This window comes from Panthera onca, chromosome B2 (assembly GCF_046562875.1).
Source record: "Panthera onca isolate mPanOnc1 chromosome B2, mPanOnc1 haplotype 2, whole genome shotgun sequence".
Taxonomy (NCBI): Eukaryota; Metazoa; Chordata; class Mammalia; order Carnivora; family Felidae; genus Panthera; species Panthera onca.
The window spans coordinates 95,072,962-95,331,277 of NC_138343.1; the positions used below are offsets into that span (position 1 = coordinate 95,072,962).

General features: G+C 41.5%; 1 protein-coding gene and 2 long non-coding RNA genes across 7 annotated transcripts; 2 read left to right on the forward strand and 1 right to left on the reverse strand.

Moving 5' to 3' along the window:
* Positions 1-75,336: 75,336 nt before the first annotated feature.
* Positions 75,337-80,990, forward strand: LOC132667449 (uncharacterized). The gene is made up of 3 exons (XR_009605162.2): positions 75,337-75,740; positions 79,243-79,445; positions 80,499-80,990. It is a non-coding gene; the product is annotated as an uncharacterized LOC132667449 (long non-coding RNA).
* LOC132667448 (uncharacterized) lies at positions 75,701-78,985 on the reverse strand. Its single transcript, XR_009605161.3, has 3 exons — positions 78,706-78,985; positions 76,746-76,893; positions 75,701-76,126 (listed from the first exon to the last, which is right to left on the reverse strand). It is a non-coding gene; the product is annotated as an uncharacterized LOC132667448 (long non-coding RNA).
* Positions 80,991-86,840: 5,850 nt separating the features above from the next.
* On the forward strand, positions 86,841-194,109 carry PRDM1 (PR/SET domain 1). 5 transcript variants are annotated; one of them, XM_078447176.2, is made up of 7 exons: positions 86,841-87,113; positions 172,740-172,979; positions 179,419-179,538; positions 183,371-183,623; positions 189,037-190,136; positions 190,605-190,733; positions 191,109-194,109. In XM_078447176.2, the coding sequence occupies exons 2-7, from the start codon at positions 172,797-172,799 to the stop codon at positions 191,679-191,681; spliced, it is 2,358 nt and encodes a 785-aa protein (XP_078303302.1). In that variant the 5' UTR covers positions 86,841-87,113; positions 172,740-172,796; the 3' UTR covers positions 191,682-194,109. The 5 variants fall into 5 exon arrangements, with proteins under 5 accessions (XP_078303302.1, XP_060472269.1, XP_060472271.1 ...); XM_060616286.3 differs by lacking the exon at positions 86,841-87,113 and adding an exon at positions 170,953-171,111; XM_060616288.3 differs by lacking the exon at positions 86,841-87,113 and adding an exon at positions 171,336-172,454.
* Positions 194,110-258,316: the final 64,207 nt, after the last annotated feature.

Consider the following 258,316-nt stretch of genomic DNA (forward strand, 5'->3'; position numbering starts at 1 on the left):
ACTACAGTCCTCCTTAGCTTCTCTAGCCAGAAACCTATCTTAGAGCATAAAGTGGAAAAGAGAAACAGACATGATATGGTTTCTCTTGCAATTATTTTTCTCACTACACCACACACACACACACACACACACACAGGAAAAAGACCATCCACAAACTTAACCATATTAAATGTTTGTTCTCCATCTCAACCTCCCTGAGGTTCATCCCCATCCTACACTCATTTGACCAATTTTGTGGTAGAAGGTAGGAAGGGGAGAGAAAAGAAATAGGAGATATGGGGGCAGGGCATCAGTAGAAGGGAGCAGCTATACCCACTCAAAATTCAAGGAACTAGAATGAGAGCTAAGACAAGAATAGGAGCCCTCACACCTTGTACCTCATGCTCACAGCCCTGCTTTTCCTTTCTCCACTCTTCCTGAGGCTAATCCTATCATCTCCAGAAACCTTCTCACAATCTCAGACCTCCAGTCCAGTCTTTCAGTCTTGAAGCCTTTTCTCTGCATGTGCAGGCACACTAGAACGTCAATCTGCTTTCTCCTTAAACTCCCATTTCCTTTATATTTACAATAGAAAGTTATCCCATTCCTGCTTCAAAGTCTTTTTGTTGATCATTTCATTATGCTTCTCTATACAATGTTCCTATAATATGTTCCTGCTATATATATATGTACATAGATAATATGTCCCAGCTCCATTTAGATAGAGAGATATAGATTATAGATAGAGATAGAAATGTTTACAACTTTCCTATGGCCATGATGTTCTGTTAAAATATATATATAATATATAAATATTTATATATTATAAATAACTGTAATTAATTAATATAATTAATTAATATATATTAAAATATATACAATATATAAATGTATATATACACTTATTACAAATGTAAGTTGGTCAATATATATAATATATATTATATGGCTCTTTCCCATCTTGCAAGATGGCAGGTGAAAAGGCTGAGAAACCAGATATGAAGGAGAAGAAACCTGAAGCCAAGAAGGCTGAAGGAAAGTTAAAAAGTGTAACTTCAAGGCCAAAACACTCAACAGGGTAAGCCTCAGTGCAACCAAAATCCCATCCTAGTCAAAGGAATTGGCAAATATTCCTGATCTGCTATGTATAAGAGGAAATAGCAGCTAAATTCAGGATTGAAAAAAAAAAGGAGAATGTTCTTGCTACTGTCACAAAACCAGCTGGTGGTAACAAGAATGGTGGTACCAACTAGTTAAACTTCACAAAGTGCCCAGACACAATCCTACTGAAGATGTTCCTCAAAAGCTGTTGAGCCACAGCAAAAACCCCTCAGACAGCAGGTGAAAAAACTGAGCTACAATCACTCCCGGGACCATTCTGATCATCCTCTCTCAGCACCACAGAAGTAAGAGGGTGATTTTCTCAAGGCATCTGAGCAGGGGCTTGCCACTTGTGACTGGACCTTTGATCCCCAATCCAGTTCTCTACATAGAACACAAAAGAAATTTGTCATCACCACCCCCACCAAAACTGATGTCAGTGGTGTGAAATCTCAAAACATCTCACTGATGACTTCTTGAAGTCAGCATCTCAGTGAGCCCAGACACCAGGAAGGTGAAATCTTTGACAGAGAAAGACAAGCTCATAGAGCAAAGTGATTCAGCGGTGGACACCCAAATTCTGCCAAAAATCAAAGCTGTTCCTCAACTCCAGGGCTACCTCCATTCTGTGTTTTCTCTCGCAAATGTAGTTTATCTTCATGGTGTTCTAAATCACTTCCAAAGAATCTATAACTGATTCTTATCAGCATAAATAACTGATACATTTTTCAAATTATTCTGGTTGGTGTTAGTATAAGATTTATTTCAAATGTAAGCTGGTCGGGGCGCCTGGGTGGCACAGTCGGTTAAGCGTCCGACTTCAGCTCAGGTCACGATCTCGCGGTCTGTGAGTTCGAGCCCCGCGTCAGGCTCTGGCCTGATGGCTCAGAGCCTGGAGCCTGCTTCCGATTCTGTGTCTCCTTCTCTCTCTGCCCCTCCCCCCTTCATGCTCTGCCTCTCTCTGTCTCAAAAATAAATAAATGTTAAAAACAAATTTAAAAAAAAAAGTATTATACAAATGTAAGCTGGTCAACATGACAATAAGTATATATAAATCTTAGAGATAATTATTAAATATGTAGATACATCGTATTGGAAATGAATCTCTTAATGAATTCAATGACACTGGGTTTTATCCCACTTCAGGTATCTATGATTTGTTGTTACTTAATGCTACACTGTGGCAGTTTTCAGAATCCCTTCTTTTCCCAATTTTTCATTTCCAGAGAGGTCAACACTAAAAAAGTGCTTGTTTCATCTACCTAAATATATAGAGGAAATAAAAGATTTCTTACAGTGTTGACCCTAAATACAGGGTGTCCTTCCTAGTTACATATCAAAACGACAAAGTGGTCCATCATCAAAAATCATTTTTAAAGCCCTAACTGCTGACTGGATATTTAGGGCCTCCTTCAATTTTGTGGAAAACCAAGAACTGGAGACCAATTGCCTTGAGAATAGATTTGGGGTTTACTTCCATGATAAGAGTTACTCATTTTTTCCACACCATCGTCAAGCTTTTGAGTTATTCCTTATTTCACCTCCCACATGATTTTACACTCTAGGACAAGGCACCCTAGCAAGATCCACTAGGAAATAAATATGACTTTATTCAGAAAGAGATAGGAAAGGTAAATGAGGCCTTTGGGTAGATCTATTTTAGGAGAGCATTTAAAGATGATTCTCTTAGAACTATATGTGCCTGCACACCCTTAGAATTTCTTCACGCACCCCAGGAATATGCATATCCCAATGTGAATGCCACTAGGCTAAAGACCCTGTATGATCTAGCCCCCACCTGCTTTCCAATCTCCTTTCAAACCCTTCTTTCCTCCATGTTTTCAGTTCCTCTGGGTCCTTGAGCACATAGGTCCTGCTGCCTAAACATCACTATCTCAGAGACACCTTCTCTGACCATCCAACACAAAATAGGTTTCCAGGGCATTCTCTCTTGAAGTTCTCCAACTTCTTCTCCTTCCTAACACTTATCACAACTTGCCATCATGCATTCATTGGTATTTATTTTAGTGTCTAATGTGGTCCCCTACCAGCACCTTTAGCATCAATTAAGAACTTGTTAGAAAAGCAAATTCCCAGGCCCTACCCCACACCTGCTCAACAGATCTCTGAATGAAGGTCTAAAGCAATCTGTGTTTTATTAAGCCTTCTAGGTGTTTCTGATGCCACGATCATCTGAAAACCTGTACTGACTCATATTCTCCATGAAAGTAAAGACTGTGTCGGCTTTTTTCAACACTTTACCTCAGGACTTCACCTAGTGGCCAGCATATAAGAGATGCTCCATAGATACAGGTTGTTGACTAAGACAAAAGTTTGCCCATAGTAAGAAATACATTTATATAGTGACCCATTATATATATGGGAATTGATACATATATAATAAAAGTTTCACAAAATAATATCCTTACTACATACCATACACTGCAAACATTCCCCATCTTATTCTATTTGTTCTATTTCTTTCCTTTTCTTTTTGCCTTTCTTTTTCTTTCTTTCTTTCTTTCTTTCTTTCTTTCTTTCTTTCTTTCTTTTTTCTTTCTTTCCTTTTCTTCTTTTTTTTCTGCTGATAAGAGGACCACTAAATTTATTTCACACTGCACTGATGAGTTTTATGTGCAGTATGAAAAACCCTAGTCATTGAGGCTGTGCTAAAGATATTCATTCCCATGCATGGCGGGAATTCTGTTATTCTTGTAATCTGGAATCCTCTTACCCACCACATATCCTCATACCCAAATCCTACTGATTCTTTAAAGCCCACCTCTCATAGTAGATTTTTCTGTTATGAAAGTAATGTTTCCCTCTTCTGAATTCCCACATTTTCTCTGTACCTACCTTATAATTTGTCTTGCTTTCTCTCTCTTTTTTTAATGTTTTTTTTTAATTTTTATTTTTAAGACAGAGAGAGACAGAGCTTGAGTGGGGAAGGGGCAGAGAGAGAGAGGGGGAGACACAGAATCCAAAGCAGGCTCCAAGCTCTGAGCTGTTAGCACAGAGCCCTATGAGGGGCTCGAACTCACGGACCACAAGATCATGACCTGAGCCAAACTGGGATGCTTAACCAACTGAGCCACCCAGGTGCCCCTTGCTTTCTTTTTTTAATATAGTGTTTATTAACTTTTCCTATTAAACTTAATCCTTGATAGCAGAATTCATATCCGATTCATCTTTGTACCCTTCACAGCATTCCGTGTATAAGCAAATAATGTTTCCTAAGTAAATTAAATATTCAAGGAGGGAGCTGTTAGTTTCATTTACAGTTCTGTGGAAAAATATTTGAAAGGGAAGTAGGGTTTCAATGGGGGGCTGAGAGAGGGAGGGCATGTGAGGAATAGGGAACTGTGTGGACAGTGCCCAAAACAGAAAAGCACAGGGACCATTCAGGCAATGGTATATGTGTAGTAGAGAAAAGGCTTGAAAGGCAGATGGGGTCAGAGGGCAGAGCACCTAAGACTTTATTCTTCAAGTAAAGGGGAAGTATCACAGGTCTATGGCTGCTTTTCTGTTTTCAAAAATAATGATGAAAGAAAGATGAAAAAAAGCAAGATGAAAGAAATATAATAGTGAGGTGGCCATGAAAACGCACACTCAGATCTCTTGCAGCAGGCAGCATATTCACTGACCACTCAAGCCACTGCTCCTGTGGATCCACCACCATGTTCGGGCTGGGGACACACTTTTTTGGCTGCCCCCAACCAATGACTGGGGGTACATGCACTGACCTGCTCCTATGGAACGACTGGACTCCTCCAATTTTGGCTCAAGGACTCCCAGTTCACCTGGCCACAATTTTATTAGAATTGCAGTGCAGTCTGAGCTTTCGTATGCAACTCTCCTCCTTTCCTCCAGTCAGATCTGTAATGCAGTGTGAAGGTTCCCCTGACACTCCTGCCTCATCACCTTAACCCTTCCCAGGCATTTCCCTTAAAAAATCTCTCATACTTCTAAACTTGTCTTGGCATCTGCTTCTCTGGGGATGTGAACCAACTGCAGAGAAGGAGATAAGACCCAGAAAGGAGGTAAGGGCAAAGAGGTGAATAAAATGACCATGTATTAAAATACACAGATGCCTGAAAACATACACATGCATTTATTCATGTATCCATATGGATGTTGGATACGGCACTCCAACTTACTAAAGTTATCAAAACCGAAGGAAGGAAGAGTTCACTTAGGAAGCCAGTATGTAGGAAGGAATACAGATCATTCATCAAACTGCTTTTCTCAGTAGGCATAAATCCAACTAAGGTCAGATAACACAAGGCAATCTTTTACAAAACGTGAGATGCCGGGCTGACCAGAACACTCTCTCCATATCACGTGCCCCCCGAGAAGCTTGGACCACAAAATACAAGCAGATGTCAACACTTTCACCTTCCACTTTCTAAATATCGCTGATTGGGCCAAGTTTCATTTCACTTATTGGGCCACTTTCCATGTTGAGGGAGAAGGTTGAGGAAGGGCGGAAGAAAGTGTTAGGATTCAAGTTTCATATCTGCTAAAGTAAACTGATGTTGCTTACTGCTAGGTTTCAAGAGAAAAGCTTCCCCAAATCAGCCAACAGTTGCTCAAAGGAACATACAGACTAGGGGTAGGCAAATATTTCATGTAAAGGGTCAGATAGTAATTATTTTCACCTTTATGGGTCATACAGTTCTGCCACAACTGCTCGATTCTGCTGTTACAGTACAGAAGCAGCCATCAACAATAAAGAAATCAATGTGTGACTGCATTCCAATAAAATCTTATTTATGAATACAGACAGTGGGCCAGATTTGGCCCCTGCACCATCATTTTGCAACCCCTGATATAGAGCCCTAAGAATTTTCCCCCAAATTCTCTCTTCTGGTTTTGATGTGGATGCTCGACCTGCTTTCTAATCTCTTATCTACTTAATACAAAAATGTACAACTAAAGTCTAGTTGAAAATAATTTACATTGAACACCATTGTTGGGGCACCTGGGTGGCTCAGCTGGTTAAGCGTCTCACTTCAGTTCAGGTCATGATCTCACGGCTCGTTGAGTTCGAGCCCCACGTCGGGCTCTGTGCTGACAGCTCAGAGCCTGGAGCCTGCTTCAGATTATGTCTTCATCTTTCTGCCCCTCCCCTGCTCGCACGCTGTCTCTCTCTCAAATATAAACATTGAAAAATAAATAAAAAATAAAACACCATTGTTAACAGGGGAAATAGCCATGAAACTAGCTCTGGCCCTGAGAAAAGAAGCTAAAATAGTCATCAGACTTCAATCTGAAATTACTTTCGTCTGCTAGACCAGCAATTCTCAACATGTGGTCCTTGGACCAGCACATCAGCCGCACCAGGGAAACTGCTGGAAATAAATACTTGTTAGCCCTGTCCCAGACCTACTGAATCAGAATATGTAGGAATGGGGCCCAGTGTTTTGACAAGCCCTCCAAGTGATTCCAATGCAAGGTTAAGTTTGAGAACCACTAAGCTAGGCTATGTCTGAAGTTGCTAATGCCTCAAAGTCTCCAGCAACAAAGTAAATGCTGGAGTCTTGTTATTGTCCCCTATCACTAAGGTCTCAAAAAGATTGCCAAGACTGGGCTGATACACACTTAAGGTGGTTCACTTACCTGAAGACTATTAACGTTTAAGTCAAAATACATGTTCTCTTTTTTCTTTGAATTTGTATCATCTGCACTTAGAAGAAAAGATTATTTTGTTCTAAATCAAATATATATTTATAAATATTTTCTTCAGCTTTACTTGTAGAATTATGAATGGAGTCCTTAGGACTAGAAATAAGATATGTAACTTGTAATGGGGGTCAGAACCCAACTGGGCCAGAGCCAGGATTTGTATATCACTGCTGTGTGGCACTAGGCAATACCCAACCCCCACCCAAGCCTCTATCTGCATCCCTGATTTGCATGGGGACCAAGGAAAACCCTGGGGAAAATCTCAAACTGTATCTATGGCTAGGATGCAGATATTTGAGACACATCTGAGAGACTTGAAAGGATGCGGGGAGATGGAAATGAAGAATGAGAGGGGAACAGAGCCAGATTTCAAGTCTCCCTCTCCTGTGCACACACACGCACACCAAAATAAAATGTACCAGAAAGAAAAGTTATCTAACAAACCAGACTTGACCAGCTACAATGTCCTTTGGAGCCTGAGCACCTGAGCAGAGTCAGGTTCTGGGTATAGAATAGCAGCTGGCATAAGTCTGAGCCATTTCCCTCCAGCTCTCTTAACAGGCACATGAGCACCTTGGGGATACACAGTGGCTGGATCACTGGGTTTATACTTGGAAAAAGTAGGCTCACTAAGTTCAGTAATGTTCCATGGGTCCAAGCCTCTTTCCTGAGTCATCCTTCCCGCTTTGCTAAGAGATTGTTAAACTTTTGAAAAAGAAGAATAAAGGTCACCAGCTCTGGAGTCAGATGGGGAACTGGCAGCACAGCACAGGCCAGGAGTTTTATACTCAGGAGCACCACATGTACTTGTATTAGGCACCTTTTGGAGATTTCCTCAACACTTGGGGAAATCCATGCAAAGTCCTGGTGTTCCCATGTGAGCCCGCTGGAGTCAGGATACAGCAAGATTCTGGTAACTGTGTTAATGTAATTTTACCATATCCCTAAGGTGATGTTGGGGGATGTGTCTGATACCCCTGGTGCTATCAGATTCTCTCTGCCTCACCTTTTATTTGTTCCCAGAAGCTGTATCTCCTCAAGCAAGCCTCTTGCCTCCTACCTCATGGCTTCTCCGTTGAGACTGGGGAGAGGGGCAGTTATACCCATGGAGTAGAACTTTGACTAATGCAGATAAGAAGTGATTAATGAAGGCTTCCATTTTCTTCCCACCATGGCCAATGAATGGAAAATTCTGAAACCCATTTCATTCAGTTCTTCAGAGGGACCTCAGGGATCAAGGAAACAGTTGCCCACAGTTGTGGTTGACTCAGTATTGCATACTGTCTTCGGATGTCTCTCCTTCCCTGCTTTGCGACCCTATGTGTCACGAGTAACTCCTGGATATCACTCTCCCATGAATACTTGCACTTAAAACTTTGGTTCAGGTTCTGCTTTCTGAGGAGTCCAGGTCAAGACAGGAGTGTTTAGGTTTCACATGACTTAGAAGCAATAAATCATCTGTGGTCAATATAGGACTTGCACATCTTTCAAGACAAGCAAATGGTACTCTTTTCTATTTTATATGATTTATATACAGTGTAATAGTTCTACTACATGACTCCAGCAAAGATGTAATAATCTTCATCATTTCCTTCAATTCCTAACCTTGCCCTTCAACATACAAATAACTCTAGATTTTCTAAGAATTTATTAAACAATACTCTACAGATCCAAAACACTAATATCAAACAAGTTGTGAAATAGACTCAAGACAGACGATGAGAGATAATACAAGCAGAAAGAAGACACAGAACTACAGTGTATATCAACAAAGAGAATGAACAACTGAAGACTTCCCTTCTATAGCTATAATGATAAATCATCATTCTCTAAAACCTGGGAGTGGGGGAAAGGGAATGTCTTAACTTGTATTTAATTTCCCATCCTCTTCTGTCCCTTCTCCCATCACCCCCTTCCTCCCACTAAGGATTTTTGCTTTTCTGAACTGGTGGTTGCTGCTTTTTTTCTGTTCGTGTTTGAGGCTTTAGTATAAAATTCCAAAGATCCTTCAGATGTTAGGTAAAATTCAAGAAGAATACTTTTATTAAGGGAAAGAAAATAAGACAAATTCATGTAAGATTTTCCAAACAATCTATAAACTAAAACACTTTAATTCTTAATGCCAAAAAACACAAATTCTTTAAGTATAAAAGGTTGAAGATAGGGAAAAATACCCATTTCAGATACCCTTTAATCTTCCACTCCAAAAGAGAAAAGGACCGTGGTATGGATTTTTTTATTCATGGTAGCCATTTTAATTTCTTGGACATAAACATAAAAATGAGCTTTCCTCTTTGTTACACATGGCACATGGGCCACTTTTCAGATCTCCTCAAACATCCCTAATCATGCTGGCCACTCTGTATCATCTACGTTTACCACTCCGCACAATACCTCCCAGGTGTGAATCATTTTTGATTCCAGAAAATAAAGCTTCTTCTTCAAAAACAAAGCCTTTAAATGCTATTTAAAGGACTCCTCAGGACTTTTGTTATCATTAGACCAATTTCTCAACCCACGGGCTTCTCAGAAATTGTGTTCCTAAGGGTCATGTAGGCTGGTCATCTAGTCCTTTGGTCTTGAACCACCCTGTTTTGATGATATTATGTTTTGATCAAAGTGATATGATCATCCTATAAACAATATTTCAACATTACTTCAATATGGGGATCAATTAATTTACTGGGCAAACAGTTTTATTTAACTCAAGTTACATGAAAATGTATTCAGATGCAACTTGTGTGCCCTTACAAATGTCTCTAATAGTAATCCAAGACCCACACAACTATGCTAGGGCAAGAAACCTCAGCTCATTTGATTTTTTTTCCAACAAAATGAAATGGCTAAAATAAATAAACCACCTAAAGGGATATATAATACTATATATTTCTCAGCCTCTCAAATGTGGCTATATTCTGACTAATAAACTGTAAGCATTATAAATGTATCAATTGTTCCCAAGTTCATCTATAATATGATCCCTATAATATTCCTTCAGTTTTTTTGTTTGTTTGTTTCTGGAGCCAAACAAGTTGATTATACAATTATTGGTTCCTCTGGGATAAGTCCTTAGAAGAGACCTTTGTCCCCTTCCTCCTTCCTACTGTTATGCAAAGGACCAGAGCTCTAGCAGTATCAGGCCATGAGAGATCTTGCAGATGAATGTCAAATGCTATGATGGTAGTCCAGAAAGATAGAAAGAGTTTAAGCCACAGATGGTATAACCAACATTGAACTCCTACCTTCAGCCTCCATTTACCACAGAAAATAAATGCTTTTTAAACACATTAAGCTACTCTGGTTTTTTGTTAACTTTAGCTGAACCTAGTCCTAACAGATGCAATCAACCACTGGCCAAGTGGCCAGATGGTATTACCCATGATTCAAAATGAGCACATCTCTTCTGATATCTGCAACTCACTTTGAAATGTATATCCCTCAAAATAAAAATAATATAGAATGACAAATGGATAGAGGTGGATAGGTATATGATAAAATAAATTTTTTTTTTCCAACGTTTTTTATTTATTTTTGGGACAGAGAGAGACAGAGCATGAACGGGGGAGGGGCAGAGAGAGAGGGAGACACAGAATCGGAAACAGGCTCCAGGCTCCGAGCCATCAGCCCAGAGCCTGACGCGGGGCTCGAACTCACAGACCGCGAGATCGTGACCTGGCTGAAGTCGGACGCTTAACCGACTGAGCCACCCAGGCGCCCTGGTATATGATAAAATAAATACAACAAAACACTAACTGTAAAATATACATGGTGGGTCTATGAACACTCATATATAATTCCTTCAATATTTCTTAATAAGATATTAAAAATCCTACGGACAAACCATCATTACCATTTATTATGTTTGTAAAAGATGATTCTAGTAATGAGTTTTGTAGCTTCTTTTCTCTCACTAAAAGGGTCACTTCTTTTCCTGTTCTATAAACACTATTGTGCGCTTAAAGTCTTAAAAAATAGAACTGGAAGTACTGCCAATGAGACAAACTGGGTGCAAGTAAAAATTTTAAAGGCTTGTATAAACAGAAATCCATCTGGAAAGATGTTTTCTCCATCAGCACAGTAAAAGCTAGAATAGAATTTCCTGATATAGATGTACTGTTTGACTCTTTGCAAATCCCACTGGGTATAAGAGAGAGGCATCTTGCTCTTTAATTTAAAAGTAGCTTTTACCCGCAAAATGAGGCTAGGAATTGTTAGAATTTCAACTAAGCTGAGCTCAGCACTAAGCATCGTTTTCTTCCCCTGTTAAGATTCCCTTCTCCTTCCTTATCAATACGGGGACACTTTTAAGGAGATAAAATTTCTGTTTGGTCTTCTGATAAACTTGAAGTATTTCTATTGAGATACTGAGTAACTATTGCGGTGTTGGGTCTTTTCCCATGGGTCTGCATTCCAAGCAAAACAGAATTGGAAATGACTGCTAAACAATTACTGTCAAGAATGCTAAAGTTTGCAGAAGCCTTGTCTGCAAACTGCCAATACAGAAGAAAAAGTCTTTTCTTATTTTCTGAGATGCAATAAGAATGTAAATTGGCATTTCTAAAAACAATGTCAAAACACTGATTTGAACTACTGTGTCTCCTTTTTTAAAGCATCATTGAGAATCAAATGCCTTCACAAAATTGTGCAAATTTAATTCTGAAGAATTTAACTCTGAATTCATCCATCAAGATCTATTTATTATATTTATTGAAGGGCTGGAGGAGCAGACTCTGAGCCAACTGAAGAACATGCATGCACATTATGATCCAGTAGAGTCAATTTCTTATAACTTACTGAAAAGTTCTGCTTCTGAATCAACATTTTCCAAATTTGAGCTCATCTCAGAAAGAATGTTCTTACAAAGCTTGGAGAAAACATCTTCAGCTGTGTTTAAATTACTCAAGGATGAAAAACAGATGAAAAAAGAATACAATTTACATATATATTGAATTTAGGTAGAAAATCACCCACTATATATGGAGTTCTATAGCATTGTCTTCTGGCAGAGAAGTAAAGAATGGAGAAGACTAAACATTATAGACATCGTTAGCATCAGACAAAATGTTAAGCACTTTACATGCATTATCATCACTCACGATCCTCACAGAAGCCTGTCTTAGGGATTATCATTTTCCTCCTTTTATAAATGAAGAAACAGAGGCTTAAAGATGTTTGCCCAAGAAATGTTTGTCACTTGCCAGTAGTGGTACGGCCAACACTGGGACCCAAGTCTGCCTGGCACCAGAGTCTGGTCTTTTAACCACCATCCGATACTATTCTGATCTTTGAGAGCCAACTGCCACACAGAACACTCAGTAAGAAAACAAGAGAGAGGAGGAGGAACAAAGGACAGAAGGAGAGATGAAGAAAGAGAAAGACTTGTCTAACATAAAGGTTGGAAATATTGTAAAAGAAGCATATGGAGGTTACAGATATGAAGCACTGCACATCAAATCTGGATTACTTCTTTGTTTCTTGCTTACTTTTTTCATCCCTTTTCTTCTATGTTTTATTTCGTCTGGTAAATTAAAAAAAAAAGGAGGAGCAAGTACTTACTTCTTAACTGTAATTGATTAATTACAATTAATTAATTAATGTAATTGTATCATCTTTTCCACTTTTTCCAAACACTTATTGAACATCTACTGTGTGACAAACTGTCATTCATAGTCTATCTCTACTATAGAATAAATCTAACTTGATTCATTTTGATTAAGTGGAAAAAATATTTTTACTACTAACACAGACTAAGACAATGAGGCACTAAGCTAAAAGGTAACAGAAGAACTGTCAAAATATTAAGAATGTTGACATTAAAGAATCAGCTGAAGCCTCATGTTAATGAACGAGATCAGATGTTCAGCTTAAGTTACAACTCCATTCTTCCTGACTTTTACCATGTAAGATACATAACAACCACCACCACTGATATGAAGGCTCCAGAAAGAAGTTGTTGTCACTCAAAAAGAGCCTTTTGTGGGAGGGAAGACAGAAAAAGAGAGTGGGCAGGAGCCAGAGAACCATGGAGGGTTGATGTGAAGAACTGAGAAGACCCCATTTTCACTTTGTTTATATCCTGTCGGCTCTGTGAGTCATGAGACAGGGTCAAAACCTCGTCTATGTTGCTCACCAATGTACTTTGTACTCCACCAGGAACATAATAGGCACTAAATAAAAAATTGGTTGAATAGATAAATTAATGAATAAGCCAGAAAGTGACAAAGAAAAAGTGACATTATTGTCTCTGTTATTTGACACAAAAGGAGTCCATCCAGAAAATGTTGAGGTCTCTATATCCAATTTATGCACCTCCAGAAATCTCTGACAGCCTAGAAATTCTACCATGAATCTACATCTCACAGTAACCACAATAACAACCACAGTAGTCTGTAATTTTAATATAAGATACAATCATAGATAAGAGATGTAACAAAGGCAGCACATGGAGAGAATTACTCACTTCCTTACTTCTAAACCTGCTTAGTTTCATAAAGAGATTCAGTCATCCTCAAGATTTGTCACACTCATGAGGGAACCCTCCTCTTAGAATGATCACCTTGTTGGTTTCTGTCAAATGACCCCCCTGACCACTGTCTTCCAAGCATCCTGAATCAAGAGATGATTGTGAAATGTGGGGAAATCTTGTTTGGCTCAAAGTATAAGTCCCCAAAACACTAACCAACAGTCACTGATATTTAGTCTGATAGAGTATAACAGGAAAAGCAAATATCCTCACCAACTGTCTTCATTGATGTCACCTATTTCTCTTCCCACCTCACCCCAAGGAGTTTTGTGTAATAGAGTCATGGTAGTTCAGTGGGGAAAAAAAAATTGAAACAAATCAAATCAACAATATATTCTAGTAGTCATTTTTATTCAAGCCTTCTGAGTCCCTTAGCATATATTTTCTCCTTATCTTACCAATGATACTCAGAAATAATTAAGAGAAATTGCGCTGGAGCCACTCTGTTCACAACTAGAGAAAAGTCAAGACATGATCCAAAGGAGCAAAAGAGGAGCAAATCTGAGTAGAAATTAGAAGACCATCTGAAAGAAGCATAGTGAACCTGGCAGGAAACACAGGGTCCCTGGGAAAGACAACAGGATAAACAAAACCAAAAAGGGTTATAACTTGAGTCTTAATGTGGTGATCATAGGTAGTAAAAGAACCCAAACAATAACATGAAGAAAATAGTATAGATGGATAGGAGAGAGAGGGGAAGCAAAGAGACGAACTAAATATGCAGTCAGTCATCCAAACTTAGGTGATGGGGTCACTGGCTAGAGCTGTGACCATAGAAAAATCAAGAAAGGACCAGATGAAAGACTCTCCAGGGGCACCTGGGTGGTTCAGTTGGTTAAGCATCAAACTCTTGATTTCACCTCAGGTCATGATCTCGTGGTTTCATGGGTTCAAGCCTCGTGCCAGGCTCTGTGTGTTGACTGAGCCAAGCATGCTTGGGATTCTCTCTCCCTCTCCCTCTCTCTCTATCCCTCCCCAGCTTGTGCTCTCTCTGTCTCTCTCAAAATACATAAATAAACTTAAACATACACACACACACACACACACACACACAAAGACTCACCAGACTGTGCATACCTTGGGGCTTCACATATCTGGCACCACAATGCTCAACACATTTTTGTTGAATGAAGAATAAAAAAGGAAAAGAAGAAGGGGAAGAAAAGTGACAGGCTTGGTAGCTAATAGGATGTTTCTAAGTATTTACTCCAAAGGACAAGAAAATGAGAAGCACTTCTGACAAGTGGGGGAAGCATAGCAGTTGGAAATGGGATTGGGGATGGTGGGAACCTCAAGAGGAGCTGCCCTCTCGCCAGTCAGCAACACGGAGTCACAGTCCATGGCAGAAACAGGCCTAGAGACGGAGGTATAAAGATGAGAGCCAATAGCAGGCAAGTAAGTGAGATCACAAGACAGAAGCTGAGGACAAGGAACAGAGCTTTAGGTATAATAGGAAAGGGAATAACACAAGGGACTGAGAATGAAAAGTTAAAAAGAAACAAGGCAGAAAAAATGTGAACAGTATAGTTTGGGGTGCCTGGGTGGCTCAATTGGTTAAGCATCTGACTCTTAATTTCAGCTCAGGTTGTGATCTCACAGTTTGTGAGTTCAAGCCTTGCGTGTGGCTCTGCACTGGCAGTTCAGAGCCTGCTTTGGGATTTTTTTCTCTCCTTCTCTCTCTCTGCCCCTCTCCTGCTCGCATGCTCTCTCGCTCTCTCAAAATAAAATTTTAAAAAAAAACATTTAAAAAAATGTAGTTTTGTGATTTTGGTTTCAAGGATTATTTGTGGTATCATTAAAAGTGCTCAGTCCTGAGAGTGAGAGAGGCTGAACCTGAGCCCTGGCTCTGCCAGAAGCTTCGATTATGATCTGAGGCAAATGTCCAAACCTCTGTGGCCTCCATGTCATCTTCTGCAAATGGCCTCTGAGGTCTGTGTCAGCTCTGAGGATCCCTGGGATGAAAGTTTCAGAGACTGGACAGGATGGAATGAGGGAAAGGGAGTGATAATTAATCTCAAAGAGAAATGCCTCCATTAAGGGCAGAAACCAGCAGGCAAGGACTGAGAAGGAAAGAATAGATAGGACTTCAAGACTTTACAAACAAACACAAGTGCCAAAGAAGCAGCAGGATCAAAGAGAAGTTTTGTTTTGATGACAGGAGAGACTAGAGCTTGTTGAAGTCCAGGAGAGGAAGAGATTAAAGGTGAAATTTTGAGACAAGATCTTAAAGAAGATAGGTAAGAATGGGATCCAAAGTATAAGTAAATAAAAATGAAAAACACATTTTATTATCTGGTGTGCTAAGGAGAATGGTGTTGGGAAATTCAAGGAAATCTGCTATATATGTGCTATGATGGCAAAAATTAAAGACTAGAGACTGCTTACGTGGAACTGAGTCTCTTTACAATGTAGTCTAAAAAGGAGCCAAATCTTTGTATTACATATGTATTGCAGCATTTCAAATTACTCAAACACCTGTGGTTTAAAACAGCAAATATTTACTAACTTACACAATTGATAAGGAGCAGGAATCCAGAAACACCTCAGATCAGCGGTTCTGGCTCAGAATCTCTTTTATCATGTAGTTATGATGTCTCCTGGGCTACAATCATCTGAAGGTTCGACTAGGGTTGGAAAATCCACTTCCAAGATGGTTAACTCGCACGGCTGTCGGTTGGAGGGCTCAGCTCTAGGATATGTATCTCTCCTCATGCCATGGCAGCTGGCTTCTCCCCAGGTCAAGTGATCCAAGAGAGTAAGCAAAATGGAAGCTGTATGACCTAATCTTTGAAGTGACACAGTCACTTGCACCATATTCTATTCATTAGAAATGAGTGACTAAAATCATTCTCAATGGAAGAGGAATTAAGTTCCACCTTTTGAAGGAGGAGTATAAAATAATTTGTGGACAAATTTTTAAACCACCACAGTCTTCAAAGACTGTGTGGATTAGGAGAAGAACTGCCAATTTTTAAAAAAGTAGCTGTGGGGGCGCCTGGGTGGCTCAGTGGGTTAGGCGGCCGACTTCAGCTCAGGTCACGATCTTGCGGTCCATGAGTTCTAGCCCTGCGTCGGGCTTTGTGCTGACAGCTCAGAGCCTGGAGCCTGCTTCATATTCTGTGTCTCCCTCTCTCTGACCCTCCCCTGTTCATGCTCCGTCTCACCCTGTCTCAAAAATAAATAAATGTTAAAAAAATTTTTTTAAAAAGTTGCTGTGAAATATCCACTGTGGGGGATCCTAAATGTTACTGAGTGTAGATTAAAAGTTTCCCGGGGCGCCTGGGTGGCTCAGCCGGTTAAGCGTCCGACTTCAGCTCAGGTCACGATCTCGCGGTCCGTGAGTTCGAGCCCCGCGTCGGGCTCTGGGCTGACGGCTCAGAGCCTGGAGCCTGCTTCCGATTCTGTGTCTCCCTCTCTCTCGGCCCCTCCCCCGTTCATGCTGTGTCTCTCTCTGTCTCAAAAATAAATAAACGTTAAAAAAAAAAATTTTAAAGTTTCCCCCAAAAGGTTATACAAGAACAACACAATGACTTTTTACAGAAAACAAAAATGATGATACAGATTTAATCAGTCTGACAACTTTACAAAGGAGAGAAGACTGGTGTTATCAGATGGAGTAAAAGCTTCAAAGAACCTATTAAAGGTCATAATACCCACACCAGATCCACCAGATATTCTTGACCTCTACAGAAGCAGAGAGGAAACACTGATACATGCCCGAGATCAGACACATAGCTAGGTTCACTGTAGCCATTAATGAACTCCAATTTGAGCCCCCATCCAGTTGATTTGGAAAGTTCCTGCACTATAAATCTGAGAGCTCTCAGTTTCACTGAATTCATTATACCCTGAAAGCGCTTGAAAGCAAGAATCTTGTTATTGTTGTTGCTGTTGTTTTTATTTTGTTATCCCCAGTGCTAGTACAACATCTGGAAGGGGAAAGCATTGAGAACACATAGCTATCCATTTGATGAAAAGATGGCTGGGGTGCCTGGGTGGCTCAGTCAGTTAAGTGCCTGGCTTCGACTCAGGTCATGATCTCATGGTTTGTGAGTTTGAGCCCCACATCAGGCTCTGTGCTGATAGCTTGGAGCCTGGAACCTGCTTCGGATTCTGTGTCTCCCTCTCTCTCTATCCCTCCTTGACTAGTACTCTGTCTCTCTCTGTCTCTCAAAAATAAATAAATGTTAAAAAAAAAAATTTTTTTAAAGAAAAGAAAAGATGGTTGGATGGATAGATGAATGGCTGGATGTGGAGAAGTTAATATATATTAATTCCCTTTATGCAGTTTGGATGTTTAAATTTTAATGGGACAAGAAAGTACTCACATCGTAACCTTGGAAATACTGGTAGTTTACAAAGGATCATACGGCATACAATGTGGTAGCCAGATATGCATTCTGAAATAGGAAACAATTAGCAAATGTATTAAGAGTGCTATTACATTGGGGGCACCTGGGTGGCTCAGTCAGTTAAGCGCCCAACTTTTGACCTTAGCTCAGGTCTTGGTCTCAGCGTTGTGAGTTCAAGTCCCATGGTGGGGCTCCATGGTGGGCATGAAGTCTACTTATACAACAACAACAAAATAAAAATAAATAAATAAATAATTTTATTATGCTGAATATTTAACAAATTTGTTATATTCTGTAGGTGTATTTTTAAATTTAATGATTTATTCATTTTGTCTGTCACTGTTACTTGGTGATAAATGTGTATGATATATATATGTGAACTTAACACATTTTCAAAAAGAATACAGGCTCAATTAATATACTTCCCTAACCCAATTATTTATGAGGCTATCTACCTTACTATAGCTAAAACCTGTGACTTAAAATCCATGTTTGCTAAAAACAAATACACAAGAAAAACAGAAAATTAGCTAAATTCTTCCCAATTACAGATAGCCCAGGTGTACATTTTAACAAATAAGAAATTTATTTCTCCCTTCTCATAAAAATCTAATAAAATTATATCATCATAAGTATATATTTAATTTTGTTGAGTATCTGTTGTAAATAAATTGGAATTTGTACTGGAAATAAAGAGCACATGAATGTATCTATATGAGTAAATAAAACAAAAATAACTATTTGGTGAATAGCTTAAAAAGTTGTCCAGATCCATTTACTATATGGCTATAACTTTTGGCACATTTTAGTGTATAATTAGGACAACTTTAAGTTAAACAAGACTAAAATAGGTGGAATGTTTGTTGTTTATTTTAGCATTAACTTTATTGTAACCTTATTCTAACTTAATATTATACTCATATTCGATACTTACAATACACATGGAAATGTATATTTTATCACATAATGAAATATGAAATGTATATAAAATGGGAACCATATAAGATGGTATAAATATCAACATGTCAAATACTCTTAAGTAATAAATGCATATCTGCTCTGGGTTTTTATAGTAAAAGAGTTAAATAATTTTTCACATTCATACAAATCAACTTCAATCATTTCTAAACATTGGGAAATGAAATGTTCTATTATTTTTAGTGGAAGAGGAAAAGAGTTAAAACTTTGAGAAACTTACATAAAACTTATTTCCTAGATGCTTCTAGGTGATTCCTCAAAATAGGAAATGGTAAAATAGAAAGAAAGAATATTATGTGCTCACCTATGAACAAGAACGTGCTGACAACTGTGATTGTTTTCATAAGTTGGCAATGATTCAATGGGACTTCTCTAGTAGGCATCGAAGATTCTATCAAAACAGCAGGGTGCCTCATGCCCAACTGCAGAATACACTACTCTAAATCCATTCCCAAGACCTACAATGCTATGAATGATCCAGAGACTTCTAGTCCTGGCCCTACATAAGGGACGGCTAGGAAGAATTCCACATGCCCCCCGTGTTTGTACCTGTAGGTATCTCCTGGGGAAGTAGGGGATCACATGCAGTGGTGTGCTGGAGTTAGCATTTACAGGCTCTCAAAAGCCAATTCCGTATGTCTAGTCCCAACTCCACAGTCAGAGATATTGAACTGGTAACTTAAAATGGGTCATGGTAAGGGTGTTTACACCAGAGAAATTGGCCGGTACTACAAATCAGGGATTTTTATCCAAAGAGTGTGTCATTAAACATTTATGGGCATACCCATTGATCACAAGTCAAGTTATCCCTAGAGGAAAACAAGTGACCAGTGATCATGCCACATAGTGATCCTGGGGGGATTTTCTTCCCCTAACCTCACATTTCCAGGTGAAATTAACTCCCTTTTGGAAATAGGTTAGGCTGTAACTATTAATTACTTGATTAATTTAAATATCTAAGTTATTAGGGCACCTGGGTGGCACAGTCAGTTAAGCATCAGACTCTTGATTTCAGCTCAGGTCATGATCTCACAGTTGTGAGATCAAGCCCCACGTTGGGCTCCTGACAGTATGGAGCCTGCTGATTCTCTCTCTTCCTCTCTCTTTATCCCTTTCCTGCTTGAACTCTCTCTCTCTCGAAATAAATAAACTTTAAAAACAAAGTTTTTTTAATATCCATGTTATCAATTGTGCTGACCCCATTATCAAAGTCAATAAAATTTCACTGGATTCAAATTACCTGAGTCCTTAGCAGCTGAGAGACAGAAAAGTAAAAGATGTGAAGCACCTGGGTGGTTCAGACAGTTAAGCATCTGACTTGATTTTGGCTCAGGTCATGATCTCATGGTTCATGAGATCTGAACTAACTGCACTAACAGTGCAGAGCCTGCTTGGGATTCTCTCTCTTTCCCTCTCTTGCTGCCCTCTCCCCCACCCTGCTCACACACGCTCTCTCTCTCAAAATAAACTTTTTTAAAAAAGTAAAAGATGTAATCCCCAATATTATCTGTCCCTCATAGTAGCTAGAATTACTTTGCTGCATGGATGTCTATTGAAATGAAGTGCTCATTACAGTAACAGTCAAATGTGAAAGAGAAGTAAGCAGCATAGCATGAAAAAAAGAGGAAGAAGTGCTAATAAACAAGCCAGGGGCACAGTTTGCATTAGCTGGTGTGTGAATTCCTAAAGACTATGCCCAGACAATAGATTGAAACAGATGGTCTCTTTTCCATTTTGTTTCCCTAAGTCAGTGCCAACAATAAAGATGACTGTGCTGGGTATCTTTTGTTTCCCTCCCCATCTGCTCTCCACCTCTCCTCACCCTGCTCTGTTGCCCCAGGAATTGGCCATTAATAAGCCTCCTTTGTCATCCAGCTTCCGGGGAGGAAAGGAGGGAAAAGGGGGAGACCAGAGCCTTTCCCCCAGCTCCTTCCCTCCACCAAACGGTGGCTACACCTTCCACCAAAGATCACAGCTCTTGTCAGGCATCCCCTCCACAAAGCTCGCCCTTCCAGTTCCAGTAACCCATCCTTCCACTGTCCCCTCAAGCCTTCAGTGGTAGCAACGCACTGTGACAGCTCCAGCATACTGCACTATCTCTTGTGGGGTTGCCCAACACTTTATGAAGACCTTTTAAATTGTCCCTTTATTACATTATCTTCCTATCACTCCATGTGAAGGGCTTATCTAATTCTTGCTGGGACCCTGAGCAATATAACAGTGTTGGGAAAATCCAGAAAAAACACCGAACACCACCAGATTGGTGCATCTCCTGATACCTCTGATATCTCTCCACATGACTCTGTGCTGCAAAGGCTTTCAGACTCATCTGAAATATCAAACAATCCACAGGAACTCACTATGCCCCTGTCCCATACCCAGCAGCATACTGGGCACTGTGTCCCATCTACTATGAAAATTAATAAAGGGAAACCTCACTAAAATGGAGTCAGGAGGTTTGACAGAGGAAGCTCTCATCCCCTACCACTCATCATCAATTGCAAATCCAACAGAAAAACCCATACTACTTTACTATCCCAGCAGGAAAAAGAAAGACTTTCCTCCTCCCGAGCAATAGCCCAGCCAATAAGACACAGCCACAACTCAGCCAATGAGAAGCAACCATACTTCAGACTTCCAGTTTACTTCCAATTGACTTTTTTTTTTATAATAGCCTTCCCAACTCCTCCCTTTCCTCTATTAAAAAAAAAAAAACCTTCTTCTCCTTTGTTTAGTGGACTTGCCTATGGTTTTTGCTGTAACTTGCTTGTCCCAGATTGCAATTCTATGTTATTCATGAATAAACCCATTTTTGCTGGTAAAATAACCAGCAGGTTTTTTTAAAAGTTGACACTACTGGGCGCCTGGGTGGCGCAGTCGGTTGGGCGTCCGACTTCAGCCAGGTCACGATCTCGCGGTCTGTGAGTTCGAGCCCCGCGTCAGGCTCTGGGCTGATGGCTCCGAGCCTGGAGCCTGTTTCCGATTCTGTGTCTCCCTCTCTCTCTGCCCCTCCCCCATTCATGCTCTGTCTCTCTCTGTCCCAAAAATAAATAAAAAACGTTGAAAAAAAAAAAAAAGTTGACACTACTTACAAGAGGGATCATAGTAGAAGTGGTCAACTTTTTATATTTCCAAATTAAACTTCTTCTGAAGCCTGGTCTAATGCTTGAATAGAACTGTACAAATGTACATGCCCACATTAACTTTGATATTCTTTTATTCTCCATATAAAACTCCTAAAGTTAGGGGTGCCTGAGTGGCTCAAGCAGTTGAACATCCGACTCTTGATTTCAGCTCAAGTCATGATCCCAGTGTCATGGGATCGAGCCCCGCATCAAGGCTCTACACTGAGCATGGAGCCTGCTTAACACTCTCTCTCTCTCCCTCTGTCCCTCTTCCCCTCTCTCTAAAATAAAACACTTAAAAATTTTAAAAACTCCTATATTTAAAATACAGGATGGTATGAACTAAATTCTTTAATCAAAAGAAATAGGGGCATCTGGCTGGCTCAGTCAGTAGAGCACGCAACTCTTGATCTCAGAGTCATGAGCTCAAGCCCCACATAAATATTACTTAAAAAAAAAAAAAAAAGACACAGAATGGGTGAATGGATAAAAAGAACAAGACCTATCTATATCTGCCTCTAAGAGACTCACTTAAGATGGAAGGACACATAAAAACTGATAGTGAAGGGATGGAAAATGTTGCTCCATGCAAACACAACCAATAGAAAGCTGGGTTAGCAATACTTGTATCAGACAAAATAGACTTGAAAACAAAGACTGTATGTAATAAGAGACAAAGAAGGGCATTACATAATGATAAAGGGCTCAATAGAGCAAGATGATATAACATTCGTAAATATGCACTCAACATAGAAGCAGCTAAATACATAAAACAAATATTAACAGACCTAAAATAGACCACAATGTAATAATTGTAGGGTACTAACCTCAATGGACAGATCATCCAGACAGAAAATCAGTAAGCAAAAATCAGCCCTAAATGTCACGCTAAAGTACAGAATAGTTACCAAAAAGAAAATAAACTAAATCCCACCTCCTCCACAGCATCAGCATAAACAGAACAGAACAGAACAGGTAGCCCAGAGCCTATCACCCTCCAAAATGTCAAACACTTAAGTCTGAATTCAAAGGGAGAATGGTGTCCACCTCACTACTGCCGTATAGAACCATCCTTGAAGCCTGAATGATGAGAAATAATATATTTTGAGTACTTACCACAGGACAGATTCTGTGCTTCACTGGGAATATCCCATTCAACACTCAAACAACTCTATGAAATAAGTGCATTGTATTAGTATTCCCATTTTATAGATGATAAATCTGAGGCTTGGTTCTGATTCAAGCTCACACAGTGGTAATGAGCTGAGATTCTAATGCCGACAGCCTGCTTCTAGAATCCAGGCTTCTAACTACTGCACTGGAATTCAAGCCAGGGTCAAGAGACTTCCGCAGATTTGAAAATCTCATGTTTGAAAGAACAGATTTAAAGAAAGGAAACACCAATTTTTCTGTAAAATATTCCAATTTTCCTTTTTAAATCTTCAAGGTTACCAACCTGCACCTGGGATTTGTTGGCGGGGGGAGATGGTTGTTCTATATATTACTTTTGTGCTCTGGACAGAATGTCTTCTTGGCCCCAAGCTCTGCTCCCCCCAAACCCTGCAGGGTCAAGTTCGTACACTTCCAGAAACCTCTATTGTCTTGGCTTGATAAAGGCTTTGTAGTGCCCAAGGCCACAAAGCATTTATTCTTGTAGTTTCTTACAACTGACAAAGGCAAAAACAATGATTCCAACAAATTTTTTACCTACACTCTCCTTTGTGATATTTCAGGTATGTAACAATTAATAGAAGTTCCCCAGGATGTCCTAATTATAAACTTCTTCCCACACATGTGGAGGGAAACGGTCTACTTTACAGAAGAGTATTTTGTAAAACTCAGGATTCAAATGGAGCTGAAAATGAATTTGATTATTTCATCCAGTCCTGTTCACCTAGTCCTTTGCTGCCCTTGCAACACTGGTGTATAAAATTAGAACTTCAAATAATGGCCACCTCTTCCTCTGGAGGCCAGTTTTGTTTTAAGGTTATACACTCACTGGAACATTACCATATCTATTCCCATCTCTTCCTTTAAAAAAATTTTTTTTAAATATTTATTTATTTTTGAGAGAGAGACAGAGCATCAGTGGAGCAGAGGCAGAGAGAGAGGGAGACACAGAATCTGAAGCAGGCTCCAGTCTCCCAGCACAGAGTTCTGTCAGCGCAGAGCCTGAGGCAGCGCTCAAACCCACGAACCGTGAGATAGTGACCTGACCGAATTCTGAAGCTTAACTGACTGAGCCACTCAGGCACCCCCATCTCTTGCTTTTTAACTCTCCAACAAGCTGAATGTCCTGTTTCATTTTCTTTCCAGCTCGAAGGATTGGGGTATAATCTGTCTTAGTTTACTAGGGCTGCCATAAGAGGTACCACAGACTGAGTGGCTTAAACAACAGAAATTTATTTTCTCACAGTTCTAGATACTAAAATTCCAAGATGAAGTTGTCGGCGAGGTTGATTCCTTCTGAGGGCTATGAGGGAACGGTAGGTTCCAGGATCTCTCCTTTGCTTGGGGATGGCTGCCTTCTCCCTGTGTCTTCATACCATTTACCCTCCGTACATGTCTGTCTCTTAAGGACACCAGTCATAGTGGATTAGAGCTCACCCTGGTGACCTTAGTTCAACTTGATTACCTGTAATCTGTAAAGCCCCTGTCTCCAAATGCAATCATATTCTGAAGTACTGGGTGTTAAGACTTCAACACATGAATTTGGGGGGAAACATAATTCAGCCCATAACAATCAGCATACTGTCCTTTTCATATCAATCTATTAACACATAAAAGTAGAAAAATCAAAATCACTCATCTGTTCTTGGCACAAAGGCCCCTGACATTTCAAAAACTACCCCCACCCCAGAAATGTACTGATGAAACACTTGTAAAGATCATTTTCTTTTGTTTTCAAAAAGAAAAGAAAAAAAGAAGGTATAAAAACAGCTTATTGAGAAAGCTTAGGCCTTAAATTCAGCCCACCTAACAGAGCCCTAGGTCCTAATCCATGGAAATTCCGATCTGAATGCCCTCATTCTGCTACTCATGATTCTCTCTGGATGCCGGCCTGTCTGCCTCTGCTTTTTATTTTTATTTATTTATTTTTTAATTACTGTTTTTCACTCTTTGCAACATTTATAGTTGTGGTTCCTTTTATATATCCCCCAGGGTAGGTTTTCATAATTGGGTTTTCCTTCCTCAATTTATCTTCCCATGGCTTTGGATCATATCCATGTGGGCAGATATGTTTGGAGAGCACAAGATAAGGGCAATATATTCACCACACACCAGCAAAAGCAAATGAGCTTTTTTTTTTCCATAACATTTCTCCTTGAGTACCATCTCTTGCTTTAAAATAGAAACTTTCTGTTAATCCAAGAAACATTTATCACTGGCCCATCCACTTCCTCATCCCCTCTACTTCCAACCACTACAAAGACAAATTACAAAAGTTGGCCAAATTGGGGCTCAGTGTGTGTGCATGAGTTGATTCATATCTTATCAATAAAATATGAGTTGTATCACCCAAGATACTTATTTTACAGACTTTTGTAGGGAAAAAAGAGAAAGATCATATGTTTTAGAAAAAGAACAAGCTTCTTCAGCCTACAAATGGACTCTATTCCAAAGCAGACATTGACAAGTCAGTTATCGGGAACTCTCTCGGAATACTGTTCCCAGAGAAACAATGTGACAAAGGGTGGTTGGATTCCTAGGCACCCCAGGGGAGCCTGAGTATGGCTTCTGCAGGTGAACTGTAGAGCTAGTGTTGTCCTTGAATACAATCAGTGCCCTTTTGATATTCACGGGAAAGCAAATCCATGTTCCAGTGAGGGAGGGGGCGGGGTTATCAGGAATTCTTCTGTGCCACCAGGGGACAAAGGGCACCTCGGGTATATACATATCTATAGTAGAAGTATCCCCACATCTCCCATGCATTCAAGTCTTCAAGAAAATCTCAAAAGGGAAGAAGAAAGGCATCTATAGGCCCCCAGGAAGGGAGTTCCTAGAAATGAAAGAGAGCAAGAGACTCAGCAGCCTCAAGAGGGGGAAAAAAAAAAGACAGCATTGGAGTAAAAAGAATCAGGAGGGATAGGCTGCAGGGAAGAGGTCTTAGAACCAGTTGTCCTGGGGATCTGATGAAGCCCAGAGGGGAGTAGGTGCTGATGTGTACAAAGTACTCTAAATCAGGTTTATGGTCAAGTTTGTAAACAAGCAGGCCAGACTTTTGTATTTTCTAATTTAACAGATACTTTATATGCCTAGAGTATTCCTGAGCCTGCACAAATGGAATGGTGAAATGAGGTAACCAAGATAAATGATAACCCCTCATGGCCCTGGAGGACAACTATCTGCTTGGGGTTGTGAAGAGTATAACATAACCCACATTAGAACCTCATCAAATCTTTTGGGATTGAATGACTGAATACAAGGAACAACTGCAGAACTGGATAATGAGCCAGATGTCTGAAAAAAGACAGGCTACCCATTTTCACTGAAATACAGTTGTGTTACATTATAAATGAAGTTAAATGTTTGTTAGTAGGAAAAATATCATGCAGTTTTTTGGTTTTTGTTTTTTTTTTAATAAAAGACACAAGGGGTGCCTGGCTGGCTCAGTCATGCGAACCTTGATCTCAGGTTGTGAGTTTGAGCTTCACATTGGGTGCAGATTACTTAAATAAATAACACTTTAAAAAATGAAAAAATAAGGGGTGCCTGGATGGCTCCGTCGGTTAAGCGTCCGACTTCATCTCAGGTCATGATCTCACAGCTCATGAGTTCAAGCCCCACATCAGACTCTGTGCTAACAGCTCAGAGCCTGGAGCCTGCTTGGGATTCTGGGTCTCCCTCTCTCTCTCTGCCCCTCCCCCATTTGCTGTGTGTGTGTGTGTGTGTGTGTGTGTGTGTCTCAAAAATAAATAAAAACATTAAAAAAAATTTTTAGTAAAATAAAAAGACTGTAGGTGTTGATATAAAAATAGATTTTTAATACAATACATAGATACGTATTTAAGATCTGTTGTTAAGTGCTAAAGGCAAGGGGCCAAATAGTACGTGTTCTAAACAGTGGTAACACAGTCCTACATAAATATATACACTTGATATAGAACAGATTTCCGAAAGGATATCAACTGTGGTTGCTTCTGTGGAGTAAGAATATTTGGTGGTAAAAGGCAGAGAGACAAACTTTACTGTTTAATCTTTCCATGCTCTTCACACTTTTATCGCAAGCCAGAATGACTTTCATTCTATTTAATTGTGGTAAAATATACATAGCATAAAACCTACCATTTTTAAGTGTACAGTTCAGTGGCATTAAGTACATTCATAATGTTGTACAGCCATCACCCACTTCCAGAACTTTTTCCTCTTCTCAAACTAGAACCCTACACCTGTTAAATAATGCCCCATTCTCCCCTTGCCCCAGAATGACTTACAACTTACGAAGCTAACAGAGAAACTTTACGCACAAAACATCCATACTGAATTAACTGATAACAGTGCTACCTTTAGAAGTGATAAACATACTTAATCATTTATAATACATAGAATCTGATAATAAATCCATGCTGTGAAATCAGACTAGCAAGCAGGTTTTGTAGGTTCTGTTGAAATAATAATCAGACTCTGTTTCTGAAACAGGAAATTCTATAACACAGTATCAGATTGAGTATTCATCTGTATACTATTAACGTATATAATTTATTAATCATCCTTGCTGGGATTTTCATCCACCTCCTAATTGTCCTGACTCCCAATCATTGCAATATCCATGTATTTGGGACTTCCAAACACCACAAAACTGAAGTGTCAAGATGCTAATCTGTGAATGCTTCACTCACCCTTCCCAGATCCTTTTCCCCTTTGCTTCTTCCTAATTACAGCCAACAATGATTCAATCAAAAGAGGAAAGTTATTTTACCTACACAAATTGGTGCCAATTTGCTCTGAAGAGAAGGCCAACGTATGACACATACAACATGTGTTCAGCTGCCAACTGAGAGGGGACGGCAAGCCAGGTGGGAGAGGGCACGTTGAGTGGGTGTGAGATGGGTGGAAGGTAGAACAGGGGAAAGGGCTGGGGAGGCCCAGATAGCAGGAGCACCGCCATGAGCCTGTGGAACACAGATCCAGAGAGTAGCTGTGCTCCTGAGCAGGAGATGCCAAGATCTAGCTGAGAGTCTAGAGAGTGGAGAAGACAAAGATTAGCATCCAGAGGTCTGTGCAGTAGAAGTGCCTGGGACGGCAGGTTATTTGGTTCATTCTGATCTATGCCACGTTACTGAGCCAGTGTCACTACAAAGGCAAGAATATAATGTAAATTTTCTCGGGATGTTTTGGTCTTCATTTGTCTGCAAGATATGAAGTGTAAGGAAATTAGACTTAGGACTTCTCAATTTATAAGGACAAAACCATCTGTCTGAGAATTTGTACCTGTCTGGTTATTCCCCAAGACCACACCTAGAAGAAAAGAATGCAAAGCTGACAATATCAGCCACATGTCAATGTGGGGGGTGAACAGTAAATGTGTTGCTGGAGAACTTTGAGACCTCTAAAACAAGCAAGGTGATTAGGGTGTGGCCCGAGGGAAGCACGTCCAGAATGCGACTGTAATTAAGAAAGTTGATACTAAATATTGGTATAAAGAAAGTCTCCAGAAAGATTAACACAACAGAAGGAAAATTGCGTGCAAAGAGTCTGGGAAAGTAATAATAAAAATAATAATAGGGGCGCCTGGGTGGCGCAGTCGGTTGAGCGTCCGACTTCAGCCAGGTCACGATCTCGCGGTCCGTGAGTTCGAGCCCCGCGTCGGGCTCTGGGCTGATGGCTCGGAGCCTGGAGCCTGTTTCCGATTCTGTGTCTCCCTCTCTCTCTGCCCCTCCCCCGTTCATGCTTTGTCTCTCTCTGTCCCAAAAATAAATAAAAAATGTTGAAAAAAAAAATAATAATAATAACAATAGCTAATCATGTCTTGAGTGTAGTACTATGTGCCAGGCATTATTCTAAGTGTTCAGCATATGTTAACTCACCAATCTTTTCAATCCCCTTAGAGGTCAGCACTGTTATTATTCTCCCCATTTACAGATGAGGAAGCTAAGATTATGTATCAAGAAGGCTAAGGGGATATTCTTGTATTCTAGTACCATACAAAGGAAAACACCAGATTATTGAGCACAGATTTTCTGCTCATTCAAGAGGTACAGTCTGCTGTTAGGCAGGGATAGTACAGGGGATTTATCACAGCTTACATGACATGTCCAGAAGGCCATCTATCTTCCATTTCTCTGATTCTGTTTCTTCCTAGAAATTATCTGAATAGAAATTCTGCTTTCCTGGGACCCTGATTAGTGAGCAGAACACCCTGGGCACCAGAAAGGACTATTTACCAACACTAACTGGTAAGTTAATATTTCAGCTTATACATCAGTCTCTTGTGAGTTTCATTAACCTAAGTTAACCCCAGAAAGTCTTCAAAGATGGAACAATGACTGAACTTCCAAGCTAAGGAACTGGGCCAAAGTGGCCTCATCTCAGAAGGTCTTATCTAGTAGGTCACTATTTCTATTCTATCTAAAGCAATGAAATACTAAGATTAATTTGCCAAATTTAGTATTAATTCAGCTCTATTCTTTCTTTGCTCACAGTTTTGGTCCATCTCAAACCTGCCTTTTCTCTGGATCTTTATAGTAATAAGTCTGTTTCTTCAGGAATGCCTGCCTATTCACTACCAACGATGAAAGGAAACCCTGTTCCCAGGTTAAGAGAAAAGTCACAGAGGGCTGTGTCTAAGAATTAGATGAACAAGCAAATAAAGGGAAATAATGGGAATTTAAGGAGCCATAAACACAGAGGAGTGTTCTGCAAATTTTTGTTTTGAGCATCTAGAACGTAGATTTATCACCAGTTTCCAAGAGCTTATTTTAACTGAAGATAGATTCAACATACAGCATACCTCCATGGCCCAAGCCATGTGCTGGGATCTATGAACATAAAAATAAAAGCAAGCTAGACCTAAAATCTACATTCTATAGACCTCAAAAAGTTCCCGTACTATAGAAAGGTTATTTCTCTTTCTTGTTCCCACAAGACTAGGAAGATGTCGTAAACAATCCATAAATTCTTCCTGAGTTGACTTGAACTTTGGTAATTTCAGTTCAGTGAGATAACCAAAGAGTTTGCAGACACACTCAACCACCTGATTCTCTAATGCATTATTTCTCCATTTATTTTGTCACCAAGTGCTAACACAAACAAACAAACAAACAAACAAAGGTTTGGTAAGGTAATAAAGGACAAAGAAGGGAAAAAATATCCGAGAGACTTCTCTTCTGCCACATAAATGTTTTCTGCCTTAGTCTTTTGCATCTGAAAACTAGGCATGTGCAGTTACCTGCTAATAGAAAGTCTAAAGCAATTCAGGTGTTAGTGAATGCTTTTCATCTCATTACCTTTTCCTTCCTGTTTGTGTTGAACCACACAGCCTGAAACTCATTTTTTCAGAAGCTCCTAATTTTTTTTTTTTATTATTAGTCTTCAGCAGAGTTTCATTGATCATCTACCAGGAGCCGGGTACTGCCTTTAGATCTTTTAATAACAATATTTCCTACAATGTTAAGAGCATGCATTTTGGAATCCAGAGCCCCAGTCTCACCAATTAGTAGTTCTGTGAGTTTCTCATTTCTCATTTATAAAACACATTATGATCATAATAATCTCTGTCTTGACTACCTTCATGAGAGTACCATATGAATTGCTTTTGATAGATGGTAAACTATTTGTACTTCAAGATAACATTGCCGAAAGCATCTTTAAAAAAAACAAACAAACAAAAGGGAGCACCTGGGTGGCTCAGTCAGTTAAGTGTCCGACTTCAGCTCAGGTCATGATCTTGCAGTTCGTGAGTTCAAGCACCACGTTGGGCTCTGTGCTGACAGCTCAGAGCCTGGAGCCTGCTTCAGATTCTGTGTCTCCCTCTCTCTGAACCCCCCTCTTGCTCTCTTGTGCTCGCTCACTCGCTCTCTCTCACTCAAAAATAAATAAACATTAAAAAATAAAATAAAATAAAAACAAAAAACAGACAAATCACAGACATCATTATACATTCCTTTCCAGCACAGAAGCAAGGGTGACCTACAGCTTCTCAGGAGCTAAGACTTAGAGAACTTGTTGCTACATGCTGCCCTACTCCTTTGCAATGTCCTGGTCCCTGGAAAGTCTTTGTTAGAATGAGGTTGTATTATTAGAAAATGTGCTTCAAGGTAGCCAACTGCTGAAGAAACTTAGGAAGAATTGACACTTGAAAATCTCAGAGAACTTTATAACTTTGGGGAAATTCTCAAGGTTCAGATCAAACTTGGTTGCATTAAAAACCACATACTTGGGACACCTGGGTGGCTCTGTCGCTTAAGCATCCAACTCTTGATTTCAGCTCAGGCCATGATCTCACAGTTCATGAGCTGGAACTCTGCAGCATGGCATGGTGCTGACACAGAGCCTGCTTGGGATTCTCTCCCTGCCCTTCCCCATGCTCACACTCCCTCCCTCTCTCAATACATAAATACTGTTTAAAAAATTATTTTTTAAAAAATAGAAAGCACATCCTCACCACCAGGGCCATACTGTGAGCAAGTTTTATGAGCCCTGGGAAATTTTGCCTTCAGGTGAAACTTCAGAAAAAAAAAAAAAAAATTACATTTTATTACTATCTTGGCCAAAAGATGAATGTAATCCAGGCAAGATTCATTATTATATATTCACTATCATTAAACTACCTGTTTCTTTTAAAAGAAATTAAAACATTTCATGAGCCCTAAAACTATGGGCTCTAGGCACTGGGCCAGCTGTGTCAAAGGGACAAATCAGTCCCACTCACTGATGCAGATGTCCATCTTTGGACCCCTTCCCCCTTTCCAGCCACATCTCCCCCTGCTCTGCCCTCATTCACTCTATTCCAGTCCACCTGGCTCTCCTACCCCTCTATCATGCTCAGCAGAGTCCCATCCCAGTCTCCGAGCTCCAGGATTTTGCAACTCATTCAGTTCTCAGCACACATGTCACCACCTCAGAGAGGCCTTCCCTGATCACCCTGACCATCCCAGCCACTCCCCCATCCCACTACCCTACTGCAGTGGTGATACTTCTAACAATATGCAAAATTTCATTTGTTTATTGTTGGCCTCTCATGCTAACATGATATAAGGAATATAAATTATATGAAGGCAGGGATTTGGTCTTAGTCATTGTCATATTACCAGTGCATCACCTACAGTAGGCTCTCAATAAACATTTATGGAATTAATAAGTGAGCGGAAAATCTACAGAAATTTCTCAGCACACTCAAAGAATATGGGGACAAAATAGTGCCTGTCATTTTATTCTTCCATTTTTATAAACAAGTCTCGCGCAGACTAAGACAAACATCTCGAGGAGTTAGTGCCCACTTTTGGAGGAAGGAGAGAGAGAAGAAGGCATGCACTTCTGCACATATAACCAGACAGACTCACATGAGAGAACAGGAAATTCTCATAGCTAAGCTCTCAGTGTCCTTTAAGAAAGTTCATTCAGCAAGCATCCATTAGATGCCTGCTATGGATCAGCCACCATCTAAGAACCGAATTATGTCTACCCTCAAAGGATACGACGAAAAGGCAATTGAATGGGAAGTTGAAGACTAGAAATCACCTTGAATGGGCATATATTCCACTCCCTAACTTTAGGCAGGACATGGGACACTGTAAAGACTCTGAGAAGAGTGGTTTTAGAGACTGGAGGGAACATTTGTTGTTGCCAGCATGCTTCCTTTGGTAATAGCACACCTATTATCTTTTGAGGAATTATCTTTCTCCGTTATGTGTGAATTTGGTGGGATTTTCATTCAAGGTTCCCAGCACTCTTCTTTGAGAGGAGTGGTCATGTGACTCAAAAAGAGCCAATCCGACTTTCTCCAGAGGCTTGAATCAGCAAAGTGACACGGGGGAGTGGGGAGAATGGGGGAGTATCCCAGTAGTGGATTAGTTCCTACTTCCAAGAACCCAGAAATGCCCTAGTATCCTTCTTTCCTGAGCCTGGTTCTCCAATGTTCCTTGATTGTGCAAACTTCCTGTTAACTACTCTTCCATTTAAGGAAGCCAGAGCCATTCCTGTGAAGCATCCTGACTGATGCAGTGGAAGACGTGCTAGGCTGAAGTCATTAGACTGGGTCTCTAGATGCCACTAATGCAAATGGCCAACCTCTTTGTGACCTCAGCTTCCTGTGACCTCAAAGAGAGATCGTTCCTACTCAGTAAGTATCCCAAGGTTATTGGAATGTTAAAATGAGCTAGTAAGTGAGCTGGTCTATGTGTCGTGTAGGTCCCCTAGAAAGCAGATGCTGAGCCAGAGTTAGGAATACAAGTGGTTTATTTGGGGATACCACCTCTGCAATATAAACGGGGTAAGAAGCAGAGCCAGGCAGAGTCTTTAGACCGCAATGTGTAAATCTTGTCACAACTTGATGATGATGGAAACCTACATATGCATAAACAACAAGGAATCCCTTGGGGGAAAGGAGTCCAGACCCCAATCTTTTCCCTTTCAAGGTTCAAAATTATTAGTATTTCTTTGATGAGCTGCTATAATCTCCACTGGACCACAAAGGGGAACTCACCCTAAGGGAGGGGACTCCACCCCAGGCTCACTACTTCATCTGTGGGCGTTTGAGGACAGGGTGATTCTAGCATGGCTTGAGCTACTTTTGCCGAGAGCAGAGTCTCAATTTCCAAGGCCCTGATCAGTGAATGATCCAGATACCAAATAACAGAATGTTAAATTTTCTTAATTTTTAAAAGTATATCATAAGGAATATGGTCCATAGTTTTGTAATAGCGTTGTATGGTGACGGCTGGTGACAACACTTATCGTGGTGAGCATTCAGGAACATAGAGAATTGCTGAATCAGTATCACCTAAAACTAATATAACATTATATGTCAACTATATTTCAATAATAAATTTTTTAATGTTTTTAATTCAACAAAAAAATCTTTCCAGCACCAATTCCTTTCCACCCTCAGATATGCAGAGACAACTAAAGTTAAGGACAAAATAAATTAAGAGACTAAAACACATTTAAATATTTTACCTAAAGAAAAAATAGTTTTTAAATATTACGTTAGTTTAAACCGATTTAAAGTTGATTTGCTTATGTGCTGTCGATAAAACTATTATATTTATTCCTAAAAGAAGCAAAGATCCTGGGTAGGAAGAGAAAATTTGAAGGTATTCTCCTGGCCCATGTGAACCAGGTATCACAAGAGAAAATACTGAAAAAGAGCCATGCTTCTTTTTAAAACATGATTTGTAGAGTGACAAAATAAAGGGGCAGGGGCTAGGGAAGAGAGGCATTCTTTTTCTTTCCCAAATTGCCCTAGTGTTGACATTAGGAAGATTAACATTTGATTCTGAGTGACCTTAGAATCCACTTATTTGTCATCTTGGAAACAATAGGTTAACAGTTTTCAAAATAACAGAACAATATAAACAAACAGCTGCTTTGACTAATCTGGGATCTACTGTTGCCATGAAGTCACCTCCAGGACATTTTCAAAAAAGGGGGGGTGGGGGTTAATCTCCTGACAGCATGAAAGGCCATGCCTGCAAACTGACTGGTGTGTAAAAGGAAGCCATCATTCACACTAATGGGTCCTTCATCTTGTTCTCCCTGTATTCATAGCTGCCCTAGAGCTGAAACGTGAGGCTTCTTAAACCCAGGGATAGGCAAAAGAATTTCATCACCTTTCCTGGGCACTCAATGTAGGCTTCTTCCTAAGTAGATTTTCTTCAGGTTTTCAACACAGACTACCATAATCACTAAAATAAAGCGTTGAGTTCCTAAACCCCTGAAAGGTGTTGACATGGACGCACCTCCAATGAATAGAGTGTTAAATCCTCTTCCCCACATCTCTACCTCCCCACGTACACGCCCAGCAATAGCCATGAGTGGTGCGATTGACACAGTCCATATCTTATTCAAAGCGCTAGTCTCAGTTTGTTTTTTCTTTCCCCACCCCCCCCCCCCACCACAGACATATGTACACAACTTGAATCATGTCCCAAAGTGGAACCAACAGAGTAAGATGCTCAACATTTTTATCTATCTACTATTATTTCTCAAGTTTGGAAAATTTCAAGTTTTCATGAATTTTCCCTGGAGAAGAAAAATTCTCCATCACCACAGACAGGTTTCATAATCACTCCAAGGAAATGACAAGTTCTTCTTGAGAACAATTCTTTTTGCTTTCTGAAATTTGAGGTGAGAAATTGCATTTATTTCTTACCAAGCCACAAAAACGGATGATGTCATTCTTATATACCACAAGAACCGGGAGGTATGCTCTCATTTCCCACACAAATTATCAAATTATGCATAGTATTAGGGAGAAAAATGACAGTAAGGGTAGGAGCCACATTACAGTTACTGTTTATGCAGAACCATATATATTCCTACATTTCTCCCTTTGGTATTTTCTTCCTAAAAGCGTTAAGAGAATATTTGGGGCTTTTTTTCCCCCTTGTATCATTTCCCCTCAGTTGGGAGCTGCTAGCTTGTTATCTAGATTGGTAACAAACAAAAGCAATCTGCTTTCTGAAAATAAAGATTCCACCAAGATCTTCAATTGCATTTGTAACTGGGATGGGTCCACAGAGATACCATGAAAAACTGTACCAGTAGTGTAATAAAATATTTGCCTAAAGGGCCCTTGATTTTTTTAATCAATTAAGCCTTTTAGAAACTTCAAGACTTTATATAGAATTATTGAATCAGGGGGGCCTGCCTGGCGCAGTCAATAGAGCATGCCACGCTTGATCTTGGGGTCATAAGTTGAAGCCCCACGTTGAGCATAGAGATTACTTAAAAATAAAATCTTGTAGGGCCGCCTGGATGGCTCAGTGGGTTAAGTGTCCAGCTTTGGCTCAGGTCATGATCTCACAGTTCGTGGGTTCAGTTCATGGTTTCGAGCCCCGCATCAGGCTCTGTGCTGACAGCTCAGAGCCTGGAGCCTGCTTCAGATTCTGTCTCCCTCTATCTCTGCCCCTCCCCCACTCGCTCTGTCTCCCTCTGTCTCAAAAATAAACATTAAAAAAAAATAATTAAAAAAACAAAAAAATAAAATAAATAAAATCTTTTAAGAAATTGTTGAATCATTACATTGTACACCTGAAACTAATATAACACTGTATGTTAATTATACTTCAATTAAAATAAAAGAACTTAGAGACATTATAGCCCAGCCAGACGTCTCTCTGCCAATATAAGGAAACTGAGCACCAAAATGTTGAGCTAATTTTTTCCAAGATCACGTGGCTAATTAGAGTTGGAACTGCAACCTCAATCTTCTAAATCTATCCTTACTGTGTAATTGTAATGGCAATTGAGAAATTTATATTTATAAAGTGGAATTTAAGATAGATTTTTATATTCAAAGAAATGATCAACTACTATTTTCCATTTTTAATCCTATCATCTTTTGTCTTCAGTATTAGCATGTCTATAACACTATCCAGAGTCTGTCTTCACCTTTACTGCAGGGCAAATAAATCTGAGAAATAAATTTAACTGGTATTAGACTCAAGGAAGAATCTGAAAGAAAGGGTAATTGAATATGGGCTCAACTAGGGGGGCAATAAAGCACTAAAAATTACAGACCCCTCAAGTATGTGAAGCCTAACTCTTCACCATTTCAGTGTAGATTGCACCTATAGACTTGCTTTCAAAGAGCAAAATACAGGAGGGTAAGTAATTTTACATTGGAGAAACCTGGAAAACATCACCTCACTCTGTTATCATGCTATCATGTACTGCTAATATAATGTAATGAGAATGACACTTCTTCTCTGTGGTCTTCCTCCCAAAAACCCATAACACCTGTATAATCATGAGAAAACATAAGACAAACCAAACTGAGGGCCATCCTACAAAATAACAAAACAACTCTTCAAAACTGTCAAGGTCATCAAAAACAAGGAAAATTTGGGGCGCCTGGGTGGCTCAGTCGGTTGAGCGTCCGACTTTGGCTCAGGTCATGATCTCTTGATCTGTGAGTTCAAGCCCCGTGTCAGGCTCTGTGCTGACAGCTCAGAGCCTGGAGCCTGCTTCACATTCTGTGTCTCCGTCTCTCTCTGTGCCTCCCCCGCTCATGCTCTGTCTCTCTCTCTCAGTCAAAAATAAATAAAACATTAAAAAAAAAAAAACAAAAAAAACAACAACAAAAAAAAAAAAAAAAAGGAAAATTTGAGAAAATGTCCCAGACCAGAGGCAGAGGAGGCTAAGGAGACAAGATGATTAAATGTAATGTGATATCATAGATGGGATCTTGGAACAGAAAAAGGGATATTAGGAAAAAATGAGTTAATTTGAATAAACTGTGTACTTTAGTTAATAGTAATTTACCAATGTTGATTTCTTAGTTGTGACAAATGTACCAGGCTAATGTAAGAAATTATGATATAGAAAACAGTGTCCAAGTTATATGGGAATTCTCTGGACTTTTACAACTTTCAAGTAAACCTAATACTATTCTAAAATTAAAGGCTTATTTAATTTTAAAAGTATAGAGCAATCTTATGCCTTGGGAATAGTCCTATATAACAGATAAATGACCTCTTGAGTTTTCTTCATCTTGGTAGTATATTTTGTCTCATTCAGAAGTAAGGCATAGGGGCACCTGGGTGGCTCAGTTGGTTGAGCGTCCAACTTCGGCTCAGGTCATGATCTCACAGTTTGTGAGTTTGAGCACTGCGTCAGGCTCTGTGCTGACAGCTCAGAGCCTGGAGCCTCCTTCGGATTCTGTGTTCCTCTCTCTCTGCTCTTCCCCTGCTCACTTGCTGTCTCTCTCTCAAAAATAAATAAAGATTAAAAAATTTAAAAAAAAAGAAAAAGAAGGCATAATGGAAAATTTTATATGCTTCTGTATTCTGTGAATATAAGAGCCATTAGCTCTCCTCATTTCTTCATTTGTGTAATCATCATCTTCAAAAGTGGTAGTTTTCAGTAATTTCTGCTACTGAAAATGCTGAATTCATTTTATCAAACCAACTATTCTGACAACCTCATGGATCAAAGTTTTAATGTGGATATATCATGGATATAATATTTTAAAAATATGTTTGAAGCCAACAGAAAGCTACTAAGACAACCAGAACTTATAAAGGCAGGATAATGGAGAGAAGGGAAATAAATGAAATGGCCTGACATTCAGAGCAGCTTTTCTCCTCAAGGCATTTGTCAAGTTGTAAACAGCAACTGTAAAGCATAACAGCTTAGTAGAGAATTCTTCAGCTTCACTGTTGTAGGAACAAAAATACAGAAACTAGGATGTTCCAGAGAAGGGCCCTCATAAACATCCCACAATTTCAGTTAAAATTCTTCAAGGACTTCACTGTAAAATAAGAACTAAGCAGAAATAAACCAGCTCTGGTAAATATTGAAACCCAGCCTTAAATCCCTGATTGGATTAAGCTAACTAGCTTATCTACCTCCCAGAGGTAAAAAAATATATCTTCTCTGGAAGAAAATAACATCATCCAGAGCCTCAAAGTATCACTACAATTTTTCACACACTCAGGACATCCAGAAGATAAAATATAAAGGAGCCCAAATTAAGATGAAGAGAAACAGAGAGTAGAATCATACCTATAGGAAGGAGATCCATATACTCTAACAGAAATGTAGTATTCAAGAAAATAAAAGGATACTTTCAGAAGAAAATTCATAAGAAAGAATTAAGTGGAAATTCTAGAACTAAAAATATAGTAACTAAAAATAGGAAGTCAATAGATAGGCTTAAGGGAAATACAGAAAGGAGCATAAAAGGTATATGAGACACAGTTAAAAGATCTAACATATATGTAAATAGATTGCCAGAAAGTAGAGAAAGAGAGAATGGGGCAGAAGTAAAATTCAGAAACAGAATACCCAAGAAGTATCCACAATTAATAAACTACATTAGCTTATAGATTCGAGAAGCACTAGGAGCTTCAAGCAGAATAAATATGAAGAAAGACCACACCTAGGTACATCATAGTAAGATTCCTGAAAACCAGGTAGAATATCATAAAAGCAGGCAGCCAGTAAAACACATTATCTTCAAAGGAGCTGTCATGGGGCTGATGGTTGGCTTCTCAATAGAAATGATGAAAGTCCAAAGACAATGAAATGGTACTTTCAAAAAAGAGAAAGATAATTACCAACTAGAATTATATATCCAGTGAAAATATCCTTAAAAGTTAAAGATGAAATAAATACATTTTCAGATAAAATTAGACAGAATGAAAAGGTCATACATCAGCAATAACAGAATACTAAAGAAAGTTCTTTTTGTAGAAGAAATGTGACCCCAGTTGGGAACATGAAATAAAAAAAATAAAGTGCATCAGAAAGAGTAAATATGCATATAAAAATAAATTAATATTGACTCTATTCAGCTTACAATAATAATAATGTCCTGTGGGACTTAAGTATAGATAAAATGAAACTATGTGAAAATAATAGCACAAAAATCAGAAGTAAACTAAGTCCAAGTGTGGTAAGACCCTTGTCTTGTCTTAAACGTGAGAAAGCTATTTATTTTGATCATATTTGAATAATATGAAGAAGTATTTTGAACTCTGAAGTAATCACTGAAAGAATAATATAAGAATATATAACTGACAAGCTAATATTGGGAAAAAATAGAATAATAAAAATAAGTAGTACAGGGGTACCTGGCTGGCTCAGTCAGAAGAGCATTTGACTCTTGACCTCAGGGTCATGAGATGAGTTGAAGCCCTATGTTGGGTGTAGAGATTAAATAAACCTTTTTTAAAAAGAACAAAAGAAGTGAAAAAAGATAGAAGGAGTAAGTGGAACAAACAAAATATAAATAGTAAAATGACAGATTAAAACCTAAATATATTGGGACAGCTGGGTGGCTCAGTCAGTTAAGCATCTGACTCTTGGTTTCGACTCAGGTCATGATCTCACAGTTTTGTGGGTTCGAGCCCCACATCAGGCTCTGCGCTGACAGTACAGAGCCTGCTTGGGATTCTCTCTCTCTCTCCCTCTCTGCCCCTCCCCCACTCATGCTGTCTCTGTCTCTCTCAAAATAAATAAATAAATTTTAAAAAGAAGCTTTAAAAAAACCCTAAATATATAAATAGTCACATTACCTAAAAATAAATGTCTTTGCAAGGGCAAAGTTGGTTAGATTTTTTAAATTATTTTTTAAAAGTAATTATATGTTGCCTATAAAAGTTATAGCTTAAATATAAGGATAAAGAAAGCTTAAAAATATGGGGCGCCTGGTGACTCAGTCAGTTGGGCCTTTGACTCGTGATTTTAGCTCAGGTCATGATCTTGCGGTTTGCGAGTATGAGCCCCACGTCCAGCTCTGTGCCGACAGTGCAGGGCCTGTTTACGATTCTATCTCTCCCTCTCTGTCTGCTCCTCCCCTGCTTGCACCCACACTCTCTCTCTCTCTCTCAAAATAAATAAATAAACATTAAAAAAAAGAAAGTTTACAAATAAAAGGATGAAAAAATATACCACACAAATATTAACCAAAAGAAACTAGTAGGACTATAATATCAGACAAAGTAAATTTTAAGACAAAAAGCATTGCTAAAGATAAAGAACATGACAAAAGAGTCAATCCACCAGGAAGATATTATAATTTCAAACTTTTATGTACCTAATAATATAGCCACAAAATGTAAAAAGGAAAAAAATGACAGAACTAAAAGGAACAATAGACAAATAACAATTATAGAGACAACTTTAACACAACATGCCCAATAAATAATAGAACAAGCAGACAAAAATAAAATCAGTAAATATATAGATTTGAATGATTTAAAAATCTTTAAGTGACAGTATAAAATACTGCACCAATAATGCAGAATGTACATACTTTCCAAATGCATAGAACAATTTCCCAAGCTGACCATGTGCTAGGTCATAAAGCAAGTCTCAACAAATCTTAAAGGATTGAAATAACATAGTGTATGTTCTCCTACTATACATGAATAATTAAGTTAGAAAGTAATAACAAGGGATGCCTGGGTGGCTCAGTTGATTAAGCATCTGACTCTCAACTTTGGTTCAGGTCATGATTTCATAGTTGTGAGACGAAGCCCCACATCGGACTCCATGCAAATGTTTTAAAATATTAATACATATCTAAAATACCCAATAGTCAAGGAAAAATCATAATGAAAATTGTTAAATATTTCTAACTAATGATAATGAAAATATGACTTATCATAAGTTGTAGAATGCAGCTAAAAGTCATACTTAGAGATTAATGTATATAAATAAATATATGAGAAAAGAAGAAAGACTGCAAATCAATGTTTTAAGTATCTACCTCAAGAAATTCAAGGAACAAAATAGCAAGTTAAACTCAAAGAAAATAGAATAAAAACAAAAGTAGAAATTAATGAAATAGAAAACATATAATAGAGAGGATTAGGGAAAAGCAAATATTCATTCCCTGCAAAATAATATTAAAATTGAAAGACTAGGGTAGCACCTGGGTGGCTCAGTGAGTTAGGCAGCCAACTTGATTTTGGCTCAGATCATGATCTCACGGTTCGTGAGTTTGAGCCCCACATTGGGTTCTGTGCTTATAGCATGGAGCCTGCTTGGGATTCTCTCTCTTCCCCCTCTCTACCCATTCCTGCTTTCTCTCTCTCTCTCCCTCTCTCTCTCTCAAAATTAAAAAAAAAATGCAAGACTATAGCCAGATTAATCAAGAAAATGAGAGAGAGAAGATACAAATTATCAGTATCTTAAAGAAATTTTTTTAATGTTTATTTATTTTTGAGAGAGAGACAGAGAGAGACAGATTATGAGCAGGGGAGGGGCAGAGAAAGGGAGACACAGAATCTAAAGCAGGCTCCAAGCTCTGAGCTGTCAGCACAGAGCCCGATATGGGGCTCAAACTCATAAACCATGAGATCATGACCTGAGCCAAAGTCCCGGACACTTAACCCACTGAGCCACCCAGGAGCCCCACAAATTACCAGTATCTTGTTTGAAAAAGTTGATATCACTACATGTCTTAAAGACATCTAAAAGATAGAAAGAGGACATTACAAAGAATTACATGCCAATTAATGTGAAATTCTAAACAAAATAACTTCCAAGAAAGAAAAAATTTACTAAAACTAACACACACAAAAAAATAGAAAACCAAATGGTACTTTTTGTATTAAATTAGATCTTCAGTGAATAACTCTGTGTCCTCATATATTCTTCCAAGCATTGATGGAGATAACCATTCTTTCATAAAATCTTGCAGAGAATAAAAAGGGAGGGAACAACTTCCTAACCAATTTTATAAGACTAGCATAATCTCAATACAAAAATGAGACAGTAACATTGCAGGAAAAGAAAATTATAGTCAAAGCTCTCATAAACATAAAAGCAAAATATCTTAAACAAAGTTATTACCAAATTAAGCCCAGCAATGTATACAGGAACAATAAAGTGGAATTCAAATAGATGAAGAAGAGACATTTCAAAAAATTCAACCCCCATTTATTTTTAAATAAGATAAAATCAAACCCCAGCACATTAGGAACAAAAAAGAATGTCCTTTATCTGATAAAAGTTATATATAAAAATTCTATAGCAAACATCATACCTGACAGTGAAATGTTGAAAGTTTTCCCCCTAAGAAACAAGGAGGCCAGCCATCACCACTTCTACTTGACATTGTATTTGAGATCCCAGGCAAATCAATGAGGAAAGAAAACAAAATGAAAGAAAAGAATAAGAATTGATGTACTTATATACTCATGTACAAAAGTCCAAAAGAATCCACAGATAAACTATTAGAATTCAGAAATGAATTTAGTAAGGTCATTGGATAAAATTAAAGCAACATCAACAATATTTGTAAATAAGCAGTAGTAATAGCAACCAAAGAAATAAAATACTAGAAATAAATCTATCAAACGTTGTGTAAGAGAAGTTTTATAAGGCCTAAATAAATGAAGCAATATACCATGTTCATGTGTTGGAAGGCAAAATTGTAAAGATGTTGATTCCACCTAAACAGATCTGCAGAGTCAATGCAATCCTAATCAAACTCCAGCAGGGGTTTTGTTTGTTTGTTTGTTTGTTTGTTTGTTTGTTTTCTCCCAACAAAAATCATTTCTACATATTTCCTTATATAGAAATGTAAAGTATCAAGAATAGCCAAGACAATCTTGAAGAAGAATAAAGCACGAGAACTTACTCTACTCGCTCTGATATCAGAACTTCATACTTGATCAGTGAGTTTGAGATAAGTTGCTAAGCCTGCAGCATGCAGGCTGTTCTCTCCTTGGGTGCCAGCCAACCCATAGGAACTATAGCTTCACAGAGCCAGACTGCCTCAGCAAGTAGGTTCAACTGAGGCTTTCAGTGGGGACTCAATACTGCAAAGACTGCTATGTCCTATGAGTGTGTGAGGTACTGGTAGTCAGGTGTGCCCAGGAAATTAAGAAAGAACTGGGGTAATTCAAAACTATGCTTCAGTTTTATTCAGAATGGAAACAGGAGAAGAATGAAAAAAAATTAAAAGAGGGCTGGCTAGAAGAGAGAAATCACCTTAGGAAAAAAGTGAAATCTTAGAAGACTGGACAGAATGGACATATAAACAAAGAAAAAGAAGATGCACTCAGGTCTAATGGCTCTTCGAAAGGAAATTCAGGGGTGCCTGGGTGGCTCAGTCAGTTAAGTCTCCAACTTCAGCTCAGGTCATGATCTCAAGGTTCGTAAGTTCAAGCCCCGCCTCTGGCTCTGGGCTGACAGGCTTGGAGCCTGCTTCAGATTCTGTGTCTCCGTCTCTCTCTGCCCTTCCCCCGCTCGTGTTCTCTCTCTCTCTCTCTCTCTCTCTCTCTCTCTCTCTCTCTCTCTCTCTCTCTCTCTTCTCTCTCTCTCAAAAATGAATAAACATCAAAAAAAAAAAAGGAAGGAAGGAAGGAAAGACAGAAAGAAAGGAAGAAAGGAAGGAAGGAAGGAAGGAAGGAAGGAAGAAAGAAAGGAAGAAAGAAAGAAAAAGAAAGAAAGAAAGAAAAAGAAAATTCAAAGCAAGATGCAATTAGAAAAAACTACTAGGGTCCAATAGTCTAACAGAGGAAACAAGGCAAGATTTTGGAGGACAGACTGGAAAACTGCCTTCACGGGAGTCAGAGTTCAGGAAACTACCAGGAAACATTCTCTTAAAACTTCAGGTAGAGTGTCCATTATATGAACACATGAGTGATGATCCTTTAAATGTTATGACATCTATATCAAGTGACTGCATACAAATTGGGCATATCTGAGAGGAATATTGAGGAATATCAGAATAAAATATTCAAGAAATTATTGGGTAACTTTCAAGGTAACACAGTTATTATAGATAAGTACATAGGTTTTGTCTGCACCGTAAGGAAACATGCTGAAGAAATTTGTGGAATTAGAACTCTAAGGGTAGTTGTAGCAAGGATAGGACATATTAATGGGACTCAAGAAAAATAGTAACAGATTGTATCCAGGCTTCAATTAGATATCGGTCTGATGGGTCTTCTAATCCAGAAGGTAAGGTGGTTAGGATGCCTTTGACAGACCCAAAACTCACGGATTTTATATCTCTCACTATGGGAGACACCGCAGAAGTGATCTAGATTGTAAAGGAATGTATAAGAAAAACAATCATCTGATCCATAAAGCATTGAAAAAGTGAAAGGAAGGGACAAAATTCCAACACACAGAGCTGGCCCACCTGTGCTAAAGAAGGAAAGGGACCAAATTAAAAAGTGGTTGAAGGACATGTTAGTTAACACAGCAAAGTAAGGACCTCCAAAAACTTTCTCTTCCACAAAAGCAATGAGAAAACTGGTAAAAATTATTAGAATCACCTCTGTGGTTAAATTTGTTCTTAAGTATTTTATTATTTTTTTTTAATATTTTTAATGTTATTTACTTTTGAGAGAGAGAGAGACAGAGCTTGAGCAGGGGAGGGGCAGAGAGAGAGGGAGACACAGAATCTGAAGCAGGCTCCAGGCTCTAAGCTGTCAGCACAGAGACTGACGTGAGGCTCGAACCCACAAACTGTGGGATCACGACCTGAGCAGAATTTGAATGCTTAACCAACTGAGCCACCGAGGCACCCCAAGTATTTTATTCTTTTTGATGTTATTGTAAATGGAATTATTTCTTAATCTGCTTTTGAGATTGCTCATTGCTAGTATATAGTAACCTTACTGAACCTTACTGCAACCTTACTGAACTTATTTATTAGCTCTAATAATTAATAGATTTTTTTTTTTGTAGATTTCTTTGGCTCTTTAGAATCATGCCATCTGCAGATAGAAATAGATTTACTTCTTCCTTTCAAATCTGGATTCCCTTTATTTATTTTTTTAAAAAAAATGTTTGCCAAATGACTCTGGCTAGAACCTCCATTAGAATGTGAATAGCAGTGACAAAAGCAGGTATCTTTTTCTTGTTGTCATCTTATGAGAAAAGCTTTCAGGCTTTCACCATTGCATACAATGTTAGCTGTGGGTTGTTTAAAGGTTGAGAAAGTTCCTTTCTATTCATAGTTTTTTAAGTGTTTTCATCGTGAACAGTGCTGGATATTTTTCTGTACCTATTGAGATGATCATGTGGTTTCTGTCTTTTACTCTATTAATATGGTATATTACATTGACTGAACTAGTAGTCAAAAAACTTCTCATATATAAAAGCCCAGCATCAGAGAGTTTCAATGGTGAATTCTTCCAAATGTCTAAAGAAGAACTATCACCAGTTTGTCACAAACTTTTCCCAAAAATAGAATTGGAGGGGACACTTAGCAAATCATTCTATAGGGCTAGTATTACCTGATACCAAAAAAATAAAAACAACAAAAAACAAAAAAACTAGACAATGACATCACACACAAAAAAAGACAGACCAGACCCCTGATGAATATAGATGCAAAAATCTTCAACAAAATACTAGGAAGGGAGTTTAGCAACGCATAAAAATGGCTAAGCACCATGACCAAATAGGATTTATCCAAGGAATGTGAAGTCCGTTCATCGTATGAAAATCAATCAAATTACCTCTTTTACAGATTTCTCTCAATCAGGTTTATTTCAGGGGTCATGAAATAACAGCTGGCAACAAAAGACAGGGATCCTGGCAATACTGAAAACTAGAAAATTTTTTTCTACTGAGTCTCTGCCATTGCCTCTGGCAAAACTGGGTCCTGGGTTCTGGGAACATCATTTTGCTTGAAATAACTGCCCTAGGGCTGAGGATTTGCTTATTTTCTAAATTTCATGGGTGTTGGCTATTGCTGTGACAATCTTGTATATCTATTAATTCTTTGGACTCTTGAAAAAAATAAAAAGGTAGGTACATGAGAGCCTTCATGGTGAATTAACACAACTTCTGAGGCCGTGAAGGCTTCAGTTTCTGAGGAAAAAAAAAACTCTTGATTTATTAACTGAGTAGAATAATAAATCAGAGAGGATAGATTTCAGATTTAATTCCTTTGTAGTTTAACCTCACTGAATTCTCACTTATTAAGGAATTTCATCTTTGGACTTGATTTCTTCTTAAAAGATTAATAACAGAGCAGATTTTTATTTAAATTTGGGGCACCTCTCTGTTGGTGGCACTTTATTATTAGAGCATCCTTATGTGGGTATTTAATTGTATTGTAGAATGTCTATATTGGATAGATGTATGTGGACATAGTTTGAGTGAGGAAATAGAATAAGGAGTGAGATTTCAGCTTAAGGTTATTTTTTAATGTTTATTTTTGAGAGGTAGAGAGACAGAGACAGAGACAGAGACAGACACAGAGAAAGCAGGGGAGGGGCAGAGAGAAAGGTGGATAGAGGATCCTCAGCAGGCTCTGTACTGACAGCCCAGTGTAGGGCTCAAACTCAGGAACCATGAGATCATGATCTGAGCTAAAGTTGGATGCTTACCCTTATTACCATTTGATGTCATAAATTTAATTTCCAAATTACAGAGTAGACCCTTCTCTGTCTATTCACTTCCTCAGGGAACTCATCTGAATTATCGCTCTAAATTCCATCCTCACAGGGGTGACTCCCAGATCACATCTATTCACATTTCCACATGGACTCCTAAGAAGGATCTCAAGTTCAATATGTCCAGAGTTAAGCTTCTGACCTTTTCTATGCTCACCCCTAAATCAACTCTCATGGCAGTCCTTCTGTGATGGTTCCAATAAACGGCAACTGCCTACTTGTCATTACTCAGGACAGAAGCCTTGGAGTCACCCTTGACTCATCAGGTTCTCTCATACCCCATGTCCACTGCAAGCTCACATCTGTGTTTTGTCTAAATTATTATATCAATGTGGGCACTTCTCACTAACTTCATCTCTAGTATCTTGCTCTAAGCACCATCTCCCTCACATGCACTGTTTTTAAAACCTTCCTATGGCACAAAAACAGAAACATAGACCAATGGCATAGAATAGAAACCCCAGAATTAGACCCACAAAAGTATGCCCAACTAATCTTTGACAAAGCAGGAAAGAATATCCAATGGAAAAAAGACAGTCTCTTTAACAAATGGTGCTGGGAGAACTGGACAGCAACATGCAGAAGGTTGAAACTAGACCACTTTCTCACACCATTCACAAAAATAAACTCAAAATGGATAAAGGACCTGAATGTGAGACAGGAAACCATCAAAACCCTAGAGGAGAAAGCAGGAAAAAAACCTCTCTGACCTCAGCCACAGCAATTTCTTACTTGACACATCCCCAAAGGGATGGGAATTAAAGGCAAAAATGAACTATTGGGACCTCATGAAGATACAAAGCTTCTGCACTGCAAAGGAAACAATCAACAAAACTAAAAGGCAACCAATGGAACGGGAAAAGATATTTACAAATGACATATCAGACAAAGGGCTAGTATCCAAAATCTATAAAGAGCTCACCAAACTCCACAACCAAAAAACAAATAATCCAGTGAAGAAATGGGCAGAAGACATGAATACATACTTCTCTAAAGAAGACATCCAGATGGCCAACAGGCACATGAAAAGATGCTCAACGTCAGTCCTTATCAGGGATATACAAATCAAAACCACACTCAGATATCACCTCACGCCAGTCAGAGTGGCCAAAATGAACAAATCAGGATGGACAAATAGATGCTGGAGAGGATGTGGAGAAACAGGAACCCTCTTGTATTGTTGGTGGGAATGCAAACTGGTGCAGCCGCTCTGGAAAACAGTGTGGAGTTTCCTCAAAAAATTAAAACTAGATCTACCCTATGACCCAGCAATAGCACTGCTAGGAATTTACCCAAGGGATACAGGAGTGCTGATGCATAGGGGCACTTGTACCCCAATGTTTATAGCAGCACTTTCAACAATAGCCAAATTATGGAAAGAGCCTAAATGTCCACCAACTGATGAATGGATAAAGAAATTGTGGTTTATATACACAATGGAATACTACGTGGCAATGAGAAAGAATGAAATATGGCCTTTTGTAGCAACGTGGATGGAACTGGAGAGTGTTACACTAAGTGAAATAAGTCATACAGAGAAAGACAGATACCATATGTTTTCATTCTTATGTGGATCCTGAGAAACTTACCAGAAGACCATGGGGGAGGGGAAGGAAAAAAGAAAATAAAAAAAAGAAAGGTTAGATAGGGAGGGAGCCAAAACATAAGAGACACTTAAAAACTGAGAACAAACTGAGGGTTGATGGGGGGTGGGAGGAGGGGGAGGGTGGGTGATGGGTATTGAGGAGGGCACCTGTTGGGATGAGCACTGGGTGTTGTATGGAAACCAATTTGACAATAAATTTCATATTTAAAAAAATAAAAAATAAAAAACCCTCCTAACTAGTTTCCCTGCCCCCACTTCAGTTTATTCTTTTTTATCTATTCAGTCTATTCTCCACAAAGTGATCCTATTCAAATAGAAATCAGATCCCGTCACTGTTTTTTTTTAATTTTTTTTAGTGTTTATTTTAGAGAGAGAGACAGCATGAGCAGGAGAGGGGCAGAGAGAGAGAGAGAGGGAGACAGCACAGAGCCTGACGTGGGGCTTGAACCCACGAACTGTGAGATCATGACCTGAGCTAAAGTTGAACGCTCAACCAACTGAGCCACCCAGGTGCCCCTGGATACTGTCACTTCTTTGCTCCAAACTCTCCAAAGGCTTCTATTTCAACATGAACTCCAAGGTCCTTACATAACCTATCGCATTACTGCTGATCACCCTTGCTCCCTTGCACACTGCAAGAGACACACATAAAAGAGCTTCCTTGTTTCTGAAAGATCCAAGCATGTATCTTTGTCATGGCCTTTGCAACTTCCCTTAGCCTGGTTTCTCCAAGAGCAGTCTGAGACAAGGCTTGCTTACAGCAGTTTATGTGGACAGAAAGCAGAAAAGGACGAAACGCAGGAGGGACAGAAGCAGTGTCACAGGAGGAAGGAAGGCAGATATAAAGATGCATGATTGATGGGATCACCTCTGTGGGAGACAGGTACTCAATCCCACAGGATCATCCTTATGAAAGGCTTAGGAAATGCATTTCAACTGTCCACCAGGGAAACAAAAAAAGGAGCAGAATTTATCTATAGGCTCCAGTTTCCTGTTGGTCAAGAGTGGCCCCGTGGGCATAAACCCTCTGGCACAGCTGGGTTTTGCATGCATGACTATTGACTGGGTTTCTGCTGATACCCATGCTATTGCAACACAGAAGCCCCAGGTCAGGAGTCAAAAGTATGGGAATGTATGTGTCTCAGGCCCCAGTGAAGGCACTATCAGATTAGACTTCCATGCAGCTGTTGAAGCCTGAGGGAATGGATACAGCAGCAATAGCTGGAGTAAGTGATGGGAAGAGAGGATTTCAGGCGGCACACAAGCCATGTCCAGTTTGAGCAGGCTCCTTCCTCTGCCTAGAACACCCTACCCCCATATATCCTAATGGGACTCTCCCTCAGGGCTCAAATGTCACCTTATTAGAGAGGCCTTCCCCCAAGCATTCAATTTAAGAGAGTAACACACACACACACACACACACACACACACACACACACACACACACACACACACACACCCAAGATCCTCCATACTTAAAATTAAAATCATAACTCTGTTACAAATTTAACTGATATTCTAATTCAAAGGAAATGGACAAAGGGAAAATAATAAAAAGATTCCTACACGTAGCCTAGAAGATTGTGAATCATTTTGAAGTTTGTGGAAAAAAACAAACAAAACAAAAAACATGGGCATATGGTTGTCTGATAAGACTTTGCTAAATCCTATTTAATATCAGCTTTAACTCTATAAAACCAGAATATTAATCAGACAGCAGAAAACTAAAACTTTCATTATACATGATTTCCTAACCTGAGTGAAGGATTTTATCACTAGGACAAATATAAGAAAAAAAATCTCTTTCCCTGAACCACCTAGGTCCTTTGTAGTTACAGATCTATCTGAAACCACTGAAATATAGTATTTAAAACATAGTAAAATAATTTCTCTTTAAGAAAAAAGTATTTGTAGAACTAATGGTCTGCAAACAGGATATGATGGATTCAGAAATAAAAAAAAAACAGCATGAAAACTTAGCATATTGATTGTTAGTGAACACAATCTGTGTAATCACACCTACCACCCCTTCACTGTAAACAGTTGTTACTCAGAAGCCATAAGTGGGAAACAGGTTCAATTCCACTTTTAGGGTCTTAGAAGGAATGCTGAGAGTATCTCTCAATATTTAGAGGTCTCATTTGAGGCAACCTGGCTGGGTGGCCATCTTACTTTAAAGCCTTCTGTAGAAAAAAGGACATTCAAATGCCCCATTTAGGAGGCTGTATCCTTATTGAGAAATAATTCTATTTTATATCTAACTCAACCCTGCCAAAATGCAAGTCCACCATATGCAGACTTAAAAAGCTAACATGCATGTTTACATCACTCGGTAGTTCCCATTTTTTAAATGCTACATGATAATCATTTCTTTCATCCTTTCTTGCAAGATTAATTTCCTCTCTACTGTATCTCTGACTCAAAGTTTCCTATGTCCTTTGGTCTGAGGATTCAAGAAGCTAACCAACATGGACTTCTATAACAGCCCTGATGATTTCTATGTCTGGTATTTCTAAATTCGGTATGGTCTAGCCCCTGGCTACTACTCAAAGTCTGGTTTCCAGACCAGCAGTACCAGTAGCAACTAAGATCTTGTTAGAAACGCAGATTCTTAGACACCCCCCCACCCCGACTACTGACTCAGAATTTGCCTTTTAACAAGATTCCAGGTGATTCCTTGCACACCAAAGTCTCAGAAGCACTGTTCGAGAGAAGTACAACTTGAGAGTGCCAACATCATCCCCAATACCCTCCAAGGACCTGCTGTTTTGACCTCTTACAGTGTTGATTTTTTTCTTATAACCACATTTCTAGCATAAATTAGTAATTTGTCTGTAAAAATTAGTAAAAATACAACACTTTTTTAGAGGCTTGAAAGGATAATAGTCTTGATTTTAGGAGCGCCTGGGTGGCTCAGTCAGTTAAGCATCTGACTTCAGCTCAGGTCATGATCTCACAGTTTGTGAGTTCGAGCCCCACGTCCGGCTCTGTGCTGACAGCTCAGAGCCTGGAGCCTGCTTCGGATTTTGTGTCTCCCTCTCTCTCTATCCGTCCTCGACTAGTGCTCTGTCTCTCTCTGTCTCTCAAAAATAAATAAATGTAAAAAATAAAAATTTTTTAAATAGTCTTGATTTTAATTCTTTAAAAAAAGTTATTTCTTCATGGTGCCATTTACTATTTACCATATGAATAAAGTTCAGAATAAGCTCCTCTGCACTGTTACTTGTTTATGTTGGTCTCTCACTCCCTAGATTATAAGCCCTCTGAAGGGCAAAGACTAGGTTTTCTCTCTCGCTGCAGCCCCAAATCAGCATATATTCACATTTTTATAAGCAGTTGTTAATGACTGCAAAAAGAGGGCATTCCCTTGCATCTTTTGTCCTAAACAATTAATCCATGGATGCCAAAAAGTGGGAGTCAACTGAGAAACTGAGAAACTTCTCAATTTCATTGTGGAGAAACAAAACCAAAATTCTTGTTAAAATCAATACAGATAAAATCTGTCATTTCCTTTTGTCCTACCAACTCCATTACCTACCACACTGAGAGATAAGATACTCTGAGCATACTTACAACCTGGCTATCACCACCCAGGGCTTCTTCAAACTCTTAGAAGATTAAACCCATGATGACTTTTTTCCCTAATAGCACACTTTTAAGGGTCATACTTTTTCTGAATTTTGGATCTATTTTTTATTATAGGCAAGTTCTTAAAGATAATCAGTGGCCCCACAATCTTAATTAGTGCTTGTACTACAACGTGCTAGTGTTCTTAAAGCTCTTAAATATGAGTAACCAAGATCAATTTACTTAATTTTTCAAAAGGCAAATTCTCTTCTTCATTTTGGTTCCTCTTTCTACAGAACTTCCTGCAGGAGTAGAAGATACCATTTTTTTCTAAGGAATTTATCTACATACTATGATATTGCCTTTTTCATGTCTTCTTTTGGAAGTTCCGTCTTAAAAAAGGGGGGATATATATATATATATATATATATATATATATATACACACACACATATATATATACACACACATATATATGTACATATATACACACACATATATATATACACACACATATATATGTACATATATACACACATGTGTATATATATACACATGTGTGTATATATATACATAGATATATATGTATACGTATGTATATATGTATATGTACACATATACACATGTGTGTGTGTATATATATATATGTATTTTGTCTTCTTTCTGACTGGAGCTCTATGTTCCAAAGTCTTCCCTGGGAAAGGCTAGGTACAAAGTGGCCTTTTCAAAGTGCTTTTCTAAACTCTTTAAAAGCCTTCAAAGTTTATTTGTATTTCTTTATAATCTTTATAATCTCCTCAACTATCCCACTTTTTCTGGCCAACCCATTTGCAAAACCTTATTAAGTATGTTATGGAAGTATATAGATTTACCTGTCTTCTTTTCTTATTTTTATGTTCCTAACATAATGTAAGCTCCACTTAGCAATACACTATAAATAAGGAAGTGCTAGATTTATTACCACAGCACCTCTCCCTACCACGTACCACCTTCTCTTCGCTGATAAAAAGAATAAAATAACTCCCTGATTGAGTTAGGAAATGTGTCTTCATGCAGGTGATTTTCAAACACCCTAAGATTATAGTAGCACATCGCCATTACACTTCAGGCCACAGATGTCAAATGAACAAGTGCACCGCTGGACAAGATCCCATAAAACCTCAAACCCAGCTGCTCTGTTCTTACTGATATCGCCATAGCTCAGATCCATGGGACTTAACATGCACCACTGCATGAAATTTCTCACTGTCTTATACTGTGCCCTGATTGTTTCACAGGAAACATGCGCATCAGCCTCCCATAAGCCACTTACAGGAAATTACACTCTCTTGAGTGCTTATCACCACCCTGAGCCCCTTACACAAGTCTGTGCACCTAATACAACCTTGATCACTTAAACACTTCTTTGTGGATTGATCCATTGATTGGCTTTTAATCTTTCACTCATAGATAGCCTGTATCAATACAGATAATGTAAAACTGAGGGCTGAGGTAATTACGTGGCTAATTAAAACAAAAGCCAATCATTCTCTCCAGCCTCCATTTTCCTCTCATAATAAAACTTGCAAAATCAGCAGATTGGATGCTCCCAATATGAATCTACACATAGTCACTAGAGTTACTCAGCCCTCTGTCAAAATATTTTGTTTAAAAGTTGCCAGATAGCACAGAGTTTTGTATAGCATACGGCTCGAGTCTGTAGCTATATTAGATTTTACCAAAAAAACTTTTGCGATACTTGGATGTGTGTATCCACATGGATTTGGAAATTGAGCAATTTATGTATTATTATATTTAATTTATAATCACCTCATCCCCCAAAAGTATTTAAGGCCATATACAGAAATGCAGAACTCCTGTCCACACACTTAGAAGCACACACACATACACACACACACACACGCGCACACACACACACACACACACACACACACACAGATAATGACACCTACTATGAGGCAGCCTAGGCACTACTGAGAATCAGTTTCACAGCAAAATTCAAGCTTTAGTTCCTGTTTGATAATATACATTTCATTAATAATGGAAGGCAGCATATTTAAATTTTTATTATTTATGTTATAGGTTAAACTGTACTTAGCTTCCTTTGGTTAGCTTTGAGGGAATGCAATTGCAGACTTATATTTCAGGAATGTAAGTAACAATATACTGTGTCATTAGTCATCTTCAAAGACTAGGAGTCCTCACACCTTTCTCTCAGTTTCCCTTTGCCAAGACCGAAAAAGGATACTATAAATGTCATGTTGTAAATGATAAATCACATTTTTATGGACTTAGAAGTTAACTTTGCTTGGAAGCATTTTTATGGATTTTGGAAGCTAAAGAATAAAAGCAGCTAGGTTTATAAGATCAAAAACTTTCTTTCCAGGGAGTAGCATTTGTTCTGTGTTCCAGGACATTCACCATTGGTTTCAGTTTTCTCTTGGTATTTTTTCACTACTAAGAGGTATAAGCTGAAAACAATATCTTTAATGAAGGTAGCTGTGCACTCAGCCTCACAACTAAAAGAATTTTTGTTGCTGTTGTTGTGTAGTGTATGGGAAACAATAAGACACTACTGGAAAGTCTTCCCCACTGGCCATTGCCTTTTCTTCCTTGCTGATGAGGCCATGATTTTGTTCAGGTATCCACACTCTTCCTAAGTATAGGCCCAGGTCTAAGGGGTGAATTTTGTTTAGTCTGTGGCATTCATAGTAATAAATGATGAGATTAGGAAAAGACACATGTCCTCATTCTGGTCAAGAAGATCCCATTTCTGCCCCTACCGATTGTTGCACCCCAAAGGGACTGTGAAAGTACCCTGGCTATCTTGCTCCTGCCAAGGGAAGCTAGGCCACTTGGATGAAAATGGTGGAACAGAAACATGGAACCTGGATCTCTGGCAACACCAGTGAGCCACTGAATTAACCAACTCTGAAGTTGCCCTTCTTCTCTGAATGCTCTGTAATATCAAATAATAAATCACTGATCTTTTAAGCCAATTGAATTAGGAGTTCAAGTTATTTGCCCCTGAAAATTAATATTCTCTCTTCTATCTCATCCTGGATAGAGTAGGGGGAAATTCAAAATGTAGAGAGAACTTGTTGATATTTCACTACACAGGGAGAAAGAAGGAAGATGAATACAGGACCTGAGCATGAGCCCTCCATTTGTGTATTAACTGTCTCATCAATCCCAGTGTTTACTCCCTCATTCCATAGTCTGTCATAGAACACGACATTCCTTGGCATTCTGCTGGGTACTAAGGATATGGGCATTAACATACCACAAATCTCACCCTCATAGACCAATGGATGATACAGATGTGTCTACCAAAATGTTTACCTCAGTATGATTGAAGTATGTATATATATCATCTGCCACCAAAACCCAGTGGCACCTAATTTAATCTGGGAAGAATTCCAAAAGAATTTGTTTTTCAAGTTATGAGAAAACCCCATTTTCCTGTAATTTATCCAAACATTTCACATGCATGAAGTCATGTATTTCAGAGCAAATCAAGTAACCCTCAGAGTTGACCCTGAAGAAAGAATCAGCCTTATCCAGGCAGAGTAGAGAAGGAACCATCGAAGAAGGGAACAGTGTGCACAAGGGCACAGAAGAAGGAGAGAGCACAGCTAGGGAACTAAAAGTAACCTAGCATAACAAGGCAAAGACACACCTGGGGAAGTGGTGAGCCATGCCCTGAGAAAAGGGCCAGATCATAAAGGTCTTTATCCTGGGAGGATTGCAAGTGACAGAGAGACATAACCCTCTATGTTTTTTAAGGAAAACACTCTGGCAGTATGTGGGATGATAAATTTGGGAAGGGAAAAGTTAAGAGACAGGGATAAGACTCTGAAGCTATTGCAGAAATCCACCCGTAACGGTAAGGCGAAGGCTGGGGCAGTGGGAACACAAAGAGAGGGAATGTGAGGATGATTAAAAGAAATTGATTGATGGAAGAGTGGATGGAGGAAGGGATAAGAGGTGATCTGAGCTGACTCCCAGCAGACTGGATTGGACAATCAGGAGATGACTGTGCCAAGACCAGAGACAGGACCTTCCTGGAGAGGAAAGTGTGGCACTGCATAAGCAGGAGACACTGCCCCAGCCAGTAGCCATGAGAAGGGCTGCCATGTCTCCTCATGACAAATAGTCCACCCCACTGTCACCACAGCAATCTTACTCCAGCTGAACTGAGTGCATCTCAGAAAATATGTCACCTGTAACTGTGAAATCGACGACTATGTCAATGAATTCCTATTCCTCACTCCTTTTGATTCTCAAGTAACAGAATACCTCGGAGGTTAGGTTGATTTGATCGAATATATGGATCTGTTTTATGGTACGTGGATAAAACACAAGGAAATGGAAGAATGCGTTCAATATCTTGCTATGCCTTACAGCATAAATAAGCTCAAAATTAGAGAGAAATATTTGAAAGTGATTTTCCTTTTTTTAAATTTGGCTAGGTGGTCTGTGCCACACTGTGCAAATGCAACAGTTAATTGATCTTATTTACATTTCTTTATTCATGTATGCTGTATAGGAAATAGGAAATATATAAACACATAGATATTTTTAAGGTACCTTCACATGGTATCCTTAAAGCCACAGTTGTTGCGTATGAATAAATTCACTTGCAGCCTTCAGTGACATTCTATAGGAAAGGGAAATGGGCTTCTACAAATAGGAGAGAAGGTAACCACCCCCCACCCCGCCCCCGCAAAGCAGCTTCTTTTGGCCCAAGGCAGGTGTTGGGAGAGCAGAGTCCTGTTTCTGCCAGCTCCCCCTTAGCCCTGGCTGAGAGTCCTTAGTGCTACATTAATATCACTGTCTGACATATCTGGGTTATATAACAAATAACAGGTTGACTATTCTCCCACTGCTTACCTCAGAAAAATTCTACTGGCGGGCGCCTGGGTGGTTCAGTCGGTTAAGTATCTAACTTCAGCTCAGGTCATGATCTCACGGTTTGTGAGTTCGAGGCCCACGTTGGGCTCTGTGCTGACAGCTCAGAGCCTGGAGCCTGCTTGGGATTCTGTGTCTCCCCCTCTCTCTGTCCCTCCCCTGCTCGTGCTCTTTCTCTCTCCCTCTCAAAAATAAATAAACGTTAAAAAAATAATAACAACAGCCATACTATTAGCATATCTCACAAAATTAACAATAAACCTGGAGCCTGCTTCAGATTCTGTGTCTCCCTCTCTCTCTGCCCCTCCCTCGCTTGTGCTCTCTCTCTCAAAAATAAATAAACAGTAAAAAAAAAAAAAAGAAAGAAAGAAAAATTCTACTGGCTGTGCAGAAGTGAGGCAGCAAGAGATGTCTATTTGCCTATTAAAAAAAAAATTCATGGAGAACCTACCGTGGGTGAAGTGCCTAGGAAGACATGGTTCCTGCCTTCAAGGGGATGACAACAGTATTACCACCCATAACAAAGGTGGAAAGAATGAACTAGAGCAGCACCAGAAGTTGCAAGGCCTATTGCACAGTCGAATGAGCATTTGAGTGAGCTCTTAAAACTGGGCAAGGTTTTTACCAGGCAGAAACAGGAAGAGAAAAGCATATTCAAAGTCAAAGGAACAACTTGAGCAAAGAAGTGGAATCCAGAAAGAACATAATATATGCATATGCAACAGAGTTAAGTGCATAGTAAATGAGGCATGGCTCACACCTCTCCTGTTTGGTGACTTCCTTCAGGCCGCTGACACCACTCAGGTGCCTCTACAGCACCCACCACCTGTCTTACAGTTATTTCCTTACAGATGCCTCTCCCCACCTGGAACGCTAACTCCTAGAGAGCTGACAGGTGCTTTTTCATCTTGGCATTTACAGCACGGGATGCCACACCTGGTGCCTAATTGGTATTCAACAACATCTTGCTGAATGAATGCCGTGTGCCAGTGTGCCCCAGTGGAGGCAATCCCAGTTAGCTGGAACCAGGGTAAGTGGGAGTAAATAGGACAGAAGATGAAGTAAGACAGGGAGCTTGGAGCTAGATCATGAAACACTCAAACCCCGTAATTAACGAGTGTAGACTTTATAGAGAATGTGGACTGTTTTCATGAAGGAGTGGCATTGGACAACCAGATAAGAACTATTATGATAGGCAAGAGGCAGCGAAGATCAGAGAATAGGAGAAACCACATGAGATACAGAGAACTCGGGAGCTCTTTAGAACTCAGGGTTTACCAGGTGCTGGGCATCCAGACACTGTGCCCAGCACTTCGCACATGCTATTTCGTTACGTCTTCACAGCACTCTGAAGCAGGTACCATTATTCCCAATCGAGAGACGATGAATCTGAGGCCAAGGAGGATCCCTATGGAACCTAAGATTCCTTCCCAACCACATCTGACCCTGAGAACAAAGCATTATTTTGAGCAAACAAGTGGGAGGAACCCCAGATGGAAGAAAATTCCAGCACTGATCAAGAAGAAACACAGGCTTCAAACAAGACTGGGGGAAGTCCTTCCCAGGCCTAAATCTCTCAAGGGAAGCCACAGCACGTGTCCACTGGCACAAACATAAAATTATAACTTTGCAATGATTTAACCTTATAAGGAAAAATTTTAGTCACCAATGTGAAAATGTGCAGAGATGGATAGTTTTATTTTGCTTTATTCTTTTTAGGTGGCACGAGAGCAGAAATATTTGAAGACCTTTGCCCCGGACTACATTTCTGCATAAATTTTCCATCCAGGTATTTATGCAGGGATATTTGCTCCTTGAAAAGGCATAGACTTGCTCTTATTCATTTTTGTACTTGATTTAACACATTTTGCACATGGTTGGAGTTCTATAACGGATGCTAATCCAACCTGAACTTAATCAGTTGGGAACGAAAGAAGGTATGGCTGGCAAGGTGATCAAGATCAAGTGATAGGCTCAGAATCTGAACGTTTGTGTTATGGGTCATGACTTTTAGGAATATTTATGACAGGAAACATTTGGCAGGTGAAGAAAGAAAAGAGGTGGGGGGGGGGGGGAGTAGAAGAGAGAAAGACCACAGTCTTCACTTTGCAGTATACGGTTATTTTCCTGGAAATAGCCTCTTACGGCAGGTTGCTGTCAGAAGGCAAAATCCTAACTGAGCATGAGTTAAGGTTTATTGCCCTGGTCAAAAAACCAAGGCAAGCATGCAAAAAGTAAAGATCTTTATTGTCTGAAATAAAAGCATGCAGCAGGGAGATGTAGAACAGAGAAGGGATGCCTACATCCTTTTTGAAAGAAAACAAATCCCCAGGCAATAAAAAAAAAAAAAAAAAAAAAAAAAAGGCCACTAACTTTAACACTTTAGAGAGTGAGGAAATAGGGACTGAATTAGAAGAAACACCGATATGGAAATAAGGAGATGTTTTACAAAGCAGTATTATGATTGTAAAGAAAATAATTAGAAAATACCTTCATCTCTAAAAAAGATGTGGATTTACTGATTTTCGGTGTTAAGGAACTTATTGATGACATTAAATAACAACTTAATGAATCTGTGTTCCCAGAACAGATTCATATCAAGTGTTCGTCATTTTTAAATTTGTTGCCTTTTTTTTCTTCATCCACCTGAAGAGTCAGCAAAAGTCTCTGAAAACATTCGTTTTAAAGAACCAAAATCAATTTCCTGATCCGTTCATTCTTTGTACAAATATTTTTCCTAAACATGTATTAAACACAAGCACTCAATACTAGCGTGCTGTGGGTGATGTGATGATAAATGGGACATTCCAGAATGCAAGGAGTTTTAATCTTGCAGGAGAGGTGACATCTATACAAAGAATAGAATTCAAGGTGTAAGTGTCACAACAGAGATATGAACATATGCCCCTAGGTGTTCAGTTTACATCCAGCCGAGGTGATCAGGGATAGCTCCATACATGAGGAAATGAGTAGGTTCCTGAACCTACGAACACCACCTATCTGGCTGCAGAATGAGATTTTACCCAATGCCAAATTCTTTGCTTTCCACTCTATGCTTGCTGGTCGACCAGAAGAAGAAATCCTGACCTGTCTTCTTCAGGATTAGGAGGTTCCTACAATAAATACAAAAGCACACAAAAAGTACCCACCGAAAGAATTCCCAAACATGTCCTCAAGTTAGTGCCAATCAATAGAAGCAAAATGGGTAGTTGATACAGTTGCATGTTGTCAGATTACCCTCCCTGCCCTTCCTCTCTGCTTTCCCTCATTCCTACAAGGGAGTTGTTTTCATTCAACCTAGCAACACACCTCAAAAAGAAAAACAAATTATAACAAGCAAACCAACACCCAACACTACTGACCATAGTGATCTAAGCCTTGAATATCAGTGATGATGACACAATGTGTGGTTTTTTAACCCCCCGGCTTTTCTGTCTTAGCTAGAAGCCCTCCTGGCAAGGGGAGAGGGAAAGAGGGAAAATATTCCCTCCCTACTCCCTACCTCCAAATATCTGCCTGGCTCTGTCCCTTTGTATTCTTCACGTTTTAGTGGAGTAGGGTATGACAGCTTTCTCATAATGAGAGCATTGCACATAAAAATAACATAGGAAGCTTTTCAATGACAAAGACGAGGTATCTAAATTTTATGTCATCTATATTTTACCACATTAAAAAAAGTAATGGGGGTGCCTTGGTGGCTCAGTCCATTAAGTGTCCAACTCTTGATTTTGGCTCAGGTCATGATCTCACTGTTTGTTAGATCGAGCCCCGCAATGGGCTCTGTGCTAACAGTGCATATGCTTCTTGGGATTCTCTCTCTCCCTTTCTCTCTCTCTACCCCCTTATGTCTCTCTCTTTCTAAAAATAAATAAAAGTTAAAAAATTTTAAGCAATGTATCTACATATTATCTCTTTTTAAAAAGAAAAAAGACAGAGTTGGGGTGCCTGGGTGGCTCAGTCGATTAAGCGTCCGACTTTGGCTCAGGTCACGATCTCACGGTTCATGTGTTCAAGCCCCACGTCAGGCTCTGTGCTGACAGCTCAGAGCCTGGAGCCTGCTTCAGATTCTTGTCTCCCTCTCTCTCAGCCCCTCCCCTGCTCATGCTCTCTCTCTGTCTCTCACAAATAAACATTAAAAAAAATTAAAAGAAAAGAAAAAAGAGAGAGAATCTTAAAAAAGATTCTAAATTTCCCACCATTTTCTAAATCTATTCACTTCCCCCCAGACACCAACGTTCCGTTCAATTTCTGGTATATCGTTTTCTTCATTTTTTTTTGTAAGCAATATGTGGTGTCATTTTCTTTGCTTTTTGAATTTCTAAAAATGGTATCACAGTTTTTCAATGTTAATTCATTTTTTGAAAGAGAGCGAGTGAGTGTGAGCTGGTGGGGGGGGGGGGGGGGGGGGAGGGGCGCGGCACAGAGAGTGAGGGAGACACAGAACCCAAAGCAGTTTCCAGGCTCCGAGCTGTCAGCACAGAGCCCGACCCAGGGTTCAAACCCACAGACTGAGATCATGACCTGAGCCAAAGGTGGCTGCTTAACAAACTGAGCCACCATCACATTTTTCATGTCATTCTGCAACTTGCTATCTTTCCTCTTAATATTGTGTTTTTAAGATCTAGCCATGTTTGTTTTGCATATAAAATCGGATTCATTATTTTTAAGGCTTTGTATAACTCTCTGGGCCCATTTCCTACTGATGGGCAGTTAGGATGTTTCCTGTTGTTCACTACTGTGGTGCTGCAAAGATCCTCCTCTGTCCCTGTGCAGTGTGAAACAGTGTGACGTTGGTACCACGGCAGCTTGGCTAAGCGAGGACTACGTTTCCCAGAATTCCCTCTCTGCACTTCCCCAGGTTAGCATGTGCCACGAGAGGTTTGGGAAGCAAGTGTGAATGGTAGCAGGGCCTGTGGCTCCTCCAGCTCCTCATCTCCTTCAGCCTCTCTGACTCCTGAGCCAGGTGCAGGTTGAGTTCTGAGACGAACGGCACCGGTTTCTCTTGCAGGTCACTCCTGTTGTCAAAGCTGAAAGCTTGGAGGTGATGAGAGACCTATGCAAGTTCCAGTCCATCATCATCAGTTCCACGTTGTCCCTGCTCTTCCCCACATCGTGTCCCTCATTCCTTCTCAACTGTCTGGCCTGTTCTCTTTAGGCTCTAGCACCAGACACAGAAGCCACACCTCATGTAGCCTGTTTGTATCAACTCTGTAATAAAGCCCTTGCTCTATACCAGACCTAGTGGTTCAGCTTCTCCAGATCCAACCCTGCCCGGTGTCTTTAGAAACAGACACCCTAAGCTGCCCTCTCCTGCAATCACCTCACTCTCTCCTGCTTCTCCTGGACGTGCAGATGGACAGCAGGCGCCTCATATTTAGGAAAGAAAAAGCTGTTCATACTAGAACAAGATTGCCTCCTACCTCCTCTGATAACCTTCTTTCTTCCCTTTTATGGGCGCTGTCTCCTCCTTACTCAGAAATTAACTGATTAGTGGAACATACAATCTCTTCATGCTTTCTTACAAAACTAAACATACTCTTTCCATATGATCTAGCAATCGTGGTCCTTGGTATTTACCCAAAGGTATTGAATACTTATATCCACTAAAACCTGCACACAGATGTTTATAGCAGCTTTATTCATAGTTGCGAAAATTTGGAAGCAAGCAAGGTGTCCTGTAATAGGTGAATGGATAAAGAAATCTATGGTACATCCAGACAATGGAATATTATTCAGAATTTAAAAGAAATGCACTATCTAGCCCTGAGAAGACAAAAACATTTAAGAGCAACCTTAAATGTCTATGACCAAGTGAAAGAAGTCAATCTGAAAGGGCTACCCACTGTATGAGTTCAACTATATCACGTTCTGGCAAAGGCAAAACTATGGGAGACAGTAAAAATATCAGTGGTTGCCAGGGATTGGGGGTGAAGTAGGATGACAATTAAGAGGATTTTTAGGGCAGTGAAACTACTCTACCCTGTATATTATAACAATGGATACATGTCATACGTTTTTCCAAACCCATAGAATGTACAACACCAGGAGTGAACTATTACTTAAACTATGGGCTCTGGGTGATTACGATGTGTCAGTGTAGGTTCATCAATTATAAAAAAAAAAAAAATGTACCACTCTCAAGGGGGATGTTGACAATGGGGGAGGCTATGCATGTGCGGGGAAGGGAGTATATAGGAAATCTCTGTACCTTCCCCTCAATTTTGCTGTGAACCTAAAACTGATCTTAAAAATTGTCTTAATAAAAAAAAATAAATTCTTCCTTGCTAAGGACCCACGAAGAAGATAACTGCCTCATTTTTTACTTTTTAAAGGAAATTCACTTTCTGATTTTAAATATGAAACATGTGTCATTTGAGACAAATGAGTAAGTCGACATGGCATTTCACCAGGGGCTTCCCCTTTATTGGGATTTCATCGATATGGAAACAGACGAGGCTTGAGAAGAACAAAATTGTACTTATTTTTTAAAGCTGAAGAGCATAGGTGAGACAGGAAAAAAAAGCCATGGGTAGAAATCCATCACATTCACTTATCCAAAGGAGAAATGGGGGATACCCAACTCTGTTACCCTCTGAGCAGTACTGTAGGCAGGGCTAACTTGAATGTCCTTTTCCAGAGGATGCCACCAGTGCTACCAGCAACATAGCAGTGAAGAGAGAATGTGATTATGGAAATTCAATCTCATAAAAGAATGTCTCGCCTCTTCGAGACAACAAGGAGCTGAAGGCTGGGTACTTGAAGAGACTAAAGCACAAGAAAACTGAAACACTCTCTCTGCCACTTGTTTCAGTTAGATTACTTCATCCTGACAACACTAACACTTTCCCCTCAAGTTTAGAATTGACTAGGAATTGGGGGTGGGGAGAATTCATCCTTCATCACTTTTCATCTTGAGAGAAAGAGAGAGAGAGATGAGAAAGAGAGAGAGAGAGAGAGAACCTCTTGAATAAGTGGGATGCCTCTCTCTCATGTAACTATTATCAAATTGAGGTTATAAAACAGATATGTGAAATCATTTTTTTTAAAGAGCACAAGGTAGGACGAGGTATTTTTGGCAAACTAAGTAGCGGAACAGTAGGTAGTCAGAGTTCTTATTTTACCTAAGACTCTACCTGTTACATGCACTCCTAACGTTCTGCATGTGTCATGGTAAGGACTCTAACTTTATATATTAATCTACTTTTAGAGTGTAGGGTGAGTGCACTTACAGTATTGCCTAAGTTCATCCACTGTTAAAGACTCAAACCCAAGTTTAAAAAACAAAAAAAAAGAGGCTGAAGACAACCATGAGTAACTCTTTGTTTCCAGTAGGATGCCTTCATCAGTGAGTAACTGAAGACCCAACTAAAGGTGGATTAAGCTTGGGAAATTTATTTCCTTGCATAACAAAAGTCCAGAAGAAGATCAGCTCCAGACTTCATTAATTCAATGGCTCAGCAACACAGCCACAGACCCAGGGTCTTTCCATCTCCCTGCCTCATTACTGGCATGTCAGCTAGGTTTTCTCATAATCACAGGACAGTTACAGCATCACATCCTCAAACACCAATGTCCAGAGGTCTGTGTCTCATTTTTAGAGCTAAGATGCCTCTCTCAGAAACTCCTTCCCACCTCCTTGTCAGGAACTAGATCATGGGACCGTCCCTGAGGCATTCACTAGGGAGAAGAACGAGACTTCTGTGATCTGCTTAGACCCAGTCGGAGTTGAGAGGAGCCTCTGTGTGGACGTGTGGCAGTCACGGCTTTGGGGTGAGCCACTGACAGTACATGCTATGCTGCTGTGAAGCTGGAGCTTGATTCTACCTCTACATAAGAATAAAATACTTGCTGTCAGGTTCAAAATGGGCAGTTTCTATAAATACTTTTAGTTTAATATTTTGCCCATTGAGAAGCCTAACGAATAGAATGTTAGCAGGTGCTAACCCTATCTGAAACCTATTTATGCTAGTAGTCCGAGCTTGTTCTAAGAGAGAAATTTGAAGCCACTTTCCAGGTAACATCCCTCCTAAATATCTGCAAATGACCAAACATCACCTAACTTCCTTATTGAGGAAATACTGTTCTATGAACAAGATTAAAAAAAAAACGGGTGTGTACAAGACAGCCACCTTGTTTTATGTACCCCCCAGTCTTCTTTCTGTTGGAAAATATGAACCCCCACTACCCAGGATTCCTACATGACTCTGGTACACCCGCCAACCACAGTACCCACTGCAGAGGTAGACGTGTGGCCCAGGCCTTGGCATGCAGGGCACTCCAGTACCCTCACCACAGCAATGGACCCTCAACTAGACTCCACCTTAGCCTGGGCAGGCACCACACCAAAAAGTCTTTCCTTCCCTGAGATTTATTAGATGAAAACCAAAAGCATAAGTATCACTTTTTTCTTTTTTTTTTTTTCTTTTTTGGATCCTAGGTGTAATAGGAGAAAATGTGGCTGAGAAAATGTGGCTAAGAAAACACAAAAAAGAAACAAAGACTAGTGGCCATGAGAGAGAGACAGAAAGAGAGAAAAGGAAATAAAGAGGTGCATCCAGCTGGCCCGAAGCTGTGAACGTCCCAGTGTGACAGATTGCATAATTGACCCTAATTTCTACCCCTCCCTCTATCCACAACTTTTGCCATGAGACTTTGCAGTTCCACTTCCACGGGGAGAGTATATTCCCCCACTCCCTGATTTTGAGCTTGGCCAAGGGATTTACTTTGGCCCATGGGATGTCAGCAGACACATCTTCAACAAGGGTTTTACTATGTCTTTGCCCTCACCAGGCGAAGAACCCACCTCCGCTCACCTGCTGTCCGAGGAAGCTGTGAGAGACACACATGAGCAGAACCACAGCTCAGTATAGCAGCTCCTTACCCTAAATCTGCTGACATAGGAGCAAGCTCAGCAGACATCAGCAGAGCCGTCCAGCCACCCACAGATGTGTGAGCTAAATAAACGCTGGCTGTCACGTGCCGCTGAGATTTGCATGGTTGTTTATTACACAGAAATGGCTGACCAATACCCCAGCTGTGTGAGCCAGTGTATCACCCCATCCTTTCTTCGCCTAATATTTGTCAGTTTGTTTTTAATCACCAAAATGGAGGCTTCCAAAGGGGCTTCTTGCCTGTTTTGTTCTCTGTTTGATCTCCAGTATCAACAAAATGGACTGGCACACTGTAGGCACTCAATAAATATTTGATGAATAAAGAAAGTTTGAGCTGAATTTCTGTCACTGCAAACACAAACCCTGACTAATACAAGCCACACATCAAATGAGATTTTTTTCTCCTCTGATTTTACAACAGATATTTACGTCACAAAAATCACATCGATAGAATTTAGTCTAGTGGCTTTCTCTTATATTAGGAGGATTTTCACTGTTAAACCATGAACGTATCAAGGGGCCAACACAAAAGTACAGACTAGTCCTTAATGAAGTCAATTTGCAATTGTTTCTTGGCAGAGAAACTGTAAGTCATAAAGCGTGAAACTCACCCAGCAAATCCACACTAGGGCATTAGATCACATGTTAATCCTTTGTTATCTACACCTCCACTGATCACTGAGACAATAGTGGCTGGATATTACATGATTGGCATTTGATTTTTCTTGCTTTTTACTTCATACAGGAAAGTTTCAAGAATAGTGCGAAGAACTATATGCCTTTTACCCAGATTCATCAATTCTTAGCATTTTGCTCCATTTGCTTTATCATCTGCTCACTCTCTGTATATTTTCCCCTTAAGCATTTCAGAGTGAAGCATTTCAGAGTTATTGCAGATACAATACCCCTTTATCAATAGATATTTCTGTGTATATTTCCCAAGAAATATGTGGCTTTAACATAACCACAGCACACTTACCAAAATCAACAAACCTTAGTCCTGATATCCAAACTACCATTCATATTCAGATTTTCCAATTGTCCCAATAATGTCATTTATAGCTCTTTTTCTTTCCAGTTCTGAGACCCAATCCAGGATCACACAACTCCAATTAATTGTCCTGTCTAATCGAGGATATTTTCTCAGTCCTTTGTTGTTTTCATGATTTTGACATTTTTAAAAAATTTGTAATTCAACCTAAATTTATTTAATGGGATTATGCTTTGCAGAGTATTACACTAAATTGTATATTTAAGTTCTCTAAATCTCTGTCTCCCATTATATGACTAAGTATATAGTAACAAGGAATTTTATTTATCCTAAGATTGTTTAATTGTAGTAAAATGTGTGCAACATAAAATGTATCATCATAACTATTTTAGTTATTATCATGACTATTTAAAAAAATTTTAATGTTTTATTTACTTTTGGCGGGGCGGGGGGGGGGGGGGGGGAGGGGCATAGACAGAGAGGGAAACATAGACTCTGAAACAGGCTCCAGGCTCTGAGCTGTCAGCACAGAGCCCAACACAGGACTCAAACTCAGGAACGGTGAGATCATGACCTGAGCCGAAGTCAGACGCTTAGCCAACTGAGCCACCCAGATGCCTCAATTTTTTAACATAACTATTTTAAAGTGTACAGTTCAGTAATGTTAAATACTTTCACATTGTTGTACAACCATCACCATCATCCATCTCCAGAACTCTTTTCCTCTTGCAAAACTGAAGCTCTGCGCCTATTAAACAATAACTCCCCCTTTCTCCCTTTCCCCAGACCCTGGCAACAACCATTCTACTTCTGTACCAATGAATTTGACTACTCTAGATTCCTAGTATAAGTGGAATCATTCAGGGTTTGTCTTTTTGTGACTGGCTTATTTCACTTAACATAATGTCTTTGAGGTTCATCCATGTTGTATCACATGAAGGATTTCCTTCCTTTGTAAGGCTGAATAATATGCTGTTGTATGTATATACCACCTTTTGCTTATCTATTCATCCTTCCATAGACATTTAGGTCACTTCCACCTTTTGCTAATAATTCTGCTATGAACATGGGTGTCCAGTATCTCCTGGAGACCTGGTTTCATTTCTTTTGGGGATACACCCACAAGTGGAATTGCTGGATCATATGGTCATTTTATTTTTAGTTTTTTGAGGAAGTGCCATACTGTTTTACATAATGGAAAACATTCCCATCAACAGTGTACGAGAGTTCCAATTTGTGTACATCCTCACCAACACTTGTTATTTTCTGGGGTTTTTTCCCTCTTTTCTTTTCCTTTTTTAAAATATTAGCCACACTGGGTGGCTCACTCAGTTAAGTGTCCAACTGCAGCTCAGGTCATAATCTCACCGTTCCAGAGTTTAAGCCCTGCATTGGACTCTGTGCTGACAGCTCAGAGCCTGGAGCCTATTTCTGATTCTGTGTCTCCTTCTCTCTCTGCCCCTCCCCTGCTCATACTGTGTGTGTGTCTCTCTCTCAAAAATAAATAAACATCACCAAAAAAAATTTTTTTTTAATATTAGCCACACTAATTGGTATAAAATGGTATCTCATCATTTTGAGTTGCATTTTCCTAATGATTAGTGATGTGAAACATCTTTTCATGTGCTTCTTGGATGTTTGTCTATCTTCTTTGGAGAAATGTTTATTCAAGTCTTTTGCCCCTGTTTGAATTGGGTTATTTATTTTCTTATTGATGAGTTATAGGAGTTCTTTTTATATTCTGGATATTAACTTATCAGATAATCAATTTACAAATATTTTCTTCCATTCTGTGGGTTTTCTTTTCACTCCGTTGATTATGTCCTTTCATGCACAGATGTTGTTAATTTTGATGTAGTCAAATTTATCTATTTTTTGTTGTGGTTGCCTATGATTTTGGAGTTATAGTCAAGAAGTCATTGTCAGATCTAAGGTCATGAAGGTTTTACATCGTTGATCTGTTGTGAGTTAATTTTTGCATACAATGTAAGGAAAAGGCCCACCTTTATTCTTTTTTGCATGTGGATATCCAGGCTTTCCAGCATCATTTGTTGAACAGACTGTCCTTTCTCCATTGAATGGATGTGGCACCCTTATCAAAAATCATCTGACCACGTATGTGATTCTACTGCATTCTCCATTCTATTCCATTGGTCTATAAGTCTATCTTTATGCCAGTACCACACTGTTTTGATTTACTGTAGCTTTGTAATACATTTTGAAATCAGGAAGTGTGGGGTATCCAACATTCTTCTTTTTCATATTGTTTTGGCTATTCAGGCCTCTTGAGAATCCATATGAATTTTAGCACGGATTTTTTTTAATTTATGCAAAATTTTTTTATGCAGCATTTTTTAATTTATGCAAAAATGCATTTGGGATTTTGACATATTGTGTTGAATCTAGAGATCACTTTGGGTAGTTTTGACATCTTTACAATATTAAGGCTTCCAATTCATAAATACAGGATGTCTTTTCATTTATTTGTGTCTTTAATTTCCTTCGGCCACACTTTGTAGTTTTCAGTGTACAAATCATTCACCTACTTGGTTATGTTTATTCCTAGGTATTTTATTCTTTTTTTATGCTATTGTAAATAGGGTTGTCTTCTTAATTCTCTTTTCATATTGTTCATCGTTAATGTATAGAAATACAACTGATTTTTGTGACTTGACTTTGTATCCTGCAATGGTCTAATGGTTTTTTTGTGGAATTGGGTTTTCTACATAGAAGATTATGAAATAGAGGTAATTTTACTTTTTCCTTTCCAATTTGAATGCTTTTTATTTCTTTTTCTTTCCTAATAGCTCTGACTAGAATTTCCAGTACTGTGTTGAACAAAAGTGGTGAGAGCGGGCACCCTTGTCTGGTTCCAAATCTTAAAGGAAAAGTTTTCTTTTACCACTGAATGTGATGTTAGCTGTGGGCTTTTCATATACAACTTTTATTATGTTGAGGTAGTTTCCTTCTGTTTCTAGTTTGAGTGTTTTATCAGTGAAAGTTATCGGATTCTGTTACATGCTTTTTATACGTCAGTTGAGAGGGTCATTTGCTTTTCTCCCTTCATTCTGTTGAAAAATAAAGAATAAATAGCCTGTACTTTTGTTCTTTGGTCAAGGAGGTAAAACAAGCTACTCTGACAGAAAAAAAAAACATATACTGCCCTCAAAGAAAGTTCACATTAATGCATTCATTTAGTCAACAAATACTGAAAAAATGTTCAGTAGGTAGCAACTGACTTTCTTGGCACTGGAGTTTCAAAGGAAGGAAAACCTAGATCCTTCCTCCACCACTAGCGTCACAATGTACTAAGAGAGGCCAGCCCCTCCCCAGGAGGTCCCTGCGTTCTGTGCACTACTCACAGCAGTTTATCGACTGCATCCTCTGGTTTGCTCCTGAAGTTCCCTCAGACCACGATCCTCTGACTCCCCACCCTTCTTTGCCTGTCAAAATTTGAGACATTTTTCCAGTCCTAGCTCAAATTCCATCTCTTCTGAGAGAGACTTTCTGATCACCTTGCCCAGAATTATTGACTCTGCCATCTCTATTACACCCTACCCATCACCCTAGCATCTAAAAGGTAATGAGGAAGCATCAAGCATTTATCCTATCTTTCCTTGTACTATAGTACTTCAAGGGAGCCAGAGAGCAGATGGGAGGAAAATTATTTAAGAAGTATTCCAGGGGCACCTGGGTGGCTCAGTCAGTTAAGCCTCTAACTTCAGCTCAGGCCATGATCTCACAGTTTGTGAACCTGAGCCCCACATCAGGCTCTCTGCTGTCAGGGCAGAGACCACTTCGGATCCTGTCTCCCTCTCTCTCTGCACCTCCCCCACATGTGCATGCACCACCCCCCAAAATAAACATTAAAAAAAAATAAACAAGTATCCCAGTTAATAAATGCAGATGAATGGTAGAATGAGAAAATCACCATTTAAACAAGTTTTTTTAGTGGTTATTTATTTTTGAGAGAGAGAGAGACAGAGCGTGAGAAGGGAGGGACAGAGAGAGGGAGACACAGAATTCAAAGCTGGCTCCAGGATCTGAGCTGTCAGCACAGAGCTAGATGTGGGGCTTGAACTCACCAACCCACAAGATCATGATCTGGGCTGCAGTCAGACACTTAGCTGACTGAGCCACCCAGGCACCCCAATAACAAAACTTCTAAGCAACAATCATCAATGGATCCCAAAATCATTCCATGAAAAGCTGATGGAGAGATTAGGCTGACACCCCATGAAGCACTGGCCGATATTAGCATTACTGAAGTCAGGATAAGCAGACATTATGCGCTTCCAGAAATGACATCAGAGTGAGGACACAATACTTTACAGAAATTCCTGCCAAGAAGAATGAAGCCCGCCTAAATAAGTTGAACCTATACCTAATCAAGCTTCTAGGTCTAATCACCAAGCTGTAGGAAATACATACTCTAGAGAAACAAGGTGAACACCACACCATAAGGAAAGCAATCTGCCAAATTCACACATTCCACAAGGAAAAGTGGCCTGGTTTCACCAACAAAACCATTAACAAAAAAGGAGGAGAGACACTTATAGAATAAAAGAGGCTTATAAGCCTGCATAACAATAACATGCAATGTGTGAACCTTATTTGGATGCCAATTCAAATAAACCAACAGCAAAAAAGATATCTTTGAGACTATTAGAGAAACGTGAATAAAAAGTATTAGATAGTATGAAGGTTTATTGTTAATTCTGTGAGGTATGCTAATAGCATGGTTGTTATTATTTTTTTTAATATTTTTGAGAGAGAGAGAGACAGAGCATGAGCAGGGGAGGAGCAGAAAGAGAGGGAGACACAAAATCCCAAGCAAGCTCCAGGCTCTGAGCTGTCAGCACAGAACCCAATGTGGGGCTTGAACCCACAAATGCAAGATCATGACCTGAGTTGAAGTTGGACACTTAACCAACTGAGCCACCCAGGTGCCCCAGTTGTTATAGTTTTTAAAAGGCTTATCACTTAGAGTTGCACACCGAAGTATTTACTGGTGAAACAATATGGATGCTGAGATTTGCTTTAAAATAGTCCAGGGGCACCTGGGTGGCTCAACTGGTTGGGCATCTGACTCTTGATTTCACCTCAGGTGGTGATCCCAGTACCTGGAATCGAGCCCCACATCGGGCTCCTTGCTGTACGTGGAACCTGCTTAAGATTGTCTCTCTCTCTCTCTCTCTCTCTCTCTCTCTCTCTGCCCCTCTCCCCTGCTCACACCGTCTCTAAAATTAAAAAACCAAAACCAAAACAAAGAAACTCCAGAAAAGAATAAAAATAAAAACAAGGGAAAAGATGAAATAAGAATGGCATAAAGCTAGGCAATATAATATGGAGCTTCAATATAGATATGGAGGTTCCCTTGCAATCATCTATGGAGGTGTGATACACATTCTATTTTTGTATAACTTGAAAATCTCCATAATAAAAAATAATATAAAACTTAAAACAAACAACATCAAGAAAAACCCTTTGACATGGACAAGCACTAGACCATCAGAAGGTGGGCATCTGCATTAGAGCTCTATATCTGCTAAGAACTAGCAAGTCCAGGGCTTTGGTCCTCTGCATAAAGCAAAGAGTTGGATTTGAACTTCTCAAGTCTCTTCCAATTCTAACATATTCTGACTCTTACTCTGAAATCCCCGTTTCTGTTTCCTTCTCAAGAATCCTTTCCCAACTAAGTAACTGTAAGCCAGACAGGAGTTTCCTCTAATTCTCCCAAGACTACTTTCTCTGAATGTACGACTTACATGTCTCACTTTCTATTCTCTCCTGTGTAGAAAGTACCACAACTGATTCCTGTGTATCTAAATCATTCAACACACGCTGCACTCCATATATACATCTGCTTCTGTTATATGTGTGTGTGTCAGTGTCGTATGTCTGATACCATAAACTAGGACACTGTCAATTCAGCATATGGGTGTTCACTTTAATCATGCTGATGACTTAGCACGTTGTCAGCAAGAGCAAATGTATAATACCATAATACTATAGTGTAAATAGTAAACTCTCTAAGCAATCTGTTGGCAGCTGGCCTGTCTGCAACAGAATACAAAAACCTGCACTTTCTGGCTTAATTTGCTTCTTCTCTCCTGTCCAACATTATGGGTTGGCATTTGGTAGATATTTCCAGGGATAGATGAAGGATCTTTCTTTGTGTCTCATGCAAAACAGGCTTAATCCACAAGGTTTCTCTTTTCTCTCACTAACTCAGGATACATGGCCCCCTTTCTTGTGAGCTGAATATAAACTCCAATTTTGTCTTTTAGATAACTTCCAAAAACTAGGTAGAGACTGCATGAAAGTTTATGTGTTTTTTTTTTTTTTCTTTTCTTTTTGGCAGTGATGGATGGGTGGGTAGAGGGATGCTTGCTGTGCTTTTGAGCATTTGGCCAATTCCGATTGAGTCATCATATTTTGCCTATATGTAAATTTGCTTATTGTAAATTTTCTCTAATATCCTCTCAACTTCTGGATGACCTGGTCTAAGGATGTTAAACACTGTATACAGCTAAATTTCATACCTGCTGAGGCAGTGTTGGCAAAATCTTAAAAAAAAATAGGACCAGGGTTGCCTGGATGTCTCATTTGGGTGAGCGTCTGACTCTTGATTTCAGCTCAGGTCATGATCCCAGGGTGGTGGGATCGAGCCCCACATCGGCTTGGAGCCTGCTTAAGATTCTCTCTCTCTTTTCCTCTGCCCCTCTTCCCTGAGCTCTCATTCATTCTCTCTCCCAAATAAAATTAATTAAATTTAAAAAAACCTTTTTTTAATTTTTTTTAACACTTATTTATTTTTGAGACAGAGAGAGACGGAGCATGAACAGGGGAGGGGCAGAGAGAGAGGGAGACACAGAATCTGAAACAGGCTCCAATCTCTGAGCTGTCAGCACAGAGCCCGACGCGGGGCTCGAACTCACGGACCATGAGATCATGACCTGAGCCGAAGCCAGACGCTTAACCGACCGAGCCACCCAGGCGCCCCCAAAAAAATTTTTTTTAATGTGACCGTAAATTTCTATCAGTGGTTTCAACAAAAGTAGCCCTTTACTTTTGCAAATGACTTCACAGAACTGAGCTGCTCTGGCTGTACCTGGTTTACTGAATTATGGGGAAACTCTGAATTCAGTTTGCATTCTATACCCAGGGTGAGAAGAGACTGCATTTCAGGGAGCTGTGACCAGGATTAAATGAGATTATGTATACAAAGTGTTTACCATAGCGTGTGGGAACAGCAGGCACACAAGACAGTTCTTTTTAGCACTCCTTTTACCCCCGTACAGTCCTTAGAAAGAGTACATTTTCAGTACACATTTGTTGAATAAATAAGTTGAATCGGCGTAATGAGAAAGATAAGTTACTCAAGATCTCTGAACAAATACAGTTTCTCTCTCAACTGGGTAATATAACTTGTCAAGGATTTTTGTAGAGTGTGAATCTATAGAATGCCCCAACATAGAATTTTTAAATCAACTCAATTTTGAAAACTTAATAGGAAGAGTTAATAAAGGAAAGGTCGATTTATTCAGATGAATCAAAGATGAATCTTGAGATGTAATCATGTTTTATTTGTACAGGTCCTTTACCCTAGAATCAAAGCATTCACCACATATCTCATTAACCCTTACAACACCCTCAGGAGGCAGGTAGATGTCTAAGATGATCCCCTTGTTACTGATGGAGAGAGAGCCTGAGGCCCAAGACAGTGAAGGGACTTGTCAGAGGCCACATCAAGTGAGTGAGTAATGAAGCAAGAAACGGAACTAAATTCTAGTCTTTATCCTGGGGCACACTATTATGTTTTACCATGAGGCTGCCAAACATCTCAATTACTTTTTACTCTAAATTCATTTTAAAATAAGCACCCCCCCCCCTTTTTTTAATCGGCCAAGAGTACAAGATGGCAATAACTAAGACAGAAAGACACAAATCAGTTGGGTTTTTTGTTTAATAGTTCCATGATATCAGCTAACACCGTCTAGGGAAGAAAACTGAAGCAAATCTTGTTTCAAAAACAAACTTCTGCATAAGGCAAATTGTTACATTTTAGGGCAATTAATGTGATTTCTAATTTGCAACTGAAAACACGGGGAGGAGGGTTTGAGTTTCCAAACAGAACTGGAGAGACTGAGCATACTTCTCCATTGACTTTCCTGTGATTCTACCTGGGGGTGTGGGTAAACAAATTCTTTTTAATTGACTCACTTGAACAGGGATTACCAGAATTTTCAGGTATTTCAATCTCCAAAATTTCCCAGAAACCCTCAGGATGAGTAGTTATGATTTTAGTATCTTTGGACTAAAAACAACACACATAACCACAAAATGATCCATGGCTCCAATGAATTCGGTGCAACTGGCAATGAATCTGTGTTCAATATGCTCTGTATCTCCCTACACTTAAAGTCTGTTGGCGCCGCGAAGGCCCAGTGGGTGGATGGGTTCCCGGGAGCATGCAAGCAGCTCCGGGACAAGAACCCGAATCCGGGGGCGCAGGGCTGGTTTCCACATCCGCTCCATCTCCGCAAGGATTGAGAAAACCCGGCTCACAGAGCGAACTTCTCGGGCTCCAAGTCATTTCCTGGTGTTTTAATCACAGACACAAGGAGACCGCGGAACGAGAGACGCCAGTGCCCTAAGCGCGGGACTCGCGGCGGCCCCTGCGCCTCGCCCTCCTGGGGCCGGTGGCGCGCGTCCCCCGCCCCGGCTTGGGGCCCAACTGCCCGGCGCAGACCCGCGCGCCCCGCCCGTCGCAGTCAGGTTCTGTCTTCCCAGAGTCAGAGTTCCAGTTTCTACTTTCCTTCCCGACATTTCTCCTTCGGGGTCTTCCAAGGATCGGAAGGTGGCGGAGCCCCTGGCCAGGGAAACCCGCGACAGCTCAGCGCTCAATCTGGCGGGCCTTTGGTGGTTCATCTACATCCCACTGGCCCCTTATTTCCACGCGGAAAAGTAGAGATGTTTGGCCACCAGCAGGTACTTTGAAGGGAGGGCATTTTTGAACAGGCTTCTCTGCTTAACCTCCTGGGCACACTGATGGTCGCATGTGAGGCCTCATGACCCACCCAGCAGCCACAGAAGCTCGGAAGGGACGATTTTGATGGCGGCGACCTCTGGCCTCCTCCTTTCAACCTTAAGACCTCTCTGGTTCCAGGCTTATTGAACCTGATGCTGCGATCAGTCCTCTTCATCTTCTAACCAAAGATGGTTGGGACTCAGGTCCCGGACCCAGACTGTGTGGTTTCTGTCATTAGCTCCCCTATTTATCAGCTGCTGCGTGACCCTGGGCAAGTTACTTAACCTCACTGGTCTTCACTTTCTCTCTTTGTAAAATGGGAATTCTAACAGCACCAACCTGAGTTCTGTTGTGAGAATAATATGAGATAATGCATTTAAAGTGTTCTGGCATAAGGACTGGTTCAATTAATGTCAGGGGCTGCTTGGTGGAATTAAATAAGCTTTGTAGGAGAGCTCATTCAATCAAGAAGAATTTATTGACAGTGCCCCTGTGTGCCAGGACCTGTCCTAGGAACAAGAAAGAAAGCAGGGAATGTAAGAGACAACAAGTGCTGTCCCCTTGGAGCTCACTTGGGTGGAGGAGGTGGGGGGGGGGGGGAGTTACACAGCAAACACAGTAGTGCTTCTCATAGTGAGAAGAGGCATAGGTGCCAGTCTAAACAGAGTGGACAGCTGCTGGAGCAAAGGGAGGGAGGAGCCACTGGAGAAGCTGGGCCAGCCAGAGAGCGGTGAGAGCAGGATGGACCTACCGGCCAATTTCCCTTACTAAATCCTATCATCCACCCTCCAACCCCCACCCAGTGAGCTCTCCCTTGGGAGATCTGCCTAAGGAAACAGGTTAGGGACCTGAAGGGAAACACGATTCTAGTCAAGTGCCTCTTCCTCCATTCCACCCCATACGTGGCAGCCTATCCTTTTACACCTTCAGAAGAATTCCCATAATAATAAAAGGGGATAACTCACATTCTCTCAAGGAATCGAATTTCCCCTTCCTCCTTTCCATGGAAGATGACCGGGATGGTACGTGATGATGCTGATGCAAACTAAGCAAAAGATGGACTTTTCTCCCTCAGCTGTCAGCAGTTAACAGTGACCACACACTTCCAAGGCACTATACAAAGAAATACCCATAACAAATGATTTCAGGATGCTACATTCTAATTTACATAGCACCACTACAAATAGGAAAACTTCTAAATGTCAGTAAGGTAGAATACTGATATATATGCTCACTTAGAAGTCTGACTTGCTTACATGCTATAAATATTACATATCAGTAACAATCACTACCACTTACTGTGTTCTTCTGTGTTTAGTGTTCTTTGTGTATTTACTTATTTAATAACATTGGGAACCCTATAAGGAAGTATCTACCATCATTTTACAGATGAGAAAATGGAGTTAAATAACTTGCCCAAGATCATAGAGCTAGTATATGCTGGAGCTACTCCCTTCCTCCCATTTTATTGTGGGTTCACTCATAAACAAATATTTATTGAGTGCCTTCCATGTGCCAGGCACTGTTCTATGCATTTGCGGATACAACTTTTAAAAATCCTTACCCTCATATATGTTATTTACATTCTTGTAGAAGGACAGAAGCAACAAGAGGGGGCAAAGGTAAATGGGAGTATAAAAGTTAGGTACCAGGGAGAAAAATTAAGCAGAGAAAAAGGAAAAGGCAGGGATTGGGTTACAGGGCTAAACAGGTGGGGGGAGGGGGGGTGGGGAGGGAACTTTACCCAGAGGATGGTATTCAGCAAAAACTGGAAGAAAACTATGCTAATGGGAGTGGGGCACCGACAGCCCAGTCAGAGGGAACAGCAAAGACTAAGGCAGGACTCACAGTGTGGCTGGATGGGTGTGGGCTTGGGCAAGGAGAAGGGGAGTAGAAGGGTCAGACGCGGCGGAGTGGTCACTCAGGAGCCTAGACGGAAGGATTTAAACTATGATCCTCAGTAAGGTGGGGAGTGACCGGAAGTTCTGAGTTCTCTGATAGAACAGGATTACTCTGGCTAGAACAGGATCCGGGATCGAAGAGTACACTAGCAGGGGGCAAAGTAGAAACAAGGAGACTGATTAAGAGGCTGCCATAATAACCTAGGGGAGAAATGATGAGATTGGTGTAGGCCCAAGTAGTAGTACCAGATGCCATAAAGAATGGTCAGATTCTGGATATACACAGAAGCATTTTCTGGTAGGCACCATTTGGAGTGTGCAAGTAAGAGGAGTCAAGGATGGCTCCAAGGTTATTGACCTGAGCACCTCCTGAAAAAAATGGTTTGCTCTTCAGGGAAAGGGGAAAGAGGAACGCTATGGATGGAGCAGGTTTGGGGGCAAAGCTTCAAACAAGTTAAATTTCAGCATCTTTTAGACATTCGGCTGGAGACAGATATCCAGTAGGCAGCTGAATAAACAAAACTGGAGGTTGGAGTTTGGAGAAGTTCAGGCTGGAAATACATATATTTTTACGGAGGGGCGGAACGCGGGGGAACTGCCAGGCTCTAGCTCGGGTGACTGCAAGAGATCACTTAGGAGGTGAGGGCAGGAGGCGGTAAGAGGTCGCGACCCCGCCCCAGGTGCTCCAACTTTTCCCACTTCATCAGGACTGAAGGAGAGCACAGCCTGGGCACTTGGGTTACTCGTTACTTACACGGTTAAACCGCTGCCCACACTCCTGGGCTGAGGTAAGCCTTTTCACCCGAGGAGCTGGGATGAGGCAGAAGTTTGGTGTGCCACGTTTGGCATTAAATGGCCCCAGGGAAGCCATTTGATCTCTCTGTCGTTCCGTAAAATGGGCAGACTGGCACCCCCAGTAATCTGTAGCAATCTGGGGTCAGTGAGAGAAAGGAGCCCAGAAAACTAACTCTTTTGCCCCTTCCTGCTTCTTAGAGCTCCCCCCAGCATTTTGCGTCGCATTTACCTCCACACGTTGCCCTGTCTCCACAAATGCTTCCCCAGCGCCACGCTGGTACAAGCTAGGTGTTCAGGGAAGGCGAGACGGAAGCCAAGGATCGGGAGTGGGCTCCCGGGACAGCAGTGAGCCCGGGCAGTCTTCCCAAGGAGTGGAAGGGATGGGGCGCGCCCGCTGCCCTGATACCCCCGCCCCGGCCAGCGCGCCGGCTCCTAACCGCGGACGGGGCGGGGAGGGGCCTCGGCCGGCGCTTCCTCGCAGGGGCGAGCGGATGGAGCGGGCCGCCGCGCTCCAAGACGCACGCAGGGAGGCTGGCAGGCGCCGCGCTGCGCTGCGCCTGTGCGGCGGGGACGCGGGCCTCCGCGCTGGGGGGGCGAGCAGGGCGCCGCCCGCCGGAGAGCGAAGCGTCTGGACCACGGTACAGCCGCCGCGCCCGGCCGGCCTCGGAAACGCTCCGGGGCACGGCGCCCGGACTATTTTTTGTTTGTTTGTTTGTTTGTTTGTTTCTAAGAGCGATTCCTTTTTCCCTCTACTGTCGTCCTTCAGCTGTCCGAAGGAAAGGGGAATCCAAGGTTCCCGCAGACGGGCCATCCACGGAAGATTGTGTAGGGCCCTCTCGGATCTGGAGAGGGCTGGTTGTTCTGGTGAAGACAAACCGGACGCCCAGAACCTGGCGGCGCCGGGTCTCCCCGGGACGAGGACGCCCCGCGGAGAACCCAAGCATTGGGACCAATTTCCTATGAACGCAGGTGAAATCCTGAGGGCCCTTGCTGAGGATTTCACAGGTTGTTGTAGAAATTCATTAAACCAAATTTACAAAGCATCTTTTCAATACCTTCCAGCAAACAGGGCCTAGCAAGAATGGAGGAATTAATCTGGATGTTATGGGCAGTGGTTCCTAACCTTGGGGGGGGGTAGGGGTGGCGGGGGGTGGGGGTGGGGTCGTCGATCTCTTTTGAATTGAACGCAAGCTATAGACACAGGCCCCCAGCACACACTTTGATGCTTGTTTGACGTTTCGGGAACACACACACCCACACCCACACACGCGCGCGCGCACACACACACACACACACACACACACACACACACACACCTTCTCTATTCCACCTGGAGCCCTGAATGAAAAAGGATGCCTGACGAGAATATGCACAAGCTTTGTGATCTCTGAAGGGGAAAAACAAAAACAAAACATCCAGTTAATTTCACAGGGCTTGTTTGGGTGTTTTGTTGTTGTTGTTTTCTCTCTGTGACAAGTGGACCACGGTTAATCAAGTGATCGAGTGAGTTTGGTGGATATGAAAGGATGCAGGCCTCCTGGGAAGGGAAAGATGCAATTAGAATGGAATCATTCCCTTGGGTTGTCCTGGCCTTTCTAAACCACCAACAAAAATGTAATCAGGGCAAAAATGTTTGGGAAGAAAGCTAGCAAACTGGGAAAGGTTTCCTTAAACATAATGATGACAGTTCTGTAATTTTGTTAATTCTGTTCACCAAGAAACTTCTCTGTTTTAAGTCTGAAACTTTTGATGGCCTCAGAGAAGCAGTACATGGCCCTGGGTTTTTTTGGGGGGGGGAGGGGGCAAGAATGCCATACATACTGTTCTAGGACAGCAGCTCTCCACCATCTAACTGGCCTGCTGGTGGTGGTTTTGTGTAACTGTGGAGGATTACATATCTGTCTTATTTTATTTCACCAGATGGAGTAAATGCAACAATATTTGGGGGGGGAAAAACATTTCCTGTCTTTTTGTTCTTAACATAAAAAATACTTTATTGCTATTTTTTTTGTTTGTTTTCAGAATATTTTCTCCTCCTCTGGGACACTTTTTGAAGCCTCTAAGCACATTATTTGCCAGGACCCTTTGGATTCTCACAATCTTCCTAACTCTGTCTATAACCAAGACTTGCTGGACCTGCTCCATTAGGGAAACTTGTGTTTTACAAGCTGTAGAAGATAACTACAATAACTAGGGTTTTCTTTTTCCTTTTCTTTTCTTTTTAGAGAAAATTTCAAACTTAAAACACTTAGTATTTATGGGCAATTGATTTTTCTTTTATTACCCATTTAACCATGGCTTTTCTTTGACGCTCATCCAGAGGGACTCTCATCATCCATGGCTAGATCAGAGAAGCCAAAAGGAAAGGTCTTCATCATCTCTAATCTCCATCTCTCACCTCCCTCCAAAGCAGTTTGCAATAAAGAGAACTCACTCCCACATCCTGATCCCTGTTCTTCTTTGATCTTCCCCATCATTTTCTTATTAAAAACAACTGCTCTGTTGCCACCACCACCAGTTGCAAGTTGTCTGAATAACTATATTCATCCTTAAAATTTTAATTTTGAAAATCAAGTCATATATTAGAGTTATTATGCCAAGTTTATCCCCACTTGAAAAACAAGGGGAAATCTATAGAGAACAACCCATTAATTTTCCATCGGTTTAAAAGCACTAAAATGCTACTTTCTGAGTATGGGTCTCTGGTTTTCCAGCCTGGCTTCTTCCTGTCTCGGTCACACCACCTGTCATGGTTTCCTGGATTATCTCATCCATTGAACAGTAATTAAAAGTGAGCAAATATTAAATTTAATTTCCACGAACGTAATAAAAAAATTTGCATTCTGTAGCAAGTTCCCAAACTCCAGCCAATGATGCAATATACCACCAAGTTCCAATGGAACAAAATAATTTGCATAAACCCTCAGATTCCATAGTTGTGGAATTTATAGCTGCTAAAACACATTGCATTAACTCTTCACAAACTAATGGGTCAAACAACTTACCAAATAAAAACATTCATACAAAGTTAAAAAGTTTATGCTTTAGGTTTTATACTTAAAGATTGTAATCAAATTTGGGAGAAGGGCATTAACATTAGCCACAGTTGAAAAAAGAATGAATACAACAAAATTCTTCCGGGTTTTGTATAATACCTAGTATCTTATACGAGTCCATAAGGGATTCTTTTATTCACAGCTAAATAAATGTACCTCCGCTTTCTGAATTTCAGTGTCCCTAAGGCCAATGGTACATTCCACTTGGAATTGTCTCCTCCAGGAAATCTGCTCTCATTCTACAGCTTTCTCCAGCCTGGGTGGCTGGGTCAGAAGCTGCTGCTACAGTTCCCTGTGGCACTTTGTCCTTCCTCCATCAGAACACTGCCCTTGCTTAAATTGTGAGCCTTCTCTGCTATAGTATAAACTGCACAAGGGAAGGGACCACATGTTTTGTTCAGTATTGTATTTCAAGTACCTGGCACGCAATAGATACTTATTAAATATTTAATGAATTAGTACATAGACAGTAAAATTGGTCATTTGTTTAAACTTAGGAAAGCCAAATGCAAGAAACAAAACCAGAGATGTATTCCCTCCATCTCTTTCATTCACTCAAGTGAGGAAGCCTCAGGAGTGAAAAGAACACAGTGTAGCAATTGGCCAGTAGCTAAAACCTAGCTCAGATATTTACCAGTGTTGGGACTTTGGGTAAGTTACTTAACCTCTCTGAAACTCATTTCCTCTTCTGTAAAGTAAGTATAATAAAGCCCACCGTGTAGGGTTGTCTTAAGAACTTATAAACATATAAAACACCCAACATATATAGCAATCTGTAAACAATTATAATCATTATTTATTCATTAAACGTTTACGTGCCTGCTAATGAGCACTGAGGATACAAAGATAAATAAACCAAAATCCTCCCTCAAGACCTCAGTCTTATAAGTAATATGGCAAATGCAGTAACAGAGACAATCAAAAAGAATTACAAGACCAATTCAGCTGGAGAGAGGGGTACAATCAAAACAGAAGGGAGCATATGATTAGAACACAAGGTCTAAACACTATGGCTTGTGGGGGTGACCACAAGTGGTTGGCTTCCCATTTAACGCAAAGACTCCAGCTTACTACAATGGCTGATGAGAACCCATCTAAGAGAGCACTCACACACCCTATTTTCTCTCTGACCTCATCTGCTACTACTCCCTCTGCTCTCTCCTCTTCTTGATGTGCTAAGCACACTCCTACCTTAGGACTTTGCACTGGCTGTTCCCTCCACCTAGATTGTCTTCCTGTTTATTCATGTAGCTGCCTTACCTCCTTTCTTGTTTGCTCAAATGTCACCTTTTCAATAGACAACCTTCATCAGACGATCTAAAATTAGACTCTCCACCCAGATCCTATAAAATGTGCTAATTTGTGTTGTTTACTGACACCACCCATCCCTTTCCATATAAGCTCTATGAAGGCAAAGCTAAGAGTTTTGTTTCCCAAGGTATGCTGAGTGCCTAGGACAGTGGCTGGCACTTAGCACTGTCAGACAAATGAATGAATGAAGTGTAGTTGGAATGTGAAGTCAGGGCAGGAAGGGGAGAGAAGCAAAGCTAGTGAGATGTACAGAGGCTTTGAATGCTGTGGTGAAGAGCTTAGATTTTTATCTGATAAGTAAGGGGAAGCCATTAAAGGTGAATGGCACGTCCAGATCTGCTTTTTAGATAAGTCACTCAGGGAAAGGGTTTGAAGGGAATGATAAGGATTTGAAGGCAGAACTTCACAGTTAAGAGGCTGCAGCAGCAAGTAAGCTAGAGAGCAAGACAAGAAAGGCCTAAACCAAAAGAACGGAAATAAGAAAGGAAGGGAGGGGACATATCTGAGGTATAATTAGGAGGTGAAGTCAAGCAGGACTTGATAACTGACTTCAAATGGAAGGAGATAGAAAGAGAAAATGATAGAAAGAAACAGAAGATGATAGAAAGAGAAAACCTGAGTAGGTTTGGAGAATGGGTAACTGGGAGGTTGAACTACGTGAGGTCTAGAATATGGAGACGGAGAGAGGCATGAAGGGATGAATTCAGCTCCATATAAACCCATAAACAGCAGATCCAGTGTCATTTGTGGAAGAGGAAATTTGGAGCTCCGGATGGAGGTTTCGACCAGAGATATTCTTGCTACCTAGTGATAATTACATTAATTTTAAAAGGAAAACTAATTTCAAACGTCCAAATTGACTTCCCCAAAGAGCAGAAATTAAAATGCAGCAACATTTCTTGTAAGATTTTATATATGTGTGTGATTTCCCCCCAGAGAGAATTAAAAAAAAAAAGTGTTTGTTTTTTTTCCCATTATTTAATTGATTCTTACTCCAGACTTCACTTTTTGTTAGGAGATTTTCAGCTAAACTCTCCAGAGAAAATAATAATCTCTTCCCCCCCCCCCCACAAAAAAGTGACCATGTTGGGTTGTGAAATAACTAGTGGTAAAGTACAAAGAATATACCCTTTCATTTTGTAAAAGTATAAGGGGGAAGTTAAAGAAATTCAAAGGCAATATTATATATTCAAAACAAATTTGAGGAAATACTTTCAAAATGACATATAATTAGTTAGTGGAAGTTACTATCACAACATAGGATTGAAGCAAATTGCTTTATGAGCTTTCCCTTCTCCCTAATCAAACCTCTATATAAATATAAAGCATGGAAGAATGGACAACACTGTATTGTCACTTAAAATTACAGGTAGGAAGAAGTGTACATTGTTTGACTGCAATAATAATAATAATAATAATAATAATAATAATGCAGCACCAGCCACAGTGCTAGGCAGTTGTCCAAGCCTTACCTGGTTTGCTCTTGACTTATAAAAGGAACGGATGATACTTTTAAAAGGAACAGATGATAAAACAAAAAACAGGGCTTAGACAAATGAGCAACTTGCTAAAGGTCACTTTGCTATCAAGTGATGCAGACATATTTTAAGGGAAGGGAAATTTTTTTTTTTTTTTTAGAAATCCAATTACTGTAGCAACTTGCCCTGACCTGATGGGCACTATGAGGGCCCAGTATGTGGGACCGTCTGACTGGTTCACAGATTGCTGCTATACCCAGAACCTAGCAGCCCGGGCATTTGGAAATATGTAATATGCATAGTAATTTTTTTTTTTTTTTAATAAATAAAGACCAAAGGAATGGGCCATTAGTTGATCTGAGGACCGTCTGTCTCCACAGTGTTAGTAATAACAGTTTTCAATATCCTGAAATATTTTCTTTCTAAAGGTGGACTTATTATTTAGAACTACCGGAGAATGTTTTAAACCCAATAGACAGTAACTGACCATGATAACAATCAGTGAGCGTAGAAGGCAGGTGCCCATTAGCTGGGCCTAGGTTTCACCGACTCACTAGCTCATCCCCTAGTTAGCACAGAGCCCTCTCTTTAACACTTGTGCTGAACTGATTCCAGTCAAGTTACCACGGATTGGAGATGACACGGAAGCCGTCGTCAGTTTTTTCAAACTAGCGCAGTTCCCTAGGTTGCACAACGAGCTAGTTTGGGTGGCCCTTTACCTAAGCTAACGTAATAAACTACGTAGAAGACTTCCCTCCTCGAAGCCAAATGACCAAGTCAGTGCTGAGAAGATGAAGCGCCGACTGCTTTCTACTTTTGATCGCGATTCTAGCTGTTCTTGTAAATCTCAACGTTTTGTGGCTCTGCAAACACAGTTCCACCCTTGTAAAGCGGGAAACGCCCGTTTCCCAGGCCCTCTCCGGAATTCCCGAAGAGCAGCCCCCCACCATAAGCAAGTGCAACACTTATTTCTTTAGAATGCCTCTTTTTGTTCCTCAAAATCCTAAAGGAAAAAAAAAAAAAAAACCCCACGCCACCGCTCGGCTGTGAATCCCCAGCGCAAAAAGTGAAAGTGGGCGCGGGGCCCGGCCGCCGCTGCGGGGCGCGCGCCAGGGATGGGGGCGGGTCCCCAGGATGTGGCGCGCGTCACGTGACCCGAGGCGGCCCAATCCGAGCCGTGCCGCGCCGAGCGCGCCGCGACTGGGTCTGGGAAGCACTTCTCTGTCAATCAAAGTTGTCATTTGGGCTGGTGCCGCTTAAATGCAAAGTAAAAAGGGCTTTTCACCTCCTTTCGCTAAATGTCGCCCCTGCCTGCAGACATCCAGAGTCACACATCCCTCCCTAGGGACTCCTGGGCACTGTGCACAATCACTTTCATCAGCCGCTACCTACTTAATGGGCGGGAAAGAGCATTTCCTCTTAGGTGTGTTTCCAGGTGGGCTCGGGAAAGGTCGGGGCCTGTTGTCTCCTGCTAGTTTGCTGGGGAGGGAGCGAGGACTGTTTGCCTCCTTTCTCCAAAGCCGAAGTGCAAAGTGATGGTTAGAGGAAGTCTGAAGCGTTGGGGGCCCAAAGTGCGACCGGCGGAGCCCGGCTATCCCCACCTTTCCCACTTTGACAGAGGGGACCCGTGAGCCCCTGAAAACAGGGCACATAGATGCAGACGTCAGGTCTTCTCTTTTACAATATTTCAAATGACTCTAAGTCTTTCCCCCCTTGAGTCTTAATGTTTAATTCAGTATCTTAAACAATTTAAAAGACCCGAGTTCCTACGTTACATAAAGTTCTGCTCTGTCACAGACTTCTGGGAGGCTTAACCGTAGCTCCTCGGTTTTTACCCCCAATATCCACCGCGAAACAAAAGCTAGCTTTCCTAAACTCAGTAACAATAGAACTGGTTTAATCCACCTCTAGGTTGGCAACCCCCACCCCGAAGCCCTCCTTCACTCTCCAACCTGCCCCTAGGTATGTTTGTGTAATCAGAGACTGATTGTAGCTGCCTCGCCATTTCTCCCCGGGAAAGCTTAGTTTGCATTCATTGAAGTTGCTTGTTTTTTAGGTTCACGTAGGCGAGCAGAGAAGATGCCACTCGGGAAAGAGCTGGGTTTCCTGCTCGACGTCTTCAGGAGCGGGCTGAGCTGCGCAGGTGTGCGGGTTACGATGGCAATGAGGAGGGTGACGTTGGAAGGTCTCTAAAACGTTAAGTTTGCGATTTGGGGAAATAAATTTTCAGAGAACCAACACTACGGTGGCAAGAAAAAAAAATGGGGAGGGAGGCTAGGATTTTAGTGAAGAGATCAAGACCAGGGTTAGGGATAGTAAGAAGAGTGGCGATTTGGTGCTCTGCTATTGCTTAAACTGTAAACACTGGCAATGCTGATAGTTACCTCTCCGGCAGTAATTATTCGGTATATTAAAACCGGGGAGAAAGAGGGACGTTAGGACCGGTCATTACGGTTTGAAGGATAGAATTGCGTGTCACCGACTTGTAAGGGTAAATGAAACGCAGACTCGGATACACCTTATTTTTGGAATGTTAGCTTTATATATTCTCGTAATTCATGAAATGTGAAGGGGACGCAAGGGTGTCTATGTTGGTTGAACAAGGGCAGGAGCATTTATGACTCTCCAGTCACGTAAAAGCTGCGCTCAAAGTTTTAAAAAGCGCTGGGACTGTAGCGAGGGAGGCGAGGGGCGGGAGCGGCTCTGGAGATGCGCCGCTCAGCTGGCCGGTGGGGGACGTCTTTAGGAGTACACGGTCCACTGGAGACGCCGTGGGAGGCCAGGGGGTCGAGGTAAGAGGCCGCTACGGGGGGTCCGGCTCCAGACAGGCTCTCTCCCACCCAAGGTCACTGTTGAAGAAGCAATTCCAACAGCGAATGCCACCGAGGTCTGCGTGCATGCAACTGACGGCTCTCGATTGGACTCCATTAGCCTAAATTGCGTAATTAAAGGGGAAAAAAAAAAAAAAAAAACACCAACAACTCTGCTCTGGCGCTTCCGCTGGAAGGCTAGCGGGGACGCATGACAGAGCGAAGATAGCTTCTCCATTACGCACCTTTTCCTCCGAGCTCCTTTATGTAAAGTCGCCCTTAAAAAGGGGGGAGGGGGGAGGAAAATTATCAAAATGTTATGTTCTTTTGGACAAGAGGAGAAGAAAAGAATCGGGGGTCCTGACATCAGGTCGAGGGGATTCTCGAAATAGGTTTAGAGCTCGTCATTGTGTCTTAAGGTCCGCTGGGTTCCAGAAGGGGCTCGTGCAGGGCGAGCTTCCTGGGAAATCTTTTCTCCAACGCTCCTGCGGTCACAAGCACCGTCCTGCTCGTAACTGCCTAATCGCTGCTTTCTCTGAGCAGCCCTGGCGGCACCGGCAGCCGGGGGTAGGAGCTGCAAGACAACCTCCGCGCGCGGGGCTGCGGACGCGGCCCGCAGGGCGCAGGGCTGGCGGCGAGCGAGCCCCGGGGAGTCCGGGTCGCGCCGTCCGCCCCAGTCGGGTGCCAGTGGACGCGTCGCAGAAGCCTCTGCAGACCTTGGAGCATCCCGAAGGCTTGCGCTTTTTTTGGCCCCGAGAGAGGAGGGCCCCTTGTAGAAAGGATTAGAGTGCGCTTCTTTTCCCGCCTAGCACACTGCTTAACTCCTGGCAGACGCGCACTTCCCCTCCCAGGTTTTGAAAACCAGAGAGATGACTCAAACTCGAAAGCGGCGGAATGGCCATCTGAGCTCCTCGCACAGTCTCATCCTCTTTCCTCCCACCTCCCTGCCCCACCTTCTTTCAGGTCCTTGGTTCCCGGCTATATAGGTTAGGTTTGGGCGGAAGAGGGTCTGGGCAGGTGCCATCTGGGGGTACTTACCTGGTGTTGTCAAGTTCTCCTTGGGGTCAGGGAGTTACGAACTGCCTCTCCCCCCCCCCCCCCCCCCATCACCTGGCTGGGCTTATTAACTGGCGGTCTCGGCGCTCCTGGGGACGGTCCCGTAGGGTTTTTGTTTCCTTTTTCCTTTTCTTTTCTAGCGGAGCCTTCTGGGGGGGGGGGGGGGAATTATTTTTTTTTTTTTAAGTTTTAAACATTTTGATGTATATAGAAACGAAAAACAAAATTTCAAAACGGGAGGAGGGACCAAAAGGAGAAAGTCTGACTTGGAGTTGTTCTTAGCAGTCTGCTGAAACCACACCACTGTGCAGGATAGAGAGGAAGAGCGTTTCAAGGGAATTGGTTGAGTAAAACCTTTAGCTGTAACGTTATAAGAAACACAAGTGGGGGAAATAATAAAATGCACAGTAGATACACCATACAGATGATTTGGGAAGCTCTGCTCCCACTGAAAGCCCGGTGGAGAAAAATTATTTGCTTATTCTCACAGTATTACATTTCCCTTTGAATTAAACTATTTTTCCTTCCCATCAGCCAGCTAGACTTGGTTTCTTAATTAGGAAGCACAATGAAGTTTCTCACAGATGTAGTCAGCCACAGACTCTGATCCAAAATAATAAGTATAATTAATTTTAGAGGACATCTTTAGTTTATAAGGCCTGAAATTAAAATATGATGTTTTTTAACATTGTGGTACAAAAACACAGGGAAACATATTTGCTTCACAGTCTTATAGTGACACCATTTCCTTCCTCTGTGTTGAAAAAGGCTTTCAGTCTGATATGGCCCCCATCCTCTCTCACTCCAATGCCTCTTTATTCAAACTCGATTTCTTTCTAATCAAAAAATATCTTAGGAAATTCTACTTTAAAAATATTTCCTAATTTTAAAAAGTCAGCAAGACAGGTTGAAATCATTTAAATACCACATTGTCTTGGACAGATCACACAAATCTTTTTCTTATAATCTCAGTCTTATAAAGAATATACTTAAGCAGCTGTTCATTTAAATACAGTTTTTAAATATGCATAATTTAACCTGAATAAATATTGCTAAACTTCCGATGCACTGAAATATAAGCACAAAGGTCAACTTCTCTATAATAGCTGTCAAATAATCTCTGGTTCTGCTTGGTGAAGTGAAAGTTATTTAGTGATTGATCATTTCTGAATTGAATACACAACATCAAGACAAGTTTTTAAGTCAGAAGTCCAAATATACCCACTTCCTAATTCTTATGGTATCATGCCTTTTAAGTTCTCTATGGTAGATTAAAATTTTGTCATTGTAAAGCACTGGAAAGAAGTGTAAACTTAACATGTTTTCTACAGCATTCAACTACTCCACTGACAAAAACCAAAAACAAAACCTATATGGTATGGACTGTATTTTGATGTATGCGATGATTTCGAAATTTGGTTTTGAACAAACTTCAGCCTCTGTGCAAGAATAACTTACCTTTTAGTAGATCTTTATGGCTATCTTAAATAAAAGTTTTTAAAAAGTAAACACGAAGAGGGAATATTACAACATGAAGTCTATCTTCTTGGGAGTCTGTACCCATTAGAGTCTTTGGGCTCATAAGTACATTTTGTTTCATAGTGATAACATCTCTAACGGGCACTTAGGGCTGATATTATCATCTTCTTTCGACAGAGAGGGGACTAGACGCCTCTGCTTCTGACACAAATTAAATGTTGTTTCTGTTAAATAGGCTGTCTCTTGGGTTGGAGTCACATCAGGATTTTGGGTTGCCACATTCAAGTAACTAAGAAAACAAACGCTGGCCTTGCCAATGCTGCTCCTAATTTCTCTGGCTCTTTGATGACTCTATGGTCCCATCTCTTACCTGCATTGTTCTATACGCTCTCATTACACATATATAGGTTGCTGCAGAGTTCTAAGCAGTAAAAATCTTCTTGATGGACAGTCTAATTTAAATGACGTGTACTGAACACATACCATAAGGGGTAAGGTAAGAAGAGGAAAATGAGGAACCCAGTCTTTACAAATAAAAATGACTCACAAATAAACATAAGGTACTGGGATAGGTCACATTACTTTCTTGGCAAATTATTTTAATAGCAGTATTTAAAATTTTGTACCAAGTAACTTCTAACCGTCTAAATGTTTGTGAGTTTTGTCGTATATCATAGAAAGCCTTAAAGTGTGGGCCAGAATTACATATGTTTAAAAATCATTTCTGTCAGTTTATTCTCTCTCTTTTTAATATTAGGTTATTTGCTTAATTGTCAGTATAATTTTAATCCTTTCTAAACAAAATTACTTATTTGCTCTTTGCAGCTAATGACATTTCTTGATTGAACTTGATTAAGAGTCTCATCCTGTTTGGGAAACTGTCTAGTCTTGCCTCCTTAACTGGTTATAGGATATGATACTGCATTTAGGACTAAAGGTTCCCTAAGTACCACTGTCAATCCACTTAGAAGCCTTTTTTAATGGAAGTAGGTTGGAGAGGTTGTCTTTAGAAAGCTTGTCCTCTTAGATTCACAAAAGGGATTTTGAAGTATTTCTTTACTATTGGAAATTATAAAATAATTCAAGGCAGTACGCATTATTGGACAATACTGGAAAATAAAAGGAGAGGTCTCTGGGCTTTGTAATGTGTATCTAGAGGAGAGCTTCCAGAATATGTAAAAAAAAAAAAAAAAAAGGGGGGGGTACCCATACTGTCTAATTCAGTAGTACTTCATTGTTCGGCAGTTAAATGTGTTGGTTTCTTGCCCTTTAGAAATGTACCTTAATTCCAAGGAGATTTTTCTTTCAAGATTTTAGCCACTTTTGCTCCTTTAAATAGTTCTGTAAACAAAGTTGCTTGTGTAAGCAATAGAAGGCTTTGTACACCAAGTGGAATGTCTTTCAACAGTTGCCTGAGTAAAATACGTATGGAGTTTTCCCTAATGAAATTTTAAATATGGTTCTATGAACCCTAATACAATCTGTGGATAGTATATGAACAAAAGCATGTGTGTTAAACATTACCACTGCAGAAGAAAAGTATTTTCTTTTGACTGGAAAACTTTAAACTTTAGTAATGGTGAGGATTTGCTTTACAGAAAAGATCACTGCATGTAGTATTTACTCACATCTGACAATGAAAGTCAGTGTTTTGTAACTAATTTACTTAGTAAAATGGTACTGTATACTCAACCAGAATTAAAAAGTAAACTGGTTGTTAGAGTTTAGAAATACTCTATGAGAAAACTATATGCTTTGGTTGATTTCTATTTTACATTAACATATGTAATTATATACCCAAAGAGTTTGAATATATTAATGTTAAGTATTTTCATTGCAAATTTAATTTGCATCTGGTTGTGGTTTTCTAACAAGTTTGTTTTTGCAGATTAACATTGCTGCCTCTCACAGCATTTCACACTTGAAATATCTGTGAATTGTGTTTTGGGTCCATCAAACTGGAAGTGTGTGGTTAAATATTAACCCTTTCTTCATTTTTTAAATTAAAAGTGTTCTTTCAATATAAGAGAAGAGACATACTTAAAGAAATAGAAAACTTTTATTCAATGATAAATATTTTCTGTTTCAAAAATAAATTAATCTAAAAAGGCAACATTTTGGTTGGTAAGACATTGAGACTGTTAACAAATCCGTGAGTCAAATGGATATGCGGAGCAGTTTCCTTCTGTACTTTTGACAGTTAGTTTGATTTCATTTAGATTTTTGACCTCTCCTAGGATTCCACTTCATAAGTCAAACTCAGGGAAACCAATCCACCTAGTTTAAAATAAAATGACATTAATTCCCAATTTTTCTAAGAACTTCATTCCTTCTCACATCTTTTCTTTGTCAGCCCCAGGACTGTTAGCCAATGCTCATTGAAAGGAAATTTTTATCATTTATGGCTGGCAGTATCTATCTCTCTTTATTGGGTTATAACAAATCAACCTGGCTACAGTTTTGCATTGGGATTTTTTAAAAGATAATACACACGTACTTTTTCATCCAAATGTAGAAATTACATTTGATCAATTAGAACAAAATTTGTAGACAAAGTTGATACCATAATGCTTTTGTTTGCATTAAACTAGAGCAAGACCCCAGCATCCAGAAAGTTTCTGGTCAGTGATAAAGTAGAGCACTGTACCTTGGAACCAGAGAAAATTGATGTCCCAAGTATACAGCAGACCCAAGGCCCTTCCAAACACTTCCCCATTTGGAATTTTCTCCTCTGGTCTCTCTTCCCAGCTCTGCTCATGAAGGTACTGTCTGTTCCTGACAGTCCCATGTAGACTTGATTCCTAGGGAATCTTTTGTTCAGCCGATGGCAATCCTTCTGTGGACTTTATTACTTATGTTGGCCCTTCTGTTATTTGCCTAGTATTCAGCTCTCTCAAGCTTGAGTGGCATTGTGTAATAGATTCAAGTATACCAAAGCAGGTCTCCAATCCTCTGGCCTCATGTAATATGGCTCAGCTAAGGGCCTTCAGTGCAGTAGCCACAACTTTTATAACCTTTGGAGTTACTTAATTGCAATGCTTTGGTTCCCCTATTGGTTAAATATGGAGAGTTGAAATGAAATTATATTTGAAAAATGTCCAGCTTAAATCTAAGAGTTTCAGAGTATTTTCAGAGTACAGTATTTTGTTTTCACTGATGTCATTTTTAAGGTAAAGTAAAATATGTGAACTCCTTCACTTACATATTTCCACTGTACCAAAAAACAGAGAGAATAATATAACCAACACCTATCTCCAGTGTACTTCTCTCTATGTACCTGTCTCCAAGACACGTCAAAGCTATCTTTGCTTCAGCTTTTAAAAATATGTTTTTATGTTAAAACTTCCTACCCTTCCATCTCTTTCTTTTTCCTCCCTCCATAACCAAATTCCCATGCACGAGTTTTAGACTTACTACATTTGTATGTATTCATAGTATTGCTTTGCTTATTTAAAAATCTGTCATAAATAGCATCATTTTTTTTTTTTTTTTAAGTAAGCTCCATGTCCAATGTTGGGCTTCACTTCACAACCTAGAGATCAAGAGTCACATGCTCTACTGACTGAGTCAGCCAGGCACCCTGTATGTATTCTTTTTAACTAAAACTTTATGGGTTTTTTGAGGTTTACTCACACTAATATATGTTGCTTTGGTCCATTCCATTCCTTTGGTCCAATACTACAATGCTGTAGTATTCCATTAATGGATATACCATCACAAACTTCCTTTTTTTATATTTGCTATTTCAAATGATGCGCTGTGAAACCCTCATACATGTCTCCTTGTGCACAGGCTGTCTCTCTTGAGTACTGCATGGAATTGGAGTTGTGAGATCATAGCTATGCCTATTTCCAGCTTTAATAAATATCACTAAATTGCTCTTTTAAATGGTTACCCCAATTTACACAGGTACTAGCAGTATGTGAGAGTTTCTGTTGCAACTGTATTATCACCAACACTTGATATAGTCAGACTTTCAGATATTTTCCTACTTCACCTGGGTATAAAGTGGGGACTCGTTGTTTTAAATTAGATTTCCCTGGGGCTCCTGGGTGACTCAGTGGGTTAAGATTCTGACTTTGGCTCAGGTCATGATCTCATGGTTTGTGAATTCTAGCCCACATTGGGCTCTCTGCTGGCAGCTCAGAGCCTGGAGCCTGCTTGGGATTCTATGTCTCCCCCTCTCATGCTCATGCTCTGTTTCTCTCTGTCTCTCAATAATAAACAAATGTTAAAAAAAAAAATTAAATTAGATTTCCCTAACGGCTAGTGAAACTGAACATCTTTTCACTGTTAAATGTCTGACTTTCCTTTTGCTATGAATTGTGTGTCCTTATATTTTGCTTGTTTTTTATTTGGAGTCGCTTGTTTTTCTTACTGATTTATCATTCTTTTTCTGAGTTCTAATTCCTTATCGGTTATGTTTGCTGTAAAAATATTTTCCTGATCTGTGGCTTCGCCAGGCATTGTTTATGGCCCCTTTAAAAATGTGTAAGTTTTATTTTGTTTTCTTTAACTGAGATATAATTGACATATAATATTGTATTAGTTTTAAGTGTCCAGCATGATGATTTGATATATGCATATATTTTCAAATGATCACCACAATAAGCTTAGTTAACGTCCATCACCACATATAGTTACAAATTTTTTTTTCTTATGATGAGAACGTCTAAGATTTACTCTCAGCAACTTACAAATATAGAATACAGTATTATTAACTAGAGTCACCATGTTGTACATTACATTACATTTCCAGGACTTACTTATCTTATAATTGGAAGTTTGTACCTTCGACTCCCTTCACACATTTTGCCCAATCCAACCCCCCCTCCCCCCCCCCCACCGCCAACCACTCTGTTCTCTATACCCATGAATTTGGATTTTTTCAGATACCCATATAAGCAAGAGTGTTTCTTTTTAATAGAGTGAAAAATGTATTTATCTTTTTCTTTAAAGTTTGTGCTTTTGTCTCTTGTTTAAGAAGTTATTCCTTAGCCTTAAGTCATGGGTATATTTACCAATACTCTCTTTTAAGTTTCATAAAGTTTTTCTTTGTCTTTAATATATCTAAAATATATTTTTGTTTTTGGCAAGATGTAGAAATCTATTTTTTCTCCCAGATGAATATCTAATTGTCCAAGACCCATTTATTAAATTGCTCATCCTTTCCTTATACTTTTAAAATGCTATCTCCTTCATTTATGAGGTCCATAGGTACATCTGTGAGTCTCTTTTCTTTTCATTGGGCTATTCTTGTACCATTGCAATGGAGTGAAATGCTTTATGTCTTGACATCTGGCAGGGTGAGTAGTCTGTAGTCTTCAAAATTGTTTTTGTTATTTTTGGCCTTTTGCTCTTCCATATGGATTTTGATGTCAATATATGTACTCTCTACAAAGTAGAAAAACAGTTTATAAAAAAAATAACTTTTTTGGATGCTAATATCCTCAAATAACTTTTTTTGGAATTTTAAGCTGGAAATATTTATTTGACATTTTCTCTATTTAATCTTTGGGTCTTCATTGAAATGCATGATGCAATTGATCCTATCCTAACTTCAAATCTGCTGCTGAATTTGGCTGCCCTGAATTTTGGTGCTCAGAGTTAGAAAAGTTAATTTTGTTTTTAAAAAACTCAGTTTCACCAAGCTGAAGAGCGTTCGGTTGCAAAAAATGAGGGTTTGTTTTCTTAAGTAGCATTTGAATTGAGATGTTGAGGTAAGGCCAGGTAATCGCTTTCTTTTCTCCTTTTGTCATTAAGTAGAGTTAGAACAATGGGTGTTATTTGAGAGCTGCCCTTCTAACCTTTACTGCTCTTAAAATGCCTTCAGGTCATCACAAGTTTCTTAGTGGTGTTTTAATTTTTAATTTAATGTTTAACTTCAGAGAGAATTGCTTAGAAACATTTACCTTGTTGAGCTACAGGGAAATGGTTAGATAATGGTGTCTATTGGTGCTGATAAGTATTTATTTTGGGGACTGAGTAAAAAAAATAGGATTGTCAAAGTTTTATGTAATTGGAAATTTACTTTGGATTATTTCATCCTTAAGACATTAAAAAGTAGGAAGATGTCTGGTCCTTTGATTTTTAAAATGTATTCTCCATTATACAAGCTTCCAGAGTACTTCAGTGAATGTGAATTTACATCATAGCTGTTTCATAAATATTTTGAGGGATTTTTTTCTCTTATCTCATTGCCTTTGTCCAATGGGAGAAGAAATGGTACTCAATTCATTCCCTTCTGAGATTTACCATAAATTGGCCCTAGATGCTTCTTTTATACCTAAAGAGTATACAGTTTCTGTTTCAAAGTCCTGATTTTTCTCAGTTTCTCATCCATTTTCTGGAATGAACCTTACTTGGCCAGGTTCCTCAACTGTGTGTGATTGAGAGAGAGAGAGAGAGAGAGAGAGAGAAATGGAAGTGGAGGGGGGGGGCTGGAGGGGTGGGGGTAAGTTAGGCATTCTCCTTTGAAGCATTCAGCAGGATTACTTATTATGGTGTATGAGAGTTTTTCCTTTATTATAAGGCAGTGGTCTTAGACTGGTTGGTTTTTGTTCTTTTTCTTTTTATAGTAGTTGTTTTTCGTCCAAGTTCAGTAAAGACCAAGATATGCCCACTCAGGGAATTCCTCTACAGGTACATGTAGGAACATACAGTTGGAATTGAAGATAGTTGCTTATTTATTCATTCACTCATCATATATATATATATATATATATATATATATATATATATACCCACAGGACAAATAGAGTGACCATAAAATTTATGATCCATAGCAGGACACTTTTGAGAGTGAAAGGAGGCTTTAGGAACAAGGAACACAAACCAGGGTCTTCCCTGGTAAGCCATCCAGCCCTGACCACTGTGTGTCACGCTTCCTATAACCAGGAAGTTTTTTAATAACCTAGTTTACTCGTTCAGGCTGCAAAAGGAAGGGAAAGAGTTGATTAGAGGGAAAGAGGAGGCGTCTGTATAGTCACTGCACCCTTTAATAGAAAACAAACACCCGGAGACTGCAGGTTTATTGGGTGCTAAGTGTGCCTGGCTGTAATCTGCTGGTTTCATTGAATTCATATACCCTTTCTTGGTGCTGCTTTTCTAGAAATTGTGTCTCTACTTTGCTTCCTTATTACCCTTAGACATTTTTGGTGTGTGTGTGGGTGGGGGGGGGGGGGGGAGATATAACTAACATATAACATTGTATTAGTTTTAGGTGTACCTTAGATATTTTAAAAAATTATTGTTACCTTCTGCATTTCTTTTATTTTGGACTGGCAATATTTCTGGCCCTAGTCTTTGTTACTATTTTTCTTATTTTACAGTTACAGTAATTAGATTTCCAGATCATTCTCTAGGCAAAATCGGTTAGCCTTTTTTTTTTGACCATTTGAAAAGAAGGTCTAGTAGCCACGTGCTTTTCATTCCTATCCAATGGCTAAAGTCATAGGTTTTGTAGGTGGGTTTTTGTTTCTGTTTTTGTCTTTTTTTGGATTCAAAAAAGACTCACCTCAGATCCCGAACCTTGCTAATTTTTGACACAGCAGAACAGCTTGGTGTGCCTGTATCCCAGCACACTGCAAAACAGGCTCCAAAGGGAGAAGGAGTGGGGACAGAGGGTGATGGATGGTGGAAGGGAGGAGTGGGGGACGCTTTCCTTGTGTTGGCTGTATGGACTGTTTTGGAAAGAGTCATTTTGTTTTTGTGGGTAATGTCACCCCTCCCCTTTTCTGAAATCTATCCCTAAAAGTACAAAATATGGGAGTGTGTGTTTGCTGATGGTCAGATCAAAGGTTCTCAGGGGGCTGGACTACCTGAAAAGGGAAAGGGGCTAGGGTAGCTCTCTGCAGCCTGACCTCTCCACTCTCTTTGTGAGGGAGTATTTGATGGGCAACTGGAGACAGAGCTGCTGGCATGACCTTCCCAGGTGCTGCTGAGATGGAATGTGTGTATCCGTGTATGGATATGGTCACTTTGAGCTATTTGAGGTAGAAAAAAGACAGTAACATATATACTAACACAAATATTGAAACAGAGTGTTCATCTTTCATCAGAACCCCTTGGTTTAGAATCCTTTTGTTCAGCAGCAGTGAATTGTAACTATTAACTAATATTGTTTAAAAGATTGGCATTTGTGGCACAAAGGTAAGTGTAACTTACCTGAGTAACTTCTTCACCCTTTGCAAATATTTACAGGTTGAAGGAATATAGTTTAACAAAAGAGCCAAGTGATTTTGTAGTGTTTTACTTTCTGGTTTTCCTACAGTTCAGAAGATAACTTATCTGGAAAAAAAGGGAAGGTTTTGCTTGTGGAGAGTAATGGATTATTTTAAACCTCATTCCTTTCCCTTAAGGGTTGTTGCTGCATTGTTTTTAAGCTTTTGGAAACACAAAATCTGGATGACTTTTTTTTTTTTTTTTTTTTTTTGAGGGATGCTGCCGATAATGGTTAATAGCATAACATGTTGTGTTTTTATGAACATGTTAAAGCACTTTAAAATATTCTATATGTTCTGGCATTATGATTTAAAAATAATATGGTCTGTATAAAACCTTCTTAGAATAGATGTTTATGTCCTTATGAACTTATGAAAACAACTTTTAGAAATGCTGTGTTTGTGAAAAAGAGAACAGCCTCCCCAAAATAAATGTTTTTATGGAAACAACAAACTCCTTGCTAGATTTCCTCTTCTGGTTTATGGTTCTTCTAATAATGTCATTAGTTAACAACAGGACTGATACCTTTAATTCTCCAGTCCCTTTGTACAGTTAAGTGCTGGCTGGAATCTTCTCCGGGCTGAAAGAATGACACATTCAAGAAGTCTCTGACAGTGTTTAAACACCTCTTATCAAAACTTAATTTCCATGAATGATTGATTTTGGCACTTGATGGAAGGCTGAAGAATGTTCAATTACCCCATTTTCATGTGCTAATGAAGCCGAAAGTGACTTAAGGGGATTTCTTTACACTGTGGCAGCCTGTTTGGATATGCACATGACTTCTTAGGTTTCTCTCCCAGGGTTTGTCTCTACTAAATAGTTGTCTTATTGAGTAACTGTGGCTAATCTGTCTGCTTGGCCACAGGCCTTGGCCTTACTCTGTAGAGCGGACTGTAATTAGCAAAGCTGTCAAACCAGGTGTTTAATTTCAAGAGAACTCATTTTATAAAAGTCTTCCAGTAACTTGCAGAATCAATGAGGTTTAGGTTTTCTGTTTGTTCACAGGCACTCCTTGGATATTAGGTTTTGAGTAAAATCGATATGGAAAACATTTTAAAGTGGGGGAAAAAAAGCAACTTTCAATTCCAAACTTTGGCTTCAAAAGTTTGACCGCTGAATTCAATTTTTTACACACCGAACTCGAATTTTTTTTTTTTTTATTAAAACACTCCAACCTTGGCTGGAAATACAAAATTTAAGGATTTCCTGCCCCTTTCTTTTGGGGGGGGAGGGGATTGAATGAGGGAGAAGAAAAATAGGAAAATACTTAAGATTCTCTCTACTAAAACATATGCTGTTTGTGGATTTAAATATTGATGATTATGCTACATGTTCTTTTATAATCATCTTCAATATCATTTTGATAACAGAAACCCCAAAACTTCACCTATACATATCCTTCTGGGTTGAGACTCCCTTGGTGTTTATAACTCTGTGGATTCCAGAGAGGTTACTTCTCTGGCTTCCCAAGACTTCTGAAGACTGAAGTAAGTCACAGGCTGGTTTTGTGACCCCAGATGAGCCACTTCTAGCCTCTTAAGTTCGAAACAACAACAGTCCTCATCCAAACTGCTTATTACTTCCTTACAGGTTCCGCTTCCTTCTAATGAAGGTGTCTGACTCCTTGGAACATGGAAAGTGCTGTGTTCCCCGGAGATGAGATCCTTGTTTAGATTGAGATGAACGTGCTGTGTGTAAACACTTAAGCCTCTCCTTATGGGTGTGTTCAGGCTCAGCCAAAACCAATGGTGTGACTTCTCTACCCGGTTGGTTACCGACTCCTGGCATAATCTTTACGTTTGTAGGAAGAGGAAAGCATGTCGGGGAAAAGAAGTGGCTTTGCTTCCTCAAAGGACCCCTGCCTAGTGAGCTTGCAGTTAAGAGAATTTCATCAGTTCGCCCTATGTGGCGAGCCTCAACTCTGATGAAACTGAAGCTGGCGATTCTCTGGAAACATCATTTAACTTCAGTGTTGCCTTGTCTTCTCTTCTCCTCCACCCTCACACTAGTTACCTCAGTGCATCTCCCCATGAAAGAGAAAGAGGGAAGAAAATAAGACCATGACCAGGTGTCAGGAAGTATACTCAGGGCCTGGGGGCGGGGGGGGGGGGGGCAGCGGGGGACTGCCTAATGGAGAAATTACTCTCCTTTCCTGTCCTGGGAAGCCATGGCATGTCGTGGTCCTGGCCACCCCGTGTTCTCCATCAGCTCCCTGTCTGCTCCCCACTCAGGCACTGTGTGGCAGAGAGGAGAGAGCGTCCAGCTGGAAGACCACAATCCTGCTTGTGCCTTCAGTACTTTGACAACAGAGCGGGGTCCCCTCGTTCCCTGGGCCATGGTATATCATAGGAAGTTTACCTAACTCCCGTGTTCAGTAATTGCTTATGCCACTTGCATATAATTTGGAAGGCGTACTAACAGATGAAAACACACTGCACTCGAATGATTATTTGCATGTTCCCCACTGTATTTCACTGGGGCTTTGTCACAATGGGATCTGACATGTTTTTCTGTTTCTTGGTGTGATTTCTCTGATTGTTTCTAAGTTCATGTCATTGCCATTTGACATGTTCTTCAGGAGTTGGTGAATCAAAACTTATTTGACACAAAAGCAGCCAGTATTTTTGTTATAGTGCCGTTTGAGCAGATCATTCATGTAAAATTAACTACTAATACATCTTCCAAATTACATAGATGAGAGAGGGTTGGGAAATAAAAAGTAAAATTCAAAACTGATTTTCTTGGTACCTTTATTATTATTTTTTAAAGTTTACTAGTAATATAACCTCTTTTTTAGTAATCTCTATGCCCAACGTGGGGCTCAAACTCACAACCCCAGATCAAGTGTTGTATTTTCTTCAGACTGAGCCAGCCAGTCGCCCCTGATTTCCTTGGTACTTTTAGATGTTTTCATTTCTTCGGACATTTAAACAAAGGAGGTAACATATATATTCCCCACATTATCTAGATTTTTCTCTGCTTCTTTATTCCTGAAGACCTCCTACTGTCACTCCTCACTTGAGGATTAGTGAACCCAGGCTTGCCTACCCATTCCATTGCACTGGTCAGCCTTTTTTAGGTTTTCCAATTTTTTTTTTAATGTTTATTTATTTTTGAGAGAAAGACAGGGTGCGAGTGGGGGAGGGGCAGAGAGAGAGGGAGACACAGAATGGGAAGCAGGCTTCAGGCTCTGAGCTGTCAGCACAGAGCCCAACGCGGGGCTCGAACCCAAGAACCATGAGATCATGACCTGAGCTGAAATCAGACGCTTAACCGCTTAACTGTCTGAGCCACCCAGGCGCCCCTCTTTACATTTTCCTAAACTCAACTGTTAAATGACTCTCTCCAGCTCCAAGCTCCCAGTGACATGCTTCCTCCACAGTGGTGTCAGCTTAAGCTTCCTGCTGCATCAGATGCTACACCCTAAGAGGGCAGGGGCCAGGCCTGTCCTCTTCTCCACTGCACTCTTTTTATTCACTGGGTGTTTCTTCAGTGAAAAATGCACCGTTTTAATGAAATCTCATCTTATCTCCAGACCCTATAGTGGCTTTACATCATGTGCAAACTAAACTTCAAACACCTCAATCCTGCATTCTCATCAAAGCCTGTTGGGAAATGGCCCCGACGTTTCTCACAGAGCTCATACTAGTGGAAATGCTCTCCTAGGCTTACCTTCCTTCCTGTATTGTTCAGGGCTGGCACCCCTGCCCCCTTACTCCTGTAACTGTGCCCTGCCCTTTCTAAATCACACTGTCTTTTGTTCCTAGTGTCCTCTTTATAACATCAGTGAGCACTGATTATTTACTAAGTGCCTGGTACTGGGGAGGCACAAAAAATAAGTCAAGCAGTTCCTGCTGTCTAGGATTTTCCTCCCTTCCCTGACTGGCGGGCAGGAAGGGGTAAGCTCTGTCAGGTAACATCTGAGTGTAGGAGGGAAGGTGGGGGTGTTTGGTGGTACCCTTTCCTGAAGTAAGGGCAGAGGCTAGACACTAGCTGTCTATTCATCCCTGTTTCTCTAGGGCTTTGCCTGGCGCTTTTCTTAAAATAGATGTGTGATTACTGATAATCTCTCTCCCATCTTGTTTGCCTTGCCTTCTGCTCCTACCAGTACCTCCCACCTAGAAATCCTCCTCTTCAATTCTGCCTTTCACAAGGCCCAGCTCAAAGACACCTTCTCCGTAAGGTCATAGCCAGTACATGGCCCAACATTGTCTTTCTCTCCTGAAGACCCCAGGGACCGAGCGTAATTCCTTTGTGGTGGCAGTCACATTCCACCATGTGTCCAAGTCTATGCCTTTCGCCATGCTACCTTCTCTTGTCTTAATCACTGCCCCCTAGAACACTTGCATGGGGATTGATACACACTTGCTTTTGCTTCTCAGCATAAAGTAAACTCACTTGGGCAAAAGATATTTGAAGCAAGGAAACTGAACAAATTTCAAATGGATGAAATATACTCTTTCTATGTATGTGACAACTAGGTTTTCAAATGTTACTCATATGCTTCAAAGCAGATTCGTTGCAGTTCCATTTTATAGTGTAGCAAATACTAACATGGATTTTTAGGACTGCTTTATTTTTCTTCTGGCCCAGAGAACTGGATCACACTAAAATAAAGAAAAAATTTAGAAAAAGCTATGAATTTACTTGGGTGAGTAATTAGGCATTCTTTAGGCAAAGCATTCCCTGAGGGTTATGTTTTGTTTTGATTTGTCTATGAACTCCACTCATTTCAAAAATTCACACACATTCAGAACTGTAGTAAAGGAGAAAGAGGGTACAGAAAATATATCTGCATATGTAAGTAGGGAGGAAAGGAAAAACTACAGGTGGAGAATCTAGAATTAATGAATCGGGTGCAAATATGAGAGAAACCACTGAGATAACAGAAGGTGTCAGAGGCCAGAGAAAGTTGCTGAACTTCCGCCCTGAGAGAGTGGTGATGATCTCCTCCCTCCTGAATATCTGACTCACCATTATGGCAGGTCACAGTCAACGGAAGTTCAACAGGCCACTCAGAAAGCGAAGGGGTCCCAAAATGTGCCCAGTCCTCTCTATGGAGGATGGTGAGGCCTGGGGAAGCCCTTTGCAAACTAAGTCAACTTGTATAATTAAGTCTCACAGCTTGAGATACCCAAGAATCTGTCAGCGCACTCTCCTACCAGCACTTCTAATCCTTAATGTCTTTTCATTAAGGAACAGAAGCCCTTTCTCAAAGAAAAGTTTTCTCAAAGAGAAGTTTGCTCAGAATCTAAATCAATAAAACATATTATGTGATGGCTGGATACCATAAAGAAAATGCATAAGAATATAAACTTATTTTATGTATTTAAATTTAAAGCACTTATTTATTTATTATGAGACAAATCAGTTAAAAAAACTTGTTGAAACCCAACTATGAAATCCATGGTTTTGTCTGATAACTACAGCCTTACATCAGCCTGGGCATCCAATTAATTTCTCTGTTTAGTGTTCACCTTGTCAAATCAATCTATTTCATGAAAGTATTGCCCAGTTGGGTTCAATTCATCTTAAGGCTAATTAATCTTATTATATCCATCATCAATGGTTGGATTTTTTTTTTTTATTTTCTAGTTTTAAGGTCAAAAAAGCACCCAAAACGTACTAGTGCTAAAACAGAGCTACCTACACCGTGCTGCTGCTGTGGACCTGTGCTATCACAGCATGCCCTGTCATGTCAGGCGTTCATTTGTTATCGGACGACTCCCTTTTGGCAGAGAATCTGTGTGGGACACTTCCAAGCTCTTTCTGGGATCTCACTGAGCTCAGCCTATAGGGACTGGAGGTTCATTCAGGTGGCCTAACGTGCATAACTTGCTCAGGGCTACATTTTTAAAAAGAACTGTGCAAGGCAAATGGCCTTCTAATCAGTAATGGACACCTGAGAATCTTAGCTGTAGCCACAGAATAACAGCAGACATAGGCTGCAGAGTTCAGTTTGAAAACTATTGCTCTAGTCCATGTGGCTCTATTAATCCCCATAGAGTATAACTTCTCATCTTTCCTGTCCTCTTTCATTGCATCTTTTTTTCTTGGAGTGTTTCTTTTCTGTTTACTTTGTTTAGCTTTCTTATTCTGAAAAATTAAGTTGCGTTGTTACAGATACTACCCAAGATATACAGAGTGCTTAAATTTGTCACTTTTTATAATAGAGAATCCCAGAGGTAAGACTCCAAGAGGAACCTCTGGCACCTGATTTTGGCCTGGCCTGTGAAAGGGAAGTTGGTACCACACCAGGATGTCTTGATGTTGACTATGGTTACCTGAAACCTGGAGAGGCACTTTGGTCCTTTTTTTCCACAAGACCTGAATCCTTCTGTCATTCTCTAGATGGAGAATACAGGACTTGTTTGGGTCTTGCCTTTCTACGATAGAAGTAAGGGGATGGTTTGTGAGTGGAGCAAGCCCTGTATGTGTGAGGAATGGGGTACTCTAGGCCCTTGTCCTTGACCAGCAGTGCCCAAGGATACAAGTCAAGAACCCCCTCAGTCTCTCCTGCCTCACAACCCAGATGGGCACTAATCCCTTCATGTGGGCTCCCTCACCCTCATGACCTCATCTGAACCTAATTATCTCCCAAAGGCCCCATCTCCAAATATCATTACATTGGGGTTAGGGCTTCAACATATGAATTTGGGGTGGGAGAGACACAATTCAGACCACAGCAGTAGGGCATCTGCTCTCTATCACAGCTACTCAACTCTGCCATTGTAGCATGAAAGCAAGCAGAAAGAAATGAGTAAATATGCTGAAATTTGAATTTCATGAACTTTCTTGTGAAAACTTGTCACCAATTAGTATTCTTTTGATTTTTTTCTAACCATTCAAAGATATAAAAATGACTTTTAACTCATGGGCCATACAAAAACAAGCAACAGGCCAGATTTGGCCTTTGGGCCATAGTTTGGCAGCCACACCTGTCCAGCCCCTTTTCCTTCTCTGACCTTCTCTCACCACCGTCTTGTCTTCACCTGAGGCCAGCCTCACTGTCCTGTGCATAGGCTCTTTTCCTCTATCCCTAATCTCCAGGGGACTGGTCCTCTCCCTTCACTGGGTTTGGTCACCTCCTCATAGGGGCATTTCCCACTGGTCTAAGAGAGCTTTCTTCTTCTCCATCCTGTTTTCCTGCTTTATTTTGTTATCGCGTAGCTCATGTCACTGTTTAAATGTAAATATCTATTTATTTATGTCTTTATTGTCAGTGTCTCCAGCCAGAATGCTAATAACTCCATGAGGACACAGGATTTATTTGCCTGCCTTGTTCACTGTTGTGTCCCCAGTGTCTAGAATCATTTCTAGGCCATAAAAGATGCTCAATAAAATACTTGAATAAAAAATATTGGATAAATGAATGACTGGAAAGAATGCAGATGCTGACGTAAGATTTTTTTAAAGTCTGAAACCAGATTATTCTAACGTATGTCATCTACCTTTGATATATATATAATGACTACTATTAGCACATTTCTAAAGTTTGGATTTATCCTGACAAGATAGAAAGTGTTGCTTTTTTTAAAAATAGAAACTTAAAAGGCAACAGTCAGTTTTCTGGTGACAGGTGTTTTTCTCTTGTAATAGCTTAAGTTTTCAATTGAGACCAAGATAGTTTGGGAAGATGATAGACTGGGTTTTCCTTCTTTTGTCTGTCTTTTTGTGAAACGGGATTGGGAAGAGAAGGAAGCCTAGGGATAAATAGGTTCATAGAGTTCAGGACACAGGCTCCTGGGCCATGAGCGAATTTCCTTACATGTAAAAGAACAGAGCCTTGCCCTTGGAGTCTGAGTAGTGGTCATCTAGAGGCCATCACCCCCCCCCCCCCAGCCTCCCACTCCGACCCCAAGCATTCCCTTTTCTGGGACGGATAACTCAAAGGTGGGGAAGTTTCATTTCTTCCTTTCTTTTACAAGGTGGTAATCTCTTAGCTGCCTATGGAAATAAGGCTGCTTTGAAAGAGGAGCTTTGCACATTGTAAACTTTTCCCCCAGGGCAAGTCAGCCATCCTTAATGCTTCTTGAAATTAAAATTTCTTCTCCCTCTCTCTCTTTCTTTTTAACTTTTGTTAGCAAAGAAGAAAGTGAACTTCTCTGCACTTGTGAAAAAGTGCTGCTTGGGTAAAAAGGAAAAAAAAAAGGTCTGTGTCCTTTTCCCCTACAAATGTGTAAAATCATCAGTTTACATTAAAACATTTCAAACTGCTCAAGGTTTCAATGAAAGGCATGGTGCTCAATGATGAATTTTGTGTAAGAAAGAGGGAAAGACGAGAATATCTATTTGCATTTGCTTCTGTTTGCTACAGAAGGACTGGAAGGATAAAGAACAAAGCAGTCATGATGGTTTGTGGTGGACAGGTGGGAAGTGATGTTGGAGATAGGACCTGAAGTGAGATTCTCCCTGAATATTTTTAAATGTCATCCTGAATTTTGAATCATGTAGTTTTTGGATATTTTCTATCCAAAAATATAAAATGAAAAGAAATAAAAATATTTCCCAAATTCCTAACTTGCATCTTATTTTGATCTTTGCATTTACTCTTCTAGGGTTTTCTTTTTTTCTCCCTTTTTTTTTTGAGGGAGTTGTGATTTTTTAAAAATGTGGTAAAATACACATAATATAAAATTTACCATTTTAACCATTTTAAGAGTGCAAATCAGTGAAATTAAGTACATTCACAATGTTGTGCAACCACCACCAATATCCATTTCCAGAACTTTTTCATTATTCCAAACAGAAGCTCAGTACACATTCAACTCTCTGGCTGTTAAAATTCTATTCTACTTTCTATTCTATTCTATTCTATTCTATTCTATTCTATTCTATTCTATTTTCTGTCTCTCTGAATTTGGCTATTCTAGTTACCTCATTTAAGTGTAATCAACAATATGTGTTCTTTTATGTTTGGTTTCTATCACTTAGTGTAATGCCTTCAAGGCTCATGTGTGTTGTAGTATGTATAGAATTTCATTCCTTCCTTCTTATGGCTGAATGATATTCCACCATATGTTTCTACCACATTTGGTAGACCCATTCATCTGTTGGTGGACATTTGGGTTGTTCCTACCTTTTGGCTGTTATAACTGATTTTTGACTGCTTTCTTAACACCATGGCAAGTATTTATTACTTAAATGGCAAGTAATTCTTTACGTTTTTAACCTCTTCCCCTTCAAGACTAGGAACTTTGAAAGTAAGAGCATTGTCTGAAATATCTCATTCATCTCTGTATCTCCAGCACCACTAGAATAACAAGCAACAGTTTGTTTGTTTGTTTGTTTGTTTGTTTATTTATATTAACATTTATTTATTTTTTGAGAGTCAGAGAGAGACTGAGCATGAGCAGGGGAGGTGCAGAGAGAGGGAGACACAGAATCGGAAGCAGGCTCCAGGCTCTGAGCTGTCAGCACAGAGCCCGACGCGGGGCTCAAACCCACAAACCATGAGATCATGACCTGAGCCGAAGTCAGTCGCCCAACCGACTGAGCCACAACAAGCAACAGTTTAGTTAGCACTTACTAAATGTCTGCCTGCTGAATGACTAAACGGTGGGTTGAAAATGAGTTTTGAGTTTACTTCATAAAGGACAAGGGAGAATCTAAATGGTTTTTGTTTAGCTCCATCAGCTGTGAAGCAATGTACTTATTTGGAGTTAGTTCTAAGTTAAAGCAATTTTAGATGATGGGAAGTAGCTGCAGAAATGTAGCCATTTTCCAAACACAACATGGCAGCCAGAAGACAATATTAACAAACATGGGTGAATAGAAAACACTCCTGCACTTTGTGTGTGTGAGGTGGGTATGTGACTCCCCTGTGAACTGACCATGGAGGATGACCCATGCACAAATACCCTAGCCCTGCTGGAGGGTACCATGTAGAAGAAGAAAGCAACTAAGTTTAGAAACAGGCAAAGTGAAGCAGCAATGGGGTTTGGGGTAAGTTCACACAGTTGCTTGGCTAGTCTGACCCTGGGCAGATGTCCCCTCATCTCTCAGTGATGGATGAGGCGGCAGCTTTAACCAAGCTGAACAATCCTGGTGCCAAGGCCAGCTGCTAGAGTTTGTTTTTATTTGTTTGTTTGTTTGGTTAGTTGGCTTTTTTTTTTTTTTTTTTTTTTTTTTTTTGCAAAGGGACCCTGAAGGGCTGTTGATTTAGTGACCATCCCTCATAGCTGACTCTGTCAGTCATGGTGATGATGTGGAAGCTGGGGCAGAAGAAAGGCCACCCCCGCTTTTGGAATGAGAAATAAAGCCTGCGGTGAGCTGAGGAAGAGGGGAGGGGTGGGAGTGGGAAGGTTCTCTGTTGTTTTGAACGTGTGTGTTTGGCTTTTGGAGAAATGATATTAAACATGTTGGAATTGTAAAGCTGTACAGAACCGTACTGAGGATGTAGCCCAGCTTCTTGGATTTATTGGTGAGGAAATTAACAGATGAGGTTGCTTAAGGAAGGGGGTCTTCTGTGACCTTATTACTCAGGACGGTTTGGGAGATGCATTTTCATCTGAACTGCTACTCAGCCTTTATGAAACAATTTGATCTAATGATGGCTATTCCTCAAGAGAACACCATTTTTTTTTTTTTTTTTTTTTTTTTTTTTACAAAGCTGGAATGAATACACATTTGGCTCTAGAAAAGTAAGTTTTCTAGTAATGGAATATATAGTTATTAAGATAGTTTTGTTAATGTAATGATTTGTAGTTGTGTTTATTTATTTAGAGCATGAGTGGGGGAGAGGCAAAGGGAGGGATTGAGAGAGAGAGAGAGAGAGAGGGAGAGAGAGAGAGAATCTCAAGCAGTCTCCACACTCAGTGCGGAGGATCCCACGCACTGGGATGGATCCCACGACCCTGGGATCATGACCTGAGCTGAAATCAAGAGTCAGACACTTAACTGACTGAGCCATACAGGCACCCCTATAGTTTTGTGGGGGGGGCGGTTAGAACAGAATTAGATTTACAGAAAATTGATAAGATAGTATAGGAAGTTTCTTCTGTTATTCACATATTTAGTATGGCTCACTTGTTACAATTAATGAACCCATATTGATATGTTCTATTAACTAAAGCCCATATTTTTGTTTTCAAATTTTCTTAGTTTTACCTAATATCCTTTTTCTATTCCAGGATCCTATCCAGGATATCACATTATGTTTAATATTCATGTCCTCTTAGACTCCTCTGGTCTGGGTTATAGTTTCTCAGATTTCCTTTGTTTTTAATGGCCTTGTCAGTTTTGAGGAGTATTTGGTCACGTATTTTGTGGAATGTCCCTCAATTGGGATTTGCCTAGATTCTTTTCATGATTAGACTGGAGTTCTGGGTTTGGGGGATGACAGCCACTGAGGTAAAAGTACCATTTCATCACATTATGTCAAGGTACATATTACCAACATGACTTATCCCTGTTGATGTTGACCTTGATCACTGGCTGAGGTAGTATTTGTCAGGTTTCTCCACAGTACTCTTCCCCCTACCCCCACCCCTGCCACCTTTCCATACTCTACTTTTTGGAAGGAAGTCATTATGTACAGATAAAACTTAAGAGTAGGGAGTTACGTTCCATCTCTGAGAGCAGAATATCTACATAAATTATTTAGTGTAGTTGTGTTTTATATTCTAAGAAAAGTTTAATTTTACATATGTTATTTACTCATGTAAATTTATTCAGATGGTGTCTCAAAATGACAGGAATAATTGAAATATAGGTAAGTCACAAATACTGAGTTAGTTGATAGATTTTGATTATTTTTCCCCTCTGCACTTAAAAAAATATCATTGAAAACTTGATTAACTCACATTTTCATTCATTTTAGGCAGGAGTAATCTAGCTAAAAATGGAGTGGAGTGCTTGGAGGAATAAATGTTGAGTATTTCAGATATTGCTTATTCAGCCCCTACAAAATAAATGATTTATTACATCCATTGTGGCTTAATTTCTTTTTCTCTGAGTGTCCATTTTATTTTTGAAGTTTTACTTAATGTTGAGAAAGAGAACCAACATTTACTTCTTGTATGCCAGACAGTTTACATTTATGTTAGCGGACAGAAACTCCAGAGCTGATGGGGGAATGATGTAGTGTATGTTTTCCATTTCACAGGTGAGGAAGCTGATACTTGGAGAGTTTAAGCAGTTTACTGAAAGTTTATAAGACTAATCTGGATCCATTCCGAGTCTGCAAAGGCCTTGAGTGCTCTTTGAGGTCTACTGTGTATTTCCATCCCCAACCTTTTATTCCTACCCTTCGTTGGTGAATTTGATAGAGGGAGACAGAGAATTGACCCTGATTCAGCGAACGTTCTAAGCAATGTTCTTGGCATTACACAAAAACACTTTTCTATGACTTGTATAATTTATAAACTGATTGTTGACCATTAGTTGCATGGGCAAATCCCTTTACATTTGAATCTCAGTTTCCAAATGGGTAAAGAGAGAAGTTCAACAGTCACCTTAGCCTTCCCAGAAATCACATCTGTATTTTCTTGAGTCAAACCTCTCCCATTCTTTTTTAGCTTCACATTTAAGTAGAGTTTTAAAAGTAGGCCATTCATAGCAGTAACTTATTAAAGATAGTTTTATTTGGTTTTTGATAATTGAAGAAAAACACAAGTGTGCATACTAAATCAAGCTGGTAAGAGTATGTAATCTGTTGTCAAGCATAAATTGAACAGACTTCAGCCTTACTGACAGCAGACTCTCAGATGCCAGGTGCCCCTGGGTGGCTCAGTCATTGGAGTGTCTGACTTCGGCTTGGGTCATGATCTCACGGTTCGTGAGTTCGGGTACTGTGCTGACATCTCAGATCCTGGAGCCTACTTTGGATTCTGTGTCTCCCTCTCTCTCTGCCCCTCCCTGACTTGTGCGCTCTCTCTCTCTCTCTCTCTCAAAAATAAATAAACATTAAAAATTAAAAAAAAAATTAAATATAAAGGGAGTTCCAGTACCTGCCTCCTTATCCAAAAGACTGATACAAAGATAAAATAAAATGAGAGAGAGCATAAGAAGTTTAAGATATCCCAGCAGCATAATGGATTTCCATTGAAAGAGCAAGCTATTATGACAGAATTGGAAATATAAAATTCCAGGTAGAGCTTCTAGATAGCGAAGCATGTGCCCTCTTAAGCAATAAATAGGATATCGAACATCATTTTACTTTTTCTTAAAAATTTAAGGTCATCACCATAAATATTGGTTACAGAATTGTTCAGGATCCCTGGTGTCAAATTTAGAATGGGGGAAGTTATTCTGTAGGCTACTCCATGGTTATCCAGACAAGGGGAGAGGCACCGCATTCTGTTAGGGGAATATCTATCCACTATTTGTTACTTGTGAGAACAAACAAATGTTTACCTTAGTACAAGAAATATTAATAAATAAAAGCAGATATTCACAGACCCCCCCCTCCCCGCCCCCCCGGCCTCCCCAGCCAAAAGAATTGTTCAGGATTCTAAGTAACTTCAAGCTGCTGTGATTTTTTTTGGGGGGGGGGAGGGGAGTTCTTAATTATTCTGCTTTTCCATTTTTTTTTCTCCCTGAAAGATTGTCAGCTGCCCCTCTTGTGTTATTAATGTGGTTTCCTTCATCCTTTCTGATTGCCTTTTCTGATTTTCTGCTCTGGTGCTTGGAAATGTGGTAATTAATTCATTAGCATTGTCTTTGATATAAAAGTCAATGACCGGCAGTGGGGAATTGCCATGATTTGTGGACACAACCTTTGTTGCCTCTCTATTGGTTATTTGGTCTGTTAAATACCATGGACATTTTTCTTGATTTTCTTTCTTTTCCTCTGCTATAGTGTATTTTATATAATGTTTGTATGATTCTAGCACTTTGCTAAGACTGCATTAGTGTTTAACAGTGGTTTAGATTTTAGTGATTTCAAGTAAGTTCTGATCCGCCCTCAGCTCCTCTAAGAAGCTTTCCTTAAGTAGGCGAGGGAGGTCATTACTTCTTCTTCGTTGACAGGAACTTTGCTTAAATCCTTGTCTTGTCATCTCTGTGAAGTAAGCTGGATCCTTACCTCTTTCTTAGAGTAGAAACCACACCTCTTGCCTGAAAAAGGCTGGGTACTGTTTGCACACTTGTGTCTCAATGTTACAAGTAAGGAAACCGGGGCTGGTTTAAGTGGCACCGGCCGCATGGTTGTGGCAGACAGAGCCAGGACTGGTACTGATCGAATCTGCTGGTGTCTGACTCCAAGTTGTTGGAGTCACATCTCAACTGTGACCTGACTCCTTAACTTTTTCCTCTGACAAAAGATCCAGAAAAATCAAGCCAAGTGACTGCATGTCTGTATAAGTGTTCCTGAAGCCTGTTTGATTCCTTTTTGTGTCCGGCAGGCCATCTCTCCCTGAGCACACACGTTCCTGTGTCTGTCTCACAAACCCCTGAAGTTAGATGCTGGAATCTGTTATGCCTATAATTATCACCAGAGGCTTTTTCAAAGCTTCAGGGATCTTCAGCCCTTAAACAATTGGTATATATTAACATATTATTGTATTTACACCCCAGGTGACACTTTTCCTCCACCAAATTAGTACCGTGTCCCATTCAGAGGATGGCAATACTTCAGACACCTCGTTTTATTTTCATGCTATGACAACGATGACAGATGGCACTTGAAATTTTAAGTTTGTCTCAGACTGCTTGTCTATGAAAGGAAGTGGATGACTTTCTCATAAGCCAGACATGTCACATTTGAAAACGTCATTATACTGTAAATTCAAACTATTATTTTCCGCATTCCTAATCATCTGTCGAGGGGAAGACATCACATTTAGGAGGTGTGGGGCTGTTAGCATTTCACTGACTCTAAGTCTATATTTTTCTATCCAGTAGAGCACGAATGAAGGCATTGGCTTTCCATGGGGGAAGAAAGAGCACTAATGCCGATTTAAAAAAAAATTTTTTAATTTTTTTTAACATCTATTTATTTTTGAGAGACAGAGAGAGAGCACAAGCAGGGGAGGGGCAGAGAGAGGGAGACACAGAATCCGAAGCAGGCTCCGGGCTCTGAGCTGTCAGCACAGAGACCGACGCGGGGCTCAAACCCACAAACTGTGAGATCATGACCTGAGCCGAAGTCGGACGCTGAACCGACTGAGCCACCCAGGCGCCCCTCACTAATGCTGATTTTTATATACAACTGTATCAGACATAGTGTTTAGCTCATCCTTCCAGGGTTATTCGCCATGCTCCAGGTAGTAAAATCCCTCTTTCTTCTTCACCATCAGCTTTGTAGTTAGAATATATTCACACTCATAAACTAATATATTCACACTCATAAAAAGAAAGGGAAATAAAAATGGTTCTGTGGAGAGGAAGATGTTTGAGATCTAGTACCTGGTAGCGAATCTCGTCTCCAGTCTGCCTCATGTTCTATTTCTTACCTCTGCAAGGTGGAGCATCTTTGAGCTCTCCAAGAAAGACAAAGAATACGTAACAGAAATGATTTAACAATAATTTGTGCTGCATGTAGTTGTGATTTTTTTTTTAGACAAGCGCACCAAGTCTGAGCTATCTGGTAAGGTTGAAAATATGTTATCAATCAACTTCTTTCACATTTAAAAGGAGAAAAGAAGGGGAGGAGTGTTGAATATGAAGACCTTATGTTAAGTTTAAAAAGTACTAGAGACCTTCAGTGTTAAAATGCAAAATTGCCATTGTGTCATTTAGGCTCTTCCACAGCTGTCTTCCTTTGTGTTGTTGAATGCATTAACTTTTATGCCACATGTGTGACATAATCCACAGCACAAGACAGTCCAGAAGCACAAGAGGACTGAATTTGCCATAGATGATATATCACTTTCAGCTCACTGACATTCTCAGATTTAGGATGCTGGTGATTTTTAAGCTGAAAAACATTTAATTTAAGCTTGAAAGCAATAAATTCAATAGTTATGACCCATGATGATGGAAGTTAAGAGCTGCGTTTCTTTTTTGAATTTCTTTACCAGTTGAAACGCAGATTTGGAGTATTCAAATCTGTCCTACAAGCAACATTTTAGTATGAGGCTAAGAGGCTGCCTTGTTTGTTCAGGTTGAATTGAGAGGAGAGGTATATGTAATGTAATTTTCATTCTCTCCTATGAAATGAAAAAAGAGCAATCTGTATCCTCCTGTAACTAAAGTCTTAGAAGTGTAATAATATGGCATTATTTTACCTCTTCTTACCATCAAATAGATACTCTTTTTGGAGTTAATAAGTTGCCTGTGCAGTTTTCTCACAAAGTCAGCTGGCCTTATAACGCACTAAATTAAGGTCTTTCTAGTGTTTAGTCATGGAGAGTAATACGAACAGTAAACATGACTAAAAGCTGGTAATCTTATATACAGGGGACTCAGGAGTTTTGAAACCGACCTCATGCATTTCGTAAAGTAAATGAAACATTACAAAAGCATTTTTTTATTTTCTCTCATTTCTTTCTCCTTTATTTATTTCCTTCAACAATCTTCCTGAAAATTCTATAACTCATGGGAGCTCTGTTAATAGAGGCATCTATGATGGTTATACTTCACTTTGTGAGCGACATTAAGGACTTACGTAATTAGGCAGCTACTTTGGTAGAAGTTGTTTTCGTTTTTGTCTTAATATAGTTTTCCATACAGGAGGAATCTTATTTGCGTAATTGCACTAAAGAGCAGAAAATTGAACAGTATGTTTTCCTCTGATGCAGCAGAGGGGAGGGAGGAGCGTGAATTTCCTGCTAGTTAGGGACAGTAAAGCAAGCGTGTTCTGAGCAGTGTCTAGGTGTCCGGCCCCGGATGGATATAACCTAATAATTAGCTTCTCACATCGTACTTAGTTCAGCCCTCAGATAGGAGGTCTCTATTTGTCCTATCCTAGAGAGGCATTTGTGCACATAGAGACGTACGTTGGTGGAAGGGAGGCTGTGGACTAAGAACGAATGCAGGTCAAGATAGTCATGGATAAGAGGCAAACAGAAAACTCCCCGTCTGTGGGAAAACATGGACCAGCAAAACCACAGACAGGAAACGGTGCTAAATCCAAACGAGTCACAGCAGTAAGTTTCAGCAAATGGGAAAGAGAATGTAAGATGTGCTGTTTTTACCAAAGACATGTGTCAGAGTTTGAGCATCGTCTACCGCAAACTTCCACCTTCTCTCCCTCGACCCCCCCTCCTCCTACACTGTTGAAATTCAGATCCCCACCACCCACCTTACTTTACCGCAATATGTCCTATGTGATCTATTCAGATCTCATTAAACTGATTTACTGGGCCCGCTGGCTCTGTTCACCCTCAGTTTATTCCTACTTTGTTTAAAATTCGGGAAGTGCTGGGGGAGGGGCAGGACATTAATCGCCGCACTTGGTGCAAACGGAGTGCCAGCTGATTTATGGCAAAGGTTATAAAGGAAAAGTATTAAGTGTGCTTCATTCCATTTGGCAAAACCATCCTGCACAATGTCCGCAGAAACCCCAAGAGTCCTGTTTTGCAGAAAGAAGGGGGGAAAAACCCCACCAAAGATGTGCTCTTCTTCTTTTGAGCATTAATTAAGACTGTAAATCACAGGCTACATGAAACAACTGTATACGACAGAACGTGGACGGTCCGGGAATTCTGCGGGGCTCGTGTGATCAGTCTGAATACCTACACCAAAGCTCTAATGGGAGGGCCGACTTCAAAGAGCAGTTTTGGCATGAAGGAGAGGTCTGCTCCAGCACTGCAGGGAGAGAGAGTTGTAAAGTACAGGCTGCGTAGAAAATGGGCGGTGGGGGAGTGGGGAGCGGGGGCGGGGAGGGGATGGTGGAGCCCTCCTGCTTTTTCTGAGGAGTACCAGATACGCACTAAACAGTGTGTTGTTCATCTATCCTGAAACGGTGGTTTTGGTTTCATCATTTGGGGAATATCTTCCACATGAAATAAAACCTCTCTTTGGGGGAGAGAGACAAGTATTGCATATACTCTTTTTTTTTGTTTTACTGATGTGAAATGCCCTTTTGCTGCCTTGTTGACCAGTCGCCAACTCTTGCTGCTGGGTTTCGGGCCATTCTGACACGTGGTAGTTGCTTATTACACATGACCACCTGGAGTGGGTTTGCAAAGTAATGAATATACCTCTTTCATTCACCTTCTCCGTGCAAGGCCAGCTTTCAGCACCCACAGAATGGAGATAGTAGCGTCTTCCTTGGGGAGCTCTTCCGCATTCCTCTTCTACCCCAGAATACATATTGAACACCTGCAATATTTTTTTTTTATTCTTCTTTTGAGGCTGATAAAATGTATTCTTTGATTCAGAGATAATGTGGAGGGTCCTCCATTGCAGCATGTGTTTCTTTCTCCTCTGGTGGGGCTGCATTTCTGTTGGGTTTTCCTCACCTGGAGCTGCTCCAGTGCCTGTTGGTCTAATTGCATGTATTCTCAGCACAACGGTGGGAGACGAAGGGTAAGCCCAAGTTCATGACTATGGAACAGAATTTTAATGTTGGACCTTTGCTTCCTGAGTGGAGTATTCTGACTAACTGAAACAATGCAGCTGAAAATTATGCATGGCCTCTCACTGAAAACAACTGCTGTCTGTGGGTTGTGCACAGCTGAAAGCAACTTCCATATCCAATAACGGGTTTGGTGAAATCAGAATGCGTTCATGTAATAGAAACTAAAACACTGTACAGAAATGCAGGCATTTGTATAGAAATCTGTTTGCATATTAAGTTAAAAATAATAGGTAAGTATAATCCTATGTTTGATTTTGTTTTTTCACTTTATTGAGGTGTAATTGAAGTAAACCAAACTACATATATCTGAAGTGTACAACTCACTAAGTTTTGTATTCTGTGGATACCTGTGAAACCATTACCGTCATCAAGATGATAAACATTGGATCAGCTTCCCCTCCAAAAAAAGTTTCCTTGTGACTCTGAAATCCATGAATGCTTTCCTCCTTCCTTCCACCTCCATCTGCAGACAAACACTGATCTGCTTCCTCTCACCATAAATTAGATTGCATCTTCCAGAATTTTGTATAAATGGAATCATGCAATATGTGCAAGTTTTTTGGCTTCGTTCACTCAGCATGATTTGGAGATTCACCCATTTTGTGCATGTATCAAGAGTTCATTCCTTTCTGTTGTTAAGTAGTAGTCCATTGTGTATTTATCTCTTGTTGGTCATTGCTCTGCTTATAGCTTTTTATAGCTCCCTGGTAGTTTTTCTTTGTTTCATAGACTTATGAAATCTCACTTTAAGGATACTTAGCACATTCAGTCAGAGACTAAGGGACCTTAGACAGATTCTCAAAGCTCTTTCTCTGCATAGCTCCCTTCTGTTTGGTTCTTTGCTGTACAAATTCCAACAGCCGCTGCCTTCTTGTTCTTTGATATCTGGTACCTTGGGTTAATGAGGTTGCAGTAGTCTTCTTGGGTTCCCTTCCTTGGCTGGTATCTGATGGGTGTCCTCAGGCAGAGAGCTGGGTGGTAGTAAGGTCCATCTTGTTAGATTTCCATCTCTCAGCGATTCTAGTTCTGTGTTGTCCTTTCTGTATCTGAAAACACTTGTATGCTATGTTTGCCCAGTGTTCTACTGACTATAGTTGGAGAATTGGTTTAGTAGCACTCGTGACTGGAGATATAAGTTCATGTGTAATAATTTGTGGTTGTTATCTATAACGTTCAGTGAGAATATTTATTTTTAAAACTCTTTATGATTTTCCCAAAAGGGAAGGGGGTGACTCTTAGTAGTGTTGTTATTGTCTTATTTCTTAGAGCAAATATATCACATTAACAGTGGTAAGTGGGAGCGCAAAACAAGGAAGCATTAGTAGCATATTTCATATTTCTGTGGTAGGGAGAAATTTTATGACTTATATTTCTTTGAAATCACTGCTCATTTTTCACTAGGAGCTTTATTCATTGACTAGAGTGAACCAAAGCTAATACAGACCAATTAAAATATTTTCAAACACTCTTTTACCAGATGAAGCCCATGCTGGTCCCATAGGCAGAGGAAGCTTGATTTGGGAAATACATAGTATCTGCTTAATGAGATAGAAAGAATCCAGCCTAGACTTTTCTGTTTTTCTTTCATAGGCATTCCCCAATGATCCCTGACAGATTCTGTGCCCAACAACAATCTGCTTCAGAATCAAGAGGAAAAAAGAAACACACAACCTTGATTTTTGGTGTTTCTGTAATACATTTTATCATCTTCCAGAGGTTTAGCTGAAGGTCACAAAAAGGAAAACTCAAATACAACACACAGAATAGGCAAACAGCTGGGAAAGCCCTTGCCCTAGTTTTCATCCACACTTTTGGAACCAACCAATGGAGTACCAAGGCTTGATTTTTGACCAGAAACTTCTAGAGAATTTCCTATTTAACTCTTAGCCAAGCCTTACCAGTTACTTGGCTAGAACGATTCCCAGAGGTTTTTTGGTTTTTTTCTTCCAGGTTGAATGTATTTTGTGACTATTATTTTATTGGGCAACATATACATAACATGAAATCTACCATTGTAACCATTTTTAGTGTAGAGTTAAGTGGCATTAAGCACCTTCATATTATTGTACAAACTTCCCCATCGTCCATCTCCAGAACTCTTTTCATCTTGTAAAACTGAAACTTAGCATAATGTCCTCAAGATTCACCCACGTTATAGCATATGTCCATATTTGCTTCCTATTTAAGGCTTTTAAAATTCCATTATATGTATATGTGTATAAGGTATGTGTATACATTTTGCTTATCCATTCATCGGTCAGTGTACACTTGGATTATTTCTGAGCACTAGCTATTGTGAATAATGGTGCTATGAACATGGGTGTACAAATATCTTTTTGATACTCCACTTTCAATCCTCTTAGGTAGATTCCCAGAAGTGGACTTTCTGGGTCATACGATAATTTCGTTTTTAATTTTCTAAGGAATGGCCATCCTGTTGTGCAGTGTCTGTACCAATTTACAGTCCCGCTAACAGTACACAAGGATCCCAATTTATCTACAAACGCTCCAACACTTTTTATTTTCTGTTTTTTGCTTGTTTTGTGTTTGTTTGTTTGTTTGTTTGTTTGTTTTTTATAGTAGCCACCCTACTGAGTGTGCGTTGTTATTTCCTCATGGTTTTGATTTACATTTCTCTAATGATTAGTAACGTTGAGAATCTTCTCCTGTGCTTATTGGCCATTCATGTATCTTCTTTGGAGAAATGTCAATTCCTTTGCCCATTGTTGAATCAGGCTGTGGGTTTTTGTTGTTGAATTTTAGGAGTTCTTTATATATGTTCTGGATATTAATCTCTTATCAGACATACAGTTTGCCAATATTTCCCCATTCCATATGTAGCCTTTCACTCTGTTAATAGTGCCCTGTGATACAGAGTTTCATTTTCATGAAGTCTAATTTGCCCGTTTTCTCTTTGTCTTTTGAAAGTTTGATAATAATGTGTTTCAGTGTGCATCTCTTTGAGTTCGTCTTACCTGGCATTTGTTGGGCTCCTTGGTTGTTTATGGTCACATCTTTTGTCAAGTTTGGTAAAGTTTTAGCCATTACTTCATATATTCTCTCTTCTTTTTCTCTCTCTTCTCCTCCTGGAACTCCAATAATGCATGTTGGTCTACTTGAATTTTAAAAGAATTACATTAGACAGATTTTTTCCAATCCTATTGTTGTTTAGGTGGGAAGACAAATTCCTGGTGCTTCCTACTCCACCATCTTCCCAGAATCCTGTCCTCCAGTTGCCATTTTGAGCACACATATTTTATCCTCTACATGTGTCTTCAGGAATCTGATTTAGATTTGCATAGAACTTATCAATCCTAATGATCCATTGCTAGAAAAGACCAAATGAGATGATATGTGTGTTTACAAAATATTTACAAAATAAATGAAGAATTTCTCACTCACACTCTTCACAAGGAAACTATACACTTAGGAAGTGAAGAAGTAGCTATGGTAGAGGCATTCCCTTTGGTTTCTTGGGGTCATCTCTACCTTATCAGTTTGTATTAAAGGGATGGGGAGAGACTAAGAAGTTTCCTCAAAGAATAAAAACATTTCTTAGACAGTTATGTCTCTTTTGAGGATACAGATTTTATTATATCCCAAGAACTTACAATTATATTATTCTGTGTGTTCCTAGAAGTCTGCCTTAAGTTTTTCTCTCACCTAAGAGAGAAGTGAATCAGTCTTGTTATAGTGTCGTAAGTTTCTGTATTATCCAGCACATTGATTACAGGAAGATGAATTTTTCTTTTAGCCACTATTTTGGCTACTCACAAATGTTTCTGAAACATGGTGCCAATTTATCAGACAAGCCTACATTCCTAACTCCACTCATTTCAGGAAACAGCTAGAACTACTTGTTTCTTTTATTTATTGTTTTTATTTTGTAAAGATTGAAACATAGGCCACCTGGAACTTGCTTCTTTCTGTCTCTCCTTATCATTACATTCAGGTATATAATTTTTAGCCCTGATGTGTTCAGTGAAATGTGATTAAAACGTTACTTAACAAGTTAAAATAAGTTAGTTTGCAAAACAATAGTACTAAATGAGTTAGTCACAGATCTATTGTCATACACTATTAGAAATAAGTATTTCTTACTGGCATCACTGCCTTAATCTTTTAGCTAGTCTGTAGCAGCTTAGTGACATTGTGTTTAGCCTATTTCCCAAATGGCAGTTGGGAAACGGTCTCATGTCTTACTTAGTAAAGGTTTCGCTGTGAAATCTCCCTGGCTTGTCTACCCCTTGACTTCTGTCTCCACCTTTCCCCTGCCCTCCCCACACCTTTCTAGAAACCCTCCATCCCTAAGACCAATGCTTTTCAAACATTCCCTGTGTGTTTGTACAGTGCACAGTGAGGAAGAAATGATTAAGCAGCCAGATGTTTGAAGCCCAGCTAAATGCATGGATTATCATCTGTTTAACTCTTTCTTATCTTGAACTGTGAAGGGCTTAATGGCTGGGACCTATTGTTCTCCGTTTCTTGACATTAATGAAGAAATCAGAGCACTCAGCTAGTTTCCTAAGGTGGCTGAGAGTGACCTGCTGAATTGACTTATTCATCCTCTGTTTTCCAGGACACTTCTAGCTAGACCAGAGCAATGGAGGATGCAGTGTTGTTAGAATAAATACACATGAGCATGTGTGCTTGCACACACAAATACAAGCACACCACCTCCATCCACACTCAAACCAGGGTGTATTTAGCCTCTAATAAAAGGATTGAAGGGGCTTGCAGATAGTCTGCTTAAGAGACATACCTCTAGGGGTGCCTGGGTGGCTCAGTCAGTTAAGCGTCCAACTTTGGCTTAGGTCATGATCTCGCGGTTTGTGAGTTCGAACCCCACATCAGGATCTGTGCTGACAGCTCAGAGCCTGGAACCTGCTTCCGATTCTGTGTCTCCGTCTCTCTGCCCCTCCCCTGCTCACGCTCCGTGTCTCTCTCTCTCTCTCTTTCTCAAAAATAAATAAACATTTTTAAAAATTAAAAAAAAAGAGATAGACGTCTAGTTTATGTTCTACTTTCTCAGTAATTAAGACTCCTTTCAGCAACAGCCTGCAGCTTCTCTGTGTAAAGCAGACTTTCCAGTTCACACCTGTATATCATGGGCTTAGGTGTTGTTTGAAAACATACTTGATTATACTAGATCAGAAGGTTGTCTATTCCTCATGTTTAATAGTTAAAAGAATTCTATTAACTTTCATTTTACAAATTAAGAATAAAAACTCCATTTTCAGTCTTAGCAATATGGTGTGTGTCCCTCCTTACCTTTTTTCACGATCATATGATTACAGAGAAGCGTAAAGATATATAGAACATTTTCTGTCATTGTTCTTGAAAAATTGGGTAATATTATATATCTCGCTTTTCTCAATAAATGGTGAGGTAACTCCTTCTAAAGCCACTATTACAGATCCTGCTTCTGTTTAATTTATGCCTGATATTCACTGGCATGGCTGTACTACAGTGTATTCAACCATTCCCTGTCGACAGGCATTCATTTCACTTGGTGTTTTTCCCACGAAAAAGAGCACAGCATCCTAAAAGAGGTAATAGTAACATGGATTCTGAAGTTGAAATGCTTGGATTCAAATCTTCTAAATCTACTTCACAAGTTTTTGATCTCTGGCAAGTTATGCAACCAACTGTCTGCCTCATCTTGCTTCTTTGCAAAACGGTATTTTACCTCTCCCTGTTTCTTCCACAGCAGGGCTCACCACTTGCCTCACCTTAGGGCAAAATAATTCCACTCATCTGTTTAGCTATCTAGTTGGAAGGAGGAGTCAAGGTAGACCTTCGGGCTGTGTCCTTGGCAGGACTGGACGGGGCTTATCAAAAGATCCTGTATGAAGCCTCAGGACTTTAAGTTGTGTGCATTTGGGGCCTGATGGGGATTCCATCCGTATTTCCCCAGGTCTCTTCATCCACGTCTTACCTTCAGACAGGCAGAGCCCCAAACCTCCCTCCCACCATCAAGGCCTGTCTCACCCAAGCAGTTGCTCCCTACTTAGATTTGGGTTGAGAAGGGAGGAGGGCAAAATGCTGTAATACATATTCTTGAAATCCTGTCCAGAAGATAACTATCTTTCTAGACTTGGCATCGCAGAAATATATTTTTCTGCTTAATAGATTAAAAGTGGAACATGTCTTGAATCTACTTTCAGTGCTGGATAATTGAACCAGAATTTATCTTGATAGCTTATTAGTTTTTGTAATGCTATGCAAGTCCTAGGATTGCTTGTGTATGTACTGGTATCATATGAATAGGTACTAAATTAAACAGGAGAAAGAGCAGGAAGATTTCTTATGTGGAATTCTGTCTCTTCTCCCCATCAGGTCTTTCTAGCTGGCATTATTGTTAATGTTACTGTATGTCTTTCTGTTACTTTTCATTTTCATTGTGTATTTGAGAGAATCTTCTTCTAGACAACATAAAGTCTCCCCCAAGCCTTACCCCCACTGGTCGTATTTTTTTCACATTGCTCAAAGCTTAGTATTTCTGGGAGGAACCGAATGAGTTAGTTGAAGAAGATTCTAAAATCTAAAAATATCTGAAGCATGTTTATCTCAAATAATGACTAAGAAAAAAGTCATTGCATTAGGAAATTACTGTTTATTACATATTGTTCTTTTATGTCTATTATTTCAAATTATTTTTGTTTCCTAAAAATTTAAACAATACGTGCTAATGGCAGTGAGTTTAGAAGTTATAGAAAAGTATAAACATTAAAATAAGCTATTAGATGTGGCTATAAAGGAATAGCATGAGGGAAGTTCTTTGGCACAATGGAACCATGCTGTATGATTGTCATTGGGGGGGAGAGGGGTTACAGGAATCTATACTCGTGCTATAATCCACAGAACTATACATCCTTCCCCCAAAAAAGTTCACTTTACTGAATGATAATTGAAAAAAAAGTTAAATACAAAATGAAACCCCCTATAATTCCTCCCCTAGTTTAATGATTTTGAACATTTTGGTGTATTTCCTCTAATATTTCTATAAATATAACTACTGATGCAGTACTCTTTTACAAAATTGCTATTATATGTTTATGGATATACTGATTTTTCTTGAACATTTTTTTGTATCATTAAATATTCTTTTAAACCATTTCTATATGGTTGGGTAATATCCCATCATAATTTATTTAACTGTTCTAATGGTAGTATATTTCCTCACTGTAACTTCAAAAATTGAATGTGCTACAGAAGTTACTAATTTAAGAAAACTTTTATTCATACTAGAATTGTCCTCAGAAGAAAATTCAGGCTTCAGAATAAAAATGCTTTTCTTTTTTTTTTTTTTAATAATTTTTTTAAGGTTTATTTATTTTTGAGATACAGAGAGAACAGAGCATGAGTAGAAGAGGAGCAGAGAGAGAGGAAGACACAGAATCTGAAGCAGGCTCCAGGCTCTGAGCTGTCAGCACAGATCCTGATGTGGGGCTCGAACTCACAAACCATGAGATCATGACCCGAGCCAAAGTCAGACACTTAACTGACTGAGCTTTCCAGGCACCCCTAAAAATACTTTTCTTATGTGGGCTATGAAGTCCTGCAGCCCAAACTCAGGCCAGTCACCCAGCCACACCTGTGGCCCTTCAGTTCCCAGAACTCCCTGAAGGTGGCCTAAGTTTGGAGTGCTAGAGTGCTACTCCTCTTTCCATCCAGTCTTGCCTCCACCTCTGTCCTTTCCCTCCCTCTCATTCCACAAGACTGATAGCTTTAAGCTTCAGCTTGAAAGTCCCCTCTCCCTTCCCCCCCATCTCAGTAATTATATTTTTACATTTACTTGTTTAATGTCAGATTCTGACACTTAATGCTAAGCTCTTTTGAGGGTAAAGACCATGTCAGTTTTGCTGAATACTGTATACCTTCTGCTTAGCTCAGTGCCTGCTACCTAGCTCTATTAAGACATTGACTTAGTGATTACAAAAATATGTTTGGAGAAATTACATTCAGATTTTAATATTTTTAATCAAATTAACTGTAAGTTGCGTTGAGATTAGTGACTATCATTGTATTTAATTTAATAAAAGGGGTTGAGACTCTCTTATTCTACACTGAAGTATTTTAAAATCTAAAGAAAGGCTTTTTCTTACTTTCAGTACATTTCTGTGTTGGTTTTGTGCCCAACTCCCCACTCCTATTGTCTCTCTCTTTCTCCCTCTCTCTCCACATACACACTCACACACACATACACACACATGCATGCATGCATGCACTCACATACATTTGTTGGCCTATGTATGTCAATATCTATGTTTTTTAAGTTACTACTGGTTTTACAGTTCTCAATTTCTTTGGAAAAGGAAAGTTTTAAAGTCTTTTTTCTCCCACTACTTTCCCCTGTTTTTTTGTTCTTTCCTTTAAAAAAAAAATTTATTTATTTATTTATTTATTTTTTTTTTTTTTTTTTGAGAGAGAGCATGCTAGCACCAGTGGGGGAGAGGTAGAGAGAAGGAGAGAAAGAATCCAAAGCAGGCTTCTCCCTATCGGCATGGACCCCGATGCAGGGCTTGATCTCACGATTGTGAGATTATGATCAATACTTAACCAACTAAGCCACCCAGGCTCCCCTCTCCTTTATTAAATTTTTACTGTTTTGGGGACTCCTGAGTGGCTCAGTCGGTTATACATCTGACTTCAGCTCAGGTCATGATCTCACAGTCTGTGGGTTTGAGCCCCATGTCAGGGTCTGTGCTGACAGCTCAGAGCCTGGAGCCTGCTTCGGATTCTGTGTCTCCCTCTCTCTCTGCCCCTCCCTTGTTCACACTCTGCCTCTCTCTCAAAAATAAATATACATTCAAAAAAAATTTTTAATAAAATTTTTATTTTTAATTTTTAAAGGTTATTTATTTTGAGAGAGAGAGAGAGCAAGCACAAGAGTGGGGAAGGGCAGAGAGAGAGAGAGGGGGAGAGAGAGAGAATCCCAAGCAGGCTCTGCACCACCAGCCCAGAGCCTGATGTGGGGCTCACACTCACAAACACGAGATCATTACCTGAGCCTAAGTCAAGAGTTGGCCATTTAACCAACTGAACCACCCAGGTGCCCCTCCTTTTTTTTAAAAGTAGGCTCCATGCCTGGGGTGGAGCCCAACATGGGGCCTGAACTCACAACCTCAAGATAGATCAAGACCTGAGCTGAGATGAAGAGTTGGAGGCTTAACAGACTGAGCCGCCCAGGTACCCCTGTTCTTGCCTTTTTTGTTGTTACCCTTTTTTTTTCTATTCTGTACTCTCCACCAAATTCTGTTGCTAACATTCTATAAAGTTCGGCTGACAAGACTCTAACCTCATTTCTCTTCCTTCAACTGTATAGAAGATTTTAAAGTTGTAATTAAGTAATTAAATTCAATCCTAGGTAAAATTTGGCACTAAGTTATCGCATGTGGGTTCGCTTATTTTGTTGTTGTTGTTGTTGTTGTTGTTGTTGTTGTTGTTGTTGTTATTGTGTGTTTGTTTAATAAATCACTTAGTATTTTTTGCCAAGAGAAGCCAAAGCCAAAACCATCACTGCAAAGCATAAAATAGACCCTCTCCAGGGCAAACATTTGGGTGTAGATGGAACAGTACAGACACCCTTTGTTTCATTGTACTTCACTCTGTTGAACTTCATAGATGTTGAATTTTTTTTTTCTGGTACTATTTTCCCAACAACATTTGCTGACTTCACATCTCTGTATCACATTTTGGTAATTCTCACAATATTTCAAACTTTTTCATGGTTATCATGTTTGTTATGGTGATCTGTATGATCAGTGATTATGATTCCCTGAAAGCTCAGATGGTGGTTGGCATTTTTTAACAATAAAGTTTTTTTTTTTTTATTTAAAGTGTGCACATTGTGTTTTTATTTTATTTTTATTTTTTAAAGTTTATTTATTTATTTTGAGAGAGAGAGAGAGAGAGAGAGAGAGAGAGAGAGAGAGAGAGAATTCCAGGCAGGCTGCACGCTGTCGTGGGGCTCAATAACACGAACCATGAAACCATGACCTGAGCTGAAGAGTTGGACGCTTAACCGACAGAGCCACCCAAATACCCTTGCACATTGTGTCTTTAAATAAAGTGCTGTTGCACACTTAAAAGACTACAGTGTAGTGTAGACTAACTTTTATATGCACTGGAAAACCAAAAAATTTATTTGACTTGCTTTATTGCAATATTTGCTTTATTGCGATGGTGTGGTAGTGAGCCTGCAATGTCTCTGAGGTATGCCTGTACTGTTCAGTATCTGACATCAAATGATATAACCTGTTTCTATCCTTCAATTTCTTCAATTTTTTATTAATGCTTCCGAGAGATTCTTTATTGTCTGATCCAAAGTGGATCAAAGACCTAGTGCTAAAAGTTTTGGATTCCTGCTCCTTCCCATGCAGGTGAATGAATCATTCCTATTCTTTCATGATTGGTGAGCCCAGGTATAAGCTTGGAAGTCCCCAAAGACAAAGTTAAGTCAGGTTCCTTCTTGAAGCACATACTAGTTACCTAGTAAGATCGCAGAAAGGAGGAAAGGACACTGATTTCTAGTGAGAACCAGGCGATAACAAAAAGGCAGCAACTATCAATTTTACTAAGGGCTTTTTTGCCCTGAAAATGGAAAAAAAAAAAAAAAAAGGTGAATATATACACACACATCAGAGACCCCACTTTCCCTTTAAAGCAACTAGAAAGCCACATGGCCAGAAATGTTAAATCCAAGTTAACCCTTGAAGATAAGATAATTGGATAGATATATTATAAATGGAAAAAGTGGCCTTAGAATATATTTTTAAGTGATTAAAAAGTTTTTTACTTTTATCTTCCTGGTCAGTCTCTGTGGTTAGAAAATGTTATTTTTGGGGGGCGCCTGGGTGGCTCAGTCGGTTGAGCGTCTGACTTAGGCTCAGGTCATGATCTCGCGGTCTGTGACTTTGAGCCCACCTGTCGGGCTCTGCGCTGACAGCTCGGAGCCTGGAGCCTGGAGCCTGCTTCGGATTCTGTGTCTCCCTCTCTCTGCCCCTCCCCTGCTCATGCTCTGTCTCTCTGTCTCTCAATAATAAATAAAAACGTTAAAAAATAAGAAAAAAATGTGATTCTCGGCTGCCTTATCAAGATTTCAGCCGAGTCAGGAACTATCCCATTAAAACACCATCATAATTATGACATCACTCAGGTGAACAAGAATACCGGCATCAGCCCCCAGAGAAGTGGGTATTGCACAAGCTTCAGCAGGGAGATAGGGTGTCCGTAGGCTTCAAAACTTGGATTAAGGGTCGTAAGTCCACGCTTTTACTGCTTTCCCTACAATATGTGGTTAAAAGAAATTAGTTTCATGTTAGACTGTTTAAAAAATCAAACAAACTTTATTTAGCGTGGTAGGTTTTCTTCCTGGTGTCCGGAACTATGCCCTCATTTATTGTGGCTTATTCAAAACAGAGTATTTTAAAGCAATAATTACAGAATAGGTGATCAACAAGGCTAAATATACGTGCCATGCTAATCTTTGTCCAATGTTCTGAGAAAATAATGTTCTTCTCTTTTTTTTAGCGGTTGAAAGTAAATATTCTTGGTAAAAGGCTTGTTGACATTCAAAGCACTTTTAGTCACAGGAACAATGGAGGGACAAAGGCTAAGTCTCTATTGGCTTTTGTGTGGCCATCCTTGGTTGTCTCTAAAATGTAGTGGGTACAATACAGAGCGGTAAGAATCTATTTCCTTGTGTTTCAGTCTGATGAGGGTACAGGGAAAGATTTAGAAGAATTTGGATTTTTAGAAGAATTTGGATTTTTTTTAATTTTAATTTTTTAAAGTTTATTTATTTTGAGAGAGCATGTGCTCAAGTGGGAGAGGGGTAGAGAGAAAGGGAGAGAGAGAATCTCAAGCTGGCTCTGCACTGTCAGCATGAGCCCAATGTGGCCTTTGAACTCTCCAACCACAAGATCATGACCTGAGCTGAAGTCGGACACTTAGCCGACTGAGCTACCCAGGCACCCCAAGACTTTGGATTTTTAAAACTCAAAATGAATGTAGTGTTTCCTTGGCAAAGGCCAAACAAAACCAATGTTTGTGTTGCAGGCAAATGCTCTAAATAAGCATCTCTTCTCGCCCAGCTGAGCTCACAAGACAGAAGCAGAGCCCACTTCAGACCCTCACAGGTGATTTTATTATAAAATACACTCTCACACCCGGTTCCATCAGTTGTCTCACATTTTTCACCTTGAGTGACACAAGAATGCTAAACAAAAACAAAAACTTACCGTTGTTAGAGGAAGGGAAAGTATTAGTCCTGATGGTAGCAGATCTCCCTTAGAGAAGAAACACACACATGCACAGGCACACACCCTTGGTAGGATGCTAATCAGGCCTATTTAGAAAAGCCCTAATTAATGTAATTAAAAATCTGTCAGATCAAACTGAGTAGCCTGATGCTCAAGCCAGAGTAGAGGGAGTGGGGCTCCTGGGGAGGGGAGGCAGTCAAGTTGGGGTTAGCTTTCAGTAGAAGGAGGTGGTTGGTCTTCAAGGTGATCAAAGCAACTTGTCTTTCATTTCTCTGGAATAAGGACAGTGGGTTCTCAGCCGCAGATCTAGTTTCCTGCATCTCTAGTTCCTGGCATGTCCTGAGCCCTTCAGGTGGGAGAAGCAGGTCCTTTCTGGGCTGTGATGGAAGGCGCGGGAGAAGCTGCTTGTCTTCCCTTGATAGCTAGAATATGGATGAAGCATTTTCCATCCCCTGGCCATCCCCTGTCGCAGTCTTTGGCCATGACCACTGACACACCGGCAGGAAGGAGACAAAGGCCATGTCATGTGATTGTCCTGATAGGGCTGTTGACACAGGCCTCTTCTGCAGATCCGCATTCTAGGGTAGGAGAGCGGCAAGTGGCTTCTTCCCAGCCGCACTCTGCCCTGGGGGAGCCGGGAGAGCTTTGCTCCAGGGAGCCCTTCCAGAGCCCAGGGAAGAATTCCAGGCTGCTTGAGTGGAAAAGTGAGTATTACATCAACAGTGGGAGAGAGCCTTATTTGAGCCAAGTTAAAAAGGAATGAAAGACAAATAAATTCAAGGTTAAGAAATTGTCTGAGCTTCTAATTGTACCCTGGAAAGATATTCTTTCTTTTGGAGGAAAAATGATGTTCTTCCTAATAACAGTTATTCTGAAGTTTCAGATAAGATTGCCATAGGTATTTTTCAAGTTAGAAAAACAAGACTCCCTTAAGAGGTTGATGATCACTATATGAAGTGATTTATATGATCTCTCCTGGTTTTTTTAACAAACTAATAAATACATAGGACCAAGTGTCCCAGGTCTTCCTAATTCTTCAGGCACATCGGATCCATTTTGACTTCTCTGCCAACAGCTCTATCAGAAATATTAGGAAAGGAAAAAGAGTAACTGATGGAGGTGAGGGAAGAACTTGAAATCTTTTGTTTCCTTGATTGTAGGTACTACATGGAACCCACCCCTCATTTTTAGTCTGCTCAGCAACTGAAGTCTATGCAAGTTTGTTAGGTCTTGAGGGCAGTAAGAGAAGTTGTTAAGTTGGGTTTTATTGGCATTGTACAGTTGAAAAATGGTCTTTACCAGTGAGATAGGTTTTTGGAGGAAATGCTCATAGGGAGACAGACAGACACATGAACAGCTGGTCAAAAGACACGTTGAGAATTGCATATTTTCTGTTCATTGTGTGTGGATTAGCTAATCACACAAGAGTAAGATCTAAAGAGGTAAACCTTCGATAAAGGAAGTTGACTGGGACTTTCCAGGGGGGGAATGTGTATTAGGATCGCCACTGCAATTCTCCTGTCGGCCGTATCTTTAGAGGTACATTTTGCTGCAATATCTTTAATGGTTGCACCAAAGGAATAAGAATTACATCGACTTTCACTAAAATTTTAAAGACTAATAAGAAAATCACCATGGTAACTGGGAAATTAAGAGCCAGAAGTTGAGAACCCTGGATAGTTGTCAGTTTTTGCTGTTGATTAGGCAAGTGAGAGCACACCCTGTACCTCGCTGATCCTTGGTTTCCTGTACGACTTCAGATTTGGTACCTCTTAAACAGTTTATGCCAGGGGCGCCTAGTGGCTCAGTTAAGTGTCTGACTTCGGCTCGGGTCATGATCTCGTAGTTCGTGAGTTCGAGCCCTGCGTCAGGCTGTGTGCTGACAGCTCAGAGCCTGGAGCCTGCTTCAGATTCTGTGTCTCCCTCTCTCCCTGCCCTGCTCATGCTCTGTCTCTCTCTTTCTCAAAAATAAACAAACATTAAAAAAAAAAAAAATAAGTTGGCACATTTCTACTTTCTTTAGAAAAAAAAAAAAAAAACAACAGCTTATGCCAGAAATTCTAAAACATAGTGGCATTAGCAAATGAGTGTTAGACCTTTGTTTATATTTTATTTGGTATGAATGACTAGAATTTGGATAAATTCCTCTCTCTTTTCCAGACTTCTGATGGCACGGGCCCTGCATGTGTCAACAACAGTACCTCTGGAAGGAGCAGTGTGTGAGTGGGGACGGGCAGGACGTGGGTGCTCAGACCACACTGCATTATCGCCTTGTCAGCAGTTCAGCTGTGTCCACACCTGGACAGATCAGGCTAAGCCAAGCCTATATTTGACTTAGCCCCCTTTTCTCGAAATTTCACAATTTTATGGCTCTTCTGGTTGCCTGATATCCTTGAAAAAGACAGCTTAGTTCAGTTAGTGAACCTGCAATAAAGGTTGCCTGGTCAGCACAGGGTCTTATCAGGAGAGAAATGTGTTTTATGGAATATTGAAGGCCAGGAAGGTAGGGGAAGACATTTCTTTCTTTTCCTCGGTGTTACTTTGGTCTTGTTTCAGAATTAACTTCTTCCATTCCTTAGTGTTTTCAAGCTCTCTTCTCTGACTAGCAGGGAAAGGCTTTCCAAGTTTATGTTAGCACTTTTAGAGGCAGCCAAGTTTGGAGAAAGGGGAGTGAAGTTGTAAAGAAAGTGACCCTAGAAAGCAAACTAGTTGTAGCCCCAAAAGCTGCCTCTGCTGCCTCTATAGTTTTTACAGAGTAGAGCTTGTCAACAAATGTTGACATGTATAGCTTCCTTTTACCAAGAACCCTTAGGTAGCTGACCCGATTTTAAACACCTTATTTCTATAAGGATGTGTTTTCCATTCATCCCTCGAGTAAATAAACATTTCTCTTCCTTCACCTTCGCCCAGTCCTTTGCCCCAGTCGGAAGCCTTGGTCTTTACTTTGTCTCCTGGTGACCTCTCTTCTTCCTACTCCCAACCCCTTTCTCTTCACCACACCACAGAGTAGGCTCAGCTTCAAAGTTCTGCCCAAAGTGACTTTTCCAGACATGCTTCCCACAATCGTGTAAGAGTCCTTCGTTTTGGCCAGTGTGGATGGGAGAGAGGCCTGCATTCTTTCTACCTTGCTCGTCCAGCTGCGGCCGCTGGGATCCATGCTTGGTGCCTCCATCACTCACCATATTCTTGGAGGCTTGGCTCAGATGACACCTCTGGCACCCTGCCCTGATTGCTCTTTCCTCTCTGCCTCTCTTGTGTCGCTTGTGTGGCATCTGTCACATCCTGCCTAGGACTGTATGCGCATGCATGTACTGTGCCAAATTGGAACCTTGTGCCCAGAAACAGTGTCATAATTTGTCTTGGCATCTTTCTCAGTACTTGGCACCATGTCTGTAATAACTTCACTGGGTGAATGAATATAGGAAAGAATGATGAGTGGCTGCCTTTACCCTTTATTTCAGTTTGGCTCTTCCTTTCCCTATTTCTCCATTTTTCTTTATTTCTCATCTCTTTGGCCTAAGAACCCAAATTCAGGTGATCAGGAATTTCAAACACACACTCGCCGCCTGCCCCCCATCTTTGTGCTGCTTTAGTTCTCCTACAAGTGCAAAGTAATAAATTATTTGAAATTCCTAAACATTAAGACTTGGTGGAGAGTAATGTAGGCACTGAGTAAGAAGCTAGCAGACTAGTCTCAACTCTGATGCTGGTCCAATGTGAATTTGGAGAAGTCACCCAACCTTACTGGGCCTCTGTTTCCACTTCTGTAAAATAAGGGGATTGGACTGACACACAGTGGTTCTCAAACTTGGGCCCTGGGATCGCCATGTTGCGTCCCAACCAGATTTCTGCTTTTATCTATTTTATTTGTTCAGATTACTTAAGATTTCAGTAGATTTAATATAAGGGGAAAAAAAAGAAAAGATGATTGGTGGTGGTTCCACTAGATGTTTGGATACTGTTATACTATACTGCATTATCTCTAAGTTTCCATAGAACATTCTAAAATTGTGTCATCTTGAAAGAGCACCAGAAGAGCTTTACTAAAGTTAAAATGAAAGCCTAAAAGAGAAATATTGCACAAAGGGATTTTGTTTTTATCCAGAGTTTTGTGTAGTACGTTAGGATTTGAAGTGTTGAGATTCTTTTTAAGTTTGATTGATTGATTGATTGCAAAAACAGATGAGATCATTTCATAATAATGTATATTCTTGAACTGTCAGGTTTCTGGGTGTGCTAGGTTTTCTCCTTCCATCCATTTTACTTACCAAGACAAAATTTCCTTCTCGATTAAATGTTCTCATTAGACATGCTAGTTTTGTGCACTAGATGTCTTAGGTTATACCTTCAAAAACATATTTTGTCTGAGCCAGTAGATTTTGGCCATTCATCCTTTCTTTTTTCTTCCTTGAGGTAAAAGAAAGCAAACCAATATACTCATATCCGAGGGACTGAAAGAAACACTACTCAGAAGTTACAAGTAAAGGAGAACATTTTTAAAAGTCATGTCATCAAAAAAAGAATTGTGTACTTTTTGTACTTATAATCTAATAACAAGTTGTACCTGGAGAAAATGTTATAAAAACATATTTGGAAGAAGTTCGTTCATAAAATCTTTACACCTGATTGGTTGGTTTTGCTGCTATACCTTTGGATTGTATCAGTTTCAAAAACAAAATTCTTTCTAGAAAAATCAGATTTCACCTGTCATAAGTCCACACTCTTAACCATTCAGTTTGCGTATTTTTTGCATTCAGATTCTGTGAGCCCAGCTGAAGAGAAGCTTAAGAAAGCTCAGAAAGCAAAAACATCTCCTTAATTATACCTAGGAGTGAAAAGCATGGCAACAAGAAAATGTGACATGTAATATGGCCCTTGTTAATCGTTAACTCTTTGAGTGGACCTGGCTCCTTAAACAAACATAACCACAGTGGAATGGGTCTTCTTTTCCCTGTAGACCCAGGCTTATGGATTAAGCTGGAGGATTGAGGAGGCCTCTTCCCCAGACTTAGAGAGTGGACTCACAGCAGGAGGGCTTTCACTGTCTCTTCAAACAGGAAGAGAAGGAATCATGTTACTTCAACTGCTATTTTCTCATAAAGAAGGCAGGGAAGGGGGACTGGTTCTGTAAATGTCTTTCAGATCATAGGGTAGCTGACCTGGCTTTCTCAGCTGTTATTTTGCTTGTTTAACTGACCCGTTGTCTGAACAGGTGTGTGGTGCAGCAAAGAGTTGCTTAGGATAGCTGGCATAACTTTCTTTTCCAGGCAAGAAGTAGATCACAACATGGCTTGTCCAGGAAGATTCTGAAGTCTGAGCCCTTCAAGGCGAATTGATGCTGAATCTTGAATTTTCTTTAGAGAAGGCAAAAATTATTTTTGGAAAGGTGAGTGGGTGGCTGATGATGGTTATGCTGTATTTTCAGAATGGTGTTGCCTTTTTACTTTCTGGGCTTAACAAGTTTGTTTTCTTTTTTCATATGTAAATTGGAGAAGTAAAATTTATATTTCTTTAAAGAAGTAAAGTTGCTCAGTGAAATAAGCCAGACACAAAAGGGTAAATACTATATGATCCCACTCATATGTGGTACCTAAAATAGTCCAACTTAAAGAGACATTAAGTAGAATAGAAGTTACCAAAGACTAGGGATAGGAAGGAGTGGGGAGCTGTTTAACGAGTTTAAGGATGATGAAAATGTTCTGGAAGGTAGACAGTGTGATGGTCTCAAAACAATGTGAATGTACTTCATGCCACTGAACTGTACGTACACTTAAAAATGATTAAAATGGTAAACTTTCTGTTCTGTATATTTTACCATACTAAAAAAATCAGCCATTATAAATATTGTTCAAAGACATTTTTATTATAAGATATACCGAAGGAAACTTGTAAAAATTGGGTCCAGTGCATTGGAGGTTATTGTGATTAAGACATATTTTTTTGTTCGTTGAAGTGAACTGAGTATTTTGGCAATATTTTTTACTCTATGGGAAAGTTTTTTACATCATCTGTGTTAGAGGTCTTCTTGAATTTCTAGGTGACAGATGCCTTTTGTATCTGTTACACTGTATATGCTTTACATTTAACTAACAATTCCAAAAATAATTATCAACTTTATTTAAATAACATATATTTTACCTCATCAGACTGTAACATAGTAAAATATCCAACGTATTAAATTCAACAATTATTTTGGATCCTTTGTTGGAAGAGCAACTATCTTCTTGTTAGCAATTGATGATGCATTTAGTGGGATGGCAGATTGACACCCAAGTACTTCTCTTTTTTTTAACTTTATTTATTTATATTGAGAGAGAGAGAGCATGAGCAGGGGAGGGGCAGAGAGAGATGGAGAGAGACAGAGAGAAAGAGAGAGAGAGAGAGAGAGAGAGAGAGAGAGAGAGAGAGAGAATCCCAAGCAGGCTCCATACTGTCAGCGCAGAGCTCAACAATGCAGGGCTTGAACTCACAAACCGTGAGATCATGACCTGAGCCCAAGTCGAGAGTCCGACGCTTAACCAACTGAGCCATCCAGGTGCCCATACACCTAAATACTTCTTAACTATGTGTGTCTACATTATATAACTTTAAAAACCCATGGTCATCCTTTGAGGTAGTTAAAACCTGAAAATTATAATATATTATTATTTTCTACAACTTTACTTTTTAATTTAAAGTAGTTTTTAGCATAAAATTTTCTTTTAATTAAATATGAGTTTTAGAATATAGTTAGTCTTTTATTTTATTCACTTAACTCAATTTCACTTCCTGCTTCCCCTGATGATTTTATTTATACCAGTTTTTGGAGGATAGTCAGTGAGTTGACATTGGCCACCCCCTTCTTCTCTACTCTCCCTCTCTCCCCAAAAAAGAAAAAGCTTTTTGCAGTGTAGGATCAAAAAATTTAATTTGAATTTGTAATCAAAATATCTTTGAACCTGACAGAAGATCTCTTAATAAGATCTTAATGAAGATCTCTCCATGGGTTTTTAAAGTTATATACTCTCTTAATGAAAGCTAAAGCTCAATCAAAAATTAAAATGAAAACATTCAGGGGTGCCTGGGCGGCTCAGTCAGTTGGGCGTCTGACTTCGGCTCAGGTCATGATCTCTTAGTTCACGGGGTCAGGCCCTGAGTCAGGTTCTGTGCTGACAGCTCAGAACCTGAAGCTTTCTTTGGATTCTGTGTCCCCCTCTCTCTCTGCCCCTACCCCACTCATTCTCTCTCTCTCTCTCTCTCTCTCTCTCTCTCTCTCTTTCTCTCTCAGAAATAAACATCAAAAAAATTGAAACATTCAAATTAGGATGAAGCAAAAATAATAAATAATAAGTTATCTCTTTTGAGTAACACTCTCCCCTTTACATGTTTTTATATGTTTCATTTACGATAAAAAAAAAAGGGAGAGAAAACACCATTGAGACCCAGGCTATAAATACATAAATATACTACTCTATTGCATCCTGATTCTTTTAACTCTTAACTATACTTTTTATTAGCACCTAAGGATGCTGGCGAAACTTTGAAATGCCAGAGTTCTAAAGTGGCTTGCTTGTCCTTGTTGGGACCTAGCTCTTGAGTAAACGGGTTGAAGTCGAAATTGAGTTCCTTGAACTGAGAGAGGCTCCTTGAATAAAAGTGTCGTGGCTAATGTCCTTTTTTATGGTTTATTTTAGCAGTAGCTCTGTGCCTCCCCCAAATGTTTACAATACTCTGGGTAGAAAGTTCATGCCTTCGAGCATCCTTAGCCCTGGTTTACAGAGTGGTGAGGTAGTTTGAATGAGTGTCTAGAGTACAAAGGTTATGAACTACTTGTAACAACTTCCAGAATAAAAGCCCCTCTGGGGTTTCACTGCAGAGCTTGATCATTGGGTTGGTCTCTTTTTTTCATGGAATGAAATTCTTGGATCATAGGTCATTTGCTTGCAGCATCAGTCTGCCTACTGCTGGATGAAACGGCTGGCCCCAAAACTGACGGCGCCCCAAGGTAGCTGTCATTAGTTGATTGTAGCAGACAAATAGAGAACAAGATCATCTAAAAGGTTTCACATAGTTACGGTATAAAGAAAACCGAAGGAAGGTATAAACTCTGATATTTTACAGAAGGGTTTTTCAGTGCCTTTTGACCTCAGGTAAATGATTCACTTCTTTCTTCTTACAAGGATTTGTAAATCTTTTGTGTGTACGCCTGGTTGTACTTCTGCTCTAAATTGCAAATCAAATTGCTACTTGTTCCCATCTGTCTGTATCTGTCACCTAAAACTAATTCTGAATTGTGTGTGTTTTGAGGATGGTGGGAGAGCAGGTCCTTGGTGGTATTTGGTTTTCTGTCAAGATTTTCTTTCAAAAAATGTGTCAAGTATTTAAAAGACCTTTTCATGGATAATAAGCATAGCTCTTCAACTAAAACAGTAAATGTTACGTGTTTTCTTTTGTGCTTTACAAATTAATCTATGGAAGACTTAAACATTTCAGCCTAAGAGGATCAGTGTCAGATTAATGTATAAGCTTTAAGATAAGGACCATGTGTATTTTAATTTCTTCAGGTAGAATTAAGAATAGCTACATGCAGCTTAATCAATTACTTTATGGTGAATGGTAATGAATCGTAGCTGTACTTTTTAAGGACAAAGGAGAAGGAAGCTTGATTTAATGCTTTTCAAACTTTTCTATGCCAAGAAAAAATATACATTTCTTTTATCTTTATGAGAATACTGTATATGTATTCTTTTATAAGCAAAAATGCCTTACTTACTGACCCTTTGACAAAGGGAACATATATTTTGAACTTATCATAAAGGATATGGTTTTGACATTTTCATATACACCATTTTGTTGAAGACATCGCTATCGTGAATACTGGCACTTGGTTTGTACCTTTGGAACAAATGAATTGAAATGATCTATACTGCTAATGGATTTATGACCTGGGTTTCATCAACTAACCAGCACTTCTTAGTGTGGTCGGTCCTGGATTCTCTGAGCCAGGGAAGGAAACCATTCCCTCTGAGCTTGGCTCCTCCATGAATTTCCCCACATTAATGGCTTAGGACTCATTTCACCACATCCAAACTGTTTACCTTCTCTGAGTGTTGGTGACTTTACAGAGGAGTTGTTGCAAAGGATGACCCTTCCCACTCAACACTTCTTCGTTCAAAACATGTCACAGAGTTATGCCCCAAGATCATTCAACAACTAAAAATCACTGCCAAGTGAACCTTTGTATACTCTGACTGGTAGGAGACTGGGTGGGGATCTGAAATGTTTATCTGCTAAGACCCTACTATGCAGTTTGGTGAAACAGAAAGACTTGACTTTTGGAGGAATATTGTTTTCATTGATTTAGTTAAAAAATTTTTTTAAATATTTTATTTATTTTTGAGAGAGAGACAGAGTGTGAATGCGGGAGGGGCAGAGAGAGAGAGGGAGACACAGAATCCGAAGCAGGCTCTGAGCTGTCAGCACAGAGCCTGACACAGGGCTTGAACTCACTAACCATGAGATCATGACCTGAGCCAAAGTCTGATGCTTAACCAACTGAGACGCCCAGGTGCCCCGATGTAGTTTTAAATGTATGAAAAAATGCTGTTCTTACTCTGAGAGGATGCATACATGTCCTGCATTATTATGTATATGAGACATTTTATTAATCTGGTTGGAGCCCAGTGTGTGATTCGCGTCCTGGTTCACTATTACAACTAGTTGTCTGTGTGCTTCTTATGTTTTATTTACTTGTTAGAACATTTAAAATGGCAAATGTTTGCCATTTGAAGATCTGAAATCTTAAAAAAAAAAAAAAGAAGAAGAAGAAGAAGAAGAAGAAGAAGAATGGAATATGTGTCCCTTTGAAACGCCTGCAGATTAGATTATCGGCGCAGTTAATACTTCAGGGACCTTGTGTCTCCCTAACTTGCCAATATCTATTTGTTGAGTGTTGCAAGAGTTTGCTAATTAAACAATCCATACGGTGTTTTGAGCAGAACTTGTGGACATTCCACCAATTGAACGATTTATTGCTGCAGTTGAAAAAAGTTAGTTGGTGTTTATTAACTAACTTTCTTGCCATGTTTATGGAGAATCATGGGTGCAGTTCCTGGCTCCTAACTAGATTTTTTAAAGGGTTCACAGTCATTATTGACATGTTAGTTGCCAGTGTGCCTGTGGTTACTTCAAGACCCAGCCATCTCTTTGCTGAATTTGCAAATTTAGAAGTAATAAGACTCTTTTGACTGAGAGTCAAATAAAATTAAAGCTGTATGTATGGGAAAGGAATTGGGAGAGGGGTTCAGTCTTGAGAACAAACATCATATTTTTCGCTCCAGGAAGAAACACATTGTTTCTGAGAAAGGTAAAAATTGAGGTATTCAAGATTAAAAGAAAACCCTTTGAAGTCAAGAACTTCTATATCATAATTCTTAACAGATGAAGCTACAAAGCAGTTTTATTTCATTAGTTAAGCGCAAACTTCCATCCCCAACCCTTTGTGGGTGCAGTCCAACAGGATCTGGGGTATCGGCCTTCCTAACTGATGTCCAGTGAGTGAGTCCTCCAGGTTTGGAGGAAGCACAGGGGAGTTTGGGCTGGGACCCCCCCCCCCCCCCCCCCCCCCCCCCCCCCCCCCCCGCTCAGGGGGGAGTTTCTGGTCTCTCCACCTTCCTGCCCCCTCTCCTGTGCAGGTGATCCGACTTCAACTAATTGGCCATTCCTAAAATGCAATTAGTAGAAATATTAATCTAGGCCTGCCAAGAGTGGAAAAACCGTCTCGCTCACCAAACAGCATACCTAATCCCCTCCGAGGTGTATAAACTGGCTTGGACTTTTAATCCCTCAGACCCAACAGCCCGTTTTATCAGCCACACACGAACCCCTCAGAAGCAGCGAGAGAAGCTGCTGCAGAGGAAGTGGGTTTGAGTCTATTTGCCCTTTGTTGTGGTCAGTAAAGGAACTACTTGTGCTTTTTAATTAGAAGGGTGGGACCAGAGTCGTCTTAATTGCAATTTGAGCTATAACGTGAAGCATTTAAAGAAGAATGATTTTTTTTTTTAAGAAATTCACTCACATTCTATTCATTCAATCCCTAGCTTTTTCTTTGAAATGACGTCTCATTTTTCACTTTTGACTGAACTCCTCCTTCAGAACGTACTCCGTTTTCTCAGTTCTGAATAAGGTTTTGAAGCCGCAACCCTGCTGGTGTGTAATTGAGCTTGTGAAGGTGCCCAAAGCAGGCAAGACCCTGGAGGATGGAAATGCAAGGACCCTGGGTGTGCCTTTTGTTTTTTGGAAGGGGGATTCAAAAGCGCCCACAAAATAAGACTTCAGCAGCGCATGTTCAGAACAGCCAGAGAGGGTTCGTCAGAAATTGCAGACAGCTGCTTGTGCTAAGTACGACTTATCCTTAGAACTAGACAAGGAAATTTGTATTTCCTGTTTTAATTAGAAGGGACTTTCACAACATAAGAATAAAAGGCATGGTTTGCCCCAAAGACACGCATCTGCTTTATATAAAAATAAATGCATTATAAGTGTGAGAAATTGCTTGAAGATGGCCATGATATTGAGAATATGCTGTGTATTTACTTTATAGTCATCTGAGGTTTTCTTTTCCAGTAAGGTTAAGAACCTCAAGAATTTTTATGAGTGGTTTAGGGAAAAGCATGTTCAAGCTCTCTTGTTAATGTTGTATTTGTACAGCAAGGTCAAAAGAAGCTTTTTTACCTCATACACCTGCCATATATATTTACATAAATGCAGCTTTTTCTTGTAGACCTTGAGGGGAGGCAATTTTTCAACTGTTGATTTGGGATTCATACTGTATAGTGTGTAAGTTGAAAGGAGTATGTGTGTGTGTGCGTGTGTGTGTGTGTTCTCCTGAGTTTGTAGGATACTTTACTGGTGTATTGCCTAATACTGAATTTTTTTTCCAGTAAATCAATTTTACATATCTTTATGCTAAATTCACTGTATTTCAAAGGGAAGCATGTCAAAGAGCCATTTAAAATTATTTCGAGTGACAGGATTCCTACCAGAACCATAAATCCTCTTTTAAAATGATACTGGATGTGGGGTGCCTGGGTGGCTCAGTCAGTTAAGCATTCAACTCTTGATTTCTGCTCAGGCCCTGATCTCATGGTTCGTGGGGTCAAACCCTGCATCAGGCTCTACACTGGCAGCATTCAGAGCCTGCTTGGGATTCTCTCTCTCTCTTTCCCCCTGTCCCTCTCCTCACTCATGCACATTTACACACACTCTCTCAAAGATAAATAAATAAAACATTAAAAAAATAAAACAATACTGATGTAATAATCATTTGGTCCCTAGTCCTTACTCTATATAAACTCAGCTTACATTTCTGTACTGTTCTAACTCTAAGAAAATGGGTCTCAGATCATTTATGTTCTTTTTAATATTTAAATATAGATAACTCAGAAAATAAGGAGAGGTGTATTCTGAAATTCATGGTTTAACTGTTGCTCTTAAAAGTAGGTAGTACATGATGCAAATTAATTTATAGTCTTTTTCCCTTGCCCCATGCCAGTTCCTCCTGACTTTCCCACTTGCGCAAGGGGCACCTCTTGGTTGTACAGATTTACGTTCTTGACAGATTTTGTGACTCTTTCTCTCCTTGGCTTCTTCCCGCATTACATACCACCCTGCACCAAAATTTGGCAAGAGTTCTTTTTAACTCTCAGACGCTTCTTGGATAGCCTCAGAACAAGTGATTCTGGCCTCCAATTGCTTCCATTTTGGCTCTCTCACACAAGTTGCTGGTCTATTTCTTTAGCTCCTACTTCATGTCAGTGTTTCTGTTCAAGAAATCACTGTGCTCAATAATCACTCAGCAAACGAAACTTAAATTTGTAGCATTCACATTCTCCATCCATTCATTCATTTAATAATTCCTTCATCCAACAAATGTGTCTTGAGTACCTACAAGTACCAACCAGTTTTTTAAGTGCTAAGGATATGGTGTTAAAAAGACACACCCAAAAAGAAATGATATTCTGTAACATAAGCCCAGTGGGGATTACATTCTTTCTACTGGGAGAGACAGATAAATCAATAAACAAACAAATTATTTAATACAAATTCAAATATTTTAAAATGTTTATTTTCAGAGGTGGGGGAGCATGCACGTGCATGTGGAGGCCTGCACACCTGAATGGGGCAGGGGCAGAGAGAGAGAGGGAGAGAGAGAATCCCAAGCAGGCCCTGTGCCATCAGCATAGAGCCCATGGTGGGGGAGGGTGGGTTGGGGTTCAACTCATGAACCGTGAGATCATGACCTGAGCTGAAATCAGTAGTCGGTCATTTAACTGACTGAGCCACCCAGGCACCTCACAAATTCAAATATTTGATAAGAGATAGTGATCATGGTAGTGGAATTAAAACAGGGTAAGTGTATGTAGCGAATGATGAGATAGGGTGCTATTTTACATAAAGGTCAACAAGAAAGGTATCCCTGAGGAGGTGGCATTTAAGTATAGACCTTAATGACATGATCCATGTAAAGGTCTAGTGAGGGAATGGTACAGATACGAAGGTGAGAATAAGCTGGTTTGGTAGAGGAATAGCAAAATGACCAGTGTGACTAGAATCTGAAGAGCCATTATAATAACAAAGAAGATGAGATAAAAATGAAAGGTCTCCTATACCATGGGCAAGTAAGTAACTTAATTTCATTCTGAGGATGATGGAAAGCCATTGGCCGTTTTTCTCATTGGAGTAATGTGGTCTGATTTATGCTGTAACAGGATCTCTGGATGCTGGGTCAAGAGTAGATAGTAAAGGACAAGATGGAGAGAGCACCTGCTAGTGGACTCAACAGTCCGGGCAAGAGATGATAGTGTCTTGGGCTAGGATAGTACTGGTAGAGATGGTGAGATATGGTTTGGTGATTTGGGATATATTTGGAAGGAAGAGCCAGTAAGACTTGCTGAAAGGATTGGCTATAGGAGGAGGGGATAGAGAGAAATGGGAAATCATAAAGAATTGATGACTGCTAAGTTTGCTCTTGTTAGATGGAGATACCATTCACTGAGATTGGAAGACAGGGAGAAGAGTAATTTGGAGAGGACAGAATCAATTCTATTTTGGACTGTTAGGATGGAGATGTCCACAAAATGTCCAAATAAAGATGTCAAGTGGGGGATCTGGTTATAGATGTTCTGGGAGACTCAGGGGAATTTTTTCCAGCTAGAAATCTAAAATTGGGAATTGACAGCATTTAGAAGGTTATTTAAATCCAAGCACTAGATGCTCAGCTAAGCCTTAGGTCACCTTACCTTTTTAAGGAGGAAGATGAGGATCCAACAAAGGAGACTGGAAGCAGTGGCCAGTGAGGTAGTAGGAAAACAGGAGGGTGTAGTGCTCAGAAGTCAAATGAAGGATTTTCTCAAGGAGAGCATGATTGTATCACGTACTGCTCAGAGACAAACAAGATGAGAACAGAAAATTGCCCATTCATTCGCCGTTCATTTGTGAACGGGAGATGTGATTTCAGTGCAATTGTGGGAATGAAAGCTTGACTGCAGTGGACTGGGGAGAGTTTGGAATGAAAAAGAAGTAGAGTCTGTAGATAGAGACAACTCTGAGTACTGGGGATTGGGGTAAGTATGACAGAAGAGGGACCATGCAACTGAAAATTATATGCAAGAGAAGATAGATCATTGACTAGAAGTTGGTTGGTGAGGGGAGTCAGGATAAGACGTAAATATCAGAAAGTGACAAAGTAGGGCAACTTGTCATTGAATTGGAAGATCTGATGTGACCTGAGGAATTTTTGGAGTCAGGATAGTAAAGACAATGTGGGAAGATTGGAGAGGAGGAGATTAGAGAGAGGCTTGGAGGAAGTATGCTTCTCGTGTGATTCCATTAAGTGGAATGGGAGTGGGTGGGAGGGGTGGGAGGTGAATAGGAAGAAGAGATCAAGTGATATCAGAGGTAATAAGAAGTAACAGGGAGCCAGATGCAAAAGTCTTCAGTCAATAAGGGGGATAGACCAGGAGTTCTGTGGACGATGGAGATGAGCTGAGGTTTAGCAGATGCATGATGTCTTGTTCCTCAGAAGAAGGATTGGAGGGGGAAAGAGATGATCTAGAAGCAGCACAAGAAGCAAGAACCCCAACTCCAACCCCTAATGCCATACTCCCTGTCCCTTTTTGGGGGGTTTAGCCAATGTCAGCCCAATGTTCAGCCCAAACAGTTAAACTAGTTCCAGTACCCTGGACTGAACATCTTCCAGCAATTCGTATCCTCCCTGTCCTTAAACATCTGGCTCAAGAGTTGCCACCCCACCCAGAATGTCCCTGGCTTTCCTTCTGACTGATTTTTCTGTGTTGGGCATGATAGTTATGTCTCATAACCCCAGTGTTATTTCAAGTATGTTATCTAGTTTGCAATTAGATTCTAAGTTCCTCCACTTCATTTCAGCTATCTCTAGCAACAACTACTGCAGTATAAGGGCACTCTACTTCTTGTTAAGTTTGAGGGTCTTAATAAGGAAATTGAGGCTCAGAGACATTGAGTGATGTGCTCAAAGCTTTCACCTAATTAGAGGCAGAGGTCTTCATGCATTTCAGAGGCAATAGGAGATGGTAATAATATCCAACAGGCAAATTCAGCCCTGGCCTATCCACAATCAGTTTCTACCTTATTATTTTATTTTATTTTATTTTATTTCATTTCATTTTATTTTATTTTATTTTATTTTATTTTATTTCATTTCATTTTAAGTAGGCTCCACACCCAGAATGGATCTTGAACTCACAACCCTGAGATTAAGAGTTGTGCTCTACTGACTGAGCCAGGCAGGTGTCCCAATCAGTTTCTACTTTAGAGAAGGGACTTAGAGCATAAACCTGTCCAAGAAGCCTGGAAATGAAGTAGAGAGGTCCTAAAGCACACTTGCAAGATATATTCAGGAGAGGATCTATCCTGATATGAAACCAACCACCCCATACCATTTTGCTTGTTGGACTGTCAAAAGTAATAGCTGAAAGATGTCAGTATAGGCAAGAATGGGGGGAAAACGGCTGTTGATGAAGTTGTAAATAATACACTGATCAGTAGGACGTATCTATCAAAACAGAAAAACTCTTAGCCCCAATTCTCTACATATCTTGCTTTTTATAACTCTCTCGGGATATTGGTAAAGAAGTTTTTGATTATCTCAAATTTGAAACTAGCTGTAGAATCTTGAAAATACATTTTTGCTACATATGTTGGAACACATCATTGTTAAGTGTAGTTAGTATTTCTTTTTATTCTTTGAGATCTAATTACCAAGGGGTAATTTTCTATGTCTTTGTTCTATAGAGTTCATTCTAAATCTATTTATTTTCCTTCTCAGAGAGAAGGAAAATGTGTAACCCCTTCTTCCATGAGATTACTCCATAACTTGCAAACTCCTGCCTTGAAATTGACCTTTCCACTGACTTCTACTACAAAACAATTTGAGATGCATTTCCTTAGTGCTCCAGAGACCACTGCCAGTGGAGTTGCTGATGGGGGTGTGGGAAAGCAAAATCTCACCAGAGTAATTGAGGTGCAATGTATACAAAAAAATATTGGCTGCTCCTGGCCATTTTCCAAGAGGGAAACAGCCTTGAAATGGAATTGTTCGGATGGGAGATATTCCTGTATAGAAAAGGTTATGAATCAATTTAGACCCTTTTACATTTCCTTTGCCCTCCCCCAACACATACACTTTTTTAAATTGCAGCTTTTGACTAAGTTGTGGCTTGCTGCCGTTCACCTTGCAACAGCTGGTTAATAGGAGAGCTGCTAACGTGTTAGGCCAGGTTGATTCTCCGTTGGTTGCCCTGGGAGGATTTGGTTGGGGGCACTGTGGTTGAAATGAATAATCACTGCTGGCTTCTGTTTTTAAGAGCCAGAGGAAATGGCAGTCCCCTTTCCTTCCACCCCTAGCCCCCACCCCAAAAACAGCCTAATGAAGATGAATGGATTCCCTTCCCCCTAAAGGGTAAAAAGGATGCCCTCCATCTGCAAAAAGAATGGCGGGGTGACTCTTGGGTCCCCGTAAATGCAGTCCTTTCCTCGTGATGTTTTCCCGGGGCTTTCTGACTGTGGTCACCGCTCGGCTCTTAAAACCTCTACCTCCAGGTCAGGCTGAGGTCAATGTAAACTAACTCAACACCTCCTTTCCAGATCATTCTTCAAATGGCAAAAAAAAATTGCCAGGGGAAATAATGCGCTTGGATTATCAAAAGCTGCCTTGTACAAGTATTTGCACCCCCAATATTTTCACATCTTGGCTACAGAACAGGCAGTCTTGGCACCAACTACTATATCTAAAGTTGGTAGAGTTTTTCTGATCTTAATCTATACTCTGCCTCTAACTGTCTCCCACTCCACACTCAATAAATGAACAGACACATTTAAAAACAAGGACACGAATTACTAATTATCAGGCATGAGTTTTCTCCACATTTCCAGGTATTTAAGAATCAGGTGCGATTGCCTGCTCTGGGTGATACATTTTTTTTTCCTCTAAGGCACGATTTCCTGTATAAAGATAATGAATCAATGTAGCAATTCCTGGTTCCTTGAAAAATAATTTCTAAAAATTAGAAAAATACAAAAGATAGGCATTATGATCAACCAAAAAATATTTATTGGTCAATTCTAGAAATTCCATTTTAAGTTTTCTACATGCTGAATCAAGTTCTTGATCAAAGCATTTGTTGGTCTGAGATTCAAAAGAATGGAGTGAGGATAAACTGAGAAATGGAGAGCAGGAAGCACAAATGCGTCAAAAAGCTTTTTCGTCATTTTCGTTAATTTCCCTCTTGTGCGCTAGTCCAATTTAAAGCGAATTATCTTCTGTCATTGTGTCAAGAGTATGGCTGGTGGGGATTTAGCCTATACTCCGTTTACTTCTACATTTTAACAGAGCGAGCTTTGAATTTGAAACTGTCTCAGGGAACTCACTTTGCAAAGAGCAGTAATGCCCTTCTACTAAAATCTTACCCCAATGCCAGCATCTGGGATGGACCTGACTGGAAGAAGAAGTACATCTCTCATAGATGAAAGGGAGAAATCACGGTCCTGTCTAAAAATAGCATTGTGTTTCCACCAATGAATATCAGCTGGAGGCAGGATTAAACAGTAGTTGTCTAGGAGAAAGAGATGGTAATTCAGTTGTGACTATTCCTTTTGAGAGGCCAGCCCCGGTGGTGAAAGTTAAGTCTTGTCACGCAGATAAGGCCCGAGGGAGGTTTGCCTGAATGTCTATGTGGCTGTAATACACTGTGTCCTCTCTGGGTGTTGAGCTGGAGACAGACAAAATCCAGGCCTGTTTGCAGGGCTGCAATGGCGATCGCTCTCACAGGTTGTCAGTGAAACACTCCACTAGTAGGGAAGGGCTTGAGCTGTTGAAATGCAGGTGGAAGGTTTTGCAATGGGTCCAGGTACAGAGACTTGAAGAGTACTTGCCACACGGCTTGCATCTGATGTCTTGGGGAATATCTGAGTAATCGTACTCCTGTGTGAGACTGGAGGAAGAAAGTGCGAGAACGAGTGCGCGTTGTCTGAGCACGGGCAGGCGGTGCCGGGGGTATGCTGGCCTCTGTGCAGGAAAACCCTCTGTCCAGTTTTCCTGGCAGTGCAGGCATAAGTTGGGTCCTGCTGTTCCAGACGTTCCCATAGCTGGTTCTCCTTCGTGAGAAGGAAAGAATGCTCACTTAGCCAGAGTTCTCACAGATGCAGAAATACAAGCTTGTGTGGATCAGGATATTTCCACTGGGGTGGGGTGAGAGGAACAGCAGGGGGAAAGGCTTTTGGTGTCGCACAGGTCTGGGTAGGTTCTCACCCCAATCACTGAATTGTTCTTTGAGCTTGGAGCAATTGCTTACTTGAGTTGCTGTATCCTCACCTGTAGAAGAGAGATGATGCTCCCTGCTATGTTTTTAGCTTGTCTTCAGCAGGACCTCTGCCAGCCAGAGCTGCTGTTAATGTGACTAACCTTGCACAGACCACAGGAATGATCAAGAACTCCCATCAAATGTAATCTTATCTCCAGAGTATTGGCAGGATGTCTACAGCTTTGAAGTCTTTTGGTTGAACTTATTTATTTTTTATTTCTTTTAATGTTTATTTATTCTTGAGGGAGAGAGAGAGAGAGAGAGAGAGTGAGTGGGGGAGGGGCAGAGAGAGAGGGGGACAGAATCCGAAGCAGGCTCCAGGCTCCGATCTGTCAGCACAGAGACCGATGCAGGGCTGGAACCCATGAACTGTGAGATCATGACCTGAGCCGAAGTCGGACACTTAACCAACTGAGCCACCCAGGTGCTCCTAGTTGAACTTATTTATTCAAAAATAATTTGTGCTCCCACACAAATCAGTCTATAAGAACTAGACCCTAGATGACGGTACATTTTCCGAGAGCATCCTGTAATCATGCCCCTTGTACAAAGCCTCGTGTTGTTGAGCTGCAATGAAACGTGACTGAAAGTCTTGAGGGAGGAGATCATAACCAGCAATTCAGTTTTCCTTCTGTGCATTGTTAGCATCATGTATCATCAGCAGTGTTCAGGTTACTGTGAACATGTATTAAGAGGGCTACACTTTTGTATGCAAATCGCTATCCAAAGTATGTTTTTGATGACTGCACAAAAGTTCATATGTGCCTAGGCTGCCTTCCCAGTAATGACATGTCAACATTGCAGAATATAATTACAGTGTCATCTGCAGTTTATCAGTTTATTTTCAATAAAAACTGGGTCAATAGGCCTGCAGATAAGAGGTTAGGATAAAAGAATATGGAGACTTCATTGCTTCCATAGATCGAGCCTATGACTTCCAAAATCAGGGGCTGCTTGGTAATCCTAATGGATTGACTTCCAAAATTCCTTGGATTTGCCCTGCTGGACTTGTCTCTGTAGGGCTTAGCTGGATCCCTGCAGATAGATATTATGGTTTATATACAGTAATTCCACTTAGTCCCGCGGTAAATTTAAGTCTATTGTATTACTATAACATTGAAAAGCAGCCTCACTCACAGCCGTGGAAAGCTGAGCCTGTCTTTCAGATGTGTTTAGCAGAAAATCAAGGATTTTCAATTAGTTAGTTGAGAGGCCCTTGGAGAAACAGCCGTCCCACGTAACCACACATTGTCTGTAGTTTCCACTTGCTACTTCCAAATGGGACAAGTGAAGAGATTCTGTTCATGGTCATTAATGGGCAAGCTTTGGAGGGGGCTTTGTTCTTAAATGGGGGCTTTATCTTATCCCTGCTGGTTAAGCCCCTCCATGCACTCCTCACCTGTCATATCTGTCATACATTTAATTCATCACACTGCTGGACAGGAGCTAGCTGATCAAGTCAAAGGCGGGAGGGAGCCAGGAGGAGGGCTTAGTTAAGTCAGTCTTAGAACTTTACCATCAGAGATGATTACCGGATTTTAATAAAGATTTTTTTAAGAAGAAAATCTTTTTTTAAAATGTTTATCTGTGTTTTGAGAGAGAGAGAGTGAGTGGGGGGAGGGATAGAGAGAGAGGGAGAAGGAGAATCCCAATCAGGCTCCATGCTGTCAGCACAGAGCTCAACTTGGGATTCCTTTCCACAAACTGTAAGATCATGATCTGAGCTGAAATCAAGAGTCAGATGCTTAACCGACTGAGCTACCTAGGTGCAACTAATAAAGATTTTTAAGTAAAACTTTAATCAAGTAGACAGTTTTGTAAAGGAGAATTTCCTGCTACATGATTCTCCCTCAAAGCATGTTACATTTTAGAATCTAGCATTTCTGATGATAGAATAACAAAACCTCTCTAATTTTAGGAATCCAAATTAAAATGTGATAGGTGTTTTAAAAAATAGCATTCTTCTGCTCCTCTCCTAATTTTTTAAAAAATTTAACATTTATTTATTTTTGAAAAAGAGAGAGAGAGAGCATGAGCGGGGGAGGAGTAGAGAGAAGGGAGACACAGAATCTGAAGCAGGCTCCAGGCTCTGAGCTGTCAGCACAGAGCCCGACGCGGGGCTCAAACTCACAAACTACGAAATCATGACCTGAGCTGAAGTCGGATGCTTAACTGACTGAGCCACCCAGGCACCCTTCCTCTCCTAATTTTTAACTTCTTTTCTGATTATAAAAGTAATGCTCATTCTTAAATATTTGAAAAAATGCAGAAAAGAAAAAAATGAATAGTATTTCTACAGCCTAGTTATAATTGATTATTAATATTTTGTACATATATTTCTAATGTTTTTCTGGATATACATATATGTATATACATATATATGTATATAAACACACATATATACATACATATACACATACACACATTTTTACCAAAAATCATTATAATAATGTCAGCTGTAAATACAAGTATTTTCTCTGTTTTCACATATCTTCTGCAACACTGTTCCTTAGTATAAAATGAGGACATGCTTACTGTAAAGTATTCTAACCCTATGTGCAGACATGCATTCTATATGCCAGGCCCTTTGTTTTTTGGATGTATTAACTGATTTAGTCTGATAATCTCCCAATGAATTTACTGCAATTATTATCTCCATTTTGCTGGTGAGGACTTTAAGAAGTAGAGAAGGTAATTAACTTGCCTAAAGTCAGACACCACATAAATAGTAGAGACAGGATGACCTTGGAGCCAAGTCTCTTAACCACTAACTCAAACAACCTCATCCAATTTGTTTGTATAAATAATACATTTAATCTATTCTATATCATTAATCATTTGGTTTGTTTCTAATTTTTCAATATTTGAAGCAGTGCTTATAATCAATAACCTAGTAAATAGTTCCCTGGGGGCATCCACAATTACTTCCCTAGACTAAATTCCTACAAGTGTAATTTCTGTTATAGTGTATGTGAGTTTTCTTCCTCAAAAAGCCTGACGGAGAATTACCATGTAACCCAGCAATTCTACTCCTGGATAGATACTCACAAGAATTGCAAACAGGGACTCAAAAGGATCCTTGTATGCCAGTGTTCAAAGCATTATTCACAACAGCCAACTCAAGTGTCCATCAACAGATGAACAAACAAATTGGTATATACAAATGGTATATGGATAGATGGATATGGCAGACAGATAAACCAAATGTGGTCTGTCTGTACAATGGAATATTAGCCATGGAAAGAATGAAGTTCTGACACATGCTGCATGTGGATGAGCCCTGAAAACATTACAGTAAGTGAAATAAGGCAGACACAGAAGGACAAATTCTGTATTATCCATTCTTTTAGGAACCTAGAATGGGAAGGCAGAATTTAGAATAGAGGCTATTAGAAGCTGGGGTAGGGAGGTGAAGGGCAATGGGAAGTTATTGTTTAAAAGGTACAGAATTTCTGTTTCAAGTGATGAAAATGTTTTGGAAATAGATACTGGTGATGGCTTTACAACTGTGTGAATGCAATCAATGCCACTGAACTGTATATTTAAAAATGATTAAAATGGCAGATTTCTTTTAGCTACAGACAGAAAACTGATGGTTCTCAGAGGGGAGGTGGGCAGGGGATGGGTTGAATAGGTGATGAGGATTAAGGAGTATAGTTGTGACAAGCACCAGGTGTTGTATGGAAGTGTTGAGTCACTTCTACACCTGAAACTCATATTACACTGTATGTTAACTAACTGTAATTTAAATAAAAACTTGAAAAGGTAAAAATAAAATGGTAAATTTTATGTTCTATATATTTTAGCACAACACAAAAGCGTGATAAGTTTGTCAGGTTGCCCTGAATCAACAGTTAGCGTATCTTGGGGCACGTGGATGGCTCAGTTGGTTGAGTGTCTGACTCTTGATTTCAGCTAGGGTCATGATCCCAGGGTTGTTGGATCGAAACCTTTGTGGGGCTCTGTGCCGCAGAGCCTTGCTGAAGATTCTCTCTCTCCCTCTGCCCCTTTCCCCAACTCCCATGTTCTCTCTCTAAAATATAAATATAAATCTAAATATAAATAAATAAATAAATAAATAAATAAATAAATAAATGGTTTAGCACATCTTTAGCAACATTATTTTTTAAAATTTAAAGGAATTTATGTATAGTTTATCTAAGTTGTAACTAATTGCTTTTGCACAGGTAAATATATTCACATTGCTCAAAATCTGAAAGTTGCCAAAAGGTGTACCATGAAAACCCAACACACACCCCCAGGACCCAGTTCTTTTTCTGAGGTGACACCTGTTTTCAGCTGTAGCTGGATGGCTTTCCATATGTACATATGTGTGCGATGTGTATATTCACCTTCCTTTTCACATAAGTCTTGTAATTCATTTAAGTTTAGATACAAGTTCATTTAAATTTATAAAAACCTCTCCCACTTCAACTCATGCACTTCTTTCTTTCTTTTTAATGTTTATTTATTTTTGACAGCGAGAGAAAGACACAGAGCATGAGCGGGGGAGGGGCAGAGAGAGAGGGAGACAGAACCTGAAGCAGGCTCCAGGCTCCAAGCTGTCAGCACAGAGCCCGACGCGTGGCTCGACGCGGGGCTCGAACTCACAGACCGCAAGATCATGACCTGAGCCGAAGTCGGACGGCCACTCAACCGAATGAGCCACCTCGGCACCCCATCATGTGCTTCTTTTTAAACCACGACTGAATGTTTTCTCTCCCATTCATGGTCATAGAATTCAATGCTGTTATCTAACAGGCTGTACTTAGCTGGGGGGTTGGGGCCAAGAGATGGATATCCTGGCCTGGAAACACAGTGCAGTCTTGGGGTAACCTTTCCAACTCTAGATAGGACGATAGCCTCATGTCACCTCCTGCGAAGAGAAGACAGACAGGCATTTTCTTTTCCTGCATGAAGAAATTCGCATTGTCCTCTCTAGTTTGTTTTCTAATGAAAATAGGCAGTTTCTTTAGGTATTTGTTCTTGGTGAACTTTCTCTATTTGGAGGCTGTGGTATGTCCCCACCTTCGGCCATTGTTATGTCGGCATAGACGGGGTCTTCCTCAACAGCAAGTGACTTCCGGTCACTCGCTGTTCTTTGTGCCTGATGGGTTGGCAGCTGGGGCTGCAGAGATCACACGGGCACACGGGGTAAAGACTTCAAATCTGGCACCAGTTCTGCCTCTACCAGCTGCCACTTTTGGTGTGTTACTCAGCCTCTCTCAGAAAATGAAGGAGAAGATGATCTGTGGGGTCTCCTCCAGCACCTGGAGTCTACTAGGAGTTTAGTGGCTTAGCGTAGGTCCAACCCATGAAAACACTTAAAACATAAACAAATTCAGGGACTTGGTTATAAATAGAACTTTCAATAGTGTTTGTTTAAAATAAAATAACGGCTCCTTGTAGGGCATAAATGAAGAGGCTGACACTGCCTTATGACGCAGAGCTTTGTTTTTCAGTCAAGGTTATCCAAGATTGTTTATAGACTTAAGCAACTCCAGAGTGGTGTGGAGAGGGGGAAAACTGGAAGCATCTTTAGCATGTAGGGAAGATTTCATAGGGTTTTTCTTCTGATAGTGATAGATAGCTAGAATGTCCTTTTATAACTGTATCGGTCATGAAAAGAAAGCAAACTGGAACCTGAGTAAAATGCCCAATTTGTAAATGCAGTTCCTGTCTGTCTTAACCACGGACACAGTGACATTACTCTCCCTCAGTCGGGCAGCCCTCTCCACTGCTCGGGTACCCTGGAGAAAGAGAGACGAGCTTCTCAGATACTCCAAATGACGCGTGCCAAACACGAGGAAGGTAAATCCCCTAATTCAGTCCGTTCTTCCAGCATTCCCTGGCAGACAGCCAAGCTAAATATTTCTGCTGGATAAAAAAAAATGCACTCTTGTGCGCTGCCCTCTTAACTGGTTGCCTGACTTCAGTGGAAGGGCTTGCCTCAGTGAGGAGAATGGGGAATCAGGAATTGGCTTCCAGAGCCCCGTGTGTGTTTTTTCACCTTAAACTTTTCTCTAAGCTATTTATGAGCTGTGATTGGATTAACTTCTGCTTGAAGGAAGGAGAAAAATGGGAAAACAGATTTAATGCAATTCTTCCGTCTCCTCTCCCCCCTCCTCCCCCCTCAATTTGTTTTTCATGATTATCTTTTCAGATTTCCTAGGTGGCTGTCATTTTGTGTCTGTTGCATGTTTTTTAGCTAAATCAGTTTTCAAAGGCTGTCACATTTGGTTGACTAAAGAGGCCCAACATATGGACCAGCGGGTGTGTGTCAGATGAGGATTATAGTTAATTGTAATTTATGACAACACTGTTGACTTCATTAAGACTAATTAGAGGAATAGAATTGGGAATCAACATTCAGATATTCCCTTCTAGTTGTTTGGAGTTTTTCTCTCACATAAAAGACAGGACATTTTTAGTAGTTGTAAAAAGAACACAAATGGAATCATGTCATAGTACCGTTTTGCATCCTGCCATTTTCATCCAGTGCTTTATCACAGGCATTCTCTCATATCACACTTATTTAAAAACTTATAATGGCCCCGTAATACTCATATCATATATCATGTGGCCGTATAATAATCTGTTTAGCAACTTCTATCAATATGAATATTCAGACTGCTTTTATTTTGTCATGATTGTACATAATATTGCAATTCATATGTGTATGTAACATTGCTCAAATTATTTTCTTGTCAGTATAGTCCCATAAGTATAATAATCCGATCAAAGGTTATGAATCTTTAAGTCTCTTGGTATATATTGCTAAATTTCTTTGCAGAAAAGTTATGCCAATGCAGTATAGTTTTTAAATACTGGCCATTTTGATTTAACTTACAATTTCAGACCTTACATATTTTAATATTTTTCCCTATGTAAATATTGGTGGCATCACTAATATTTGAAAAATTGCCTCAAGGCATAGTGCTTCTATCATTTGTTCATTTCATGAATATATTTGGGCCCTGGCTTATGTGCTAAGCACCATGCGATACCCCAAAGAGTAGCTTTTGCTATTTTCAAATATTTATTCCTCAAACAATCTTGCAGACCATTTCTTTAAAGAATCACGATTTATACTGGTAGGTTTGATCTGTCTACATTAAGATCTGTCTACATTTGATCTGCATCTTGATATGACCATCCATGCATGTTGTAATTCAGAGAATGATCAGAATCCAGTCTGATAAGAGCAATAATATAAAGGCTGACAAAAAACTAATACACGTAGATGACCGTACTGACCCACTTTCAGTAGAATGTAGAATTGTGCATTGATTCTCTAGTATCGAGTATTACTTTGTTGTTTACCCATCTACACTCTTGGTGGTAGTTTCTTTTCCTGGCCACGATATTCATCCATAACTGGAATTAGGGACATAATTTGTAGCCATAGACCCAAGCTAGCCTAAGTTACCCCTGTGAGTACAGAACTCATGTCCTTGGCCTCATTGCCCCAGTTCTTTGCTAATTTCAGAGGAAGATTGTCTGTTACCCAGTGATCAACCGAAGTCATACATTCAGGTGATGTTCCTGTGAATGTTCCATGACCACAGTACATTTTCTTTGCCAGGGAAGGATTGGGGAAGGTGGTATTATAAGTGTATATATAATCTAAAATATGGGCATCTGATTAGGTAAAGCAATTGGTTCCAAACTTGGCAGCACAATTGGAATCACCCAAGGATCTTTAAAAATTAGCACTGCCATGGGCGCCTGGGTGGCTCAGTCAGCTGAGCATCTGACTTGAGCTCAGGTCATGATGTCGGTGTTTGTGAGTTCGAGCCCCACATTGGGCTCTGTGCTGACAACTCAGAGCCTGGAGCCTGCTTTGGATTCTGTGTCTCCTCCTCTCTCTGCACCTCCCATGTTCATGCTCTGTCTCTCAGTAATAAATAAACGTTAAAAAAATTTTTTTTTTAAATTAACACTTCCAGCTCCCACACCAGCATTCTGCTTTAATTGGTGTTAGGTCCTACCTGGGCATCAAAATATTTTATTTTATTTTATTTTATTTTATTTTATTTTATTTTATTCCACTTCATTGTAAAATGTTTATTTATTTATTTTGAAAGAGACAGAGACAACGCAAGTGGATGAGTGGCAGAAGCAGAGTGAGAATCCCAAGCAGCTCCATGCTGTCAGCACAGAGCCTGACAAGGGTCTGATCTCGTGAATCATGAGATCATGACCTGAGATCCTGAGGCAAAACCAAGAGTCACACGCTTAACCGACTGAGCCACCCAAGCACCCTTGGGCATCAAAATATTTTAAAGTTCCCCCAGCCATTCTAGTATACAGAAATGTTTGGGGACCACTGAAGGCTTTTGTGGAGCATATTGTCTTAATGACGTACTATCAGTGTGTTCCATTTGCCACTGCCCTTGCCTGGGCTTTTACATTTATGTGCACACCAAGGCCTAGACATTGATCTTTACCTCCTGTGAGGGGAGGCTCTCCTTCCTATTTCTAGCTATTTCTTTGGGGGCAGGAAGAGAGGAGACAAGGGAGGAGTAAATTCACATTCTAAAAGGTAGCTACACCTAATTTAACCTGGAAATTATTCTGCAGGAATATTTGGGGAGTAATATATGGGATTTCAGATTATAAATGAGATAGAACTTCTTGGTCCTCTCTGCACTAAAGCACAACACACAATTGGGTGTGTCTAACCTGCAATTAAGGTATTTCACATTCCCCAAATACAACTCTTCTCTCCTTTGTATAGAATTTGAGTATTGGTTCAGTGCAGGGAGGAAGGGAAGAGGAAAAGAAAAAGAGAGAAAGAGAGAGGAGAGGAAGAGAGAAATCAATGTCCTCTTCTTTCCCTCAACTAGTCACGCAGCTACTCTTTTCTCTGTAACCCCACTCTCCTAAAAGTCAAGACCAGATAACGAGATTTCAGTGTGTTCCATTTGGGAGCCTTTGTCCAGATGTGTGTGTGTGTGGCTTCTCCTGTGTCTGTGGTGCTGTCTGTGTGGGGGAGCTGCAGGACAACCTTCTAACCATTTATGTCGTGAGCCCTGGGTAAATGAGAACAGAAACACGGTGGGGTGGGTTTAGCTCTTCCCTGGAAAAGGGATGGTTTCAATACTCCTCAACCCACACAGACTTCCAGGGGATGCTTTGAAGGGAACCTTATGCCAGCAGGCCTTTGAGCTTCCCCGGAAGACGTGCCCTGTTTTTTTCGTGTGTAGATTTGACTGGTGGGCCGGGGAGGGGGAAGTGCAATGCTAAAGGGCGTGGTAGAGAGGATGAGAACTGTCTGCGGGCTCTCCTCCTCACCAAGCAGCAACCAGGAGGAGCAGACATCTAGACTCTCAGTGACAAATGAATGTGTGTGCCTGTGTGTATGTGTATCGTTCTCAACCCACTGTGTCTCTCCATTTTCTTTTGACTGCGTACGTTAAGGGCCATATGATATAATAGCATATCATGATATTTCTTCGATTTAAACAGTGATTGAGCTGTTTTACTGTCCTTGTCTTTTGGTCAGCTGAACAGTGTTAAGGAACTATGATTTTCACTTGTTGTTTTGCCGAGATAACAGGTGGCTTAGTATCTTATTATTGTTTAAAACTTGTTATTTTCAAATTTATGTAAGAAGAGAAAATATTAAAACTTAGTAACTGACTTCAATGGATATGTTTGTTTGGGCCACAATCAGTCATGGACATGGCATTGCAGGCCCAGTGACCATCTGACGAAGGGGACCTTGCTCTAGAATTGTCCCCAATGCACATCCCACTTGCTTGTCTACATCCTTCGGGGCCCGATGCGATGTGATTAGGAATTCAGAAATTTTCAGATTTTAAAGAAGTAATATTGATGCAAATACACTCAGCGAGGTGTTCTTAGTGAAACGTTACTGCTTCTGCCCCAGAAAACAACACAGAGTCAAACTAATTGAGGCAAGGACGACAGACAGTCTCTGGTGGGCAGCGATGAGAGCCATGCAAGGTTTTTGGGGAAGGAAGGACTGTGGGAAGGCCGTGACCTAGAGTTATTTATTTTTTTTTTCAATATATGAAATTTATTGTCAGATTGGTTTCCATACAACACCCAGTGCTCATCCCAAAAGGTGCCCTCCTCAATACCCATCACCCACCCTTCCCTCCCTCCCACCCCCCATCAACCCTCAGGAGTGACCTAGAGTTATAATTCTGGTGGCAGGGGTGTTGATGAAAATTGCAAAGGAGTGAAACTGGAATTGGAGAAAGTAATTAGAACACCATTGTAGTATCTTAGTGATAAGAGTGAATGCATCGTACTGGGAATAAAAAGTGAAGCAACTTTTACTTTCCAGAGCTTTTTGGATTTGGAGATTACAAATAAGATATCATGGGCCTGTACTAGTAACTAGGTGACCAAAAGAAAAATACTTTTTCTGTCTGGGAGTCAGTTTCTTCCCTTATGAGATTAAGAAGTTCGATAAGGGGGCACCTGGGTGGCTCAGTCAGTTGAGCATCCGACTTCGGCTCAGGTCATGATCTCATGGTCTGTGAGTTCGAGCCCCATGTTGGGCTCTGTGCTGACAGCTCAGAACCTGGAGCCTGCTTTGGATTCTGTGTCTCCCTCTCTCTCTGCCCCTCCCCCACTCATGCTCTGTCTCTCTCTCTCTCTCTCTCTCTGTCAAAAATAAATAAACTTTATATATATATGTTGGATAAGATTTCTAGGGATTGTTACCTTCCACAGACTGATGCCCCTGAATTTCAGACTCGAATTGCCGGTTACTCACAACATTCTGTATAATAGTTTTAAAATACAGTAATAGGGTGTATTTGATCATTGATTAAATAAAACATGGTTATGATGTATGCACTTTGGAATACTCTATAGCAATTAAAAACGATGCCGACATAGGAAGATGTTTGCAGTAGTAAGTAAAAACAGTGGGTTATAAGATACTTTATAATATGATTCCATCTAGAAAATGATACTTAGGAATCTACCCTAAAAGGTTAACAATGATTGTTTTCTTGGGGTTCACTTGGTAGGAAGGAGTAACTTAAACCGTCTCAGGTAGAAAGCCTTCTGTTGAATATTTACGAACAAGGCATATCAGATAATCCCATGGGGATCTAAAAGCAAATGCAATAAAGTTGCTGTGGTATTTTATGAAATATTCATTTCTTGGGGCACCTGGGTGGCTCCTTGGTTAAGTGCCCGACTCTTAGCTTCGGCTCAGGTCATGATCTCAACAGTTTGTGAGTTTGAGCCCCACATTGGGCTCTGCACTGATAGTGTGGAGACTGCTTGGGATTTTCCCTCTCTCTCTCTCTCTCTCTCCCTCACTCTCTCTCTCTGCCCCTCCCCAGCTCTCTCCAAATAAATAAATAAATAAACTTTAAAAAAGAAATATTCATTTCTTCTTTATTTATGGAAATTTTACCATGAACACTGATTGCTCATGAATTAAAATAAAACACTAATTTATTTTTAAATGTGGGTTTTTTAGAGCTAACTGCTAGCTGAATATTTCCTTTATTGGCATCACTATTGATTCATTTCCAGGTAGAACCTTAAGAGACATCTTGCTTCTGATTTGAGCTCTTCTAGTAACTATTTGTTGTTAAACTTAAGAAACACATCTCAGATAACTCTACATATGAAAATACATATTTTTGTATGATGCCCTCTTAATATAGATTTTATAGTTTTATTTTATATCCTTTCACCTTTTAGGTCAGAATGTTTATTTTATGGATTCTATCTTTCAAGTTTACTAGTTATTAAAAATCATTTTTCATAGTTCAGAAGAACTGTGGATAAAAAGGCAAACTGAGTAATATTTTAAAATCACAGCTCCTTTTTGGTTCTTACATTATCAACTTCTTCAAAGCAATTTACTAACCCAAGTGGGGTGATTAAGAAGAATTCAGTTATTGGCTGATCACCTAGAAATGCTCTTAGCTAACCTCACTAAGCCAACTTGCTGTATGTTTTTACATTCTCCCTGCCCTCTGTATAACCACGGACTTTTTAACCCCATGTTTCTTTAGCTGGCATCTCTCTAATATTTCTGAATATTTATGCTTTGTATTTTCTGACTTGTATACTTAGCAAGAGTTGTTTGTATTTGTTCCCAAACTTGATGATGCTTAGTTGTAATTATGTAATCTAATTAGATATTGTATAAACCAATGAAATATAAGTATTAAGAGTTGACTCCATTAAAAATACTAGTTGAAGAATTCTATAATTGAAATGAATGTGGGTGAAACAATGATAAAATTTCAGAGGGGTGAGATATAAATCTAGGAGAATTTTGCACCCAGGTTACTTGGACTGAAAGGCAACACATTATGGGAAGGATTATGCAGAAAAGACACTGGAGATTGAAGAAGGAAGAGGTTCATTCTCAGAGCCCCTGGCCCTGCATTAAAGACAGAGAAATGGACATGCACTGATATATTGTTAATTTCAAATACAATGTTTAAGATTAGTATTTACCATTTTCATGAGTCTTATTTAACCGTATAATTTTTATTTTTTATTTATTTATTTTTATTTTGGAGAGTGAGCAAGCAGGGGAAAGGGGCAGAAGGAGAGAGAGAGAAAGAGACTCTCAAGCAGTCTCCATGCTCCAGTGTAGAGCCCAACCAGGGGCTTGATCCTGGATCATGACCTGAACTGAAATCAAGAGTTGGGACGCTCAACTGACTGAGCCACCCAGGTGCCCTCTGTTTGTATAATTTTAAAAATTTGGTTTCAATTGCATTGAATAAGAAAGCACCATCTGTATTGATTATTGACCAAATGGGGGGGGGGGGTGTAATTTTGACCTTAACAAGCTAATTTTGATCATAACAGAACTTGGTTTGTATCATTAAAATTTCTTAATGTATCAACATAGAAATTTTCTCCAAAACCAAATTTTTATAAATTGAGCTATTTAAAAAAATTTTTTAAAGCAAAGACAGTTTGTTATTTAAAGGAATCCTTCAGTGGCTTCATTTTTAAAGCAAACAATTTTCAATACCACTCATTTCCTATACTAGATTAGATTTCTAGAAATTAAAGTAATACTCTAGCCATGGTTTTCACTCTGGTTTTTCACCAGCTTTCTATATTTTGAGACAATTGGATTTTTATTTCCAGTGAACTCTGTCATTGAGAATAAAGACATAATACTAAGCAACAGTGACAAGCTTAATACAGCCTTATTCTATTAACCATTACCTGTCCCTGGATCTGATGAGCCTTTTCTCTGACCCTCAGGAACTATTGTGTTTGTTTTCCTGTGGATTATCCCAGTTTTAAGAACACTGAGAATCTTATTACTGTCAGATGCAGATTAGAATTTATAGAAGTGGAAAGGAGATCGTACATTTTAGATTGAATGTAGGCTTTCCCTTTTCAGGTGTAGTTGGAGGAAACTTGTTTTTCCTTCATTACCATGTTCTTATTCCACAAGTCAAGGGAGTTGGTATAAGACCATCATAAAAATCACTACAGGTAAACCAAAGTATATAAAAAGCCAAATATATGCTAGAAATTTTATGTGGCAGTAGTTTTAAATAATTAGCAAAACATTGGAATTGTGCTACATTTTTGGGGTGTACAGAAAATATAATTTACAGTGATAGTGACTATGTACAAATTAGACTTGAAATCACAATATTTTTCTAGAAGGCATTCAGGAAATCAGGTGGTATTGATTATGTTTTACAACAATCTTCCATTTAAAAAACACTGAAGAGATATTTACTTAGTAGAAAAATGAAGCACTTCTCTCTGAATCATTTAAAAGTCTTAACACTGGAAAAACAATCCAAATTTGATTCATTAGATCTAAATTAATAGTATATGAAGGGTGCTGGGTGGCCCAGTCAGTTAAGCATCTGACTCTTGATTTCAGCTCAGGTCATGATCTCATGGTTCATGAGATCGAGCCTTGTGTCCGCCTCCACACTGACAGTGCAGAGCCTGCTTGGGATTCTCTCTCTCTCCCTCTCTCTCTCTCTCTCTCTCCCCCCCCCACCCCTGCTCTCTCTCTCACTCTCAAAATAAATAACTTTTTTAAAAAAATAGTATATGAAGAAGGTATTATGCTTAGCGAAATGTAGCTGAAATGTAATGGTAATTTTAGACTGCATTATTTAAGACATGAAACTGTGTTTCCCAGACACAAATGGATTATATGCAAATGGTTGCATAACGTATTTATCTTTGTTTTCAACTGCTTTGCACATCCTAAAACAATTTTGCAATCAGAATTATCAGCCCACGAAGCAGCATGGCGTTTGTTTTGTTAATTGGTCTTGTTAAATTTAATTACTATGGGGTGGAGTGTCTGTGTAGGGGAGGAAGGCCCAAAGATTGGCCCAAAGATGGGCAGGGAAAATTTTAGGAAGACGTCCAGTACTGGGACGTGCATATGTATGAGAGTGGGCACAGGCGGACCCCACAAGAACAATGTCAATCACTTATGCTTGGAAAACTGTTATGTTTCTTTTCAGTGGGCGAACTTCTTTTCAAGTGCTACTGTCAGAGGTAGGTTCCTCCTTTCCCACAAAAATATGTACATTTTTATGACTGTGACTTCTACCTGGGAACAGTTTTCTGTTGTTGTTTTTTTTTTTTTTTAATTCCTTGAGCAAGTGTTGAGCAGCAGTATACACTTTCTCTAGAAAAAAAGAAAGTTATCTCCAGAGCCTATGTGATGCCTCATTCACAGGTGGGACCTAAGAACCATTTCTAATCTGTTCATTCACCGCACATTAATCAACCATCCAATACAAGCCAGGCACTGCACTGAGTGCTGGGTTTTCAAAGTTGCCTGGAATTGTTCACAGGCCACTAGCAGACCACAGAGACAGGTCCTCATTGGGTGCATGGGTTCATTAGCAGAGCTTGAGGAAAAAGGGATACAAACCAGCAAATAGAGCCCAGAGATCCATCCCGGACTGCAAGCCAGGTGTCTGTGGCCATGCCTACCACAGTGACCGTCTTCCAGCATCTAGCAAAGCATGTACTTCAATAACCCGATGTTGTATATTGACCATCATGCTGGTCTTTGCTGGTCGGACTTCTGAAATTAAGAATGTCTCAAAGAAGGCTCCAAATCGTGTGAATGAATGTGTACACTTAATATGTATGACCCTCTAAGGCATAATTTCTCACACTGTGGTTTCGTTCACAATAGGATTTTGGAAAACATTCTCTCTTAAGAAATAGAAGAACAGTATCTTTTGAGAAAAACTTTCCTTCAATTGCACAGAATCTTTTCATGTTAATGTAAACTAGTTGTTAATGAAATAGAAGTCTGTAGGGAAATAAAACTTTGATTTGTTTAAATATATTCTGGGTAGAGCATCAAGATGAATTGATGTCACTTGTCTGATGAGTGAAGAGCATTGGGTTTTGAACATCGAGTTAAGCAGTGAGGTACCTGTGATTAGTCCTTTCTTGCTGGGTAAATGTGTTTACTTTTTTCCACTGGTATTTATACCGGTTAATGTGTTGTACCAGATCAATCTCCTTCCTGAGTCCAGCTTTCAGCTTGTTCTCCTCTCTTTGGAGCTGACAAATGGTTGGAGTTTGACACAGTTTATCAGTTAAGCAGCCCTGCTGGGTGCCGCCAGCTGCTTGCTTGGACTACTGCAGAGGAAAAGGGAGTTATCTGCAATATTTTGATCATACTCCCTCCATCTAGAGGAGGATGTTTTGCTCAGGGACCAGTTCAGATGTCTGTAAGGAGTTTTACCTCCTGCAACACATATGTTTTCCACCCAAGATGGACTCCTAGTCATTTCCTGGTATAGTCACTGTAAAATTTTATCAAATGAGACACAATTTTCAATTTTATGAAACTGGCAAAATTAAACCTATTTGGTGCCCATTGTCATGCCACTTATGCTACTGAAAAAACATGTCCCCTAAAATGAGTGTGATCCCAGAGATTGCTTCTTTTGACGAGGCAGGACCGGAGGCAGGTGCCATCTTCATTATATACCAATGCTTCTCAATTTAACATTTATTCACACTAATGAAAAGTGGTAAGTTTGAGTTTCGCAGCATGAGAAGCTTGAGTGGGTCAGGCAGAACTTAATGTTGTATTTTTTAACCTTTTTATTAGAAAATGTTTTTAATACTAAGGGCAATGGTATAATGCACCTTTATGACCCACTTCAACAATTATCAACTAAAGAACTGGGTTTTCATCTCTACCCCAACTTCCCTCCGCATGATTTTGAAGTAAATCCCAGAAAGTGTATAATTTCACCCGTAAATATTTCAGTATGTATATTTGAAATGTAGGGATTTCTTTTAAAAGCTACCAACAACACATTATTGTTGATTGTTGAAATTACCGTTAATTCCAAAGCTGTACTGCTTTTAAGGATAGTTTACTATATACCCTTTAGGCTACTGAGTGCGGAAGGGTTTGGAGAGGTGGCTTTATAAAGATTTTTCAACATTAAAAAGCATACCCTAGGGGCGCCTGGGTGGCTCAGTCTGTTAAGCTTCAGACTTCGGCTGAGGTCATGATTTCATGGTTCTTGAGTTCGAGCCCCGCGTTGGGCTCTGTGCTGACAGCTCAGACCCTGGAGCCTGCTTCGGATTCTGTGTCTCCCTCTCTCTGCCCCTACCCTGTTCGCGCGCTCTCTCTCTCTCTTTCTCTCAAAAATAAATAAACACTAAAAAAAAAATTTTTTTTTAAGTATTCTCTAGAGGCCAAAATTGACTTGCAAAGATAATTTTGCTCCTTTTGTAGATTCTGGAAAGAGATTCTGCAAGGAGAGCACACACATGCAGGCAGGCACCAAACTGTCATTTAGAGCTCTGTTGTTTAGATAGAATTATATGCTTTGGGAGAATGAATGCTTTGCTCTGAGTAGCTGGTGGTGGCAGCATAATTAGTGAGACAGCTTCAAATAGAATCACTGAGGCATATACTCCGCGCGCGCATAAGCACATGCAGATTTGGCAGCTAGCACTGATATGACAGTTGGATCCACGTGTGCCCCTTGCCACTTGTGGAGCCTAATGCAAGGTGCAGGTGAGTCACGGGCGTGCCCGTGAGCACGATTAGCTGTTCCCAATTAGTAAACTGTCTGAGGCCCCAGAGTTAATACCTCAGATGCAGCCTTCTGTTCCAAACCCACCTCCCCCTCCACACCAACACCCTTCCTGCTCCTCCCCTCGTGCTGTAAGGAAGAAGGGAAAAGTAGAAGAGGAAAGGGGGTCCAGATGGGAAGAAAAGAGTGCTGAAAAGATCCTGTAGGAAGTAGGTCAGGTATTTTGGAGATTAGAGTAGCGTGCTTCATCCCTGAATGCAGGAGCCAGGGACAAGTAGCATACAATTAGGAGGAATTAGAACAGCAACAAGTAGCTTGCATTTATCAGCTTTAATTGTCTATTGTCAGGACAGAGCTCTCCCCAGAGGATCATGGTGGCAGTCTACATCCTAATACTTTTAATGGACCTCCATTGTAGGATTATCTCTCCTAAAGACAGTGCCTGTTCTTTTAAAAGGAACTGTAGGAAAGCCAGTCCGAACAACCCCTGAGCCGGTGCTTTCTCTGTGATTGGTCCTATTCTAGGGTAATGCAGTGTTGCCCTTCTGTCCCCAGGGGCACACCTTCAGGGGGAAGATACCTATTGAACATTAAACCTTTCTGCTCCAGCTTCCTGTGGGCCTGCAGGAAACAATAGGCCGTAGATGGAGCCCAGATAAGCCAGGGCTGGTGGCTTCAGAATCTCCAGACTATCTTCTGGTTATAAGACGTTTCCTGGCTTCTTCCAAGTCAACATTAGAGAGGTTTTGAAAAGATAAAGTGCCTATTAAATGAGGTCTGTCATTGTATTACCGGTGCCTTCTCTTTCTTCCATTGCCTCTCAGCTCCTCAGATGGAGAAAAAGAGCATTTATGAGACCGAGTCACCATCCTCCGAACCCATGCACTGAGTTAGGTTGGTTTAATTTTATTAACGCCCCACCAGTTTAGCATTTAAAAGATTCTACAACAGGTGCATCCCTTCCTCCCACGCCCACCCCCACTTTCTTGGCCGACTGTACCTTTACGCCCAGTAGGTCCTTACTAATATTTGAGGAGTCACGATAGACCTCTGGCCTCCTGGCTGGAAGCCCCGAGAGCCAAGTCTGGTTTTGCCCTCTGCCTCAGCAGAGCGTGTCTATGGGCTGGCATCTACCAGGTTCCCAGTTGAACGTAAAATCCAAGTAGCAAAAGGAGGGCTAGGAGAGGTGACCTTTCTGCTTCCTGACCTCTGGCCCTCAGTTTCCTCAGCAGGAAATGAGGTGTTGGCTGGATCTGTGGTCCTGAAGTCCAGCCACCTACTAAATTCCCTTTGGAGCTGAACTAGAGCGTGGGGGGCATCTTTCTATCTTTTTTTTTTTTTTAATTTTTTTTTTTAACGTTTATTTATTTCTGAGACAGAGAGAGACAGAGCATGAATGGGGGAGGGACAGAGAGAGGGAGACACAGAATCCGAAACAGGCTCCAGGCTCTGAGCTGCCAGCACAGAGCCCGACGCGGGACTCGAACTCACAGACCGCGAGATCATGACCTGAGCCGAAGCCGGCCGCTCAACCGACTGAGCCACCCAGGCGCCCCGCATCTTTCTATCTTTAAACAAATTACAAAGGTCCTACCTTTCTTTTTCTTTATTCTTTTTTCTCTTTGGTTGGGAGTTCAAATGATTTCACTACTAACCTTTATAAGTTTCTCTCTTCTCTTATAACTCACCCTGGAACATAAAAATCAAGCCTCTCCAGTCTTGAATCTTTCCTTAGAAAGGATGAGAAGAAATTGTCAGTCCCATTTTTAATAAGAAGTCCTTCTTCCTCGACCCTTTGCTTAACTTTGCGTGGCTTTGGAGAAGCACACAGTGGCAGACCCAGCCATGGGGGCACTTCTCCTGTTCCGTGGGGACTGCCCTGCCTGGCTGGCACTGCGGTTCCTTCACCTCACTCCCTCCTCCTCCCTCTTCCTCTAGAAAACCATTCCTATCTACAACCTTTCCTTTTATTTTCACCAGGGGCCCTCCCTTTTCCAGCCACTATGAGGGCAGAGAAGCAAACTTTTGCCCGTGGTCTTCCTTCTCTTGTGTGAAAACTACTCTTCCTTTAACCTAAGCGAAGAGAAGGGTCAGAGAAACCCGAGTTTCAGACTGTACACCTTCCCTGTTGCTCTCTCCCTAATTTTACAGTTATATTTTGCCTTCTGTTAGTTTCATTCTATTCCTTTTCCCCACCAAAATGCAAGATTCCAAAACGTTTTCTGGGTTCAGAGAGGATCTTTTCAGTTTCCTTCCTCCTAGCCTTTTCAGAAATTTAAGTCCCTTTCTTGTCTGAATATTCACTAAAATAAAAACATAATTAGGAATAAAAACTAATATTGGAAAGCTACATTGGATTCCATGCATCATATGGAAAAGATAACTGCTTATTTATTAAGTTGGTGGATGTCAAACTCAATGGGTAACTTAAAAATAGATGAATGTTTTGATAAGAACACAACTGTCTGCCTGAAAGGAGTGCTGAAGAGACGCTTAGGTGGAATGATCCATAGGTGGTTTTGTGAATACTGAGACCTCAGACACCGTGCGGGTTTTATAAGGTCCTCTGGGTAGCGCTTACCAGATTTTTATTCCTAGTGAGGGCAGGGAGCTCGACTCTGGTTTTTCAGTTTACTTAATTTTTGTTTCCTTTATTTAGGAAGTCAAAACACTGACCTCATTTCAAAACATCCACGGCCTCCTAGGATCACCATCCCAAGGTTTAGGCCCTGAGTATGTTTGTCCAAAGTGCTGGGGCGGTGAGCCGTGTCATAAGAAGGAAGGCTTGTGCTATTTTTAAACTGATGCAACACATCATTGAAACATATCATACACATATCATACCAATGACACACAGGCCGCATTGTAACATAGCATGTGTCATACATACATTCTCTCTCACTCATACACATACTTGCTCTTCTTGTCCGGCTTTAAAAAAGGAAGGCAGCCAGAAAGCTGAGCCCAGTGAGTTGAGTTTGAAAAGGCTGTTAAAGTTTAAAAGCCAAGTGTCCCTCTAGTTCTTAGCCTGGCTTCGAGACATGTGGGAGGGCTTCAAAGCTGTGGCGCCCCTCTTTTAGAGCTCAGGCTTGCAGTTGGTCCCCAAATGTTTACCAGCATGAAGATGCCTAACTTACAGGAAGCGGGAAATGGGTGTGGGGGGTGAGGGAGGGTGGGTGGGTAGGGAGTGGGGAGAAGAGGGTGGGGGGTGTTCTCTTGATGTGGTTAGTCTGTCATTGACCTTGTTTGGGTATAGCAGGAGTTGAATTAGAAAATGAAAACACGTTTCATCTTGGGCACATTTCATCCCGTTTTTTACTTTCTTTAGGAAAAAAATCTTTTTTTTTCCCCCAAGTGGAGTCAGGTCTCCAGATTTGGTACTCAGTTTCCCTTCATTCTATCACACCTTCCTCCCCAGACAGTCATCTGGCCACCTACATTGCAATTCCTAACTCCTCAGGGACTAGGCCTGGCCCAGTAGCTCAGACTGAAAGACGCGGGCTTGTTGAGCGGTTGTGATGAGACCATCAAAGGGAATAGAGGGGGGTTTCCGAGAGCAGAGCTATCTGGATCATTTATAATTGGCCGCCATTGTGAGCACTCTTAACGAGGGAATTCTGCCTGGCAAATGCTGACAAATAAAGGTAACTGAGGTTTGTTTGTTTGTTTTTGTTTTTGGCGTTCTAACAGAGAGAGAAATAATACAGTGACTAAAAATGCATCAAGTTGCTATTTAGAAACAAACATTCGAGACTTAAAATTCTAGACAGTGGCAGCCTTAGATATAGCTGTCTGTGCTCAGCTCTCTACCATCTCCCTGTTTTAGTCAGTATTCCAAATGTGATACTTGGGCCTTCTACAAGGGGTGAGTGGAGCTCAGAAGTTCACCCCTCTTCCTCCCCACCCCCCACCGTAACATCTTTGTGCTGGACCATACCTAAATATGACTATATGAAATGCTTGTTCTTATGGGGCATGCTTCCTTTATTCCTTCTTTCTTTTTTGCATCTTTGATTTTAAATTATATTTTTGCCTCTCCCTGATGGCTATCATCGCAATAAAAATGGTTTGATGGGGGTGGAGGGTGGGGTACTATTTGAGACCAGACACAAACAGTTGAAGGATTTTCTAGCCCAACACTGTGTTTCAAAATGTACTTTCCTTCAAGTTCCACTCATGGTCTTCTCCAGTCCGGCTGGAGCACCTGGAACCAATTTTAGGGTTGCCTGGCTAAGCAGCACACTGGTATTTGAAGTTTGAGTCCTCCCCTAGACTCAAGCCCATTTCACCACCTCTGAAGGTGAGTGCAGGCTGATATTAATTAACAGTGAGTTGATTCACTGGCATCTTCCAGTCATTAAAGTAAATATTTGGCTTCAAATCGCCTCTTCCCACCTCAAACATCCAACTTTTTGCCTGTTCCCTTACTCCACCGTGGTTGACTCACCAGCACTTGCATGGTGTATGTGGCCCAAGAACAGAGTTGGACTCTAAAAGGGAAGTGAAATACTCTTTAACATCTGCAGGCGAGACTGCTTGAACAGCAGGCCAGCCTTCAGTATGACTACATTGTTTTTCTGTCCATTGTGGCGCTGACTCAGCATCAGTTAATAAACCCTCTCGAGAAGGCTGGATTTCTCTTGTTTAATTATCATCTTAGAGCTTTCTGAGAACTCTTAGGAATTGTTCATTCAGTTTTATACCCTTAGCACATCTGCCGATTAAAAGCCCTGTTTCCTCTTGGTGCTAGCGTCCCCTCTGGCGTAACATGCAATAACAGTCCCCGGGCAGTCAAGCAGGGAGTGTGTGTTACTTATGTCCCCTAGTGGGAATGTAATTGTTCTGTACTACAGAGATTGTACAAGGACTTTAGACACAAAAAGCATTTCCTGGCAAATAATCTTTACCTCCCACCTACCCACCACCCCCCCCCCAAAAGAAATTCTAGAAAAGTTTCCTGAAAGAGAGAAAAGAAATGTTAAAGATAAAGACATATTTTGATGATTGAGTTGGGCTTTTGTTTTGCTTTGTTTCTTCCCATAAACAAATACTCAAATGTCCACTTCATTGTGTGACTAAGTTGGTATCATTAAGTTGGGACTGGGTGTGTATATGTGGGTGTGTGTGTGTTGGGACGTGGGTGTGTATGCACACGTGTATTTAAAATGTTAGAAAAGACATTGCAGCCTAAGGTTGAAGGAGAGATGATTTCAGAAACAACCACCTATATGAGGCAAGCAGGAAAAGTGGGAGACTTGTGTTTCAGTGATCTAAACAGTAATTGTAATGGGGTGCTTGCTATAAATGGACCCTTTGCATCATTGTTTCTCTGAATTAGAGGATTCCTTGCTGAAGGCACAAGACCATTGAAGGAAGTAAAGCATCTGGTTTGTTTTGTAATGAGAAGCAGGAATGCAAGGTCCACGCTCTTAATAATAAACAAACAGGACATTGTATGCCATCATCACAGGATGTCCTTCCTTCAACAGAGGACTGACTGGGGCTGGAGGAAAAGCCGGACAGGGAGTAGAACGAGCCCCACTAATTACTGCCTCCGTCTGCCCTCCACTTGCAGTGATCAGTTCAACATTCTCTTGAACTGTGAAAAGATTAATGCTCTACACTTTGCTTACACGCGCCCCTCAGAGTTTGGTTGTGGGTTTGGGGAGGAGTGCAAAGGCAAAGAAATTTTCATCTGTAGGATTATAAATTTTCCCTATTTCCCTATTTACTAAAGAGTTGAAAGAGGGAAGTTAGTTCTGCCGAATGTGGATGTATTTCAGTTAGCAGGAGAAATGGAAGCTGACGAGTTTTGGAGGGGAAATGTGCATTTCACGGGCCAGAGCCGGAGGACTAGTCAGCTTCATTTTATTACATCACATGGAAAAATAATTTCGCATGCTCTTTTCAGGTAAATGGTGTACGTTCGTTAAAGTGTGGATTCGAGCCGAGGAACTACAAAATTTTTAGGTAATTTTTAGGTTTCCCTAATTTAAGGAATGTGCGCCCCCTTCGAAAGTCTCGGCAGGAAGGAGGGCGGGCTGAGTATTTAGAATACAATACAGCCCGAGCGAACGTTGAGGTTAAGTGCTTTCAAAGGGAAGTGAGAAGATTCCAAGTAAATGTTGAAATTCACATGCGAAGAGAGGAAGCTCGGGGCGGCTGGCGATCCGGGGGGAAAGCCCTGGGCCGAGCTCTGCGCGGCTCCGGCGAGTTCAGGTATGGCCACGCCCCCCTTCAGCAGCTGGTGGGAGTGAATCAGACGAATGGGAAATCTGCTGCAGGGAGGGGAAAGGAGCCTCCGGTCTGGTTAACACAGACTGAAAGTGCTGCAGTGACACTCAGCCCTCCAGTGCTGCGGAGAGGCAGAGCAGCGCGCGGCACCTGTCCGCGGCCGAGAGAGCCGGGACGCGGGCGCCGGGGCGGCCGTACAAAAGGAGGGATCGCCGAGGTGCGCGTCAGTCCTCAGCCCGCCAGGGGACGCGGAGGAAATGTGGACTGTGTAGAGATGAGCGACACTTATCTCCGATGTTGGATATTTGCTTGGAAAAACGTGTGGGTACGACCTTGGTAAGGAACTTGATCTTGTTTTTCATCCTGAAATTGATCAGAAATTGTTGTTGTTGTTGTTGTTGTTGTTGCTGTTGCTGTTGGCGTAGTCGCAGTAGAAACCAGAACTGCTTCTGCTTTAGGGCGCTTAGAACTGTCAAACATTTATAAGACTTTTTCCTTATGAATCATTAACCCCTTCAGTTCTAGGCATAATTGTCAATTCATTGAAACTTCGGTAGTGGCTCCTGCCCACCCCCGTCAAAATAACTCCTTCGGGTTGGCTTTATTTTTAAACTTCGCTAGATTTTAACATTTATTTACCATCATGACTGTCCATGTGGGAACTAAATGAAAACAAGCAAGTTTGCTTAAGTCATAACAGGGGAAAGACAACTTTGCATCTGACTTCTTTTTAAAAGAGCATCATGTTTAGGGAAGAAATAGAAGAATGTAAAAGAAAGCCACCTTGAAGGACTTCCGCCGAGCGCTGTGTTTACATTCTAAGGAGGACACGTTCTTACATGGAAATGATACCCGCTTTCCTACTTTTTTTTTTTTTTTAATCAAGCCTTGTCTATATGGGAAAACATTCCAGAAGTTGTTTACCTTTTTTCCTCTCTCTCTCTCTGGAAAGCACTTTTCCTGAGTGCAAGGGGGGATTTGCGGGAATATCCTTATCAGTTTACAAATGGAAGCAGTGCCTGTCCTCGGAGCCTTCTATATTTGTTATAACTTTAGTTACAGTAAACTGAAGCACATCAGTGACTTCTGGGAATTCGTACACTTTCAGATTTAAATGGAAAGTGCTATTTGTAGCTGAGGGCTCCTGAAGGAATTCTCTCCAGGGAATGCTATTGAAGAGTTTTTATGCTTTGTTGTTTTGCTTTTTCAAAATTTGGCGTGAGATGCCCACCAGTCAGAGGAAACTGCCAGGAGTTTTCCCCTTTCGCCCATTTCTCCTCCTCTTTTTCCTGTGCTCCAAATCATTTCTGAAAAGCTGCAGCTCAGGGATGCTGGCAGGATGCAACCCTTCCAGTCTCCCGTGTGAGAGGATGAAAGGGAGCGCTGCAGCAGAGGAGGGGGGGCGGCGAGTTGTTTTGAAAGTTGTTTTGCGTTGGGAGCTGGTGGGAAAGTTCAGTCTTCCCCATTTGGAAAAGGCCGGCTGGGTTCCGCTCCTGCCCCACACGCGCTTTCCATTTTTAGCTTCATTCAGAGGCAGACAGAGCTCCTTCCTCTTCCTCTCCTTGTTTGTGACACTTTTCTGAGGCAGCTTTTCCACAGCGCGGAGGGTCTGGCGGCCATGACCCCAGGCGTTCTGGGACATAGGACCCAGCGCCCACAGCATTTTTCTGCTGTGAGAGGTAAAGCAGGGATTGTTTGGAGGTGTTTCTTTTCTTTTTTCCACCCCCCTCCCCAATGAGGTTGCCACAGTCTGTCTTTCTTTTTTTAAAAAACTAAGTAAGAGTGGCATTTTAAAACCTCGCTTCTTCAAGGCAGTCTTCTTTATACGGCTTTTTGGCTCTTACTCAACTGTACCAAGCACTCTTGCATCTGCTTTTAAAGTCTTCAGACTACTGTATTAGTCATAGCCTCTCACAGGGAGCCACAGGACAATGGGGATTAAAGGCCTTTCCCTTCTCTTCCAGGCTGCCCCGAAGTGTAGCTCCAGTGCTGTGAGGTTTCGAGGGGTGACCGCCGGGACCATGAAAATGGACATGGAGGACGCAGACATGACTCTGTGGACAGAGGCTGACTTTGAAGAGAAGTGTACATACATTGTGAACGACCACCCCTGGGACTGTGGGGCCGACGGAGGGACCTCAGTTCAGGCAGAGGCGTCTCTACCAAGGAATCTGCTTTTCAAATATGCCACGAACAGCAAAGAGGTAAGCCTCTGGTTTGTTGCTGGAGAAGATTGGCACCTGACGCCAAATCTCCCTACTTGCCCTTGTGGCCTCGTATATCCGTGAGAATCTGTAAGTATCAATACTTAATCGATCCCTTAATTCCCTTCTTTCATTGCTTTCTCTTTCCCCAAGTCTGTCCTCCTCATTTCCTGCAGCTCTCAGCTGCTCCCTACTAATTAGTAAACAGTTCAGTCTTTTGGTGAGTTGACACATCTTGGGAAAGCTGCATTGCAGAAGGAGGTGGGCGAAATTGACAGTGACCTTGGAGAAAGCCACTGTCCACCCCCGGACTCCCTGACCCCTGGTCCTCCAATTGTACGGTAGCTTCTGAGGGAGAAAACTTTTTCTTAGGGGAAAAAAAAAAAAGTTTTTCATGTTTCTTTTGTCTCCTTTTGGTCATGAGATGGCTTTATTCTTTTTAATGAGCCAGCTTTATTAGCTGGGTTTCTAAAATTATTCTCAAAACCTTGACGTGTTTATGAACTGAAGTGATGGTGTAGACCAAGAAGAGGTTCGTGTAAAAGTGTCCTCTGTCCGGATGACTTCAGAGCTAACCACTGTGTTTATCTGCGGCAACTCCTTTGCTCTGGCTGGGCTGGCAGGCCGATTCCTTACTGGCCTCTGAAGTGGGTACACCCTTTGTTGTTTCAAAGGGGCTGGAAACCCAAACTTGGAATGAGCAAAGGATTTGTGTTTACCCTTTTATATAACGATTATAGTGAGGCGTGATGTTTAGCTGTGAAATAACTTGCAGAACCACCTCTGGTTTTGAGAATTCAGCTACTGCAGTTAGTTGTTCTTACTAGTCCATAAGCTGAGCTGGCTTGAGGGAATCAGCCCCCCAACAGACTTCCCACCACCACTACTCCCATAGGTTACTGTCACTTCCGTCACTGTCTTCAGAAAGAAGTGATTCCTTGCTGTAGGAATCCATAATTTGATACTGGGACAATTCATTAGAGCCATGTCAGATCACTTTCCTCCTTCCCCAAGGAACAGTATTTGAAGGAGTCGGGGAGCCTGTTTGGGAAATACTTTGTCTCTTTCCTGTTTGTGTCTGAGTTCAGTGTTTTCGGTGAGGGGGAGACACAGCTGTCTAAAATTAAATAGAGCAACTCTGCTTTGAGTTTCATTAAAGCTTAACCTTTTTTTTTTCCCCCTGCTGGAAGAATGGAGGCAGATTTTTTTTTAAAGCAAAATTTAAATTGTAGTTGTACATGAATGTTACCAAAAATTTAACCCCCAGAGGTCAGCCTTAATTATACCTCTTTCTGAAAGCAACCCTCTTCTCATTGAAAGTCTCATAAGATGTGGCCCGTGGAATCAATGTAGGATTTGTTTGGCTACCTAAGGTTTGACTGTGGTTTTAAAAGGTGTAGTGTGTTTTTTCCCATATCACATTTGACCAAATATTGGTCCGTTCTCAGGGCTCATTTTTGTGCTGTGTTGCCCTGTCCTGCCCATTGTTTTGAAATAAAGACCTCTATTCTGTGGTTCATCTTTGGCTTTTAATTCTATAATGTTCTTATCGTCAGTTCAGCTCTTAGCTTGTTTTTCAATTTCCATCATTCTGCTTAAAATCATAGCTCAATAAAGGAATGCCCTCAGATTATTAGTCCAAGGTTCAGAACGATAGTCACTTACCTAAGATGTATTGTGAGAAGCGTGAGCCAGGACTAGGAGCAAAGTTCTCTTGACTTCCCCAGCCACTGCTTCTTGATTATGCTACACTGGCCCCTCTTGGTGTCACTGTGGTTTTATTTATCGCCTTTACATCTTTCAGCCCAATCCTTTATTAAGCTTCTTTGGTGTTCTTTTTTTTTTTTTTTTTTGGTCTGAACGTATAACTTCCTATTTCAGTATGTTCATGCAGTATCTGTATCCCTAAAGAGGGTCTTTTCAAAACTAACCTAATGAGAGATCAGGGCCTTCTATTCTATTTTCCCACATCCGTTCCTAATCATAAAAGCAACCAGGAAGCCAACTTAAATGTAATACTGTCTTACACTCACTCTGGAATTTGTACCTGTTTTTCTGTTTCTTTCTTCCTTTTTGCCCTTTTGGGAGAGGACAGTTTCCTTAAGGTGGTGAAAGAAGCCTGGGGAATTGAGCCATTGAGGGTGTGATACCTGCAGACAGTTCTAGAACAGAAACCTTCAGGATTGATGAAATGTTTACATTATCATTATTCAGTTAGTTCTTTCAGTCCCACCAGCCATGGAAAGAGGAAAAAAAAAAAAGCTTTCTACGTGGGGTTTTTATCTCACTGATTTATCTTGCCCTTCTTTACATGTTTTCATTTAAATAGCAGAAGATGTTACATTATGTACTGTTGTGCTGACATACTGGGGGATTTTTTTTTAACAAGACCATTTTTCATTATGAATTTGTGCTATGTGTCAGCACCTTTTTTTTTCTTTGGGTTTAAAAACAAAACATACAAACCATATTTCTGATCTTGACCCTCATTTTTAGATTTGGTTTAGAATCATTCTGCACCTTTAATGAGGCTGTTCTTACTTCCTATTTCCAGAACTGAAGCCAAATATAGACCTACTATTCAAAACTTTTAGAACTTTTTTTAACTGATGGGTTATTCTTTTAGGGGGATTTTCCCCTTGTCCTCCTGAAATAATCTTTTGTGAATACTTGAATACAGCAAGATCAATTTAAGCATTTATATTTTAGAAGCGGTAGCCTGTGTTGAGTTTGCTTGTATTCAAGAGGCACAGTGGCTCTGAGTCTGACCTCCCAGAGTCATGTGGTGATAAACATCAGGCCATGATGGGGACTCGCTGAATGTCTGTTTTGATTGAAGTCCATTATTAACTCAAGCCATCTGTAAAAAGTATCTCTCCATAACATGCAATTCCCTCTTCTTCATAGTGCCTTTTATTTGTGAGACAATGTACCATGTTTCCTTTAATACAAAGATAATTATGGAGGAAACCTTCCAAAAACATCTCCCATCCATTCCACCCCCTTTTTAAAAAAATGAAGTGAATTGCAAGCTGAAGTCCTAGTCCACTACAGAGTTCTAGTTATCTCAATGCGAATATCCTTGTCTTCAAAATAGAATTGTAATCAAAGAAATCATTTTTATAGGGGCAAATCTGGGGAGGGGGAGAGATAGCTAGTAATTTAAATCATCTTAATGTAATTTGGGGTGATGATGCTCATACCACATTTAAACTTGAATAAGGTTTCTGCTTAAAGCCCGCTGCTATGAGTGTGTATCTGTATATTCCTTAAAGGAGGAATTGCTTAAAAAAACAAAAAAAAACACCCAAGTTTATATTCTCCTTGATATCAGACTTTGATTTAGCAACCCCCATCTTAAGTTGTGAAATCTTCATTTTGTATGATGAAAAACAAGCCCTTTTTTTTTTTTTTGGTCTGGAAGCCTCAGACATCAGGGTGTGTCCTGTAACCGAGGCCACTGACAGAGACAGATCTGCCCAAATGGTGGAAGGATTGGACCCCAACATAATGCATGGTATGGAAGAGCTTGGCTGGAGGCAAGAGAGGGGCAAGGACATGTAGAGGCCAGGGTCTTGTCCCTGATAGGTTAATGGGAGGCACACAGCAGCCTGCCCCTAGTAGTAATTCTTTAGGACCCTGGTCAGTTCCTGTGAAGTTTCCTTCTTGAGATAGGTGAACACATTCTTAATTAGTCTTTTTAGCACTGTGAAATCCAAGGCACACACCAGGTTCCTCTGTATCACGTGCTTGCTCCAAGGATAGAATGTTGTTGGCTCAGGTTCACAGCTGGATCTTTCTAGGGCCAGAGGGAGAATATGACTAGGTCTTCCACTTCCCATTAAAAATGACCTTGGTTTCTGTTGCCCCTCCACAGTTACCTAGCCGAGTACTGTAATCTTAAAATTGCAGCTTGTATGTCCTCTTTGAATAATGTCTCAGACACAGATTTCAGATGAAGATATTTATCCCGTATGAAAATGCTGGACCGGGAATGGATATAGATGGCATATAAGCCATACAATTCTTTCCAACCTTTGAAATTCTATGATTTTGTGTCTCTGTTTATCCACTTTTGTGTTTATATATTTCCTATAGCTCTTGTATAATAGGAACTTAAAATAATACGGTTCTGTCTCACTTGTAAAGATAATCCAATATTGAAGGCTCTTTGGCTCTTTTTTAAATCAGAAAACTTTCATAGACCTCTCTTCTTCCACAGACCCTCTTTTTAATTGTTCTCCTCTCTCCTCTCCTGCTTAATTGCATTTGTAAAGTTATAAATGGCAAATACTGTCTTATAGTGTCCTCTTGACTTTCTTATACTTGTACTCAAGTAAGTGCTGGGTGGCTATGTCTTCTGAAAATTCTTTTGTGGGAACATGATTCTGTCGAGTTTTTTGGCCATAAGAAAACTGTGTGTGTTTTCTTAGTATAAGATTGATAGATGAGAAGCAAGAGACCTCATTGGTTAAAAAAAGAGCAATTCAGAAGAAAAAACCTGACCTCAATATAATGCTACTTGTTGGTAATCAAGCTCTGACTCCCAAGACACTGTCTTTAAGAGACTATAATTTAAAACAAAGTTGATGAACCAGTTGAGTACCTTTCTTTAAATTACTGCTTTAAAGTGGATATGTTGAAAATATCAACTACTAATTATTGGCTCACCAACAAATGACATTATTTGTTTTTCCTGTTTGTCATTTTAATATTATGGAATAATCACTCAAATGTGAATGCCAAATGATTTGCGTGTCATAGAAGTCAATTCCATGAATTTTTCAAATTAATTAGGTGCAATAATGTAAATAATGAGCCTCTGAATAAGTAAGTCTTCTTCAGCTTTAGTACAAATTTTTATCTCAAGACTGTTCTGAGGCACTCCTGTCCCCAGTCATTTTACTGCCAACAAATACCAATAACGATGAACTGTATTGAAAGGGCACATAGATGTAAATGAAGGCAGAGGAGGAGGATGAAATGAACATCTGCTTTTTTCAGCTCTCTGCCAGAAATTCATAAAGTACCAAAAATAACACTTTAGCTCACAACCTTGTTTCAACTTGTGTTAGGTGTAGGAAATTTTCTTTCTATCTTTCTTTTTCCTGTCTTTTCAGTCTGGGTACGCTCCATTGAGGCTTGTATATTGAATACCAAATTGTTAAAAAAAAAAAAAAAATCATTGACTGATGAGAAATGTACATGAGAAAGATTGGACTTTACAACCATGTAGATGTGCTTATTCCATATCCATTTAAACAGATTTAAATTCTTGATGGAGATTTATTGAGGTATCCACGTACATCACAACCAAAATCTGAGAATCCCCTGTGAACATTCACTGATACATATATATTGGGACCTACCATTGCGGGTACACAATTACACAGGAGCCACCGGGCTTCATAAAACCTGGAAATAAATATTCTCTTTTACCTCCCCTCTTGGTCCATGTCAGTAAGGTATTCAGTAAGTAAAAAGTATTCAGTTTTGGACAAGAAAAAAATAAAAATGGGAAAGTGACTGAATAAAAACCAAAACAAAACTGTAACTGCAAAATGTTGCAGAGGACCACTTACAGAATTCTTTTGAATAGTGATGAATTGCTTCCTGATTCGTGGTTGGTGATTTTTTTTCACTCCCTTAAAGAAATTTACGATCAAGGAGGAACTGGCATAGTTAACATGTTTCTTTAGCAAGGCTCTGGTGTGATACATCCAGTCTGAGAAGGTCATTTCCTCAGATCTTAGAACCCACAGCTTTCCTCGGTATAAATTCCATTTCAAAGGATGACTTTTGACCACTGTTGAGTAGAAGATGCTAGAGGAGAACAAAGTTACTTGACGATCTTTCTTCTATTAAGGAGAACTTACAAGCTATGAAAAAAAAGAAAAACCTCATCTGGAATGAAAAAACATATAATGTGTTTTGCTTCTGGTTCCTTAGGTCTTTGTGGAACAACCAAAGGGCATTATTTTGGTTTCTGAGGTTAAAACTATTTTATTCCCCTCAAGCATGCTATGTTTATAGTTTGAGGGAGAAGGAGAAATAAGAAACTAGGAGCAGGCTGAAGTAGTTTACTCTTGACAGTCTAATTCTGCAATATCTGATTCTAAAATCAGGTAAAACAATGGTTATCTTCTCTGTTTTTCTAGCATGAAAAGTAATAATAAAAATAAAGGACCTTCAGTCACCAGAGAATAATCCTTTACATGATTTTCACACTTCGTTGGGTATTTGCTTACGATCTGGGAGTTTGAAGGATGGCCTCCCCCTAAGATGAAGCTTGTTATTAAAATTATGTAGGCACCATTAATATCTGCTCTCCATATCATAATTTTGTCATTGTTCATTGTACTACCACTTGACAATTCAATGAAAAAGTTAGTTAATATTTTACAGTTGAAGTAATTATCTCATATTTTACCCCCTATAGGTTATTGGAGTAGTGAGTAAAGAATACATACCAAAGGGAACACGTTTTGGACCTCTAATAGGCGAAATCTACACCAATGATACTGTTCCTAAGAACGCCAACAGGAAATATTTTTGGCGGGTAAGTAGAGAAAATTGTTTCAGACTCTTTAAGAATTAAGGGAAAAAAATGGAGCTAGAATTGCTGGGTCACTTCCTTTTTCAGCCTATACTAGGGCTCACCACAACATTGGGGCCCCTGTGGACGCAGGGCATTGTAAGCAAATGTGATTGAAACTGGTTAAATATGTGGCTCTAGAAAAGCAGCCTGTAGGTGATTAGGGATGGAGATATGGACTGTATGTGAATCTTAATTTTTGCAATTCATTAGAGCTTTGTGATGAAAGGAAACAGTTTGCTGCTTGCTTCAAGGGTAGGTTCATTTGCATTTCTCTGCAAGGAAGTAGTAATGAGTCACCAAGCCTTAGATTTCACCCCTTCTTGATTTCTTGCTGAGTTAACTTTAATTGAATGGAAGAGTAATCGTAAATGAATTAGCTTGAAAATACACGCAGTTAAGGAAGGATGCGTGGAAGATGCCACTAGGGGAATGGAGATGACTAGGACTAGTCATGCATCTACATGTAAAACTGTTGGATGTGACTGTATGCACATTGCTCCCATAACATAAGGGAAATGCTTACAATCATGGGAGAGCATAAAGGTCTGGCCCATACAATTTCCTTTGGAATATCAAGATTAGAAAGGACTTCAAAGATAAACTAATTAGATGGATTTTTGAGTAAAAGGCTCTGAATTAGAAGGGAACAGAGAAAAAAATTGGACTGCTTTCCATCCTCCCGTAGATTTCTAGGATATTCAGTTTTCTCAATTAGAAAATGAGAATATGCTTATTAAATTTAAAAGTAATTTTTTTTTATACATACTTGCATAAAATGATCCTGACTACTGGGGAACCATGGTTTGAATTCTTTTATGAAACAGCTGCATGATAACAACAAAAACTGGATTATACTTATTTTGGCCAGTATTTACCGAGGATGCCTATATCTTTTGGACAAGTGTCTTTATAAAAGGCTTCCATTTGGGGATCAGTCAGAAGCTGTTCCATAGAAACAGGATTTTTTTTTTTTTTTTTTAATTCGGGAAGTTTTGTGTTTTTAGAAATTTATTTTGCTATTTTCCAAACATGAGAAAATGCTAAGAATTGTGTGCTCACATAAGAGACTGTTAAAAACAGAACAAACTGAGGGTTGATGGGGGTGGGAGGGAGGGCAGGGTGGGTGATGGGTATTGAGGAGGGCACCTTTTGGGATGAGCACTGGGTGTTGTATGGAAACCAATTTGACAGTAAATTTCATGTATTAAAAAAATAAATAAATAAAAATAAAGTTAGTCACGTATGGATTTAAAAAAAAAAAAAAGAATTGTGTGCTCACAATTTTTATTTAATATTTACACATGCTTGGGGCACCTGGGTGGCTCAGTCATTAGAGGGACTGACTTTTGATTTCAGCTTAGGTCATGATCTCACAGTTCGAGAGATTGAACCCCACATCGGGCTCTGCACTGACAGTGCAGAGCCTGCTTGGGATTCTCGCTCTCCTTCTCTTTCTGCCCCTCCCCCACTCATTCACAAGCGTGAGCTCTCATTGTGTCTGTCTGTCTGTCTGTCTCTCAAATAAACTTAAAAAAAATCTTTAAAAAAATAATTACACATGCTTCAAATATATTTACTTCATGACTTCTAATGGGCAAAATGTCAGTGAGTGCATTTTTGCCTTTCTTGCCGATAAAATTTTCTCAGAAATGAGCCACAGAAGTGTGTAATTCTTGGAGTCAAAGGTCTGAATTAACACATGCCAGCATAAGACTTAATGATGTGTGGTCATTTTTTTAAAAAGGCAAGAAATACCTAAGAACCTCCTGTCTCTGTCCCAATTCTCTGGTTCATTAAAGGCTCACTATAAGTAACTGAAATGCTTTCCTTGGGAGGATTTATTTGAATCAGTCTTTCACATACAAAGGATATTGTAGGAGAAAACTCCCCACATGTTGTTAAAAGCATCCTGATTTTGCTGGCAGGAATATGAACATCTGTTGTAAGGAAAGAAAAACTTCCATCCAGATTACACAGGCAAAGAAGAGTAGGGATGTTCAAGTTGAGAAACCAGTGAGTGACATTTCTTGTAACTGTACTATGAGTCAGCACATTTTTAATCTTCCTGATAATATATGGCAATGTAGTGAGGTAAGAGAGAGCAGTGTTCATTTGACGTATGCATTATTTTATTTTCGAGTGTGTGTGTGCATGACTTCATGGCATTGACATTTCTGTCTTTTAAATGAGGATAACAGTAAATTGTAGTCCATGGATGGCTGACTGGAATCTCATACCCGTAGCTTTAGAAAGCAGTCTCCGCCCAGCGAAGAGTGCAGAGCGATGGAACCCCATGTTCCTGGAAGTTTGCACATCAGAGTAAACAAACTTGAAAACCCCTCTTGATAGCAGAATTCACCCAGCCTTGTTCCATTTTCTCTTAACAAAACACACCGCAAAAGCTCTCACAAGCTGCTTTGATGAAGCCACATGTATTTCCCCCTTCACAATTTACAGGAAGTTACTCTTAAAAGAAAGTGATTCTGGTGTTTACTGCCTGTGTTAAAGGGACAGAGTTCCTTTTTGTTTCTGATAACGTTTGAGTGAAATACAGAAACGATTTATAGACTATCATAGTCAGTATGTGACTAGGAACAAAGCAATAACCTGCTGTCCGGTTAGAGCAAAATTTCTGCTATGAACAGTGCCCTACTACGCGAGGACTACAAGTTGCAGATAACCAGGTATTGATTATAGATGTATAAGGAAATTTCTTAAGACTGAAGAAAAAATGGTCCATCTTGAAAAGAGGGAGAGAAAAGCTTTCTGTGGAAGGGGAAGGAGTTTGTTTATAAAGTAGTTTCAGCAAGACTGTAGGTTTTAATTTTTCCTCTTCTTACCTCTGCCTTTTCACTGAGGAGCCTGAGTGCGTGTGTTAACCAGAAAGGAGTGGTACTATGGGGCAAACTTTGAATTCTTCGTTATGCGTTGCCTTTCAAGAACAACATAGCTTATTCCTGTTCTTTTTTGAAAAACGCGTGCCTGTGGCCCTGTGGGTGGTGTTTTAGCCAACCACCCTTCAGATAAGAGGGTTCCCTCTCCTCTCCTTTGGCTTGAGAGACAAGCGCAAGGCCGAACATGTTTATCAAGAGGAAAAGTGACTTCTCAGTAGACTGTCAAATTCTGGCTTCTGTCCCGGTGCTCACTTTGTTATGGCAGGTGAAGTTCACCTTTGCCCCACCCAGTGTTTCCACAAAAAGGCAAGGTTCCAAGTATTCATATGAACAAGTGTTACTTCTGGACTTGGAGGCTTGGGGGTGGAGGATGTTTGCATAGTTTAAGCCTTGGGCGGGGGTGTAGGAAACGGCAAGTACAGAGGCCATAGAAAAAGCTGAGAGACTCAGTTTGACGTATTCAGTTGACTTGGTCTTCTACCCAGTGACTCAAAGCATTAAAAGTCAGCATAATCGGAACTAAAGTTAGTAGCATCGCCCATTTGCCATTCACGGCTGTAGCAAAAGTAATACTCTCTGGCGGTTTGGTCCGCCTGAGGCAGCTCCTTAAATGAAATGTTGTGTTTCATTCTTCTGTTGTTTTTCCCCAAACATGAAAAGACGATAAAACTGAAATGGAAAAGGTAACTGACAAAGTGTGCCTTACCGGTTTCTGCCCTTACTTATGCTGATGCAAGACTACTCTGGCTAAACCGATTTCATTCTTTTTTCTAACTGGGCCACAGGGAACGAGAAAGCACACTCCGTACTTGCTGTGTTTGTTCTTCAGGGTGCCGGGGAAGCTTTCCATTGCTTTGGGGCTGACTTTCTTTCACACGTCTGTCTTTTCATTTGGACAGATCTATTCCAGAGGGGAGCTTCACCACTTCATCGATGGCTTCAATGAGGAGAAAAGCAACTGGATGCGCTATGTGAATCCGGCGCACTCTGCCCGGGAGCAAAATCTGGCTGCGTGTCAGAACGGGATGAACATCTATTTCTACACCATTAAGCCCATCCCTGCCAACCAGGAGCTTCTTGTGTGGTATTGTCGGGACTTTGCAGAAAGGCTTCACTACCCTTATCCCGGAGAGCTGACAATGATGAATCTCAGTAAGTGGATTATAGAACAAAAAAATAAAGGAAAATAAAAAATGCCGGTAATGTCAGTTCTGCCCCTATGAGCTAATAACATGTTGTTTAATTATATGGCTTCATTTGTTGGGCCAAGTAGGTGGCTTAAACAAGGGACTAGGAAAAGGGAAAACAATTTTTTTTGAGTCCCTATTCTCCATTATGAAACTCGACCATGTAAACTATTAAAAGCTATTTTGAGTGTTTAATTCAGAAAATTGGAGGAAGAAATATATATCCAATTCTAATCCTTCCAAAAGGGGGCAGGTAGTAGTATAAAAGGGATTGGTCCTGACATGCCTAGTCTTTAAGGGATAGCCCTTGTTTGTGGTGATTTGTTGGTGCCTAAAATGTGTGTTGAAATATTATAGAGATGTACATTTGGTTATCAACTCACGGTCTGATGTAGAACATCCAGGATTGTCTCTGGAAAAACAATTTTAAAAATATTCTTCTAAATGGATAACTCTAAATATTTTATATCATACCTTCCTTCCTTATGGCAGAAACCTAATCCTAATTATCTAATCTCCTGATCCGTATTACAGTAGCCACCTATCACTTTATTTTTAATTTTTTTAAAACCTTTTAAATTTATTTTAAAGTTTACTTATTTATTTTGAAAGAGAGAGAAAAGGCACAAATGGGGGAGGGGCAGGGAGAGAACCCCAAGCAGGCTCCACACTGTCAGTACAGAGCCTGACTCGGGGCTCAAACCCACAAATTATGAGATCATGACCTGAGCCGGACATTCAGCTGACTATGCCACCCAGGCACCCCTATCACTTTATTTTAACAAATTCTCAGTTCCTTAGGTTTATAAGCTTTTACTTTTTTATTTGACTATAGTTAATGTCCTAACCTCTCTGGAAAGGGCTACCTCATTTTAGTCATTCTCAAGTGATCTCTAGGAACAATTTAAGAATTGCCATAAAACTCCAATCTGTTGTAATTATGGTTGTATGTTCTCAGTCAGACTGCTAAGTTTTAAGGAAGTTTTTAACATTAAATCCTTCTGGATTAAAGTTTTGGCATCTAAATTCTGAAATTTTTGTAACTATTTGATTTGATATTATTTCAAACTTACAGAAGAGTTACAAGAATAGTACAAAGCATTCCCCAGATAGACCAACTATTGATAATGAGGTCTCAGTTGCTTTATCTGAAGGCTGAATTACTTTAGTTCACGTTTTCACCTTTGAAACATTTGGAATGAATGTTAATTTTAACATAAATTAGAATTTTGAATTTTGACTTTAATTTTGGGACCTGTTAACAAACCAATTACCTATCCTAGTCAGGTGCAAGCCAATTCTATAGCTATTTGGTGCTCATCCCACACTGTCTAGTTTACTTGATCTCCCTAGGATCTCAATACTGTGTTTGTCGCTTTCTGAAAAGGTGGGGCTGTAAAAACTTACCAACCTCCCTCATAGGATCACCTTTTAGGTTTGCATTCGTGGTCCCAAACCGCCCCCCCCCTCCCCCATACACACACACACACACACAATCATTGCACCCTTGAGCTTCAGGAAAAGGTCTTGGACTCATTGGAAACAAGACGGCTTCCAACCTGAGCATGAGGGGGGAATCAGGTCCTGATGAAAGGTGTCCGTTCTTTTCCCTCATGTCTCTTCAGAGCTCCCAAGAGTCTGTCACATGTGCTGAGCACCCCAGGAGCCGTTCAGCTGTTTGGGCCACTCCCCACGGCCTGGTGGTAAAAGACAACTTCTATTCTAGCAGCTTCTCTCACTAGAGAAGATGTGAGGAAGGTGTGCTGCTTACTCTTGACTTTCTCAGCATGGCAAGTCACTTCTTGATGGTCTCCTTATACTCCTTGATCTTAATCATTCATGGATTCAGAGAAAGACCTTGGTGGTTTTTTTTTTTTTTTTCTTCTTCTTCTTCTTTTTCTTAAACAGTAACTCTGTTTGAAGTGACCCACCCCAGTGACTTTGCCCCAACCACGAAGAAGCTTTCTCACATACATCCTTCACCCTGTGTGGTTGCAAAGGCCCTGCATTTTTATTCCCTGATGAAAGGCTTTTCACAGTATCTAAAATTCAAGTGCTTAACTCTTTGTGTACAGAGCAACTTGTGTGTATACCGCGAAATGACACTTTCATTCCCACAAATGTCCCTTTTCGTCTGTGCAGAAATTTTTCTAAATGGAGGTTTAACATTTTCAGATACCCTTTCCTTGTCCAGGATTCTTAGTCAAGAATGAGAGTGAACAATAACCAGTCACATTAAGCCAAGACTCCTGCTGCAGATTGTGAAACCAGTTGTCCTAGGTGTGGTGTAGCTGATGATTGAGCCTCTGATCAGGAAAATTTCCACTATTTCATCAGGCCTAATAGGTAGATTGTGTCTTCAAGTGAGTTGTGTTGGGTTTCCATGCTTCAAGCACAATAAGAGGTCTGTGCCAAAATCTCCGTGAGGACTTTAAATGGCAGTGATGGTTCCAATGGGAGAATTTTGAGAAGAGATTCTAATTAAACGGAGGTAAAAAAAAATAATAAGTAGCCAGAAATCACAAATTGGCGTTTTTTAAAACTAAAAGAGTAGAAACTATTAAATTTAACTCTTAACCCCTCCCAAGTTTTTTGGTATTTTTTTCCTATGTATCTAACCAACCCATCTAGAAAACAGTTGACCAAATTATAGACTTCTAAATGTTAATCTGCTTTCTCAGTTTCAGTTGAAAACAGACTTTGTTTTGCCTACTGCAGAACTTCTAGGTTCTTTCTTGTAGTCTTGGGGGTTCTTATTATAGATCGAAAATGTGAGTCGGCATAATTAAGCCATTCAGAGCCTTCAGAAGCAGTTCACTCTTGAAATGACTCCGTCCGCCTACAGCCATTTAAGATTTAAGAACAAAAACAGATCTTGATTTTCTTCTTCATGTTAACTCAAGCTGCTGCTGAGTGGGAGAGTCAGAAATGACACCAGCTCTACTGATTACTCAGCTGCTGAAGGATGATTTTTTAAAATGTACCTTCACAGAGATATGCTCCATGACTTCCACCTTAGAACATCTTAGGGGACTAACATTTCCCTCTGGATATTGTTTTGGAAGAAGATACAAATTGATTTCTATAAAGGCAGACATCTACTGTGATTTTACTCTAGGCCAGGCCCTGTGCTAATAAGTATTTTGCATAGAAAATGATAAATTCTGATTTTCCTATCATTCGGCCTAATCATTAGCTCTGTTTTCAGTTTATTTATTTATTTATTAAAAAAAAATTTTTTTTAATGTTTATTTATTTTTGAGACAGAGAGAGACAGAGCATGAACGGGGGAGGGTCAGAGAGAGAGGGAGACACAGAATCTGAAACAGGCGCCAGGCTCTGAGCTGTCAGCACAGAGCCCGACACGGGGCTCGAACTCACGGACTGTGAGATAATGACCCGAGCTGAAGTCGGACGCTCAACCGACTGAGCCACCCAGGCGCCCCTCTGTTTTCAGTTTAATAACTGAATTATCGGGGTGGCTAGTGAGAACACCTGACTAAATATATGAGGACAGTGCTACTGATGGACTCCCGCTTCTTGCTTATGGTTTTAATTTGTTGAATTTTAGAACCAAGAGAGTATTGAAGCCACCGGAAACATTATGAGACTCAGGTGTAATGTGCCACATAAAAATGGCAGAAACAGGACGGTGACATTTCTGTATGTTCATTTTAGTAGGGTGACATCTTTTTTTAAATGTGGTCCTACGTGGGTGCCTTCAAATTGTTCTTTTTCACCTCCATAAAATTCCTTCCTGTGGCTGTGAGATGCCTCGCCTATCAGTTTTCCAACTTCGTTGTCTCTCTTCCTTTACCATTTCAGCTTTAAAAAACAAAAGTGACAATTTGAACTTCCTGCCTGCTGGGCCTCACTGAAAGACTGATATTGGCCCGATAAGGGGTTATTTATTTTGGTTTAGTGGCTTCAGAAATCCCTCTCCCTCAACAAGCTCTCCATCACTGCCCCCATCAGCATCTTCCCTGATAGTGTCCTGGCTGTGTTTATTCTGGGGCTGCTGGCTCACCCTGGAGTAACTGATAACAGCTAGCAGGAGATAACATTCTCCGAGGGCCTCTCACACTGGAATCGAATCCCTCAAGTCTGTCAGCCCAGAGAATGGATTTGAAAAGTTCAGAGTCGGGACTTCCACAGAGTTCATTTCTAGACCTATCAGATATCAGGCCTGGAGTGCTTTCTCAGTGAAATCAAACGGAAACTTTTTTTTTTTTTAAGGCGACGACGAATGATACTTTTACAGAGGCTTCCGCATGGTCCCCCAAACCTGTCCTCTTAGGATGCAGAGGCCAAGAGCTCTCCTGCCTCCCAGAGCATCCTCACACATAGGAGGGTTCATGCCTTCAACCTACTCCTACTCATGGGGCAGCTATTCGGTTGGAATGATCGCCCCTCTGATAACCAGAGCTCCAGCGAAGGAGCGTTAAGTTTTACTTTTGATTTCCAGGGAAGGCTGAACGGGTTGTTTTTGGTGTTCCCTGCTCTCACTGGTGTTTTCCCAAAGGCATCGTTTGTTCAGTGTATTCGGAGGGGCAGGGCTGGCGATGGCCCGAAGAGTCTGGAACTGTCCTCATTGCTGCTGTTCCTAAGTAGTGTATTTACCGAGTAATAATATAGAATAAATGCTTTCATCTTAGCTGCCTGTTTTCTTTGGTGCTCTAAGTAATTGAACTGGCTCGGGAAGTGCCTGTTGTGGTTTGGCAGAGAAGAGTAGGTCACGCCTTGTGATTCCAGGGGACAGCACTGCTGGGAGCCTGGTTAGACCAGACAGAACCTTGGTGCAGTTCCTGTGCGGTCAGCAAATCGGAGGGGAAAGGGTGGCATCCACATTGCTAATCTATTTGGCACAGGCAGTTTGAACAGGGTTTTATCAAATTCGTATTAAACAAGAATCGAGGCGAAAACTGATGACTGCTTGTTACTTGAAATGAGTCTTAATCTTTCACATCTAGTTCGCAGGGTGTGCTGATTTCCTTTCCGTATACTGTGAACATCAGAATGACTTTTATTAGCCTCTGACACCCCCACCCCAGGATTTTTCCACCCCCATTTTAATGGAAGCTCTCCTATTCTAGCTTGAACAGCACTTTGCCATCATACGGTTTTTACTAGTAGAAACAGAAAAATCCAGACGGTGCTCTTCATTTGAGATGCTGCCATTGTCCCCACTCTGCCGAGAAGGAAACCGAGTGGTGTGTGTAAGCAAGTGGCCCCGGGCCCTCTAGAATGAAAGGGCGTTGAGAAGCCAGGTGTCTCTCGCTTGTGGCCAGCTGGCACTCAGGTTTTCTCCAGGGAGAGCGCAGCTTTGGAAATTCACTTCAGTTCTAACCTTCTGAGTAACCGTCGGTTCTTTATTTCAGCACAAACACAGAGCCATCCAAAGCAGCCGAGCACCGAGAAAAATGAACTGTGCCCCAAGAATGTCCCAAAGAGAGAGTACAGCGTGAAGGAGATCCTGAAACTGGACTCGAACCCCTCCAAAGGAAAGGACTGCTACCGCTCCAACATTTCCCCCCTCGCCCCAGAAAAGGACGCGGACGACTTCCGAAAAAACGGGAGCCCCGAAATGCCCTTCTACCCTCGGGTCGTTTACCCGCTCCGGGCTCCTCTGCCGGAGAACTTTTTGAAAGCCTATGGGATGGAGAGGCCGACCTACATCACTCACTCCCCCATCCCGTCCTCCACGACCCCGAGCCCCTCGGCAAGAAGCAGCCCCGACCAAAGCCTCAAAAGCTGCAGCCCGCACAGCAGCCCGGGGAACACGGTGTCGCCCCTGGCGCCCTGCCCTCCGGAACACCGGGACTCGTACGCCTACTTGAACGCCCCCTACGGCCCGGAAGGCTTGGGCTCCTACCCGGGGTACGCGCCGGCCCCGCACCTGCCCCCGGCCTTCATCCCCTCCTACAACGCCCACTACTCCAAGTACCTTCTGCCCCCCTACGGCGTGAATTGCAACGGCCTGGGCGCCATGGGCAACATGGGCGGCGTGGGCAACCTGGGCCTCTTCCCCCGTCTCTACCCCGTCTACAGCAGCCTTCTGGGCGGCGGCAGCCTGCCGCACCCCCTGCTCAGCCCGGCCTCCCTGCCCAGCTCGCTGCCCTCGGACGGAGCCCGCAGGCCGCTGCAGCCCGACCACGCGCGCGAGGTGCTCGTCCCGGCGCCGCACAGTGCCTTCTCCCTCCCCGGGGCGGCCGCCAGCATGAAGGACAGGGCGAGCAGCCCCACCAGCGGGTCGCCCACGGCGGGCACGGCCGCCTCGGCGGAGCACGTGGTGCAGCCCAAAGCTACCTCAGCGGCGCTGGCGGCCCCCGGCAGTGACGAAGCCATGAATCTCATTAAAAACAAAAGAAATATGACGGGCTACAAGACGCTGCCCTACCCCCTTAAAAAGCAGAACGGCAAGATTAAATATGAATGCAACGTTTGCGCCAAGACGTTCGGCCAGCTCTCCAACCTGAAGGTAGGCCTTGCGGCGTCGGGCTGCCCGCTAGTGCGCCTGCGCCGTCCCGGTGCGCCCGCCTGCGCCCCCGCGCCCCTGTGCTTTGCTCGCTTTGCGTTTTCAACAGTTGGAGACCCGGGCCGGGAATAGCCCGTGGGGCGGGGGGTGGTTTAGTTTGCTTTTGCCATCGCTGGCTGTGTGGCTTTGACCTGGTTACATCTCTTCGGCTGACTTTCCTCAGAATAATGAGACCGTGGGGTTTGGGCTGGAAGATCAGTTTATAGAGTCCTGCTGGCCCGTGACTTTTGTTCCTTTCGTTCAAACAAAACAGAGCGTTCAGAAAACCTCGGGGCTCTGCTTGTTGGGCTTAAGCTTTATCCTGATGGTTTTCTTAAGATGTTTGCATTATAAATGCCCGAGTCCTTGAGCAGACATGTGAGGTCTTCTGGCCAACGCAGAGCACGGCTAACCCACGTGGCTTCTTTCCAGGTCCACCTCAGAGTGCACAGCGGAGAACGGCCTTTCAAATGCCAGACTTGCAACAAGGGCTTTACTCAGCTGGCCCACCTGCAGAAACACTACCTGGTACACACGGGAGAGAAGCCACACGAATGCCAGGTGGGCAGTGTCTCTTGGTAGAAGCATTAAGCTCTGTAGGAGGTGTCTGAGGCGTGCCCACCCTTTGTCATATAGCCTGCAGTTTAAAGCAACACGAGAATTCTGCCTTGCCACCGGCCTACAGCCTTGCATCTGCTGATGAGCCGAGATGGTGACACAGCCAGCTTCCAGTGGGTGGAAAATGGCAGGGGAGTCAACGCCTCCTGGTGTGCAGTGTGCCCACATCTCCCTGTTTGCTTAATGCCACACCATAGGTGCCACAGGGAGGCTTCTCGCCTCACAGGTTGCTGGGCGTTGGTATGTGAGCTTGCCCTTCCCATTGGCAGCTCTTAATCTTCTGGTCTTCCCGTCTCTGCCCTCTTCCCCACACTGTAGGTTTGCCACAAGCGATTTAGCAGCACCAGCAATCTCAAGACCCACCTGCGACTCCACTCTGGAGAGAAGCCGTACCAGTGCAAGGTGTGCCCTGCCAAGTTCACCCAGTTTGTGCACCTGAAACTCCACAAGCGCCTACACACCCGGGAGCGGCCCCACAAGTGTGCCCACTGCCACAAGAGCTACATCCATCTCTGCAGCCTCAAGGTCCACCTGAAGGGGAACTGTCCTGTGGCCCCGGCCACGGGGATTCCTTTGGAGGACCTGACCCGGATCAACGAAGAAATCGAGAAGTTTGACATCAGTGACAACGCCGACCGGCTCGAGGACGTGGAGGACAACATCGATGTGACCTCTGTGGTGGAGAAAGAAATTCTGGCCATGGTCAGGAAAGAGAAAGAAGAGACTGGCCTGAAAGTGTCTTTGCAAAGAAACATGGGGAATGGACTCCTCTCAGGGTGTAGCCTTTATGAGTCATCAGACCCGTCCCTCATGAAGTTGGCTCACAGCAACCCACTACCTCTGGGGCCTGTAAAGGTCAAACAGGAAACAGTAGAACCAATGGATCCTTAAGATTTTCAGAAAACAACAAGTGTTTTGTTTTGTTTCGTAACTTATGACTTGGCAAGTCAGGGTGCCTGTAGCAGATGCTTGTACATAATTCCAGTGCTGCAAAGCTCTCCTGACAGCAGATGGTTTCCCCTCACCTCTCTGGAATAAAAGAAGGAACTCCAAAGTTATGGAAATCTCAGGGCATAAATGAGGCAAAGACAATATATATATACATATTATATATACTTATTTACACCCCATCTATATATTTGAACCTGTGTATTTTGACTATTTGTGTGGATATGTTTGCATAGCCTTCCCATTGCTAAGACTATTGCCTAGCCATAATTATTTTTTCAATGATAATCCTTCATAATTTATTATACAGTTTATCGTTCAAAAAGCAATAATTAAAAAAGTTTACAATGACTGGAAAAATTCCTTGTAATTTGAGTTATAAATGTTAGAGTTTTGTCTTGTGGCCATTCTTTGTAGATAATTTCTGCACATCCGTCTAAGTACTTAAGATTTGGTAAAGAAATACATTACTTCAGTTGACCTCCCTTTGTGATAACAGTTTGAAAACGAGGTTTGGTATTGCCAAAGTTAGACAGTTGATGTGTTAATTCATAAGATCTGTCATTTGAACAGCATTGTATACCTTGGGGGGAACGTGTGCAGAATTACCCAACAATAACTTAGAAGAAACAAGAAAGGGAATCTTGTGTGCTTCCGTAGGTAGTTCAGATTTTTTTTTTCTTCCCTAGCCAGGGATTTACCAGAAAGGAGACAAGGCTTTGCCGACCCGTCTCCCTCTCCAAAATGCAGGGACACCCCACCCCAAAGTCATGTGACCATTCAGCGTGGTCACATGACTTCTGCATCCCAGTGTATTATCTGAAAATGTGAAGAAGACAAAATGCCATGTTTCAAACCACTGCAAAATGTTCCCAAAGCACAGGTGGTTTCGTATGTTTGAGGTTTGGGGGCTTGAGTCTGGGTGTTGTTACTGGGTTTTTTGTTGTTGTTGTTATGTCAAAATTGCACAAACATGGTGCTCTACCAGGAAGGATTTGAGGTAGATAGGCTCAGGCCACACTTAAAAAACAAAAACCGAAAAACGGGTATTCTTGTTGTCTTAGGGTAAAAGCAGGCAATGCATGTTCCTAGTCCCAACACATCAATTGTATTTTTTTTTCTGTAAAACTCAGATTTTCCTCAGTATTTGTCTTTTTACATTTTATGGTTAATTTAAGATGAAAGGGCATTGCAAAGTTGTTCACAACAATTACCTCATTGAGTGTGTCCAGTAGTGCAGGAAAGGATGTCTTATCTAATGATTTGCTACTCTAGAGGAGAAACTAAGTGTGCTCCAGAAAGATAGAATGTGTGCCATTCTGTCTTTTACTCTGCTAAGCCCAAAGATTACATGTCAGCATTCAAGGTGTAGCAAAGAATGATGTATATTTATAAATCTATTTATACCACTATACCATGTGTATATATAATATATTTATAACCACTTAAATTGTGAGCCAAACCATGTAAAAGAACCTACGCTTCCTAAGGGCAAAAAAGAAAAAAAAACCAAAAACACAAAACAATCCTTTCTAAGATTTTGCTTCACACATGACCTCACAATCACATTGGTGAGCTTGGGCACCCCCTCGCCATTGGAAGAGACCTGAAAACCTTGGTGCAAAGGCGGGGGACTGCATAACAACCAAGGAGAGAGAGTCCTCATTTTTCACCAATAAGGACAATCTAAGATGGCTTTATTTTTGTTTGGCCACGTTATGAGTCCGGTCACACCCAAGTCACAGAAATAGTCCCATTACTCCCTTTACCACTGTTAACTTTTCTCTCTTCATTTCCTTCCTTCCTAAATAACTGATGCATCACTAATCAACCTGGTTTATATATTCAGCCTTTTATTGATGGCAACTAATGACAACCTGCAGAAAAGAACAACAAATTTAGGATAATCCAGGGAAACCTAAGAGCCTTACTGATCTGTTCCTGTAAGTAGCAAAACTGACAATTTCTTTATGGATCAGGGTTTGACAAACACAGTCCTTAACTGTAGGTAAACCAAAGCATCACACTCTGACATTGACACCAAATACTTCCTATTCTGCTCCTTTGTTCTTTTCCCTTTTGTGCTTTCTTATTTGTGGGAATTTTTACCAAGACCTGTGTGGCTTGCGACTTCTTGATTCTCTTTACCATTTGACTTCCCCTCGTAGGCCTCTTACATGTGAATGTTGAGCCCACAATCAACAGTGGTTTTATTTTTTTTCCTCTAATCAAAGTTAAAACTGACCAAAGTTATTGGCTTTTTACTTTGCTAGAACAACCAACTATCTTATGTTTACGTACTGGTTTACATTGTTATTTATGTGCAAATTGTCAAAATGTAAATTAAATATAAATGTTCATGCTTTACCGATACTTGTGTAGTGTCTTCAGTGAAGGGCCAGTGAAGCGACATCTTGACCGTACTGTAAGGGAACACATTTGAACATGACACGGTTTGCCTCTCTCCTGCCCTGTCCACCCTCCCTGCCAGCAAATGATTCCTTCATCTCCCACCTCCATCTGAGACCACACTTGTGAGTGCAGTGTTGATCTGTCTTCTCTCATAAGTGTAAGATTTTTCAATTATGAGCTATGAAAGTGTTCTCCAAGGAAAGCATTTCAAACATTAGCCAGTAAATGGGGGAAGATTTATTTGCTTTTGTTGGGTTTTGTCTGTTTTACTTTCTTGATGGGGATGGGGTGGTGGGGAGGTAAGGAAGGCTTAGATCAATTCCGGAAATGCCTTCCTAGCCTCATGCCAATGTGTGTGTGTGTGTGTGTGTGTGCGCGCGTGTGTGTGTGTGAACCCAACCCACTCACGGGTAAGGGGCCCTTAGGGAAGCCCTGGAAACCAGGTTGAGGAATAACACTTTGCCCAGTCACGTTTTTGCTTCAGTAGCGAGCACTGAGCATGCCACAGGGAATAAGTTCTTTTGTGCTTCTGCATAGTCTTCCTGCCCTACATCCCGTGGTATTTTTTTGTCCTTTCACATTTAGCCCAGAAAGTAGATCTGCCACTTGTTCATTGAAAACAAATTTCAAGAAAGCTGTTTTACCAGAATCTGGCCATTGTTCGGATGAAACACAGGGACATGGTGATTTGGCCATGCAGTCCCAGTGGTCATGTGGTGGGAATGGGTCTATTTGCTTGTCCATCGATGTTCTAAAAACTAACTTGTCTCCAGGCACAAATAAATTTGAGTTTTATTTGGCAGATATGAATAGGAGGTGCTTTGAGACAACTGTTAGTGTCCTCAGTGAAAAAAACCTAAAAGTCTTTTGCAAATAGTGCTCATGCTTGCCATGTCATCTATTACCAAGTTCATGGTCCCATGTCCATGCTAACCGCATGTTAGGAATAATGCTCCTTACATTTGGATACTCAAAACTGCCCAATGTTCTTTTTTATGTTTCTTCTTTATATTCACTTAAACATCTGTGCCAAGAATTTGAAATGCTGCCAACATGTAACTGTGGAGTTAAGAAAACCAGAACCCTATTGTCATAAACGTGCCAAATGGTGCTGGTTGCACTACTAAATTCTACAGAACCATTGTGTTAATAATTTTTCAAAACAAAGCCCAATAAGATTCAGAGTGTAACAGTTACTGCCATAAATCATAGTTCTTTACTTGGCAAAGCATACCTTTTTTTTTTTTTTTCTTGAGAGTTATATGTCTTGGGAACTCTTGTGGACTTAGCTGTTTAATGAAACATTACATGAAAAGATAATATTCACTAGGAGCTCAAGTCCACCCAGCTGACATCCACACAGTTGGATCAAGGCTTCATGCAGCTGTTTTCAGGGCAAGACAAGAGTGAAGAAGTCATCTTTTTCTGAGTCTTTCCTTAAAATAAAAGCTCTGTTCAGAAATGATAGATTCAATTCCCCACCATGAGGGAATATACAGAATGTATGGTTCCATGGGAGTTTATGGGCACATTTCTAGATTATTTTTTCCCTCGAGGGACAGGCAATCTATTTAGGACCCATAAACTTGTATAAGTGAGCTCATTCCTCCGTGTGTGTGTGTGTGTGTGTGTGTGTGTGTGAAGTCTTCTTTCAAAGGAGATAATGAGAAAAGCCCAGAGTAGAGAAATGAAAGTAATCAGAGGCACATGGTGGAAGACTTCTAATGTAAAACCAGGCCTCAACGATAATCTGGTCTAGAAAGGAAGGGTGTACCACAGAGAGCAGTAGCTTACAAAATTAATGAATAGGAGAGAGGTTACATAGAATGTGATCCTTGCACCAAACCGGAAGACACTTCATTTCCTTTAGGAGATCATGAGGACTTTGTCCATAACATGTCCATTTCATTGTCAACTTCTGGCCAGAAGAAATCAGATTGTTCTGAGCACTGGCTACCTCTCTGGAGTCCACTTCTGGGTGTACGGCAGCTGCAAGAAATGTTTCAGGACTCACAGATAATTCTCCCATCACTTTCTTTTCCAAACTTCAAGTCCTCAGAACCCCCCAGTCCATTTGCTCAAAACGCTGCTGACAGCTGCTGCTTAAATGAGAAGTGATTTTAATCTCAATACAGCCTTAATTATGTAATTTAGGCATTTAGGCAGAAAAAGAAAAAAAACACAGCAAGATTCCAAAAAGTTATTTTTAACCTGATTTATGCAAATACTCTCCATGCCCAGTTTCACAAAATACTGTAAACTAACAAACCCTCTCCTAGTTTGCTCCTCTTTCCAGGTTTGACAAGTAGTGAACCAGTTGGCCACATGTAGATTTCCCTCTCTCTGGATTTAAGATAAAAGCTTTTATTTAGTATAAACATAGTCACCTGATCATCTTCTGCCTCCATTAAGAAACAGGAAGCGACAGGTAAGTGCCAATGGGTAATTTTGATAAGAAATTCTTCAGTGTATTAACAAAAGGTGGTTGTTTCCATGGAATTGTGGCAAAACTCCCCATCTTTAGGGATCTGAAGAACTCACCTGTACATGAAAGCAATCAGCTCTTCTCCACTGCAAGCGAGGAGCAGAGCAAAGGCGATGAAATTAAACCATAGCAGAGGAGGACTTGGGTTTAAATCACAGGGACTAACACTTATCTTTAGGGCTGGTATCACAAGGGTTCCTTTCCAATGGGGGGAAGAGGGAGTAAGATCTCCTTCCTGGGAGGACTTAGAAATCAACTTGTTTGAAAGTGCAAGATGTATGAGATACTCTGGCAAACCCTTCCTACGTCTATAATTCAAAGATTTCTATTGACCTTCAGAACGATCGAAGGGCTGGGGACAAGATAGATAGAAGGCTTTAGTAGAGAACTTAAGTTTCTATATATATAAATGGAAGGCAGATCTGGAGAGCTTGCCCAATTCTGAGGAAGAATCCATGATACCATGAAACGAAGTCTTCTGAATATTTTGTAACTACTTGAAAATACATTCCACCCTTGAGTTCTTCTCAGGGATTCTGAAAGGGGAGGGAAGACAAAACATAGTGCCACTCTCACCTGGCACTCTGCAAAGCAACTGCAGTGCAGTTATTCCTTCCCCACTCCTCTGGTCAGTTGGCTTCCCTTGATTACCATTTTTCACCCAGGTGCGGCAAAGGAGGTGGGGCACACCCTTCCATTTAACTCTTTCTTGACCCCCAAGTTAGTACAAGTAACCTGGTAGTGACTTGCTGTGAGACCAACCAAGGATGATTAATGGGGTGATTTGACTCCTCCTTCCGTGGTTCCCTAGGCCAGAATTTAAAAATATACCCAAACTGAGATTATGAGTGCCTACTCTGGTGGACAGAGCAGTGAACCAGGGCCCAGAGACGCTGTATTTTAGCCCAGGTTCAGCCCCTAATTAACCATGTGCTCTCAACAGAGTCCTGGAGCTTCTCTGGGCCTCAGTTTCCTGACCCACACAATGAAGGGGTGAGTCCTAGGTTGTCTCTGCCCTCTTTCAGAAATATTGTATCTCTTTGTATGCTAAAACTCCATCGTTTTCTCCTATTTCCTTTTGGTTTGTTTTCCTTGGAACTCTGATTGTTGCTATAGGCAGATATTTGTAATTTAGAGAGCAGATGTCAGAGAAAATGGAAATGAGGTGAAGGCTTGTATGGAAACAACTGTTGTGGCTTCTTTTGGCAAAAAGATTGGGCTCGCAAAGGTCCTGCTAATTTGTGAGAACCATGAACTTTCCCCAGGAATTAATATGCTCATCTGAAAGGAATCAAGATTCTTTTAATGGAAATAATGGTCTGTGCTTAAATCAAACCTCTGCTAAAGTACCAGGAATTCTAGGATGTTTAGTTTCGTGGGTTTTTGTTTGTTTTCATCCTTTTTTTTTTTTTTTTTTTTAAACCAAAGGCATACGTGTAAGAAGACTGGGAAAGATTTAAGTTCGTTGCCGCTAGAAGGAAAGAAGGACAAAAATACTGGTAGCTAAAAAAGAAGATGAGAACCTAATAAAGAGAACCCAGGAAGACGTTGAAAAGGAAACATTTTGGTTAGCAGGGCGATCGAGGCCTCAATACTGTTTTAACGGTTCAAGGTTTAAAAAAGGGAATAAAGCAAAATGAAGCAGAAAGAAGGAGGAGGAGAGAGGGAAAGGTTAAACCAAGACAGAAACTGTGAGTAGATAGATGTGAAAGGGGCTGAAAATAAGTGAAAAGTGAAAAATTGCTTTATGAATAAACCGTTAAAAAATAGTGAGTGAAAAAGCAATTGTGCTTCCAGTTATTACTGAATCACGAGCTCGTGGAAGCCAGAGGCTGACCTGAGCAGTGACTGGGAGGCTAGCCTACACACAGCAGTTGGTGCAGGGCAGTTCCTGTGGGCGGACACCGTTTTCTACTTGAGTGTCAGTTTCGTTGTGATTACCCTCCCGCATAGACACATGTGGGCCATTTTACCGCCCTGAACACAGAAAACTCAACTTGGTCATCTCTCCAACCTGCTGATGCTACGAGGCAGGTGATATCCTCCAGAGGACATATAGGACACAGGCAAGCCATGGAGGGGGGCCTGTGGAAGGTGAGCAAATCTGAGGGAAGGAGAAGCCAGGATGTTCCTGGAGGCCTGCAGCTTCCGCCTGCCTCTGCCCTTTGCTGACAATCAGAACGTGATTTCCTACTCTGTGCTCCTTGCCATTCCTGGTGGTATGTTCCCACAGGGACACGGTGGTCCTCCCACAAATGTCTTCTGGGGCAAGAGCCAACAGAATACCCTTCTCAGGAGCACATCTGGGCTCAAGGCTAACATATGAAATGCCAGTCATGACAGGACTGCCCCCTCCCCCTGGACCCCTGAGGAAGCGCCAGGAGCCTCAGGAAGTGAACCAGTTCTCCCAGTGTGACCGTGTCCTCAGATCCTCCAGGAAGAGGGGAAGAAGGGAAGTGATGGGGCACCACCAGAAGGTAGATCAGGCATCATGAGGAACAGCTGGTATAAATGGAACGAGCCATTTCCAAAGCTGCAGGGCCGCCCCTCCTGCTCATTCCAAGTGTAGAACACGTTTCTATATCAGAGCCACCTGCACGCAGCCAACTTTTGATTATCTGTTCCATCAGAAAGGAAGTGGAAAATGGGGGGGGGTCACAAATTCCAAGAAAATCTGTGTGGCAGTGCTACATCGGGCGACACTCACCCCGTCTGAGCACACCCTCATCTCTGGCAGACTCTGGGGAGGCAGGTCGCCTGGCAGTGTTCGGGGGGCTGAGGTAAGGCGGTCCAGAAGGACATTTGACCCAAGAGACCCATGGAGCAGTTAGCCCATGCGCACAGCCGCCTGCACAATCAAAGAATGAGGTCCAATTTTAATGAATCTGTTTCATTCTTAATAACCAGGGTAAGAGTGTAGTTCTGTACATCTGGCCAATGGGACTGAGGTTTTCCTCAAAGCCCCACACAGATCTTGGTATTCACTCTTGCTGTTACTGCAAAAGGGACCTGGTCTTGTGCCAGTGGAAAGTTTAAGGCAACCTTCTTTCCTCTTTGAGTGTGTTCATGAAGGAGGTAGGTAGGGTTGGCCTTTGAGTATCTCCATCCTAGAAATGAGAATATCAAAGCATGGGAGGTCGACACCCAAGCTGCCTGACAAGTTCCTGCTGGCTCTGGAAACCAAATCCCAGCTTCCTGACTCTGCTTCCTACGTTAGCAGATTAGTCAGTGCTGCTACTGCCGAGTTGGGCAGGGCCCACAGGAGTCACTGATGTCGCTTAAACTTAGGGCAGGCCTGCCAAAACAACAGAGCTTTATAGCATTAAATTACTGTCTTCTGCCTTGTCAGGAGCTTGACTCTTAACGAGTTCTGCAGACATTTCAGGAAAGAAAGGAGGGGATAGGGAGTTTGGGAGAACCATGCCTACAAATGGCCCGATGTTATTCTGCACCCATCCCACTTCAAACTCCACAAGACCATTCAGTCTCCGAAGGCAAGCTTCTTCTAGATGCCCCCTCACTGAATGGTTCCCATCACTCTGGGGGTGGCCATTTTCCCTGCAAAGGGCCAGATTGAGTTGACATTTCCTTGTGTGTTATCAAAACTTCCTTGTGTGTTATCAAGACTTCAGCAGTTCTGTGTCAGCCTCAGGCTAACAGTGTTCCAAAGAGGAAACTGAGGCACAGAGCTGATCCCACTCATCACAGCATGCCTCAGAGAGACCTGGCAACTGCAGCTGAAGGGCACAGTGATCCTCAGATAGAAGGTATTGGGCAGTTGCAAAAATTCAGATGTTGTTTGGGATAAAGTGGCTTTAAGTTCATCCCACTTCAAAATACAGAGAATGTGTTTTCTACAAGAAAGGAAACCTACAAATGAACATATTTTCTGCTTCAAGTGCACATGAGAAGTGTGTTGCTTCTGAGTTTACAGAGGTATGTTCTCTGTTTTAAATATCACCAGTACATTGTTAACCAACGTTCCTGAAGGCGGAGATGAAAGTTGAGAGAGAGCAGCCTGCACCACCTCTCTGTTCCCAGGCAATGTAATCCCCAAAGGCCCGATTCCTCTAGGAACTCTCTGAAGAGTTACAGTATGCCCACCTGTTGGACAGCTTTTGCAACCAACAGAAACCCTACAAGATTTATAGTCACACTGCTCCAAATTGGTAGTTTTTGTCTTCTCTCGTTTTGACCTACACGTGGATTCCAGACTGAAAACCGCATTATCTGAAGCAAACCATTCAGCCCATTTTAGATAGATTACAGCTGTTTCAACCCTCCCTCCAACTTCAGTGTAAGAACATAATATATTATGGTTCATCTATAGCCTGAAGAATTATATGCTCTTAAGAGGATTGGCTGAGAAAAAAAAATAAGAGAGAAAAGGAAGGAAGGAATCTTTTAAAACTAGCTATATAACTTACAAATGAGAGAAGCATCTCTCGAGTCCAGGTCCAAATCTTTTTCACATCAGAGAAATGAGGGTTTGAAGTGGAGAGAGGGGAGATGGGCATTTTCTGGGAGAGACCTCCAGCCCTAGCTCCCTGGGAGTCCTGCTGAGGGTCATTGGGCATGTGGTAGGCTGCTCCAAAAGAGAGGCATATATTTCTGAACGACAGAAGAAGAGGAAGAAGAAAAAAGAAGGAGAAGGAGAAGGAGGAGGAGAAGAAGGAGGAGGAGGAGGATAGGGAGGGGAAGAAAAAAGAGAGGAAGAAGAAGAAGGAGGAGGAGGAGGAGAGGAAGAGGGAAGAGGAGAGGGAGGGAGAGGGAGAAGAAGGAGAAGAAGAAGAAGAGGAAGGAGAAGAGGAAGGAGGAGGGGAAGAAGGGTAAAGCCTGTGTTGAAGGTGCACAGACTTCCTTCCGTACTTGGGTTTTTCTCCCTTCAGAGGGGTGTTTGAAAGTTTTTCCTGTGCTTCTAACTGAGTAGAAACCACATCACGTCTTTTGTCATCTTCTTTGCTCACCACTGGAGACCCTGGTGGTTAGAGAGGGAAAGTCCCTTTCATTGGTGCATGTGGGGGTAGAAGGTGTTGGGGGCCAGGCGGGGGGGGGGGGGGGTGGTGGTGGGGAGAGGGGAGAAGAGGAGAGATCATTAATGTTTCCTTTCTGGCCTAGACAGGGTACCCACCCTGGCTGGGCTCTCCAATCCTCAGAGCAGCAAAGCATGTCTTTAATGCCACTGATCATCTTGGGTGATGAGGGAAGAGATCATTAGACTCAGGAAAGAGTATTCACTTTAAGAGCTCCGTGGTTTAGGATGCCCGAAGAGTGGCCACAGTGACCTCTGTGTAGTCTGAGACTAGCTTGTACCTGTCTCCTTAGTACTTGTCCCGATGGACTGGAAGGGTAAGGGGAGAGGTGAGGTGAGAGGTGAGCTCTATATTTGGTTTGAGCTGTTTTAGGGCAGTCTCTGTGGTGACATTTCTTTTCCTTTTTAATTGTGGTAAAAAAAATAACATAAAATTTATCATCTTAGCCATTTTTAAGTGTGCAGTTCAGTAGTATTAACTATATGCACTTTGTTGTACAGCCAATACCTAGAGCTTTTTCATCTTACAAAATTGAAACGATACCCGCTGAACAACTCCCCTTTCCGTGTTCCCCCTCAGCCCCTGAGTAGTGACATTTCTTGATCGTGTTACAATCATGAGTGCTTTTCTTTGGTTAAATCTGTAACCTTGATTTCCATACCAAGACCTGTCTCGAGTCCACACACCAGCCAACTTGTTTGGGGAGCAGTTCAGATTCACTCTGCCATGAATATTCATCACTGGCCATGGATCACATTCACAAATGCATGTCCTCAGCACTCCTGCGGGGCTTCAGCAGTTTATGGAGCTGTTATTTGCATCACCAAACCAGTCGGGAATGAAAATAACAATCAACTCCTTAAATGTTTACAAGCCTCCTGGGCTATTGCACATGTAATTTAGAGCCGCCATCTTGTCTCCTTCTCTCTCTCTCTCAGTGGAATGGAATGTCCTCTCTAGCAACGTGATGGCTGTAGGAACATGAGGAGAAGGCCTCTCACCTCCCATCTTCTAATGGAGCCTGTGTTGCAGTCATCTTTGGTAGCAGGGTGTTTGGGTTCTCATTGCTGAGACACTTCCTCATACAAGTTACTTCTAAACAAATCCTCCCTATGAGCTGTCCTTGGAGCTGGAGCAGGAGGCTGGTAAGAACTCTCACCCAATCGGCACAATCGATTTGTCATTCCCTGAAAATAGAGTTGTCCCTCCAGTCTGTCCAGTTCCTGCCCCCAGAGCCTGGTGGTGGGGATGGGGAGCAAGGCCACATTCCAGGGGGAGTGGTTCCTCTGCATTCACTGCACTGGGAGGGCCCTGCTTGCTGTGCCTCTTTGCCTGCAGCCACCCTTGAAGTGTTGTGTTACACAACAGTCATGAACTCTGGAATGTCTCTGGTCATTTACAGCGTGACTGTGTCACTCCATAAATGACACTGTCAAGCTTCAAGGCCCAGAATGAGGTTGGCTTGTTTTTCAATAGACCATTTTCTCCCGCCCAGAACAAAGCTTCCAGGCTTTTACGATGTACTTCTTACTCTGAGACTCCTGAGAGCATAGAAATTCAGGGGAAGACAATACAGGGGAGGATTACAAATCATACCCTGATACGCAGATGCTTTAAAACGCACTGAACAATTTGACCACTTCATTTGCTGATAAGAAGCTTTCTAGAAATTAGCTGGTCACTTCTTAGAGTATCTTTTTGTCTCCTCTCACTCTTACCTTGACTTTTTCCTTCTTTGGTTCATTTCCTTCATGAGATAAATGAAGAAAGCAACAGATTAAGGTTCCAAAGAACATATGATTCATGAGTCATGTCTATTTTTTTCTACAGTACTCATTTTAATGGCATTGTTCCAGCAGAAGAAACAGAAAGTAAAAATACACCCTAAATACTAACTTAGGTGCTTCTGTAACACAACCATAATTATGAAAATAATGCCTTGCATTTGATCTATACTGTATAGGTTATGATGCTCTGCTGGGGTCATTTACTCATTTTGTCCTCACAAATACCCTTTGAGGTAGGTCCACTATCTCTGTTTTACATACAAGGAAGAAGAGACCCAGGGAGATCAAATAAACTAGATGATGCAGGAAAATACTTTCACCCACTGCACACAGAAAGTCTTCCCAAATAGCTACTATTCGTAACTAACTTGCTTAACGTCACTCAACTAGTAACTATGACCTGAACCTTCTTAAACCACTGCTGATAACTTCTCTCTGCACCTCAGCATAAGTAGCCTTAGTCCACAAGATACAAGAGATACAGTTTTCAACATGATCTGGAAACTGCACTTTGTCATCTACTAGCTACAGAATTAGGGGCTTGCCAAAGACTCACTAGATGTAATTCATATAGTCTCGTGTATTTGCGACCCATTTTCCTCCAAGAAACAATGCTTAGAAAATCCTCCCTACTGTTCCTCTTGTTTTTAAATCCATTCATCAGGTGATCCCATAGACAAATCCTGAGCTTGTCTCAAATTGTGGGGTTTTTATCCTAACAATAAGAGATAAATCCAGCCTTTTTACTCATGCATTCACTCATTTATTCATTCTTAGAACATGTATTGCCTACCTTCTGTATCTCAGATATTGGGCCAAGCTGAGGGTGATGTTCAGGTATAAATAAGACCAAGAAGCTGTGTTAAAAAGTTACTTGCCTCCAGAGAGAGAGCGAGAGCCATGTACAATTTGATTGCTGTTACTGACCTCTTTTAAATAAATTACTTCTATTATTATCTACTAAGAGGGATCAAATTGAATTAGAAACAATCATTCCTAGTTTTCATTTTGTAGCATTTAATTTTATAGGTATTTTAGGTATCTTCTGCATTTAATGCACCTTTGGCTCAAAAAGATTATTTTAAGTAAGAACAGTATACAATTCTGACTATCTTTGGGTTTAGATGTCCAATAGAAAATTCTAAAATTGGAATTGCCAATTCCATGGAATTGCCCCCCAGGGGGCAATGATAAAATGCAATATCAACAAAACGCATTGCTAAGTTTGGCTATGCCTGCAAGGAAATTTAAAAAATAATAATAATTTTTTTTTTAAGTTTATTTATTTGGGGAGAGCGAGCTTAAGCAGGGAGGGGCAGCAAGAGAGAGAGAGGGAGAGAGAGAATTCTAAGCAGTCTCCAAGCTGTCAGCACAGAGTCCAATGTGGGGCTCGATTTCACAAACTGTGAGATCATGACCTGAACCGAAATCAAGAGTCAGATGCTCAACCAACTGAGCCAGCCAGGTGCCCCTAAATTTTTATTGTAAATTGGTAATAATTTATTACTTGGTGGTCAGATCCTTGAAATAAGACTACAGTATCATTTCAATATAGGTCTTCAGAAATGTGAGTTTCTGGATAAAATCATAAACAAGAAGAACTCTAAGTCATGGGTTAAAAAAGAAATTATATAAAGCACTCTATGCTGACATGCCCTGGGTATTTTCTTCAACCATCCAAGCATCTTAAAAGGATTCACAAAGTCATATCAGAACATTATTTCAGAAGAATTTACTCCTAGAACAATAACAATAATGGGGGTGGGGAGGGTTGTTGGTGTCATGAAATGGCAAGAGTACTCTACCAGAAGCAGGTAGACAGGGGACAGGTCATTGAGAGACCTGGGTTTATTCCTGGTTTGGCCAGCTGGGTGACTTTAGCAAGAGGTGCAACCTCTCTAGGTCTGTTTCCACATCTGTAAAACACAGTGGTTAAGCCAGATGCCCTCTAAATCCATTTCTACAAATCAACGAATATAAAAGTGTGTTGCTTATTTTAATAAAGCTGTATTAACATTAAGGGTTTTCTTGAAATCTTCTAGCCACTCTGCCCAGCACAGTGTTTTGGTCAGGGTGGCCAAGGAAAACAGGGTGGTGTTGCCCTGCAGCTCTTGGCCCAGAGCTTTGGGAAATATTTATTGATGACTCGGCACGTGGCTGTCTGCCTGTGGGTCAGGGCTCCAGGTGCCCAAGTGGGCCTTGTTATGAGCGAGCTGCCAGCACTTTGGGGTGAGGCAGGAACTTGAAATGTAGACCATTCATAACCACTCAGATTCCAGGACACTTTACTCAAGCTTAGGAGTGTCAACTTCCATGCCTTCACCAAAGTGCCACCTTGGATAATTGATGCTCCTCAAATGATTCTGGCATCTCAGTGCCATGTGACATCCATCCTTCTTATCCCCTGGTGTTGTGTAGTTTGTTTGTTGTCATCCAACCCATAAACCCGATGACAAGGCTTTTATCGGTTGGGGGTGGGAATGAGGGCGAATTTGGATATTCTTCCTAGACCCAACGAGTTTGTTCTTTCAGGTCACTAAAGATAGAAAGAGAGAAAGGGCAAAGAAAATAAGCACTCCAGCACTCTTCCCATTTTGATGGCAAAGAAAACTTCCTACCTCAAAGCACTGATGTCAACACTAGAGTTGCTCTAGGTAGTTGGGGGTCTTAGAAATCCTGGGAAAGTTTCATAAAGAGTAATATAACGCTCACCTGCATGGAAAACTTTTTGTTTTTAGGGGGTAATAAGTTGTGAAACTACAAAGCTGTATAATCTTTAAGTTATGAGATGTCGACATAATTGTTTTGAGATAACCAATCAGACCACACATTTTGTACTACCAGCTTATAATGAGTGTTCATTAAACATCATGATAAACACGCCCTCCTTGTTTGCTAACAAAGGGGCATTCTCTTCATGTATCACTGATGACAGCTGGTGCTGCACAATTAAAGTCATCTACTCATTCTCTCCTTTTTCCTGATTTTTTTCCAGAGCTGTCATATGGTCAGAGAACAATTTTCCTCCCCCTGATTTTTTTTTTCCCCTTCTTTTCTTCCTTCTCCTTTTTTTTTTTTTTTTTTTTTAAATCTTCCTCCGGGCTGAGCTAGATTTCCTCATGTAAGGAAATGTCTCCCTACTGACCAGTCAGGCACTTTGGGTGATGCTGAACTTTTCCAGGTCACTGGGACACCATTTGATGAACTGGAGTCAACATTTACCAAGCAGAATTCTACTAGTTGGAGATGCCTGCCTCTCAAGATGACCAGGTTTTCCAGAGGAGTTATTTATTCACCTTGCAGAGGTAGCCAATGGAGTTATCTCTTCCAGGTGTGCATCTAAATTTAGAACAATATTAAATTTTGGAATATATTCTAAATATCTAAAATATTATTTCCATCTATTTTATTTTGTTTTATTTTATTTTATTTTATTTTATTTTATTTTATTTTATTTTACTGGTGTTTCCTCTGATGGTCTCTGTGATTTTAGGCAAGTCATTTAAGCTCTGAATTATTACCATTTACTTCTTTCCTGAAGTATCATTGGCACAACTGAGGAGCTTTAATTCATTCATCCAATATTTATGAAACCAAACTATGTGCAATGATGCTGCACTTGGTGTTTTTGGAGTTGCAGGATAGCCCAATGCCTGCTCCTCTTCTGTAGGAACTTACCATCTAATCGAAATGTGCTCACATTTACACGTGAAAAGAAAAGTAACAGCACAAGGCAATATGTGATAATGCCCAACGAGACCGTGTGTGTACAAGAATATTCACCGCATCATTGTTTGTTATAACAATATTTTGGAAAATGTCTAAATATCCAGGAATAGAAAACTAGTTAAACAAATTATGATCATCCATACAATGGAATATTATGCAGCTACTAAAAAAGAATGAGGTGGCTCTACAGGTACTGAAATGGAAGAGCTCTAAACTATAGCTTTAAGGGAAAAAAGAAAGTGTGTGAATGTATTCTGTATCCTTAGTGAAAAGAAAACACAGGAATATGTCTGCAAAGTCCAACACATGTGTTGAATACCTTTGAGCATATACATAAGAATCTGGAAAAAGTAATTGCCTCTAGAGAAGATATGGAAGGCCAAGGAATGGGGTAGGAGGAAGACTTGGTGGAATATCTTCTTGTCTCTTTTGAATTTTGCACCAGATACACGTATTACCAAATTTTTAAATAAAAAATAATAATATTTAAGATGTGCCTTTACTGGGGCACCGGGGTGGCTCCGTCGGTTAAGCATCCGACTTCAGGTCAGGTCATGATCTCAGGGTTCATGGGTTTGAGCTCAGTGTCGGACTTTGTGCTGACAGCTCAGAGCCTGGAGCCTGCTTCGGATTCTGTGTCTCCCTCTCTCTCTGCCCATCCCCCACTCATACTCTGTCTCTCTGTCTCTCTCAAAAAGGAATAAACATTAAAAAAATTTTTTTAAATGTGCCTTTATCTCTACAGTGAGGGCTGGTAAACATTAAATGAGGGACAAATAGAGATCTTTTTTCATAGAGGTCTGAAAATGAAGTAAATTCTCTGCAAGGAGTATTGAAAGAGTTCTACTGGAAGTTCTACAGCGCCATCCCTTTCAAATCAGTTCCAATCTGTTGTTTCTGACACATGGAATAGAACAGAAGAATAGGGTTTGTACATCCTAACAGTACATGAAACTTGGAGTTATAGGTCATCGTTTCAACATGATTATTCAGAAAGACGTGGAAGGGAGGAGATTTGGGGAACACAGGAGAGCAAGCTGCAAGTGCTGTGAGCAGTTCCTTCCCTGAAAACTTCTGCTGGCTCTGTCACACTCGTGGGTGTCCTCCGTCACCTGGACACATGTGCTCACAAAAGGGACTGGCAGCCCTAGCTCCTGTTGTGTGGGGGGCGGGGTTCATTTTTTTTTTTTTTTTTTGGTTCTAAGCTCTTCCTAGCACATTCCCAGAGGGTACGGCAGCTTGTCAGACCCTTGCCACCATCGATGATGGCACCGCATAGACTAGGAGCACCTGAGAGAGGGGAAGGACTGTGGAAATTATCCCCAACTCCCTCATCTTACAGTCAGTCCATGAAGAAGAGTGACCCACCCATGCACACATCAGGCATCGGGTGCAAAGCTGGAATGATACCCTCGGTCTTCTCACTCTGAGTCCAGTGCTCTTTTTATGAGCCTTCATATGGTCTCAGTCCTCTTGGGTTTTCAGCTGGGGCAATGCTAAGGCCATGACAGCTATTCCGCCCAAACTGATCAAAAACTGAAGGCAAACTCAATAAGTCAGGCTCAGGGATTCCCTAAGTCCAGGCTGCTGAGACAACTTTTGGGGGTAGGAGTGGGGAGACCAGGAGGTTCCCTCTTCTTGCCAGAGAGAAGGCGAGTAATCACACAGACCTCCCAGCACACAGCCAGGACATGTACGCTTCAGGATACCCAAATCCTCCCACAGTGAATCAAGTCCAACCTAGAAGTTTCCAGCATCAAAAATCTCCACCCCAAAATGGATACTATTTTGATTTTTATCAGTGATGGGTTATATAAAATCTCCTACAGTCTCAGACCTGGAAATCATATACTGCAGGACCAAAGCTCTAAGGAAAATAGACAACTTGTGTTCCCTTTTTCTGCAGAAAAATAAAGAAAGAAATAAAACCTCAATAATTGAACTAACTTTAAACAATGTAATAAGGGCCAAATGTCCTCCTCAGTTTGATACCATTTCTCTGTTTGCTATTCCTGTGCCCATAATCTGTGGGATCGGGAATCCGGGCATCAGAGTTCACTGGGTGGGGTGTGAATGCATATCACGCCGGGGCTCATCACCTCAAACCCTACTGACAGTCTCACCCATGGGGCTCTGACGCCTTTTACTTTCTATTGGCTAAAATAAATATCCTCTTTTATAATGACTTCAGAAAATGGACTCTGGACTTGGAGTTTATAAGGAAAAGAAGCAGCTTATCTTCATCCTGGCCATGAGTCACTGCCCTTTCCCACCCATTTCCACAGACACCTGAGTTAGTTTAGTCTCGTCTAATTCCTCTGCTGTTTGCCGTGGGACTTCTGCCACCAAGGCAGCATGAGTCAAAATGGGTCATCCTCCTCATCTGACTGCTTAACGAACTGAGGTGTTTGTTTGGAACTGAATGTTTACAATGAAAAACACCAACCATCTTGTTTTTGCATGTTATGACAGCCTGGAAACTGAGAAGCAGGGAGAGGGCCTCCATTTGTGTCTAGAAGGCAGCGGTCTTCTTATTTCTTGACTTTCCTTGACTATTATTATTTTATTTCATTGAAAGCTTTGAAAGTTCTACCCTATGTCTAGTGTCCCAGGTTTTGCTGAATAAAAAAGCATCCGTACCTAAGCTAATCATTCTTCATTTCCAGCCACAGCTCAAGGGTTTTGCTGTCTATCTTTGGAAATGACTCAACTACCAGATGGGGGGAAAAGTGCACCACTAAATTAATTATGCCACATCTTTAGGCTTTGTGCTTTTCTAAAGGAAACTGAATCGGTGTTTAATTAACAACTCAAGACGGCACTTCCTTGCAGATGAGTTTGCATTTCATGAGATCATAAAATTAAAGAAAAAGTCTGCCAAGCTCACGGTTCCCCAGCCCCTGTCCCTGGCCTGACCCTGATTACTTTCATGTCTGACTCCTTTTCTCTCTGACTTCCCTCCAGACACTAGGAAAGGATCCCAGAAGAAGTCGGGAGATCTCACTGCTACACGGGTCCTGTGGGGTATTTGCCCCCTTGCTTCTGTTGCTCTATTTTCACGGTCTTCTCACTCTACCTTTGTCATTTCTACAGGTTATTTGCCAGATATTGGTGGACGAGTGAGTCAGCATTTCCATTATATTTCTGTTCAGGCAACGGTCACTTCACAGACACGAAGAGTCACAAAGTGCCTCCATGGTTTCTTACCTTTGTCTCCATTTTCACTATCCTCTTTTTTTCTCTTTTCTCTCTTTTCTCCTTCCCTGTAGCAGGATGAAGGGGGCAAATTTACTCTTGTTCTGATCTAGAATCAGTCTTCAGTCTTGGTTCATTCTGTTCCCTGCCTGAAAAAAAGAGTTAATATTCACCAAATGCTTTACAAATACCAACTCACATGGCACCCAACTACCTAGGTGCTGCCTCATCACCTCTTGGGCAATTAAAACACACACACACACACACACACACACACCCTTAAATTTAAAAAATAATTTATTTGATGTGATTTGGATCCATGGTTATTAATTCCCTTCAGTAAGTTGACATCTTTGAGTCTGGGCATTGTCTACTGTGGTGAAGTCTGGTGTGGATAACACTACATTGTTGATAAATGAGAAAAGGCAACATAGAGCCTAAAATTTGACACAGAAATGTTATGCTTACTAAAACCATAGAAGTGATTTTGATGGTAGGACCCTATTCATTCAGTAAACTAGCCTCTGATCCACCACAAAGTGTTTCATAGAAGTTCACTGTTAAAACCGAGTACTTGGCTTATTAGTCAAGCCCCTCGCTCAGGGTCATTGAGATATTATTTACTCCTAGTTTTTCCACAATTCTAAAAGGGCTGGGGATCTTCTTTCTGGTCCATAGAAGGCCAGAAACAACAAATGAAAAGGCAGAGCCCAGAGAGAAAGATCCTAGAATGGGTAGAAGAGGGAGCTGATACCTGAACAGACAGAAGAGCTCTACAAAGGCGTAAATGTAAGATCATTTAGTGCAGGTAGGACACGATAGCCCATCCACAGCCTCCTTGACATTGAAAAATGCAGTAACGGTGTTCATCACCACATCCCTAAGTTACCGGCACAAGGACAGACCATGATCAACCACAACATGATGAAAGAGGTTCACAACTTTCCCAAGGAATTCCTATACATAATGGTTAAACTTTTCTCTTTACCGGAAGGATATCAGCCTCACCAAAATAGCAAAAATGACTCATTCTCCAAGATTTCAGGATAATCAAGTTTTACTTTGTATATCTATAATGCAAGTTATCCCAGAGATAAGCCGCACTGTCACTATTAAACTAGTTTCTGATGACCATAATTTTATATCATCCAGTGACAAGTTCTCAGATTATGAAACAATAATTAGCCTTAACTTCATGAGTCTCTAAAGGATAAATGATTATTTCAGAAGATCCTGCATTTCTGCTAGTCCAGGTTTCATAAATGACTGTGACAAGAGTTGGAGTCAGCCTGGAACTGTGGTGATTTTTCATACGTGAAAAGTCTGGTAATTTTTTTGGAGGGCCTGTACTGCGTGTATAGATCCCTCCCTCTTTGCATAATGGTACTTTACTTCCTGGACTGTATACATATTATTTTACTAAAGAGACAGGAACTGGATTGGTGGCATACCTGTGTGCAATGATTTAACTTAATTCCTCAGGTTCAAAGTGAGTTTGTCAGTTATGAACTAACTAAATGAAATGATATATTTCACTCTTTTTTCAAATCTTTCTGTTCACTCTTCCAAACTGCACACAGTCAAAAGCCCAACATAACCACCAAGCTAGTTTTGGGTTAAAGAACATTTTAAAAACTTTCTATTATGGAAATTTTCAAGCATCCACAAAAGTAGAGACAAGAGTGTAATGAACCTCCATGTACTCATCATCCAGCTTCGACTGTTATCAATACTTTGTCAGTCTTGAACAGTCTACATCAGCGTGCCTACATACAACTCCCTCTGTTTCAATTTTCCAGTAGGCAGAAATATCTGGGGCTTAGCCTCCAGCAAAGCAGAGCAACCAGGCGTCCAAACAACCACAAAGTGTGATTGAAAGGATGTCAAAGGCTCTTCACCCCACAGATGATGAATGCCATCATTAGTGATTCATTCTTGATGCTAACCATTATACTCTCTCTGTCTCTCTGTCTCTCTCCAACCCTCTGTCTTGGTCTCTGTCTCTGTCTCTCCCTCTCATTCTCTTTAAAAATGCCCTTCTGCCGGGAAAGTCCCAAAATCTTTTAGTGGTTGGTTTTGTTAGAGTAAGCTGGTTTTTATGAAATTGTATTTTCTAGAACAGAAGACTTGGCAGAGACAGTCTACCATCCCTATAGTCTAGGGGATAGACAGGCCCTAAAACAGAGAAGGGAAATAAAATAATGTCAGGTAAGACAACCAGATTTACAGATTAGCCCTGGTAGTATTTCCTTTAAGAGGCTGCCTTGGAAAAAGAAAAATTATAACGCAAACTTTTTTATTATCAACAATCAGTATTTGGGAATGGTAAAAAGGATAAAGTTGAAAGTCCTTTTATCACTAAAAAAAATGTTTAAATCCACATCATTTTAATTTTTTTTTTTTAACGTTTATTTATTTTTGAGACAGAGAGAGACAGAGCATGAACAGGGGAGGGGCAGAGAGAGAGGGAGACACAGAATCTGAAACAGGCTCCAGGCTCTGAGCTGTCAGCACAGAGCCTGACGCGGGGCTCGAACTCACGGACTGCGAGATCCTGACCTGAGCCGAAGTCGGCTGCTTAACCGACTGAGCCACCCAGGCGCCCCATAAATCCACATCATTTTAAATACATTCCAAGGTAATATGACATTCAAAAGTGTCCAGCCCTCTATCTTGACCAGCTGTCAACGGGTCGGTCACCTTAGGAAGAATCATTTCAAGGGTCCTTTCCACTTATGTTCCATAAGAAGGGGTTAGTAGGGCATTTGAATGGAGGGGGCCCCTCTCCATACGTTTTAGGACATTCCTGTAGCAGGGAGTGGAAGCATCATCAGAACTGCCAAAGAAGAAAGAGATTCAGTTATTGGATGTTATTCTTTCAGGTCCAATATTGTAAGAACATCTCTGATGGACTAATGTAGGTCTGACTGGTTTCCTAGGGGTGTTACAGAATCCTCCAGCCTCAGAGTGCATGTCTCAGCTCCAGTTCCAGCAGGGAAATAGAGGCCACCTTTTAAAACCGAGGGGACACGGGGTGCCTGGGTGGCTCAGTCGGTGGAGCGTCTGGCTTCGGCTCAGGTCATGATCTCATGGTTTGCGAGTTCAAGCCCCGCGTGGGGCTCTGCGCTGACAGCTCAGAGCCTGGAGCCTGCTTCAGATTCTGTGTCTCCTTCTCTCTCTGCTCCTCCCACGCTGGTGCTCTGTCTCTCTCTCAAAAATAAATAAACATTAGGGGCGCCTGGGTGGCTCAGTCGGTTGAGCGTCGGACTTCGGTTCAGGTCACGATCTCACAGTCCGTGAGTTCGAGCCCCGCATCAGGCTCTGGGCTGATGGCTCAGAGCCTGGAGCCTGCTTCCAATTCTGTGTCTCCCTCTCTCTCTGCCCCTCCCCCGTTCATGCTCTGTCTCTCTCTGTCTCAAAAATAAATAAATGTTAAAAAATAAAAAAATAAAAAAAATAAATAAACATTAAAAAAAATTTTTTTTAAACCAAGGGGACTGCAGGCAGCAACAATACCTCCCAACAGCTTGGCATCAAGGAAAAAGACCAGAACAATAGCACTGAGTAAGTGTCTTGGTTCTTAAAATGATCATAGGAAGCAACAGACGTGTAGGCAGGATGGGGCCCAAATCTGGTTAATTTTAATGTTAAAAGAGCTGTGATTATTTTGTAGTTTGAACTGGTAAGACAGAACATAACGGTCACAAATACATGAAAAAGAAAAAAAAAGATTCTGGGTGTTTCTCCATATGTTAATTATTACATCTATAGCGTGAGCTTGTGGGAGGTTTTTGTTTTCTTCCTTATTCTTTTTTGGGCCTTTTAAATTCACCTTTTCTACAATACAAATGCATTGTTTTCTATTCAGGAAATACAAGGACAACAGGATTTTTGTGTTTTTAACCGAAGCATTCTATTACAGTGGAACCCACCTCTCCCATCATGGCACCTGTACCCTCCCTCTCCAAGGCCATAGCAGAGCCCAGCCCCCACTAGAGTGGGCACTCCCCACCAACAAGCAACTCTAACGACTCTTGAAAGTTCTGGGTGACAACAGGGTGGGCAGTTTTGTTAGCAGACCATAAGCTCTGGCTAACAAGCAAAGCAAAACCCCATCTCCAGGGCAGATCAGGAGGCAGGGCTGACAGCCCCGGAAGGAGAGGGAGGAATCCCAGGCAAGTCGGGGCTGCGCATGCTCAGCAGCGGTTCTGAACCCTGGCTGAGTTTGCGTGAGTGCCCTGGGGCGCGTAGGCAGCGTGCAGGTTTTGGGTTTCACCCCAGACCTAGTTTGGAAGATTTGGGGTGAGGCACAGGAATCCCCAGATGATTCTGGCCTGAAAGTAGCCTGAGGGCCTCTCTTTAAAACCTGCTGCACAGCCCGGTGAGTACAGTAGGAAGAAGAAAACGCAAGTTATGATTTCATAAGCTCGTGTTCACTTTAACCCATGAAACGCCTCACAGCAGCTAGCAGGAAATTCACCCCTTCTTCTGGTTACACAGAAACTCCTCGTGGATTTGCATGACGTAATGCTGTGTCTCGACGGGCGATGGTGTCACGTTGGTTCCTGCTCCACATGCTCCGGGGTTGACAACCCAGGGCGGGACACCGTGACTTTGACAGGTATCACCCGCCATACTCCCCTGGTGATATGCTCACCGTCAGGACACCTTCTGGGTGGTGTCTGAGTCCCTCAAAGGAGAGGAGCCATCATTTCCCTTTCAGGGCCCTCCCTCTGGAAGGAGGGTCTTGCTAGAAGATCTAACACAGGTTTGTAGGGGCGCTTCGGTGACCCAGTGGGCTAAGCATCCGACTTCAGCTCAGGTCATGATCTCACAGTTTGTCAGTTCGAGACCCGCATCAGGCTCTGCCCTGACAGAAGGAAGCCTGGAGCCTGCTTGGGATTCTATGTCTCTGTCTCTCTCTGCCCCTCCCCCGCCCCCCACGTGTTCTCTCTCTCTCTCTCTCTCTCTCAAATAATAAATAAACACACAAAAAAAATAAAACATGTTTTTAAATATGTTGCTCTCAAAGAACTCTACTGAGTATACTCGTCTCTCCAGTACTGGGTGGAATTCTTAGGAAAGCTACTGCCATGGAATGCCTTGCACAAAGCCTGCCTGGGTGTGCCACATCCCGCACCCTGACTCTGTGCTGCTGCTCTGAGGGTCACTTCTGAGTCCTGAACTACTGAGTATAGACATGCAAAACCAGTGACTAGGTGACTTGGAAGAGCCCACCCGCTTCCGATGTTTAGTCACCAATAATCTCTGCCTGCAATTCACCGAGCACCTACCACATGCTGAGCAACGTGATAGGTCCTCTTGGGGAGGTAAAGACGTGACTCTCATCAAGGAGTGTCCACCTGAGGTGGAGGACAAGGGTTTAAGGAGAGCAAAGTTATGCTTCTCTAGTCCCTGTTCTTCTTCCTCACAGCAGCTTCCAAGAAAACAATTATTTGTATAATTATGTCCTCACTAGACAGTAGACTCCAGTGGGTAGGAATGGGATCTGTTTGTGTCTCCAAAGTCTGGTAAGGTGCAAGACACCTCCTCAGCCTTCAAGCCATGTCTGTGGAATTGAATGAATGACCCCTCCAACTGGGTTCGACTGTGTGTGGAGCGGTTGGAAAAAAAAAAAAAGAGAAGGATCTGGGGATCAGAGTCATGAGGTCCTTGAGTCCTATGGAGTTTGGGATTTATCCTTTGGACAGCAAAAACTCATTGAAAGTTTCTTAGCAAGGGAGCCACGCGGGGCCTTCTGCTGTTCAGGAAGGTGAACGTGCAATGAGGCTGAGAGATGGAAGAAAGGAGGGTCTGCAGACTTGCAACAGTGGGTGTGTGTGTGTGTGGGGGGGCTACTCCAGGAGGAAAGCCTCAAGAGGAACTCCTGCCCAACCTCCCCAGGACCTGTGGTAGAGTTGTGAGCCACAGAGGCAGGTTTTCAGCCACTTCTGCATTAGAAGGGATGTTACTACTGGAGCTACTTAAAAAAAAAATTTTTTTTTAATGTTTATTTTTTGAGAGAGAGATGGTGAGTGAGCACAAGTCAGGGAAGGGCAGAGAGAGAGGGAGACAGAATCCAAAGCAGGCTCCAGGCTCTGAGGTGTCAGGGTAGAGCCCCACGCGGGGCTCGAACTCACGAACCATGAGATCATGACCTGAGCCGAAGTCGGATGCTCAACCGACTGAGCCACCCAGGTGCCCGTACTGGAGCTACTTTTGATACAACAAATAAATGGGTTGCGTAGACACATTTATAGCAATTTTAACATCCACGCATGTGTGCCTATGCACATCCACCTGGAGTTAAGGATAACATTGCTGGCGGTACACTCCTTCCACATGGACTCTTTCCAACTTCAAGGTATCATTTGGTTCCTAGAAGCCCTAATGTTCCACACACACACTCCAGTGCCCTGAGTTAATGGGTGCACATCTCACTCTCATGGAATATTTTACTCACTCCGGATCAACAGATGATTATTATCACTATTATTAATATTGGGTCTAATAATATCCACGGTAATTAACATGTTTCTTGGGGGCCACCACACTGATAGAATTAAAGCTTAAGAAAACATAGTCCCCAGGGACCCATAACATAAGCTAATCAGGCAGTTAGGAAGGATTTTTTTTTTTAAAAACTTTCCCCCTTAATCCAATCTTCACTGTGTGGGTGGAAATCACCACTTGAAGACTTAACCTTAAGGCCCTGTTCTGGAACTATTTCAAAAGGGCTAGGGTGTGGCATTGTGGTCCCAGGAGCCCTGCAAAGTCTCACCCTAGATCAGTACTGTCCAAAAGAAATATAATACAAACCACACATGTAATTGTCAATTTTCTAGTAGCCACATTTAAATAAGTAAAAAGAAACAGGTGAAGTGATCCTAATATTTTATTTAACCTGATATGTCCAAAATATCATCTCAACATATAAGCAACATAAAATTGATCGATGAGACATTTGGGATTCTTCGGCTGTGGTGGTTCTAAGTCATGGAAATCTGCTACATATTTTATACTTATAGCACCTTTCTCCTTGAACCGGCCACTTTGCAAGTGTGGCTACAGCTGCTGGAGTGGACGGTGCCGTCCGAGCCCCTCCAGGAAGATGCTGCTGTGTCACTCAGCCGGGAACATCGCGGACCAGCTACTTGAGGAGGCCCCTTTCCGGTACCAACCACAGGAGTTTAGTACTGGGAAGCAAAGTAGGGAAAAAAGGTCCAGTGCTTGTCCGTGCTGGTGCCAGCTGAGCAGAATGAATGCTCTTCCAGTACAGAAGGGTCACCAATGGAAGAAGTGTTGGGGCAGAGAGAGGACAGAAAAGGAGTGAGCGCCCTTTACCGGTTCAGAGATCCTGAGATTTTGCAAATCTAAGTCATGCTGTTAGGACTCTGGGCAGTCAGGGAGGAGGATGACAGGCCCAGGCAGAACCAAGAGAGGAAGAGGAAATGAGGCAGGCGACAGGGGATTTGCTACACCCGAAAGCGGTAGGGAGGCATTACTGACTTCAGGGCGTCCTTAGAGATGAGCCTGCCCCCTGGGGCTCACAAAGCATGACAAGGAAGGAAGAAGCCACCAACTGCACCGGAGAGACACTCATCTGAGGGCTGAGAAGAATGCCAGAATGCCACTGAACAACCCGAGGGAAAGGGCTGACTCGGGGGAGCAGGTGAAGCCAGCTGACCAGTGGCCAAAGCTCCCAGTGCCCTGTCTGTCAGGTCGAGGCCGTGGCGTCAGGTCTGGTCTCCCCTGCAGCTTTCATAAATAACATTTGAAAATAATGCATTGTAAAACACTCCAAATTATGTCAGATGATTGTAAGTGATTAAATGTGACAAAGAGGTGTGTAACAGAGAGTGGCTGCCTGATTCTCCCATTCTCTGTGTCACCGGAGTGAATCAGCTCTGAGACTCTGAGTAACGCAGGGCAGGGCCCCCACACATGGGCCGCCGTTTCCCTCAGTGAACAGGGATCCTTCCCAAATTTCATGGGCTCACCCCGAGGACCTCCGCACAGGTAAGAGAGCCACACCGTGCCCTGCAACCACAAGATTTGCCTTCTGCTGCTTGGGTGGAACTTCCCTGTCAAAGGCCACAAATGTGGAGCAGTGCTTTAGAAGTGTGCCTGTTAAAATGAAAGTAGAGTTCCAGGGCCACAAAGCTTTGACCATGGGGACAGAGAGACTTCAGGTCAAATGTTAGCCCATAAACTGGGGAGCGGACACATGGTGCGGGCCTGGCAGGGAGGACGTGACTCATTTGGCTCCCCCAGTGCCAGCGGGGGCACGGGTACTTTCGGACGGGAGGGACATTCACGTAGCTGTTTTCAGGTCATTTTCTGAAGAAATGTCACATTTCTGGGCCCTGGGGGTTGGCAAATGTCCACGTGACCGACTTCCTGAGAGCCCAAAGGAGACTCTCCCGTCTCGCAGTGCTGGGGGTCTCACACAGAGGCCCACCCGGGCCGTGTTAGCGATGCATCCATTCCAGGCCAGATTTCTCGGAAGCCACACATATGGGAAACAAACAGGAGGGAAATGTGTTCATCCTGGCTCTGCCCCTCGTTCCTCTCCCACAGAGGAAATGGCCCACTCCTGGAGTTCAAAGCTACCAGACTGCTCGGAAGCTGGGACAATATGTATCAGCTTAATGGGCTCTCTCTGCTCTGAATCTGAACGCCTGCGCGCTGAGGGCCGGTCACTCCTAAGGGAGCTGGCAACCAAGAAGCAGGGCAGAAGAAGGCTTGCTCCAGGGAGCCTGGCTGACCCGACAATTATTTTTTATGACACGGCATGCATTATGTTGATGGTTTCATTTCTGGTTATTACCTTCTATTAAAAGGCATCTTGAGTAAGATGATTATGGGGGCACCTTATTCCCGCCTCAGGAATCTACTCTCAAATTTTCAGTGCACTATTGTTTTTCCTGGACATATTATTATTATTGTTCTTGTTATGGTTGTGATTATGTAAACTGCTAGTTGTCAAATAGTGCTTTTTATTAGCTATTGCTCACAACCCCATCGCTTTGAGGTAAACAGATACGGGGTGATGCCCAGACAGGGCACAGAGAGGTCAAGCACCCCAGAAAGTTCTCTCCTGGCAAGAGCTCATCTAGACTAGAGCACGATGATTTCGCCAGGGGCCACCGATGCCACAGGCATTCTCCTCTTCCCCCTACCCACCTTGCTGGGACCAGTCTTGGGAACATGAGCAAACGAAGCAGCACAGTATGCCCAGAGCTGTGTGGGTGCCCTCGTTCCAGCTGCAGCCCTGGGCCCGTGCACTCAGTCTCCCGTGCTCTTGGTTTGAGGGACCTGCCTGGTGGGGACCATCTAGTGGCACACGAGATGGCCTGGATGGGCTCCCTCCCAAAATGAAGAGGCAGAGCCCAGAACCACGAATGTGGTTGGAACTCAGTTGCAACTAAAACACTATAGGCCTCTGTGGTATGGCTCTCCTGGAGCGCTTCACTTGGCCTGCCCAAATCGAATGGATTTTTACTTCTGAACCAAAACAGCATCTACTACTGAATTTTGTCAGGAGAAAGGAGAAAAACACTTAGAATTATTTTAAAATAATTTAAAATTTTTAATTAAAAAATTATTTGCTCGTTATAAAAAAGAAATGTACAGAAGCTTGTAAAATAATAAGTAAAAATGTGCCTTCCCCAATTCTCCATCCCACCCCTCAGAAGTAACACTGTTAATAGTTTAGTGAGTATCATTCTAGACTTTTCTCTGTGCAACCAAGACCTAGTTTCTTTTGTTGTGGTTATCTTTGACCCTAACTTTGCCTTCCTTCTAATATCTATAAGTCATGAACTCTGACTAATTTTTCCTTTATGTTTCTCACATCTGTCCATCTTTCCACCCAAATTTCTATTGTCTTACACTTAGAATATCAGCGTTACATAGTGAAATGAGCAAGGGCTTTGTATCTGAATCACTTAGGTTCAAATCTTGGTTTCTTCACTTGGGCCAATGACTTCCCTTCTTTGCACCTCAGTTTCTTTATTTGCTTAAAGGAGATAATATAACATATAATATATATAATAATATATAATATTATGTAATAATATAATACCTTTGATGTTGATGAAAATGTATAAGGTTGTAAAGTACTAGAACATAGTAGGTGCTCAATAAATGTCCACAATTAATAGATTAGGTTAATCTTTCTTAAAACACTTATCTTAATCGTTTCTTGCTCAAAACCTTAAAACGGCTTCTCATTGTTTATAGTATGAGTGGCAAATAGTATGAATGGCATATCAACTCCAACTGATCAGTATTGGTTTGAGAGGTTGCCCCTGGGCCTGGTAGAGGAGTGCTGGGTTCGATTAGCAATGTCTGTTATGGGAGCAGAAGTAGAGTAGCAGCATCTCTGACCTACAGAATAAAGTCCAGCATTACTTCATGCCTCCTACCTCCATAGGTCTCCCTCCTCACAGGTGTCTTTCTCTTCCTCTGGACTGGTCTCCTGATCTACCACACATACCATAGATGGTTTGCCCCTAAATATGCTACAGCTGGCTTACCTGCCATCATCCAGTGCTCAAGTGCTAGGTCCCCAAAGAGACCACACACTCTTTATCACATTGCTGTCTGTTTTCTTCATAGCACTTCATCTCTGTCTAGAGTGGTCCCATTTATGTATTTGTTTTCATGTTTGTTGGCATCTCTCCCCCAAGAAGCTGATCACCTGAAGACAGGGGGACTGTCTCTTATTCACCAGTGTGTCTCCAGAGCCTAGACTATGGTCTGGCACCATAGTGCCAGGGGCTCAGCGTTGTGCACCCATTGAGAACAAGGCTTCTCTGATGACTGAATCCTATCTTCCCAAGGGGACTTGGGCACCAGGCCAAGGATGGGGTCTGATTTTTCAGGTACCCGCCACATATAGTCCAGCCTGGCATATAAAGTGGGCTCATTAAAACCTGGATTGGCTGATTGCTATGACCTTCAAGAGGAATCGTACTAAGGCATTTGGGCGCATGGAATGCATCAGATTTGGTGCTCAAAGGCTTTGGGGTCACCTCCAGCCAATCTGCCTCATTATAGGACACTTTGTGCCCCTGTTCGCCTTCTCCTTGAGAGTTTTCACCAAATCACACATTGCTGAGTTTCCTGTTTCCCAGAGACACTGATGATGAGCTGGTTACTTGTGCTGTTTACTACTCTCTGTTAGGGTTATAGGGTTTTCCACTCTCTGTCTTAACACTATGCGTCTGCAGGAATGAAAGCATATAAAGGGCTTAGAATGTTACAATCCATCTTGTAGAGGAATAGCATAGCCCTCAGAGAATCCTGAAGAACAGAAATGATGGGTAAGATGGAGTCTTTTCTTGCTAATGTGGGCAAACTTCCAAGAGAGAAATGATGAAAGATTATTAAGTCCCTTGTGTTTAAATATATTTTCATTGGTCATTTTCTACTCACAGACATATTGTCTTAATTGAAGGTTTTTCTTAAGTTTATTTATGTCTGAGACCACATAACATCAACATTGAAGAGCACATTATGAAGGAAAAAATGTTTTTATACTCTGCCACCCCAACAACTGTTTTCATTTTTTCATGTTTCTTTCCAATCTTCCTGCCTATGCATATTTTTTCACATAGTTATAATCAGACTTGTTTGAGAAAGATAAACATTTTACTGCTAAGGCCAATAACAATGGATGTAAGAAAACATCAAATATATATTCTTAGTTTTTACAATAATATGCTCATTTTCCCCAAATGCCTAGGTTTTAAATTGCTGGGCCTTGAACAAAGTCCAGTGGTATACAATATCAAGGAAGATAAGAATGGAAGTACCTGGGTAAAGGATACCCATACATTATAGAAAGATATTTTACTTGTTCCTATTGTAGACAAGTTCCTGTGGGTTGCAAAAGATAAAACACTCCATTCTGCCCCAATTCCCATTGGATTGGGTTCCATGGGCTTTAAATGCCCAGAAACTATATACAGTCAATCCTCACTTTTTGCAGATTCTGTATTTACAAATTTGTCTACTTGCTAAAATGTATTTGTAACCCCCAAGTCAATATTCACGGCACTTTTGCAGTCATTTGCGGGCATGGACTCTTGCAGAACAACGAAAACTTTGAGTCACCTGATATGTGCATTCCCAGCTGAGGTTGAATGAAGCAACGCTCTGCGTTCTTGGTCCAGCCCTCATACTATAAACAACCGACTTTCCACAATCTGCTTAATGCCATGTTATTTGCCTCTTTGTGTTTTTTGTTTGTGATTTCTTTGTTTAAAATGGAGCCAAGAGTAGTGCTGAAGTGCTTACTGTCTAGTATTCCTGAGAAGGCTGTGATGCCTTAGAGAGAAAATATGTGTGTTAGATAAGCTTCCATCAGGCATGAATTAGAGTTGCTTTTGGCTGTGAGTTCCATGTTAATGAATTAACAATATATATTAAATAAGGTGTCTCTAAATAGAAACACACATAAAACCGTTGCATATTGACCAGATGATGAAAATGTTGTAACCAGAGGCTTGTAGGAACATAACTCTGTATTTTCTGTAGGCGCAATGGCTCACTATTCTCACATTCAGTGCCCTTGGCAACTTTATAAAACATAACCACCACCAAAAAAATGAGAATTGACTGTATAAACTTTGTGTACATGTGATAGGGAGGGAACTATGACTTATCAAATTCTTAAGGGAGCAGTGAAAAAGGGCCAGTCTTGCTTCAGACCCTCTATTAAAAGACAAATAATGCTGATCCTCTTGAAAATCCAAGGGATAGAATCAGAGACTAGATGGCTCAGCCCTAAGACCACACTGGCTGGCATCTCAATCTGTGCTTATCCTACAAAAAAATTTTAAAAAGGGAGGGGGGAGGGGACCTTCTAGACCAAGCCAAATCAGTCATGTGTAATAAACTTGGAGGGCATGCTAAACCAGATTGCAGGAATGGTGTGTTTTAGAACTCTAAGGAAAGAAACACATTGTTCCAGTCATCACTCCATTCATTCAGAAGAGTATCCTTTTAGTAAGGAAAAACCAATATGCAAGATTTAGCCACATGATAATAGATGCTGTTCATTGAATGCTTATTAGGAACTAGTGTTATCACACATAACTCTTACTTGTTTTTAAAGATTTTATTTTTAGGGGTACCTGTGGGACTCAGCTGGTTGAGCACCAACTTTGGCTCAGGTCATGATCTCACAGTTCATGGGTTCAAGGCCCGCACTGGGCTCTGTGCTGACAGCTCAGAGCTTGGAGCCTGCTTCGGATTCTGGGTCTCTCTCTCTCTGCCCCTCTCCCGCTTGTGCTCTGTCTCTCTGTCTCTCAAAAATAAATAAACATTAAAAACCAAAAGATTTTATTTTTAAGTAATCTACACCCAACATGGGGCTTGAACTCACAACCCTGTGATCAAGAGTTCTCTACTGACCGAGCCAGCCAGACACCCCAGAAAGAAGGAAGGGAGCAACTAGCTCTAATTAACAAATGAGGATACTGAGGCTCAAGGAGGTCAAGCCCAGGTGACACAGGTGAGAAGTGGGGCCAGACTGGAGCTCGGCCCTGCAGGACTTCAAAGCCTACACTCCTGACCACTAGGCCAAGTGTGAGCTTCATAGGTGGGGTGATGGCTGTTTGCCTTGATTTTCTATGCAAGTCCTTGACCGTTACAAGTTCCAGTGTGTTCAAGGTGCGATTCCCTTTACTAACATCTGTTCTACATACACTTCTCAGAAGCCCATCAGCCCAGGTGGAGAGAAGTGTGACAGTGCACTCCGGGTGATGAACTGTAATTCTTTGGTGCTTCTCATGTCCTCATATCTTGTTGAGGTGGCAAATTCTAGGAGCTTCTAAAAATAGGTGGCAAATTCTAGGAGTTTCTAAAAATAGCATTGGGACTTCTGCTTTGCTAGAGAAGGGATTATTCTGACCTTTTGCCTATAAGGCCCACCTCCTGAGGGTGACAATTTCACTGCTTTACATGACATTTGGTTTCCCTCACATGTGGCCGGTAGGATCGTACTTACAGGAAGTCAGAGAGAACCTCTAACCTCCTTCTGTGCTATTTATTGCTTGTCATTCTCTTTCTCTTCTGCTCCTCGCCACACACACACCTCCTTTGGTTTCTTGAGTCTTTGAGACTCTTCTTAAAACCCCCCCTCCCAGCTAGTAGCCACATTTAGTATGCACAGGGGAACATGTGTAACCAACCAGGAGGGAAAGGTAGCCAGGTGACAAGGGCCTGACTGCCACTCACTGGGCCTGGCATTACTCTGTTACCACCCCACTTCAGAGGCAGAACTGCCCCATGATCTAGTCCCGGCTCTTCGGGGAGGTGCCCCCCGAAAAAAAAAGTCATTTATCAGCACCGTGCGCCTCCACACCCCAATCTATAAAAACGAGATAATCACACTTACCCTCCGAGTGCAGGTGTTGTGAGGAGTAATTACTGCCCATGAGGGCTTTGAGATGGTCAGATGAAAGGCCTCAGAAGGTAAGCCTTGTAATGAGCATGGTTCTTCTTTTCAGCTCTCAGCTTCCCAGCTAGTGACATCCACCAAAGTCACTCTCCAGGGGAAAGGAGGTGTTATCGCGTTGATGAGGTAGATGTGAAATAAGACCAATATTCAGGGCAGGGTCCAAAATTCTTAATGCACTTGTGCAGCCTTTTCCACTGATAGAATGTGCATGGTAACTGAGTCGTTGGGTGGGAGTCAGCTGGTGGAGGCACAGCCAGGTAAAGTCAAACAGGAGCACCACAGCCTGCATAAAGCCTTTCAAATGTGGGGGTATCGTTGCAGAAATCCCTTTTTCCCAGGATCTTTCTATGCCTTTCTTCTTGTACAGTTAGGCTGATTAAAGCTGTGTCCATAAGTGGATTTTGATGGGAATGGAAATCATACCGAGGTTTTCAAATCACGGGCAGCTGAAGCTGTTCTCAACTAGTCTTTCGACTTGCTGGAAAAGCCTGGCTTTCTCTGTCCCACATGTGGGGGTTCCACACAGATACACAGACACCCACCTGGATCCTGCTCTTCTAGCAGCAGAGTCCCTGGATGTACTTCCTTCTTTCACCAAGAGCACGGTCCCTGGCAAGAAAGCCCCTATCAGGTGACCCAACAACCAGCCTGTTTGCTAACCTCTCTGGGGCCATTCTTGCAGGATTATGAGAGATCTTGGAATATTTTCACATTCAATCAACCCTTAGACTGAGAGGGCTTCTGCAATTACAGAGCTTCTGATGGGATTACGGTGTCTAAATACCAAAAAGATGAAGAGTGTGGGCTTTGGAGATAGGAGGACGCAACTCGAAAGCACAGCTTTCCACACTGGCTTGTGTCCCTGGACAAGCCCCTGACCTCTGTGCCTTACTCTTCCCCCTCTGTGAAACTGAGCTACAAGGGTTATGAGACACTCTGCGTAATGGTGCCTGGCCCGTTGTAAGTGCTCAATCCCTGTTAGCCCTGCAGAGAAAGAAAGGGTGGAATGGCTATGATTCTAGCTTTGAGAAGCTAATTTTCTTCTTTTTTTTTTAATGTTTATTTTTGAGAGAGAGAGCACGCACTTGTGCATGTGAGTGGGGGAGGGGCAGAGAGAAAAGGAGACAGGATCCGATCCGAAGCAGGCCCTGAGCTGTCAGCACAGAGCCCGATGAGAGGCTTGAACTCACAAACCATGAGATCGTGACCTGAGCAGAAGTCGGCTGCTTAACCGACTGAACCCCCCAGGCGCCCAAGCTAATTTCCTTTTTTATCACTTGCCATGTGAGTTGTGCTAGGCTTATGCCAGAAAATGCCAAAGGGGGTGTTGGTTTGTCTGGGACACGCTTGCCTTACTTCCACGTGACCAGTGCGTCTGCTGCCTCGTACGGACTGGGTCAGCCTCGCTGGTCAGTGGTGTTTCTCCCCTTTCAGACAGACACTTCAGAACTCTTCAGGGTAAAGGACCTGCTCAAAAGCCAGTGAAGAGAATCAACTCTGCTGGCAGCACCCACGTCACTCACCCATCCCTGTGAACAAGGCCGTGGCCCCAGTGGCAGCAGCTGTAAACTGAGGAGGGGGCAAGGGCGGCTTGGCACAGGGCTGCTCTGCTTTCGAGCTCCAATCCAGGCCAGTGCTGCGCTCTTGATGCACATTTGAACTTTGGTGTGTTTTGAAGCTGCAGTTTTTTAAAACTTAGCTACATACTAAGCTCAGTACTTAAAAAAAGAAATCCCACAGCACCTTCGGCCACAGCGCTAGGCCACAGGTCTTGGTCGGAAGCCTGTACCGCGTATGGGGTTAGCTGGATCCCATGGTCATGGAGGAGCCTTTGAAATGATTTCTGAGGCAGCTGTGATCACAGCAGAAGGGTTCCTGCCAGGAGAGGCTGCTCGCCCAGGTTGTAGCTCACATTAGCCACCCCTGCCACCCCCAGACCCCACAGCCGTGTCTTTGATGGCTTAGAGCTAGAGCCAAGCTGGACATCTGTTGAAATGCCTGCTTTTGAGGAACTAAAATGAGAGAAGATAACCAGTGTGATGGTTTGAATGCCTGTGTGCCCAGATATTCATTTGTGGAAATCCTAATGCCCAACGTGTTCCCGTTAGGATGGTCCTGGGAGATTCTTAGGTCACGAGCGGACCCCTACTTGGATGGGATTAATGCTCTTATAAAAGGGACCCCACAGGTCTCCCTTGCCCCTCCCTTGCCACAATAGGAAATGACAAGTCTGCAGATTGCAAGAGGGCCCGCCCTTGACCATGCTGGCACCCTGCCCTTGGACTTCCAGACCCCAGCACTGCGTTATTTCTGTTGGTTAGAAGCCACCCACACCAGGCTGTTTTGTTACAGCTGCTGGAACTGTTAAGACAACCAGCAACGTAGGGACTCTCACATGAGCCTCTGTGGAGAGAATATCTGTCAATACAAGGAAGAAGTACGTGTTTGGGGAAGAAGAATGCAGTACTCCACACTTGCATCCATACTCACATTTGTACACGTATGACACATCTTTTGTTTTCTGATTACTTTTATCATTTGTTTCAAAATGAAATTTTGGAAAAGTACAAAGAGCATGAAGCCACCTGAAGCTTCACCGCCCAGCCTTAGAGGATGAGTGCTGGATGATTGTGGTATGTGGGAAAGTATACCTCAGTCCTCTCTCCTGAACTGGCTACGCCACCTTGGACGAGTAATTGGACTTCTTTGGACCATAGTTGCATCATGTGTGAAGGGAGGGAGGGATGCTGAGGTCTTTCTGGTCTTCACATTTTACAAGATGTCAGATTCTAGGATCGCAGACCTCAGGTAGGGAATGGAGAACTCCTCCATGTTAGCCAGTGGCTGGGCCTTTAGGTCAGACAACTGTGCAGAAACCAGGTGCTTCTGAGAGTGTTTGCTTCACTTGAACATAGTGGCCTCGTTAACATTTCCTTGCACATCCTGTCAGGTGTCTGAAGTCTGGCACAATCACCTCATGTGTCGGAGGGCATCACTCAGCCTGGGGCTCTGGGAGCTGGGGTGAACTTTGGCCCTGTCCCCAGATTCCAGATGCCCGGGGGCCTTTATGCAAGGCCTTTAACATCCCTGAGCCTCAGATTTCTCATCTGTAAAATGGGGATGATAACGTCTTCCTTCCCTAGCCAAGAGAGTTACTCTACCAAATCAGCAGTTGTGCACAAAAGCATTTAGAAGAAAAAAAAAAATACAGCCCTAAAAACATGTGAAAGAGATACGATCAGGTGTGTGAGTGAGTCCGTCCGCTAAATGGAAAGTGGGGCTCCACTCTGGGTTCCATCCTGTGCTCAGATAGGGACAGCCTAATCACCACAATCAAGAACTCAAACATCAGCGAACTTACTAAACAGGTGAATGGGAAATAGAGAGGCAGTTTCAGACCCTGGCTTTCGGTAAATGCTAGCATTACAGCCGCAAAGCAGGCAGTGCTTCGAGAGCAGGTGGGAGATGAGGAGAGGTTTCCTGGCCCCTGCCCTTCACCTTGGTCACTGACTCAGTGTGAAACAGCGCCTGCAGGGAGGAGGAGACTTCTCATCCTAGTTCACAGATCAGCCTGCGGCCACAGTGGGGGCAGTGAGCTGAGTTCACGGCAAAGGATGACTAAACAGCCTCCTCATCATTAATAACAATAATACTTGGCATTTATCTAGTTCTTTATGTTTTCAAAGTGCTTTACAATCATTAATTAGTTAACTAGCACTCACTACCACTCCACTGTCTGCCGCTGTGCTGAGCAGACAAAAGAGGCTGGCAGGACCTGCCAGTTTACCAGGGGACGGCAGAGCTGGGGAAAGTGAGGGCCGGGGCATGCGAGGTGAAGAGTGGGGGTGGAGGGGTATGAACATCAAAGACTAAATCTGGAAGGAGATGGGAAGCATCAGTGCAAGTAGATGTGGGTATACTCCTTGATAAGTATGCCAGGCACAAAGGCAGGGACAGGATCAGCCCTCGAACAACTGGCTTCGGTCCTGGGTGGGTACGGATGGGGCCTCACAGGGGGCTGAGGATCTCCCTAAAAGCAGATCACTCCTGCCCCTGTCGAGTGAGCCGGTACAGGAAATAGGTGGCACCCGGGCCCTGGACAGTCAGTGTCAATCCTTCCACAGAACACAGATTCCCTCGCTCCTCAGAACGTTAGTGAATTGGGGAGTTGTTGTTCTCAGGTCCGGGGTTCTGCGTGCAGCCGAGATCCAAACCCGCTGGAACTGTTCACCCAACTTGCCCTGGATACATAGAGATGAAGGTAAGCTTTCTCCCCATCATCTGTCTCCCGGGCTTCAAATGAAGCTGGGGCAAAAATGCAGAACCGTGGATGGGAGGGAAGTGGCAGAAGCCACAAGTGTATTCAGTAGAGCTGGAGAGCCAATTGTCAGCCACCTGCTTACATGGAAATCTGATAACTATTGTACTTAGAGAGTAGAAACCAAAGTCATAAGCCAAACGAGTGACCAGAAGAAAGCGGTTAGTCATCTTTCTTCATGAGTGATCGCAATACTCCCGAAGCTTCTCCACCTGTAACTTGCAATTTGGGGCCTTGTCTAATGACAGGGTGAGCTCCCCTTATTGATCTTCAGACTTCTTAGTAAATTAAATGGCAGGTACACAAAGAGGCAAGGGACAGGAGTGTGGCAGCATCTTCACGCTCTTGCTCTGTTAAAGGAGGTTCTTAAAGCCTGTGGATCTCCGGGTTGCCCCAGAACCCCAGGACCAAAGGCCTGTGGCTGACAGAGCCTTCTGTGGCCAGTCCCTTGCAGTGAGATAGGCCTAATCTACTGATTAGCCTTGATTTATGGCCCTCCTCGGGGCCTTGGGCTGTACCTTGTCAGATCTCAGAAACTAAAAGGAAGGCAAGGGCTTGGCTTCAACTGGGCTGGAGGACCCAGAAATGATAATAATAATTAACACAGCTCAATTTCCACTTGCACCATAAACAATAATTAATGCACACAGCAGTCCAGCGAGACATCTAAGTTTGGATTATGAGCCTTATTTTGCAGACAGGGAAACTGAGGCCAGGAGGTTAAGTGGCTTTTTCAAGGCCACACAGAGACTCAGTATCATACCTGAAATTAAAATTTGGGCTCTGTTGTCTCCTGCTCTGAGGCTTGGATCACACCTCTGTGTCAACAAAGACTTGAGAACAACATCAAACTTACACTACTAGAAAGGCTCCTGGAGGGGAGTTTAGGGGGAATAAATGATAGGTGAGTGTAGCGTTGGCCTTCTAGTCTAGATCAAGCTAATCACCTGCCGTTAGTGGACAGCCTCTAAACCAGAGACAAAAACTGGCAGCACTATGTCCACCCTGTAAGGAAAGGCTGTATTCCTGACAACTGCGATTTTTTAAAATGTTTATTTATTTTTAAGAGAGAGAGAGGGGTGCCTGGGTGGCTCAGTTGGTTAAGCATCCGACTTTGGCTCAGGTCATGATCTCACCGTTCGTGGGTTTGAGCCCCGCATCAGGCTCTGTGCTGACAGCTCGGAGCCTGGAGCCTGCTTCAGATTCTGTGTCTCCCTCTCTCTCTGCCCCTCCCCAGCTCACACTCTGTCTCTTTGTCTCTCTCAAAAATAAATAAACATTAAAAAGAGAGAGAGAGAGAGACAGAGTGCAAGCAGGGGAGGGACAGAGAGAGAGGGAGACACAGAATCCGAAGCAGGCTCCAGGCTCTGAGCTGTCAGCCGAGAGCCCGAAATGGGGCTGGAACCCCCGAAACCGTGAGATCATGACCTGAGCTGAAGTTGGATGCTCAACTGACTGAGCCACCCAGGTGCTCCTGACAACTGCAATTTCATGTAAATATCACCAGTATGTTATACTTGCCTTCTTTGCCTCCTTCATTGTGTAGTTGGTCTAAGGAGTTGATAGAGCTGTTAGTTGCCTTTACTTACTATACACTAAGCAACTGGAGATGTTTTCCTGATGATCTAGACACCACGTGGAAATCACCTTTCCTTGTGCTTACTTTGCCCAATTGTTGCTTGAGCATTACAAACCTTGCTTCAACTTAAAAACCTCAAATACTGCTTGTACAATAATTCAGAAAAGACTCCTTTGAACTATGTCACTCACATGTTCATATATCTACTAATTGATCAAGTCGACACAGAATACGTAAAATAAAGATACCAACCAGTTATGTTTTCCAAGGAAGATAATTTTTAGTGCACTTGTTAAAAGGATAACCTTATTCTGGCCTCTTAGTTGTCGGTGACAGGAACACCATTCAAAATGGCTTAAAGAATTCCAGGGACAGCTTCAGGTATTTCTTATAAGAAAACTACATCTCTCCCTCTCTCGGCCTGACATCGATTGTCCCGCTTGGAGGCAAAGGCAGCCACTTGCGTTGGGCTGACTTCCTCCAGTGGGGCATTCCTATCGACAGAGAGCCTTCTTTACTGATAGCACAGGCAGAAAGTCCTGCGATTGACCACGGCTGGCCCACTGGACTCCAGGCCCTCTCTGAGGTCACTGTGACAGGTGGATATGTCACTCTGGTTATCTAGGCCTAGACAGGCCACATGATTGCTCACGGAGCCAGGACATGGGGGTAGCCCCTCATAAAACATTGGGGTCAAGTATGGGGGAGTGGTTCCCCAAAAGAAAACTGGGGCACTGCTTACAGAAGAAGAGGAAAACGAAGTAAGGCAGGTGAAAGAAACAGATCTCTACTGCCTTACATGTAGAAATTTCAAAGCCAACATTTTACCATGTATACTAATAACATATTCTTCTAAATGGTATTTCCATCTCCCTCATGAAATACTAGCTTGGCCCTCAAATACTATTGCTAAGTGACAACTGTCTTGAGGAACTTAAAAGCAAATGTATCCCCAGCTACTCTGGATGCTCATGGTCATGGACCTCAGGACCACACTCTAAAGCTTGGAGAGGCAGACAAGAGGGCAGACAAGAAGAGGGCACACAGCATGTAAAGCCAAAAAGTGTCTCAGTGTCTAAGAGATCTGGCAAATGCCACAGGCTAGGTGCATCTTGATTTTAACATAACATTTGGCAAAGTGTTTTCCAATATACATCTGCATCATTTAGGGTTTCATGAGGAGCACGGAGTATTTCTGCAATTCAAAAGAAACCAAAAAAATCCACAGAAAATAAAGGTGTCGTGGGGTAGGATGATAACGATGTAGCTAGAGGAACGCTGGGCTGAAAAACGCAGGTGCGAATCCACACCCAAAGCATGTTACTCAAATGCTCCTGTTAAACGTTAGATGTTACCTTGATAGCATCTGAAAGCTGTCCTCTTGTGGCAAGCTCCTCAGCCCCCACCTGCTCACTGTCAGGGATGTCTCGTGTATCCTGGGTGTCCCATGTTTTTCCAGCCTTTGCAGGGCACCTTTCCCGAGTAACCTGTCTGAAAGTCCATCGCTGCCCTGAGCCACTGGTCTTCCTCATTGCCACCGTCTTTTCTTAGCTACTTCTCACTGAAGCACTGGTCCACCACCAAGTGGCCAGGAAAGATGGTTGTTCAGTAACAGGTGGCTGTATATCTGAAGACTTGTTTTTAGAAAGAAAACCCTTTAAGAGAGTCCTTTCCAGGGGCGCCTGGATGGCTCAGTCGGTTAAGGGTCTGACTCTTGATTTCAGCTCAGGTCACGATCTCCCAGTTTATGAGCTTAAGCCCTGTGGTGGGCTGACGGTGCAGAGCCTGCTTGGGATTCTCTCTCTCTCTCTCTCTCTCTCTCTCTCTCTCTCTCCCTCTCTCTCTGTACCCCTCCCCCTCCTCTGCTTCCCCCCACACTTGCTCTCTCTAAATAAATAAACTTTAAAAAAAGAGAGAGAGAGAGTTCCTTCCAGACAAAAGGACAAATTAAGTGCGAGGACTAATTCCCTTCTCCCCTAGAATGTAAAAATCACTCACAAATCCAAAATGGAAATTTTTTGGTTTCAACCATGTCTGAGGCCAGACTCAACTTTCAGTAATGGGGAAGACCACTGGGAAATTTGAAAATAGAATTTTTGGTCCCCTTCACATCAAGGTGAAGACAAAAAAAGTGTGCCTGCCAAATCTGTAGATAGCCAAGCATGGAAAGGACAACCTCTGTCCTGAATGACAGAATAAAAATCTTGACCTAATCATCATGAACTAAGCCAGAGAGGACACACTATGTCTCCATGCTGACAAGATCATCAGTGGCTCAGGTAGAGATTGGGAGAGACGGGCTTAACTTCATTTTGGCAGGGGAACAAAGAACTGTTGGGTTTAACTGATCAAGATTAGTGCATGCCAGCTGTGGGATCTATCTCCTAATAAGTGATCTTGGTAGGACGATGTTGTTGCAGCAGAGGGAGTAAGTGTAGTCAGATCAGACCCCATCCACTGGCCATTGGCCCTTGTCCAGAGGAGGGTATTTAGTAAACAGGGGAAGTATAAATCCTATCACACAAGATCGTGGGTGCTTAATCTGGGGCAGAGAACTTGAGCTGAGGTGAGGCAGTGATGCATAGGAGTTGTCTTTGAATATTTATTTAAAAAAAAATTTTTTTTTAATGTTTATTTATTTTTGAGACAGAGAGAGACAGAGCATGAACAGGGGAGGGGCAGAGAGAGAGGGAGACAAAGAATCTGAAACAGGCTCCAGGCTCTGAGCTGTCAGCACAGAGCCCGAAGTGGGGCTCGAACTCACGGACCGTGAGATCATGACCCGAGCCGAAGTCGGACGCCTAACTGACTGAGCCACCCAGGCGCCCCTGTCTTCGAATATTTAAAATTAGACTTGGAGTGCCTGGGTGACTCAGTCGGTTAAGTGTCTGATTTTGGCTCAGGTCATGATCTCACAGTCATGAGATCAAACCCCAACTCGGACCTCTGTGCTGATAGCACGGAGCCTTCTTGGGATTCTCTCTCTCTCCCTCTCTCTCTCTCTGCCCCTCCCCTGCTCGCATGTGTGCACGAACACGCACTCTCAAAACATATAAATAAACATTTTTTAAAAATTGGACTTAAAACTTTTTCTGTGTTGGTCCCGTTGGGCAGAAATTGGAGCAGTTGGTGAAAAAGTTGCAAGGATGCAGGTTTTTGCTCGAGTTCAGTATCAAGAACTTGTGTGTTCATAGAGGGGCTGCTTGGATCCCATGCCTAGAGGCAGAGACTTCGTGATCCCACCTCAAGGCTGCCTTAGTGGGATTCCTACCTGCATGGGAGGTGGCACAAAATGGCCAGAAAATCCCTTCCTACTCCAGGAGAATGAGCCGCAGAGGAAGAAATATAAGACAGTGTGTCCCAGTGCATCTCAGGTTATGCACAATAGGCCCAGCGCATACTTGTAGAGGCCTATGAAACTGTTTTAATTTTGTTCTCATATCAGAAAAAAAAGAAAATTTTAGGACTCACAAAAATCCATAAAATTTTGGTAACTGATCTACTTCAAATGAAATTCCCAGCTTCACATTAGGAGTGCAGAGCAGAACACCACTGTCTCCAGAAAGATGGCCTGCTGGGCTGGGGCATTCGTTCACATAGGCCTGGAGGTCCTGGATGCTGGGGGCAGGAGTCGTGGGGAGAGGAAGTGAACCCAGCATGTGCATGCCATGTGACTCAGCATCCAGGCATCCATTGGTGCCCGGTCCGGGCAGTGTGGGGATAGAATAGGACTGGGTCACAAGATTGGACATCTGGGTGGACACACACACAAAAAAATCAATTAAATTTTGTCTAAAAGAGATAGAAATGTTGCAGTATTTAAAGTTATATTAAAAATAATTTTTATATACATATTATTATGGTGGGAGGGGACCACAAAGGCAACAGTGCCCAAGGCCCTCAAAGGTCATAACGTGGCCCTGGCCTATGGTAAGGCCCAGCTGCATCCACGCCCTGGCTCTCTCCGGGGATCCCTTTCTGCCTGAGGCCTGGCCGCAGCTGTGCACTGTTACTTATAACCCAACTCCTAAACTACCTATCATCCTTCTGTGGATCTGGAGATGATCTTGGCACTTTTTTTTTTTTAGTGTTTATTTATTTTTGAGAGAGAGAGACAGAGCATGAGCAGGGGAGGGGCAAAGAGAGAAAGAGACATAGTATCTGAAGCAGGCTCCAGGCTCTGAGCTGTCAGCACAGAGCCTGACAGGAGGCTCAAACCCACAAACTCCGAGATCATGACCTGAGCTGAAGTCAGATGCTTAACCAACTGAGCCACCCAGGCGCCATGCCCTGTTTTTTAAAAAACATTTTTTAATGTTTATTTGATCTTGGCCTTTTTTTTGAAAAAGCAGAACATTCTCCATGTCAGAGGCAACCACTCGTTCTCAGCAAACTAAAAGAAAATATAAGATGGACTTGACCACACACATTTTTCCTTCTTCTCATCCTCTGAAACACTGAACATCAACCAGCCACCAAATGCGACATTCAGTAGGTGGAAATATGGGACCACAGGTGCTTGCCATACTTCCGAAGTGGGCTCTACTGTCCTAACACCTTCTGGGCCTCTCACCTCACCTCCCCGGCCTACCTCCAACACCCAGGCAGGTGGAAGGTTGGGGGCTTGCTTAGCTCTGTCCCCATGGGCTTGTTTCCACCACAGACAAGACCCCATGATACCATGCTCCATAAGGCACACATATGTTCTTATTTTGTTGCATTGAAAACATTGCTGGAAATGATGGTCCCAGACTAGAGGACCAAATTGGAAATAAACTGACGATTAGATGCTCTGCAGGGAATTAGCAAAGATAATTTAGAAAGAAACCTCAAAAAGGAAGCAGGATGCCATGCACTTTTCTACCTTCCCCACTATAATTTTCCTCGAGGTATATGTCCTCCCTAGTGCTCTGTAATTGTGTTTCTTTCTAATTGTGGTAAGATAGGCAAATGTAATAACATAACATAATATTTAATATATAATACATACTGTATTTATATAATATTTAATAACATAATATTTATAATTTTAACCATTTGTAAGTATACAACTCAATGGTATTAAATACATTTGCAGTATTTACAGTTGTGTAACCACATGTTATCTATACCCAAAGCTTCTTCATCATCCCCAACAAAAACTCTGTACCTGTTAAACAATAACTTCCTCTTCCCCCTTCTCCCAGCCTTTGGAAACAACCGTTCTATTTTCTATCTCTATGAACTTGCCTATTCTAGGTATTTTCTATAAGTGGGATCGTACAGTATTTACCCTTCTGTGTCTGGCTTTTTTCACTAAGTGTAATGTCTTAAGGGTTCATCCATGTGTAGCATGGGCGGGAACATCATTCCTTTTTATGGCAGAATAATATTCCTTTATGTGGATATACCATTTTTTGCTTATTCATCCATGTTTTGAGGGACACTTGGGTTGTTTCCACTTTCGACTATTGTGAATAATACTGCTATGAGCATTGGTGTGCAATTATCTGTTCAAGTCCCTGCTTTAGTTCTGGATACATACCAGGAGTAGAATTGCTGGGCCATACGCTAGCTTACGTCTAGCCTTTTGAGAAACCATCAGTTTGTATTGTGTTTTGATGGCAATGCTCAGCAGTTGGGTAGCTCTCTTGGACAGAGATAGTTAGGAGGTCTGGGCTGGGAGGAGACATGAATAATCGCTGCAGCTTGACATCAGGCCAAAGGACCTGCGAAAAGCATGGCTGTACCTCAAGCATTCTCAGCCTGCAGTGCTGACAGGCCACCCCAGGCACTTCCCTTGCCAGGGTGGTTGTCACATGGACAGAAACCAGAAAATCATTTGACAAACAGAATTACTCACTATCCTTCCCTGATCACGCAAGCACAATACTGTTGGCCATCACCCAAGACAGGGAAATGTCTTCCTTAGAAATGGCGTTTGCTTATATTTTAGTAAATTCCAAAATATATCATAGAAATAAAAAAGGGAAATAAGCATAGATTGAATAATAATAAAATTAATGCCATCAAATCCTCCCCCCGGGCATAAGAAATCAAATGTTACCAACCCGTCTGAAGCTCTCTGTTGCCCTCTTCCTGAGCAACATTCTCATTCTCCAGCTCACAGGTAACCACTGTGCTCAGTCTCTCACTCTCTTGCTTTTCTTTAGAGTGCACCATATACATCTGCAACTCTACAGAATATATTGTCCAATTTTGCATGTTTTTGAACCTCACATAAGTAAAATCATCTGGTATGTATTTTTCTGTGACTTGCTTTTTTCATGCACCATTATACTTTTGCGATTCATCCATACGGACATATGTAGCTGTAGCTCGTTAATTTTCACTGCTGTGTTGTGGGTCCCATTCTATGCACATTCTTAATGTATTTATTCTACTGAAGATGGGCCATTCAATTCTAATCAGGCTTTTTATCTTCACAGTAATGAGCACTAAATGATTTTAATTGTCTGTCTTCTACATGTGCAGGTTTTGTCTCCAGATTGTGAGCATGAGGAGGCCAGGTACCAAGTTCCTTTCTTTGGCTGGAGTAATAAATACTGAGTGGTCCTACTATATCAGCCACATAATTTTTCTGAACACTAGCTCTCTCTGGCCCAGCAGTCATATTTATACTCATGACCCCAGCCTCCCATCAAAGCTGATTGGGCCAGATGAGGACACTTAGCTGAAGCCAGGCCAATCAGATGCTCTCTCTAGAGAATTTTAAACTAGTATTAAAAGAGAGTGATTTCTGTTTCTTTGTGGTTGGCACAGTGAAAGTTGAAATTTGGAAGTCTTACCCTGTGTATGGAGGGGAAGAGGAGGACAGGAGTAAGGGCTAGAGTATCAATGACAGGACTGAAAAGGATGGATAGGATTTTTTTTTAAGGTGGAGTGGTGGACCAAGAGTCCCAAAGCCTGTCTAAGCTAAGCCAGGCCTTAGCCCCAGCCCTTTGAGGAGGTCTGGCCATTGGGTCCCACGAGATGCCCCTGCTGAAGTTCTATAATAAATTGACCTTTCTGGTTTAACTTAGTTTTAGTTGTTTTCTATTCCTTGTAATCAAAAACCCTAACTTATCTATTCAATTTGCTTCTTCCCAGCCATAAAAAAGAACTGCAGAGCTGTCCAGGGGCCCCTATTAACCAAAGAATGGGTTAAATTCTTTCCCTGCCTAACTAGGGATAGGAAATTCTCCACTTCCATGGGCAGCTGCCTTCAGAGAGTTAAACAAATGAACTGGATATTTAGCTGCTAGTTTTATGTCATCGAGGTATAAAGTTGCTATACTAGTTTTACCTCATCTGGTTATTTTGACCAGCTCTTAGAAACGACTGAAGGATTTTGCTCTTACGTTCCCCAAAAATGGATGATAAAGATTCCTCCCCTCCCCATTATCCTCAGGTGATTGGAAGGTAACCAGGAATAAATGAATTTTACAGATAATCCCCAAGTCTTATCTAAACTCTTATCTTGACCAATAGCTTCCTCTTCAGCCTTTTACCAGAGCTGTGGACAAGAAGCAAATGGACTGTGACAAGCTGAGTTTTTATCTCCTTTTATTTCCCTCACACGCCTCCAGTGGAGATGCTAATGAACAATGACAAGGAAAACAAGACAGGTGGCAGGAGGGCAAAGAGAAGAAACAAAAGCCCGGATGGTTTGAGCACTAGCCGGACAGCTCTCAGGACTTGTCTTAAGGAAGCTGGGGGGGCTTTGGGAACATCCATCACTGAAGGTGGGGAAGAGAAGTGACAGGAACCCAGAGTATGATCTTGCCTTGGGAGCCTTGCTCCACGTTTCACAAAATACTTTCCCCAAGTTTGGAACACTGCACTTACAAGACAACACACTCCTTCCAGGTATTTGAGATTCTTCAGGTGAGGCTCTCACTAAATGGAAGAGAAGCTCGCTTTCCTCCTAAATTTGGTTCTGCCTGGAATCTTGTATCAGTCTGTGCAGCCCCTAAAGGCACTGGAGTTTTTATTCTAGCCTCTACCATGAGGTAAAGCCAGCGCCGTACCCCCATCTCACTTTAGAGGTAGCCATTCGGCTTTGATGTGTAATTTGAGGCAAGCGATCTCCTGCCCCCCCTTTCTTTTTTCACTGAAAACCACGGTATAGCCACAAAGCTGAGGTACAAAGGGGAGGATGGCTGCCCAGCAGCGCCATCTTAGAACGAGGGAAAACCTCAGCCAACTGCATCAGATAATCCTTTGTTGTGATATTTCAAATGTGATGTTTCAAACTTGCTCTGAGAAGCAGTTAGGTACTCATTGCTGAGACCTTGAATTTGGCGGGCGATGCCAGAACATAAGATCGCAAGCAGAGGAAGACAATGGTGTTTCATTATTCATGGAAACATGCTGCTGGTGTGCTTCAGTCTAAGCTTTGGATGAACAGAAAATGTGCTCCCAACTTCTTTTCCTCTTGGTGAAATCCTGACACAGCATTTCTGGTTTCAAAGGGAGCCGTGTAAAAAGACCAACAGAAACCCCACAAAATGAGACCACCTTAAAATCAAGTCTACTGGCTAAATGGGATTAAGCTAGAGTTGTGTTTTAAAAAGAATAAACCAGAAAAAACAAGTCTTTGCTGCATGGTGCCCACTTCTATCTAAACAGCTCTGAAGTCCAGATGCAAGCTGTCACTGGAGCATCTCTGGAGAGAGCGTGGGAAGTTAAAAGTCAGTGTTTTTGATTAATTAATAATCATCCTCAGCTGTGTTGGCAAATGATAAAAACAAATTGTCTGCCTTTAAAGTAAGGGTGGAAGATGTGTGCTTACCCAGAACCGAGGGGGAAGGAGGAAGAGCCCTGTTGGCCTAGTCTGCCCTTGACTGGTCTGGTGGTGGTTGAACAAAAACCGTGTTGTATGTCTCTTACCCTGTAAAATCACGATAACAACCATAGCTTGGGCAGTCAGGGAGGGAGACGAAGGAAACCAGTGTCTAAGGAATGGCTCAAAGGACTATTTTATGGCTACCAATTTGTCTTCTAGAACAACTCAACTAAGCATCTGCAGGAATAACTGTTGCTCTGTTTGTCATTGTGAAAGTCATACAGGCATGAGTCAGCAGGCTCCCTCTGAGTGTGTGTGTGTGTGTGTGTGTGTGTGTGTGTGTGTGTATTGGGATGAGATGAGGTTCTGTTGGTAGTTTAGAGGAGAAATGCACAGACCCTTCTCCTTTTGAATTTTCCACCTACAAGCAAAATAATGACTCCATGTCATTCTTTCCTGAAGACTGTGGCCATGGCTGCAACTGGGTGCCATCTCTCTCCCTCCTGAGCCTGTGGTTCATCAGCCATACTTCTCTTATAGGACTTACCCTTTATCCCTGGTACTGCAGTCATTCTTATCTCCTCAGATGTACTGATGTTTTGCCTTTTTGCCAGCACCTCATACAGACTTTTGGCCAGCGCAGACATATGACACATCTTAAATATTGGAATGGATAGAGGCAGGAAGAAGGGGTGGATGGACCTGTGTTGGGTGCTGTATTCATTCTGTGGCTTGGCCAGTGGAAGTTCTACCTTCCCCAGTGACTGTTAGCTCTTCCTTCCTTCTGTCCCTGCTGCCAGAGCCGTGAGGCAGGCTCTTGGTTAATTTTGGCCTGTTCTACTCTCATGGTCTACAAATAATCCCCATCTCTTACCTGCCTCTACTTTCATCCAGCTTACACACTCAGTCTACCTTGTTTCTATCTCTATCCTACTCTAGCCTCCAAGCTTTCCATGACCCTCATTTATCATCAAATAACTCCCACACACTACTCCCAATGATTCAAGAGCCTTCACATTGTGGACCCAGAATACTATTTCCATCCTAACAAACTACCCCCCACCCCGATGAGTCAAATGTCCAACACGGTTTCTATAAAAATTCATTTTTGATTTCCTAGTTCCATTCCTAAGGTAAAACTCCACTCAACCTTCAAGGCTCAGGACAAATGCCACTTCCTTCATGAAGTTTTCTATTTCACCTGTTGGATACGATTTCCATTCTCTTGATCTTTATTCTGCTCCCCGTCTTCTCCCTTTGTATTAGACTATGTACTTATTTCATTACTAGATTAGAAGCCCCTGCAGGCAGGAAGGACAAGTTCATCTTTGCCTCACAGTTGCCAACAGTGCTGGGAACCAAGCAATCCCACTTGCAGCTGAATTATATTCAGAAGGAAACCAAGTGGCCAGGCTCTCTTCCCACTGGCAGCCTATAATCTATGGCTGACAGTCAACACAAGTGTGGCTGCAGCCCCTCAGCTAAGACTCTGGTGTCCGGATGAACACGGAAAATCCACAACTCTGACACAACTGAATGAATATTCACCTACATTAGTTTTCTACTGTTGCATAACAAATTACCAACAACTTATTGACTTAAAACAATGCATATTTATTAGTTCACAATTCTATAAATCAGAAGTCTGGCACAGCATGCCTGGGTTCTCTGCTCAGGATAACACAGTGTTGAAATCCAGGTGTTGTTAGCCCTACTGAGTTCTTGCCTGGAGCCTATGGGAAAATAGTCCATTTTTAACGGTTTCTTATTTGTCGGTAGAATCTAGTTTCCTGCGGTCATAGGACTGAGGTTTCTGCTATGATGAGGTTAGGGCCACTGTGATAGATTTCCCTTTCTTTTTTCATTTTTTAAATTTTTTATTAAAATGTTTTATTTTATTTTTTGAGAGAAAGAGAAAGAGACGCAGAGCATGAGCGGGGGAAGGGCAGAGGGAGAGGGAGACACAGAATTCAAAGCAAGCTCCAGTCTCCCAGCTGTTAGCACAGAGCCCGATGCAGGGCTCGAACTCGCGAACTGTAAGATCATGACCTGAGCCAAAGTCGGATGCTAAACCGACTGAGCCACCCAGGAGCCCCTAAATCTCCCTTTCTTAAGGTCAACTGTGCCATAAAACATAATCTAATCATGGGAGTAAAATCCTTCATATTCAGTGGATGTCCACACAAGTGGACCCAGGAAAACTAGGGTCCACTTTAGAATTCTGCCTACCATATCACCTTAAATATCAATTTGAGGCCTTGGTAAGAGTTGAGGCCAAAGCAACTTTGTGGGCAGATGGTGGCTGGAGAGACCACCACGTTTCTTTAATGAGTATACAAAAACATTACAGAGACGGGAAAACAGGAATTCTGGAAAAGTTGGGGGAGGCCTAGAATTCCTGAAGAGCTTTGGTTGTCTGAGAAGCAGAGGGCTTTCCAGACAGAAAGGACGTGAGAAAGGGGGCAGGAGTGAACGACGTAGCTGCCGAACCAGAGAGACCAGTGAAGACAGCAGAAGCAATAAGGAAGGAAACCTGCCTGGAGCCCCAGTCAGAGCTGTAATTCTGAGCTATTGTGTTTGGGGAAGTTACTGGCATGGCCGAGGTTAAGGGCAAAGGGGACTACTTTGGTGGACATGCTGGAGTACGTGGGGAGTCCAAATGGGATGAGTCTACAAGAGGTCAGTTGGAGCCGCACAGCCCATGAGATGGCCAAGGGGTGGTGTGAAGGGGCACTGAAGAAGGCAAGACCTTTCGCTGTTGAGCAAACCTGCATAGAACAGGTAGTATTAAGGTAAGATTGACAAAACTAGTGTCACAAAGGACTCTTGCTATGGATAAAGCAGGAATTATTTTCTGAGACCACAGAGTCTAAGGCAGAGCCGAATGTTGGCCCAGGAGGCACAAAGTTTACATTCTTGGGCCCAGTTTACGGCTGACTCACTCTGTGACAGTGGGCGCCTTACTGGATTTTTTCAATGCTTTTGTTTCCTGATCTATAAAATGAAAATGAAAAACAACCCTGCTGGCTGCTCAGTGTAATTAGTGCATAGGAAACACCTCGCCATCCCTGGCTGTTGGGAACATGCCTTTTCCCATCCCAGGACTCTGCACTGTGGCTTCTGCCAGGGAGTTAATGATTTAAGGCTGAGGAGGGACACAGCATAGGTGCAGCTTAGCCTGTTATGGCCCACCTATGGGTCAGAGACCTCACAAAAGGGGCCCTGGACCCAAGGAGAGTCACATCCAAATCTGGTGTAAATCAGATAGTAATTCTTGTTCAGGATCCTCCCTTTATGCCATATAATAATCTCCTGTTAGACTCCTTTCTAGAGGAACTCTTCTGGGGTTTCCAGGGTGAAGAAGTCTCCATAAGTCACATTTACATCACTATTCTCTTTCAAACCCTGCCGTTCATTTTGTCAAGTGAAGCCCAAAGGTCACTGTTGAAAACGGTGTCAAACTGTGAGGCTACTGTAGAGTCTTTGACATGAGAGCCAAGCACCAGCTTCCATCCTGTATGTCCCATAGACGTACTCTGGACATCAGTACAGTATTGGTAGGAATTGATAGGCAGTCAGAAGCCCATTTTTACATGAGGCCCAGATCAAATCCTAAAACTCTCAAGACAATATCAAAAAGTTATTGCCACATCCTAGCATTTTCTGGCCCCCAACTAAGTGCTTAGAAAGAGCCGGGCTGCCTTTTCAAGGACTTTGAAGAGCAGACAGTGATTGCAACTGAGGAGAAACCCAAAGTGAAAGGGTGCAGTGAGAGCTGCCACTTTCCAGAAGAACCCAGGGCAAGCCCTGGCAGAGAAGGGATGTAGCTGAGATTGCCTGACACTGCACCAAACCTCAGAGAGCAGTCAAAACCAACCCATGGGATTCTGCTCCTACCTGAAGGCTACATCTGTCAGGGGCTCCTTCAGTCCTAAGCAGAAAGATCCTTCTGTGACAGTACACATCTTGTGTCCTGAAGGTGCCCCACTGACTGACAAGTATCTCCTCAGGTCTGGTCTTCTCCATGTGAGGTCCCAGAGCACAGTCAGGCCAAGTAATGAGGTACTGGGGTCCCAGCATGCGACTGCTCTTTGTGGGCCCACCTTCCCCCCACTCCCAGAATAGACCCACGGCCTACAGGACCATTTGAGGAAGTACTGATTGGTTTGGATCCTGTCCAGAATCTCCTGTGGTTTCCAGGTAGATAGGCCTGTCCTGATCCAATGTTGCCCAAGGCCTCCCGTGGGTTCTCAAGGAATCTCTGATGACAGCCAGAGCATATGTCAGAAATGATCCCCCTATGGCCTCTCTGCCCAACCTTGGAGTTTCTTTCAGTATTGTTCTAGAATTGAGCAGTGTCTGGCCATATCTTCCATTCCAAGTGGTTTTGCCTGCAATAATTCTTGGTGCCTGTTTTTGTTTCTGAACACATTGCCTTTGACATCTAGAACTCTATTAAGCCCCAGCTCTGTGTGTAGCAGGAATTCATCTTTTAACAAAAGGCCCTTCTGCAGCTTGAGGCTCTGGTTTTCAAGCTTAATTCAAGGGTTTGTTTATAGGAAAGGATATTTGTATTAACTCCACTACTAAGGGGCTGCATGACTTTGGAAAAGTCACTGAATTGCTTTGGACCTCAGTTTCCTCATCAAGATAGTGAAAAAACCAGACTAGATCAGCTCTAAGATGCATTTGGGCCCTAACATCCCATCATCTATGATCTAACCATTCTGGGGTTTCCCTGGAGACCTTCAGTTATTCAACACATGTTCATTCAGCAATCATTATGTGACAATTTCTGTGCTACGTCCAGTGAACAAGATATGTGCCCTGTCCTCAAGGAGTTTATAGTCTAGTAAAAAAGTCACCAAACTTTATTTTTTTAACATGTACAACTATTTATTAAAAATGTGAACTCAGTGTTGTAGGCCGAGACAACTGGAGGGCTCACCTCATTAGTTCTCTGAATCTTGGGGATCTCTCCATTGCCTGACACACAGCATCTTAGAAACTGTTGTTTCCTATATTCTGTGTTTTTTTCTGCTTTTTTTTTTTCCAGACCAGAGAGTAAATTTGGTCTCTAGTATTCCATATGGGTCAGAAGGAGAAGTCCCACCCAACATTTTTGATAACCCAATCCAGTTAAAAAAAATAGAAACTGCATCCCAATATTTATATTTATTTGCAAATTTTATATACATATATACTTGTGGATAAGTATAATAAATATTAGTCATATTTATTACTAATGGTAAAGCTTAATTTCTTTCTTTGCTTTTACCTTAAAGCACAGATATAAATAGAAATTAAAATATTTTCTTCTTGCACCTCATTGGATTTTCCATGTATACTGCAGGCCCAGGGCAAAGGGCTTCAGGGGTCCAACTCTGTGAACTATCAAAATCAGTCGAAAAAGATATCCAAGATACTTGGTATGGGTAACATTTTACATTTAGTTCTAAAACAAGACGGTCAGAAATAGGGCCTGACCACACTTTGGCTGAGACCAACTAAAGCCATTGTTCTATAGGGATAGTTCTTTAAAAACAGAGTTCCTGGGGCACCTGGGTGGCTCAGTCGGTTAAAAGTCTGCCTCTTGGTTTCGGCTCACGTCATGATCTCATGATTCATGGGTTCAAGCCCCATGTCAGGCACTGTGCTGACGGTGTGGAGCCTGCTTGGGATGCTCTCTCCCTGTCCCTCTCTCTCTGCCCCTCCCCTGCTCTCTTCTCCCTCTCCCTCTCTCTCTCTCAAAATAAATAAATAATTTAAAAAATAGAGTTCCTAAAAATGGAATTCCTTGATCCTGTTTGGTAAGTTTCCCTTTATCTTTTCCCTTTACCTTGGTCAGGCCATACTTAAATGTTGCATTGAACGCATTCTCTGCACCATGCTAGGTAATGTAGGCGGATCTCTGACTACATACAAATGACCTTCTTCAGTTTAGGGTATTTGCTTCCCCACCTGTGTTACGGCTGAGCTGCACCCGTGGGTGGGCTTTAACCACTTGCACCTGAAGAAAAAGAAAGAGAGCACCGGGATTGCGTCTGCATTTCCCTTCTGGGACTCGAGAAGGTTGTCAGGAGACCTGGCTTACTCCTTTCCCCCACCAGCCTGTTCCGCCTGGCTCACAGAGCAGCAGCAGCAAGCTGGCTGGGGGGAGTCGTGCTGTGCTGGAGAAGTGCGCCTGCAGAGCTCAGGGTGTTAATCACTTTCACCCTGCTGCTGCTGCTGCTTGCTCTGGAGGCTCAGGCTCCCCCAGTGCTGCCGGCAGAGGGTCAGTGCAGCAAACCAGCAGGAAATAGAATGGTCGGCAGGAAGGGTAAGAAAGAAACCTATCCTTTCTCAGACAGGAGCTTTACTTCCACCCTGGTCCACAGCTTCAAAGGGCAGCTGCTTCACAGGGAGAGTATTTTGACCAAATCCGGTTTGCATGTTTGAAATAAGACCATTTCTCGATCTCTGAAACAGAGTCCTAGAAGGCCCCATTCCCAGCAGCCTTGACACCCTCCCCAGCTCTGGCAGTGCTGGCTATTCCAGCTGTCACGGCTGGCCGCTGACCCTCCAGGAGGGACCGTGGGGCCAAGAAGCCCCAGACCTGTCCTCCGCTTGGACAATTTTGCAAACCTTTGCATAAGAACAGATTGCACAAGCCTGCATGTGTGAGGTTAAGGGAAGAAAAAGGGAAGAGTGTTTTCTGCTTATGACTGGGACCCTGTTATTCATTGGCTTGGGTGTTTCAGCTGAGTTTTGTGGATTAGGAGGCCAAGTCATGTCAGCACTAGAAACCTCCCAGGTCTCAGTCATTTGCGCTACCCCACCTCTTCCCCGCAGCCCATACCATTCCTTTAAGAGAACCCTCCTGTTTCACGCTTTCACAGGGTGAAGCTGTTCTAAGTGGTGTCTTGGGTGACACCCAGCTCACGCTGCCCAACGGAAGGTGAGAAGAGGTCTGGGGGACCTCTCTGTGGCCTCCTTCTTCTGCCCTGCTCCTCCTTCCTGAGCTGGGCAGGAAGCAGGACTCCGCTGTGAGAGCTCCGCTCTGGCATCTGGCGGCGGCTAAGCTTCCATCCTGCCTGATGGTTCAGGGAAGGAGCATTGGTCACATGAAGGCCAGGGCGGTTGTGTGATGTGGGAGACGGTGAGTGCCATGTTCCCACACTGAAAGTCATGATGACACTGTTAAAAACGACCGGTGGGTGGGGGAAAGTGAAAGAAAAAGAAGAGGGGGAACAGAAACCAAAGTGAGCCAGAGAAGGATCAAGCACGAGTAACGGCCAACGCATGAACGGAGGCCAGGTCCGGGACGGGCCTGGAAGATAATCAGGGAGGAAAGAAATCAGAGCAAGGAAAGCACAATGAGACCCGAAGAGAGAACATGTTCATTTGTCTGAAGAAAGGGCAGGTAATCTGACGACACCTGCACCAATAGAGTGTCTGGGAGGTCAGGTCCAAGGACACTCCTGGGTGCAACAGCTTCAAAGCCTCAAATACAGGACAGATGAGCCCCTGACAATGAAATCTGGGCCTCAGCTTGTTCAAGGCATTACTACATTCAGGCAAAAAAGGCCCATGAGACACCTAGAAGAAAAGAAAGATGTAAGCAAGGGAAAAAGGTCAGGGAGAGCCGCATATGCAGTCACAGCCCTTCCCTGAGCTAATCCCCACGCGTCCTGTCATCTTGTGGGTGATGAGAAGAAATAGAAGCCCGGCTTTTGGCCTCAAGAAATTCACAGCCCAGGAGAAGGGACAAGATGCACATACACAAAGCAATAGATAGCAGCAATATTATTGGCACTGCTCAGATGAACACAGTAAGAGAATACTGGTTGAAAGAAAGAACAAACGTATAAGATGAAATACAGAAAGGCTTTCCTGACAATGTCCCCTTGTGGAAATTAAAAAAAAAAAAAAAAAAAAAAAAAGCAGGAATTAAGTTAAACAATGTTGACTAAATTGCATGAAAAATGTTAAACTGGGCCAAGAAGCTTACCCGGGCTCGTGGACAGCCTATCACAGGCTCCAGATCCAAGCAGAGAACAGGCAGCCTGATTGTCAAGTCCCATCTTCCAGGTGAGCTGGATCTACATAGACATGCTGGTCAATTCAATATTCAACATCTTCTTTCTTTTTTTTTAAGTTGGCACCCCTAGGAGTCATATTTGGCATTAAAAGGCAACAGGGAAACGTTGTTGAGCAGGACCCTGCAGGGGGACAGCCTGCTGGCATGGATGTAAGACTTGCCTTAGTCTGAGACAGATGTTGGAAGACAACCTGAGATTAAAGATCAGATGAGTAACTGAGGTTGGAGGGGGGCCAGGTAGGGAGGAGGTGGGTTGTATGCGTGTGACTCAAAGAGGCAAGGGCATTCAACTTGCAATTGAGAAAAATGGATAGTGAAGGTGACGATAATTACAACAACATTTATTGAGTGCAGACTGTGTGCCAGGTGCTGTTCTAAGCACTTTACATGCATTAGTTTACACAACCCTCACTACCACCCCATGAGGTATTTATTATATTGTTATTTGCATTTTATACGTGAGGAAACTCAGACACAGAGAGATCAAGCAATTACCTAATGGAAGTTAGCCCAGGACTCCAATTAAATGCTACAACACTCTCTCTGAAGCCATGGAAAATTCACTGTCTCTGTTTCTTCATCTGTAAACCTTTGTTATCTAACCCGTTCACAGACACCCCGCAGATGATGAAGCCTTTGTGAAGAGCCTGGCTGTGTTGGCATTTTGAGCGTATTAGCATTATTATTAAGGCAATGCTTTTTCCAGCAATAATGAATACATGCTCACTTTCTCATGCAATACCACAAGGCCTTTAAGAAATTTAGAGGCTCATCAAATAAAGAACCCTCCATGTTCACAACAGACAATAATGCCAAGGGAATCTTCCGTCAGGAGGAGAAAGGTCTCTTTCTGACACCCCTTTACAATTCTTATAAGGTTTAGGGGATGGCATGCTTATAAAAAGTTTCCCCACTGAGAAGAATAGCCGGGTTCTTGTTCTCCCCGAAGCCTCTCCCACAAAGGCCAAACCAGGGGACCAAGCCAACTCAGAAATCGGGTTTTGAGTCTAAGAGGTAGCAGATAGAGAAATAGATAGCAAATACATCTGTTTTCACAGGAGCCTGTTGTTCTCTGTACTAACTGCTATAAAAACGACATGAAACTAGCCACACATTAGTTTTGGTTCTCGTGACTAAATCAAGGAATGGCATGATGGTGCTGTGTCATTAGAAATGAAACCAGTTCTTAAACAAGAGAATACAGCCGACATTTTAATAACCTGAACGATTTCATAGAAAAATCAAAGCTGAAACTTCAACACCCCAGCCCTGAACACCTGCTGCTTGAGTTTGGTTCTGAACCAGTGAAACTTCTTTCTTGCATTGAAGATATGAGATGGGCCCTGACTTGCCCAGCACTCATGGTGGCCAGGGAAGTCTCCCTTCCATCTGCTGTTCTGCTAGGCAAAATGTCAGTTCAGTCTTGGCCTTGACAGGGCTGACTAGATTTGGCACTTTAAGGAAATAAGAAAAGTACCTCATATTTTATTTTTATTTTTTCAAATATGTAACCTTATATATTTTGATATGTATATGTATATATGTATATGTGTGTGTAAATATATATATATATGAATATATATGTCATATTCAGATATGAATTTGACCTTCCCTGAGGTGTTGTCATCCACATCTTTTCCGATAAAGAAATTGAGATTTGAAGAGGTTAAGTGACTTACCTAGAAGCAGGCAAACTGGGGTTCTGCACAAAAGTTTTCTTATCTATATCTGCATTGTCTCCAATTTGGCCTTTATCACAATAATAATGATGTTGATGTGGTAAAAATACATAGGTTGCCTCCCCGGTGTCCATCTCCCCCTTCTTCTGACACAGTACCCACATTTTGCCTTAAGGGAACCCCCCTTCCTCAATTCCTCCCTTTTCCCCAACAAGTGCATACATCCAGCTCCCAGGTGTGCACCCTGACGTGCTTAAGCCAATCAGTGCACCCATCACCTGGCCACAGGGGTGAACATATGCCCAAATTTGGGCCAATGGGCTTTGAGGAAATGTTTGCTAGCACTTCTGGGGAAAAGCTTCCTCAGTCTTCCATTGGACAACCAGAGGGAAAAAAACCCTCTTTTCCTGGATGGCGTATTAGAGAATACAAAGTCCCAAATTCCCTCAGTTGTTTGTGCTGGCCTGGGGATGAAGCCAGCACACAGATGGGGCATTGCCATGAACAAAACAGTACGGAGCTGGTAGCATGAGGAGGGTGTAAATCATAGATTGCACTTTGGAGTTTTCACGCTACGAGCCAATGCGATCCTTTGTTTGCTTAAGCCAGTTTGAGTTTGCTATCCTGTTATACCAAAGCAAATACCACTGGCATCACTCCCAGTAACATCTGATTATTGCTTTGGCATCTCAGTCAATAGCATAAAACCCATTCAACCAAATGGGTTCAAATTAATCAGCATTTCTGGAGCATGCCCAGCTCTGGGGCCACACTCTCCAGAGGGGACTCACATTTTTATGTTCCCAGGATGTGGCTCTTTCAGTTTCCTGCTCCATATTGTCTCCATCTATGCCTATCCTTTCCGATACCCTCCAAAGTGACAAGAGATGCCTGCGCTTTGCTGAGGAAACCAGCAAGGGAGTAGGCAGCCAGCTGCGGATCTTAGGTACGAGCACCATAAAGAAAAGTAGTGTCAAGACTGGATTTTGCCACAGCATATTTTTAATAGAATGTAGAATCAAGTGGAAGGTTCTTTGGAACACAGTTATATACATGATCATCTCACCAGCTCCATGTCAAAATGCTGAATGAATCCCAAGGAATTTGGGCACCCCTCTGAGGATCTTTATTTGCTAGTGGTTGACTCTCACAGAAGTTCAGAGATTGGGCATCGAAGATTATAAAGTCCCATGGGTCTGAAAATCTGTTATAGGAACTGGTTTTGCAATGCTACTCAATCTTGGTTTCTCTTGAAAAATTCTGTTATTTCCAGTTTTGGCCAATATGACTAAGCACAGAGACAGAAATACAGTCTAAACAGTTAAAAAGAATCCTGTAGCGGGACGCCTGGGTGGCTCAGTCGGTTGAGCGTCTGACTCTTGATTTTGGCTCATGTCGTGATCCTGGGGTCGTGGGGAATAGATGAGTGACTAGATACATGGACAAGGATGGTCCTGCTAGAACTCCACGTGAACCCTCTAGAACCACTGTTGTCAAGTGAGGTCTCCCAGGTGCCTAGTAGATTTGCATTTTTGTACGTGGTGATGATTGTGTTTGCATCAGCAGAGGGCCTCTGTCAAACATGCGGATGTTAGCACTGGTTTTGAATGGTTCTAATGTTCATCCACAGACATTTAAGTGCTAGGGTGTAAGCTTAGTTCCTTGAAGCCTGTCTTGATGGTATTAACTGGTAGGTTTGTGGACAAGCAGGAGTGAATGCCATCTTCTCCTTGCTCTGTCTAGCGTCTTGTTGCAGCCGGCAGGGGCTCATAGCACTGTGGGGAATGGCTGGAGTTAGCAGGGGTTTCAAAGTTTCAATATGGACTCGGGGAATGGGAGGAGATAGTGTAGAGGGATATTGGATGTCCCCATAGGCATCTTTGGACACTCCTCCTTAGTGGTCCTAAATGCTCAATATATTAACTTGCATATAACCTTGTTTATGAAAAGACTCAAATTTGGGGAACATTATGGAAACGCATACCCAATTATGCACCTATTAATAATAGAGCAGACTGTGTATAGTTGTATAAAACAGTCTCCAAATACATAAAAAAGGAATTACAGAACAGTGACTGTAGTATGTCACTCTACTGTATGTGGGAGATGTGTATCACACACAGATGTTATAAATGCCTCACAAGAAAATGGTGAACAGAGGGGAGTTCTGTGAAGGACACACAAGAGGGAGGAGAGACTTTCACTGGACATTCTTGGAACCTTCTGAATTTTGTACATGTTCAATGTATTCAAAACTAAAAAAGAACTTTAAAGAAAATGATTCCAGAGGAAGAAATTTTGAGTTTTGGCTATAGGTTACAATAATCTCTTTTTCTGATATATGCTTGAATTATCTCTGAGCCTTTTGCTTTCTGCAGGATCTATCATATCACATGTCAGGTGATAGGCAGGCTGTTCTGCCTGACAAGGTCTCACTTTTAACATCCTCTTCCACTGAAGCTTTACATGACGTGGTAGTACATGAATGGATTGAAAAAGGGCAGCGTTCCTCATAGTTAATTTATTTTAAACTAGGAATTAATTTTAAAAATAAATCCTACAGGGCGCCGGGGTGGCTCAATCAGTTAAGTGTCCGACTCGGTTTTGGCTCAGGGCATGATCTCATGGTTCATGAATTCAAGCCCCTCATTGGGCTCTGCGCTGGCAGAGGAATTCTCTCTCTCTCTCTCTCTCTCTCTCTCTCTCTCTCTGCCCCACCTCTGCTCACACACTCTCTCTCAAAAAATAAATAAAAGTAAAAAATCCTATAGTTACTTTGTGAATAGCACACTTGTATTATATTGTGGTTTTCTGTTAAAAAGCATTACTCTGTTAGGCATAAGCATTTAAATCATCTCAACCACTGATCAAACTAATACCCTAAAAACATCTGAAGAACACTTCCCTTTGAATCAACACATAATAGATCCCTCAAATAAATAATTGATCGATAATTTACCATAGATAGGTATTTCACCAACATCACTTTGTACTTTTAAGCAAATTTCTGTTTTCTCACATTCCAAAGCAATATGGTTTCAAATTCCAAAGATAAGTCCTTTCTTAGTTTTGAGGGAATTCATGTTTGAGATACACATAAGCACAGCGAATCATTTAAAACGAGAAAACATTCGTGAGAAGAAGTATTTCAATCACATTTCAGCCAACTTCAGGAGAAAGGATGTTCAATTTCTCTGGGATAGATATCAGGAATAGCCAGATATAAAACACTTACATTCACCTACCATTAAAAAAAAAAAAAAAGCTTTCACAGAAACAAGGAAACAAAGATGGAAGGTCTGAGGACAGCAGCAATAGCATCCCCTGGGTGTTTGCTGGAAATGCAGAGTCTCACATGCATTACAATCTGCATTTAAACAAGAGTCCCAGCTGGTGATCATGATCCTGTTAAAGTTTGAGAAGCTCTGGGTGAAGAAACCTTAATGATGTCCAAATTCAGGTTATATTCTGTAGTGAACACTCTATATAATCTTCAACAGTGAAGACAAATTACTCTTTTGAGACCAGAGAGTCAGACTTATCAGAAAAGACTGTAATAGTCATTGTTCCCTCCTTCCTCCTACTTGTGAGAACATCCTTCCTTTTTCCTGAATCCATGTCCTTCACGTCTTCCTAGACCATCTATTACCCCTTCCGCCAGGATGACCACTTTTTCCACTGCTTCCTTCCCCTTCACCGATGACACAGAGGTCTCCCTTATGCATAAAACATACACACACGTTTTCACCATGCTAACAGCTCAGCTACAATCTTTTCTTCCCCATCACTAAATTTGTCAAGAGCAGTCTGCAACCAGAGGGCAGTCAGACCTGAATCAGTTCTCCCGAAGGCCCCGAATATTTAACTGCCAAATCCATAGGCCTGGCCTTGGTTACCTCCCTGGATCCCTCTGTAGTGTATGAATTCTTACTTTGGTACCGTTGTCTCCAGCATCTGTCCTCCATCCTCCTTTTGCCACTCAAGCAGGTGCATTTCTCTCAGCCTAGCCCAAGGGCATCTCTTCTCTTTCTAACCCTATACCTTTGCTGTGTGTTCTTTCCCCCAACTCCCTCCTGCTTCAAAGCTCATCTCCATGCAGCAAACTTCCCAGACAGTGTCTTCAGCACTGACCTCTTTAGCACTCCAATAGTCTTGTTTTCATTCATTTAACATTTATTGAGAGCCTATAACATGCCATTGCACTGTGCAGTAAAGCAGATACATTCCTGACCTCATGGCACTTACAGTCCACCAGGTAACATCGATATGGAGCAAGTAATACAAGTGAGAGAAATACCAAAGAGCCAGGAAAGGGTACAGTAATCAATCCCTTATCCACAGTTTCCCTTTCCATGATTTCAGTTACCTGTGGTCAACTGTGGTCCAGAAGCAGATAACCCTCTTATTTATTTATTTATTTTGTTGTTGTTGTTGTTGAGAGAGAGAGGTCACAAGTGAGCAAGAGGCAAGGAGAGAGAGAGAGAGAGAGAGAGAGAGAAAGGGAGAGAAAGGAGCAGGGTTCACCTGAAGCAGGGCTTGTGTTCACCTGAAGCATGACTCAAGCTCACTCTATATGGGACTTGAACCCATGAACCATGAGATCATGACCTGAGCCAAAGTCAGATGCTTAACGACTGAGCCACCCAGGCACCCAATCCTCCTTTTGATCTATCTTCAGAAGGACAATAGTAGCCTAACACTACATCACAATGCCTGTATCATTGTCCTCACTCACCATGTAGACATTTTATCATCTTCCTGTCATCACAAGAAGGGTAGGTACAGTATATTAAGATATTTTGAGAGATGGAGAAAGACCATATTCACATAACTTTTTATTACAGAATATTGTTAAAATTGTTCTATTTGACTATAATTATTGCTAATCTCTTATTGTGCCTACTTTATAAATTAAGCTTTATCATAGGTATGTATGTATAGGAAAAACAGTATATATAGGGTTTGGTACTATCTACAGTTTCAGGCATCCACTGGGGCTCTTGGAACGTACACCCCATGGATAAGGGGGAATACTACATAATCAAATCTAGTTTATTTATTTTTTAAACATTTATTTGTTTTTGAGAGACAGAGACAGAGGGTTAGTGGGGGAGGGGCAGAGGGAGACATAGAATCCGAAGCAGGCTTCAGGCTCTGAGCTGTCAGCACAGAGCCTGATGCAGGGCTTGAACTCACGAACCGTGAGATCATGAGTCGGATGCCCAAAACCAACTGAGCCACCCAGGCGCCCCTAACTATATCTAGTTTAGAGAATAGGGTTACCACATAAAATACAGGACATTGAGTTAAAGTTGAATTTCAGATAAACAACAAATTCTTTTTTTATTATAACTATGCCCCAAATATTGCATGGTATATACTTATGCTAAAAATAATTTGTTTATCTGAAATTCAATTTTAACTAGGCATCTTGTATTTTTATCTGCTACGTCTGGCAACTCTACTAGGAAAATTCTGGTCAGTTGGAAAGAAAAGTCCTTAGAAGTTGAGTAGGAATTAGCAAGCAAATGGTGATAGGACAGGGGAGACATTCGAGGAAGGGGAAATAGTTGAGGCAAGAGTGTGTAATAAGAGTTTCATGCTTTTCAGGATCTGAAAGAGGTATAGTATGGTTGGATCATGAAGAAGAAGATTATTGGGAATTAATCTAGTGGGGAGAAGTCAAATCTTGCAAAGCCTGCCTCATGGTAAGGCTTTTGGAGTACCCTAAAGACAATAGGAAACCGTTTAAGAATTTCAGACAGAGGAGAAAATGAATCTGAAATGGTTCTGGCACCAATTCCAATGTGGTGGTGTTGGGTGAGGGTTTTTTATCCACATCACCAAGAAGCAACTCTCTGGACACCAACAGGATGTCCTGTAAGTCAACTTAATTCTGAGACTATCCGCACTGCGTCAGATAGCATCATATTCCACAGGTTAAGGGTTTACTCCCACAAGACTGCCCCCATACCCTGACTTCAGATTCCAATCATAAGGCCAGGTTGTCACCTGTTTTTCTGACCAACCAGCTATAGATGGGAAGTTCCCATGACCCCCTCCTCATTGGGTTCAATAAATTTGCTAAAGCAGCTCACAGAACTCAGGGAAACATTTTACTAACTACATTACCAGTTATTATGAAATAATATAACTCAGGAATAGGCAAATATGAGAGATGCATGGGACAAGGTGTGTGGGAAGGGGCATCTCTCTCCCCCAATCTCCATTAATTTACCAATGTGGAAGCTCTCCGAACCTCATCATTTTGGGTTTTTATGGAGGCTTTACTACATAGCCATTACTGACTAAGCCACTGGCAATTGAGTGAATCTCCAGCCCCTCTTCCCACCCTGGAAGTTAAGGGAGGTGGGGCTGAAAGTTCCAATCCTCTAATCACATGGTTGGTTCTCTTGGCAACCAGCCCCCATCCTTAGGTGTGGTCACCTCATATAACAAAAGACACCTTTATGGCTCTCATCACTTGAGAAATTCCAAGGGTTTTAGGAGCTCTGTGCCAGGAATGAGGAGGAAGGCCAAACATATTTCTTATTATAAATCACAATATCACAGGGCCAGAGCTAATGTTTTGAATGATCTTTCTGGCTGCCAGATGAAGAAAGGAATTGAAGGGGCAAGAGTAGATGTAGGAACTCCATTTCTGAGGCTACTGTGATAGTCAAGACATGTTAGTGACTTGATCATAGCAGCTTTCTCTCACTGGTCCCCAGACCCAGCCTGTTCTAAACCTCCCTACACACTTCCACCAGCACCAAAACTTCAAAATGTTGCTCTGAATGTATGATCTAACTCCTAAAAATATTCAGTGGCTCTTACTGCACGCCAAAACAAAATAAAACAAACAAACAAACGCAACAAAAAGACCCTGCCTCATCTCCTTTGCATGGTATGCAAGGCTTTCTTTAATTTTGTCACAGCAGGGGGGCGCCTGGGTGGCTCAGTCAGTTAAGCACCTGACTTTGGCTCAGGTCATGATCTTGCGGTCTGTGAATTTGAGCCCTGCGTTGGGCTCTATGCTGACAGCTTGGAGCCTGTTTCAGATTCTGTGTCTCCCTCTCTCTCTGACCCTCCCCTGTTCATGCTCTGTCTCAAAAATAAACGGTAAAGAAATTAATTTTGTCAGAGCAGAACATATCTTTCCTGTTTTATCTTTCCCTTTTTCCTGCAAGTGACAGGTTCCTGCCCAATTAGCCATTTTCTCTGAGCTTTTATTCCACCTGGCTCACTGTCACTCATTTTCCTTCCCTCTCTTCCCAATTTTTATATATTTCTTGTGTGTGTGTGTGTGTGAGAGAGAGAGAGAGAGAGAGAGAGAGAGAGAGAGAGAGAGACAGCACAAGTGGGGGAGGGGCAGAGAGAATGGGGGAGAGAGAGACTCCCAAGCAGGCTCCATCCTGTCAGCACGGAGCCTGGCTTGGGGCTCAAACACCATCCGGGAGATTAATGACCTGAGCCAAAATCGAGTTGGACACTTAACCGAGCCACCCAGGTGCCCCTTAATTTATTCAAGCTCCAGCTAAAAAGTCTTCTTCAATGAAGCTTTTCATAAACCACTCAGATGGTTACTACAGAAACTTAGGCATTCAACTCATATTTAATAAGATCCTGTGATGTCAGGCACTGTTAAGAGTTACGAAGATCAACATTCTGTTGTGAGACCAAAAGTAAGCCAAAGCTTCTGCAGGAAGTGGACCCTGAGCCCATTCTGCTGGGTTTAAATCCTGGCTCTGTCACTCACCTCATAATGTTAGTGAAGTTACTTAACTGTCCCATGTCTCAGTTTCCCCATGGGGATACTATCAGTAAGTATCTCATATAGCTTTGAAATTAAATGAGCTAATGCTTGAAAAACAGTCCCTGAGACATTGTAAACATTCAAAAACTGTTAACTACATAGCCATGTATAGTGTGGACTGCCTAGAGGAATGATCTTGGCATATTCAAAGGACAAGATGGGCACGGAGGCTGGTGTGGACATAATAAAGTAGCAAAGGCAGAGTGATGAGGTCAGAAGCAGGGACCAGGTCAAGCAGAATTTGGTAAGGATTTTACATCTATTTTGTGCGGCACAGAAAGACACTGAAACATTCTGATCAAGGAATAGCCATGATGTCACTCATGTTTTCGGAAGGTCACTGTATTTTGAAGAGAGCAAGAACGGAAGCAGAGAGACCACACGGAAGGCTACTGCAGTAGTCCAAGTGAAAAAAATGCTTACTTAGACTTAGCTGGTAATGATGGAAGCGATAAGAAGTAATATTCAGTATATATTTTAAGGTAGATGCATCAGGACTTGCTGATAGCTAGCTGTGTGTGAGGAGCAGGGAGGAAGTAAAAATATAGGCTTTTGGGTTGTGTTTATTGAGATGGGAAAGAGTGGGAGAGGTGCAGGTTTGAGGGGAAAGTCAGAAGTTCTGCTTTGACCGAATAAGATTTGAATTGTATATTAGACATGCAAGATGGGTGTCAAGCAGGTGGTTTGGTGTTATGGGTATGGAGCTCATGGGAGAAGTTAATATTGCAGATAACATCTAGATGGTGTCAAAAGCCATGGGATGAGCTCATGTATTGAATGTGGCTACAGAAGAGAACCAAAGCCCAAGATATTTCAATATTTAGGGGTCAAGAAGAATCATCAAAGAAAACCGAGAAAGGGACTGAGGAAGGAGGAAAACCAGGAGGGTGTGGTGTCCAATGAAGAAAGTGTTTCAAGAATGAAGGTGTGATCAATAACTGCCAAATGTTTCTGAGAGGTCATGTGAGATACCATCTAGTTAGCTCAAAGTAAATCGTTTTCTCAGCCCTATTTTCTCAGTGCTTGTACTTTTCTTCCTGCAATTTCCAACTATTATGCTCTGTAATGATCTTTCTCTTCTCTCGTCTCACAGAGCTTCCTTAGGGTCAGAGACCGTGTCTTGTTCCTCCCAGAATATCCACAGCTCTAACTGCTCGAAAAATGTTTGAATAGATGAATGAATCATGCGGAGTTCTATAAAATCTGGGAGACTACAACACTTAAT

What these genes read in the sequence shown, in the direction of transcription:
- PRDM1 (XM_060616286.3), top strand. Translation starts at nt 171,070, where the DNA reads ATGTTGGATATTTGCTTGGAAAAACGTGTGGGTACGACCTTG. An exon ending in ATGCCACGAACAGCAAAGAG is followed by an intron (nt 172,980 to 179,418) that starts GTAAGCCTCTGG and finishes TACCCCCTATAG; the next exon opens with GTTATTGGAGTAGTGAGTAA. An exon ending in GCTGACAATGATGAATCTCA is followed by an intron (nt 183,624 to 189,036) that starts GTAAGTGGATTA and finishes TCTTTATTTCAG; the next exon opens with CACAAACACAGAGCCATCCA.